General features: G+C 41.3%; 4 protein-coding genes and 2 long non-coding RNA genes across 17 annotated transcripts in view; 2 read left to right on the top strand and 4 right to left on the bottom strand.

Moving 5' to 3' along the window:
• Nucleotides 1–8,906, top strand: part of LOC105355690 (uncharacterized) — a 64,834-nt gene extending 55,928 nt beyond the window's left edge. For 4 of the 5 annotated variants that reach the window (XR_013647473.1, XR_013647476.1, XR_013647475.1 and 1 more), the window contains exons 2-5: nt 1–170; nt 596–710; nt 793–3,274; nt 3,362–3,529. The exon at nt 1–170 is cut by the window's left edge. This is a non-coding gene — a long non-coding RNA (uncharacterized LOC105355690). Of the gene's footprint in view, nt 171–595; nt 711–792; nt 3,275–3,361; nt 3,530–4,035 lie in introns of those variants that run through there. The other variant, XR_013647472.1, reaches the window with a different exon arrangement.
• A 47,488-nt stretch (nt 8,907–56,394) lies between these two features.
• Nucleotides 56,395–243,425, top strand: LOC101175340 (glutamate receptor 4). Of its 5 annotated transcripts, none has more exons than XR_002874661.2 (16): nt 56,395–56,893; nt 66,173–66,331; nt 140,352–140,591; nt 177,525–177,709; nt 183,319–183,372; nt 186,465–186,623; nt 190,658–190,825; nt 192,040–192,144; nt 195,242–195,352; nt 210,101–210,307; nt 214,618–214,991; nt 229,950–230,148; nt 230,948–231,195; nt 236,312–236,426; nt 238,965–239,367; nt 243,170–243,388. XR_002874661.2 is itself a non-coding variant. In XM_023962862.2 (16 exons), exons 1-16 carry the CDS (start codon nt 56,503–56,505, stop codon nt 243,332–243,334), a joined length of 3,018 nt encoding a protein of 1,005 aa, XP_023818630.1. In that variant the 5' UTR covers nt 56,398–56,502; the 3' UTR covers nt 243,335–243,425. The 5 variants fall into 5 exon arrangements, 3 of the variants coding, with proteins under 3 accessions (XP_023818631.1, XP_023818630.1, XP_023818629.1); XR_002874660.2 differs by lacking the exon at nt 236,312–236,426 and adding an exon at nt 235,597–235,711 and having other exon boundaries at nt 56,397–56,893; XM_023962862.2 differs by having other exon boundaries at nt 56,398–56,893; nt 238,965–239,102; nt 243,170–243,425.
• Nucleotides 221,544–243,312, bottom strand: LOC144983709 (uncharacterized). The gene is made up of 3 exons (XR_013647471.1): nt 243,175–243,312; nt 239,399–239,530; nt 221,544–222,606 (listed from the first exon to the last, which is right to left on the bottom strand). It is a non-coding gene; the product is annotated as an uncharacterized LOC144983709 (long non-coding RNA).
• Nucleotides 243,426–250,772: 7,347 nt separating the features above from the next.
• On the bottom strand, nt 250,773–259,081 carry LOC101175099 (14-3-3 protein epsilon). Of its 4 annotated transcripts, none has more exons than XM_023962322.2 (7): nt 258,776–259,081; nt 255,611–255,810; nt 255,369–255,475; nt 253,954–254,160; nt 252,920–253,056; nt 252,731–252,772; nt 250,773–251,589 (listed from the first exon to the last, which is right to left on the bottom strand). In XM_023962322.2, exons 1-6 carry the CDS (start codon nt 259,047–259,049, stop codon nt 252,765–252,767), a joined length of 933 nt encoding a protein of 310 aa, XP_023818090.2. In that variant the 5' UTR covers nt 259,050–259,081; the 3' UTR covers nt 250,773–251,589; nt 252,731–252,764. The 4 variants fall into 4 exon arrangements, with proteins under 4 accessions (XP_023818090.2, XP_078786959.1, XP_023818089.2 ...); XM_078930833.1 differs by having other exon boundaries at nt 258,695–258,985; XM_023962321.2 differs by lacking the exon at nt 252,731–252,772.
• A 2,262-nt stretch (nt 259,082–261,343) lies between these two features.
• On the bottom strand, nt 261,344–268,110 carry LOC110016423 (adapter molecule crk). Its single transcript, XM_023962323.2, has 3 exons — nt 267,597–268,110; nt 266,111–266,697; nt 261,344–263,979 (listed from the first exon to the last, which is right to left on the bottom strand). The coding sequence occupies exons 1-3, from the start codon at nt 267,814–267,816 to the stop codon at nt 263,845–263,847; spliced, it is 942 nt and encodes a 313-aa protein (XP_023818091.1). The 5' UTR covers nt 267,817–268,110; the 3' UTR covers nt 261,344–263,844.
• Nucleotides 268,111–271,369: 3,259 nt separating this feature from the next.
• Nucleotides 271,370–288,011, bottom strand: LOC101165995 (uncharacterized). Its single transcript, XM_011483947.4, has 13 exons — nt 287,302–288,011; nt 286,633–287,218; nt 275,680–275,752; nt 275,482–275,607; nt 275,263–275,400; nt 274,874–275,089; nt 274,627–274,776; nt 274,466–274,528; nt 274,329–274,386; nt 274,120–274,233; nt 273,906–274,020; nt 271,814–271,965; nt 271,370–271,718 (listed from the first exon to the last, which is right to left on the bottom strand). The coding sequence occupies exons 2-13, from the start codon at nt 287,077–287,079 to the stop codon at nt 271,592–271,594; spliced, it is 1,779 nt and encodes a 592-aa protein (XP_011482249.1). The 5' UTR covers nt 287,080–287,218; nt 287,302–288,011; the 3' UTR covers nt 271,370–271,591.
• Nucleotides 288,012–288,358: the final 347 nt, after the last annotated feature.

The following is a 288,358-nucleotide window of genomic DNA, read 5'->3' as shown; positions in this document are numbered from 1 at the left end:
ATTTATATATCAAATAAAAAATGCAGCAAACTGTTAATGAACTTTAAAATTATTTTTTTAACATTTCGCCTGACACACGGTCACCCGGAAGTAGTGTGTAAGCACTTTTACTTTGAACGCTGTGCGCTAATGTCTACGGCTGCGAGGTTCACGCTGTCAATCATCTTTAGGTAAGAATCAATTCTGTGATCTTTTCTTTTGTCAGTCACATGTCTCTAAGGATGTTAATTTTAGGATGTTAAAGTACTGCTTTGAAAAGATAATTTCTTTTTATCTTGCGCATGCGCAAAAAGAACCCGATGGAGACGAACCGTCTTCACATGATAGCCGTTCCCGTTTTCGGTGACAACATGAGAGAAAAAGCTCCGAGCCAGCCTGATTCTGTGATTTATACAGTAATTACAGTAATTATATGGCATCAGTGTTGCTAAAAATCGACTTTAAGACTGAAATCAGTAAACAAGTTCTTATGGGAAATAATATTTAAGTGCATTGTATATTTTAGAACCATGCATATACACATATACTGAAACTTAAGAATGAACTTTACAGTTTATAAAATACTTAATTGAATTAACATGTGATATTTCTGCAGGTGAAGTTTCTCAAAGCGAAGTTCCAGAAAGGTTTGTGCTGCAGAAGAACAGATGGCAGCTCTACATGGGAATACAAAAAGACTAAAGTCATTCATATCATTGTGCAGTGTACAGGCAAGTCCCCATGATTTATGTGCAATGTAATCAATAAATATTATTTAACCTTAATATCTAATTTTTTTTTTTTAAATTGCAGGTCCTTTAAAAAAACGTCTTTAACCTGCTGCGTCTTTAACCTGCTGCTGATTAGTTGTAAATGATGCAGTGGGGAGTGAAAAACGAAGCACAATTCCTGGCTTTAGCGTCGGGCTGATGATCTGGAAATCACATCTATGAGGAATCGCATCAAACACTTGTACAACTCCAAACAACTTAATGTTCCTTTAAGCAAAACTCCAGTTTAAAATGTTCATGTTAGACTTGCTTCATTTAGGAGTTTTTCCATGTTTACCATTTTAGGTTTTAAAGCTTTATTAACAAAGATGATGTTTGATTTTCAAAGCTGTTGTTTAGAAATGTTTTTTTGTCAATGAAAAAACTGAATGCTGACGTGAGGATTGTAATAATGGATATGAAAATAAACAAATTTGTTTCATAGCAATGCAGTATATTTATTGAAAACTTAACATGAATACGTTATTCAGTAACAGAAACAAAGAAACAGTTGTGGATTTTCCTTTATGGGCTTCTTTGTTCCGTTTACAATCAGCATTTACTCAGCGTACCTGTCAGTCACATTCATTAGAGGAAAAAATGCATCTGGGAAAAGTCTGTTTGTGTTTAACAACTATTATCAAAAAGAGTCATGTCAGGGAAGTTTTGTCCACATTGCTGCTCACCATCACATCCAGAGGAAGATGCACAGGTAAGGGACCCCAGTTCCTGCTTGTACATGCTTGCAGCTTCCTCTGCACTGGACTCCAGCTCCATTGAAATCCCTGACAGAGATAAATTAATAAATTAAAAATCCCTGACAGAAAAACATCGGCTACCGTTCATCTTTCATTCAGGAAAAAGTTGAGTTCATCAAAATGAGGAGACAATGGGTTAAACCAGAAATTCATTAGGGAGGGGTCAAAACACCAAACTCAGAATAAAATACATTATTTCAGTCTTATAAAAAATACATTCTAAAACAATTTGGTATTCCTCCTCTGCCTGAAAGACTAAAACGTTTTTTTTTAAAGATTTATTTTACACTACAGACTTTGCCACCTTTAGTTACAAACCTGGACGTGTCTGATGATGTGCACATCCAGTCATTTACTGTCATGTTTCTGTGCACTGACACACTCTAAAGTCACAGATCTTAATAGTGTGAATAAGAAGCATTCATAAATGTTATTCTGAGACCCAGACAAATGTGCCTCCATACCTTATCAGTGGATGGCGGGACTGCATTTCCTGATGTGCGCCGTCTTTAACACCCGTTTCTTCGCAGCTGCTGCTTTAGACAGAATCCTCTCACAACATTTTGAAACATTTGTAAACCTGGTTGGTGTTGATATTTCTGTGTGCGTTCTGTCATCACATCCGCTAAATATTCAAAGATTAACGTTTATGTTAACGTTTTACCGTCCCTTTCTTTGTTTACCTGCAGAACGGACGTCATCCACACAAACTACTTCTGGGTGACCGTTCTGCTTCAGACGAAATATTCAAAAAATAATTTAAACCTTCATTATCTGTTTGCTGCATTTTTGATTTAATATGTAAATGGGAAATACGGGAATTATCATGGTACATTGTTGTTTGGACGATAAAATCCGTCGTCGCTTCATTTAAAATACTTTTCAGTTCAAATGATTGACAAACATCATCATCCAATCAGCGTTGTCCCATAGTACCTGCTTCTTCCGGTTTGGAAATGTTTTTCATTTTTGAAGATTTCGTTTTGTTTTCTGGAAATTCATTCTGTGTTCTGAAATGTTTTTCATTTTTTAATATTTCATTTTTTTTCTGAAATGTTTTTCATTTTTTAATATTTCATTTTTTTCTGAAATGTTTTTCATTTTTTAATATTTCATTTTGTTTTTCTGAAATGTTTTCATTATTTTTAATTTCATTTTGTTTTCTGGAAATTAATTTTTTTTTCTGAAATGTTTTCATTTTGTAATATTTCTTTTTTTTCTGGAAATTAATTTTGTTTTCTGAAATCTTTTTTTCTTTTTTTTCTTTTTTCTTTTTTATGTTTTGGTTTCTGAAATTTTGTTTTGTTTTCTAAAATGTAATACGCTTTTTAAATTGTTGCTGTGATCTTAAAAATGTTTTTGTATCGAGTGATTTGTTGAATGGTTTGCACTTCAGGGCCACCGTAGGGAACCTTTGTTTTTGCACAGGGACGGTTTTTACTGTTACTCTGGTTTGTCAAATGGTTTGATCTCTTGCCTCACAGTGAGAAGTCTCAGGTTTGAATCCCAGCTGCGCCCTTCCTATGTGGAGTTTGCATCTCCTCCCTGTGTATGCAGGGGTTTTCTACGGGCACTAGACTCTAAATTGTGCGTGGGTGTACATGTTAGTGTGTGTGGTTGTGTGGCCCTGCAACAGACTGAAAACCTGTTCAGGGTGTATCCACTTTTTGCCTAACAGAAGCTGATATAGGCTCCAGCAACCCCGTAAACCCAAAGGGATTCGGCAGGTACTGAAGATGGATGGATGTTGTGGGTGAGATCAGCAAGGTAAAAACTTTATTTTATATTTAAGGTTCTTCTGGACTGACTTACTTTGATTCAGAAACAAAGGTTTGATGTGTTTGTACCCAAAAGGACCGAGAGGATCAGGTCAGTAGCAGAACCTGAACAGTCAGAGGATGATTCAGCTGCCTCTGCCTGCAGAGGACGAAGTGCCGATCAGATTATTGCTTCAATCGATTCAAGGGATCAGATTTATCTGATTTATTTGTGGAAAAGAGACTTCTTACTAAACAGCACAAAGTAAGTAAATGACCCATCATTCAAAGGGGTGCAGGTGCACAACGCAGAAGCAAAAACACAAGGACAGTTCGATTAATCTGACAAAGTTTTCAGAGTGAAGAGCCGTGAAAGCCACTATTGGTCTTAAACTGCTTGCTTAGCGAACCAAAAGTCTTAAAACTGAAGTGAATGAATCCACCATCACTGAGGAACAAAGGGAAGCAGAAGTCTGCATTATTGTAGTTGGTACAAGAAAATTATTTTAGTAGAGAAATAAAAACACAAGAAAGTGCAAAGAAATAAAAAGACAAAGCAAACAAGCTTTACAAACAAATCTTTTTCAGTAGAAGACGGTTTTTCAGAGCAGTTGGTGGCACTTGGTTGAATAAGAATAAATACAGTAGAACTTTAAAAGATTACTTTAGTAGTGAAATACAGACATCTTTTGATCAATTTTCAAAGTGTGGTCTTTTAATGATGATTTTGCAGTTTTTAGCCAAAATCCCAAAACGTGTGTCGTTTTCTAGGACATAGTTCCTGCAGAGCGGCGGGAGTGTTGGCGCCATCCCCGTCTCCATTTCCAGTCGTTCATCTGTTTACATACTCTCAAGCAGGCTTACACCCCCCCCCCCCCCCCACACACACACACACCTAACATCAGCAGTGGTGAGCCAAATCAGAGCTTTTCAGCCGTACAGTTTGGATCCAGATTCCAGCTCAAAGGAGGAAAACAAAGACATTCATGGATTTATTTGTCTGATGCATCAGAATGGAGCGGAGCAGGGAGCTTGTGGCCCCGCCCACTGTGTTTTCTACGTCACACATGAGATCTTTTTTAAACAACATTTTTTTTTTGTCTGCTCCAGATTCACAACAATTTGAATATAGAAATACTCAGAAATGCAATGTTGACCTTCAGTTTTAATAAATGTATTCTACATGTTCAGAAAAATGCCACAAGAACGTATTAAAACAGCATTTACATTGGAGGGGGTCTTAAAAGAATGCACAGTTTAATAACGAAATGACATGTTCAACATGCTTTTCAAATCTTTTATTTGTGCTTCATATGCTTCCAAGGTGAGTATTTAATGCTGCATTAAAATATAAATGCAAATTACCACAGTTTTTTAAAGACTAATCATGATTAAAGTTGAATCTGACTCCAAGAAATGCCATATAAATACATTTCTGTTCCAAAATATCACCATTTTGAAATACCCGTGTTCCCCTTTCTGCTTCATTTTGGGTTTTCAGAATCTCAGAGATGATCTGCCCTGTAAATATTTAATATATATGATTTAATTAAAGGAAAATAAATATTAAAACACAAGTTCAAGTCAGATGAAATTGGACGAACATCTGAAGAGGATGAAGAGGAGGAGGAGACGAAGGTGAGTGAGGAGAGGATGCAGTGAACGGTTTGCTGTGGCGCCCCCTAAAGGGAGCAGCATAAAGGCAACAAGGAAGTCAAAATATTTAACAAGTAGAAGCACAAGTTACTGTTTTAACTGTTACTTGATATCCAGTTGATCAATTGTAAGAAAATGGAGACACAACAATCCACATGTTACGAACAATTTGTGTCTTTAATATTGTGTTAAAAATACCTGTTTTCTGTTCTATAACTTCAAAAGGAAGTATCCAAAAACAAGTTTCAAAGCAAAATAAATGACTTCATTACACTTTAGAGCAGATAAAAGCTCAGATTCAAAACAGTAACTCACAGTAATGCAGGAATTGGTATTTTGCAGTCAATTAAACCCGTGAGCCTTTGCTTTATCTCCAAAACGAGTTTACCACTTTTGATTCTATCAGCTAAAAGAGAAACTGGCTTTAAAGATGAAATCAGTTTAATGCATCCTGCAGAAAGACAAAAGGAAAAAGAGGAACATGTCTGGGGGACTCATGGACTGCAGCTCTGGACTCCAGCAGGGAGGGGCCAAATTAAAACAGGAGCTACGCCGGATTTTACTTTGTAAACTTTTTTTCCCCCTCTCTGCCAAGTTCAACAAGAGTTCAACACAAAAATGTTTTTTTGTAGATTTATATAGCTGTTTTACAGCTCATTCCTTCTCCCGCTTAATTTAAGGAAACAATTCTTCTCCTGCAAACCTGAAACGACCTCCAACAGACGTTTGCAGCCTCTTTGAAGAACAGCATCAAATGTTTATGCTGTTCTATATCAAGTTTGTTTCTATGCAGATCTGGTGGCTTTCCAGTTCCTCTGTTCTGGCTCAGGCTTTGACTGTGATGTTTTTGGCTGTGCACTAAAAAAAGTGAGGCCACAAACATATGGCTCACCGTACAGTTTCACAAAACAGGCAGAACAGAGAGCATCTGAAACTTTTTAGCTTCCCTCACAAACTCCAGTGTAACATTTACAAATTTCCTTGTTGACCCCATCTTAATAAAAAAAAACAAAATAAAAAACAAGGGGGCTTGTATGGCAAAGCCAACACAACTGGATGACATTACTTTGCTGCTTCTGGTCTCCGACCCGTGGATTCATGACGGAAATGCTTTAATACCATATCTTAACTGTACACTGTGGGAGAATATTTACCAAAAAGAATTAAGTGTCAATCTGATCCTCAACATGGATCGATTTGATCGATTTGAAATGGTTTATTTCAAGCTTTCAAAGAAAGATTAATGCACAAAACAATACAATCAGCAGTTTTACATTCATTCAAAGACGTATCAAACTTAGGATAATTAGACATTAAATCAAAAATTGCTTGAACGGAGTTTGGAAGGAAGCGAACCGATATAATCCCACCCCTGTTCTACCATTTTTATTACATTATTTATCATTAGCCAGTTCATAACCTTCTATCAGTCAGAATTAAGAATCCTTTAGTATCAATGTATCACATGACAAAGATGAATTACTTAAATATCATGTAAAAATAGACATAACTCTATTTTGGTAATCAGCATAAATGCAGATCAGTTATCTAAAATGTGTACAGATCTTTTTAAACATCAGAACACAGTGGATTAATAGTCTTCCTAAAATGTTTTAATTGTATACTCATTTTATTTGTTTTATTTTATTGAACAATTACAGAATATAACACAAAAATGCAACATTGATAACAATAAAATATAAGAATACAACACAGTTCTGAATACAGAATAAAATTGTTTTAACCTTGAGAAAATCTTAATTATTAAGAAAAAAACTATAAGTAACAGATTTTTAAAACAAGCTGGTATTCAATAATAACCGAATGAAGCAATCACAGAAGGAAATAAATAACTAAAAATAGAAAATAAAAAAAGAAATAAAAGAAGAATCAAAAACAGCGAGTAAAATGTCACTAATAAGTAAAAGCTTTTGTTCTTACTTTGCTAATGAGTGACGTCACAGACGGTCCCAGGCTATAGTCTTTTAAGGGTTAGGAAGTAGTGAGGGAATTCAGACTAAATGTAGCTGAAATAAATGAAACTTTTTAAAATATGATTATTTTTTGTCTGACCTGTCCACTGGAAACTTAGTTTTTAGTTCCTAATTAACTCTTTGTTGAGGGGGGGAACGTAAATTAAAAAGCCACGCTTGTGACGCCACGCGCATTTATTTATTTATTTTTTGAAGTAAACGTGGGACAGGTTATTACGACGGAGTTTTAGGGCCACGGTGAGGAAAAAAAATTCTGGCCAACATGACGAGATTAAAGACGTCATGTCGACTTTAATCTCGTCATGACGAGAAAAAACTCGACACAAAGTTTCGAGAAAAAACTCGTCTTGTCGAGATAAAAGTCGAAATAAAGTTTCGAGATTAAAGTCGCAATGTTGCGCGAGAGAGAAAAAAACTTGTAAATTTACGAGATTATTGTGGAAGTGAGCATCATCATGCAGAGCAGCAGGTGAACGCCGTGCAGCAGCAGAGCAGACCAACTAAACTTTGTTGAACAGGTGAGCTGAATGTTTATTGATAACGTTCCAAATGTCTGGAGGCTCATTTGATTGATTTACGATTCATTAAAGTTTTATTTATTGATGGTTGGTTTGCAGGATCACTGCAGCCCGATGAAGCCGTCATCGGGTGTCCCTGCAGCTGTTCGCTTGAATCCTTTCTTCCTCCTCCAAAGACAAGATCTCTATGTTTGTGTGATGCTTCCGTCTGAGGAGGAGAAGCACTTTTTGCCTTTTTCAACGTTGTAATGCTAATATAACAGACTATTTTCATTCATCTTTGTTTTTTAATGATCAAACGGGTCGCTTCATCTGCAGGAGGGGGCGTATGTAACACTGTTTACTTCCGCATTGGTGATCGGATGACAGGTTCATGACGTAATGTGACAGATGAACTTCAGGTTATGTGAATGATAAGGAGAATAAAGGCTGCAGCGATCCTCTACACCCAAACGTGTCTCTGAGCTCCTTATTTTCATATGAAAGTCCGCTTTACCGACACCGAACCCCGGAAAGACGGCTCCACTGACAATAATCTGATTTTGAATCGCCAAAAGGTTCAGAATCTCTTTGTTTTAAACCTATAATCCGGAAATAAAGCTTCCCAAAAAGGCTCAACATATTTCATCTTCAAGCTAGGCTCCGATAAACAGACAATTTCGGTGTTTTCTCCTTTTTAATCTATGAATTTTTTCCCGTAAATTTACGAGTTTTTGGTGGCCATAAAACTGTCGTAAACTCTTACATACACAGCCACTAGCTCACTAACATTAGCCATAACACTGAATACTCCTGAAAGACTCAGCTTCACTGCTCTCGCGCAACATTGCGACTTTAATCTCGAAACTTTATTTCGACTTTTATCTCGACACGACGAGTTTTTTCTCGAAACTTTGTGTCGAGTTTTTTCTCGTCATGACGAGATTAAAGTCGACATGACGACTTTAATCTCGTCATGTTGGCCAGAATTTTTTTTCCTCACCGTGGCCCTAAAACTCCGTCGTATTATTGTTTATTAATTTTTGGCAGTTAGAAATTTAGTTTTAGTTCCTCATCAACTCTTGTTTGAGGAGGAACATTAATTAAAGACGGACGCATTAGAAACAGTAGTGACGTGCGCGCGCTTTTATAGTAATCGCGGGAGAGCCGCTGCGGGGGTAGGACACTATTTTTTTCTTTTCCTCTCATACGTTTTCATTACTAATAACGTTCAAATGTGTCTGAAAATGTGACGGAATGTGATTCTAAATTAACTGGCGGATTCATGGATGTGTAAAACAATCTAACATAACAATTTATATCCAAATAAAAAAAAACACAACAGCTTTTTGAGGGTTTGGGGTCAAACTAAAGCATTTCTGTCTTCCTGTGTTTTTGTCAGACAAAAAGGGAACAGATATTTATGGAATCCCTCAACTGTAAATTGAGGACTCAAAACAAAGAGCAATAGAATTGAAGAAAAAAAAGTTAAGAATAAAGATCAGCAGGTGTTACAAATAAACAATATTTTTTTTGTAACAGTTTAAGGTTTAAAGATTTTTTTAGATTAGAATTTCAAATTTTCTGTTTTTTCTTCTTCAAATCTTTAATACAAGCTATTGAAATGCATTCAAGTTCACAATGTGTACTAAAATTGTTTTCCATTTTATAAATTTTAATTCACTTTAAAGGGCATATACCACCAAAATTCACTTTTTTGAGCTTTTAGATGCATTATAATGTTAATTCCTCACCAAAAAAACAACCCCAGAGTGGTATTTTGATCAGTTCAAGCATTCCTGAGTATTCCTCTAAAAACCTGCGGTCTGACCACACGCCCGTCCCAATCCACGAAAACTAGCGGGTTCTCACATCGTCACATCACAAAGTGAGAACAGCCCCTTCCAGGAAGAGTCTGCACTGCCAGCACTGCCCCCAGGCTAACAGGCACGCCCACTTTCTCAGCTGAGCTAGTGGGAACATATATAATTCTTCATAATTATATGAAATAGTTTTTTTCATGTGCCAAAAGTAATATTAAATATATATAGATATAGTTTACTCTGAGAAACTTAAGAATAACATGATATAGACGCTTTAAGCTGATCCTGATTTGACTCCATAAAGGAAATTTTCTTCAAAGTGGCACAGAAACGCATCGATTCCAGCAGTAGTTTGTGTTTGTAGCTATGGATCCGTCCAGATTCAGGCGTTTGCAGCAATTTGATCAAACATCACATAAAACTATTTGGTTTGAGGTTAAGGTATGAAAGAGGGAAAATGTATCAATAAAGAGTCAAATCTGGAGAATAACAAACTCTCCAAATTCTTTTTTTTTTTACATTTCAAACCTGCCATTCTTTCCTGTACTCTTTCCAGCTCTTCTCTTCTTTAAAATGAAACGTACCTCCCTGTAGATGAGGGCAGAGCCGGCACATCATTACCTGGAGATGTTTTCTCTCTGTTTTTGAAGTTTCCCCAAACAACATTGATGGACTTTTAACTGACTTTGTGGTGGCCTTGTTATCAGCCTGGATGTGCTGAGTTCAGCTCACAGTCCTGGTGTTACATCTCAGCACCTCTTAACCTGAACTTCAGCATATCTGTCAGCTTCCAGAGTGATTACTCGCTCAGACGCAGCAATTACGCCTGAAGATTTTTCCTAATCATGAGGCTGGATGATAAAAGACAATGACAGAGCTAATATTAGGGAGGGAAGACAGATTAAGGATGACTCAAATGTGGGGAAATGCAAAGAATCCATTAATGTATAAACATGATGTGCTGCTTCCTCCAGCTCTGTAGTTTCTTTGCTCTGACCTACATTTCTTGTTTGGTTGTTTGCCTCCAAGGACTTGGCTTTGTTTTTCAGGGTTGCTTCCCTCCGTCTGGCCATTTCAAACAAAAAAGGCCTTTTCTGTAAACAACTCCAAATGTTGCCTGTCTGCGCGACTCAGAGATTCTCATGCTGCCATATGCATCTTGCCTGCATGTATTACGCGAGGCCAGCATGAACGTCCATCAGTTTTTGTGCTGGTCACACGTAAACAACAGCAAATAACATCACCCGAAATGACTACTACAGCTCATCGCCTCTCCATTTACTTGGGGTTGAAAAAATATGCGAAAAATATTAATTAGCAAACCAAAGAAAAGGTAAAAACATATAGTTTCTACATGCAATAAGAAGACCATCACATAATTGACTTACATGAAGTTACTCAGGCCCTGTCTCATAATCTAACAAAAGATGAATAAACCAAAAGCCTAGACGCTATTTTTTTTATGTTAATGGTTGTGCAGTTCTCAGAAATATTGGTGGTGTTTTGTTCTGCCGTCTCCAATCCCATTTCTGTAGGTATGACGTACCACAAATGCAGTTCTTTTTTGAGTTGTATTAGAAATGTTTTTGTATTTCTCTGTGTCAGAGTTTGGACTATAGTTGGTGATGGTAATTGTTATGGAGAAAATATTGAATTCATGTCTTTAACGTTGCTGATGAACATTTTACCGACACGCTCTGGTTCAGCTCATGTTATGTCCCATAATTTTTTGTAATCTTCTTGATTAAAAATGCATGTCTTTTTTATTTTAAATTGTCGACTACATTTAAAACAAAATAATTTTTTTTCCCAAAACTTTTTTTAAAAACTAGAATAATTTTGTTTTCATCTATGAAAAACACTTGATACTTTTACTTTGAAAATTTGAACCTTGACCAATACTTGACTTTGAAGATTTATTTACTTCCTGCTACAGTATCACATCCATTTCATTTAAAATCCAACATTATGCTGCACTTTTTGGGGGATAATTATATCACCTATAGTGTACTTTACTCTACTATATTTATAAATGTCATAAATCAGTGGTCTGGGACGTAACAAATATTCACACTTGTTTTTTCTAGAACAGATTGCACACATGCGAATGTGCAGGATGATGAGGTGATGAGTCATCACCTCATCACGGCACTTTTTTTTTTTTGAAAGATTTTTTTTAAAACTTCTGCATATGGTGCGTGATTGGAAATATAATAAACACATTAAACACATTCATCTTCGCTGATAATTTCCTTTTTCTGCCTGTCCTGTGTTTAGACTTCAAGGGCTTCTGGGAGAAACCTTTTATTACTGTTCTCCTTCACTCCCCCTACACTGCACGCGGCGCGCCCCCTCTACTTACACACACACATGCGCGGTTTCAGAAGCACACATCCTCATTCTGCAACAGAAGTTTCCGTCTCGTGAGGAAATACGACATTAACTGCGTTCTAATTATTAACTTCCATTGTATTCATTTCCATTACAAGCTGCGTGCGTTCTTGAGTGCGCGACACGGCCGCCTGCTGGAGGATTTTGTGTTGGGGGGGGGGGGGGTATTACCGTTCTCCTTCACTCCGTAAGACCAAACATGAACGAGCGCTGTTAGATTTCAATGAATATCACTACATGTTTTGTTTCAGTACTATTTTGTGCAGCGCAAAGTTACGTGTCTGTACAAACAAAGGCGGAGCCTCCTGCCCCGCGTTCTTCATGGGTGTCATGCTTCATGGCTACCGGATGGGTGACAAAGTATCTGCAGTCTGGTTTATTACTGGGCAATATATAATATTCTGGGAAGATGTCTGTACCAGAGAGCACAGGAGAAGCCTAGCGTGCAGCTAGAGAGCGGTCCGCTGCAGAGGAATCAACACGCACCCCCAACACACGTGTGTGCCCTCCTTCCTCCTACAAACGCAGCGCGCTGATACACACACACACAGTCATTCTACAACACCTATAATATTAGTAAATAAGTTAGATAGTTAGTATTTACTCTTATTTGTTAATAAAGAATACTGCGTTGTAATTGTATTCATTTGCGACATGGCCACCGGGGAATTTTGCGTTTTTTGGGGGGGGGGTTGCGGTTAACTGCGACACTGCGCCCCCTGCTGATTCATCACTGCGGTGATCAAAAATCCCACACCGTCACAGCTCTAGTTGTGTGTTTTTTTTCTTTTTCAAGCATCAGAACTCATTACAGTGGGTCAAAAATAGATATAAAACTGATCCAGTGGATTTCAACCTCAGAATCTTTATCTGGAGGACTCTTCTTTTTCCCTTCAAGACCGCAAACACAGCATCACACAACTGAAACATCAATTATGTCAGCAAGGTGGAAGAATGAGAGGGCTCATCCATCACAGAGCAGAGGCAAGGCAATTTGAATTGGCAGCTGTCTCCTCTGTGGGCCGAAGACTCGAGATGCTCGCTAAATTATAATGCAGAGCCGGCCCTGTTGGCAAGTTTTCAGTGACACCCCAGTATGTCACCTTGTTTATGCACCGATCTGTTTTTACATTGAGATGCAAACCGAGCCATTCATAAACTTCATGGCTTTAAAATATTTTGTAATGTTTCTTATCTGGCATATATCTGTACTCAATGACTCTCAAACAAAAGGGCTGTCTGACCTGTCGGCCAATAAAACGTCACAGCTGAATTCAACCATTAATCAAGCAATTTAATGTGCTCCAAAAGTATGTAACTGCAAAAAAATGATTATTTTATAAGATGGAAAAACAACCAAATCGATTGGTATTCAAGGTAATTTGAATGTGACGCGATCCAAAAAGAGTAGACAAATTCATAGATGGGAACACTTGGCGAGCACCAGACACTTTTTTAACATGTTAACTGCTAGCTTCTTATCGATTGGACTAAAATAGATTAACCCTTGTGCTATCCAAGGCACTTTACCATTGGGAGTTGGGTCATCTAGACCCACTAGACAGTGCTCTGAACCTTTTTTCTTCAATGATTTGTGATCTTCACTGGTGTCCATGGATTACATGAAATCTTTCCACCTTTATCCACCTTTGTCATGGTGGGGAGAACACGTCAATGTGAGGGGGGGGTCATCTAAGATAGCACAAGGGTTACACAGCCAGCATTGTTCATTGATACAGTGATACTATTGGCCGGAGCAGTTTCTTCTACGTGGATAAAGCGTCTTTGTGTCTTTCTTCAGGCTGCTCAGGCATCCAAATGTATTTTTTTTTCTATCTTCCAGTTCCCTTAACTTTTGAAGGTCCTTATTTATTTATTTCAATTTTCCAAAACACCAAATTTTAGATTTTTCATATCTACAGACCATAATCATAAAATCAGATAAATATTGAAGTGTGCTTAAGTACTAAATAAAATATTTAAGGCCTAAACAAGTGGAGTAATTGCCTAAAAAAAGTAGCAGACCTCAAACTCAAATGTTTTTTTCAAATGTTAGATACGTTATTATGCTGTTTGCTCAGCAGATGATCGATTTTCAACTTTCCTAAGGATTTCTTTTTCCAGAAGTCTCTTTGTGTCTGTTGAAGACAGAACAAGGTCTGCGGTTTGAGCCTCCATGATGTTTTTGCTCCTGTGCTGATTTTCCAGATGATGGCCACTGTGTCCTTGGTGCAGTTATTGATCCAGTTGTTCTTCTTGATTACTTTATATACTGACACTGAGCAGAAAAGTCAAATGGTAGATTCTAAGTCAACTAAAGAAAAACTACTTAAAACGTGACCAGATTTTTTACTTGCTCTAAACTTAATTTGAACAAAATATGCTTTTTTTTTTACCATGTCAAAAGTAAAAATAAAATATTTTAATTGTTTAGACATCTACCATGTTAATGTCCTATTAACATTGTAGTTAATGTGCTTGAGGTAATTTTATGCTTTTTCATTTTTTAAATGTATTTTTTTTCTCATTGTTTTTTATTAAAATAGTTAAGGTAGTTTCGCGTTTTTTAAACATTTTTTTTAATCATTGGATTTCATCTTACAACGTATTTACATTTCTAGGTTGGTGATTTGGAATTTTAGGTTTGTATTGTAAATTGTAAGTTTGTTAGATAGTTGTTTAAGACTCACTCTGATTAGTAATTGTGTTTGTATTCTTATGTTATTGTGGCCTTTTTCTGATCATAGTGAGATATTGTGCTCAAAATTGCGTTGCGAATTATTTCTTATTTCAAATTGTTGTGGATCAGGCACAAAGAACTTCATTTGAAAAAGATCGTATTTGTGATGTAGAAAATATGGTAAATGGCGTATACTTGTATAGCGCCTTTCTTCCTACAAGGACAAAGCGCTTTACAGTCACAGACCCATTCACCCAGTCACACACATTCACTCACACATTCACACACTGATGGCGGCTCCGCTGCCAAACACAGGCGCCTGCCTACCACCAGAGGCAAGGTGGGGTTCAGTGTCTTGCCCAAGGACACTTAGACTCATGGGCGTGCAAGGCGGGAATCGAACCAGCTATCTTACGATCATGGGTCGACCACCCTACCGCTGCACCACGGCCGCCCCATTTGTGATGTAGAAAATATGCTGGGCGGGGCATAAGCTCACTGCTCCGCTCCATTCTGATGAATCCACTTATAGACGACTAGACTAAGTCTTTGTTTTCCTCGTCTGAGCCGGCCTCTGGCTGTAAAATGTATGGCTGGAAAAGCTCCAGTATTGCGTCCCATGTTTGTTGCACCGCTAATGTTAGGTTGGGGGTGTGTGGGTAAGTAAGCTGCAGTAACAGAGAGGTGAAGGGGGTCGGTGTTGCTGTACAGAAACTATGTCCTAGAAGACAATAGTTTTTTTATTTTTTTTGTCTAAAAAAAAACAAACAAAAAAAACTAAAGCATAATCATATTTAAAAGAGCACTGGGAATGCTTTAAAAATAGAAAACATATCTGTCAAGCCCTCCAAACCTGTGGATATCCCAACTGGACATTCACCAGATCCCAACATACAAGAAAACAAGACAAGAAGGAACAAGAACCAAAAGGGAACAGTATTTCCATTCCTTATATCTCAGGCCTGTCTGAAAAACTAAAAAGGATTTTCAAACAACATAATATCCCAGTTCATCTCAAACCAGTTAAAACTCTCAGACAAAAACTGGTTCATCCAAAGGACAAAATTCCTAGCTACAAACAGAGTAATGTTGTGTACTCTATCCACTGCAAAGAGAACTGCAGTGACCAATAAATAGGAGAAACCAAACAACCTCTACACAAGCGGCTTTACCAACATCGCAGAGCCAACCCAAGTGGACCGGGGTCTGCAGTGCATCTCCACCTGAAGGCCACAAACCACTCGTTCGAGGACAGTGAAGTCCGAATTCTAGCCAGAGAGAAAGGATGGTTTGAGGGAGGAGTGAAAGAAGCCATCTTTGTCAAGAAGGATAAACCTTCTCTTAATAAGAATGATGGTCGCAGGTTTATTCTTCCATCCATCTACGGCAGTGTTCTAAAAACCAAACAAACCGAACCAGTTCCACCTGGGTCATTAACAGCTGAAAGAGACGACCAATTTGGGGAGGGAGTCACCGGCTCCCCAACCCCCAGTTGAGGACAAAGGACTATTAACGACCCGAAACCATGTAGGCTAAGTTGACAATACAATCCAGTTTCAGGTCTGACTCCTCCCCCATGAGCGCATATATACTAGCTCTTTAACCAGCTAATTCAGAAAGTACAAAGCCTCTTGGATTAGAGGTCAAACGTTTTCTAACTTTGAAGTCCAGATGACAGCCTTTAAACATACTACTATGTTTGAAGATAGATTTTAAAAAATGATTGAAGTGGGACTCAAAAGAAGCTAGAGATGTAAATACAAGTTGTTGGCCAAAAAGAACATGTTACTGAATGAAAGCTGGATCTGGTTAAGTGGTTTAGTGTTTTATGTTGAGTCCGCCACACTTGTCCTGATAGTTGAACTTGAAGACAGTCTGGCGAGCAGTGACCATAAAGTGGAATCTATATGTGCGAGCTCAGAGTGGTGCAGACTCAGTGAAAGCGCCCTGCGCTGCAAGAAAAAAAAAAAAAAGCTCAGCTGGATAAAGAGCTAAGGACCACTTGACACTAAGACTCCGTATCTGTCAATCTCCTTCCCATCATTCCACGCCAGCGTTTGCACAGAAGAATGAAGGGTGTGTGTAAATGAGATGGAGCGTTGTGGGCAGGGTGTGTGACAGAAGAGCAATCAGAGAGCATTCAGGATTTGGCCTCTGTCAGCTCTTCCATACTTTTGGAAGCACTTGGTTTCTATAGATGGAGATGAATGTTCTGCTCCGCCAACAGTTCGGTTTAAGAAAAGAACTTAAAACCTGAATTCGTTTTTACTTTCTTACATCGGTTTAGTGATGGATGACTAAAGCAGATCATTTTTTAAAATGATGCAATGGAATTTTGTTCCACTTTTGTTTGCTGCTTAGAATACCGACACACATTCATTTTAACAATGATTCGGTTGATGGGATTTATAGTCAATATTGGTTAATTTTGAAATATACGATTAACCTTATTAGATTCAGCGCATCTTTAGTCAAAGCTTGAACCAGTGAGACTCAGACAGAAATACCTACGGAACAGAGAAGTTTTGCAGATTCCTTGGATTTCTAGCATGATAAACAAGTGTAAATGAAATATGTGTCCAAGCAAACTAGTAAACAAGAATGAACGTCAAATTCACATTCACATATTGGTTTCCTAAAGTTCAGCCCTCTGTTGTTTTTCACATAAAGCATTATTAGACCATTCTAGCACACTGTATGGTCACGTCTTTGCTAAATTCAGTGTTTGCTCACATTGGACTGAAATGATGGACTGATACGTTTCCACTGCAGTGTGTAGTGATTAGTTTTACAGCCTTTGCGATTAAATAAATACGTTTAGTTAAATAAAGTCTTTATGTTTCTGCCATCTAGGTTTTCTACAGCCTCAAGCCTTTCTGTTTTCCAGTTCTGACAGTTCTTCATTCTGCATTTTACCAGGAACTTCTTTTGGTTCCTTTTTTTCGTCCTCAAAAAGAGATTTAATGGACTTTTTCTTATTATTCGTTTCCTTTTAGTATTTTCATAAAAGCGTGTGAGATGCTTTGTTTCGTCACATCTGAGACTTTCCTTTAAAACAAGCACACACAGGGAACATTTGTTTCCAGTCCGGGCGTTATCGAATAGAGACCACGCAACAACAGCTCTGACGTGACGCCGCATTGTTCCTTCCCAGCAGCTGTAAAACGTTTCCATGGAAACAGAAATGCGCTGCTTCAGGCAACTTCTGTTAATTTATTGTTGTTCAATTTAACCTGGGCTTTATAGATGAATCATTTGTGATGTCAGAAACGACTAAAAAACAACAATTTAAATACAGAAAAAAAAAAGATAAAATAAAAACAAATCTGCAACAGTAGCTGTCTTCTCCTGCTAACTTGTATCTTAAAAACACAAAAACCTTGGACCGTGGATAAAAGACGCAGACAGAACAGGGAGGCAAATGTCTAGATGTTTCTTTTTACTCCATCTTTTTAAATAAAACTGTTTGCATTAAATGCTTTCTCCGAATAGTTAAATGTTCCTATCTTAAACAGTCGCTTTAGTTCTGGTGCTTTCTGGATGAAAATTTTGAAAGCATCTTTTGAAATTTTATACTATTATCTTCAGTTATTACAGTGGTGGAGAGTCTGCCCTGCAACTGGCAGGTCGTGGGTTTAAATCCCCGCTCAGGTCAAAGCAAAGAGTTTAAAATGGGACCCAAAGCCTCCATGCTTGACTCTCAGCATTAATTGCTCCACCAGGGGAGGGGTCAAATGGGGAGAACAAATTTCACACACTCGACTGTGTGACAACCATTTACTTTATCTGAGAACTGGACAGAGTGACTCCTCCCCCCTGGCGTTCCAAACAGGAAGTCCTCGCGGGCTCCAAGAAGCCAAAATCCCATAGACTTCTATAGAGAAATAAACAGCTGTTACTTAGTCATTCTATTGGTCAGAATAAACATTCCTGATCTGAAACCTTTTTTTTAACATGTTCTTGATAATTCTCTTTAAAAAAAAAGATATTTAAGTTATTTACTGACCAATCAGTAGCTTCAATAAAAGTAGGTGGAGCCTGCTGGCTCCCATGTCCAACATTTAAAATGTTTGACAGATTTCGTGTAGCCCGCTTTCAAGTGGTAGCGGTGTTGACTTCCAACAAGCTCACTCCTGATTGGTGAGAGTGGTTGCCATGGAGATATTGTCTCAGACGGACTCAAACCAATCACTGCTTACTGATGGTCTCTGGCTCCAACATGGCGGTTTCTGTATTGCAACAAAAGGACGACTGTTTTGACTTCATTTGGTTGGAGCTGGAAGTTAACCTATTCCTCTGGGTGACGTCACTCTCACTCGGTCGATTTCTCAGATACAGTGGATTGGAACAACTGATTGAACCTTCTGCAGAACTTCATGTCTTTAATGGATTTTGGCCTTGCATTTTGATTGTTATGAACCTTTTATGGTTTGTGTTGTTAAACTCAGTGAGCAGTGTTTAACACTTCCCTTTTTTCACCTGTTAAACATTATAATTATATGAGACCCACTCTCTACTTCTAATGCCGGTTGGAGAACCTCTACGCATCTCTGGAACCTCGGAAGCTCTTGGAGATCCCCTGCTTCTCCTCGTTGACCGAGTTAGCTTCTGCCTATGCTAATCAGCTGATCTGAATAATCAATAGTATGCAGCATACATAAAACATGCTACCATTCCATATTATTTATTAGTGCAGTTTGTCCCTGACAGAAATAACTTATTTTGTCTTACTTACAGCAAACAAATTACTCAAGAGACACGTTACCAGAAAAGCACAACATTATCTGTCATTTCTGAAAACACTCGGTCAAATGTCTGCAAGGCGGACGCACATAAGAAGAAGCAACTCAAACAGCCAAATGACAAAGTCAGTCAAACAAACAGTGAGGGTAGAGAAAGCCCCAACCATAGGCTGCTTCACAGCCTGTGTTCACTGAGAGGTGTCATGGAGGATCAAAGCCGTCATCGCCGATCTTGCTTCCAGAGAGAATTCAGAGCCGTGCAACTCTTCGCTCAGCTAAGGGATTAGGCTAGCCTTGTGTTGGGGGTGAATTTTAGCCTACAGGGGGTGGCACATTTCTATTTATGGCATGAGCTGCATACACTAAGGCTTGGTGTCTTGCAGGCGTTCACTCAAGAGGAGAAATACTGCGGTACAATTACATGTCGACACCAAACGAGGATGTGGCGTGTGCTCTTCATTCCACAGCCACAGCAGTTTCACAGACTAAGCACTGCAGATTATTAGATTCTCCTCCCTGTTTGACGCTCTGTGACGGCGCGCCGGGGCGACACAAGGGGAGGTGTCTTCTCCGTGAGCCTACAACATTCGATTTAATTGGAAACATGCTGGGCTTCAGGCTCTGACTGTCATTATGGAGATTTCACTGCGGCCTACTGTGACATCCACCATTCAAATGAATGCCACACATAAACTGACCAGTTACAGAGCAGCTTTTTCAATCTCAATTTCTTCTTCTTTCTCTTTCGGCTTTTCCCATCAGGGGTCGCCACAGCGAATCATCCTTTTCCACCTCGCTCTATCATGAACATCTTCTACCCTAACATTAGCCAACTTCATGTCCTCTGTTAAGACATCCATGTATCTCCTTTTTGGCCGTCCTCTTGCCCTCCTGCCAGGCAGCTCCATCTCCAACATCCTTCTACCAATATATCCACTATCCCTCCTCTGAACGTGTCCAAACCATCTCAGTCTGGCTTCTCTGACTTTGTCGCTAACACAGGCAACATGAGCCGTCCCTCTGATGTACTCGTTCCTTATCCTGTCTAACCTGGTCACTCCTAAGGAGAACCTCAACATCTTCATCTCTGCTACCTCCATCTCAGCCTCTTGTCTCTGTCTCACTGCTACCGTCTCTAACCCATAGAGCAGAGCTGGTCTCACCACTGTCTTGTACACCTTTCCTTTGAGTCTTGCTGACACTCTTCTGTCACACAACACTCCTGACACTTTCCTCCACCCGCTCCAACCTGCCTGCACTCGCCTCTTCACCTCTTTTCCACACTCCCCATCACACTGAACTGTTGACCCCAAGTACTTAAACTCCTGCACCTTCTTCACCTCAGCCCCCTGTAACCTAACGCTTCTACCTTGATCCCTCTCGTTCAGACACATGTATTCTGTCTTACTACGACTGACCTTCATGCCTCTTCTTTCCAGAGCAAACCTCCACCTCTCTAGCTGGTACTCCACCTGCTCTCTACTCTCACTGCAAATTACAATGTCATCCGCAAACATCATTGTCCAGGGAGATTCCTGTCTTACCTCGTCTGTCATCCTGTCCATCAGCATAGCAAACAAAAAAGGACTCAAAGCTGATCCTTGGTGTAGTCCCACCTCCACCTTGAACTCCTCTGTCTCACCTACAGCACATCTCACCACCGTCATACTTCTCTCATACATGTCCTGAACTACTCTGACATACTTCTCTGCCACTCCAGACGACCTCATACAGTACCACAGCTCCTCCCTCGGCACCCTGTCATACGCCTTCTCTAAATCTACGAACACACAATGCAGCTCCTTCTGACCTTCTCTGTACTTTTCCATCAACATTCTCAAAGCAAAAATGCCATCAGTGGTGCTCTTACGGGGCATGAAACCATACTGCTGCTCACAAATCCCCACCTTCTTCCTAAGCCTGGCTTCCACTACTCTTTCCCACAGCTTCATTGTGTGGCTCATCAACTTTATTCCTCTATAGTTGCTGCAGTTCTGCGTGTCACCCTTGTTCTTAAAGATCGGAACCAGAACGCTTCTCCTCCATTCCTCAGGCATCTTCTCACTCTCTAGAATCCTATTGAAAAAAAAAGAAATTCCACTGCTGTCTCTCCTAAGCACTTCCATACCTCCACAGGTACGTCATCAGGACCAACGGCCTTTCCGCTCTTCATCCTTTTCAGAGCCTTCCTAACCTCCTCCTTTCCAATCTCTGCTACTTCCTGCTCCACAACAACCACATCTTCCTCCCTTCTTTCCCTGTCATTTTCCTCGTTCATCAGCTCCTCAAAATACTCCTTCCATCTTTTCTGTACACTCTCTTGGGTTGTTAGCACCTTTCCATCTCTGTCCTTAATCACCCTTATCTGTTGCACGTCCTTCCCATCTCTGTCTCTCTGTCTGGCTAGCCTGAACAAGTCCTTTTCTCCTTCCTTTGTGTCTAACCTGTCATATAGCTCATCGTAAGCCTTCTGTTTGGCCTTTGCCACCTCTCTCTTCACTCTACGCTGCGCTTCCTTGTACTCCTGTCTACCTTCCTCAGTCCTTTCTACATCCCACTTCCTTTTAGCCAACCTCTTCCTCTGGACGCATTCCTGTACTTCCTCATTCCACCACCAAGTCTCTTTACCGTCTTTCCTCTTTCCAGATGACACACCTAGCACCTTCCTACCTGTTTCCCTGATAATCTCTGCTGTAGTTTCCCAGTCATCTGGAAGCTCATCCTGACCACCCAGGACCTGTCTCAACTTCTGCCTAAATTCCTCACAAGTTTCTTCATTCTGTAGCTTCCACCACTTGGTCTTCTTTTCTGTTTTCCCTCTCTTCTTCTTCCTGACCTCCAGAGTCATCTTACACACCAACATGCGGTGCTGTTTGGCTACACTCTCTCCTACCACCACTTTGCAGTCATTAACCTCTCTCAAATGACCTCGTCTACACAGGATGTAGTCCACCTGAGTACTCTTACCTCCACTTCTGTATGTCACTCTATGTTCCTCTCTCTTCTGGAAGTAAGTGTTGACTACAGCCATTTCCATCCTCTTCGCAAAGTCCACCACCATCTGTCCCTCCAGATTCCTTTCCTTCACACCAAACCTGCCCATCACCTCCTCATCACCTCTATTGCCCTCACCAACATGGCCATTAAAGTCTGCTCCAATAACAACTCTCTCTCCTCTGGGGATACCCTCTATGACCTCATCCAACTCACTCCAGAATCTCTCCTTCACTTCTAACTCACAGCCAACCTGTGGCGCATACCCACTGACTACATTCACCATCACCCCTTCAATTTCTAACTTTAGGCTCATCATCCTGTCTGAGACTCTTTTCACCTCTAGAACACTGTTTACAAACTCCCCCTTCAGAATCACTCCTACCCCGTTTCTCTTCCTATCAACACCATGATAGAACAGTTTGTATCCTCCTCCAATACTACGTGCCTTGCTGCCCTTCCACCTTGTCTCCTGCACACACAGTACATCTACCTTCCTTCTCTCCATCATGTCTGCCAGCTCTCTGCCTTTCCCTGTCATTGTGCCAACGATAAGAGTCCCTATTCTCAAACTTATGTTCCTGCCTTTTCCCTTCTCTCTCTGGCCACGGACCCTTCTGCCTCCCCTCTTTCTTCGACCAACAGTAGTCAAATTTCCACCGACACCCTGTAGGTTAACAGCATCGGTGGCGGTCGTTGTTAACCCGGGCCTCGACCGATCCGGTATGTCAAAAGTGTTGTGGATGATTCGCATGGTTATTTTGGCAATTTTTACGCCGGATGCCCTTCCTGACGCAACCCTCTCTATTTATCCGGGCTTGGGACCGGCACAGAGGCAACTGGCTTGCAACCCCTGTGGCTAGATTTTTTTTTTTTTCAATCTCAATTTAATTAGCTTAATTTTGAGATTTTTTTTCTTGACAATTAAATGTCTATAAAAAGAGAATGTCAGAGTTTTTGATTTCAAAGAATCTGACCAATGAACCCTTCCATTTTCATCCCAGCGTTAACCTGGACAGGTAACGTCAAAGGATTCTACACCTTCGTGTGGTTTGGTTTGCCTTCACTCTTTACTCTTGAGGCCAGTAACTTAAGCAAACTACTCAGAATAAGTTGCCCAAAAAATGATGACTGGAAGTCCTGTTTCTGCAATGGTTTGTCACTGGGGGGCAGTATTATTAGGAACAGAAGAAGAACAATCCGTTGCAATGTTCTAAAAGGTTTTTTGGTTTCCATCAGTTTGTTTGCATAACCCCTTTAATTCTGGAGGCGGAGACAGCAAAATAACATGACCTTTAAACTACTGTAACTCTTCCACCATTAACGAACTCAACGTAATTCCAACGGATTCTGAGGCGGATAAAAGCAGCTTTGTGCCAAAGTTCGATACTTTGTTGTTAAAGTAAAGGATAGTGACTGAATTGACTCCATTTCGTTAGAACTGGAAGGAAGTCGTTTTCAATGACGATCCAGTTGTCTTGTTATGGTTCCCAGCAATACTGCTCCCTGTTGAGCAACCATTACGCTATTAACACAACACTTTAAGAATGGAAAGTGTTGCATATTTGTGCAAAGCTGCTTTTAAGGCAGAATCCTTTGGAGGTCTGTTTTTACCTAAACAGTCGAAGACTTGCGCTTGTTCAAAAAACATTAACGCTGGCGCTAAAGCTCCAGTGTTAAAAAAAAATCCACTTTACATCTGTTTGCAGGGGAATTTGAATGCAATCCATCCATTGATAATATTACCAGCTGCCACTAAACAAAAAGAAGAAAGCCTCATCGGCTGATTTAGCAGCAAAAATGTGTTTCTTTTCCCACTAGACTTTTTAAAGAAACTTTTCCCCTAATTAATGATCCCATATTAACAATGATAAATACCTCTCTGGAAACAGGTTATGTGCCACAGTCTTTTAAATATGCAGTTGTTAAACCTCTTCTGAAAAAGCCCAGTTTGGATCCTAGCATCTTGGCCAACTATAGACCGATATCAAACCTGCCCTTTATTTCTAAAATCCTAGAAAGAGTTGTAGTTAAGCAGCTTTACTGCCACCTACAGGACAACAGCCACTTTGAAGACTTTCAGTCGGGGTTTAGACCTCACCACAGTACGGAAACTGCACTAGTTAGAGTCTCTAATGACTTGTTATTGGCCTCAGAAAAGGGACTACTTTCTATTCTGGTCCTGTTGGACCTCAGTGCTGCCTTTGACACTATCGACCACGGTATTTTACTCCATAGATTAGAGCAGGACATAGGGATCAGAGGATCTGCTCTCCAGTGGTTTAAATCCTATCTGTCTGATAGGTATCAGTTCGTTAATGTAAATGGCCATTCCTCTCAGTGCACTCGAGTCAACTATGGAGTCCCACAGGGCTCAGTCTTGGGACCGATCCTGTTTACGCTTTATATGTTACCCCTAGGAAACATAATCAGGAAACACAGCATTAATTTTCATTGTTATGCCGACGATACGCAGTTGTATTTATCCATGAAGCCTGACCAGAATGACCAGATAGAGAAACTGAACGCCTGCATCAGTGACATCAAGACCTGGATGACAATTAATTACCTCCTCTTGAACCCAGAAAAAACTGAGGTCATTATACTTGGTCCTAAAAACCTCAGAGATGCTCTGTCTGCTCAGATAGTCTCCCTGGATGGTATAAGTATAGCCCCCAATTCCACAGTTAGAAACCTTGGGGTTTTACTTGACCAGGATTTATCATTTAAGGCTCACATATCTCAGGCATGTAGAACTGCCTTTTTTCACCTGCGGAATATTGCTAAGATCAGAAATATACTTTCTAAGAGTGATGCTGAAAAACTCATCCATGCATTTGTTACGTCGAGGCTGGATTACTGTAACTCCTTGTTAGCAGCATGTCCTAAGAGTTCCTTAAGAAGTCTCCAGCTTGTTCAGAACGCAGCTGCTAGATTGTTAGCTGGAACCAGCAGAAGAGTTCACATCACTCCTGTGTTAGTTTCGCTCCATTGGCTCCCAGTTGATTCTAGAATTAAGTTCAAGATCCTCCTGTTAACCTATAAGGCCTTACATGGAATGGCCCCGTCCTATATTAAGGACCTCATAGTCCCTTACCAACCAATCAGAACACTTCGCTCGCAAAATGCAGGACTGCTTGTGGTTCCTAGAATTAGTAAAAGTACGGTTGGAGGTAGAGCGTTTAGCCACCAAGCCCCTGTCTTATGGAATAAACTCCCAGCTCATGTAAGAGAGGCCGACTCAGTTTCTACATTCAAATCTAGACTGAAAACATTCCTCTTTGGACAGGCTTATTGTCAGACTAGTTAGTATTCAGAGATTATTTAACTTAATGTTAGTTTGTTTAAATTAAACTTAATAATAACTATTTCTTTTAAAAGGCTGTTAGAAGTTGAAGCTGGGGTAACTATGGTGCACTGGGGTTCTGTCCTCTTTCCTTTTTTACTTCTACCCTTCCTCTCCTCTATTCTTGATCATAATTTATCATTTAGTTCTCCATGCCTCTGTTTGGTGCAGTGCGATTCATGTATTGTCCCTCTTTTCCTCTCCCCTCCTGGGGAGTGGGAGTGCTTCCAGACTCCAGTTGGCTCATCCGTGCTCCAGTTCCTGACCGTTTACCTCGCCTTTGCTCCTGCTCCTACACCTGGCTGTGGATCCTGCCTCTGGCTCATCTCTGGCTCGTCTCTGCTCTGTACCTGACCGAGTACCTCGTCTCTGCTCCTGCTCCTACACCTGGCTGTGGTTCCTGTCTCCGGCTCGACTCGCGCCTTTGACTGTCCCCACAACCACGGCTGGATGAAGCTCGTCTGCTGGACTTTTATATATGTAGTTGTAGATTTAGATAAGTTAATTCTTCTCTAAGAGTTCTGGTAAATCGCCTGTCCGTCCTGGGGGAGGATCCCTCCTTCATGTGGGCACCCCTGAGGTTTCTTCGTTTTTTCCGGAATCCGTTTTTTTTGGGAGTTTTTCCTTACCGCGAAGGGGGGTCTAAGGGCAGGGATGCCAGTATAGCTTAGTCAGTTTGTTAGTTCATTTTAGTATTTTTCTATTGAACTCTTTGTATTCGTGATCCTTTTGATTTCATGTTTTACTTCGAAGCCCATCGAGACGACTGTTGTTGTGATTTTGGGCTATACAAATAAAATTGAATTGAATTGAATTGAATTAGGCTGCACAGCAGTACCTGATAAGCTAATCTCTTCCTCTTTAGAAAAAAACCCACTTATAATCAAAAAATGAGTCAAAGATAACCTGGAGCTCTCAAGAAATCACAGACCATATCAAAGAAAATAAACTAAATGTACCTGTGTGTGTTGATGAAGAGCCAATTACCTGATCAGAGAAATTAGACAAGTATGACAATATTTCTGTCTTTTCCCTAAAGATCTGTGTTAAAATATTCATGCTGTTTTCTCCTCTTCCCTGGACAAATACATGCTTAATAAAATGCTGTTTAATATTTAATCAGTTGATGGTGCATTATTAAAATCACCATAAGCTGGTTAGGCATTTCCCATTGATTTGGCTAATTAACTGTGGATTTAGACGGGGAGATGTGTCTTTATTTGTTCACTCCATTTAACCTGACACAGACAACAGCAGCACATTCAAAGGCAGATGGAGGAGTAATGAGAAGAAGAGCAAGCATTCAAATTATGAGACGCCACTGATGTGGGAAAGAGCAATTTAATCGCCATTGATAATGTCGAGTTAATTCCATGCCAGCTATTCATATTTAAAAATTTTAGACAAAGCTAATCCTCGTAAAAACGTGAAGTCACAGCGCGTACAAACGCTTCTAACATTTCAAATTTAAACATGAGGTGAGGGTTAATTTGCTGCCATAAATGTTTGCTCAGCCTGTATTCTACCTGAAACATTTGATATACATACAATATATACTATTTTCTTTAGAGTAACTGAAAAAGTTCACAAAAGGTTTATAAAATTGGGATTTTCCTTAAACCATAAAACTATTTCTTCTTGAGTTTTGACAGTAAAGATTGAGTAATTACAACGGGGTATGAGGCCCACCATAACCATAAAAAATGCATTTTTTGAGAAAAAGTTGTATTTTTACTATAAAAAGTAAATTTATAAGAAAAAAGTTAAAAATGTACAAGAATAAAGTCAGAAACTTATAAGATAAAATTTGTCCTTTTATCTAAATGAACCTGTGGAACAATGAAGAATTTATACTGTAAGATGAAAGTCTCATGTTTATAAAGCAATAGTCTGTTTACTGATAAAGCATAGACAACAACTAAAAGAGAAGCAAAATCGTGTTGATCACATTTTCTTTTATTCTGCATTGCTTTCACACATAATGAAATACTAAGTCTATTAGTAAGCCAACACTGCTTTATTAAAAGTATAAGGACATTGAAAAGTATTTACAGGAAACTGGACTTCTTCTTCAGAAGATTCTTGACCCAGAAGAAACAGATTCCTGGAAGGCGACACGTTTCCGCTTTCAGTAGTTTAGTTGCAAAGATCTGATTGGTCAGTTTATAAAGTGAATAACTACAGAAAAAATGCCATAATAAATGAGGATTTATTAAGAATATGTGTAAAAAATTGTAGCAGAGCAAGATTGGTTGTTCTGGCCCATAGAATGAGAAACATCTGTTTTTTTCTCTATAGAAGTCTGGGACTTTGGCTTCTTGGAGCCAATGGGTACTTCCTGTTAGGAATGGCGTGGGGAGGGGTCACCCAGTCCAGTTCTCATTTACAGTTACTGGTAGGCTCCAGAAAACATTGGTAATGCTCCTGATTTTTAAAGCTGACTTTGTCAGAATGTATTTGGATTTGTAGTCAGAATCATTGAGTCTTAATGTTGAAATGTTCTTAATCGATTAGTGGAGCAACTTGTGGGTGAATGTTACTATATGATGTTTTTACATTTGAATAGCTTAAAGGTTTCAGAATTTATTTAACCTTTTCAAGGTTAAATCAAAAAGTCATGAGATTTTATCTGTTTTGCATGTTGTTTTTGATGAAAACATTTGCAGAACAGATCATGAACAGGGTTACACCTGTTTTCGCCGTTTTGCTGCTCAGAATCCGTGATTCTGTTGCCGTGTGTTCATAAATAATCAGCTGTGACGCAGTGGGATGAATCCAGACTTTTATCTCTATGTAAATTCAGGGTTCTCTCTGACAATAGAGTACAAACTCAAATGTTCTGTCCTGATATTCCACTGATAAATGTCTGCTTATAAAGTGACTGCAGCCAGGACAGGCTGCTTATTTCTGAAGGGCATTTTGAGAGAATTCTGGGAATTCTGGGAGCTGGAATGAACAGTGTTTTGGCAGCAGACCCGAATAGTGTCCTTCCCTTCACCGGCAGTGAGGTAGTAATTCAAGAATATAGCAGATGATAAGTTTGAGGGTTTGCTGAGAACAGTTGCTGTAGAAATGAAGATAATTTGGTTTGTGATTTATTCAGCTTTGGTTTGTCCTCTAACGTATTGACATTCTCTGGCTGAGCTCATCAGAACGAGCTTAAATTTAGCTTTGCTTCAGCGGTCTTGTTGGTAGAATAGTGTTTTTTTTCTGAGTGTTGATTCAGTCTTCAGAGAGGCTACAGCTTGACAAAAGCCTGTGCAGAAACGGTTGCATTGGTGAAGGGCTGTTGTAAATCTGCCAAAGAAACAAAATGGGTTTTTGTGTTCATCCATACAAAAATCCATATTAACTTCTCTGAGCTATAACATTGAAAATGTTCTGCAAATTTTCCATCCTTGTTTAGTTTGTAAGGATGGCTGATAAAAAATCTTTTAGTGCGCTCTTTAAATGTGTTTAAGGAAAAGGCCCTGGGCCTCCACCACCAAAAAAAGTCTCTACTCCAGATAAGTGGTGTTCAACTTGAAGAAATTGTCAATACCTGGAGCTTTACTGTTGACATTCTGTCGACTGCTGTAGCTCTTCAACTAGGTTATTGTGATGCGCAAAAAAGCAACCATGCGCTGATACGCAACCCCTTCCAGTAGTGAAGTGTTCACGCAATTGACATGAATCAGCTGATTCTGTCGAAGAGAAAAGTGTCTTTGCACAATACTTTAAATTAGTAATGTTTTAAAATCCGTGCAAAGGCACTTTTCTCTGCGTCAGAATCACCTGATTTGCATTGATTGTGTATACGGTCGAAGAGGAAGTCAAAGAGTGTGTGGTATTTAGATGTCTCCAGCAACACCTTCTATGTTAAAGGGTTAACCCTTTTTCTTGTGACAGGGAATAACATCTTTGAATTACGGTGACTCTTCAACCGTTGGCATAATTGACATAATCCCAATGGTTTCTAAAATCTGAGAAAAAGCAGTTTTCAGCTCAAATACAAAACTTTACTAATGTAAAGTAGCTTTAGAATCCATAGAAATTATGTCCGGCCTTCTATTTTCTGGTTTGATTCAAACCAAATAGTAACAAGAATTGCAGTTCTGCAAAAAAGCCACTGGAGGCAAATGCTGGAAGGGGGAAATTCCCCACCGGCTTACATATTGGAAAGCCAGACTTTACACCTAAAATACATATAGCCTGGTGTCAAAAAGCTTTCTCAATGTTGTTTAGTTTTTTCTTTATGACAGGAGAGGGGTGTGGGGGCGGGGTTTAAATCTTGCATATGCAAAAATGCCTTTAGTCTAACTTTAACCAGCATTTTATATTCATCATGACATAGTTTACATGAAAGTTTGACGAATGTCCTAAATTCAAGAGTTGAAAGTAAAAATACTTAATGGGATTCTTAGCTTTTTTCAATAAACCAATATTTACAATGACTTATTTAGGCTTACATAAGCTCCTAGTTGAACTCCAGCGGCTACAGTCTCAAAGGAAGTCATTTGAATAAAAATAAAAAAAACACTTTGATAGTGTTCTGATTAGCAATGTTTAACGTGGATGAGTGCTGCTCCAATTAACACAATTATAAACCAGAGATCACCACAGTCTCTTTTCTGTGTTTATGAAAAACGGCCTTTTTTTTCATTTGCACAAAGTCATTATTCAAAGTTTGTCAAACAGGCAAACAATATTCAGATCTGCATTTGCATGACAAAATAAACTGACTCAAGACTTCCCGCATTCACAAATCGATGCCTGCCATACGCTGCTCGCCGGTCAGCAGTATGCCGCTCAGCTTTGTGTAATGGGACTAACAGCTCCTATAAAGCTAAACAGGAAACTTAATGAGAAGCAATTCATCATTTAATACACCCCGCCTGTCACACTGCGCAATCTATTGACCACAGCAGTGCTGCATCTGAGGTCTTTTAGAAAAAATATTGCTTTCCTAGTAGGAATAATGCTGCCTGCCTTCCTGTTTTTGTACAACCTGCAGATATGCTCAATATTGCATTTAATTATGTGTTTTGCTTGGGATTAGGCCACTGAACTGTCTTGCTTCAGATGGGAAATGTGTTGTTTCACTTCATGAACAGAAAGAGAAAACATTATTATGACAGTGTGGGATTCTGAAAACACTGATGATCCTGTTCAAGATGATTATACGGGTGAAAAGTTTGAAATCTAAATTACTGTTAATATTCCCCTTGTCTAAAGCAAGATTACATTCCACATCTTTTTACATTTGCTTGTAACAGAGTAATATGAAGATTTGTTAATGACAAGTTCTGATGTTTGATCAAACTGAAATCTGTTTATGTCGACCAGATTTACTTCCCAGATCCTCTGACTGTGCTCTGCAGTCACAATAATACTTTAAAGTCCCACTCTGATCATCTTTTGATCTATTGAAAACGGCAAAAAGTGCTTTTTCAGTAATGACTATATAGTTTTTAGGCAAAATTTAAAAATGTGTGTTGTTTTTTAGGACATAGTTTCTGCAGAGTGGGAGTAGTTCATTAGAATTCACCTCTGGGTTTTACTGCTGTCCTGCTAGCTTACAACCCCAAGCTAACGGTGCAACAAAAATGGCGAGCGATATTGGAGCTATCCAGCCGAACAGTTTTTATCCAGATGGGAGCTCAGAAGAGGAAAACAAAGACGTTCGTGGATCTATTCGTCCGCCAACTGATGCATCAGAAGGGAGCAGAGCTTTTAGCCCGCTGACTGTAGCTAGTATGTCATGACTACAAGCTTTTCCAAATGGCTTTTTTCCATCTGCTACTGATTCACCGCGTTTTGAATAAAGACATATTCAGAAATGCAGTTTTGAGCTTAATTTACTTTACATACATCCGCCATCTTGAGGACCCCCCCCCCCCCCAAAAAAAAAAAAAAAAAAAAACCAAGACCACTAGTTTCAAAATTTTATTTAAACTGGTAGTTTGACTGGTCTCTGCTTCTGCTCTTACACCTAACTGTGCATCCTGCCTCTGGCTCGTCTCGCTCTCCCAGCCATCTCCCCACCCATCTGGATGAAGCCCATCTGCTGGACTATTTAAACATGTAGTTGTAGAGTTAGATCATCTTAATTCCTCTCGAAGGGTTCTGCTGTTTCGCCTGTCTGTGGAGTTTCTTCTTTTTTTTTCAGGAATCCGTTTTTTTAAGGAGTTTTTCCTTACCGAGAACGAGGGTCTAAGGGCAGGGATGCCCAGTGTAGCTTAGTCTGTTTGGTTTAGTTTAGCCATTACCTATTGAATTCTATGACTTCATGTCCATTATGATTTCTTTTTTATTACACAAATTACCAGTTTGAAACCATTTGAGACGACTATTGTTGTAATATTGGGCTAAATACTGAAATTGAATTGAGTTGAATTGGTTTTAAAAATTGTCTCTTTTATTTTTCTATTCAAGGGAACTGTTGGAGAGGGACACGCCCATCTTTTTTACAGGATGAACTAAAACACACACAACATTTAATAGCACCAATTAAGCATTTTATCATGTGACTACAATATTTTAAAAAAGCAAGCAAACACTGAAATCTAATGTTTCTTAAATTAGCCTACAATGGTCATTTGAGGGATTGTGACATCTGTTACTTCCTGTTTGACGTGGAATCTGGAAACATAAACTGACAGCTTGGGTTATACGTTTTTAAATAATTTAAAACTTAACTTTAACTTGAATTGTTTTCATCCAAGACAGTTGTCCCGATTCTCCGTATTTTTAAAGGCATTTCAAGTTTATAATAACTAATGTTTAGCAGTTTATCTGTCCCAAAGGTTTAAAAAAAAAAAGTACTTTGGTTAAAGCTGTGTTTATGAGTTACACACCAAAAACCACGTTTCACGACAGAATTTTAATGATTTTTTAAAACCTAAACTCTTATAGAGCAATGTCTTTATGGATGGTTTTCAGTGAATTATCTTATTGTTTCATAAAAAAAAAACAACTTTTAAAGTTGATTTTCTCGGTCAAAGTCGATAAATTTGGTGGACACAAGATATGGCTTGTGGCCAGAGCCACAAAGAAGACAAAAAGTGCAATAAAGTGGGATTGAACTGTACAAATCAAATGGGACACAATCCAGCTTTCACGTATGGAAGTCTTTAAAGCGCGGCAGTACTCTCACAATCAGATCTACGGCTCTCATAAACCTCCCCTGCTTCTCCCTCTGGACACATCATGGTTTTTATTGTGTCCGTCCTCCTGGTCCTCTCCTAAAGCAGTGTTAAGCCACCAATGATCCTCCTGCATGACAGAGACAACAATTAAACAGAGGCAGAATTCTATCAGAACATGCCTCTGATTCAATCGTAAGTGCAGAAGCTTTTTTTTCTAGTAAGAAAAGAAGATTGTCTGAAGGTTTTTGTGAAAATCTGGTTGCTATAACATTCCTGGCTCTGACTTAAAGTGAGGAGAAAACTGCAGTTTATTGGAAATAAAACTTACACACATCATGACAACATTGAGTGTTATGGTCAGTGTACTTCTATACACGTTTCTATAAATGTAGGCTGTGACGAGCATAAACTGGAAACGCCATGACATCAACTGTGGAACGATATACTGCAATTTGCAATTTATTAGCAAAAATGAAGTGTAAGTCCAAGCTTAACCCTTTATCACCAAAGCTGTTGCTGGCAACAGCAGATACACATTATTTTGAACATTAACTTAATGCAAAATGTAAAGTGTTGCATAGTCGTGTAAAAGCGCTTGATTGTGTAAACACTTCAAACCAGTTTTTCTATGCTGCATATGCGTTGGAGTTACGTTAACTGCGTAAATTATAAAATAATTGCAGTATTTCAAGACCCGTCAGATTTGGTGTTAAAGGGTTATTATGCAATTCTTAAGCCTTTCAGGGTAAACTATATCCATATAAATGAAAATACTTTGGCACACCAAAGAACAGGGCTAGGTTGATAAAATCAATTAATCAATCTGAATCGGTCCAAGTTTATTAAATCAATAACCAATCCAAAGAGTAGAGATTGATCTTTTACACCTTTCTTTTTCCAGTGACTTAACGCCAAAAGGCAGTAAAGCCAAAGTCTGCTGCCTTCATGCTAACATATAATGGAATTTCCCATAGGACGGCTAATTCTAACCCTCGTTCAACCTAAACATACATTGCTGACCGAATGAACAGCTTTATAGCCTCACAGGCGGGTTTTTCAAAGGAAGGAGGCAACATTTTCTTTAAAGTAACCATTTGTGGTCAAATTTTGCTCAAATCTTCTGGAATAAAGTGTAACACTATAGCGCTAGCTCCACCTAGTGGCCAAACCAAAACGCCCTCCAGGAGAGGCAGAACATCGTGATCATTTTTGTTGTTGCTTCTCTTTTTGAGAAATCATGTAACACTGTGTGGTGTCAACAACCTCATCGGTTTATTATTTTACTAATACATTTCATAAGTATGGGAATTGTATCAGATTAATATCAATATCTTCTAAACATATCTAGATTATATGTTATATATATTATTAGTATTAGTATTATAGTGCACTTAAATGCTCAAAAAGTTGGTTTTGCATGATATAGATCCCCTAAACTACACAACCTGAAGAAGAAAAAGAATACTCTGGTCACACTGTTCTCATAAAGCTGGAGGCAAACAACTCAACTGCAATAAGCAAACCTTTTATAGTTCCTTTTTGGTGATGTACGCAAACCAAAGTAAACACCTGCCCTTGCTATAGTAGCTGTACTGATGGTTAAAGAGTTTATAAGCGGCTCCAGGGACTACGAGCAATCAACCTCCTGTGGCACTGGTAGCTCGGCACAGACCAACTTCTAAAGCTTGAGTAGGCCTGTAGATACAACTGATGGCAGTCATTTAGACTCCAAAACACTGATGGATGTGGGCTGACCTTTTGAGCTGCCTGGTGGTCCCTCCCACACACAAAACATCCAGAGGAGTGGAGCTTGTGTTTATACGGTGATATCTCCGCTGAGCTTCAAATCTCGGTGGCTGACTTTGATGCTGCTGTAATAATTAAGGAAAGACTAAGGTTAAAGCCATAGATCTGTCATTGATGTAGCTGCATTTGCTGACCTTAAATAATAAGAGTATTGAAGACCTATGGATAAACTAATGCAATAAACGGAAAGCTGTGAAATGTCATGTTTTCACTACATTTCAAAAGAATTGAAGAGCTCAAAAATAGAAACAGATCTAAAGGAAATCAATAAGAGATTAAAAACTAAGAAATGGACACGAATAAGTGCAGACAGGGCAACATAATTATTTTTTAGACTCCAGTAGATCTTTGCAGCCGACACAAACCCCTAAACCTTTAATGGCTGAATTTCTTCTCAATCATACAAAAAGTCTTCAGTGTTTTTTGTGTTCAAGGTGATGCTAAATTAAGGGGAGCCCTGGATTAAATGGTAAATTGTAAATTGACGACGTATGGTGTGTTTAAAAATCCATAGGAAAAGAAAGAACCTGACATTCAAAACCCTTTTCTGTGGTGCTGTGTCTTTATCCGTTTTATTAACTATTGCATCTCAGTGAAGAACCTGCATAAATTTGGAGTTCCTCAAGGTTGTGTTCTTGGAGTTCCCATCTAATTTATGCCTGAATGAGATTTAAAAAACATGGAATTATAATCCAAATGTACTTAAATTACAACTTGTATACTCAAGTGTTCTGAGTTCTTTGTATAGACATGTAAAGAAATTAGGACACCCTCATTAAATAATCAGCTCTGTCTTGAAAATGTTCATGTATCAATGTCCAATCTTTATTTCAAAAAGGTTCTTGATAAAAAACCTGGATCTGGATTTATTAAATATAAAACATGACCATCGAGAGACATAAAGTAAAGATGACCAAGAAGAAGAAAAGTTATTCAGAACGGAAAAAGGACTTTCATTACTATAATATAAATGTTTACAGTGAATAGTAGTTTTTCCCTAAAAAAGATTTCATAAATTTGATGAATTAAATTAAAATGTTCTGGCTAGGCTTAATATTGATTATAAAAAAGCTTATTTTGGAACTACAATACAGTTGTAGATGTTTTCACATACATAGATAATTAATTCTATCAGGGTCATAACTTTTTAATTTGGTTCCACTGTATTTCATCTATCCATTTTTGTGAACCCACTTAGTACCTTTTGGAGTCCTGGGATTGCTGGAGCCTATCCTAACTAGTGTTGGGCAAAGGCGGGGTTCATCCTGGACAGGTAGCCAGTCTGTTGCAGGGAACTACTGTCCTAAGACCTGTAAAAATTATGAATATGTATGTAGGATTTGACCTAATGATTGACATCAGACTTAAGAATTAGAATTATTTTATCTCTCAAAGACTTGTTTGTTTGTCAGATTCATTCAAACGGACTATAGAATAATACTTTTGTTGAAAAAACACAAAAAAACAGTATATGAAAATGAGCTGAAAGAAGTGAACTTTCAGTCAATCAACTCGTGCAGTAAAATATTTATTTCACATCTTTTAGTTTTTCTTTCACATTCTTTGTTTTGGTTTCACATTCTTTGACATTCACTTTCCTTAACATTCACATTCCTTTTAGTTAGCATTTCACATTTTTTCCAAGTTAGCATTTCGCATTCCTCAAGTAAGCATTGCACATTCCTCCAAGTTAACATTTCACATTCCTCCAAGTTAACATTTCACGTTCCACTTAGTTCACAATTCACATTCCTTTATAATTGGCATTTCACATTCTTTTAGTTTTGGCATAAGACTCCGTGCAATTCCATGAGACAAATTTCCATAAACTTTTGGGTAATAACTACCCCTAACGGAGCTCACAGGTGGAAGCTGGGGAGGAGGGTGGGGCGAAGAACGCAGTGCTGCAGTAAAGAAGGATGAACAGCTTATACACCTGGACTTAAATAGGACACTGCACAGGTGAGTTGATTGACTGACCCGCCCTAGGAGAGTGACCTAAGTCAGTGTTTTTCAACCAATGGCCAAGTGTGCCGTGGGAAATTGCCCTCATTAACTGATCTAAAAACATTTCCCATCTCCAGGATTTTAGCTCTCTGTTCATCCAAACAGGCCCTGATAAAACACTGAGGAGTTAGGAATATAAAAGATCGTAAAATACCTTTTCTTTGCGTTTATTTTATTTTATTAAAGACATTTTGATAAGAATGACGTTACCACGATTCAGCTGCACCTTCGGCTGTATTTTGGAAAAGTCCCGTGTTGGGGGGGTTAATCACATGTCATCGGTCTGACCAATCAGAAGTGGTTAAAGTCTTCACTTCCTTGTCCCGATTTAGCTCGTAAAGTCGCTCAGTTCTAACAAAAATACCAGCTAAAGCTCGTCTTTAGCGGTGTAGCTTTCCACAGAATCCGGTATCAGACCGTGGAACAAGTGAACAAAACAATGAAGCTCCGAAAACCGATCTTCGGCCGTTTTATGCACTATATTTCCCATGATGCATTGGGTTGTGAGAGTGACAGCGCAAAAGGAGATCTGTTGTTAAACGTCTTGAAACTAACGAACACACATCAAACTGTTTTTAAATCTTCTAACTTAACTTTTATTGCATCTTTTAGAAAAAAACAGCTGCAGTTTCCAGCTTTTTCTGTAACAATTATCTCAAAAATGCATGTGAGAATGTGCAGGGGCTGTAGATCAATACAGACTATGAGTTTCTCCTTTTTTTTAATTTTTGGATGCTGGTGTGCCGCGGGATTTTTTTTAAGGTTAAAGTGTGCCGTGGCTCAGAAAAGGTTGAAAAACACTGACCTAAGTAACCGCCTGCTTGAGATTGACTGCCCGAAATGCTCCCAAGGTCGCTCACTTCTATTTGATTTTTTTTATCATTATTTCATTTCATTTCATTTAACTATGTGAAGTAAAGTAAGGTTTTGTGTCAGGAAACGTCCTTCCTTCTTCTCTTAATGTTTTTGCATCAAAAGAGATCATCCAGTTTGGGTCAGGATTTGAACTGGCTTTGCCATCCCTACAGTTTAGTGAGACTTCTGTCATTATAATTGTTTGTGATTAAAGGTGATGTGTGTCAAATATAACCTTATCAATATGCTCAACATAAACCCTATAGTTTCCTTGTCAGATTAAAACATCCAGACAATTGAGCGTACAATGAAGATAACCTATTTACCAAAGTCCCCATTTTTTGTAGGTTGGATGCTGTGAGGCTAATAATGACTCACAGTATGAGTCACGCACAACAAACCGCTGAAAATTGTGACTTTCATTAGCTTCAGCCCATCCCTGCCTTTTTGTGGCAGAGTATGTAAAGGAGGCCTGCAGGAGCTCAGAGCTGAAGCTTTTTCTCAGTAATGGTTAAGCCTATCCTCACGGGGAGCCGGTTTAGCTCGTGCTGGTTTGCGGCGCCTTCCGTCCGTGAAACCGGGGTTCGACTCCGGGCTGCTCCCTGTTCCCTTCTCTACCCCTGTGCCGGTTCCAAGCCCGGTTTGAGAAGGTTGCGTCAGGAAGGGCATCCGGCGTAAAACATTGCCAAGTTTACCATGCGACTTGTTCGCTGTGGCGACCCCTGATGGGAGAAGCCGAAAGAGGTAGAAGGTTAAGCCTATCCTCAATGGCAGCAGTCAAGTCCATTGCTGGCACTCCACATTTTGTATTCATGAGATGAGCAAAAGACCTAAAAAGAGAATGAAGGGCACAACTGGAGGAGAAAAGAGAACAGAGAGGACTCATCAACACCCTCTGAGCTTCAAAGAGCAACCAACTGTCATAGCAAGTGAGACGATCACCCTTCCCTGCGAGTTCCTGATCAATGAACCAGTGGATCAGTGATGACCTTCGAACTTTAGTTAAACAAAAAGTGCAGCTAGAATGTAAAAGACTTTGGTGACAAAAAGTGCTTGATTTATAGGTTCTACATCAAAATTCTATCTGGTAATTGCATTATAAAATTTTACATTTAAAATTAAAAAGACAAATGTTTGCTCTGTTGCTTTGTCGAAGGACTTTTTATTTAGCTTTTGACTGCCAGTGTTATGTCCAAAAAAATTGCAGAAAGGACAGTTACCATATTTTTTAGACAAAATGGGACGATAAAATGGTTTCTTTTTCTCAAAAATAAAGAGTGCATCTTAAGTCTTAGTCAGAACTGACTGCGCCGCCAGGGACTCAAACCCTGCAGGGCCAGACGTGTCCCCCTGCTAAAGCTGGTACATGTGGAGGCCCGTCTAAATTTTGCTAGAGAGCATTTGGATGATCCAGAAGAGGATTGGGAGAATGTCCTATGGTCTCTACTAGTCGTGTTGGGAGGAGAAAGAACGATAAGTTGCATCCAAAGAACACCATACCTACTGTAATGCATGGGGGTGGAAACATCATGCTTTGGGGCTGTTTTTCGGCACAGGGACTTGGACAACTGATCCGTGAAAAGGAAAGAATGAATGAGAAAGTGTATCGTTAGATTTTGGGTAAAAACATCCAAGAATCTTTGGAGTTGAATGTCTGTGTTGCCCAGCGACAGCCCCAAAACACTTCACTGCTCTAGAGGAGATCTGCGAGGAGGAATGGGCCAAAATACCACCAACAGTTTGTGAAAACTTTCAGAAAATGTTTGACTGCTCTCATTGCCAACAAAGCCACATAACAAAGTATTGAGTTGAACTTTTGTAAACGACCAAATATTTAAATACTCCACCATAATTTACAAATAAATTCTTTAAAAATTCGACAATTTAATTTTCTGGATTTTTTTTCTCCTTTTGTCTCTCATAGTTGAGGTTTACCTATGATGAAAAGTACAGGTCATCTTTTTAAGTGGGAGAACTTGGACAATTAGTGGCTGAATACATACTTTTTTGCCCCACTGTCTCAGCAATGTTCCTCGTCTGCCACTTCAGGCACTTTAAATTAGTGTCGATCCACAATAATCTAAAGCCTGCATGAGTTTATGCAGAACTCTGGACGGTTGGAGGTTTCAAGGGTGGTGTTGGCCTACGGTCCTTACAAGATGAGTATGTTGGAGGGAAACAAGTCCTTTGGAAAGACCTGTGCAAAACAAATGAATTTTGCCTGAGCAAATGTCATGAATGGAAGCTCAAAGAGAAATCCAACCTGCATGTGACCTAACTGTGTGTGCTTGCGTGTGTGTGTTTGTGTATTTTGTTGGTGGCAAGAAAGGGGGTATTTATCATAAAACACCAGGACTGTTTTTCCTCTATGCAGCACAGAGTAATCCCGCCTGGAGCAGCAACCAAGATTACAAATAACACACAGCAGCGCACACATCCTGCTTCAGCCACATACACACCTGCACACATATGCACTTTGAAAATATGTACACCATCCTGGGGGTAGGAAGGGGGGGTTGCTGCAATGGGGTCCACTTGGTCTGCAGAGTAAGAGATGCCTGGTGGTCATAGGAAGCTTCAGCCTGACAGTAAAAACACACAGTCTGTTCCAGCTGCAGAACAACCAAACAATGGGCTCTTCTTTATTTAACAATGATTAGTTTGCTCACTTATACTGAGCTCTTAAGTTTTATTACAAAATAGGCTCTGTTTTTAATTAGCATTATAAAGTAAATATTACATTTTTATGGAAGGTTTTGGTGTCTAAACCTAAATCTGAAGTTACCGCTGCCTGGAAATCATGCATCCTGTTAATACAAGAGACTCTTTGGTTTTTGGAAATAAATAAATTTTTTTACGAATCCATGTTGTTGGAGAAAAAATACTTGAAAGACTTAGAGGTAAAACAGCACTTTGAACATTAATAACATTTTTACAATTTATGAATTTAGAAACATTCGGTTGAAGTGCTAGTAAATGTATGTTTGAGATTATTTGACGCATCTTGACAGATCCACTGGCGTGGTCGGCGTCCTGAGGGGGCGGCATGTCACTAGTCTTTGCATGTGGATGACTATGACGAGAGGTTCTGTGGTGTTATTTGTGATGAAGGACATCTGCATGTGGACGATATCTTATTGAATGTGATGGCAGAATAAACCAAATGAGGATAAAACCACCATTCTGAACATTAGGAATGTTTGAAACGGTTTTTTTATGACTAAAAAGCATCGGCCATTTAGCTTTTTATGAACAGTAACGTGAAAATGGTCTGGCCTGGCCGGAAGCAAAAACAAAGATCGGTTCTGAAGCTGAACAATGATCCTATTTGGAAGACAAGTTCAGCTATATGTTAAACTAGTTTTTTCTGCTAGCTGTGGCTCTATAGCAGCTCACAGGGTTGCTTAGCAACATCAGTCATCACTCTCACATGGTTTATAACTGTTTAGGCAGCCGTTTCCCTTACTTTAAATTCAAATTGTATGGTAACAAAAGCCAGCGATTACAGCAGACAAATTTTCCTATGAAGATGCTTTACTGACAGCAAAAACTCAATGCAGGAAACTATAATGGAATATCTTTCCATTTCAATACATATCACTATATTTTCATGGGTGAAAGCCTGAAATCAAAAAGAAACCAAGAAAATGTATATAAACAAATGTATAAAAAGATAGGACAAGACTAAGTTCTACCAAAAAATCTACATTTCTTAAATTCTGTCTTTAATTTTCAAGCCATACTTAGTCCATCCCACCAAAACCCTTTTTGAGAAAGTTGAGATCTGTGTTGACTAAAACACTTTTATCTACTTTTCCCACATTGTGTAACAGTTGTGGGTTTTAATTTGAGGCCACTGCATCTGCCATCTACCAATACTAATGATTTTATCCGGTGTTGGTGCCAAACCGGTTCTTTTGAAATGGTTCTGATACTTAAACTGTTCTTGAATTGGTTCTTCAAAAAGGGAGAAAAAACTGCCATTTTGTTCAGAAACATTTAAATGTGATGAAACAGCGTGACATCACGAAAAAGAGAACTCGAGTGTGTCTAAGATGCTCTATTTCACACATGCTATAGTAGACGCGTTTTTCACTTCTCATCGGCACGATATCGGTCTTTTTTCTAAGCATTCAACACGTCACTCTGCTGAATTTGCTGTGAAGTTCAGACAACCGTTTGCTTGTTTAGCATTTTGCCCGAAGCTCCGCACTAAGAGCTCACCCAATGTTGTAAAGGTAAAATGATTGGAAAGAATTGTACAGCAAAACTGATTAAAAAAAATACAAGTGATTATACAAGTGATGGTCATTTTCAGAACTAGGCACAGAAATCCATGTTCTTATGTGTTACTGCTAGTACCGTATGTGTCTGTAACTCTACCAAGTTGGTAAAGACTTTTTTAGTAGCCATCCTTTACCAATGGCGACAATTTAACCCTTTAACTTTAGCTCTGGCATTGATTGAATTATTTGCTTTGAATTATTGTAACTCTTCAACAGTTTGCTCACTTGGGAAAATTCCAACAGATTCTGACGCTGAGGAAAAGCTTTGCCCTGATATTAAACATTTTACTGTAGTAGTATGTTTACATAAGTAAGGTAAACCAACTGTTTCCGACGCAGAGAAAAAGCAGCTTTTTTCAGCTGCAGAATCGGCTGGAGTTGTGTATATGTCAGTGGTCAAAGATTTATGGTGATGCGACAAGAGCATCGGTCATTTCCTGTAGTCTGGGACATCTCCAATATTGAAGAGTTAAAAAAATAAAGGCGTCAAGAACAAAAAAAATACTTTAGTCTAAGGAATTTAGATTTTTTAAAAAGAAATTACGTATAATTATCAATTCTTTTTTCCAAATTATTGGTTATTATGACAAAACAATAACCTGGAACAGACTCCATTGGTCTTGTAAATGGGTCATTGCAAAACCTTCAATAAATTAAAATAACAGCCAAACTTTATTAGCAATGAACTGAATTTACACTTTGTTTTATAAATGTATTGACAAATGCTTGATCTGCAATACAAAATGTTTAGGTACGTTTGTTCCTGTATTTACCATGTTTTTTCGGCTGTTTTGGGGTGTTCTTCTGCAAATTGGCGATAAAGGAAGCACACTTCTAATGTGCCAGCGCCTGGGAGGTGTCTTTACTTTTAACTCCTAAGTTTCTGAGGGATGCTTGCTTTAGTAAAAAAATATTCCCATTCACTTACTTAGACTTCGAAAATTGACAGTTTCACCCCATTATCTCGAGGATATGACTTAATCCAAACCATTTCAACTGAATTTGTTAAAACCGCAGTTCTGTCGGGTTTCTCACCCTCGCCTGCAGGTCGGTTCTGGAGCTCGGGGTCATTCTGAGCGGCGACTCAGCATGCGCTCAGTAGAGGACATGAGGTGAGCTGAAGTTATTCATCATTAGAAGGTGAATAATCCACAGATGTGGAACAGCTGGAAGCTTTGACTGCACCTTGACCTGTAAAAACTGAGGCACCCTCTGGTGAAGGACAGCACCACCTGTTGCACTAAAATGGGAAGAGAACGAAGGTGGAGCCTCCTGATTTCTGCTAAATCTTCTGTTTGGCTGTTGTAGCAGTTATCTCTGAGTCGGAGCTCGAATTCCTTTCAGCGCTTAATGGAGGACTTTGTATCTTCTCCTTTTACATTCACTTGACTTGCAATAGAGCATTCAGGTCATTCTCTACAATTAACGGTTTCCTTGCTTTTTTTAATTGTCTGACTGATTGTAGAAATCAGTAAATTTCACATTTGCTGTGATTTCTGCTTCTTCCTTCTCCTCTGTTCTGCTCCGTGTCTCAGCGTTTCCTCTGCAGGTGCAGCTGTCTTTGGTGGAAGTGCACTTATGTAAGCCTGTTTGCTGCACCATGCAGTAAAGCCCACATTTGCAGCGATTGGTAATGCTACCACGCCGCCGCCTGAGCTGTGGTCTACATCCCCTTTCAGGTTCCATGACTAATGTCTCGCATGACTAGTGACGTGCACAGTGGAAGACTGTGGGCCATTGCTGTTTGGCCTCATAGAGTCCTAGTGCTACAAAATGCACATTACCACTATTTTTTTCTCTTATTGGATTAAGATTTCAGAAACAAAGGCTTACAAATGTAAATAAACTGTTTTTATTAATGTTTCTATCCATGCTCATCTGGATCTCAAAAAGGTTTTGAACTTGCTAAATTTGTTGTAAAACAAAAGATTTTTATTTTATTGGTGCTTAAGCCAGGATGAAGACCATTTGGAGCAGTTTTTCGTAGAGGGATAATTTCTTGGAAAGTGGTCCTATAATTAAACCATTTAAAGACTAAATGACAAAAACTTAAGGGAAACGTGGCTTCAGTAGGCATGTTGTAGAGATCATGACAGCGTCGTTAAAAACAGGACATCCTAGCGCAGTCTAACTAAGGGGAAATCCAGAGTGAAGCCAATTCCTTTTTATTACATTAACACAGTAAAATTACTGACGCATGCTAAGATGAGGCATGCTCTTTGAACTGTTGTAAGTCTTCAACCGTTTGTACAATTAACGTAACTCCAAGGGATTCTGTTGTGGAAAAAAGCGGTTTCTGCTGCACAAAACTGAAATTCTCCATGTCAGAATCAGCTGATTTATGTTGAATATGTAAACACTTTACTATTGTAAAGTGGTGCATATCAAAGCTGCCTTTCTCTGCTTGAGGATGACGTTAATTGCATAATTGGTTGAAAAGTTACGGTAATTCAAAGGATGTCAACACTGAAGCTAAAGCTTCAGTGGTTAAAAAAGGTTTAAAGAAAATCGCAAAGCTAGCATAGAAAAGATTTTTGAAGAAAACGGCCAGATGTTTGGCTATTAGGTAGTACTCAGCAACTGTCAATCACAGAGGTGGTGGTATGATGATGTGGGTTTTTGTCAGACTCACTGGGCAGTTTGTTTACCCTGTAGTCCGTCTCATTACACCAGGCTAATTTGAATCTCACTTGGACTGGAATGTCAAAAAAACAGGTGAAATTGTACGATGACGGTCTGAACACAGAGCTTTTCCTTTATTTATCCAGAAAAAAATGGTTAATAAAATGTTGTTATTTGCAAGGAGGACTTGGCCCTAAAGCAGGGGTTTTCAATGTTTTTGTAGCAGAGGGCCAAATTAAAAACTCGACATTAGACTGAGGGCCAAATTTGGTCATAAAAAAAAAGGATAAACAGAAAAAGTTGTTTTAAAAACTTTAATGACCAAGTATCATTTGTACAGTTAACCAGACCCTCCAGATGTTTTCCCGGAGGTTGCTGTCCAGATCTTCTACTCGTCTAGCTATTGTATCATTTGACAGACTTATTTCTTCAAACTATTTCTTTTTTCTTTGGACAAACAATGTCAGCTACTTTCAGCACACGTTCTTTTTACAAACTCCCGTCACTTAAAGGCTAGCTACGCCGGGCCATTTCCAAAGCCACGACGTAGCTTCTGTCACAGCTTCACTGGATTTAGCCATTTTTTGTAAACAACTGATGTGCAGCATAGCATCGTTGTAGTTGTTGGAGCCTTTTGTTGTGCTCCTCGCCAATGAATTTGTCAATATTTATGATTTACAGTGACGATTTATATTGAATATTTTGAGCACTGCATTTACCTGCTTGCAAATCAGCCACATGACTTTATCCAGCCCATGAGATACAGCAAAGTAAGCATTTGTCCATTTGCTTTTTGTAGTAATAGATCTTTAGAGTCAAAGTAGAAAAAATTGAAATCAGGTGTTTTTCAACCTAAATGATGGTCAGGGAATGTAAATCAAATAAAACTTCCCTTTAAATGCAGGCAACATTTGTTCTTTTTTAGCTAAAGGTTTATTTTTAAATTTACATGATTAATTGATGGAAGCTTAACGTTGGAAAGTTTTTAACCTGTTTTATATTTTTCGTTCCCCTCTTAGGTTATATATTTTATAGTGTTCTGGTTTGAAAAACAGTCAAATATTCCTTCTTTTTTTTCAACATTTAACTGACATTTTCTTTTTGTTCTAGGGTTTGTTTGTATTGTGAATTCTGTAATTAGTAAGTTTTCGTCTTAGATATAGATGAGCATTTAATAGTCGACGGTACCTGGATCAGGATTAAATTCAAACCACATACTCAAACCTGACAAATTAACATAAGACAGAAAAAGAGATAAAAGCACAATGTTCTCAGTTGTCCAATTAAATCTGTTTTTTTCTTTTTTTTTAGTGAGCTTATGTTAAGTAAAGATTGTCATTGTTATGCAAGTCACACAAAAACTCCGACTAATGTGGCTCCTTTTTTAGCTCACCCTCCTAAGATTTGTGTTGTTTTCTTGTAAAAATATGAGAGATAAATGGAAGCTTCGTTCTTGTAAAAATCTATTTAATCTTTTTATTAAAAAGGTATGTTTCTATCAAAGTGGGTCTGATTGCTCTGGACAAGTCACTCCAAAAAAAAACTACAAGGACCACAAATCTTTGCCAATAAATGAGGCAATAAACACAATAATTACCTTTGACTTTTCCCATTAGTTATTGTTGAAAAAACGCTTTAATCTATTGAGGTCCATTGTTTTTGCCTGTGTAATGATGCAGTGACACGTGTGCGTAAATTGCTGTCTAGTGCTGCCCGTGATTTAGGATCTCAGACAACAGTTGAAGAGCAGCCAGAAGAATTGTGTGGCTAAAAATGTCCTCTGGAGTCCTTCTATTTATTTTCGCTTAGAACAGAAAAAACATTGTTGTTGAAACACACCGCACTCACCGTTTCTGTAAAGCCTGTGTCCAAGTTCAGTGCTCGACAATCGCCTGTAGTCTTGTTTGTTATTTATGTTGTTGTTTGTTGCTAAGGAGTTAGATTTCCATACCGTTCTGCAGCTTTTATTGTTCACATAGAGTGCACTCTAATCTGACTTTTTGATTACTGTCTGACGTCTGCAGTAAATTTAACACGTCAATTAATATCTTTTAGGGAAACAGATGAGCGGCTGAATGGCTCGGTTGGCTGAGTGTAGGACTGGCGCATGGGAAACCAGTGTTCATGTTGTGGCGACCCCTGAAGCGATTTGCTGAAAGGTGAACAACAACCTTTAAGAGAAATAGATGATAAAATGCCAAGTGTATTTCGTGGGTCATTTTAATAATCAATAAAATTGATCAACTTGGAGAAAATGAAAGTAAACACACAAATTTGTTATTGTTACTTTGAAACAACAACCATTGATAGATAGATAGATGACTTTATTAATCCCACAATGGGGAAATTTCATTTCTGTGGCAGCAACACGACATTCAGAAATAATCTATATAATATAACATCAATAAAGGACATCACAAATGACATTTATATTAGATAATTAAAAATATTACTAAAATTATTATGAAAAATTATTATCAAAAATGAGATTCTTATTAAATAAAGAAATAAATATTAAATATTAAATAAATACAGCTGCAAAAGTGTAAAAAACATGCGGTCTGCAAAACATGTAAACTGTAAAAAAACATTACAAATTTTTTCAAAATACAGAAATGAAGTTCACACCAAAAACAAAAACAAACAACTGTTCAGGAACAAAAAACAATTTAAAATTGAAAAACAACAACTACAACAAAAGTAAATGAATCTATGACTAAACAGAAAAACACCCCTGGGACCGTGGAGTGTCACTGTAACACGGTGTTGTACAGTCTGATGGCTGTGGGGAGGAATGACCTGCGGTAGCGCTCCTTCTTACACTGAGGGTGCAACAGTCTTGTGCTGAAGGAGCTGGTCAGCGCCTCTACAGTTTTGTGCAGGGGGTGGGAGGGGTTATCCATGATGGATGTCAGCTTAGCTAACATCCTCCTGTCCGCCACCTCCTCGATGGACTCAAGTGTGCAGCCCAGGACAGAGCCGGCCCTCCTAACCAGTTTGTTAAGCCTCTTCAAGTCTCTGCCTGCACTGCCCCCCGCCCAGCACACAACTCCATAAAGGACCACTGAGGCCACCACAGTGTCGTAAAAGGTCCTCAGCAGCTGTCTGCACACGCCAAAGGACCTCAGTCTCCTCAGCAGGTGAAGGCGACTCTGGCCCCTCCTGTACAGAGCATCCGTGTTGTTGGACCAGTCCAGTCTGTTGTTCAGGTGAACACCCAGATATTTAAATGTGTCCACGACCTCAATGTCTGAACCCTGGATGTTCACCGGTGACTGTGATGGTGAGGACCTCTTGAAGTCCAGGATCAGCTCCTTTGTCTTGCTGGTGTTAAGCAGCAGGTGGTTAACTTCACACCAGCTAACAAAGTCAGTGATGACCCCCCTGTACTCCTGCTCATCCCCCCCTGATACACAGCCCACAATGGCACTGTCGTCTGAGAACTTCTGCAGATGACAGTGGTGGGAGTCGTAGGTGAAGTCTGATGTGTACAGGGTAAACAGGAATGGGGAGAGCACAGTCCCTTGAGGTGCCTATACAATATATATATATATATATTGTATATATTGTATATATATATTGTATTTATATATATATATATACAATATATATATATATATATATATACAATATATATATATTGTATATATATATACAATATATATATATATTGTGTATATATATATATATATATATATATATATATATTGTGTATATATATATATATATATATATATATATATATATATATATATATATATATATATATATATATATATATATATATATATTGTGCCTATACAATTGTAAAGTCAGTCTAGGACAGGGGTGCTCATTACGTCGATCACGATCGACCGGTCGATCTTCAAGATCATGAGTGTAGATCGCAGGTCAGCAAAAATAAATAACCAAAAAAAAAAGTACTTCTAAAAAATCCACCAGCCAATCAAAATCCTCACTGAGAATACGGGACATGATTGATATGCAGAACGGCCAATCAGACATCTTCTGAAACATACCTCACTGCACATGCGTGTTTAAATTCACTGAGAGCAAATTCTGTCTGTCATCAGAAAGTCGCTTTCTGTCCCGCGGCACGTCAAGTCCCCGGCAGAAAACCACTCCGGCCCGCTGGAGTGTTTATTGAAGCCGCCCTCATGTTTCCTCCTGCTATCGCCTCTGCAGTTCTGGCCCGATAAATACAAGCTCAGTAAGGAGGCGTTTTTTTTCCGTGGCATGCGCTTCGTACGCAGCCATCAGCGCCTTTGAAGTGCTATGATGCTCCCCGCATTGCATGGTTTACAGCAGAGCATGACATACGATGGTCGCTGCTTTCTGTCTTTGTAATAGAATCTGTTAATACAAAAGGTATCTTTGTGTAATCTTACTGTGTAGTTTTTAATCATCAGTACATAAACAACAATGTACAAATAAACATGTAACTCATAAAAAAACATCTACTAATAATAAATGTTAGTAAATAGTAAAATACTACTTACTAATAGTATTTAAATACATATAAAATATATATATATATATATATATATATATATATATATATATATATATCCATCCATCCATCCATCCATCTTCCTCCGCTTATCCGGGACCGGGTCGCGGGGGCAGCAGACTGAGCAGAGATGCCCAGACTTCCCTCACCCCAGCCACTTCCTCCAGCTCCTCTGGGGGGACCCCGAGACGTTCCCAGGCCAGCCGAGAGACGTAGTCTCTCAGCGTGTCCTGGGTCTTCCCCGGGGCCTCCGCCCAGTGGGACATGCCCGAAACACCTCTCCAGGGAGGCGTCCAGGAGGCATCCGAACTAGATGCCCGAGCCACCTCAACTGGCTCCTTTCGATGTGGAGGAGAAGCGGTTCTACTCCGAGCTCTCCGCGGGTGACCGAGCTTCTCACCCTATCTCTAAGGGAGCGCCCAGCCACCCTGCGGAGGAAGCTCATTTCAGCCGCTTGTATTCGGGACCTCGTTCTTTCGGTCATGACCCATAGCTCATGACCATAGGTGAGTACTGGAACGTAGATCGACCGGTAAATTGAGAGCTTTGCTTTTCGGCTCAGCTCTCTCTTCACCACGACGGACCGATAGAGCGACCGCATAACTACGGACGCTGCTCCGATCCGCCTGTCAATCTCACGCTCCGATCTTCCCTCACTCGTGAACAAGACCCCAAGGTATTTAAACTCCTCCACCTGGGGCAAGGACACTCCACCGACCGAGAGATGGCAAACTACCTTTATATATATATACACCTGCACAAAGGTGGATCTTCAAGACATTGTCGACTCAAAAGTAGCTCACATGCCAAAAAATTGTGAGCCCCCCTGGTCTAGGACATGCAGCTATTAGCTTACCTGTTTGTTTCTAGGAAATCTCTGGGAGGCTTTTCTCCATGCACACCTATTCCACAGGATTTACGGGGGACTCCTCTTGTTGTTTGCCTATTGTATAGGGGTCACTGGGACACTCCTTGACGCTTGTTTATTCCAAAAGAGTCTCTGGAAAGCCCCTCATCTTGCTTTTCTATTCCCTATGTGGTCTCCGGCACGCTCCTCAGTGATGGCGGTGATGGAGTAGTGAACGCTACCTTATTGTACAAGTTGGTACAAACATCCAAACCATTTTCGGATGGTGAACTTGTGGAAAATGCTGCAGAAGTCTTGTGCCCCAAAAAGCAGTCGAGCTTTGCCAATATGAGTCCGCCAAGGATTACGATTACAGATACAACATCTCTGAGGAGAGCAAATGAATAAATCTAGTAATTTATCGCATTTTCAGTCGCTATTGATGAAAGCACCGACATGACAGATATATACAGCTGTACATATGTATTAGAGGTGTTGAAGAGACCGTCACAGCAGAGTTTCTGGAGTTGATGGACACAGCAACAGCTGATGACATAGTCAGCTCTGTAGTTACTGCGCTGGACGATATTGGAGTAAACGGGTCACGTGACATCAGTCTGGTGGCGCCCCATCAAAGGTCAGGAAAAGGCAGGTGTTGCCTTAGAATTCAGGCAGAAACCAGGAAAAGATTCTTGGACATTTCATTGTCTTTTGCACTCTTGAATGACGGTAAATGTGTTTCTGCACAGGTTTTGAATCCTGATATTGATGGATGGGTGAAGTTTTAGGAGACAAAGGAGGTTAACTCCAAGTTCTGGTTATGTTCACAAATGTTTGAATGTTTAATTTAGTTTAATTTTTCATTGATTTGCACATTTATGTTTTAGGCAGGGAGTTTCATTTTTTTCCGTAGGCCCTCTTGAGTTTATTATTGGGATTGCTTCACTGTCAGATGTAAAATACTCAGCCTGTATAAAAATGAATAAACCTTTATTTTTTAAAGTGAAATGCATTTTATTTGAGATCCATTGGCCTCTGTGAATGAATGTGGAATAATAAGAGATTAGGCTACCATGTTGGGTTGAGGCATTTTTTTCCAACTGAGAAAAAAACAAACCAAAAATTAAGCTGTTATTTTGCTTTTCTGTAACTGGTCCGGCCCACTTGAGACCAGACGGGTTAAATGTGGCCCCCAAACCAAGATGAGTTTTTCACCCTTGTTCTAAAGGAAACTCTGGGAAGCTCCTCATCTTGCTTGTCTATTCCAAAATAGTGTCTGGGACTCTCTACTTGCTTGTTTATTCTAAAGGACTTTCTGGAAACTCATCGTCTTACTAATCAGCTCTGAGGGGTTTGTAGCACAGTCTTCTTCTATGTTGCCATTGTGATAGTAGTTATTTTTTTTTAGTTATCTCTTCTTTCTGGCTTCAGAAGGGCCTGGTTGAATGGGTGTTCAAAGTTGTCCTCAGTCTGCATTCTCTGAGGGAATAAGGTCCGTGCCTGCAGCGGTTGACTCCACAGACCGGATTCTGCCCATGTGCTTTGTTTCATTTTGTCTGCTCACAAATGAAATGTCCTGGAATGTCACTTCAGGAAAGACAAACCCAAAAAATGCTTAAAATAACAAGATGTGGGGAAAGCTTTTACATAGCTGTGATTCCATAAGAACATTTAGCTGCTTCAGCGGTTTGTGTTAGCACAGACATTCAAAGGGTTCATTCAAACACACAAATCAGTTTATTTTCGATTTCCGTTTTTAATTTGTGACCACATGCAGCACAAGTGCTAAATGCTGCTACTCACCGCTACTGATGCCCAGGAGGGATCGATTCAATTATCATGGAAATATTCGGCTCGTTCTGATGAAATAATAGAATGTGGCTCTATGCAGAATAATGTGGCTGCATGCAGATGGGAACGATTTCCATCATGGGTAAAATGATCTGCTCTTTTTCTGGTAAGACACACAAGAAAAGTAGACCTCTGTAACTGTGTTCTGCTGCCTCTGAATGTGCTTTTAAAAAGAGACTGATGGTTTTTTAAAGCTTTAGAGAGAACAAAACTAATGTCAAGTGAATTTTATGTTTTATTTTAATATGTGAATGTCTCCAGACTCCATTTTGATATTTTGTTATGGGGATACATTCAAGAAAAGCATGAGATTTAGGGCTTATAGTAGGTCATAAGCTCAAATGAATGAATACAATTCCAGTTGAAGGAATAGCTTTGAAATCGAGCTTTGATGACCCCCGGTCAGAATGAAACTGAAACAGAATCAAACCTTAAAGCCATTTACAAAGCGTGAGTGCAACTTTAATCCAACTGAACTCTAGGTTTTCATTATTAGCTTCTATTGATTTAAATGATGGGATGTAGGAATTTCCCCCTCAACGACGGATTCAAAGACAGACTCGAACACAGATGATGAAAACACGTTGTCCCAACAGCGGTGGAACAACCGGGCCTGTCGCCCCCTCATGTGAGCAGGAAAAACCAACTGCAGGGATCCCCATCTGTTCCACAGTTCCTGTCATGGCAGGAATCCATCTCAAACACTGCATTTGGAAAGCTGTGCAGTGTGTGAAGAGGAGTTGCACTCCCAGGTTCTTGTTCTGTCAACATCCTTCATCACACACTGGAACCATAACAACGTTTGGCTTCTTAGGATCTTCTGTTATCAGACACGGACGTAACGGACATTTGTGACATCTGCGTCTGCTGATGTGCTCATACAGTTAACATGAATGTTTTGACACTGCTTCAACTTTAGGATCAATTTTTGATTTATAGAATGGTGTGGTGCTGCAGTTTGAAGTTTTATGGTCCAACTGTATGAGTGTATCTTTTGCTCCTCGTGCCGTCAGGCAATACAACTCTCTGGCCGAGCGTCAAAGAAAAAATTGCTTTTAATTTTAACGATTGATTTTGTTTTACATTTATTTATTTATTATTATTTTTAATCTAATCCATTGATTTTTCTGGTTTTTTTTTTAATCCATTGATTTTCAACCATTGACCTTTATTGTTTTTCATGTGTGTGTTTTTAAATGTGAGTTTGTGTGTTTTTGATGATGTCAGCAGATGGCCATTTTTAAAATTTCCTCATGGATTATCAAAGAATCTGTCTGTCCGTCCGTCCGTCCGTCTGTCTGTCTATCTAATGGTGTCTGTTAAAGATGGCAGGACAGAAACTGCTTTTAAAAAAAAACTTGTTTTCTCTGATTCCTTTGCTGCTGCTTTTCAGAGTGTGCATGTGGGAGAACATGCACTGTAGAGATATGGATAAGAGATGCTTAACCCTCAGAGATTGACCATAAGTGTGTTCAAATACAACCCTGTTTATTTGTCAGTATGAGTTCCCTTAACTAATCAAAGACCAATTTCTGAATATTAATTGGCTTTGAGTTATTGGAGGAAAACACACTCTTTAGTGACATGGATAAAGGAAAGGTTAGGGTTAGGGTTAGGTTGACCCCAGGTGTATTCCACAACTCAAAACAAAAATGCTTTAATTCTGTATTTTCTCTCCTATAAAAATGATTATAATCAGGTTCAAAGCGTTTTTCTTTGAACGGCTTTTAGCTCCCCAAATTCTTTAAAGACCGGTTTAAGACCACTTCTGGGCTTTCAGTCATGGCAGGAACATATTTTAAATAAGAAATCACTCTTGTCGGTTAGAAATCCTTTTCTTATTGCTGTCCGGACTTCATTTGTAAATAGCGGATGTGAAGGAGATCATGGGAAAATGTCGCAGACCACATATTTTTCCTTTTAGGCTTTGACTGACTTTCTTTTGTTCTTTTTTTCTTGCTGTAAAATCACATTTACCTTATTGTCAAATGTCTTTGCAGCAGCAGTTTAGTTCATTGACTGTGAATCTAAACAACTATAAACACATTTGGTGTTGATTTCAACTTGAACTGACCATGTAGGTTCTATTTATTGGTGTTTTGGACAAACCTTTGTCGTTTATTTTGTTGTTTCTGTCTCGATTCTGGCACAAATGGATAAGAAAGTGACGGATCTTGTCATCCAGCTGGAAAATGGTTAATTTTCCCATCTTTCATAAATGCTGAGTGACTCAATTGGACATTTTTGCATCTGAAAGATTGCCAGAATACATTTCAGTAAGTCAGTCAAAGCATTTAGCACCAGAGACAGCTCCTCTGCCATGAAGCCACTGAGGAGTTGCTGCTTCAGGCACTAACTCTTCTTGAAATAGCTCACCCATTACCCTGAAGCTACAAAAAATACCTTTAAAATGTTTCCATTTACGTGAACGTGGGTGCTGAAGAGAAAAGGCAAAACAATTCATTTGTTTATCTCATTTTCTAGTTTAATGTGTCATTTTATGCACTGCCATGGGACGGTGGTCATTTTATTTTCTATTGATTTCTATGCTAATTATGTCCAAACAGTGGTGTGTTCGTGGAGCCAGAGTGGAGAAGTGAGGAGTGCGTGCACACATATGAACTCACATCGGAAACAGAACAGTTCTTCCAACGTCACGCAGAGCAGAAGGCTGGAGAACTCTGGGAAAGCTTTGCTCTGAAGCAGCTCCATTCAAATCCTGCAGACATACTGAAATACATGCACATGCTAGGGAGACCGTTTGATGAGCTTCTCTCTAATCAATGACTCATTACTCCATTCAGTCAAATCAAATCAGTTTCTTCAACCATTTGCTGCATTTTCTTTAGAAATAATCATTTAGGAGCCCGTGTTAATCAATCTGCAGATTATTTTCCTGATTATAAAAGCCTTTAACTGGAAAAATGTTCATTTCAAGGAGAGTTTCAGTCTGAAGTGATCTTTAATTACAAAGGTATAGTATTGATTCATGAAATCCTTTGAGAAGTTTCCTTTTAATTCCATGTTTAGATTTTCTGCAGCAGAAAACAGAAGAACAGTTGTCTTTTTATTGCAAACATGACACGTTTTTTTAAGACCCATTCAGATGTAAATGGTGTTTTTAACATGTTCTTGTGGCATTTTTTAACATGATATGAAGACAATTAAGCTTAGAAAATTGCATTTGAGTATTTGTCAGGAACTGGTGGTGGAGGACCCAAAATGCAGGAGAGCAGGCTTGGTGACAGGAAATAAAACATTTAATAAACACACTGAAACATGACAAAACTATGGGGAGAAACAAACCGGTGACACAACAGAGCAGATCTGACAAAGATGAGCAGAGACCAAGACACTTAAATAGGCTGAGGGTAAATAACTGAACTGCAGACGGCTGTGAATCATGAACCTGAAACTGGAGTGACTGACAAAAAGAAAACCAAGAACAGAACAAAACCACAGAATCCTTACAGTATGTGTTTATTCAAATCAATGTGAATCAGGAACAGAAAAAAAGATCGTATTCTTTCCGCTGAGCGGGTCACAACTTCCTGCTCTGCTCCATTCTCATCATTCACTCGTAGACACATAGATCCATGAAGCTCCGTGTTTTCCTGGTCTGAGCTGGTATGTGGCTAAAACCTGTACGGCTGGAAAGCGCCAGTACTGCTCGCCATTTTTTTTGCACAGATAACGCTGGATTGGGGGAGTGAGGAACTGTAAGCTAGCAGGAGAGAGTGTAAAAGGAGAACTCTCGGTTTTGGGCGACAGGAGGGGGGGGGGGGGGGGGGGGGGTTGTTGCTCTGCGACCCACAACTGAGACCACTGGGAACGCCTCGAAAATGGATCAAAAGATGATTGAAGATTGGACCTAAAAATGCTAAATGTTTCTTCTCCTTAAAACATTAGTTATGCAGAAAAGCAGAAACGTTTGTTTTCCATCAATTATTCCGGAGTTGAAAGAAACGGAATAAAAACTTTGTGACTCAGAATCAGACATACTGAGGGATTTTCAGAGATGCAGCTCAAATGATAAAACATGTAATTCCTGATTATTTGGGGGGGGGGGGGGGGGGGGGGGGAACAGTGAAATCCATCAATGTCTCCATGAACTGACAGGACTTCAGCAGATCTATGGCCGTGTCACTCAGCCACTTCGTACATTTTGTGAATATTCCACGTATGAAATTTGTTTTTTTTTTTTTTTGACACATGGGTGATATAGTCATACGTGTTTCTGGTGTTCATCAGTCAACCATGTGCACAGATGTCAGTAGAGGGTTTCGGCTGACGGTGAATTCAGTTTTGATTAATTCCAAATGTTTGGTTGACTGAGAATTATGCAGTTTACGTGTATTTTACGTACGCAATTATTACGTAAATCCTACAGTTTTTTTTCCACATTTGTGACTTTTAACAGATGTCTAACGGACTTTTCAGGCATGTACCTGAAAAGTGGTTTATTCAAACTTCCTCCGTGGTTTTAACGTTGTTCATTTATGAATCATGGAAAAGTTTCACCTAAAAACTAAACATTTTCTCACTTTTCCACCAATTTTCATCCGTGCAAGATGCGAAAAATGTACGTAGTGGCTGTGGGACACGACCTTAAGAAAGGATGCACTTCTTCTTCATGGTTCTGGAGGAACGTTTTTGAAATCATTTTGGTCTGCAGAGGCTTTGCAGGTCAGCTTTGTTCACCGTCACCCCCCTCAGGTCCGCCGACTCCACCTGGAGCAGAACCTGAGCTGAGCGCAGCTTCGGGACTTTAACTGTTTCGCCCCGGAGAGAGTCTGGGTAGAAACCTGGATGAGTTCCACTTGAACTTTTGGGGTTTATGTTAAGTGAAAAATATCTAGTACCGATATTTTTGCGCTTTGATTTGATTATTTTTTAAGTGACAGTGAAGCTGCTCTGAAAGGATCCGAAATTAACCGTCCACACAGATTTGCGCGTAAATAATCTTCCAAACGAGGAGGATTTGCAGATTTTCGGCACGTGCAGCAGACCCGACGAGAGTCAACAGGGGGGGCATAAGTCAGAGGTTCCGGCGGTGCCGAAGTTTTGGTTCTGGAGGAGCTGCGGGACTTTCCGGGTCTGCTCGGCTGCAGCGCTGCGCTCCGGCCGGAAGGCGCATGTGTGCGCTGTTATTCTGCCCTAATGCGAGTTGAGCCGCATCCAGACGCACTGGCCGCCGCTGACTGATGCCCCCCCTGTTCCGCCTCCTCCTCCTCTTCTGCCTCCCCTCCCTGCTCTTCTTGGTGGTGTTGTGCGCAAAATCTCTACCGCCGGACGGACGGACGCAGTTTGACGGCACAACCGAGTGGCACTGCGGGAGAGATCACAGGAAAACCCAGCAGACATGGATGTTTAACCGCCTCTGGATCTTATTTTTTCTTTCAAATGTCTTTATTTCTTTAGTATTTTTGTGTGATGCTGCTCTTGCCCCCGGGGTGTTAATTAAAGCTGCTCGATGCCTCTCATCAGTTTATAACCGAAACAAAATGAGGATTTCTTCCCGCCTTTGGATCCTGTTGATGTTCTCGGGCTTTGGGGGGCTGACGATGGGAGCTTTCCCGAGCAGCGTGCAGATCGGTGAGTGAGGCTGCGGATGAACGGACCTGTGGACGTCCTGTGACGTGTAACACTCCGCAAAAGTGCCGGATTTCCCTACTTTATTCTCCGTCCTCGCGCGCTCCTTGGGAGCCCGAGCGTGCAAAACGCGCGCGCCTAATGCGCTTTGTGTTTGCGGGCTGCATGTGCGTCCCCGCGCGCCCCGCCACTGCAGCAGATCACAGCAGCAAAATGTGTGCGTGTTCCCCGCGCGGGCTGGCTGTGCGCGAACACCGTGGCAGACCCGCGGCTCCTGGAGCTGCATTAATAGCCGCGCGCGCTCGCAGCCTCGGGCTGCCCTCCTCTTTCCACGCTTCCATCCACCAACTTCTTCTCTTCTGCATGAAGGGAAGTCATGCTTTTCATTTGGACCAGTCAGATGATTTAAAAGTGAACCCCTGGTACCCCCCCCCCCCCTCCATCATCATCATCATCATCATCCACACTTCAGATGAGCTGATCCATCATGGAGAGGGTCATTCCAGGAAAATCTGGACTGAGAAGCAGCATTTTCCTGCTGTCACTTTCTGCAGGTTTACCCTCCACTGAACCCCCACTGCCAGCAGAGTCCAGGCACATCACAGCCAGTCAGGCTGATGAAAAATGACAAGCTGTTCAAATGATTCTCCTTGTCCTTTTACATCAGTGTGATACTCAAATCCCCAGGCTTTTACGGGGTGGGGGTCAGAGGTTAGGGTCGGTTACCAAAAATCACACCTGGAACCGAGGGCATTTGGGTTGGGCGGGGCTTTAAACCTCTAAAGCTGCTTTGTCAATATGTTTGCTTTTTTCAAGGGTTAAATATATATTCATATATATATATTTCCTACTTATAGTTGACCTAAAATAGTTTTAATTGGGAGATGTCATTCTGTCATCGTGACCTCAGGGGGTGTAAACATACATGTCACTGTTTCTTCACTCGACAGACTTTATTTAATTGTTTCGAGCAGCCACCACCGAGCTCCACGAGCCGCAGGGACGCCAAACATCTCCCCAATCAACACTTGTCACTTTCAGATATTTGTCACTGACGAATTAATTCTTATTAGCAGCGGGGAAATGCTGTGCACACATGCATGCAGCTCTGGAGGAAATGCATGTTTCAATGCACTCCAAACATGCTCCAGTTTGTCATCTAGAGACTAAAAGTCCTTCCATCCACTTTTTTCCAGTTCATCCGTCTGAGCAGAAACTTCAAAGTTAGAAAAACTTTGTTTAGTTTTTGTAATCCATGGGGGGGGCATAAAAATTCCTATTTGACACTCGCCCCTCCCTTAAGAAGGGGAAGATGAAATGCGTTGATCACAGATGAGTGACGTTTTAACCTGTAGCTGCTCCTCTAAACAGATTCTTCCTCTTTTTTTTGAGCTTTTGTGATAACAGGCAGAGTCTGTTTCAGTGAACATTGAAATCTTTGTGGACTCCTTTAGCGTGTGGGGGCGGGCGGATGGAAACTCCCCAGGAACTGGCACTTTTCAGATTAAACTGTTCCATCAAGCACTTTGACCACCTCGATTTGACGCCTTCTGCCTCATCAAGATTTCTTGTTCTGCATTTGTTTTTCATTTTTTAAAATTATTTTTAGAAAACCCGGCTCTCTGGGCGGGTTTGAGTTCCAGGATGTTTTGACTTCCTGTGTGAAGCTGATTTAAAAAGTAACTGGAAATGGGTCAGTCCCCCAAGTAACCTCTAGGAGGCTTAATTACACAAACATCCACATTGAGTCCAACGTAAATCACAATGAAACAGCCGGGTTCCAAAAATGTTAAATAAATAATCGGAGACCTGATCGTTTACTAATTTAAACAAAAACATTCAAACTCGAAAATAAATTACACTCATTAAAGGGATAAAACTGAATTTTGACTTATCCATTTGGCATATTTAAACTTTATTCTTTAATGGATTAGGCAAATGTTTCTGACTGCCTGTTTGTTTGTTTTTAGGAGCATTTATGTCTAAAGTCTTGTAAGAAAACAGAGAAAATTATTTATATTTGTTTGGACATAAGCTTAGACTGACATTCAAACCATCTTTTCTACTTAAACTTTTTTTTATTTTACTGTTCCTTGAACACATCAAAGACTATTTTCGTCAAATGGTTTATATTTTGATTTACTAATAAATTGGATTTCATAAAGCCGTCCCACATACTCCTCATGGACATGTGACCCCTCCCAAGTCTTTAACTATTAATCAGCCTTTCTGAGAATTTGTTTCTTCTTCCGATCAAATCGTTGGAAAGTTAAGAGACACAGAGTTGGAGAAGATGCAATGAACTGCCTTCAGTCCAACTCTTTGTCCGATTATTTATGGTTTTATAGTTTTGAATAAACCAGATTATGGCTTCATGGCTGATAAAGCATTTCAGCTTAAGCCAGTGAAGTAGTCCACCAAAGGGGAGCTTTTATTTCACTTTGTTATGCATCCAATAATAGAAAAATGAATTCCAAAAAACAAAATTTTCAAGGTTTTGAAGGTGTTAAAATAAAAGATGCCATTGCTTCCTCCTTCAGTTCCTCCAGGATTTCGTGATGTTGCGATTTTACCAAATACCACAAGTTTGATCGACAGATTTTCTGTGTATAACTAAAAGCTTACGATTGGTTCAAATCCCAGCTGGGATCGTTTCATGTGGAGTTTGTTTGTGTGGATTTTCACTCTGGTTTCCTCTCATAGTCCACAAACGTGCTTCTTAGGTTCACTGGTCGCTCTAAATTGTCCCAAGGCCACCCCACCTTTGCCTAAAAGTAGCTAGGATAGGCTCCAATAACCCTTTTGGGGATTTCAGAAAATTGATGGAAATTTAGACATTAAAAAACGTTTTTCTCAAGGTCAAATGTAACATTTCAACTTGAATTTACTCTTTATGTTTGTGTAAAATGTACTAAACGGGCTGCTTTTATGTACTTGTTCAGGCTTTAATGTTGATAAAGTTTTCTATATTTGAAAGAAAATCATGGTTTATTAAGGAGTTTCATCGATGCTGTGCGAGTCTGTAAGTTGACATAAATTGTAATCACTTTAAAATGTGTTCGTCTTCCGTCAGCCTTTAGTTACATTTTTTTTAAATTTATTTCAAACGCAAAATGAAACAAAAAAGAAAATAAACAAAAAAAGTTTAAAATGGACAGATAAAACAAAACAGTGTGCTTGAAAAGGAGTGGCTAGAATAAAAATCCTTTCACAACACCTTATGTTGTGCATATTTCTATTTACAGTTTATTTGTCTGACTAGCTTTTTTAAAACCTTCATATTAAAAAAAATCTTGTTTTTCGACTTTTCCAACCATTTCTCTGTCCTCTGCTGACATTGTTTCCTTTCCTCGGTTGTGTGTCAACTTTCCTTTCTGGATAAATGTTGGTGGAGCCAACATTTGAAGTCATTAGCCTTTGACCTGTACATGGCGTCTCCACCCATGGACGGCGCTCTGTAGCAGCAGTGCCTGCAGACATGAACTCGGCGCCACGGCATCAGGGCCATGCTTTTTGTTGAGTGCTGGATGCACACGTGGATGCAACTTTTTGAGCTTTCTTTGCAACCTTGTGGTGGTTTTGGCAAAGGGTATTCCCACAGGGAAGTGAATGTTTGTGTCTGGTTGAAAAGGGCTTCCGTTCCAGTTTAGTTCATGGACGAAAATGGGATGGGGAGACAAAACAAAGGATAACTTTTCAGAACTGTAAATGTTAGACCCTACAAACTTTTCCATATGTTGTGTTGCAGAATAATACACTTTAAAATGGTTAAGTGTGTCATTCTGAACACTGACAGCTCAGACGGGCAGTCACACCTCATGGGACGCACCAAGAAAAAGGGCTGTAGGCAGAGGGGTTGATGGCCGCTTGTCAATCAACTACCCATTTATTAAAATTGGATCTCAAATTTGAGACGAAACAATGACATAATTATCCTACAATTCACCTGCAAAGGTGAGTGAGAAATGATTTAACTTGAGACTGACTATTGAAATGAGTGGGTAAAACACCTCCTCAAGCAATAATCCCCTATTGGTCATGAGTTGAGCTGCACCTGAATTAAGTTACTGTCAGTTTTGAAGCTTTAATCTGCAAACCAAAGGTTTTTCTCCCTCCAAACACAGTGTTTTTTTCTCACAACAACTAATGTTTTTGTAAAACGTCACCAGGCTTTGCTTAGTTTGGTTATTCGTAAACGTCACAGACCCACTCGGGTAAAAATCATGTTTTGGGTATTTTTAACATCATTTTTCTAATGGTGGAGGACATATAGCAAATTAAGCTTAAAATTGCTTTTCTGAGTATATATATTAGGGCTGCACGATATGAGGAAAACTTGCGATATGAGGGATTAATATTGCGATAACGATATAATTTGCGGTATATAAACAAATAGCGAAACAACCAAAAACATCACTCCCATTTTATTGCAACAGTTTAAGAATTGTACTCCAAATGACCCTCGTTGACATGGGAGGGAACATCTAACATAAAAGGGCTCCATCTGATTGGTCCACAACGCTAAAGGCTCTATCCGATTGGTCAAATGCATAAAGGGATTTATTTGATTAGTTAAATAATTTAAGCTGGCATAAGATTGTTTTAGCACATTTCAGGTAACCATTTATTGCATTTTTTGCTGTGTTTTGCGATATGCATATTGCACAGCTTGATCTTGCGATAACGATAAATTTGCGGTATATTGGGCAGGCCTAATATATATGGAAAAGCCCTTTTATGCCTCACCAAGTGAAATGGGGTGGGCCAAAGCCTCCCTGCTCCCCTCCATTCTGATGCATCCACTTACAGACAAATACATCTATCTATGTCTTCATTTCCCTCGTCTCAGCTGGTATCTGGCACAAATCTGAACGGCTCCGATATCGCTCGCCATTGTTGTTGACACGCTAATGTAAGCTTGGGGCCGGAAGAAAGTGTAAACAAAGGGATGATGGGATATTAGCGGTGACTTACTTCTGCGCCAAGGCGAGTTTCTGATGAACTCCCGACGCTCTGCAGAAACTATGTCCTTGAAAACGACACAGATTTTGCCTAAAAATGACATTATGATGATTAAAGGACCACTAGGTCTAATTATCAAATTTTAATCAAGCTGCATCACTTCAAGGCAATTTAATTCAGAAAAGATGAACCACTTAAGTCTGATTTAAGGATTGATGTAAGGAAAAAGGGGAATTTAAGACGTTTGATAAAGCTTAAATGATGTTTCATTCTGCAAAAAAGAAGCAGATTTCTATGAGATCGCTTTCAAAATGTGACCTTACATTCTGAATGTTGCAACAGTTTTAAAAACTCCTCCCACCAGGCTGCATCCCTGCCACATTAAAGTCTGCAGGGCTCCAGGTGAACTTTACCTGACAGGTAGTGCACATGCGACGGTCCTCTGCTGCTGGAGCTCATCTTTTCAAACTTTCACATGTTTTTCAGGCTTTTTTTGTGTGTTTGGGTTGTTATTCTTTCATCTTACATCATCTCCCACTGATTTCCCACAGATTTCCTCTTCCTTACATATGTGAACAGTTTCAGACAAAACAGTTGCTTTTAAAACTTTATATCAACCTAAATTTATATGTATTGGTGTTTTTATATCATGTCTGACAGAAACGTTTTTAGAAATCAGCTTTTAAACGACTAACGTTTGAGACAAAAAACCTTTTATCAAAACCAACAAACAAACGAGCCTTTTAATCCGAATTTCTGCCACTTAATTAAACAGATTCATGAGCTAACTGTCTTCTCCAATGCAATGAAATGTGTGCTGAGTTTGAAGAACAGTTACCAATAAAACAAGTTAATGAAAACTTTTATTTATTTTAAGATCTTATCATTTTTAAGAGCACACGCTACTGAACTGGAGAATGTCTTTAAACTTTCAAAGGTTTAACGTCTGGATTCATTAACTTTTTCATTCAAATATTTAAAGCAAAGTTCACCACTAAAACGATTTTTACAGATGATCTGAAAAATACAAAACAAAAAAAAAGGTTTGAGTAAAGATGATAAAAACCAAGCTGGTCACCCAACAAATAAGCATAAACCCAAACGGATTTACATGACTTTACCTCCAGAATAATTCTGGAGTTTATCTTTTGAAGAGGTCAGCCGTGAAAAGAACACACTGACATTTTGCTTTAAGTGACATTTACACCGTTTCATCCTGAGAAATGTGGCCTTGAGTCAGATTTGGAAATGTGACACAAACTGCTCCGAACACCCCTGACATTTGAAAAAACCTCAAATGCTTCGGCTGAGATATTTTTATTTCAACAAGACAAAAAAAAAAAAATTACAAGGAGAGTTTTAGATTTTCTTTAATGAATAATAAAAATTAAAAAAATATCTGTGGATAAACCAATACATTCTTTTCTAAAATAAATGGCTTTAATGTCAAATTTTCTGTTTCTCAGTGAGGATTGTTGTTGTGTGTTATTTGTTGGCAGCACATTCACTTGTGTGTTTAGCGTCCATGGAGGCTCAGACAGAATCTTGTCAAAGTTTGGACCAAAATCTGTCTGGTGAGAGTTTGACTCTTCTCGCTTTGTAGTAGTCAGATAATAATAATAAAAAAAACTCTTTACAGCGACTCTGCTCAAGGATTTGTTATGCAATTTTAGAATTCTAGTGACATCATAAGTGTTACTAACACGGGAAAACAGAGAATCCTCTTTCTGTTTGCAGTTTGACATCCGTTGCCCAAAGAGAAACTTCTTTTTTTGCGTAACTTCGGGTTTATTTAGATTGGACACATTTGGTTCACTTAAAGTGAACCAGAGTTCGTTTCCTCCGATAAACCGGAACACATTTTCAGTCTGAATGCACCCAAGCGGACCCTGGTCCAGAACTAGGAACCGCTCTTACTTTTCCAATCAGACTGAGTTTCAGTCCGCTGTATGATCCCTCAGTCTGAATAAACTCTGTGCTCGGAGCGGAACAGCTGGACCAAAACGGCTACCGTAGCCGGTCGTCACGTGATGGAAACAGAGTAGAAACGTCCCAACCATGACGACGAGGCTCAGCCACTAACTGAAATGAAAGCAGGCTCATTAATACAACTTTAAACCTGATACACATTGCTTGTCATTGTTTTCCCATCTATTTGTCATAAACATTTATTCGTGTTGTTTTTTAGCCGTTGTCTGCTTAGTAACCGCTTTGCAGCACCTGGACCAAAGTAGCAGTGAAAAGTCATGAATCAGATGTTTGTTCTGCCCTCGTAATGCATGGCCATTGACTAAGAGATCTTTGGTCACATGGTTTTGTTTACAAGCTTTGATTGTGACAGAAATGTACAGTTGAAAACAGTCTGAAAACGGACCAAATGCAAAAGAAAAGCATTGAAAGGTGCGGAGAAAAGAGAAGTTAAAACAACTTAAAATATGTTAAATAATCTTTAAAATGTCCAAAAACAAGGTCGGAAATCTTTGCAAGGATCAAATAGTTTGCAGTGTCAAAGAAAATTGTGATGCTGGGACAAAAATGACAGGAACACGTTGAGATCCAACCTTAATTGCCAAACTTTGACAGAAATTCAGCTCCATGTTTCATGAGTCTGGTTTTTCCAGCCCTTTTTTTTCACTACCAGGAAAAGAAATGATTTAAAACCAGTTTGATGGATTTTCCTGTGTGATTTAAGAGTCTGCTTCTGCTTCCTCTGCCGGATCATCTCATCCTGTAAATACTTAGATTTAGACAAATATGTGATTTATCAGTAACTCAGGATTTGGACAAATGTGTGAAACTCTTAGACATGAGGGTCAAAATCTTAATGTATTCTTGGGCCACTGACCTGATTGCAGCCAATCACAGTTTAGTTCCATTGGTTGTGTTATATGCAGTCAACAAATCTGGTGAATTTTTAGCAAACCACAATTTTTTTGGGTGAAAATTTTAGATTTTTAAAAAAAACCTGGAGTTTGTTGTTGCTCAAATAGTTGCTTATCAAGTCGGAGGCTATGTGACAACGTGTCAGCTATTACAAAGAATAGATTACCTGTAAATACTTCTACTAATGTGCTGGGTTGCATGTCAGCTGATAATTTTCCATCCATCCTCACAACATGCTGTGTCCCTTTCAGGGTCACATGGTTGCTGGAGCCTATCCCAGCAACTGTTGAGCAAAGGAAGGGAACAACCGTCGGTCGCCAGTCTGTTGCAGGGCGTGATACTTTTCACTTAAGGAAAAATGATCTCAAACATGAAACAATGACGGTCACATTTTGGTAATCTTTGTTGTTCAATTTAGCCACGTTGGTACCAGCATTTTGTTAGCTAAAGTGAGTAGTTTGGGTTTTGCTAGCAGCTAGCCCTTCATTTCTATTTAAACTTAAATTTCCGTAAATATTTTTATACACAAAAAATCCATAATAGTGTTTATTTTAAAGGACTATTGGATGTTTGACCATTGCTGCCCTTGTGTCAAAGTGTCCATTGGCAAAACATGGAACCCCGCATTGGTCCTGGTGGTTATAGGTTGGTGCCAGTGTTCGGCAGCGGAGCGTTCATCAGTGTGAGACTATAAAGCCTTCAAGTACGGTAGAAAAGTATGCGCCATTTACCAAGAACCCTGTTTTCCTCTTATCTTTAGTTTTTCTTGTCTCTTTTTGCCATAAAATATTAGAAAAAGACGACTGACCTTTATCATGAGTGTCATCAAAACCATTTAGAGTTTACATACCTACAAAGTGACGCACAAAAAGCTCAAATGCAGCTGAATGACTCAAAATGTGGTTGCTGCAGTTGTGGAGACACACGTCCAATACAATCTTATGTGACTTTGGTTGAAAAATGTATGAAAAACTCCTCATTCTACTGAATAAGTGGGCTCTGGAAGACATTTATGTTTGCAACAATCTGTATTCGTAACCTTTTCTGTTGCTTCAGCAGTTTCTAGATGTTTCTGTCTCATTTTGTTCACAAAAGTTTGGATGTTCTGGCAAAAAAGAAACCAATTGTAATTTATTAAAGAGCAGACGAACAATGGACTTTCTTCAGAAGCAGGTCTTTCTGTGCGATTGCATTTGCAGGTGTAAAATGACAGAAAAAAACAAACACCTGCAGCAACTCGTTAGTGTAATTGGGCTGCAGGTGCATGACAGGTTTACAGAAACCTTCCTGAGAGTCGTGCAGGGTTGTGGTGGGTTTGGGTTTATCAAAATAAAATACTATTTAGGGAAATAAACCAACTGTTATGAAAACTGAAAAAAAGAGGAAATGGTGGGAAGTGTCTGTACTGATGATGAGCTCCTGTGTCCTTCTCCTCAGGCGGTCTGTTCATCCGAAACACGGATCAGGAGTACACCGCCTTTCGGCTGGCGATCTTCCTGCACAACACCAGCCCCAACGCTTCAGAAGCCCCGTTCAACCTGGTGCCTCACGTGGACAACATCGAAACCGCCAACAGCTTCGCCGTCACCAACGCCTGTGAGTCCACCGAGCCTGCCGTACCGGCGTCACCGTGTTTGCTTGCTTGTGAAATGAATCCAAGAAATGTTGTTGAGGGGAAAACGTTGTCACATCCAGAAAATCGGATCCTGGACCAAGTTTGGTCCTGTAATGTTTAGTCTGAGTTGCTCAGGAAGATACGCTAACATTATGAGGTTGAGGAGAAGCCAAGTCAAGGTTGACGGGCCGATCGGTTGGTTTGGATTCGTAAAAGCAGCTGGAACTTACTAATCCATCAAACTTATTCAGTGAAAAGGTGCCACCCCACCTGTTGGGACAGCCATGAAACAGATTTGGAGCGGTCGACCTCTGATCAGAAGGTCACAGGTTCAATTCCTGCTCTGCGTACCCATTTTAAAAACAAGTTCTTGACAAAGATAGAATTGTAAACAGCGTGCCGTCTTTCAGAGTGTGAATGTGGGTTTGAGTGGCTCTGTGAAATACCTTGGAGCTTGGTGAAGATAGAAGTATGTCATTTACACCATTTAGCAAAAAGGACCATAGGCCTTTTTCCCAACTTCTGGGAAAAAGGATTAAAAAAAAAAGACAATCCTGCACGGGGCACACAGGTATGAAATATCAAAGTCGTAGACTGCTCAGTGAGCCTGTAGAAAGAAAATGTTCATGGACAATGTTTACAAGTATTCTGCAGGAGATTCATGGTAGCCAACACCTATACTACACGTCAGGGGGAAGTAGGTGAGACGCAGATTTTTCATTTTTTTCAATCCTGCAGGCTGTGCTTGGATCCCATCAGTGCTCTTCACGTGACGCGTGCGTGCCCCCTCCCTGACTGTTTGGAAACTTGATTATCCTTACAAATACACTTACCACACACACAACTACGGTATGTTCCATTGTCATGACGTCCCTCAAGGTGGCCTTACGAGGGAACTGCAAGACACAGCTGCCCTCCTCTTAAGATGCCGCCGCTCTTCTCTACGACCCTCCACAAACCCGAAGAACCCAAAAACCAAAGAAGAGCAGCAACCCCCCCCCTACAAACGGGTGTAGCCTTTTTTTTAAATATATTATTTTAATAACAAAAAATACGTTACACAGACAAAGATGCTGTTCTATATCTGAAGTATTTGTGATATATTCTTGTAGAAAGTTGACAGGGATGAAATGATGGCGGTTGTTGCCAGAAGCATCAGCAGTGATGGTGTGAATGAGCCACAGTCTGAAAAATCCCATCCAGAGGAGACAGATTTGGGTTCGTGCGCCCCAGCAGTGATGATGTGGCGGCACAGATGTGTCTGGCTGTCTGCTTGTTCACGTCTGATGCGAGCAGCGCGGCACAAGCCGGCGGGGACAGACGCAGAAAACACACGACGGCGGTCCCACGCACTCACAACTCCTAACAGCAGCGGGCTTTGGTCCCGGATGGAGGGGGTTTCTGCAGGGGAGGGGCTGTTCCATAAAACACTTCGGCTTGATGGCTTTCACCTTCCCATGATGCAACCGGGTGTTTAAAAAAAATCAATGACTAAATTAGGCGGAGAATGAAGCGGTTTTACGTCTGGTAATTGAGTGTAACGTTTGGGTCTGTCGGCGTCACACTTTTTGTGGGTTTAGATTTGGATCTGATGACAGATTTGAGCTTGTAAGGTTTTTTTTTTCTCCTTAAGGTGTTTCAGGGCAGCTTTAGATGCTGGAAACATAAGGACTAGATTATGCAGAGACTTCATGCTGTAAAGAAGAAAGGGTCTTTGTTTGCCACATAAATGTTCAATCGTCTGTCATTTTTTTTCAGTCCAAGAAGAGCTGAGAATATCTATGAAACATCTCATCTTCCTTCTTTCTGCAAAACAGATTCTGACATCTGAAATATTGATTTATTAGATTAAAATAGGGTCCCCTAAACTGTTTCCTTTGCCCCTCAAATCCACGGCTCGTCTCAGGAAACTCTACGAAATAAAAGAAATCTCAGATGAAAGTTAATAAATAAAAGAAGTTTAAAGGATCAGCAATATTACAGCAAGAACCCAAAAAAAACACGATAACTTATGGATTTGTTTGATTCCCTAAGTCTGGTTCGTTTGACCACTGTGACCACTCCTCCTCCTGCTCGGGCGCCGTTATGGGACCGAGGCGTGGTCAGCCTAAAGAGGTGGTCCAAAGTCCGGTTCAGTGGGTTTGAATTTATCTTATGTCGTGGAACAGTTTATAGAAAATGCCACTTAAGCATAACAGTAATACCTTTTTAATTAAAACTCCAGCTGTGGATTTGTGTAGAGTGTTCAACCTTTGATGTAGAAGATCACATGTGTCGAAGTGCCTTTGAGCAAGATTTAAAAGTCAGCCTTTGCAGGAAGTTCAGCGTGACAGAGAAGTCAAACTTTGACAATAACTCAACATTGTTGTTTTGCAACACATGCAATACCAAACTTTTACTTTTTCACCTCCTTATGCTAAAGCACAGTGGCTATATCTAAACCAGGCTCCTGACTACAGTACCCATAATGCTCCAACAATTCATCAAACGGTACAGCTTTGTAGTTTAAAACATTTTGATAGATCTTTGAGCGCCGTGTGCCCACAGAGAATTGGTTCCAGGTCAGAAAACACACCAGGATTTACATATAACTGGAAAATCTTTGAGATTATAAAAGGATATTAAGTGCGTCTGAAAAATATGGTTACCTATATTTAAGAAATGATTACATTTTATTTTCTCAGATTGTATCGTTTTGTGTTTAAACACACATATGAATTCATACATGTGTTGAGGAAGTCATGGTTGGTACTCCGTACTAAATTTTCTGTATTTTTTGTTTATTAACTTTTGTTCACCGGGTAAATTTCGTTCAGACTGGAATAGTTTAGCATTTTTTTTATAATACATTCAAATTGAATTGCAAGATTCTTACAAAGCATTAGAATAAAAATATTAAAAACCCCAAAAGACAATAAAATAAAAAATTACATTTTAGGGGAAAAGAAACTTTGGATTTCTACTTTAATGGCTGCACTTTGACAGGAAGTTGGTCTACAACTCATTGACTGGCCAAGCCAAATAACAGCAGAATTACATGAGCCAATCAATGTCTCTGATAGTTCAGGGCCAGCAGGGAATCTGAAATCGAACCACACCGCTCGTTCTCATCCAACATTTTACATTTTTTCCTGCCTTCGTTCTTTGTCTCGGTCACTCTCTCTCTGCGCCATCGCGGTCTTTGGCATCATGGTTGTGAATAGGAAATGCTGCAATGTGACATTTAAGGGCAAAATCTTCTTTTGGGAAGAAGCGGTGAGGGAGGGCTAATTTGTGAGGGGAGATGAGGCCGTTCAGCGGCGGCAGTCAGAGGGGCTGATGAGGATAATTGGTGGGAGGACAAGGACAAAATGTTGTTAGATGTTCTTTGTCATTGATAATCTTTCTGTAGACCCGGACTCGCTGCGTATTTATAACCATTCACATGACTATGACTTTTATTGTTTGGAATAAAGCTGTAGGAACATTTTTTCTATATTCTGTATTTGCTGTTTTCAATAGTGATTTCAGAATTTTACCCAACTGTTAACCCAACCTTTAAAGCTTTTTATCCATCCTACAGTAACCTAGTAGTCTTTATTTTCTTTATCGTGTTCTCCTAAACATCGTTTATTGTTGAGTACTTTTTCTAATTCGCTTCACTAATTTTATCAAAGTATTTTCTTAAAATTTTGTGATTTGTGCTTCTACAATCTATGATTTGTTTCTTTTCTGCCTGACTTGCACAGTCTTTGTCTCTGACTCTCTTTGGTTCACTGGATAGTCTATATTCCTTCACATTGTAGTGAACCGTACCACAATGCACTTGCATGGAGACCGAGACCCTTGCTGTCAGGTGCTCCAGTGTTCTTTTGTTTGGTCTCTACCAGAGTTCAGGCGAGCTTCTGAACCCTCAAGGAAAGGAGTTCTTGTGAAAACTGAAAAGATGAGTGTGACATTGTGAGTTCTGCTGTCGACAAACATGCGACCCATTTTACATTCAGGGGCTGGTTCGATCGGAAACGTACTCTGATTCGGTTCACTTCATTGGGAATGCTTGGCAGAGTGTCAAGAGAACCAATGAGCAAAGAAAAACCAAATGGATCCACCACCATGCGTTGTGCAGGAAGCAAAAAGCTAAATAACCTGGAAATGTCTCTCCTGTAGTGAGGAGGAAGAAGGAAAGTGAAGAATGTTTGCAAATTGAATGCTAGACATGTACTAATAAGGCACAAAATGTATTTTGAAAAAATAGTAATTTCTACTTTGTTTAAATTACTTACAGTACTCACCCGCTATATCATGGTAAACCTTTTGAGGTCTTGATGTTTAAAAAAAACATTTTTTGTGCAATTTGGTGTTTTTTTCTTTCTTCAATTTTTAATAGCGTACTCTATTCTGCGACCTGATTGGCTGTAGACCATTGTCAACAAATCTTCTCCCTGCTGTGTCTCCTGGTTTTATTTTACAGCTTTTAGATATTAAACAAGAGAGAAAAGTGTGACAGTATTACTGAAGGTGTTTCAAGTGTGTAGTAATACGTTTTACAGCCTCAAAACATCTACAATTAACATAAAAAATAAAGATTACTAGTTTGTGTATTTTCTCTTCTGCGTCTTTCTATTGACTTTTGATTCCAGCCACTTACAGTTTAGTTTCATTGGTTGTGTTTAGTTTACAGTTAAAGCCCCTGAAATGAAATGAATGAAAATGTTGTTTTGTGGTTTTAGCATGTTTTTGTGTCATTTAGTTCTGATGTTGAAGTACATGTATAAAGAAAACTAAGCTTAAATTTGAATTGCTGGGTATTTCTTTATTCAAATTGTTATAAATCAGGAGCAGACGAAAAACGTTTGAAAAAAAATCCCATTTTTGACGTGGTAAATACACTGGGCGGGCCACAAGCTCCATTCTGATGCATCTGATTGTAGACAAGCAAATCCATGTACGTCTCAGCTGCAATATTTTTTGCCATTTTTGTTGCAGTGACAAACAGAAAACTCTCAGCACGGCGGAAGGGTCTGCACCAACTTTCCTGCCCAAAACTCAGAGGTGAATTTTTCATGAACTTCTGTTGATCTGCAGAAACTTTGTCCTAAAAGATGATTTTTGGCTAAAAACGTCATAATCTTAATTAAAAGACCACTGGAAACTAGGACTGGATATTGACAATTTCTGGAATAAATTCGATTCACGATCCACTGGATTGGATTCGGTACGATTCACTTTTGAATTTACACGGCAGGGGTTGACATAGCCCAGAAATTTGCACTGGCCCACAGGGCCAGTAGTTTTTGAAACTTACTGGCCCTGCCTGAAAGTTACTGGCCCGACACCGCGCATAGCGGGACCCGCCGCTCCGCAGGTGCTTGCAACTTTAGGGGGGTCTGGGGGCATGCCCCCCCGGAAACTTTTAATATGGTGCAATTTGGTGCATTCTGGTGACATCACTTATTTCTACACTTTTCAATGACTGAAAATAGACCATATCAAACTTAGATCTGCTCTAGTCTGTTTCAGATGTTTTGAAGAGAGCACTGCAGTGTAGTAGGTAACACTAGTTCAGAAGTTTTCATGGTGCTTCTAACGGCAAATATCGCAATAAATCATAAACCTTAAATGTGTTAAAACAATCTAATGGCAGCTTGAACCATTTAACGAATCAAATAAATCCCTTAATGCATTTGACCAATCGGATGGACGCCTTCACATTGTTGACCAATCAGATGGAGCCCTGTTATGTTAGATGTTTGTAACCTATGTCAACGAGGGTCATTTGGAGTATAATTTTTAAACTGGGAATGGTTATTTGGTTATTTTGCTGTTTGTTTATATACCGCAAATTATATCGTTATCGCAATTTTAATCTCTGATATCGCATATCGCGAGTTTTCCTCATATTGTGCAGGTCTAACTGAGATCATTCAGCTAACTAGAAATACTTAATGCTTACAGTGTTGTTAAGAAAAACAAAATTAAGTAGTTTAACATTCTACTGCATTTGAGTCTGAGATTCAGGTATTTGGAGTTGCCTTTGATTCTTTGACATTCAGCTTAAAGCTTAGTGCATACAGTTTCATCTTCAATGCATTCATTAAATATCTTGCTGTCCATAGTACTAATTATACCCATTACTCCATCTAACATATTCCTATCTATTCCTGCCATGTCTTCCACATCTCTGACATGCTTCAGTCTCTCTTCAGTGACGGTGTCGGATTTATAATCAAATGTAATAATAACCCACTGGCTTGTGCCTTCGTTGTTGCTGTTTAACATTGTTTTGTATTGAATTGTTACATTCAATAAAGTTTGAAAAAAAAAAGTAGTGAGCGCGTGCCGCGTGGTGCTCGGCAGTGAAAGCCGCGCGCGCGCAGGCGGGAGAGAAGGAGAAGTGATCAAAGGTTTCCCATAGAAACCCTTGAAGTCTGAACACAGGACTAGCAGAAAAACTAAATTATGAAGACGAGGTAAATCTACACGTTTTCGCAAAATTTACTTTATTGAAAAAGGTGAAGAATATATAAACCGTTAGATATTTTAGTGGCCCGAGCGGACAAGTGAAAAGTAAAGTCTTGTGGTCCGTACTGCTCGAAAAACAGGACCGGGCCAGCGGACAAATGGCTATGTCGAGCCCTGCACGGTATACGCACTCAGACATATTGTATAGAAATACATTAATAATCTACATCTGTTTTGAAGATATTCACATTATTCTGATACGGTTAACATACTATAAAATTTTAAAAGGAAAAGCTCCAATAAGAATGTGCAGATCACGATGTTCTGCCTCTCCTGGAGGGCAGTTCAGTTTGGCCACTAGGTGGAGCTGGCGCTATAGCGTTACACTTTATTCCAGAAGATTTGAGCAAAAAACTGTACTTTTGACCACAAATGCTTACTTTAAAAAAAGGTTATCTTAAAAGAGTTAAAAGAAATTCCCGCCTGTGAGTAAATAAAGCTGTTCATTCAGTCAGCAATGCAAGTTTATGTCTAAGAAGGGTTAGCATTAGCCATCCTATGGGAAATTCTATTATACGTTAGCAACAAGCTAGCATACTTTGGTTTACTGCTGTTATACATTAGGTCATTGGATAAAAAGGCATAAAAGATTAATCCCTCTACTTTTATGGATTGATTATTGATTTATTAAGCTTGGATCGATTCAGATCTATTAATCAATTTTACCAACCCAGCCCTACTGGGAACACTAAAAACAGATCAAAAGATAATTGCAGTGGGTCTGTAAACTAGCATGTTCAGTCTGTAGGCAAACGTGCTCGCTGGCGAGCGCTCAGTCAGAGCGCCATCTTGGATAATTTCCGCTTCAATGCACAGTTGGACCGTGTGAAGTTGCAGGATGTGGACTTAATTTTAACGCAGCGACCAGAAGGACGATTGGTTTGGAATGAAAGGAGGATATTAAATAAATTGACCTTTCTGCCACGGATGGAGATGTTTAATGAAAGCCCCCACAGTTTGAGTGTTAAACCTCCACGCCTTCATTAGAAACTCCAAATTAAATGAAGAATTGAACCCTTACATTCATGCGGAGGATAAAACTGAACTGAATCGATAAGCTGCAGCTTTTGTCTGCTTTGCGTTTCCATTCAGCCAGCTGATGTGTGTCTTTTGTGGTAAATTCACCAACGCGCCGTCGAGGGTTTCAAAAGGACCGTGTGGGCGGTAGGGGTTAATGCGCCCTCCTACACGCTGTCTCGGCCTCAGTCTTTAATGAAACAATGACATCTTAATGTGCGTTGAGTCATTTATATTCAACATGGCGCTATGACTCACTCCAGATCCAGACTGCATGCAGCCCAGCGGTCCTAAGTGCTCTCCAGCTAACAGCAGAACAGCTTCACTTTTTTTATTTTTTCCAACGAAGCGTTTGCTCATCGGTCTTAGGTAGGACACAGCGTTTGTTGCAGTGATGTGCATGAGTTAAGGTTGTGCTGCAAATCCTCTTTATTTTATTTTTTTTAGTATTTTTCAAAGCTCCTCTGGCCTTTAAACAGCCGCTCATTCGTTTGTCCATGGATACCTGCGCATAACATAAAGGGGTGTGGAGTAAATGGAGGAGGAGAGGGGTAAAGGAGGTGACGAACATGTCAAAGGTCGGCTTTTGACCATGCAGGAAATGAGATGACCTGTTAGGGAGCTGAGCCAGCTGTCACTAGAAATCTGCAAATGCTAAATTATCTGTCGTGTGTGGCATCCAAATGCTGCAGCACATGAATAAAAAAAAAGCATCTTTCAAACACATTAAATATTGGTTTTTGTAACTATTATTTACTGTAACAGAAGCAGCAAAAAGATTTAAAATTTCTACAAATGTTAATAGAATTTCAGAGCGTACTGCTCTGACACTTTTTCACCTTCTGAGATAATTGAAACTTTTTAATTAGGCGACATTGAAACGAATTTTCATTGTAAAATTCTGCTTTTCATGTAACATGTATTGATGCCCCGCTTAGATTTAATGAATTTCTTCCTTCGTGATTGTAACATTAAAAAGTCTTTTAATGAAAAAAAAACTAAGGCACAATGATGGCAGGAAGCTTAAATCATTTGTCGGAGAATGAATTTAGCTACATTATTAGAGCTTTACAGCTTCAGATATTTGCACTTTTTTCAGTTAGTTTTTTTTTTTAGTCATTTTTATATTTTTTTGCAGATAATGGGGATTTTCACAAACCCGTTCTTTACTATTTTGTTTAAAATCACTTCTATTGGTTGTTTTTGTTTTGTTGTCTATCACTATATAATTTGTATTTAACAGGATTTCAGCTGTAATTTATTTTATGGATAATTGGGCATTTTCCAGGTTGAATTACCAGTAGCTTTTTCTCTCCAACTTTTTACACTTTTATTGAACCATTTTCTTTGGAGTATGAACATTTTTATGTATTTATATAAAAAATACGGTGGGGGGGGCGGCTGGGTTCTCTCCCTCTTTTTACATTCCATCACCCGCCCCAGAAGAACATAAACACTGGAGCAGAGGTGCTATCTCACCTTTGCACAAACAGACTGAAGGAAATGTTTCACATGTGTTAGTCTGAATGCATAAGTAGGCGTGTGTGAATGTTAGTGGTAGTGTGTCCATGTAGACTTGTTTGTGTGTGAACACTTTTGGAGCCAACAGGTGTGTTTGCAAAGTTTGAATGGACGTTTGGCCCCGCCCATTTTAGATTTTTCATGCATCTTAACCTGACAGTTTTGATTATAAACCTCCAACAACTTGTTGCTTTCTGACGCTTCATGATCTTATCCTGGCTACTATAATCACCCATCTACCCCCACTCCCTTATCTGTCATCCCTCTCTTTTCTTTCCTCCTTTCCTTTTCCGTCCGGTCCAACAAAAAATACTTACAAAAATAAGTAACAGGAATAAAATTTAGCTGAATTTACAAAAGGGGTTTATTTAAATATACATCTGGTGTATCATAAGATTCATAACCCCTATTGTAAAAGTAAAATATGTCCAACACAATAGGCTTGCTTTCAGCTCTCATTTGTTTGCTTAGCTGTTGGACAGGACAAGTTAGAAAATAAATAAATAAATAAATAAATAAATAAATAAAATAAATTTAAATATGAGTTGTACTTATACATTGAGCTCTATTACCCTTATGAGCCTGACCATATCTTCCGCATTCTAAAAGGTTTTTGGCATTTTTTGCTTCACCGTGCTAGTGGTGGAATAGATTTTCAGTTTTTCAGGTTATGACTTGATTTCATGAAATCCATCATTTGTAACCATTGACTGTATATGAGAGCTGGACCGAACCGAGTGAGTGTGACGTCACCCTTAGAAAAGGTTTTTCTCCAGCTCCAATCAAATTTAGTCAATCCAGTCGCCATTTTTGTGTGACGGACGCCGTCATTTTGGAGCCAAACGTCATTGGTAAGCAATGATGGAGTTGGTCTGAGTCAAGGTTTCTATGGCAACCTCCCTCACCAATCAGAAGTGAGCTTGTTGGAAGTCCACACCCTTACCACTTGAAAGTGGGCTACACAAATTCTGTCAATCAAATGTTTTGAATCTCATAAGTGGGGGGCCAGGTGGGGCTCCACCTACTTTTATTGTGGAATCTAAATGGTCAGTTTATACCTTGAACTACAGAAAATGAATTAAAAAAATGAAGATTATCAAGAAGATGTTAAAAAATGTATTTATGCTGATTATTAATAAAAACACATTTTATGCTTTACCTTTTTGCTGCTAATGTTGAGTGGTCATCCTCACAAAATGTATTAGAGCAGGATTAGTTATTCTGACCAATAGAATGACAGCTGTGTATTTAAGGGTTAATGGCCGACAAAGTGTTCATTATCACTTTTTAAAGCATTTCCCGGAAGCAACCGTCCGACGCACAGTGCGTTAAAAAGTGATAATGCATACTTCGAAGGCCATTAACCCGCTCATACCATGGTCACTTACAAAAGAAATACATATTAACCACTTTTTAGTCCTTAAATCTTGTTTTGTTCCGATTTGGATCACTTTGTTCACAAAAAGCAGACTATTTGTTACATGGTATAAAACGATATATACGTGCAGGACCATAAATATTTGGACAGAGACACGTTTTTTTTCTAATTTAGTTTCTGTACATTATCACAGTGAATTTTAAATAAAACAACTCAGATGCCATTGAAGTGCAGACTTTCAGCTTTTATTCCATGGGTTGAACAAAAAGATAAAAATGTGAAAAACTAAAGCATTTTTTAAACGCAATCCCTTCATTTCATGGGCTCCTAAGTAATTGGACAATTGACTTCCATGCTATTGCATGGGCAAGTGTGGGCAATTCCCTTGTTATGTCATTATGAGTGAAGCAGATAAAAGGCCTGGAGTTGATTAGAGCAGTGTTTTTCAACCAGTGTGCCGCGGCACACTAGTGTGCCGTGAGAGACGGTCAAGTGTGCCGTGGGAAATTGCCCTCATTAACTGATCTAAAAACATTTCCCATCTCCAGGATTTCAGCTCTCTGTTCATCCAAACAGGCCCTGATAAAACACTGAGGAGTTAGGAATATAAAAGATCGTAAAATACTTTTTCTTTGCGTTTATTTTATTTTATTAAAGACATTTTAATAAGGTACCGCGATTCAGCTGCACCTTCGGCTGTATTTTGGAAACGTCCCGCCCCTTTAACTGTCTCCACCAATCATTCTTGAAGGCTTAATCACATGTCATCAGTCTGACCAATCAGAAGTGGTTAAAGTCTTCACTTCCTTGTGCCGATTTAGCTCGTAAAGTCGCTCAGTTCTAAAAAAAATAGCAGCTAAAGCTCGTCTTTAGTGGTGTAGCTTTCCACAGAATCCGGTGTCAGACCGTGGAACAAGTGGACAAAACAATGAAGCTCCGAAAACCGATCTTCGGCCGTTTTATGCACTACATCTCCCATGATGCATTGGGTTGAGAGTGACAGCGCATACGGAGATCTGTTGTTAAACGTCTTGAAACCAACGAACACACATCAAACTGTTTTTAAATCTTCTAACTTATCTTTTATTGCATCTTTTAGAAAAAATACAGCTGCAGCTTCCAGCTTTCTCTGCAACAATTATCTCAAAAATGCATGTGAGATTGTGGAGGGGCTGTAGATCAATACAGACTATGAGTTTCTCCTTTTGGATGCTGGTGTGCCGCGGGATTTTTTTTAAGGTTAAAGTGTGCCGTGGCTCAGAAAAGGTTGAAAAACACTGGATTAGAGGACTCGTGCTGCATTTGGAAGATTTTGCTGTGAACAGACACCATGCAGTCAAAGGAGCTCTCCATGCAGGTGAAAGGAGCCATCATTAAGCTGAGAAAACAGGAAAAAAAACAAAATTGCTACAGTATTAGGAGTGGCTAAATCAACAGTGTGGTACATCCTGAGAAAGAGAGAAAGCACTGGTGAACTCAGCAATGCAAAAAGACCTGGACGTCCATGGAAGACAACAGTGGTGGATGATGGCAGAATCATTTCCATGGTGAAGAGGAACCCGTTCACAACAGCCAACCAAGTGAACAACACTCTCCAGGAGGTAGGCGTATCAATCACCCAAGGCTACCATCAAAAGAAGACTGCATGAAAGTAGATCCAGAGGGTACACTGCAATATGGTAGCCACTCATAAGCCTCAAGAATAGGAAGGCTAGATTGGACTTTGCTAAAAAGCATCTAAAAAAGTTCTGGAAAAACATTCTTTGGACAGATGAAACCAAAATCAACTTCTACCATAATGATGGCAAGAGAAAAGTATGGAGAAGGCGTAGAGAAGCTCCTGATCCAAAGCACACTACATCATCAGTAGAACACGGTGGAGGCAGTGTGATGGTCTGGGCGTGCATGGCTGCTAGTGGCACTGGGACACTAGTGTTTATTGATGACGTGACACAGGACAGAAGCAGGCCAATGAATTCTGAGGTGTTCAGAGACAAACTGTCTGCGCAGATCCAGGTGAATGCAGCTCTGTCTGCGCAGATCCAGGTGAATGCAGCAAAAAACATTGGGCGCCGTTTCATAATACAGATGGACAACGACCCAAAACTAACAGCCAAAGCAACTCAGAGGTTTCTTAAAGCAAAGAAGTGGAATATTCTGGAATGGCCAAGTCAGTCACCTGATCTTAACCCAATTGAGCAGCATTTCACTTGTTGGAGACTAAACTTCAGACAGAAAGGCCCACAAACAAACAGCAACTAAAAGCTGCTGCAGTAAAGGCCTGGCAGAGCATTCAGAAGGAGAAAACCAGCATCTGGTGACGTCTATGAGTTCAAGACTTCAGGCTGTCATTGCCAACAAAGGCTTTTCAACCAAATATTAGTAATGACCATTTTGTTTCACTTTTCTCATTCGTCCAATTACTTATAAGCCAATGAAATGAAGGGATTGTGTTTAAAAAATGCTTTAGGTTTTCACATTTTTATGCAATCTTTTTGTTCAACCCATGAAATAAAAGCTGAAGTCTGCACTTCAATGGCATCTGAGTTGTTTTATTTAAAATTCACTGTGGTAATGTACAGAAACTAAATGAGAAAAAATGTGTCTCTGTCCAAATATTTATGGTCCTGACTGCATATATGCTGATCGTCCCGATGGGTTGAATAAAGCATCAGTTCAGAGAGAAAGTTCACCTCTTAACGCTTGTTTTTGTCCAGATGATGAAGCTAAAGGTTGTTTTAAAGAAGCCAGCGCAGTGATATAGAAGATTTAAGATAGATGACCGGAACCTCTTTTTGGGGCGTGCGGTTATCACTGTGCGTTATGACTTTTTAATGCACACCCAGCAACCAATCAAAATCGAGTATTCCCCCGGACTATGGTATAATTCTCATTATAGGTCTGTGGGATTTTGGCTTCTTGCAGCTAGTGGGTACTTCGTGTTGGGAACGTGAGGAGGAAGGAGTCACTGAGTCCAGTTCTCATTTACAGTCAAACTGTGAAGGTGAAACAGCTCCTGCACAGGTTTAACTTCGGTACGATGCCTTTGGGTTTCTTGCTTCTGCAGTAAAAAGTACACAGTTAACACAGTTAATAAGCAGTTATCTAGATCTTTATCTGTAAAAACTCATGACACCTTTTTTTCAACTAAAAATGAAAAACTGCTTATCCGATCCCGAATTCCTTGGCTGATTTTCATTCATTTGTTTCTCCTCCTAATCGGCTCCAGCTCTGTGCACCTCCACCTCCTGATCTGAGCTCTGCTTATATAAGTGCCCTCCAGAGGCGTGTTTGCAGCGTACGCCTATGCATCGGCTGCACAGGTTTGGGAGGAACGCCGGGCGGATAACTCGCACCAAACGACGGCGTTCAGTTAATGGGATCTTTGGGATGCTGTTTGATTTGTGAAATCAATAGTTTGCCTGCAGACTCTGAAGCAGGGAGGGAAAGAGATAACACACACACACAGAGCACAACGCAGCATCAAAACGAGAGGAAACATCCGCGGTTTCCATCACTGTTCTTAATTAATTGTCAAATTTGACCTTTTCAGAAGGAATGCCCCTCTGAAGCCAGACGCAGAGTCTCTGACTGCACAATGATTTTTGCATCTCCAAAGCACACAATCTCACCTATTCACAGCAAAAACACCAAATATCATGCATCAGGAATAATTGTGGTGGTTTGGTGATGGAACCAGCAATCTGTTTTTTATTCATGACAGTTCAGCTTCTACTGATATAGACAATCTATTGTCCTTCCCTCAAAGAGAGATTGTTTTTTGTTTAAGCTTGATCTGAGAAGTGATGAAGAATTTTATTCAACTGGTGCTGATGGGGAATCCTCTAACGATGCCACGTTCTTTGGTTGTCTGTCTTTAAACTACATTTCCATGGTTTCAGTTGGGTTTATACTCTTGCTCAGATGTGTAAAGTTGTTGTCGACCCTGTGCGTTTTGTGAGTGACCTTGGGAGCATTTCGGGCAGACAACTCGAGCAGTGTTTTAACGGGTTACTCCTCCCCAGGGCGGCTCAATCAACTCACCTGTTCAGCGTCTTATTCAATTCCAGGCGGTTGTGTCCTGTCCTTCTCTTCCTTTACCGCAAGCGTTGCGTTCATCAACCCACCCTCCTCCCCGGCTTCCACCTGTGAGCTCTGTTAGGGGTAGTTTATTACCCAAAAGTTTTATGGAGATCTTGTCTTATGTAATTGAACGGAGCTTTCTGCCTAACTCAAAGAATGTGAAAATAAATTTACTGCATGACTTGTCTGACTGAAGTGTCTTTATTTTGTTTGCCGTCACACCTGCTTTCCGTGCCGCTGTTTCCCTCTTTTCCCACCACAAACGTCTGTTTGAGATTAGTCATTCCTCCCTTCCTTTTTTCTATCTCTGTTTGTTCTTGGTGTCTTGTTTGCTTTACTGCTTGACTTTTTCCTTTTGTTTCGTGGGGTTGTTGGACTGCATCCCACTTTGCTTTCCTGCCTGATTCTGCTGCAACTTACTGGGGTTTGATTATTCTGTGCAAAAGTAGTCAAATTTATTTATAGAAACTCCTTAAATTGCATAAATGGTGGCTGTGCCAAAACTGTCGAATATCAGAAATTAGCAAATAAAGAAGTTCATCCTATAGTTTCACATAGTAAATATGGATAATTGATAACATGTTATTTTATACTTTACCTTTTTGCTGCTAATGTTGAGTGGTCATCCTCACAAATTGCACTTTTTATTTATTTAAAAGTTCAAACAAACATACAGACTTGGGTTAGAGTTATCCAACCTCTTCAGATGAAGTTTTCATGGAGGCTCGTGTTTTACTTCACTTTGAACATATAAATCAGTGACGTGCGGTGAGGTTGATGGCTGGTGAGGCACAGACTCCTCTGGAGTCAGATTTACAATGAAAGAACTAAATATTTCACCATTCATCCAACAGCAGCTAACGGCTTATAAAATACAAACAAGAACATATTTGTCCTACAGAGAATATTTCTTCATAGACATGGATAGAACACTCTCCTTGTGTATAAATCACTGGTATTTTTCAGACTACAAATTCTGGAGTTTTAATCAGTGTTATCAAATGTTGTCTGTGAAAATGATCATAAAAAAAAAAAAAAGATTTTACTTACATTTTTATCCACTTACTCCCATGTTATTTTTAAAAAACAAACATTGAAAAACATGTTTGGCCTTACTTTTTAAGTCTATGTGTCGACCCTTCTCCACAAAAAGCTCTATGATCTGTTGGAAAGTCTTCCTTATTTTCCTTTAGTGCATTTGAGTTTTTCCCTCTTAATATAGACGTCTCCTCTTCCTGGTCTGTTTCTACGGCACCAGTGTAGCTACAAAGCAGCTGTCAGCTCACGTCTGCCCCCTGCTGGTGAGGCATGCCTCACCTGAAGCCTTTTCTGCCTGGCTTATAGCAGGGCTTCCACCGCACGTCTCTGTTAACATTGAGTCCTGCTGTTGGACATGAGGCACAGCGCTTCAGAGCCTCACCAGGAGTTTCCGCTCCTTCTGTGATCGTGCAACACTCAAATTAGGCGATTTTAACCTCAGAAACTGTGGAAAACGTGTTAAGTTGGCTGAAAATGTATATTTAACACATATCAGTGGAAAATAATATTTACTTAATTTACCTTTTTCTATTTTATCACGATTATGACAGGTGAGGCTGTGCCTCACTTGCCTCACCTGACGGGATGTCACTGATATAAATTGTATTCTAAATGACTCAAAACAATACATGTACAATTTGATCTGTGCATGGATGTTCATCCATTGTCTTCCAAACCTGCACATTATTCCTGTTTGGGGTCATGGCATTGTTGGAGCCTATCCCAGATACCTCCGGGGCAAAGGAGGGGACACCCTGGACAGTTCACAAGTCCCTTGCAGGGCTGCACAATCACACACATTCACGCTTATGGACAATTGAGAATCACCAATCAACCTACAAAGCATGATTTTGGACTGTGGGAGGAAACTGCTAGGAAACCTATGAGAAAATGCAAAATCCACCCAAAAATAACCCAGCCAGGATTCAAACCAGGACCATCTCACTGTGAGGCAGCTAACCACTACACCAGGGGTCGGGAACCTTTTTGGCTGAGAGAGCCATAAACGCCACATATTTTTAAATGTAATTTCGAAAGAGCCATACAATAGTGTAGTGTCCCTTTCCCACACTGAGGCACAGAGTCTTAACCTCTTTTAAGGTTCTTTATTCTGGGTACTGTAGACCGCAACAAACGCCATACAATTAATTCAGCAACTCCTGAATCTCTGTCGCCGACACGAGAGCGCTTCTCCCAACTTTATATTCCCATGCTCCCCTCTCCAGCCCTCCCATTTCCCTTATTCGGCCCATAGCTGAACCCCATTGGTCCAAACTCCCTGACAACAGGCTGAGCGACAGAACTGGGGGCCAATCAGATCACTGCTTGATCGATGCGTTCCATGAACTCCAGAACTTTTAACGCGGCCCAACAGCCAAGTTGAACTCAGTCCGCAACAATATGTTTAAAACTAAATATACAAGTGAATGTGTGCATTTCATGTAATTTCAACATTTTCAAAGTACAATAGGTCTGTGGATTCTTTTTAATAACATTGTTATTCTGTTGCTGATAAATGATGAGTATTTCTCGTGGTAGTTTTGCTGATGGTCTGGTCTGGTTGATACGTGGTGAGTTTCTGCTTTAAACGGGATCTTAAGTCTGAATGTTCTTTAGATGTGAGACAGACATGGAACCAAACACACAGTGGGCAGCGGGTTTTACGTTTTTACCATCCCTGCGCGATTCACCTGCTGCCGCCCCCCCCCCCCCCCCCCCCCCCCCCCCCCTCTACTTTCTTCCTCTAACACCCCGTCCCCGAAACTGCGCGCTCTTCCTCAGAGACGGGAGCGCGCACTTTTAGGCACAGCAATTCACAGGTTTCCGGGTGGTACAAACTCTGTGAAATAATAGATAATACTAGTAAACTGCAAGCACTCCAAGCACCGCTACTACTGCGCGCCTCTGACATCGCATCGCGCCCGAGAAGGACTGGTCTAATGAAAAAAAAAAAATCATAATTAAGGATTTGTCTGCGAGCCACATGTGACCATCAAAAGAGCCATATATGGCTCGCGAGCCATAGGTTCCCGACCCCTGCACTACACCATTTTTTCAGCAGAATTCTGGCTTATTGAATCACTTTCTGTTTTAAAAAGTAAATGTAGAATTTTCCAAACCTTATAGTATTTACCTCACAAATATATACCTTAACTTTATAAACCTCAAATTTGATCTATTCAGGATAAACTGCATCCACTGCTGCCTGAAGAGAAATGGCACGGCCTAAAATATTCTTAGTGAATAATTCACACAAAAAAGAAACCGAACAAAATTTAAACCTGAGATGTCACGGCGACGCCTAACAGCACATGCTCTTTGACAAACGAACTCTTCAACCGTTTACAGAATTAACGTGAATCAGCTGATTCCAGGGCGCGGAGAAAAGAGCCTTTTCATAGCGACTTCTACATAGCGGTGCTAAGCCGCCTTTCTCTGTGACATAATCTGCTGATTTATGTTGATTGTGAACACATCACTACTGTGAAGAGTTGCATATCAGCGCAAAGCTGCTCTTCAGAATCCCCTGGAATTACTTCAACTGCGTAATCGATTCAAAAGTTACGATAATCAAAAGAACGTAAACACTGGAGCTAAAGCTCCGGTGTTAAAGGGTTAATGCCCATTTTTTTTCCTGTAGTTCCAAGTCCTGCAAATTAACTTCCATTTGCCAAATGATGTTCATTTTAAATTTTGTGTCTCTAAAAAGACACCCTGGTAAAATATATTTGTTAAAATACAGCATGAGAACAATCTGTGCAGACAATTTTCTGACATTTTTTCTTTGTGCCCCTTCTGTAGTTTCAAAATTTGAATCCCAAACATGAAACACAAATATGAAAAAACAGACATGTTTAGTTATAAATCATCTAATATGTAATGACATTGCATGTTTTTATTCAGTTTTTCGAGGCTTCTTTTATGTGATCATAATAACCCGGGTTTTATTTTTTTAGTTTTTCTCAAATTCTTGACCCTACAGTCGTGCTGAAGATCTGATGTGATCATCCGCTCAAACCCGTGTCAAAGAGCAGGCGCTCCAAGAATCCCAGAACATCACATGACTTCTCCTTTGTGATCAATAAGTCATATATACGCAGAAAATGCTGCGGCACACTGCTTTGCATTTCAAAGCACTGCCAGAACAGGAAGTTGCTGCTGGCAGCTGTCATTGATGTTTATCGCATAGTTCCGAAAAACTGAATTTATCATGAATGATGATGAAAATGAAAAGGATCATTTTCACTGGCTTTGGAATTTTTTACACATTGACTCGTTCTTTTTATGTTTTTATCTTTTTAAATGGGGTGTGTGTGATGTATGTCACTTGTATTGGGTTGGTCAACCGTTCAAGTTTGAATCCCAACAGCCATTGGGTTCTAGGGCGAAACACTTAACCCCACATTTGCTGTGCACAGTAATAAACCTGTTAGTGTATTTTCATAATAGTCCTTAAAAATTGACTTTTATGAAGATGGTGGATAATCTGGTGTTTCTCCTTTCAACAACACTATTTTAGTTCAAATAAATAAAAGCAATAAACATAAAAATGCATTGAAAGAAATAAATGTGTTGATTGACCAGAGGGTTTAAAGTTGAACTTCCGGATTGAAGTGCATTAAAAAACAGAAGTAACTGGAAACACGTCAGTTCAAAGCCTAAAGGCTTATTGCAGAGAAAAGTAATTTTTCATTCTCTTGTATTAAATTGGTCTTAGTATTTTTTATCTTTTGAACAGCAAAAATGTTTACATTTTGGGGTTTTAAAATTTGTTTTACAACTTTTTTTTTTTTTTTTTACTTTTTTTCTTTAAATCAATGTCTCCATTGTGGCATCAATAAAGTTCTGTTTTGTTGATGGATTTCATTTATTTTTTTGTAATATCTACGAATGATATCACCTTTTAATGAGGGGAATATAATGTATTTGCCCAAACTTTTTAAAATCCATGTAAAATTGAATTATTGTTGACAATCACAGCATTATTCTAATTTAGAATTAAACAGATCTTCTTTATTTTAGTGCTGCTGATATGAAAAATAACATATCAATTAATTTAATCCTTTTTATGGAAAAGCCTGGTTCTATTTTGGAGCAAAGGAGTTTTTTTTTCCGTCACATGGAGCTGCTGGTGAAAAAACTCTGTCCTGTTTTTAACCTGACTGAGATTCTGATGCTTTTCCTTGACTTTAAAGATTTGTCTGTAACTCATATTTCATGTACATGTATGATTTATTTTTCATAATTATTCTCCATATTTCCCAGTGGCAAATTTACTGTTCGTGGATCAGAAACAGTATATTGTTGTTTTTATTCTGGCCAGCTAAATATTGTTTTTAAAATTAGAAATTGTTTGTGTTGGACTGTTTATTTATTTATTTTTACTAAACTTTCACGTATGAGCTCCAATAATGTTCATATGAGCCTGTAAATCCCTGAGCCCCTTACGGCGTTCGTATCAAGAAAAAGAATGGCGACTGAATTGACCAAGTGCCACCGGTAACCCGAGGATATATAAACTGCAGGCCATGCTGCCTGTCACTAGACTGCCACCGCGCGACCTCCAACTGTGCCCAGGCGGCCACTGACTGACGGCCACCTTTAGAGAAAAATTGTTCAGGTGCTTTGAAGTTGTAACTTTTTCTTAAAACCTCCCCGGCCTTTGTAAAAATGCAACTTCCTCCGCAATGCAACTTCCAGATTAAATAGCTCGCCACCTGGCAAATTGACTGAAAAACCTGCATTTAGGTCCCGGCCCGGTGCATTTTGGGATATGTGACCATAGAATTAGCAGCTCAATAAAGGCTCAGTAACAGATTTGGCAGTAAAAAAGATTATTTTTTCTTCTTTAACTACAGAAAACCTGACGACCTCTGCTGTTTAGGTTGATCAGTTAACCTCTGACCTTCTGCTTTTTAAATAAGTAAGATGAATCCTCCAGGTTTCTCTGTCACCCCAGAGCTGCTGCAAGTTAGCCTGACCTGCCATTTCAGGGGAATTGCTGAACGTTTAGGAGTCATCAAGGGGGGGGGGCAAAGCAGTTTCTTCTATTCCAAATCTATTTTTAGACTGTGTGTATTCTCTGATGGAAGATTTCCAAAGTAGGACAGCGAGTCATGCCAGTTCCTTTGTGTTAATCATTCAGAGATTTCCCCTCAGACTCTAAAAAACTGGAGCTCGCGTTGTTTGTTTTTGCCGCCCTTGATGGAAAAGGAGATAGTGCAGATAATGAATACCCACTGGCAAATAACTCGTGGAGACCTGTGGTCTACTCTACAAGTTAGTATTTAATTCAAAAAAAATTGTTTGGATCCCTAAAGGGGAAATTAGATGAAAATGTTAAACACTCCTGGGGTGAAACTATTTTTTTTGGACTATTAACCTTTTACAGTTCAGAAAGAACTGGAACGTCTTGATTCTCCGAACCAGCCCTGATTGAAGGAGCTGTAGTTTAATACTTTAATACTTTAATTGGGGACGGCCGTGGTGCAGCGGTAGGGCGGTCGACCCATGATGGTAAAATTGCAGGTTCGATTCCCGCCTTGCACGCCCATGAGTCGAAGTGTCCTTGGGCAAGACATCCCACCTTTGGTGGGAAGTTGGCGCCAGTGTTAGGCAGCAGAGCTGCCACCAGTGTGTGAATGTGTGTGTGACTGCAAAGCGCTTTGGTCCTTCGAAAGAGGGTAGAAAGCGCTATATAAGTATATTTACCATTTAATTCAGTGAAGTAGGGTTGGCCTCAAATTGTCAGTTGACGATGTTTGCAGTAAACCATCGGGATGGACGATGATATCGTAGGGGGGGGGGTACATTTTTTGTTATTATTATATAATAATTATTCGTTATTTTACTTTATTACTTTATTTTTTTTTTCCCAAGTAATGACTCATCCGTGATGATCCAGAATAAACTGAGGGAAGTAACGTTAACAAAAAAAAATAACAAACAAAATAGAAAAGAAGTAGTCCGCTCTCAAACTTCATTAGTCAAGTGGACCGGTGGAGTGCGGACTTACAGCTTTGTGTTTGAGGGGAAGGGAGGATGCTTTGTAACATGTGCGATTTGAGTGGGAGACTTAGGACTGTGATCCGTCCCGCAGCTCTAGGTGAACGAGCTACCGAGGTCAGGAGAACCGGGTCTAAAAGTGTGTGTCCGAGCAGAGCTCGGACCGTCAGCTCACACAGCGGCTTTGTTTGGGGCGGTGTGTGAGCTGTTCAAAGCAGAAATGTGGCTCAGTCCTTAGAAACTGTTAAAACAATCACGTGGATTTGTGTTTCCAGTAGTGTCCCGACAAATTAAAGGCTGATGTTTTTCCCACATATTTACGTGCAGCCAAGATGCAGATTGCAGAATTTCTCGCTTGGATTTAATGTTCTTCCAAAGCTAATGTTGTTAGTCCGTGTTGGCATACTGCTAGCTCTGGCTTCTTCCAGCTCCGTTCTTCAACAGAAAAAGCACTGACCACACGGATTAAAATTAAAATGATGAGCGAGCAGGCGCTCCATAATAACCGTGACATTAATAAAAGCACGTTTAGAAGATCATCTATTATATTACTGAGCTGCCAGATATCTGTGTATATAGCCGCTCGGCGGAACTCATTTCCTCTTATTTCAAATACTACTGCGCATGTGCGAATGATTTATTCCGACCGAAAGTGTGACCATGTGAACGTTTGTTATATTCTGAAAACATTTTTCTGGGTCCATTTACACGGTTGAATTCTAATCAGGCCATTGATCCGATCAAGATATTTTCTACATGTAACCGCGGCTTCTGGTGTCAACTCGCAGCGTGGGGGGGGGCGTGGCATCACGATGGTGTTTCCATCGTGAGGTCAGTCACCCATCACGATGGACGATGGTATCGTCGATCGGCACAACCCTACAGTGAAGTCTAATGAAAATCAGGCTTCTAATCAACTAGGTTTGAAACATTTGAAAATTATTAATAAAAGAAATTAGTTTAGTTAAGGAACATCTAAAGATTTGATAATGTTTACAGTGTTTGAGGTGACGGTGAGGAGAAACAACTCTCCTGTAACAAAAATCTACCACAGACCCGGACTTTGGACGAGAGCCACGCGTCTGCTGCTACATTCACAGCGGGCGTGTGACGCGCGTTCAGGAATGCGCTGAATGGACATCGTTGAACTCTTGACTGTCAGTACCTGATACTAGCGCATGGACCAGTTGGACGGGGCTTGGTGTCATATCATCAGTGTCATTTTGAGGAAGTAATTCACTACTCGTTACTTTACTTTTTTTCCTCTCATATACACCTTCTCAAGGGGAAAGCAGATTACAAGTTGCTCTTATCTTTCATTTAACTTTATTTTTAAAGCATTGACCTTGAGCAAAGTATGAACCTGGTTCAAGACATAACGTGGTTTTATTAAAATTCAGACATTGTGAAGATAAAAAAAAAAGTGGCACGCCAATATTCATATCTCAATCGGAAATTAAGCAACTCTTTTGAAAACACAAAGAACTATTTGTTGCCTCCGTGTTTATTTTCTCTGACTTTAAGCATTCCATCATAATAACTTAAGAGAGAGTGACGTGCAGCTTGGAGAGAAAAATACATTCAGAAGGGGTGAAATATTAAAGAAAAGAAACGACTCCCAGGAAGAAATCGTCTGGAGCCGACTTCAGAGTCGTTTCATTTCCAACCGACACATCAGTACTCTGGGCGGGTCTGTGCTCTGCTGCTCACCTGCTGCTCACCTGCTGCTCACCTGGGATGAGAAGACTCTTTGCAACCTCTGTCTTCGTCTCATCTTTGAGCCAGCTTGAGCAATGTGACTGCAGCAATGAAGGCATGTCTTTACTTTGATCCGTCCCCAAATCTGCACTTGCATGCGTGCGCGTATGCCCCAGTAACTCCTTTTTTTTTCATTTTATTTTTCTATTTAACCTCTGTATCGTTTCATTTAACTGAGAGAAAATGTCAGAGCCTACGAAACCCAAGTAATGAAGTAATGAGGGTTTCTTTAGTCAAGTAATTGTAATTTATTTACCGAAATTGAACTGGTACTTCATTACATTCTTCAGTTACTGACAAAAGTAATTAAATGACAGTAATTCGTTACTTTGTAATCCAACACTGCATATAATTCAAGTCAGGAACAAACCGCAATTATTAATTGAAAACATAAATTTTGATTAATGTAAATGTGTCAAACTGTGTACAGGAGATATGGCGCAGAGAATCATGTCACAGAACACAAAAACAAAAATCACCAAGAGAAATGTGCGAAACAGCGAGGAGAAAGGACAATGCGATAAAATGAGGTAACACTAAACCACCACAAACGCAATTTAAACAACCATGTGAACCATCCAAATATTTCTTTTTCTGACAGTTGTCCAAGTATGCATGTTTATAGATCTTTTTGTTTTTGTGACTTTGAGTCCTTGTGGGCTCAAAGTGAACTAAAACCTCTGAAGTTCTTATGGAACACGAGGGAAAGACAAACGGATGGAAATCAAAGCGTCACAGCAGAACAAAGAGGGTCCACGTCGACCTTCAGCTAACTCGATCACCGCTAATATCAACATTGTTCACGCAGCATTAGCGCTAATGAAATGGAGGGATGTGGCTTTGCGAGACAATGACGCCCAGAACGTTTGAGGCCAGACAAAGAGGGGAGTGGGCGTGGAGATAGCAGCAGGTCTGCTCTGGGATCACAGTGAATAAGTTGTGTGATTTCACAGATGGGTTTTAGCAGGAACACACTCTGGCCATGGGAGTTTTTCTCAGCTCACACACATTTTTAAAATGACAGGAGCTTTGCATAACAAATTTTCTCCTTCATTTCTCATTGCTCCGTCTTTGGTGTCTGAGGAGTAACTTATGCACCATCAGCGCTGTAATGTATGTTTTTACGGTGAATTGGCGATTTATTCTCCCCACACTTGAAAAGTTTTATCATGAAATGATACATCTTTGATTTCACTGCAATGTAAATTACAATCGGTTCAGTGTCTTTATGACCGATTCTGCTGTTTATGTGCTCATTTTTCTGAGCTTTAATCTCAGAAGACACATATTTCATGCTCTACGATCACAATCATAAGCTGTTCGCACAGGAAAACCAAAGGAAAACTGGATTGCATTTATATTGCTCGGTTGTAGTCATAAAAATCCCTCCAAACTTTGAGTCATCTTCACAGACGTGGTTATTCAAGGAAATCATCACAGGAACTGTATTATCACAGAACGAGCATTTATTGCAGAAGCAACAGCTAATCCATCAGAAAGTCTCCGTTTAAAAAAAAAAACTGAAATGCTGATCTGAATTTTAAAGGTTGAGCTTGTATCAAACATTATTTTCAGTATTCAAATGTGTCCTTTTTCAGAAATATTACTTTGTAGTGGAACCGTATTTACTTTCTGCAGTACCAGCCATTCCACAGATCACTATATGGGGTTCAGCCAAAGCTCACTATAAACATGAATACAAAGAAAAGGAAACAATAAAATTCCTCCAAACTGTATAAGCTCCAGTGTAACTACTGTGAATTAACAGATCCTGACGGCAGCTTCAAGAAATCCCATAAGACTTTTAGCCTTCAAAAACCATCACAGCCAGTCTCACAGCCAGAAGAAACCATGAGAGCATTCGGATGTTATTCAAACTAAAGTCAGATACTTCAACAAATAAAAGCAAGCCACCACCGAAATTTGATGCGAATCAGAAATGTTGCAGTTTCTCAAAACAGCCACTAGAGGCAGGTGTCCAAACACAGCTGTTCCAGAATTCACTAGTGGTTCTTATTTTGCCCATTCAAGCTTTGTTTGTTGTTTCCTAACAAGGATATTTCTTTAGAGCAGTGTTTTTCAACCTTTTTTGAGCCAAAGCACTTTATCCCCGACAAAAATCCCGCGGCACACCAGCATCCAAAAAATTAAAAAAGGAGAAACTCTGTAGTCTGTATTGATGGACAGTCCCTCCACAATCTCAAGATTCAAGATTCAAGATAGGTTTATTGTCATTCCACACACAGTATTTGCATTTTTGTGATAATTGTGGCAGAAAAAGCTGGAAGTTGCAGCTGTTTTTTACTAAAAGTTGTAATAAAAGTTCAGTTAGTTTTCCGTAATAATTTTCAGCAAAATTATTTGAAATTTTATCCTGGTAGTTGTTTTCCCTCCAGTTTATTAACATGCAATTTTATGTAACCTCACAAAAACCAAAAAGATCTTTCTAAATAGTGATTTATTTATTTATTTTATGTTGGTGCAAAGGTAACTGTAATTTCTTAACAATATGATCACAATGTGTTTGGTACATTTTACACCAAAAAGACTAATATTATATTTACTTTCTGTAGCTACACAGAAAGTAAATATGTTGAAGTTTTATTTCTTTTGTCTTAATCAAAGATGAAGTCTTTGAAAACATTAACAAAAATGTTTTATTTCTTTTAAGATGATTAAATTGTTTCAGTTTAGCTTAATTGTGTCTGTTTGCCACTTCACCTTAATCCTCTTTCTTAAATGTTGTTACTTCTACTTTTACTTCTACTATTACTTCTGCTTATGAAGTCTGAAAGCGAATTCATCCTTCAATCCGGATGTTATTAGAGAAGTGTTTCATTTAGAAAGATGACTTGGACCAAACTACAGAGCCGGTTTAGCTCGTGCTGGTTTGCAGCGCCTTCCGTCTGTGAAACCCGGGTTCGACTCCAGGCTGCTCCCTATTCCCTTCTCTACCTCTGTGCCGGTCCCAAGCCCGGTTTGAGAAGGTTGCGTCAGGAAGGGCATCCGGCGTAAAACATTGCCAAATTTACCATGCGACTTGTTCGCTGTGGCGACCCCTGATGGGAGAAGCCGAAAGTGGAAGAAGAAGAGACTTGGACCAAACTCTGGGATGTTTGGCTGTTAAGAAACACAAACCTTGAAGGAGAACTAAACTGTTGAACTCTGATTTCATCCAGAAGTTTTAAAAACTGTTTGATGTGTGTTCGTTGTGGTTTCAAGACTTTTTACAGGGAAGACTCGTAGCGCAGAGATGCTGTCACTTTAACCCAATGCATCATGGGAGATGTAGTGTGAAAACTGCCGCAGAGCCTCATTGTTTTGTCCACTTGTTTCACGGTCTGACACGGGATTTCGCGGAAAGCTACACCGCTAAAGACGAGCTTTAGCTGGTAATTTTGTTGGAACTGAGAGACTTTACGAGCTAAATCAGAACAAGGAAGTGAAGACTTTAACCACTTCTGATTGGTCAGACTGATGACGTGTTATTAGACCTCCAAGAATGATTGGCAGAGACAGTTAAAGGGGCGGGACTTTTCAGAAAACAAAGCTAAAGCTGCCGCTAAATCGCGGTACCGTCATTCTTATCAAAGCGTCTTTCAAATAAACACAAAGAAAAAAGTATTTTATGATATTTCATATTCCTAACTACTCAGTGTTTTTTCAGGGCCTGCTTGGATGAACATGGATGATATCCTGGAGATGGGAAATGTTTTTAGATTAGTGAATGAGGGCAATTTCCCACTGCACACATGAACATCTCTAATGGCACATTAGTGAAAAACACTGCTCTAGAGTCAATTGTCTACATGTTAAGCTACAGTCAAATACATCCATAAGGGGGAGGACCTGTATGGTTGCTGCAGATTTTTGGGTTGTCCGGGCCCGTGAGGGGTCGCAGAGAGGAGCAGTCGGTTCAATGTGTATCTTTCAGTTCCCTTGAAGCTCGTTGAAAATGGGCCGTACGATTGTCGCGAGTTTATTGTGAAGTATTGCTCAGGCTTTCGACGTACCTGTGATGCTGTCGTCCAGATGCCACGTTGGTAAAGCATTAGTCAGCTAGATACTGGCTGTATTTGCTGATTGAAAATGGGCAAAGGAGTGCACATTTATCACATGAACAGCACTGAGGGCCCCATAACGCGGTCCCCGTAGTTTTAAGGGGGTTACGACACGCCTGAATTTCACCTACTTAACCTTAGGTACCCTTACATGTTGTAGAAGGGTTCCCTATGAACTGGTGCTCGCAGCTTCCCGTAGAAAATAAAATGTACAAGAACATTTTCACAACACCAGCTCACAGTGTGGTCTTCAACCTAATGACTGCAACTTTGTCACCTGCTATAAATGTGCAACCTATGTTAGCATTATAGTACTTCATGATACATTTATCACCCGCACTGCAATCTTACTTTACATTTTCAATGAGCAACATGAGGCAGGACCCCCGGTTAGCTCTGTAGACTTCTCCATTGAGGAATAACACTACCTTTTCTAAGAAGGTTATTTAATCTTAAAGGTTATGCATACTTACACAGGTTAAGCTCTTTGTAACTGCCTAACTGTAAAAGTGCAGAGCTGCTGCCTTTTTATTTCCCCCTGACTGCAGCACCTCCCTGTACACGAGTTCAGCAAGGAAATGTCAAACCCTGCACATTTGATTATAAAGAAAAAGAACATGCCTCAGGTTGCTTGCCTCTTTCAGTTTTTTTTCTGACTGCACTGCGATGCAGGTAGAAGTCGGCGTTCAGATGGAGAGAAAAAAAAACTCGGGTTAAGTCAAATCAAGGCAATTCCAGACAGATGATAATGTTGTAATGACCATGGTCGCGCAGCATCTCCTCTTGACAGCGGAGAAGGATTTTGAAAACGTGAAATTGTTCTGGCTAATGTCAGAAACTGCAGAACCATGAAATGAAGTGGGTTGTAGCAGGCAACTGCAGCTGGCTCAGTGTTGCAGCAGCAGCTTGAGGGCACAGATCAAATATAATGTAACAGTTCTGTAAAAGCTTTTGGCGTCTCTAAGATTGGACATTACGTTCTGTAAAATCACTGAATCACCAACAGCAAAGCTGCGTATCAAGTGAAAGTTATTCCTGTCTTTGTGCTAGACAAAATAAATACAGTACTATCACGTTACTACAGTTTGAGTTGTAATGTTGTAAATTATTTGGTTTATTTAGTGTTGAACTAATACGAATAACTGCCGCAAATTATTTTAATGAAATAGTCTGAGAGGAAAAGTATCCGTCTGTCCGTCCGTCTCATTTGCTAAGATGATTTTTCTCAAATTAATAGATTTTATGTTAACTAGATTGTTTCAGGCTGTTTAATCCCAACTAATTACAAGTATGTGCAACTTTTCTCAAGGAACATTTTGTCCCAAATATTGTAAACTCCCTATTATTTTAGGTTTCATCAAATAGAATTGGTAATCAGGCTGTGTTTTAACTGGCTGACTGTAGACGGATCTGTACAACCTTCCCTTCAAAAATACTATGGACCGCAATGTCTGACGAAACCCTTAAGGTACGTTCAAACCGGGTTAGGGTTCCCCGTTCAAGAACAGGCTATGTGCGGTTTTGTGAGCGTGCATTCAGGCGGTTGTGGTCACACCGGGCAGGGGGGAGGGGCCTCTTCTTTAGTGCAAATCTTGCTCCAGGCTTTTTTCCTTCACAGCTCTATTCCGATATAGGTAAGACCTTTGGTGCTATAATTCCGGTGTAGGTACCACAACCATCATGTGCTGATGTCACATTATGTGATTGGCTGCCCGTTGGTTAATTACAATACTACCATGTAGGGATGGATTTTATTTTTTTAACTGGATTTCCGATTTTTTTCCTGAGCCCACAAGTTGGGTCCCACAAGTTATAAAATAGAGCTGTGACGGTGTGGCATTTTTGATCACCGCACTGATGAAGCAACAGGAGTCGCAGTCAAACCAGACACACCCCCGGTGTTGCCACCGCCGAACACAAAATCCTCCGCCGGCCACGTCGCAAATGAATACAATTCATGAATACAACGCAGTATTCTTTATTAACAAACAGTAACAACTAACTACCACTATCTAATTAAATAAGGTGTTGTAGAATGAGTATGTGTGTGTGTGTCAGCACGCTGCGATGTGTGTAGGAGGAGTGAGAACGTGCACAAGTGTTGGCGGCGCGCGTTCATGTTTGGTGTTACGGAGTGAAGAACAGTGATAAAAGGTTTCCCCCAGGTGTTGGAATAGGTTTGTGGTGCTGCTGCCTTTGACTGTGATGGGCTTTAGGCAAATGTTGCAGCGTGGGGGGGGGGGTCTCTTCCTCCATGTCTATGGCAGTAAACCCACCAGTTCCAAACAACAGATGATTTTGTTCCTTTCTCGGGAACAAACTTCCCACTCTCACTGGTAGCCATGCTGTCACTCGCTGTTTCATGTGCGCTATGATGTTGTTGTTTGTCGCTTGCCATACCGCCGTGTGAAACTAACGCTACGGAACCTCTGGGGAGCCAAAAATGTGCCATTTCCCAAAAGCTCAATTTAGTTATTTTTTAAATCGCCCGTAACAAAAAATTCAAATTTATTCATTCAATCGATTTTTCGCCCAGGCCTACTACAATAGAAGAAGATATTATGTGGTCCGTTGTAAACAGAGCTCCGACACAGAGCGAGATTATCTTCTAAACGTGCTTTTATTATTATTATTATGATTATTATTAAGTGCATTTGCAGCCGAACGGACTGCGGTTCGAACCCTTCTCCGGACCGCACACTATAACAAAGCACCTTCCCTGCCTGCAAACACGAAGCTACAGTCCTCCAGCTGCTCTGCTCAGAGACACGGTTCGCTTGTGTGGAGCAGCAGGTTCATTCTAACAGCCACAGATCTTTTTACAAAGTGGGTTTTGGCAAAATCTCTCCATAAACACTACAAAGAATAATGTCAGACACAACTTATGGGTTACAAAAGGAAACATGAAATAAAAATATGTAGAGCCCGAGCAGATCTCCACGCTACGTAGTTTGTACAAGTGTGGCCACCGTAGTGTGACGTTATCCTCAGTTGTAAGGACCCCAAATGGTTATTGTAGGCTGGTTGAATGGTTCTGGTACCTAAAGCGGTTAGGAACAAACTGCAATCATTTATTGGAATTGTTTACTTACACCACATTTCAAAACACATGCTTTTTTTTCTCACCATCAGACATGAAACAAAAGTTAACTTTTGATACTTTTAAATAAAATGCACCGCCGGATCTTCAGCTTCGTGTGAAGACATTAGAACTAAGACTTTTCCTTGTTTTCCATCCATCAGCAGCTCTGCTTAAGCTGTCCGAAAAAGCCAATAAATACTGTGTTCACCATTTTCTGTTTTCATTCAAATGAGGTCAAAAGGACAAAGTTCCTCTCATGAGAAAAGACATCCTGACCTTTTCACCTCTAAACTCTCCCTGAGGGCAGAGGGGTATTTTTCCCAACACTGTCAGTCACCAACAGGTGACATTTGGTTACATCCATAGCTGAGTGTTAAATGAGCTGTCATGGTTAATGTTTTCATGGATTTCTTGTTTTATTTCTTGTTTTTCTTATCCTATAGGACAATTTCAGCTGAAAATTTCTCTTGGTTGTCAAATTCTACCAGTTGTTCAATTTCTTTGCTTCTCATATATGCTCTCATACTTACAGTTTTATGGTTTTAGTAACAATATAACAAATAGGGAGCCAGTTTAGCTCGTGCTGGTTTGCGGCGCCTTCCATCCGTGAAACCCGGGTTCGACTCCGGGCTGCTCCCTGTTCCCTTCTCTACCTCTGCCGGTTCCAAGCCCGGTTTGAGAAGGTTGCGTCAGGAAGGGCATCCGGCGTAAAACATTGCCAAATTTACCATGCGACTTGTTCGCTGTGGCGACCCCTGATGGGAGAAGCCGAAAGTGGAAGAGTAACAATATAACAAATCTGAAAAGGATCCAAAAACTTCTAACTCTACACATGCAGTAGCTCATCGCAACAATTAGATAATATTTGTTACTCTTTATAAATATATTTGCAGAATCTTTATGTAGTACTAAGATGCTTCACCAGATATAAAACATTGTGGTTCAGATTCTGTGTAAACTGGCCCTCAAAGACAGGAGTTTGACACCTGTAGTGTTATGATTAACAATAAAATTAGAAATCTCAATAAACCAACAGTTCGACATGATGTCCTCATGATTCTGACGCGCTGCAGTATAAAGCAAAGTTTAGAGTTAAGACATCAGCTCCAGCTCTCCACGCTGACCACTCATCATTACAACAGATGAAACCCCGTTATCAGTCCTCTGCAAGCAGCTGGTACCCGCCGTGCATCACGCTGTGTGGCGCTCAACAACGCTGATGTTGGACGGCCGCAGCATTTGATCTCTCTCCAAGAGCCCACCAGAGAAGAGCCCCTGATTGCAGCATGAATGGCCAATTACGACACTTTTATCGCGCCACAAACATCTCCCGCACTGGTCGGACTGAAGGAGGGAGCTAATTAGAGGAAGCTAATATAATGCTCACTAAAACACATCTCCTCTCTGCAGTCTGCATACAGAACGCACAAACCTGTGGACTTTGTCATTGTTCCTACATTTATATTTAAAGATATTGAAAAATACTTAGTTAATCCTTAAGGGAAAGTTGAAATTCGTTACAAACTCCCAAATAAAACCCTAAAATTGTATATTTGAACTTAAAGGGCCTATACCAGCTGTTTGAGCTTTTACGTGAATTATAATGTTCATTCCTCACAAAAAGAAATCCCAAAGTGGCATTTTAATCCATTCATGCAATTCCGAGTATTCCTATAGAAACCTGCTCTCTGAACACCAGCCCCTCCCAACCCCCGAAGATGAGTGGGTCCACACATTGTGATGTAGATAAGTGAGGAACAGCCCCTTCCAGGAAGAGTCTGCACTGCCAGCACCGCCCCCAGGCTGACAGACACACCCTCTTTCTCTGTGGAGCTGGTGGCGTTCGGCAAAAACACTTTCCTTTTAATGCACAACATGCACATCTATCTTTGCAAAAGTTCGAATGCTGTTTGTTTTTGGGGCAAGACCCAGACACGACGCTGAGGCCGACTCTAGGTTGACATCATGAAATGGACGGTACCCACAAGGAGAGAAAGGCGGAGTGTCAGAGACCAAGTCGTCTTACTTCCGGGTTGGAAAATAACTCCGAAAAACAACTAATATTTAATAATAAATGCGCTTTTTAGTGTGCAAAAGGTAATATATTGTCAAATACATGGATATTGTTTACGATAAAAGGCTTAAGAATAGTATAGTATAGGCTCTTAAGGTTCATCTAGTGTTGGAGGCACTTGGTGGGTTTCCCATGACTGGCGCTTGGGAAACAAGGGTTCTATTCGCAGGGGATGGGAAAAGTTTCATCCAGTGAGGGTCCGTTGGCAAGGCCGTTCAAGAGTATGTAGGAACAAGGGGGGCCCCGGTCTGGGTCTCCCTGTGCCGGTCCCCAGCCCAGATAAAATATGGGAATGTGTCAGCAGCTGACATAAAAATCTCTGTCACACCACCTGTGCGAATCAGAGAAAGCTGGTTTGCTCTGGTGACCCCTGAAGGTATTTGCAGAAAGGTGAAGAAAAAGTGAAACTGAACCAGACTTTGGGGTCAGGAGAAATGTAAGATGAGGTGCTTCCAGAAATTGGAACTATAACAACCCAAAGGAACCATTTGTTGGATATGATCTTCTTTCCACATTTGTCTTGGAGAGAGAATGTTGCACTTCTGTCTTATTTGAAACCTTTTTCCCCCCCATCCCGCTTAGAAAGCTTTCATTCGCATCAGTGTTTGTGTTTAAACATCACTGCCTGTGATAGACTCGTCATGGAACCTAATTCTTTCCCACTTAACCATAATCATAATTTATGAGGCTGTCTCCCTGCTGCCTATAAAGATCTGATGAAGATAAAACTCTGCAGCTCAGTCTGACCTGATGAATACATCTTCATCCAGCTGAACTGTGGTTAAATGCAAACTGGTTTATTATTGTGGATACACAGACCTCTGATTGGAGAGAAAGGTCACCGCATGGGAAAGATTACATTTGGATGTGTTGTAGGTGAATCTGTGATTGTGTGGAGTTGTTCCCTGGTATGAATGTGTGAAAATTGCATCTGAATTGATTTTAATAGACATTCTTTGCCTAAAATAGAAATAAAAATGGCTGGATTAATTGGTAAATGGCGTATACTAATATAACCCTTTACTACCTTGTTAGAAGGCCCAAAACGCTTCACAGTCCCAGTTCCATTCACCCATTAAACTGAATGGTAAAAGCAAGGCTTGAAGTGGGATGAAGCTTGGACCAGAGTTTACCACGCAGATATTAACAAGGTTTTGCAAACGGGCGATTGGGTGGAACAAAGTAAAGTGTTTTCAGTTTACCTACCTGCCAATTGAAAACAGAATTCTACAACATGATCTCTAATAAAATGATAATGGGTGAAAAAAAACATCCCCAACATGTTGTTGTCAATAGAAAATCGTTTGACAGGACCTTTAAAAGTTAGAGACTGTAAAGAGAAAACTGAAATTAGCCTGAAAGAGTAAAAAAAGTTGAAATATTTTTCTTAAAAATTATAATTTAAGTTCAATAATAAGGTTAATGTCACATGAATCTGACTTTTTTTCCCACAAAAAAAGTTGTTTTTCAACCAGAATTGAATAATTTTATGTTTTTCTGTCCTTCATGTACATTTAGTACAACTTGGCAAAACACATTTTTGTACCAATGATCTGATACACCTTATTGTACTTTTTAAACCAAAATGTATAGATACTGAAACCTGTATAGAAATGCTCAATTCAGTGGTCTTGCCTTTTTTCCCCCTGTGACTATCAGAGAGACTATAGATGACCATAGGGTCATCCAATTGACTTATTGACTTCTCCCTTTTAATAGCTGAATGCAGACCTTTGTTATACAAGAATTAGAGATACCCTCTTTTTCTTGTATACACCTGCGTTTGGAGCCTGTGTTTTTTTCTACCTCAATTACATTTCTTTAGCACATGTAGGAAGTCCGGTTACTTGGAGAAACGGGTTACCAGCTGGGAATCGCATTGTTTACAGAATAGCCGTGCTGTGGTTTCCTGTGGTAACCCGCCATCTTTAAAATAATCAAGTTAAACCGATACGTGAACTTTACCACCTCCTTTAAACAGAATCAGTCATCTACCGGGCAGGAAGCAGGACCAGCAGGATACAAAGATGCTCTGGAAGGTGGAGACGTGGAGCCTAAACAGCAGAGCAGCAGTAATCAGTCGTGGTGTTGGCGACCAACGCCGCAGCCACAGACGAGCAATCATTGCAAACATAATAAACAGGAAGAGGTGGATCTGCTGGAAACAACAGCACAGGAAGGACAAGAAAAACAGAATTACAGGAGACTGGAGGGTGGCGGGAACAGAGCAGTGAGCTCTAACGGGGAAAATGCAGAAACTGTACAGTTTACATCCAGAACAAGTGAACTCGCACCCAGCCGGCGGACGGAGGGGGCTTGTTTTCCGAGACACCCTGCAGTGGATTTAGGGAGCGTCTCCAGAAGTGAATTGTTCATCTGATGTCCTTGACATTTCCATTTCACTTCAGCTCAGGCTGGGAATCAAAACTCACATTATTGAAGCTTTTCTTACAGCTTGCTGCTACATCCAGCCCTCCCCCAAGCACGCCCTGCTGCACCCAGGCTGTGATAATGATTTGTCCTTGAATCCCGAGCGCAGATTTGAACCCCACCCTCTCCTCCTCAGAGGCAGAATCTGCTGACTGGCTTAATCACAGCGGGGTCCTGTGGGAACAGGCTGTACGATGATGCACAGCAATGACCCACACAGAACAGACGAGTCCCTGGATCGCTGCATGGCTGGGACAGACGCAGGGACGAGGGATTGGGGCGAAAGTCGAGACAAATTTTACGTTTAGCTCTGATGCAGAAAACGGAGCAGGAGAGAAAAGAGACGGAGCACAAAGAGGGAGGAGAATGGAAACGGGTCAAACTTGAAATTGTCCGATGAAAATTGTGTTTTTTGTGTTTTTAACATGTTCTTGTGGTATTTTTTTAATGATGGAGAACATATCTAAAGAAAATTATGCTAAAAACTGCATTTCAGATGAATATTTCTGTACTCCCATCGCTGTAAATTGTTTCAATAAGCTTGAAAGTGTGACGTAAAAGCTACAACGGCGAGTTACGAGTTCCCTGCTCTGCTCCATTCTGATCATCCACCTGAATACAAATAGATCCCTGTGCGTCTCTGTTTTCCCCGTCTGAGCTGGAATCTGGATCTAAACTGTACGGCTGGATAGCCCCCATTTTGCTGGCCCTATATTGTTAGGTTAAGGGTGTGAGGGGCTGTAAGCTAGCAGAAGAGCATGTAAACAGATGGATGATGGGGAAGGCGGCAGGCTTACTCCTCACCAAAAGTCCCACCCACAGCTTGGAGACAACTTTCAGATGAAGTCAGGGTGCTCTGCAGGAGTTTGTTTTTTAAATTTTATCTTAATTAAATGACCATCATCCTTTTTAAATGAATACTTTGTGGGAACGCTTTTAAAAAAGAGATGATCAGAATCAGACTGAAAATACAAATGACTGCAGATATGGTGAAGAAAATGGACAGCGGGGACTTTTCACGACATCTATCTGCATAAACGAGTTGACTTAATAAAAATTGCTGAGATACCTGCGCCTCTGACAGGGGAACAGCTGCAGGCGCATATTATAAATGTTCAAAAATTATTTTTTACTCTACAAACGCCTCCAGCTCTTATAGTCTGATACTTTCTGGACGTTTTTCTTTAATTAGCTGCCTCTGTTTATTGAAAAACAATCTAAAAATGATGTTATTGTGTTCTAGGAATATAATTTGTTTTTCATTTGCAGAAAAAGTTTTGGAAATGGTCATCTGGGCCTGTTTTAAAGTTGAAGAAGTTTCACAGGCAAAACCTTTTTAACTTTAACACTTAATAAAACGTTTTCTTCTATGGAATCCTTCTCGATGAATGACTCTTCACAGACACTTTGATTTTTGAGACATGTTGTGCATTTTTGCACAAAATAATTTTTTTAAAATAGTTCTTTAAATGTAAATTTAAATCTCTCGTTTAAGAAAATTTACTTAGAGAATCTTGAAGCTGGACTTCAAACAAAACTTTATTTTAGTGCTCCACTCTTGAAAGGACAGATAATGTCTGCATAAACATATTTATTTATTCATGTAATGGCATGTATTTTCCAATAAATTAGGGGTGGGATTAACACTGATTTATGAAATCTACAGTTTCATTAACACTTTTGCTGACCACTATGTGCCCTCGGTCCAACCCACTGAGTCTGAATAAATGGTGATCAATGGCTCTGAACGAGAGAAAAAAAACAGAGGCGGCGAATTATCCAACCTCTGCCATGAATGAAGGGGAGAAACGAGCAATTAATCACACTGACTACACTTCTGCTCAGTTCACATTTCCCCCCAAATTTTTTTTGTTGTTGCAGAAAACCACAACATAAAAAATAGATAATTGTGATTCTATTACATAAATGGCAACATCTGGAGTTCAAGCGGAGCATCATGCAGTTTTTGCCAAACAGACTGAACTGCAGTCTAGTCAGCTGAAATGAGGCTAAACGTTTTATAATTTAAATCTTTACATTGGGCCACTGCCATGTGTTAAACAGTTTTAGATTTAGATTCTGTCAGTTATGTAGATGTGGCGAGGGAAGCAACTGGTTGCTATGGAAATTTGTAAAACATAGTTTGAGGTAGAAGCATGAAAGTCAACACATGTTATTCAGTCACAGATATGAAAGAAATGCAGTGGTTGCTACGGACTTTTAAAGTTTAGTTTAACGTACATTTTACAGGCATTGTGGAGATGAAGCGTTTAATCCCAAAATGCTGCCAAATGGCTTCAGCACAGGCTTGAAATGCTGCATGAGGCCTGAGTATCTGCGGGAAAAGAGGCTTCAACTGTGTTCAAAACTACAATACAGGCAAAGACATCAACTCCAATGCCTCCGTGTCCGTGTGAAATGCTCATTGCCCAGTGACCTCCTCCGGCTCTGTGTGTCGTCACGTTTCCCTGAGTTCCTTTGGCCCATTTTCCGGCACACATCCTTCACCCCGTGCATCCAGCCCTCCTCCCAGTATTATTCCCCGTCTCCATAGGGAGCTGAGGGTGGCTTAATGAGGCAGACGGGCCAGATGATGCACCTCCTGGTGAAGAACATCCAAAGTCCCTCAAACCTACAACATGCAAAGATAATGTCAAAAAAAAAAGAAATGAATAAAGAACATTCAAACAAAACAGCATCATTGTATATAGATCAAGGGTTTATGGAGGTATTTTGTTCTCAGGAGGAGTTTAGAAAGCTGCTGCATTAAAAAAAGGTCAAAGAAATGAGACAAATGACCAAACCAATGAAGAACGCATGAAACCACAAGGACAAAGGCTCTTTAAATTCCATCCTTATAAACTACTAAAATCACCGTCTTACTAAATCCTTCTTGTGGTAATACATATTTTCTCTTTTCCATCAATGACTCAGCGCTCTTGTTAATAAAAGCCTTGCAAATTAGACATTTTAAAAAAAAATCCATTGATGGGAAACTAACCATCACACTCTGAGTCCGAAGAAATCCTGTTTCCTCACAGGGAGAAGCAGTTTTGTTTGAAATACTGTCCAATTGTCAACGGCTCTAAAAATACCTCAACAGCCAGCTGGAACCTCAGTTACCGTTATCTTCAAGCGAGGGCTACAGGGTCCCCAACTGACTTTAGTGCCCAACAGTTTGACGCTTTTTCCAGATTTACTAAGGCTTTTGCTAATATTTTATCATTCATAATGTTTGTTTATTTTATTTCTATTTTTTTAACCAGATAAAAGATCCACTGAGGTCAAGATTTCTTTGACAAAGGGACGAAAGTGATGCCTAAAACTGGCATTTGAGAGGACGTCATGTAAGAATAGGAACAGATCACTGCTCTGGGGGGGTCACAGTGATGAGTGAGACCACTACAGCCTGCCACAGGTCTCAGAGAACTATTACTCATTCTTATTGTCGATTTTATGCCTTTTTGGTATTTCTTGTAGACAAACCGGCACATTTACAGAAATGTGCTTTAATGTGCATTGTCTCTGTTTGCTATAAAAAAAAAAAAAAAATAGAAGAATCCAGGAGAGATGGATTTCTTTTCTTCTGTGGTTTCTCTTTTTTTTCTCTCTGACAGTGAAAAGCAGTAGAAAAATAAAGTAAATTTTGAATGCATGTCATTTTTAAAACTTCTATCCCATCAGGTGATCTTCTGATGGATCATCAGCGCTGACTCCCGTCTGCAGGAGAGTGTTAGTCACTCTGACAGAAACCTGTTCATGAAGTCATTTGCATGTAAAATGATTAGGGCCTAAAATCCTCTCAGTCCGACCGCTGTGCAGTAAGTGAGCCTCGGAGCTGACTGAACACACAAACAGCTGCCAGCCACTTTTTAATTAACTCTACAGACTCACCTGCTGATGCTAACTGCACTTTACACAGGTGTGTCTGTCAGCCTCTTGACGTTTTGTCGTCTTTGTCTACTAAAGACTAAATCAAACCCACATTTACTTTCTCATATAAATCTAACGCAAGCATAAAGACAAAACGCCAAAACAAATCTCCATGGCAACTTTAGGCTAAAAATCAGTTGCTGATTTAGTGTTTTTGTGTCGACTTCTTCTGTTTTTGTTGAAATATTAACTAACTTATATTAACTAACCCCTAACTTTTTTGTTTTTCCATCATTGTTGTGTTGCTCTGTTCAGAGATTTTACTTTCAAACACAAACCAATAGTTTGTTTTAAAGCACAATGATTAGGGTAAAAAAAAACAACAACAACTCCATTTGTCTGTAGGTTTGTGAAAAAACAGATATCAAATGTGAGAATTGACCGTTTTTTGCAGTTTGTCAGATGCTGACAAATCTTTACTTCACTTACTTGCCCAGTTAACCAATTTAAATTAGCCATAGTGTAATGCCGTTTAACTGGTAAAAATAACTGGTTGGGTTTTGGGCTGTTTCCTAATAAGTATAAATTAAATTCATGTTAACTGTTGCTCAAAGCAATTAGATAGAAAAATTCACTTAGTTCTTAAGTTTTTGATGCTAACTGCCTTTAACCATTCGACACATCCACTTATTAGTTATTCAAAAAAAAAGGTCGACAATGAGAAAAAAAAATAGCTTTCATAGAAAAAAAAGGTTTGCGCCTGGAGGAGGTGGTGTTTGAGGTGCACCGAAATTGCCATATTTTGCAAAACTGCAAACAGTGTAATTGGAAAATTGTGTTTTATCAACATTTCTATCATTTTAACAAAGTTTTGCACTTGTGTTTAATGGAAACGCAGCTGATGTGACATTAAATCTACGTAACATCAAGGATTAAGCAGACACAGAAATAATCCAGAAAACCACAAAGTTAGAACCTTCAAAGTTAAGTGACGTTCTCCAACACAATCTTCATACTTGTTTAACTTTTTCACGTCTGAGATTTTATTATTATTATTATTATTTTTGTGTACTTCAAAATCTGCCTTTAGATCAAGTTCATCAGAAAGCGTCTCTGGTTCAGCATCATCTCCTGCTTTCCCTCAGAGGGGAAATTGGGGCAGAACTTCATGAAATAGGAGGATAAATCCTGAGTCCAAGTGGGGATGATGGCGCTTGTTAGCGAAAGTAATGAGGTCAGAGCTGCTGCTGTCCGCCTGCGATGGAGATTTATACAGAAATGAAGAGGTGCAATTGTCCTCAAGGAAACCCGGCAATAAAGATTGATCCAGTTGAAGAACTGGGAGCATGAAGGCTGAAGTTACAGAACAGCTCTAACAAAGAGCTCTTTCTGCACCGTAAACACAACAAACCTCCACTTTGACTGTTTGAGACCCAACATGTCATCCACACATGGCCAAACAGACTGGAATAGAATAGAATAGAATAGAATAGAATAGAATAGAATAGAATAGAATAGAATAGAATAGAATAGAATAGAATAGAATAGAATAGAATAAATCAACTTTATTTATCCCACAATAGGGACATTTTCTTGTCTTTGGCAGCAAAAAACACAAAAATTATCCACAAATGCAAACAGCAGAAAAGTGGCGTTCACAGAGGATAAAGTGAATTTAAACAAAAATAAATTAGTAAAAATACACAGCATATACGATCGTTAAAGAACAAAAAACAACGATGAGGTAATGTTCTTATAGTGAAATATTTGAATCTCTTTTCAGCTAAAACAAGCTAACTGCAGCAGTTTGCCTGCAGAAAGAGGAGGAGGAAGGAGACCAAAGGGTAGATCACATGTGTCAAACTCAAGGTCCACGGGTCAGATGCGGCCCACCATGTCATTTTATGTGGCCCGCGAGAGCATAATAGTTTCTTATCTCTTAAAATAATGTTTTTTTTTGTTGATTTCATATTCATAATGTAAAGCTGCAGTTATTCTGTAATTATTCAATGTTTGCAGCTCTTATGTGTTTGTGCAGACAAAGTGTTTTCATCAAACCATCAGCTGTGTGCAGCCTTTTTTTGTCAAATGTTACACTATAATACATGTTCTTTGCAGCTCAGTTTTATGTTATTGTTCTTTATTCACTTGGACAGTTTCATCCTTCATTAATGGAGTTATGTGGTTTTAATAAGCGGACAAAATTTAAAAGGATTTATGCTAAAGTAACAAGCAAACAGGTTTTCTATGCAACTGGAATTGTCACTTTAAAAAAAATTATACAATAAAAATTAAGTTATTTAACATTAAGGAGTAGTTATATTTATTTTTTATTACATTTATTTACATGTATAAGTTGTATTGAGGACAGCCACTTTGCTGATGTGGCCCTAAGTGAAAAGGAGTTTGACGCCCCTGGTGTGGAGCGTCCTGCCACAGCACTATCCTTGATCCAGTGTGGGACTCGTACTCCATTGGCAGCAAAACAAATAAACAGAAAGGCTGGGAACAGAAGAGTTCAGTCAGCTGGGACAGAAGAAAGATGAAGAAGAGGAAGACGAAGAGCAGAAAACACCCGTTTGAACAGATGGGCTGCATTTAACATCGCTTCTGGAGTCAAGCCAGACCCTCCACGGAGGAAAGCAGGTGACAGTTTAGCAGCTTCCCCCCCCAGCAGATTGAAAATAAACCTTATCTGTGTGTAATACGCTGAGCCCAGTTAAAATCCGTTCTTAATTTTTGTCTTCTTCATCATCTGGACCAACCAAGCTGTCTTCAAATGTTTTCAAATGTTTTCACGGCATCTCCTGAGTTCCTCACCTCCACCCCTCCTAACTGAAATACCAGAAAAAAACAAACTCAACGGAATAAAGACATTCTGAAGTTTTTTTGGAATTATTTTATAAAACTAAAACCAAGATCCTAATTTCTTAAAACCCTATAATCTTCCCAAACCCTCATAGTTTCTGTCTGAGGTCAGAATTTCCCAGCCAGCGTTGAACACAACACCTAACATGAAGTGAAATGCGGTTTGTTTGTGCAGTGATTTGTTAAAACAGTTAAGCACGACACGCCAGTGTTGAACCTGAATTATTGATCATCTGAGTTTGAATTATGCATGGGCTTAACCTTACAACGTGTGTGTCTACGTGACACCGAGGTTACAGTCGGCCTTCTCAGAATACCTGCTTTCTAAAAACGGCACCAGAAAACTGAAATCTGTGGTCGGAGCTTTGCTCCAAGGACACGCTCTTTCTCCAGAAGTGCATTTGCATGACAAAGACTGCAAACGTGCAGCGTTTAGGTTTCCAGAGAGGGAAGCAGACGGACAGAGACATGGCTGCTGCTGCAGGGTTTAAACCGATGAAGGGATGGATCCCCATAGCTCACTGAATGTTCAACTGAAACTGAAACGTGACTCAAACTAGAAACAAGGTTTGACCCTGAATTTGTACTGTTTAGATTTGATTTGAACAGAGATTGGGGATCCACAGTTTAATTAAGGTTCAAACGGAAAGGGACGACTTGAGCCTTTACCTGTGGAGACGGGCTGGAGATGGAGGACCGCTATGAACCTGTAGAGGGAAAACCTGCCCTATCCCATACACAATAATGCAAAGTTATTTCCCAATAATGTCCAGTTTGACTTTTTCTCAACAAGCAAATCGCGCCGCTGCATCTTGAAGATGTGGAGGAGGGATGTGTGACGGATTCGGTTGGAAGAATCTGGATTTGCTACTTTTGGATATTCCTGCCTCCAAAGCAGGATTTTTAAAAAGTCATTCTATGACTTTTAAGGTTTTTATATGTTCCGTCTACTCTTCTTCCACTTTCGGCTTCTCCCATCAGGGGTCGCCACAGCGAACGAGTCGCATGGTAAATTTGGCAATGTTTTACGCCGGATGCCCTTCCTGACGCAACCTTCTCAAACCGGGCTTGGAACCGGCAGAGGTAGAGAAGGGAACAGGGAGCAGCCCGGAGTCGAACCCGGGTTTCACGGACGGAAGGCGCCGCAAACCAGCACGAGCTAAACTGGCTCCTTTATATGTTCCGTCTACTATTGGACCAAAAAAAAAAACGTTCAAACCGATCCCACCAGACCGTCTCAGTGTAAAAAAAACCTCCGATCTGGGTAATCTGGTGAGCTGATACCAGCCCGCCCACCACTAGCCATGACCCGGGCCCAGCCTGAGACCTGTGGGCCACGTTCGGCCCACTTAACGGCGGGTGATTCTGCAGCTGAGCCATATGTGCTGCAGCCAGCCCAGATTAGGATGCACTTTTCCCATGTCTAATAAAAGAGCGGGTGTCCGCGCGGCTCTGAGCGCCCAGATGGCGTTTGCCGTTGACTCAGCTCTCAGCTACAACTTTCATCGCACACATCGCAATCCCTGTGGGGTCCCTCCAACACTGAGGCTCTGTGTTCAGGCATGACGCTCTCCTCATTATGCCACCCATCTGGTTCCACGCCGCTTTGGAAGGCGCCGCTCTTCCACTGAATCACCTCTTGCTCTTCTCTATTTTTGCAGCTTTATGTTCAGATGAAAGATATTTTTGCACCCTTTCCAGGCACTCTATGACCCTTGACCTTTACAGACAACCCCTAAAACACCTCCTGCAGACCTGACGTTGGCTTTCAGTCATTTGGAGACTTTGACTCTCAAAGTTTCTGTCCATCACAGTTCCTTTTTTATCCATTCTTTTTATTTACAGGCTTTTTTTCTCTATAAAAGTCAGCAAAGGTCAGCAAATGTTGTGTTATTTAACGATAATAGCGCTATAACATCGTTAATAATTTACAATTTATGGAAAAAATAAGTTAAAAATGTAAAGCAAAAACAAAAAAAATAGTTTTCCTTAAAGATGAAATAATTAGAGCTACCAGGGGAATCTGCTATTTTAGTAAGAGATGAAGAGTTGATAGAAAGGATCTTTGATCACACATCAGTGAAATAAACTACATTTACAAAGCTGGGAGGCATCTTCTCGTTAAGACGCAGTAGAGGAGCGGGAAGCCCTCCTAGCCTTTAATCCCAGCTATTTCCATAAAGTTGTAAATAAACGCCTGTCCTCCTCCTCCTCCTCGTCCTCCTCGTCTTCCTCGTCCTTCTCGTCCTCTGCAGGAGAACTCCGCAAATCTAAAGAGTGCTTCTTTGATATTTTCTGCTTGTCTGAGCCGCTTTCAGCCATTTCTAAAAATAGAGCGACTCTCCTCAGTGTTCAGTGCAGGGTGGCGGCGGGACGGAGCATGTTAGGCCGCTGGGCGGTGGTGGGACCCAACTGCACTTCCTGCTCTGAGCTCTCACTGCTTTACGTTCTTCATCATCGTTCAGATTATCCCTGAGATCAGTTTGTTTGTCAGAGTCTGCAAACGTTAGCAAACTGGAGGAAAAGGTTCAACCTATTGTGGCGACATGAGTCTAAATTACACTAAAGGTCATGTGATTGATGGCAGAGGAGCTAACTGCTATATTGGTTGTAAACTAATCTTTTGATATATTGTTTCATTTTATTATTAATTTATTTTTATAATTAATTATGTTATTTCAGAACATTGTGTTACTTAAAAAAAAAATTTTTTTATTTAATGTCGTAAAAGAAAATGTGTCAAAGTCGAGACTCAGTCTTTGTGATTGAAAGAAAGTTGGATTAGGTAAAAGAAATGTTTTTTTATTTGATCGTCATAATTTAACAAAAATAATTCTACTGTTGACCAGATTTTGCAAAGTTAAGGTTTCCAGGTTAGTTTGTTGCATTTATTGTAAAAATAGAACTTTAGGGAATCTGCCATTTGTGTTTTTTTTTTGCTGTTTCTGAGCATTCAGAAACAGCAAACTTTTTTTTGTGAAAAAAGTTGATAAAGTCTTCAGACATCAGAGATACCAGAGCCCTGATATGAGAACAGTATAAATGTCTGTTGGTTCTGTCAGTGTTAAAGAAAGAATCACAATAGAATTAAGTGGTTTTGCTGGTTTTGTTTTCTTTTCTTTTTCTTATTAAACCGCAAAAGTAGAACAAAAAAAAAGTTAAATTCAAAGAACATAAAAACCTCAAATATAAACATGCATGAGTTGGAAAACATCTAAAGTCTCTTGAGGAAACATGTCCCCTACAGAAATGAGCTTATTGTCCCTTCAGAATCAAATAGTTTTGATTTTGTTGTTTTGTCTCGTCACTCTTGGGGGAGATGGAGAAAGTAGAATTTCAGGTGAGGCGGACCAGTTTCTGAAAAATGAGGGTTTATAGCAAGTAATCAATTCCCAAAATTTAAAAAATGTTCTTTAAAAAAAGCGAAAGAACCGCTAATGGGGTAAAAAATGATCTCTTACAGACTTACAGAAAAGTTTGACTGATGCCAACAAAGTGTATATCAAAGTATAGAAATACTTATTTTCCACCAAAATGTATAAATATATTCCTAAAAAATCAGACTATGTGATTATCTGGATTTTTTAAATCATTTTGTCTCATAGTTGAGGTTTATAAAAATTACAGACCTCTCTCCTCTTTTTGAGTGGGAGAAGTTGCACAATTAGTGGCTAAATTAATACTTTTTTACCTAATTGTATGAGAATTTTTAGTGAGACCATTTTTCTTATCCCCATTGGCAGATTTCTGTTTTGCTTATTCAAAGAAGATCTGCCAACAGGGCAGGATTTCTCCACTATTCTCTAAGGGGGCTGTGTTTGCAGCGCAGAGATCCAAACGTCTGCTGCAGAGTTTGGGAATGAAAACAGCTCCAGAAGCAAAGAAGGTTCTGAAAGAAAAAGGGTTCCAATTTCAGAGCCCCTTCCCGGACGGAACTCGTGTATACAACTCAGCTGAAGAAGCGGCGAGAGAGGTGGCAGAAAAAGGATTACCGGTGACCGTGCTGATCAGGAGGCTGAAGACATGAATAAAGAGTAAAAAACAGTTACTACAGCAGCCCAGATGAGTGCACACATGCTGCAGATTTGGCCATGATGGGTAAATACATGCTGATTTTTGTTTTTATTTTTATTTAATTTGTCTCTCTGGGCAAATGCATCCTTCCTTGAATTCTATTTACTAAAAGTGAGACAGAAACTCTTTGGTTTACTTCTGAGTAATGATTTTTATGTGAATGTTTATTTTCACTATTATAAAAAGCCGGAATGAAGGTAACGATGAGTCGGAGGGCTGAACTTTGAGCTGTCTACTCACCATCACAGACGCAAACAGCTCCTCCCTGAAGACCAGAACTGCTCGTCAGCTTCCTGGTGGTCTTCTCGGGAGATGGAGATGTCAGAACAGAAGTCTGCTGTGTGGAGGATCCAAAACAAAAGCTGTGCAGACTCGTTGTAGAAAACACGCAGGCACAAAGGAAGTGCAGCCATGTGACACGACGTCATGAGCCAAAGGTGTGGATGAATGATGACATTCATGAATGGAGGTATAGACTGACCTATTGACAGAGGGGCTGGAGGAACCGTGTGAGGCTTTGGTGCCCTGAACCTCATCGTGCTCCTCCTTCCTGATGATTGACGGCTCAGATTTGTTCACGCCTCATCCTTTGCAGGAGTGTGCACAGATCCTTGTTTTTCTGAAGACGCCGCTCAGCTGAAGATGAGCGGACTTGACAGCGTCGGCCCAAAACGAACTGTTGTCCACGAACTCGTGTGCGTTTGCCGCGTGGCAACAGGCAAAAAAAAAAAAGGCTGCAAAAGTGTTTCCTTCCTGATGTCCCCAAAACAGGCCGGACCTGTGGGCCTCAGGGCTGGCAGCAGACCGGCAGCCACCGACAGAAGGGCCTCATGGTGCAGCTGGCCTCTGAGGCCCAACACGACCTTAGCTTACCTGCAGGATGAAACACGAAGACTCTGCTAACACACATCACTGTGCTGCAGAAGCAGCTCTGCACTGAGCGCGCTCACGCAGGTGTCGGCGCCACGCCTGATGGGAGGTATCAGATGCGCCTCTCTATTAGCCGTGGTCGTTTGCTCATAAGGGCTTAATTTAGCGTAACGCCGAGTTGGCAAACTCTTTACCGCGCGAACGGAGACAGTTCATTTTAAACGGATGGACGTTTGATGTAACAGGAAGTGAACTTTCCGTCTGTTTGGGTGGAGGTTTGCAGAGGAACCGAATAAGAAAGACAAAAGAGAAACTAACATTTATAAAAACCCTGGTATTAAAGTCAGTTAAAGTTGACAAAATGCAGAAACTTGATGCAGGTCAATACAGGCAACTAATCTAGACAGAAGCAAAGAAACACAATGTATACGAAAAACGTAGACCTATTGGCTTAGATCAGGAAAACAGAACACAAAGCAGATTATAATAGAATAGAGCCACTTTCATTGTAATCGCTAAAACCCCAAATAAAAAAAGAGCACGCAAATAATGATAAAAATTAAAAAATAGAGAAAACTTTCTAGAATCGGGTGGATTTGAGTGCAAACATCTCAACTTTAAATATCAGAGGAGGAAGGAACAGAGGCAGCGCCGGCAACAGACGCCGTTCTGGAGCGTGGAAGATGTCACCTGATGGGCTCAGAGCCCCGCCCCAAGTCAAATCAAGGTCAACAGGAAAAGCAGAGAGAAACAGAAAAAAAAAAACTGACCAAAATATTGAAAATACAAAACAGCAGCTGTTACAGATGCATATTTTTTTTAAATTTGGGAACAGATTCAGGTTACCAGAATTGTGTTTTGACCAATTCTTTAAATTTACAATTTATTATCATTTTTTTTTATTTCCTTCAAGTTTAAAATGCGTACTTTCCTTTTTTGTTTTTAACAGTTCCAAAACATTAACATTGAAGGTTTTTTGTACTGTCACAGCGTTTAATCTCACTGTTGATGTGGCCAGTGATCATTAAGGCTTTCTATTCTAGTCTATTTTATTCTAGTCTAGTCTAGTCTATTCAAGCTGATCCTGATTTAACCCCATGAATCAGACAATGATTTAATGTCCATGTGAACATGCACGTTTAAATCATTTCATCGACACAGATTCACATAACAATAAGAATCTAAATCTGGTTTTCTGGACTGTTCTTGTTTTTTTTTTTTGGAAGAACATGTTTTATAAAATGTTGCATCTTTGTTATGGTTTTGGATCCCAGCTGTGTTCCACTGTCACAGAGATAAAACAGATCTTTTCTTGGGGCGTTTTATTCCCAGCATGCAGTGTGGTCCACAGCTTAGTGAGTAAACAGAACATAAATGATAAACACTGATGGGGGGGCTTGTTTTTCTTCCTGTGGGTAAAGAGGCGGGGGGAGTTTGCGTGATTGGATGAGTTGGAGGAGGGAACCTTTTGCCTGTTTCTGTGGAGGTTTGTGTGTCGGCTCTCCGTTGTTCAGCAAACCGTCGGTTTGGCGACCGCTGTAAGCGTCCGGCGAGCCGCGCAGCAGCTTATTGGTTTTCTACTCTGAGATGCTCACGTGGGTCTTTCTGCATGTTCCACGCCGCCGCCGCCGCAGACGTGCCATTAAAGAAGAAGGTTTAGGTTCTTTGATCGGCCCTGATTGGATTTTAACTTTAGATTAAATGTGAATTTTAAGTTTTCAAACAAGAACTGTGTCGTTATTTGGCATCTCTTTTTCTGTTAATTGATTTTTTAAAATCTTTACAGATGAATGTTTTTCTAGTGAAACATTGAGTATCACTTTATAACTATCTGCTATAGCTAGTTAACGAAGCATTAATAAACAATTAGTTACTGATTTATTAATGACTTGTTAAATAACAACAGTTTAAGGGTTAATAAATATGCCTTATAGATAGACAGTAGATGACTAACAAGCTGTTAGTGAGTTATAAATGACCTGTTCCCTATAAATTAATGATTTCCACCTGTTCCTGTTTAATTAATAACAGATTAGGAAGAAGCTGTCAATAAATTACTTACTAATGACTTGTTAAGACCTTTTGTTCACGTGTAGCTATTCCTCTATTATTCACTGTTTGTAAATGAAGAACATTTAATTAACATCAAAATAACATATACAAGCAAATAACTAATTGTAATGTGTAATAAACATGAAATCATTCATAACATATGATAGGTAATTGCTAAACTAGCTACCAGTGGAGCTTTGTTGAAAAGCAAATGGGTGAGACAAGTTTAAAGCACAAAAATTTGATGTGATATTTCATCTCAACTTAATAAGTTTTTAAGTTTACCGGATTTGACCAAAGAAAGGCCACAAATGAACCGTTGAACTGTGTTTATTGCATTTAAACACACTTGCTGAGCCATCACATGGCAGATCCACAGCATGCAACAGACCCAAAGTATTTTGGCACTTTTCATGCAGAACACTGGATTTTTAATGTCCGTACATTACAGCAACGTCATGGATCGTCCCTTTGAAATGCCGCCGGCCAAGCCATAACTCCTAGATGTTCTACCAGTAACTCTTCTGAGTCTCCACACCTTTTCCTAAACTGCTCTCTGTGTGCACCGGTTTGGGCATCGACATGACACGCTGTGATTGACAGTGAAATAAATGTAACCTTGCTGAGGTAAAGCGTCGTGAGAGGCCCGCCATTCGCCACGTATTGTTGTAGATCCCACCTTTACATGGTGAGCTGTAAGTAGCACCAGATCTCGTCGTCTTTTTCTCTAGACTAAGTGAAGAATAGGTTTTCCATGTCTCTACCCCCTCCAGTAAAGACCTAGCATCCCAAACACCCACATCTTCCTCTTCCACCCACCAGAATTATTGAAAACATGAAATATTACGAATAATTCTTGCCTAAACCAAAAAAAAGAATCCGTTATTCAATTGTAATTTGCACATTTGCATTATTAGATAACTCTTGTGCTATCATGTGGGGTCAAAATGACCCCACATTGACGTGTTCTCCCTACCATGACAAAGGTGGATAAAGGTGGAAAGATTTCATGTAATCCATGGACACCAGTGAAGATCACAAATCATTGAAGAAAAAAGGTTCAGAGCACTGTCTGGTGGGTCTAGATGACCCCACTGCCAACGTTAACGTGCCTCCAGCAGCAGAAGCTCATTAGAAATTCGCTTTTGGGTTTTGGGAGGGACTGTTGGCGCGGACGGAAGCCCAGCTAATTTTCCAGCATGCCTTTGTTTACACTCTCTCCTGCTAGTGACAAGCGCCTCTTAAGCTCAAGCTAACACAAAAAAATAACAACAAAAAACCGTGAGCTATTTTGTCAGTACACAACTAGACAGCACAGAGCCCGATGGCAGCTCACATCAAGGAAATGGAAACGTTAATGGATCTATTTCTCTGCAAGTGGAGGATTTAGAACTGTACTGGAGGAAGTGAGAGAGATTTGGTAACCTGGATCTGTTACCATGGCAGCAGCCGTGTCATGAATCTGAGCTTTCTCAAACATTCGATATTCACCTGTTCGTGGTCCAACGCGATTTGAGTAAAGAAATAGTCAGAAATGCAGTTTTGATCTTAAATTCTTTCATACATGTCCTTCATTTTGAGAAAACTGCTACAAGAAGATGTTAAAAACACAATTTTCACTGGGGGGGGGTCTTTAAGAAGTTTGTCTTAATCAGGCAGTTCTTTTAAAATTGGTAAATGACAGATTTTACGTATCACCAGAATGTCTCATTTGTAATCTGATGAATCTTTGAAGATTTTTCCAGCTTTCCTTGGCTTTTTCTTGCACAACAGTATTAAGCTTTACCCGGGGTGCCCAAACCTTTCATCCCCACTGTAAGCTGCCTCCCTGAGCGTTCCTTTATTCAAATCCTGGTTTACAGAAGCGTATTTCAAAACGCCGTTTGGAAAAACTCGCTAACTCTCTTGAACCGCAGCAAGAAAAATGGACCGCCCAAAGTCCGTCTCCTTGTTCTGCTACATTCTGATGCAGACAAATAGATCCAAGTACGCCTTCATTTACACACCATTTTCATCAGAGTGGGGCTTTAACTTTACATCGTAAACTCATTAAACCGTCATTTTCATGAATCAATGAGAGCAGTTCTTTCTTATCTTCTCCAGGTTGCTCTTGTTTGACCGTAAAGGATTTTCTTTACTTCCTTCACTTCGAGGCTTGAAGCTAAAATATTCACACTTTGGAGCTTTTTGAGCCTCCTGGCTCCCCATCTGAGGACGTCTGCATTATTCACTCTGACACTTTGAATCATTTTGTTTGGGTATTCGGAGCCTAATGCGTGTTTTATCCCCCCTGTTGTCATAAATGTGTAGATGTTTGGTAGCGCAGAGCGCCACGGCTCCTTGCTGCTGACTTACAGCCTCGCTGTGGCTGTTTTTCACCCTTGTGTTGTTCCACTCCACTGTATGTGTATTTAAGGCTTTGGCTAAAATTTTGAGTTTGAAGTACGTGTTCCGATTCCAGAGAAAAGGGGACAGTTTTCCTCTCTAGTTTCTTAGGTGTTGCATTTGATGCACCTTTTGAACTCGGTTGGGGCTGTGGCATAAACTCTCAGGGACTCAGACTCTGGACGAGGTGATTTAGCGCTCGTGCCAAAGCTGCGATTCATAGAAGCAGATGATGATTCATCCAGAACACCTCCATTTCCCTACATATTCAGCTTCAGGTTCCTGGTTTTTGTGGCGAGCAGGAAGGAAATGCAGCGGCGAGGAGGAAGAGAAGCCCCCCCCCTCCCGTCCTGCACCACCTCTCTTGAGCCTGAGGCGTAGCAGGAAACAAAGTCAACCAGACAGAACGTCACAGTGCACATACGTGCACGTGAGTGACACAGTGAGCTGCTGCTGCTGCTGCTGCTGCGGTGACGTCGTCCACTCTGTCCTCCTGTCCCTGCTGTGTGCAACAGGAAAGGCCCCAAACGGGCACATGTGTGAGCAGCACAGTCGAGTGTGCACGGCAGACGTGCCTCACGTGCGCACAGAAGGAGGCTTTGACCACTACAGGCCCTGGAGGAGAAGAAGATGCTGCATCAGGTCTGAACTAGGAAGGCAGAAGTGACATACATGTTTGCTGCACCTCCTCTGCAGATCCTCTGATTCTCCTCTGATGCTCTGCACCTCCTCTGCAGATCCTCTGATGCTCCTCTGATTCTCCTCTGATGCTCTGCACCTCCTCTGCAGATCCTCTGATTCTCCTCTGTTTCCCCTCTGATTCTCCTCTGAATCTTTGCTGCTCCTCACAGCTGCTTCTGAACCTCAGAGCTGCAGATGTTTTTACTTCAGGCTTCTGGAAGATAACATGATTATTCACTGTTTGTTCATGATGTGCTTAAACTAGAGGACCTGCTGGCAGCAAATGCGTCACGTTACCACGGGAACCTGTAGGCAAGTGGATGATGTAGACTTTCATGTTTGCAGTTATTTAGGAAAAACAGGACTTTTCTTCATCAGCAGATTCATCTTCTCTGTGATTTCACATGTTCCTCTGAAACCAGCCGTGTTTAACCATGGTGTTCTCCTCAAATGACACATTTCACCCTTGGGGGCCAATTTGACCCCAGTGATATTTGCCTCCAGAATATGAGTTACATATATCTAACCATGTTTTTGTGTCAGGCACTTTGTTTTTTTTGTTGAATACCTAAATAACCGCTTGATAAAGAAACAGATCAGTGACTTGACCTGTTCTCTAGCGCCACCATCAGAAAAAACGTTTAAATTAGAATGAATGTATCTTGAAAGGTTTTCATCCAAATCCTCTCAAATGTGCTGACATCACGGATGACCACAAGACTATGAAGCCTATTGGTTTTGGTGATGATATGACCTTTGCTGTAGCGCCGCCGTCAGGTCAAGCCTGCATTGCCTCCCTCATTTTGTCAGGATTTCACACCACGAGAAGTATCAAAGTTCTCGTGGGAATAGTTGTTTTCCCCAGCCCCCCTTATGTTTCAACCCAAAAGTATCAACTCTGCACCTGCGAGAGTGGGGATGTCAGGTCACAAACACACACAGACACGTTTTACACACCTAAAACAGCCTGGGGTCAAATTGACCCCAAAGGAACACCAATGTATGCAATATGTGTTTAGCACATTAAAAAAATATCATCATGATAAATTTATGCTTAATTAGTTGTGCCCATCAAATTAGGAAAAGTCGTGAAATATGAAGTAAAAACAAATAAGTTAACTATTATTTTTTGAATGACAAACATTGACTTGGGGTCAAAAACGGTGAACAGAGACTCTAAAGCAAATCAGTAATATATATTTGTATTCTCCATACATCTAAGGTGTATTATTCCTGCTTATTCTAGAGCTGCTCTGTACTAAATACTTTTGATGATTTATTTACTTTATTTTTTTAGATTTATGTAAGCTTTGGATTTTGGAACCAAACAATAGAAAACAAGGCAGCACAAGCTATTGGGAAGAATTTAGATGACAATTCACAGACAATCACATATTACAGAAAATGGCCAAAAGAACATTCTAAATTAAAAAAAAGGAGTTTGATAACATGTTTACCTCCCATTTTCAATGTGCTGCCTCAGTCCACTGAGGCACCTATTACTGCTTTGCAGATGCTTTGACCTTCAGGACATCCGTTTGGACCCCGGAGCTTCGGTGAATCCTCATTTGAGGTTGAATCTTTTGCTGCTGGGATTCTGGTATAAATGGCTTTCTGGCGCTTACAGGCCGATGCCTTCTTTTCATCCAAATGGCTGCAACAAGTACTGTATTGATTTTTTCTTTTTTAACCTTGTCAAAACTATTACAACATGGTTGGGCTTCCTCTCCCCTTTCTGACCTTCCCCTGAAAGAAGCTTCTCTCACGATAAACTATTGGTCTTTGTAAAGACTTCCAATTGGAGTTGGAGACATTTAGGATTAGATGTTGGATTACAAATTACCTAAAACCTTAGTTTTTCCTCATCAAATAAAAGATTGTCTTAACAGTGACGTGTTTTTGTAATTACTAATGTTAGTCTGGAAAGATTTTGTCAAATATCATCAAAAGAACAACCAAAAATATCGATAAAAGGACGAAAATTCCTAAACATTTGCACATTTTTTGAATGTTTTTTGGACGATTTGGCAGAGTTTCTGTGGAAATGTCTTCATAATGTCGAGCGTTAAAGATCATGCTCTGAAGGATGAGAAGTTTAGGTTTGGCGACAGACGTGTGGGGGCGTCTGAGGTTTGTCTTAATTCAACCATGTCTTTATGGCTCTGTGCACCGACAGACAAAGAGAAAGGAGCTCTTACCAAACGATTTTTTACCAAATCGGGAGTGTGACTGTGTCCAAAATGTCTTGAGGCATCAAGACTTTCTCAGTGGATATTTCAGCCCCTTGCACCCTCCTCTCCAACGCCCAGACAGAGTAGAGTCGGTGCTTGCTAACGCTGACGCTCAGCATTGAGCTGCTCAGTCATGGAAAACCAATTCCACGAAGCTCCAGCCAGCAGCGCTTGACACTGATGCGGGTGGAAGATTGGACATTTGCAGCGACATGCACAGTAGAGCAGGGGTATCCAATTCCAAGTCCTCCAGGGCCCCTCTTTTTATAAATGCACCATTCCCTTGATTAGCAGAATAAACCAAATCCACGTGTTCAGCATTAGGCAGGATGGAGATGGATGTAGGGACATGAGGTGGAGGTCCGGGTGGGAAACTCCAGGCCTCAAGGGCAGCTGTGTCTGATTCCAAGTTTAATTCTTCCACTCATAGCTGATCACCTGGATCAGTCTCTCCAGCCAGTTATGCTAGAGTCGTGTATGTTGGAAAACATCTCAGAAAACGGTTCAAACCTGTTCCACCCAATGGAATCATTACGCTGCTCAAACTGAAAAAAGGCCTCATTTGCCAAAAGAGTGATGCTAATCCGGGAACGCACAAAGTATTGTGATGTTTCCGTCCGAAACGCTTTCAGGACACACACAGAGTCCATCAACACATGGAGAAAAACTACAATAACACATCCCAAAGGTCACAAAAGAAACAGATGTACATGGAAAGACGACTCACTGAAGGTCAGAGTTCAAGATTCAGCCGTCAGAAAGAGACTGAAGAACTCTGGGAGAAAGACACTGCTGAGCAGAAAATGAAGTCAAAATAAAAGCAAAGGTCAAACAGAGTGGAGGTGCTGTGATGGTGGGGGACTCGATAAGTCTGAATTTAGGACTTTTTTTTGTATACTTTTGTTGCATTTCTGTAAGAAATGTGCTTATATTTGTGTGAGTAATTACCTGTAATCAATTTTTTAATGGCAATTATTTTTAACTCAGTAATTGCTGTAAAAAGGCTCTTTTTAAGATTTCTTCATTTGAATTAATGACATTTTCTCGCAGTAAAAGATCAAATGACAACAACAAAACTGGCTTTGAAGTCTTTCGAATACAACAGACTTTCAACTTTTACTTTTACACCAACAAGTGGGATTTTTTTTTAAATTTTGAACAATTAAGAAAAAACAAAACCCAAAAACATCCGGTACAGTCTCAAATTTTACACATGAAAACAGTAGGAACTCCTTTCTGAGCAACCCAAAAAAACTCTTATTAATACCATAATGCATGTTGTCCACAGTTTACTGTCATTCGTTTATAACAAACACCTCGTCGGGCTTTATCCCTTACATAGAAGATAATAGCTGTGGCGTTGTGGCTTTGTCATTTGAAGAACTACAAAGTCGCACATTGACGATGTCACAGCATCAGCACGCGCCGTGCACACAACACATACACCAAAACATACACTGGGAGCGATGTCAGAGGCGTTTTCAGTCAAATAAAATGTTCATGCGAGTAAATAGTTGGAGCTTTTTTTTATATTTGAGAACATTACAATAGTTTCATGAATTAAAAGAGGATATTAACGTGATAATTTGGCCCCCTTAAACAATAATTTAAATAATTTTCCACAAATCTGAGGACTAAAATCATGAATATTAAACAAATAAATAAATAATTGTAAACCACTCTGCAGATTTTCTCTGAAAGAACCCGTTCATCCTGCAAATTCATATTAAAATGAAGGGGTTACAGACCGCCCCCCGCTTGACTGCGGCCTGAAACCACAAACACCAGAATGAATCAGATTTTTTCTTCTAACTATCCAACAATGCAACACTCAGACAGATGTGACTCAACGGCTGAGCGAGTGGGAGTGGAGCCACGGTGATTAGCAAGTACCTGAAATGTCAATCTGTGGCTCTCGATTGAGCTGACCAAAGTCTGGCAAGCAACAAAAACATGGAAGTGATTTAGGTAACCGCTCTGGCAGCATCATGGGTTGGAATTCCACAAGCATTTCAACATTTAAATATTTATTTATACAGAGGGGGCGGAGTAGACGAGGTTTACGATGGAACTACAGCTGTAGCACAGACCGAGTCTGACCTGAAGTCTACCTCAATCTAATCAACCAACTTGTACAAATGAATTAAACACAAACTATTTTTTAAATTTTTTATCCACAGAAGCAGTGCAAAAAACACACACAACAGACACATTGTATGGCCTCCCAGATGCTACCTGCCCCCAGTCTATTTATTTATTTATTTATTTATTTTTAACTTGTCCTGTCCAACAGCTGGGCAAACAGATGAGAGCTGAGGGCCTCTTGTGTTGGACATATTTTACTTTAACAACAGGGGTTATAAATCTTCTGACAAACCAGAGGTATGTCTGAATAAACCCCTTTTGTAATCCAGGCCAAACTTTATTCATTTTAATTGTATGTGAAAAAGGAAAGGAGGGAAGAAGAGAGAAGGATGTTAGAGAGGGGGGGATAGGAGGGTGATTGTGGGGGTAACACCATGAAGCAGCATAAAGCAACAAGTTGCTGGATGTTTATCATTACGGTCACCGGCCCCCACTCTTACCGCCCCCTATTAACCTGCCTTCACTGCCTACGACACGCCCCTCACTTTTCCCGCCAACATGGTCTGAGCTGCACATGACAAAACCTTGAAAAAAAACACACTCTTTTCAAAATGGCGGCCTTTCTGTTATCCCCGTAACAACCATTTTATTTCATTTTTTCTGTTTCCTGGGGGTGACGAACAGGTCTGTCATTTTGAGAAGAATCGGCCAAAGTAAACTTTTCGATTTGCTTGGCAACGGAGGTCTTCTGTTAACCACGCCCACATTCCTAATTTGGTCAAATTGTATGTGCGAATTTGAAATATATCAAGAAAACAATGAATCATTTTAAATGAAATTATTTGCGCACTTTGTCGAATCTGAATCCTTCCCTTCCCCTACATTCAGTCGTCCAAATGGGATATGGAGGAAAAGTACTGTCTTCAAATCTGGACATTACGATCACTCGATGACGTCCCGAACAGTTGCCGCTCATCTACGTTGGCGCACAGCTGCCAGCGGTTGGGAAATATATAACAACATCAGTTTTTTAACTTTAAAAAGTCATGCAAAATCAAAACAGCAATGCTTAACATTTAAATGTAACCTTTGTTGCTTTAGAGCACACGCACGGAAAGAAATTAATTTCTCCTTGTGACACACCACCCTACCAGGGAAGGATATTTAACCCCTAATTTGCTACAGCTTTCTCCCCAAAAACAAGTTCAGACACCGCTAGAACTCCGAATGCCCCTACAATTGGAACAATAGGGAGGAGCCAGAGGGTGAAGAATTCAGATTTGACAGTTTGGATGAAGACGGTTTTGCTCCAGTGCTAGAACCTGCTAAAGATCGTGCAATTTCGGGCTGAAATTGAATTAATATCTATAAGTATATCTACAACAGATCTCTATTTGTTTCTCCAAACGAGAAGTTTTCCAACCTTTTTAGACTTACAACCTTAAAATATTCATACTTTGGTTCTAGAGCAAATGAAGGTAAATGAGCTTCTCTCTGCTGCAGAATGCTAAACAAACAACACCACCCATTTAAGGGCAGAAGGATGAGGTGTTGTTTATGATTTCTTTTTTTTACTCAGAAATGTTCTGTTTGACCCAAAGACGCCAACATTCCCCAAACTCGGAGCAACACAGTAAACCAGCTCTGTGTGCATTTCAAACCGTAGTAATGGAGGTTTGTTCTGTGGCAGTGAGATCAATACATCGATGAGGCAGAGGTCTGTAGCAGCCACCGTCAAACTTCCCTGTGCTGTGGGCGGGGCCCTACACCTGAGGGACTGCAGGAGAGGGGGGGTTGTCAGTGGCATTACCCAACAGATTTACACAGAGCTGTGATGACGAAGCAGTGTAGTCGGCACAAAGTCCTGTGGGACACGTGAAGCAGGTCAAGCTCACCCCGCCGCAGGTCGACGGCGTGAGCTTTGGATGACTCAGCAGACGAGACAATCAGCAGAATTCTTCGGGTTTTCATAGGAGTAATGTCAGGACCGGTTTTGGATGACCGTTATGCCAAATACGAGAGCTTGTGCTAGTCACAAACACAGAGGCTGGCGTGCATCGATCGAAGCCAGCTGCAGTGTGTGTGTGTGTGTGTGCGCGTGTGTGTGCGTGCACTCTGACCCGCTTGTGCAGTGGAGTGTGAGACCAGCGGATGCTGTTTCAGGGTCATCGCTGGTATGGACTAAATGGACCAGTCCAGGGGGTCGGTCTGTCACTGGCGGCCGCCTGCTCGCTTGTCACATCACTACTAGGTCACACAGAGCACTCTGGGATGCAGCTTGACTGATGGATTGCTGCTATCGACCTCTGGTGTCTCTTTGCACCACTGTGATCACATTCTGTGCGTCTCAGTAAAACGTGGGGGATGTGACATCTTAGACAGAGTAGAGTCTTTGGGAAAACTTGCGTGTCAATTTACAGATTTTTGCATTTTCCAGGTGAGCCTTCATAAAAACCCTGAAAATGTAGTTTATCTTAAAACAATAGAACACAATGAAAACATAATTTCATGCAGAGTTTAACCCATTTTAACGATTCATTTTAACAGTTCCATTCATATCATAATTAGTGGTTGACAAAAGGATTTTAAAGTGGATATCTATTCATTTTGAACAACATAATTCACTTTAGCCAAAACTTCAACCAGTGTGACTCACAGAGAAATACATGGCACTAAACAGAGAAGTTTTCCAGATTCTTGGATTTCTTCAGGATAATTTAGTGTAAATGAAAAATGTGTCCAAACAAACTGTTTTAATTTTTTTTTTAAATCTATCGTGTCTCAATCCAAAATTATCGATTTATTTCAATATTGAAACAATTTTTTTTATGACATAGATCGATTTGATAAACTTTCCTCAGACAGATGATCTGGTCAGATTGTAGGAACATAAATTAATTCATCGATTTAGGTTGAATAGTCATTAGGCCTCTATAACTAACCCTGTAGATCAATATTCATGGCATTCCCTTTCAAGCAATCTTTCATTTATTCTGTAATTATTTGATACGTCTTTGATGGAATTAAAACTGCTGATTGGATTGTGTTGTGCATTATTCCTGTATAAAATGCAAATAAACCATTTGAAATCGAATCGAAATCAAATAAATACATTCTTCCTTTTTATGATTACTTCATAATCAATACCGAATAACTGCTTTTTTAAAGATTATTTTCCTTTAAAAACGTTTTTCAAATTGCACTTTTAAAGCAACCTATTTTTTACTGAGAAAATCCCATCCATAGCAGTTTAACCTGTGGTTAAAGGTTGTGATTATACTTAATGCTATTGGCTAAAGGTAGCTTGGCATGTGGCTAGGCAGCAGATTAGCTTTCCGGTAAAATGCTTGTTCCAAAAACTGCTGTCTGTCTCTTTGATGAAGACCAACACAGGTGATCCATGTGAACTAGCACTAGACACTAGAGGTCCATCTTGATGTTCCACATTAAGAGTTTCATTTAACCCTACCTAGCCTCTGAGAATTGTTTAGGTTTTGCTGCTGACACAAGGGATGTAAAATATAAAATATGAATTTTTTGGCCATGTCACACACAGCCATGACGTACATTTTGCGCGTATTGCACAGAAGAAAACTGGTCTTAGGTGAATTTACGTGAAAAATTGAGAAAAGCTGTGGTCTCTACGTGACGTATCACGAATGTTACGAACATTAAAACCATGGAAGAAGTACGAAGAAACCACGCCCAAAATTTTATACGTCAGTTGTGTCATTTTTACGTTGTTTGTGCGCCGTATACGCAATGTAGAAGTCATACATCGGTGGTACATGCGTGAAAAGTCCGTTACACATACGTGGGACAGTCGTGGAAAGCCACAAATATGCATACCCATTTGGCTAAAATCACACACAGCTGTGTAAGATTTATGTAATAATTGCGTATAAACTACGTAATTCTTAACATACCAAAAATGTTGAACTGCTCAAAACCAAATTCACGTAAAGACCTGTCGGCCTAAACCCTCGACGGACATCTGAGAACATCAATGAATGACGAAAGCAAGGAACACGTATAAATTACGTATATCACACGCGTATCAGGAATGACTGACATTTCATGCGTGGTAGATGTGCAGACTGTACATTGTGGCTGTGTGACACGCCCTTTAAACCAATACAGGTAGATTTATAATATGACGTTGCCGTAGCTTTAAGGTTTTTTTCATTCTCTGAAGGGCGTTCTTTAGTTTTCTCTGGATCAAACATCCATCTGAACACTAAAATGGTCAAACCCTACTGTAAACATTACTGTAAAGAGGGGTGGGCTTTTAGAAAACACAGTTATGGGGGTTCAGTCCTGATGCTTTAACTGCAGACAGACGGGAAAGAAAAAGCCGGTTCTGATGAAGGCTGGGAGGTTAAAGCTCAGACCAGCAGGCCCGCTCACATTCATGGGGCGCTGCTCTGAATCACAGCAACGTGGCGAACACAGAGCGCGTGGGAGTTCACTTACGCAAGCCAGGATGTGGATGGAGAAGTGTGCGTCTGAGTGCGTGATGTCATCCTGTCGCTGGAGGGGTGGGGGGCATCAGTGGGCTTTGTGGGCTTTCCAGCCTCCGGACTCCTTACTTGGTTGAGTGGACTTCCTCTCTACCGTGACTCCCAGCGGTCCTGATGCCTCAGCGTGGGTGCACGCTTGTGCACAAACAGCAGGGTGGCGTCATCTGGAGGTAGAAAATGTGAGCACACGTGAGCGCCAGTTATGTGTCAAGTCACTATAATTCTTTGTGGTTCATCTTTATTGATGGTTCTGCTGTTGTGCTGAGTTTCTAAGGATGACACAACCTGTCAGTGATTATGAACATACATGCAAACAAAACCAGATTTTACCGTAAAGTTTACTGGGATGTACCTGACATAAGGAGTTTCATTGAAATATTTACAATATGCATGGCTTAAGTCCCAACGTTTAAAACTGTTTTTGTTCCTCTCAGCCTTTTAAAATAACTTTGATTCACCAAGATTCTTACAATTCTGAAGAAAACATATCTTGAATCTTGTGAAGTAGGTCACAAGAGGGCAGTACAGCCACAGCTTTTGTCGTCTCCTCCTCTATCTCAACGTTAACGTGTGTAATCCTTTTTTTGGTGCCGCTTAGGGGTAGCTAATTGGATTTATTAAAACAGTTGTTTTTTTCAATGTACGGATGGCACAGACGTTTGTTTGTGTCCAAATGATTCTACATTAGAAAGCAGTGGATGCAGTTTATTATTACCAGACGGAAACTCGGCTATAAGCTTCTTTGTTTTTTTTAAGAAGTCAGTTTTGTGAACAAGACTTTGTTAGCGTCAGAGTGTCAGGAACTGGTGGTGGAGGACCCAAAATGCAGGAGAGCAGGCTTGGTGACAGGAAATAAAACATTAGATAAACAAATTGAAACATGACAAAACTATGGGGCAAAACAAAAAAGGTGATACAACAGAGCAGATGACCTGACAAGGATGACCAGAATCCAAGACACTTAAATAGGCTGAGGGTCATTAACTGAACTAAAGACAGCTGTGGATCATGAACCTGAAAGTGGAGTGACTGACAAAGGAAACCAAAAACATGACCAAGAACAGAACAAAACCACAGAATCCTTACAGGTAGACGTAGGATTTGCTTCAACCTTCTGATTGTTAGAAAATCTGATGTTTGCATGTCAAGTTTGTATTTAAAAAGAAAAACGGCAAATAACAAACTGTGTTTGGTTTGCATCTAACTATGGGAAACACACCATCAGCGTTAGCTTCGTCTTTCTCGAGAACAGAGACTTCCTGTCCTTTTTCTTTTTTCTTCTATTCGGTTTCAGAATACAATAGATGTTTACTTTTTGTGGGATGAGACAACAGTTCTGCCTCCCGAAGATGGAGTTACATGTCAAGTGTGACCAGACTCATTGACTAAAGCTCAAATTTCTCCCTTAAATGATGTTTTGGGGTTTTGACGTTAAAGACGTAAAATGCAACCAGCTTCAAAAATATGCAAAACTCTGGTGTTCAGTGTTACTGAAAATATGAAGGTCGTAGAACCGCCGTGAACTCGTAGAGGCAAAAATGATCTCAGACATTTTTTCTCTCCAGGTTGTGGCGCACACTTAAACAACACGTAAGGGTGAAGTAGGCGACACCCGGGTGTGTTGTACAGATCTGGTCTGTGTCAGCATCCTATAACAATAATAATAATAATACATTTTATTTATAATGCACTTTTCATTAAATGAAACCTCAAAGTCAAACAAGATATGAATAAAAACTCAATTTAAAAAAAAGTGCACATTTTCATATGAAACTAACTTAAAACTATAAAAACTGTAAAAGTAGCACCTAACAACCAAAAAATGAAAACTATCAGCAGTCATAGGATTTTTTAAATAGAAATGTCTTCAAAAGGGCTTTAAAAGAGTCCAGGGTCTGTTATGTTCTAAGATGAACAGGAAGGGAGGGGGGGACCTGAAGAAGGAGGCTGCCTGATGAACGGAGGGTAGGGGCATGTTTCTGGGGAATGAGGAGTTCCTGGAGGTATGGTGGTGCCTGACCGGCCATGCATTTACAGGTGATGATGAGAAGTTTGTATTCAATCCGGGATGAAACAGGAAGTCAGTGCAGCGGTTTCAGGATGGGGGTGATGTGTTCATATTTCCTGACTCCTTTTAGGATTCTGGCTGCACTGTTTTGGATGTACTGAAGTTTTTTTATATTTCAGTCAGACAACTCTTGCAGTAAGAAACATTTATTTGACATACTTAGTTTTCCACATTCTTTAAGTTAATTCTTTTCGTTTGGCATAAGGCTCCGTTCAATTCCATGAGAAATTTCCATAAAACTTTCGGGTAACAAAACCCCCCTTTACGGAGCCCACAGGTGGAAGCCGGGGAGGAGGGAGGGGCGAAGAATGAGCGCTGAAGGTAAGAAAGAGAATGAACAACTGCGCACCTGGGGTTAAATAGGACGCTGAGCAGGTGAGTTAATTGACTGAACCGCCCTAGGGTGTTACCTGTAAAACACTGCAGCGAGTACTCCAGCCTTGAGGAGATAACGGCATGGACAAGTGTTTCTGCATCGGGAAGTGATAGAAGGGGCCGGAGTTTGGAGATGTTTCTTGGTGGTGGAATGAGGTCTTGTATAGATCCTTTATGTGGTTGTTAAAGTTTAACTGAGGGTCGACCTGTACTTCTAGGTTGGTGACTGAGGAGGACACAGTGATGATCTGACTTTGAAAGTGAACTAGGATATTGAGGAGGAATGAATCTGCTGGGGGGTGCCAACAAGGAGTGCCTCGGTTTTGCTGCTGTTTAGCTGTAGGAAGTTGCTGTTCCTCCATGCCTTTATCTCCTCAAGGCCTGCGGTGAGATGGGATGGAGCTGCAGTGGAGTTTGGAGCAGTTTTTTGTAGATCTGTGTGTCATCAGCATAACAATGGAAGGACAACCCATGTTTACTGATGACACGTACAAGGGGAAGCATGTAAATTATGAAGGGAATAGGGCCGAGCACTGACCCCTGCGGGACACCACGTGTCACAGGGAGCGGTCTGGACTTGTATCCTCCCATGAGCACATATTCAGTTCTGTCAGTCAAATATGATTGGAACCACTGCAGCACATCTGCTGACGGTGCTGAGCATCCCACAGGCACTGGCTTATCTAGTGCGACTCGCACACTTACAGTCAGTAAGGAGCCACTACTCACACCTTACTAACACTAGAGTGTTTCCTTAGGACACCGTATACGACCGCATCACCGTACGTCATAAGTGCCAGTAACTTCCATTAGCCTTTTTTTTTTTTTTTTTTTCTTTTTTTTTTAACTTGTCCTGTCCAACAGCTGGGCAGACAGATGAGAGCTGAGGGCCTCTTGGGTTGGACATATTTTACTTTAACAAGAGGGGTTATTAATCTTCAGACAAACCAAAGGTATGTCTGAATAAACCCCTTTTGTAATTGAGGCCAAACTTTATTAATTTCAAACATGTCTGAAAATCTTTGGTGTTGGACCGGACGGAAAAGGAAAGAGGGGAAGAAGAGAGAGGGACGTTAGAGAGAGGGGGGGTAGGGGGTGATAAAAGGAGGGGAAGGGGGATAAGACCATGAAGCAGCATAAAGCAGCAAGTTTACTGGTTGTTAATCATTATGGTAAGGTTCAAATGTAAAAAAAACAAAACAAAAAAAAAAAAAGGGCGGAGCCTGTCCACACACACACTCAAATGTTATAAACACACCTGTTAGTTGCAAAAATGTCCACCTGTCGACATGTACACAAAACAGATAGTGTTCACACGCATACTTATGCCTTAAAACCAACTAGTGTGAAATATTTCAGTCATTCAGTCTGTTGAGCTAACACCTGTGCTCAGGTGAGTGTTTATGTTCTTCTAAAATGGATGGTGGAACGTGAAAAGAAGGAGGGAGAGTGCCCAGCCATCCCCACCCCAAGACCCCCACCGCACCAGCAGCGGCAGCCGGAATCCCCCCAACGCCACACGGGAACCGGCAGGGAACAACCGCCGCCCGGGCGACCAAGCCCGCCACCCAGGCCAGGGCCAGCAGGGCCGCCGCAAGGCCCCCAGAGCCAGAGAGCAGGGAGGCACGGAGGGAAAGAGGGCGCCGCCCCAGCCCAACCAGGAGAGCAGCCCCCCCGCCGCGCCGGGAGAACCCAACGCAGGGCCCCACCGGAGAAGGACGCCCACAGCCCCAGACGAGCACCCCACCACCACCCAGGGGTTCCGGGCATCCCCCCGCCCCAACCCCAGGTACGAGCCAGGACCCCCCAAGGGAGACCCACTCCGCACTCCAGGCAGCCACCCGCCCGGCCCACGGTTGGTCCAGGGAGGAGCGAGGCAGGGGCCCGCCGCCCCCGCCCAGAAGGGGGGAACCCCGGGGAAAAAAGAGGGCCCACAAGGGGTGTTGTAAATATGGCCCGACCAGGCTCGGCCACAGTTGGAAATTTGGCGGGGCCCAGCACTCAGGAGCAAGGACCAGAACCCACCCCCCAGGGACACGAACACCCCCGGCTCAGATGTAATGTGAACCCCCCCACCACGCGGAGAGAGCACCGCCGGGCCCAGGAAGCCGGCACCCCGGGGACACAGCCGCCGTTGCAAAGGGGCCCGTACCCCCCACCAGGGAAGAGGCAGGGGACAGATGGTCCTAGGTCCCACCTTCCTTGCAAAATGTGTGTGCGTGTATGTGTGTTTGAGAGAGTGTGTGTGTGCATGTGTGTGTGTTTATGTTGGGATGTATATATTGAGGGGGGAGGGGTGTGTGTACTAAGGGGGGTGCGGTTAAAATTGGCGGGTAGGGCACTAAGGGGACGTCTCCTGATTACTCACAGTGACGTCCCCTCACCCTCCCCACCAAGGGGCCCTAAATGTCTAAGGTGCGGTTAAAATTGGCGGGTAGGGTGCTAGGAGGACATCCGCTGCTTGCTGGCAGTGATGTCCAAGCACCCCCCCTACCAAGGGCCCTACATGTCTAAGGTGCAAATAAAACCGAAAGAGGGGGGGCCCACTCCATACGGCAACCACAGGAGGGGGGTCACTGCCTAGTAAACCCCCCCCCCCCAAGGCTCATCGCAGGCTAAGCCCCCCACCCCCTCACCCTATTATGAGGTTATATGAGGAAGGGGGTAAGTTGGGGACAGATGATAGACTGTCCCCCGGTGGTCAAACAGCCGTCCCCCGCCCCCCCCCCAGCAAGGGGGCCAGGCCCACCCAGCCCCGGGGCCCCACCCCCGGAGGCGCAGACACCCCAGGCCCAGCACCACCACCCCCACACAGAGAGAGGGGAGCCAGAAAGCGCCGGCCCCCCCCGGAGCAAGCCCAGGCCCCCACCCCCAAACGCCGGCCCTAGAAGAGCTCTGGTCAGGCCTCGACGGGACCGAGGCAGCCAACCGGCCGGGGAAACCGCCGATGGCCTCAGCGGAGACCCCGACCCGTCAACCCCCCCTGCCCCGTACCAATAGTGCCCCCCCCCCTCCCCCAGAATGCCCCCCCACAGGACAGGGCCGACAAGACCCCCACCCCACCCCCAGACCCCGCAGCCGAAGCGGATGACACCCAGAGCGACCGGGGGCCCCAAGAGGGTTGTCCCGTCCCGCCCCACAGCCAGGGAAGGGCCGATCCCAGCCCCAGGTGTAGACGGGAAGCCCATCCAGCGCCGCTGGGCCCCCCCCCCCGAGCAGCGCCCCCCGCCAACCCCCCCCAGCACAGGCAAAGGGACCACCCCCCCAAGCCAAGCCAGACCACCACCCCACCCCCCCACCACGCACCCCCACACCCAAGCCCAGAGGACCACGCAGCGCCCCAGGCCGCCCCACCCAGGCGCCGGACCCGACCCCCCGACCAACGGAGCCCCCACCACCCCCGGCCAGGCACCGGAGGCCCCGACCCCCACCCCGGCCCACGGCAGAAGGGCAAGGAGCAGCGACGACCATGCCCCCCCCCACCCCCTAAGTCACGGAGTTAGCTATGGGAGACCAGAGAGACCGAATTCTTTCAAAGTTACTTGAACTTTGGGCTGACATTTTTTCCAAGCTGATATGATCAAGCAGCAGATTTCTGTGTTGACTTATATTTATATTTTTTTTGCTTTTCCAATTTATTAAAATAGTTTTTTTAGCAATGCAAAGAGTTATGAAAATGATAGATGCTAATCCTCCTTCTACATCGATGGCACTCATGTCACCAAGCACACAAAGTGACGGTGAAGCTGTGATTGAAACCTTAAGCCAGACTGATAGATCGGCACATACCTGCTGCCAGAGAGCCTGGACAGGCGTGCAGAACCATAGTGCATGCATGTAATTGTCGGGTAGATTACTGTCACAGTGCTGACAAATGTCTGAGTTACTGAGACCCATCTTGAACATCCTCTGTCCAGTGTAGTAAATTCTGTGAAGAGTTTTGAAATGGATTAGCTGCAGATTTGGATTTTTTGTCATTTTAAAGGTGTTTAGACAAAGTTCTGACCAAAAACTTTCATCTGTGCTGATGCTCAAATCCGCATCCCATTTTGTTGTCGGAAGTGAAATATTGTTATCTAAATTACATAAAAGTTTGTATATTTTGGAGAGAGTTTTATTCATTGAGAAATTGATCAGAGTGGTAACTACATCTGGTAGCTTTAAATCGTTGTCTCTGTATTTAAACTTTTTAGTAATAATTGATTTAAGTTGCTGATATTCCAAGAAGTTATATATTCCATGTTTGTCTTGAAGTTCCTGGGGAGTTATGAATCTTCTATTAATAATTATGTGCTCTAGTTGTTTTATGCCCCCTGCTTGCCAAGCTGGGAAGTGGATAATTTTTTTGTTTATGAGGATGTCTGGGTTGTTCCAGATGGGTGTCATTTTGCACGGTTGAATTGATGATTTTGATATTTTGAGAAATTCCCACCAGGCTGTTAAAGTGGCATTTATATTAATACTTTTGAAACAATCCTGTCTTTTAACTATTTGACTAATAAATGGAAGATCTGACAGGTTGATCTTTCCACATAACGCCTGTTCCAAGTCTAACCATGAGTTGGTTTCTGGATTATTTTTTAACCATTTTAAGATGTATTGTAATCTATTTGCAAGAAAGTAATTGTGGAAGTTAGGTAATTCTAATCCTCCACAGCTTTTTGCAGATTTTAAAGTTTTTAGACTAATTCTTGCAGGTTTATTGTTCCATAGAAAGCTTGATATGGATGAGTCTAATGTTTTGAACCATTTTAATGGCGGTTGTGTGGGAATCATTGAGAAGAGATAGTTAACTTTGGGTAAGATTTTCATTTTAACCGTGGCTACCTTGCCCATAAGGGACAAAGGCAGGTTGGTCCAGCGTGTTAGATCGTCCTGTATGTTTTTCAGTAATGGGGTGTAGTTTAGCAGCACCAGTTCTGATATTTTGGGGGAAAAATAAATACCTAGATATTTTATATTGCCTGATTTAACTGGTATTGTGAGTCCTTGCTCCGCATTACTGTTCAGTGGTAATAAAACAGATTTATTCCAATTAATGGAATAGTCTGATATAGAAGAGAATTCATTAATGATTGTTGCCGTTTCATTTACAGAATGTATATTACTTAAAAACAGTAATATGTCATCTGCATAGAGACTAATTTTATGATGGCTGTGTTTGGTTTTAATTCCTTTAATACTCTCATTCTGTCTTATTGCTGCAGCTAGAGGCTCGATAAATATTGCAAAAAGAGAGGGGGAGAGTGGGCAACCCTGTCTAGTTCCTCTTCCAAGAAAAAACCTGTTGGAAGTCTGTTTATTAGTTCTAACTGATGCATTGGGGTTGTGATATAATATTTTGATCCAATTGATGAATGATTCTCCAAACCCAAACTTATGGAGGGCAGCAATGAGGAACTTCCAATTTACTCTATCAAAGGCTTTTTCAGCATCCAGTGATAGTATAGTAATTTCCTGGTTTTTGATGGTGGCAAAGTCTATTATGTTAACGAGTCTGCGGACATTGTCATCCGAGTGTCTGCCTTTGATGAAACCAGTTTGATCAAAGTCAATTATGTGAGGAGTGACTTTTTCTATTCTCTGTGCTAGTGCTTTGCAGATAATTTTTACATCTGCATTAATTAAAGAAATGGGGCGATAGCTTGAAGGACTCGTGGGGTCTTTGTCTGGTTTTAGAAGAAGGATAATGTTGGCAGAGTTCATGTTAGGTGGTAGAGATTGGCTTTCATTGATAAATTTTACCGTTTTATAAAACGTTGGTGCCAGTTGTTCCCAGAATTCCTTATAAAACTCTGCAGGAAAGCCGTCAGGCCCTGGTGCTTTACCATTAGGCATAAGTGACAGAGCTTCATGAAGCTCAGACAACGAGAGCGGAGAGTCTAAATTTGTGATTTGATCTTCGTTTAACTTGGGCAGGTTTATATTGTTGAGAAATGAGTTGATGCTTTGTTCCGATGGATTGATCTGTGGAGTGTATAAGTTTTGATAAAAGTCTTTAAACGCATTATTAATTTTTGCCGGGTCATGGGTGACATTCCCTGTTTGGTCCATAATCGAAGTGATTGTTGATTTTTCTTTATTAATTTTAAGCTGATTAGCTAGAAATTTGCCAGATTTATTTGAGTTTTCGTATCTTTCCAGTCGAAGCCTTTGTATTTGAAATTGTGTTTGTTTACTGATGATGTCATTTAACTGCAGCTTTAAATTTTTCAGGTCCCCCAGTATGTGTTCCTGTGCAGAAGCAGCATAAGCAGTCTCCAGAGTTTTTATTTTATTTCCTAATTCTAATAAATCTGCTTTCTCCTTGCGTTTTTTATGCGTTGAATAAGAGATGATTTTCCCTCTCATGACTGCTTTTGCTGCTTCCCAAAGAATACTTGGTGATATTTCAGAAGTATCGTTGAATTCTAAGAAGGTTGCCCACTCTTTTTTAAAGAATTCAATAAATTCCTGGTCTTTTAACAGAGACGTATTAAACCTCCAGGTTGAACCCGAGGGTCTGGGTACTTCCCTTGAAATAGTAACAGAAACTGGTGCATGGTCACTGATAATAATTGGATGAATGTTGGAACTTTTAATTTCTTTCAAAAGGGAGTTACTGACTAATAAATAATCTAAACGAGATTGTGAATGGTGAACTGGAGAAAAAAAGGTGAACCCCTTAGTGCTTGGATGACATGAGCGCCAAGCGTCGCAGAGACCCAGATCATTCATGTACTGCTTTAGAATACTTGCAGACTGCCATGTACGCTGGTTTGCTGCTGCGCTGAGTCTGTCAAGTTCAGGGTCCAAAACAAGGTTGACGTCTCCTCCTATAATGATTGTGGAGTCAGAGTGAACTGAGAGTGAGGTGAAAAATCTGTGAAAGAAGGAAGAGTCGTCAACATTCGGGCCATAGATGCTGGCTATGCAAAAGTCCTTGTTCTGAATGGATATATTAATGATTACAAATCTGCCTTCTGGGTCAGTAACTGTATCCTTATGAGTAAATGTAACATTTTTATTAATCAAAACTGCAACCCCTCTTTGTTTGGAGTTGAAACTGGCAGAATACATAGCTGGATACTGGGAACAGCACAGGAGATGACCAGCTGATAAAGATAAATGGGTCTCCTGCAGCAGAGCTATATCTGCTTTAAGATCATTCAGGTGATTTAAAACTTTCAATCTCTTTGGCCCAGAACCAAGTCCACGCACATTCCAGCTAACGATGTTAAGACTGTTCATAGCTGTTCTAACCGGGAGAGTGCAAGGCTAAATAGTGCGTGTGCCCGTCCGTGTGCGCGTGCCCGCTGTGCGTACCTGCTACACTGACAAGCGCTATGCGTTGTGGGTGAACGTGTCTTGGCTGTGAGCTGCATGTTGCGTGCGTCCTGTGTGAGCCTAAGTGAGGTTTTTGCAGTTTATCAACGTGTGTGTGCGGGATCGCGTGTGCATGCTCTTATGCGCGCTAGTATGCGCGCGCGCCCGTTCCGTGCATAAATAAATACTCACCGTGGTTGCGTTGACTTTACCTGATTCACATATGAGGAGATGAGAAGGGGGGGGGACAAGAGAAAAGAGAGAGGGAAAGAGAAAGAACAAAAAACAAAAACAACGAAACAACAACAGAAACATGAATGTGAGAGAAAGAAAAAACACTTTTCCTGAGAGGTGTGGATTATTGATGATCCGATTATTTCCTATTCAATTAAATAAGTTTGCGGGTTTCTTCTGGGCAGCGCAGATGTCAGTGCGCCTCTGAAAGCCTTCAGCACAGCCAGGGTGTTACCTCTGGGTCCCGGAACAGCTTGCCATTCACAAAAAGTTTATCAACAGCAACCACCGCACGGGCTCCAGCAGACAGGTGCTTCCTCCTCAGCGGGAAGAGGATTTTCCGCCGGCGGAGGATCTCGCCTGGAAACTGATCATTCACGCTGTAATGTGTGTCTTTCAGCTCTCGCCCTCTGCTTTTTACCTGCATCTTTTGTTTATAATGTTCAAATTTAGCAACAATAGGACGGGGACGCTGATTGTCCGGCCTTTTTCCTCCGAGCCGGTGAACCCTGTGGAAGGAGATCTTCTGGACTTCTTCCTTGGGGAGTTTCAGATGGACCTCCATGAAGGACTTAACAATGTTCTCCGGGACTTCTCCTGCCTCTTCTGGAATCCCTGCGAACACTAGATTGTCCCTCATGCTCCTCGCCTGAAGATCCAAGAGGGTTTCCTTGATGGATCGGTTTTCCTCAGAGAGACGGGCGGTGTCGTGGCCCAAGGTCTTGACGGTCTCTCTGAGGGCCTGGTTCTCCGCTGCGAGCTCCTGCACCTGCTGTTGGCTGAACTCCAGAGACTCTCGCAGACCTTGGAATTCCTTATGGAGGATCTCCAGCAGATTTAAACGGCAATCAAGGCTGGAGAGCCTTTTATCAATTGAATCCAGGATATCACTCATGTTGCTGCCTGGGGAGGAGGCAGCCCCGGGGGAGTCTTCGGGACGGTTGCGTTTGGTGGACGGAGTGGCGGTGTTGGATTTCTTCATGAGGCAGGTATTGAAACACTCGTCGATGTAATTCTCCAGATCCTCCAGGTCCTCCAGGTCATCCAGGCTGGCAAATGCTTGACAAACTTTTTCAGATTTTTATTTTTTAAACTTTCTGGATTATTTAAATATGGCGGTGTAATTAAATAAATCAAAAATGTTTGTTCACAACTTACGCGCCGCCAAGTAAACTCACCACACTCCTCTCGTCGGCTCTCGCGATACTACAGCATCACGTGCTCAAGTCTCCTTCCATTAGCCTTACGATACAAATGGACCCATGACTTTTTTCTAATGAAAAATAATCTACACATATTTTTGATTTTTGATACTTGATCTGCATGTGCTATGAAGATTTTTTTGAAACAGTGTTATGTCTGTTTTTTCTGATATATTGTTATTTTTAATCACAGTCATGATTTTTCCTAATGAACATAATCTGCACATATTTTAGATAATCTGCTGTGTTGATTTCTAAAATAGAGTTTTGTCTATTTTAGATAATTACTAAGTAATTCATCATTGTCATGTGATTTATTGATGCCTAAGGATTCTTAATTCTGTCTGATAAAAGTTAGTTATGATAAATCATGTCATAAAATGGTTACGGGAGAACAGGGGTGGGATTATATAAATTTGCTTCCTTTCAAGCAATCTTTGATGTACTGTCTAATTTTCCTAAGTTTGATACGTCTTTGTATGAATGTAAAACTGCTGATTTCAAATCAAATCCATGGATTCTGGACAACCAAAAACCAGAGCAGCCATACGGGTCAACCCTTGTTCCATGTTCTAAGAAGACTTTACTGGAGCAGTTTTTTCTCCAATTGTCATGTCTTTAGTCTCCTGGTCAGAAACTCAAACTCTGCTTGTGTCTCAGCTGGAAACACTGCGTTTCTCACTAAATCTGCTTTTTTTTGTTTATTTCTCCAGCGCTTCATTTTCTCCTCACAACAGGAACATCTTGAGCTCTTCCCTCAGTTTACTGCTCGCTCTGATTCTGCCTGCATCCGGAACCTGGCAGACGATGCTCATTATCTTCCCTTTCTGTTGTTGCTCGGTGTCTCCGAGAAAGAAAAAAAAGAAAAAGTCTGCAATTATAGCAGTGCTCTTGCAGAGAGCCAAGCCTTTCTGTAATGAGAAGATCTCCTGAAGCAGGACTGGCTGGTGTAGACTTTATGTAAATGCCAGAAGTTGGTTCAGTGTGTTTTGTTGTTGCTGCATGAAAATGAAGGGTTTTGTTAAAGGGATCCGTCCATTCAACAACTCTGCAGGAGAGCATCAGCGAGCGGCTTTTAGGATGAAAGCAGGCGAGGAAACGGATTTGTTTGGTTTTGATCTGCGTTCGCTGCGTTCAGCGGCTCTCTTCGAGCGATTTAAAGTGCTAATCAGTGGGATGATTGTTTTGTTCTCCGTCCTCGGGCTAAGCAAGAAGACGCCAATTTTTGTTTTGCTTTCTCCACATCGGTTTCCATTCATAAAAGCAGAACTGCTCAGTTTGTCTCTTTGCTATATTCAGAAGCAAAAAAAAAAAAAAAAAAAATTTTTTTAAAGACATGAGGTTTCAAATTTCTTCCCATATTTCCATGATCCCAGATTTAACGCATCAACAGAACACAAGGTTAATTTATCTCAGATTTACTGTCTTAGACCTTTATTGGGGTGCACAGTGGTGTAGTGGTACGCGCTCCCACATGGTTGCAGGGTCCTTTCTGTGTGCAGTTTGCATGTTCTCCTCCGACACGTAGCGGTTTTCTATGGTTTCCAAAAAAAGACTATAAATCCATCCATCCATCTTTCCATCCATTCATGCATCCATCCATCCATCCATCCATCTTTCCATCCATTCATGCATCCATCCATCCATCCATCCATCTTTCCATCCATCCATTCATCCATCCATCCATCCATCCATCCATCCATCCATCTTTCCATCCATCCATTCATCCATCCATCCATCCATCCATCCATCCATCCATCTTTCCATCCATCCATCCATCCATCCATCCATCCATTCATTCATCCATCTTTCCATCCATCTTTCCATTCATCCATTCATCCATCCATCCATCCATCCATGGATCTTCATTCGTCTTTGTTTTCAGACCAAAACCAAATGAATTCCACCGTTCTTCATTATATCTTTACTGAAAATTATCAGTCTTTGTGTTGCAGGAAAAAAAGAAAGAGAAAGAAAACATAGTGTTCTCTTTATTTATTTTAGTAACATTTTGCAAATAAAGTTTTTGCAGTTTATGATAAAAATGATCGGACTAATAAAGCAAACTAAACTAAAGGAAGCACTTTTATATTTTGGAGAAATGTATATTTAAGAGGATTTTTATTAGAAATAATTAGGTAAATTAGAAATAGCATTTTGTATTTTTAAGATCAGTACTTTTCTTGAGGCACTGGTGCTGACGTTTCTGGTGTTTGTGTTCCTCCCCAGTTTGCTCCCAGTATTCCCGCGGCGTCTTTGCGATCTTCGGGCTGTACGACAAGCGCTCGGTCCACACGCTGACGTCCTTCTGCAGCGCTCTGCACATCTCCCTCATCACCCCCAGCTTCCCCACCGAGGGCGAGAGCCAGTTCACGCTGCAGCTCCGGCCGCCCATCCGGGGGGCGCTCCTGTCCCTCCTCGACCACTACGACTGGAACAAGTTCGTCTTCCTGTACGACACCGACAGAGGTGAGTGAGCGGCTGCACGACACGCCCAAAAGCAGGAGGAGGACGCTGTGGGGTCAGAGGTCAGGAGGCCTCAGGAGATGGAAGGAGTTCAAGCTAGTTTTACATTATCTGATGCTTTTGTTGTAAACGATGAATGGCCAGGAAAATGAAAAACAATTGGAAAAAAACCTCTAATATTCATAATCTAACTAAATTCAGATGGAACCAGACGGGATCTTCAGTATTTAGACTCTTTTGAAGCACCATGAAGAAAACACATCTATGAATTAAGGAGAGTAAAACAAATATTTGGCGAAGCTTTCAAGATGGAATTTGGCTCATGGTCCCTCTGAAACAAACCCCTTTTTGTTTTTCCATTCTGCCTGCAGGAGAATTCTGTCTGAGTTCAGGAGACCGCGGTCTCTGCCATCAGCAGAAATGGGCTTCTCCTGATAGAAACAGTTACTGTCAGCTTGTCTGCTGTCCTGTCAGTGATGGACACCAGAAAAACAGCAGGAAGCAAAAAGGATTCTGGCCACAGATGACCTATAAAAGGAGAAAAACTGTGGTTTGTAGATCCCAGAACAGGAAAGAGAAACATCAAAATCCTGTAGATGTATAAATAAGTCTCACTTTGATGGATCTGATTGTGGCAACCTCATGTCATTTTCTGAAACCACTTTTGTAAATGTCTCCAAACATCCACTAAGGTCTAAGCTAAAATAATTATTGTAATTTTTTTTATTTATTTTTTTATTGAGTAAACAGAAAGACAAAAACTTTGATCAAGTTTAGCAAACTAAACTGATTGGAAACAAAATCTGGCAGTGAACCTGCCGGATGAGCAGCTCTTACATGAACCGTAGATCATTTTTGGCCTGATTTTGCCTTAAAGATCAAGTGAAATGTGTAAATTTACACAGATTAAGTGTAATTCACATTAAATTTTTGACAAATGTGCATTTTTTTCTCCTAACTTCTCACATTCAGACGTTGCAAACCAGTGAATTTCTGGTTTATTTGAGATTCATGTTTTCATCTCGCGTCATTAGCTCAGAAATTTTTTTCAGCAACTTTTTAAATAGCAATCTTATGGAGTAGACCCGTATGGATGCTATGGTTTTGGGTTTTTCTGGGTCCGTGGAGGGTTGTACAGAGGAGCGGCTGCATGTTGAGGGGAGTGCAGGTGTGTCTTGCATTACCTTTGAGGCTCAAACGGTCACCTGGAGGGACTTCATGGAAACGGAACGTACCATTGTTGAAGGCCAATGGGATTTACTTATGACGTACTTGCGCCACACTCCAGTCCTTAGTGAGGTAGGATTTCGGGCCTCTTACTGACCGTGCACAAATGCTGCACACGCAGGTTTCGGGGCATTGAAAAACTCAAAAATCCGTCGGAAACATCTGCGTTTCACGTACTTCCTTCTTACTTGTATAAGTGTACGCTATGACCCGTCGCCCGCAGCATGCCCGTAGGAAAAATGTGCACAAATATTTTCACTCTATGAGTTACCGAGCAATCTACGACCTTGATATTTCGTACAGCCCGTAACGGCAGTTCGGTCTGAGGCAGGCATGTCCAAAGTCCGGCTCGTGGGCCAAATGCGGCCCCCCCTTTAAATTTCCACTGGCCCTCTGGCTTCTGTCATGAAATCAATAGTATGTGGCCCCCAGCATTTTCTAAAAACAAACTATTTTATGACTGTGATTGGCTAGATTGTGTTCTTAGTCATCATAAGCCTGTGGCAGCACTGTTGTGTGACCCTTCTGTTACACTTTCTACCTCATTTCTAAAATGTCGCTTGTAAATTCAAAATAATAATTAAAGCTACAAGTAGCATTTAGCGGGCCCGAGCACGTGCCACGGCCTGGCACGAGCGACCGCCCCGTGAGCAACGCCCTGCTCGAGCCATTCTCGTTGTTTTTTCTTGTCCATTCTGGAGCTCCAAGATAATGTTAATATGACAGCAGCCTGTGGGGGGGGGGGGGGGGGGGGGACTGTAATCTGTTTCCTTAAAGGACAAAGACTTATGCATATAGCATGAAAAAAATTCTTAAATCTAAGCCTCGTTTAGACCTGCTCAATTTTTCATCAAGTAGAAGAAGGTTTTTATCAGATTAAGAAACAAGCAATGATGATAATTGCTATCACTGTTCCTAAGAATGAGAACAATAGAACTCATTCAATTTCCACTACAATGTCTAGATGAGTGTCAGCTATGTCTGATAACTTGGCCAATTAGCTGGACCGGGATCTTGCAAAGTGCAGAGGGTTTACGTCCAGTGTGATGAGTCTGTGGACGGCAACAGTACAGCATAGCCTTTGGTTTCCACAAGAGAAGAACTCCTGACACATCTGCCCTAACAGACAACTACAAGAGGAGTTGAAATGTATAACACGGTGAAGGAGTTTTTGTGCAGAAAAAGGTACCATTAGAAAAGCCAGTAGCAGTGACTGCAGACAGGTTTCATCACTCACTGTAAGCTGTAAAGCTGACCCAGACTTTCCAAAATGTCTGCATTACTGCTGCGTCATTCACCAGTAGGCCTTATGTGCAGAAGTGATTGGCTCTGGACACATAATGACTCCTATTGTGAAAATCATAAAAAAAACCTCAGCTGCAAAGCAAAACAGAACAGGATTTTTAAGGTGCTATTGGTGGAGATATCTGCTGAATATGGTGAATATGAATATGGTGAATCTGAACTTGTATTCTTGACTGACATTACTGGAAAACTAAACCACTTGATCTGCGAGCTGCAAGACATTGGCAAAACTATATTTTTTTATTGACCAGCCTGCCTGAGCCAGTGTTTTTCTTGTGGGGATCTTTTCTGCCAGGGCTTTCCAGCTTGGTCAGTGGATGTTGCTGCAGTTGTCTCCCTTGCTGGGACAGCTGGAGTTAAACATAGCAGCCTCACGGCTGTGAAGTGGACCCCGTTGCTGTCCCAGTCTGGATGGGCACTGTGGTGATGTTCCAATGTTCAGGCTGGCTCATGGTATGAAGAGATTCCCAATTACCATTTCCTAACCGCAGAGCCAAGGATGTGTTTACATGTTTAGGTCAAAAATGTGATCAACAGCTTCATGTTGTCTATTGATGTAAGTTTAAACCTAAACATGTTTCCCTGTTACTAATCCAGTTGATGTGGTTCTCCACCTGTGTCTAGGTGATAGAAAAGCATTTTTTTATATTTAGAGCTCTAAGCAAACAAACAGTTGTCTATATAAAAGAGCTTTTACAATTGTGCACTTTTAGCAGGTCTCTGAATACATGTGACCAATGTATAATGGATTTTCACAGACTTTGTTTAAAACTGAAGGTGACAGAGACTTTGGAGAAGTGGCTACATTATTCTGGACTTCTTTGTTTCATCCACAGAAGAGTAAAATATGTGATTGATTTTGAAAAGCTGCTGAAAAATGTATCTTTTTAAAATTGCAATTTCTAATTTGGGTTTTACATTTTGTGTTCCATTTTTTGTGATTTTATTAGAAAGATTTGTTATTTTTTTGGTGTTTAAAGGTGGTACATATTGTATATACACAATCTTCTTAGAGACATTTGCTATATGTTGTGTTTGTTGTCATTGTAGTTTAATTTTATTGGATGTATTGAAAGGAAATGAAAAGAAGTTGCAGCATTGATTAAAAAAAGCATAAAAGAGACATTTACTGTCTGATGTTACATCTGTAGGAGTGTACTGAGGCTGGGTTTTGTTTTGGAGCACATTCATATGTTTTGTTTGTAAAAAAAAAAAAAAAAAAGATAAAATATAAAGTTAATTGTATTTTGGATGAATAAAAAAGCAATGATTAGTGCTAAGGATGTATAAAAGACAAACAAAACAAAGGAAAATGCTGTATTTTAGGGTTGAACTAGGCTTTCTAACTGTTCTACTTTCTGTCTGCCACTCCTGGCTAATTTACATGTGAGCACACAGCCGGGGGTTGGGGGGGGGGGCTAACTCCACTCCTGCAGCAGGGGAGACTGATGAAAAGCTTGAGGATGTAAGATTGAATAAATAAAATCCTAGAGTTGACCAGTTCATTTTATAAATGTAAATATTTTTTATTTTGGTGCTGATAAACTAAACAGAAGTTATGATAAAAATATTTGCTTGAGTCAAAATGTCCCAAAATTTGCTTTTAGCACAATAGGGTGATTAAGGTGGTTAAATGTTTCTCGTACGTATAGTGCTGCTTTTCAAACGTGGAGCTTTGTAGGACGCATCTAATTCTGAAATCTCAGCTTCCTGAGACAAACGGCTGATTTCCTATAAAGCTTGATTATATGACTGCAACGGAATCGACCACTTCCTGTTTGGCAGTGCCTTACGCAGGCACCGTCAGATGTGCAGCCATGAAACTTGAGATGATGAGAGAAGAGCCTTCTGAGTATCTCCAGTTTTAATTTCATGCACATCGGAAAAAGCACATAGAAAATACAGGGCAGAATGTGCCCCATGCAATAACTAGGTGGCGCTATAGAGCTCGTCCAAAGTTGTCATATCCATGGGTTCAGAATGAAAGCTTCATCATATCCATTGAAATTCAGTGAGATTGGACAAGGAATGTGCACATGAGAGCAACATTTGTCTGCATGGCGAGACGCCCAACTTTGCCACTCTGTCAAGACCACACCCCTGCGTTGAAAGATATGTTTTATATCAGAGTAAACTTCAATGGTTTTTCAACAGGTGGACGTCATTTTGAGGTGTGTCGGCTCATCCTACTTGGAGCAGTGATGCTCCAAGTAAAACATGTCATTTCCTGTTGCCAACAGGTGGCGCTACACCTGTTTCGGATTTTTCGACTGCAGATGTGTTCAAAGTCAGACTACAATCATGCACAACAAATTTGGATCAGATTAGATTATTTATGGCTGAGTAATGGCCATTTTTCTTTTCATGGCGTGATTTCGAAACGACCTCAAATTTTGACGCGCCGCCACGGTCACAAACAACCGTAAAAACTTAAAAGCTTCGCAATTTAATATTGGACATGTGTTTAGTTTACAAAACCAAAGTTTGGAGTCATTGTTCAAAAATCTCTAGGAGGAGTTCGTTCTAGAACGAGGCTTGCAAATGACCAAAATACACCAAAAATGACATATTGACACCAATATAGCAGACTTCCTGTGCAACTGACAGCTTGGTACCAAGAGACTTTTTTGTAGGTTTTCATCTGATGAACACGTCCTGTAAATATCAAGCTTGTATGTTAAAGAACATGGCGGGGCTCTCAAAAACAAACATGGTAGGTGGCGCTATTGAGCCGTTTTTGTTCACCCATGCAAGTGCTGTATATCTAAGTTGGAGATATTTATGAGGCATCTCATTCTGAAATCTCAGCCTCGTGATACAAACGGCTGATTTTTTATGAATTTTTAATTATCTGACTGCAACGCAATCAACCACTTCCTGTTTGGTGGTGGCTTGCGCAGGCACCGTCAGGTGTACACCCATGAAACTTTAGACGATGAGAGAAGACCCTTATGAGTATCTCCTGTTGTAATTTTATGAATGTCGGACAAAGCAAAGAGAAAAGATAGGTCAGAATGTGACATAAAATGTATTTGTCAATATCTAGGTGGCGCTATGGAGTTCGTCCAAGATTGTCATATCCATTGGTTCAGAATGAAAGCCTCATCACCTCTATTGAATTTCAGTGAGATTGGACAAGGAATGTGCACGTGAGAGCAACTTTTGTGTGCATGGCGAGACGCCCAACTTCACCGCTCTGTCACGACCACACCCCCGCATTGAAAGTTATGGCTTTTTATCAGATTAAACTTCAATGGCTTTTCAACAGGTGGACATCATTTTGAGGTGTGTCGGCTCATCCTACTCGGAGCAGTGATGCTCCAAGTAAAACATGTCATTTCCTTTTGCCAGCAGGTGGCGCTACACCTGTTCTGGATTTTTCCACTTCTGATGTGGTCAGGGTCAGACTACAATCATGCATATCAATTTTGGATCAGATTGGATTTTGCATGGCTGAGTAATGGCCATTTTTCTTTTCATGGCGTGTTTTCAATATGACCTCCATTTTCGACGCGCCGCCACGGTCACAAACATCCGTAAAAACTTAAAAGCTTCGCAATTTAACATCGGACATGTGTCTAGTTTACAAAACCAAAGTTTGGAGTCATTACTCCAAAATCTCTAGGAGGAGTTCGTTCTAGAGCGAGGCCTGCAAATGTCCAAAATGAAGCAAAAATGACATATTGACCTCAATATATCAGACTTCCTGTGCGAGTGACAGGTGGGTCCTTTGAGACTTTTTTGTAGGTCTCCATCTGAAGAACATGCCCTGTAAAAATCAAGCTTGTACGTTAAAGCGTATGCGGGGCGTCGGGACAAAAGTCACTGTAGGTGGCGCTATCGAGCCGTTTTTGTGCGCCCATGCCAATCTCCTATAAAATACGAAATTTTTCGCGACTCCTGATGTGTGTGCCAAATTTGGTGAGTTTTGGGGTATGTTAAAGGCCTCAAAAAGGCGACTCTTCCGGTAGAATAATAATAATAATAATAATTAAAGCTACAAGTAGCATTTAGCGGGCCCGAGCACGTGCGACCGCATGGCACGAGCGACCGCCCCGTGAGCAACGCCCTGCTCGAGCCATTCTCGTCGTTTTTTCTTGTCCATTCTGGAGCTCCAAGCTATTGTTAATACGACAGCAGCCGGGGGTGTGGGGGGGGGGGGGTGTGGGGGGCTGTAATCTGTTGCCTTAAGGGACAAAGACTTTTGCATATAGCATGAAAAAAATTCAAGCAATGATGATAATTGCTATCACTGTCCCTAAAGGCCCGTACACACCGGGACGAATATTCGCCAGGCGTTATTCGCCAGCGTTTTTCGCCACGTTTTTTGTGTTCACACCCAGGCGATTTTCGCTGACGATGAGTGGAGCGAACATGCAATTTCATTCCCTGACAATAGATGGTGCTTAATGTAAAACAGAAATACTCCTGTACACAAGGTGGCGCTGCGCAACTTTACGCTTCTTAAAGTCGCTTTTCACTCAGAAGAAGAGAGCAAGTATTTACACGCTTGTCAGAATCAAACAAAGAAAACATGAATATTTCAAGCACCAGTAGCTCCAACTGGTGCTTGGTTCGGGGATGTTTTAGAATGTCCGTCATTATTGCTTCGCGGCTGTGTAGACGCTACTTGGCGTCTATCTTCTTCGCTGGTATGTGTGCTCAGCAAGGCAGTTTTGTGTTTGAGCGCCCCCAAGTTGTGTTTTACTGTAACTTCAGAAGCTCCAGACACGTGAGCAAAAGCGCCGTTCTCATTGGTCGAGTAGATTTCGACGCGACGCGTCGAAAAAAAAAAACGAACCCGAGGCGTTTTTTTTTTTTAACGCTTTAACGCCTGGCGTTTTTTCGCGTCGGTGTGCACACTCTCATTGGGGCCCTTTGTTTAGTCACGAGGCGTTAAACGTCGGCGAAAATCGCCGGCGAAATTCGTCCCGGTGTGAACAGGCCTTAAGGATGAGAACAATAGAACTCATTCAATTTCCACTACAATGTCTAGATGAGTGTCAGCTATGTCTGATAACTTGGCCAATTAGCTGGACCGGGATCTTGCAAAGTGAAGGTGGTTAACGTCCAGTGTGATGAGTCTGTGGACGGCAACAGTACAGCATAGCTTTTGGTTTCCACAAGAGAAGAACTCCTGACACATCTGCCCTTACAGACAACTACAAGAGGAGTTGAAATGTATAACACGGTGAAGGAGTTTTTGTGCAGAAAAAGGTACAATTAGAAAAGCTGGTAGCAGTGACTGCAGATGGGACTCCTGCTATGATCAATAGACAAACAGGTTTCATCACTCACTGTAAAGCTGACCCAGACTTTCCAAAATGTCTGCATTACTGCTGCGTCATTCACCAGCAGGCCTTATGTTCAGAAGTGATTGGCTCTGGACATATAATGACTCTTATTCTGAAAATCGTAAACAACCTCAGCTGCAAACTAAAACAGCACAGGATTTTTAAGGTGCTATTGGAGGAGATGTCTGTTGAATATGGTGAATATGAACATTGTGAATCTGAACTTGCATTCTTGACTGACATTACTGGAAAACTAAACCACTTGATCTGCGAGCTGCAAGACAATGGAAAAACTATTTTTTTTTGACCAGCCTGCCTGAGCCAGTGTTTTTCTTGTGGGGATCTTTTCTGCCAGGGCTTGTCAGCTTGGTCAGTGGATGTTGCTGCAGTTGTCTCCCTTGCTGGGACAGCTGGAGTTAAACACAGCAGCTCACGGCTCTGAAGTGGACCCCGTTGCTGTCCCAGTCTGGATGGGAACTGTGGCGATGTTCCAATGGCCAGGCTGGCTCCTGGTATAAAGAGATTCCCAAATACCATTTCCTAACCGCAGAGCCAAGGATGTGTTTACATGTTTAGGTCAAAAATGTGATGGACAGCTTCATGTTGTCTAAACATGCCACCCTGTTATTAATCCAGTTGATATGGTTCTCCATCTGTGTCTAGGTGATAGAAAAGCATTTTTTTTATATTTAGAGCTCTAAGCAAACAAACAGTTGTCTATATAAAAGAGCTTTTACAATTGTGCACTTTTAGCAGGTCTCTGAGTTCATGTGACCAATGTATGGTGGATTTTCACAGACCTTGTTTAAAACTGAAGGTGAGAGAGACTTAGAGAAATGGCTTCATTGTTCTGGAGTTCTTTGTTTCATCCACAGAAGAGTAGAATTGGTGATTGATTTTGAAAAGCTGCTGAAAAAAGTATCTTTTTCAAATTGCAATTTCTAACTTGGGTTTTACATTTTGTGTTCCATTTTTTGTGCTTTAATTGGGAAGCATTTGTTATTTGTTTGGTGTTTTTAAGGTTCTGCAAATATACACATCATTTTTTAGAGACATTTGTTATCAGTTGTGTTTGTTGATTTGTAGTTTAATTTCATTGGATGTATAGATGTCGTGTGGGGGGGGAGGCTCGAGAGCAGGTAGGACCCAGGCGCAGAGACGGGAGGCAAACGGGTTCAGGGCAAGTGGGTTTATTTAACTAACAAAAAGCGCTGCAGAGCAGGATGACAAAACTAAAAACAAAAACTTACTGTGGCATGGCAAGGGACATGGACGCCAGACAAGAAGACGTGATCAACATGAGCAGAAGTTAATGGACCAGCACAGGAGGAAGGCAGAGACAAGACTTATATACAGACAGGGCAGACAAGACACAGGTGAACACGATTAGGGCAGATGGGGACCAAAGGAAGTAAAACTCAAGAAACATGACAAGACAGGAAACCTTTCAAAATAAAACAGGAAACAGAACCAAACAAGACAGAACAAGAACTAAAGCGAAAAAAAAGACAACAAACTGAAACCATGACAATAGAAAGGAAAAGAAGTTCAAACATTGATTATAAAAAAGGATATAAGAGATAAAAAAAAAAGAAAAAGGAAAAGAAAAAAGATAAAATATTGATTTAATTGCATTTTGAATTAATAAAAAACAATGATTAATAGAATCAGAATCAGAATCAGGAATCAGAAAAAGTTTTATTGCCAGGTTCAGTAGAGCGCACTTTACAAAACGAGGAATTTGACTTGGTGTATAGTGCAATTAAGAATAAGTTAAAAATTAAGTTAACAACAACAACACACTATATACAGTAGAGTAAGGTGAATTAAAGTGGGAGCACAGATGGGCTGGGATGGTGGGGCCTGTAAGTGGCACCGACAGTCCTTTGGTGGGCGGGGGGGGGGGGGGGGGGGGTCACCTGGGGGAGTTGGGGTTCTGTTCAGCAGGCTGGCTGCAGTGGGGAAGAAGCTGTTCTTGTGGCGCGAGGTCCTGGTCCTGATGGACCGGAGCCTCTTGCCAGAAGGGAGGGGCCGAAAGAGATTATGTCCTGGATGAGAGGGGTTGGCTACAATCCTGGCTGCCCGCCTCCAGGTCCTGGAGATGTGCAGCTCCTGGAGAGACGGGAGGTGGCAGCCGATCACCTTCTCTGCTGAGTGGATGACGCGTTGCAGCTTGGCCTTGTCTCTGGCCGTGGCCGCAGCGAACCAGACTGTGATGGAGGACGTGAGGGTGGATTCGATGATGGCGGTGTAAAAGTCTACCAGCATCTTTTCAGGGAGGTGAAACTTCTTCAGCTGCCTCAGGAAGTACATCCTCTGCTGGACCTTCTTAGTGATGGAGCTGATGTTCTGCTCCCACTTGAGGTCCTGGCTGATGATGGTTCCCAGGAAGCAGAAGGACTCCACAGAGGTCACCGGGGAGTCACAGAGGATGACAGGGGGGAGGGGGGCTGGGGCCTTCCTGAAGTCCACTGTCATCTCCACTGTCTTCAGAGCATTAAGCTCCAGGTTGTTAGCGCTGCACTATGACACCAGCCTGGCTATTTCACTCCTGTAGGCCGACTCATCTCCGTCAGAGATGAGGCCGATGAGTGTGGTGTCGTCAGCAAACTTCAGGAGTTTGACAGACAGGTGACCAGCTGTGCAGCTGTTTGTGTACAGGGAGAGTAACAGGGGTGAAAGGACACAGCCCTGGGGGGATCCGGTGCTTGTGGTCCGAGTATCTGAGACGAGCTTCCCCAGCCTCACATACTGCTGTCTGTCCGTCAGGAAGTCTGTGATCCACCTGCAGGTGGAGTCAGGCACATTCATCTTGGAGAGTTTTTAATACTAAAGATGTATGAAAGACATACCAAAAAAATATGTCTTTCAGTGTTTAACTGGCTGTCTTTGGATTATGCATGCCTGAATAATGGCCATTCTTACTCCTCATCTCTCTGTTCACTGCTTGCTAATTTACATAGCAGGGGTCCCAGCAGGAGGGGGCGGGGTTGTAACACGACTCCTTCAGCAGAGCCAGGCTGAGAGAGGCTTTGACATGTAAGATGTTAGATGTTAGAATGCCAGATGTTAGAATGACCAGTTCATTTTATATCTATGAAAATATTCAGGTAGCTATGGGACATGTTTAGCTATAGGTCTGTGAAAATTGGTGTCGATTGTTGAAACATAAGTTACCATAAAAAAATGTTTGTTTGGAGTCTAGACAGATTTAACACAGGTTTTTGGATGAAAAAGGATTTTTTATAAATCATCTGTTACACTTTTAAGTCTGAAAAAAATATGGAAGGCAGCAAACACAGATCCCTACCGTTTTTAATTTTTTTGTGCTGATATTTGAAAGATAAGTTATGCAAAAAAATAGGTGTTTGCAGTTTTGCCTAAAAAGACGTTTTCGGACCTTTTTGGATGAAATGTTCTCTAAAAGTTCACCTGTAACTTCAATCATTCTGAATTTTTTTAGGAAGCAGTAGCACATAAATGCCTATGAAAGTTGAATTCTTGGTGCTGATAACCTAAACAGAATTTATGCTAAAAATCTTTGTTCAGTCCAAAATTGTATAGGAAAAAAAGAGGTATGAAGTTTCTCATAGACCCTATTGTGTTACATATCAAAGCTGGAGGTTATTAAAGGCATCTAATTCTGATATCTCAGCTTCCTGAGACAAACGGCTGATTTATAATAAATTTCTATTATTTGGGTGCACATAATCGACCACTTCCTGTTACGCAGGCACCGTCAGGTGTACACCCATGAAACTTCAGATTATGAGAGAGGACCCTTCTGAGTATCTCCAGTTTTAATTTCATGCACATCGGACAAAGCAAAGAGAAAATACAGGGCAGAATGTGCCCCATACAATAACTAGGTGGCGCTATAGAGCTCGTCCAAAGTTGTCATATCCATGGGTTCAGAATGGAAGCTTCATCATATCCATTGAAATTCAGTGAGATTGGACAAGGAATGGGCACATGAGAGCAACATTTGTGTGCATGGCGAGACGCCCAACTTTGCCGCTCTGTCAAGACCACACCCCTGCGTTGAAAGATATGTTTTTTATCAGAGTAAACTTCAATGGTTTTTCAACAGGTGGACGTCATTTTGAGGTGTGTCGGCCCATCCTACTTGGAGCAGTGATGCTCCAAGTAAAACATGTCATTTCCTGTTGTCAGCAGGTGGCGCTACACCTTTTCCGTATTCTTCCACTCCAGATGTGTTCAGAGTCAGACTACAATCATGCATACCAATTTGGGATCAAATTGGATTATGCATGGCTGAGTAATGGCCATTTTTCTTTTCATGGCGTGATTTCGAAACGCCTTCGAATTTTGACGTGCCGCCACGGTCACAAACAACCATAAAAACTTAAAAGCTTCGCAATTTAACATCAGACATGTGTCTAGTTTACAAAACCAAAGTTTGGAGTCATTGTTCACAAATCTCTAGGAGGAGTTCGTTCTAGAACGAGGCCTGCAAATGACCAAAACACAGCAAAAATGACATATTGACATCAATATAGCAGACTTCCTGTGCAACTGACAGCTTGGTCCCAAGAGACTTTTTTGTAGGTTTCCATCTGATGAACATGTCCTGTAAATATCAAGCTTGTATGTTAAAGAACATGGCGGGGCTCGCGAAAACAAACATTGTAGGTGGCGCTATTGAGTCATTTTTGTGCACCCATGCGAGAGCTGTATATGTAAGGTGGAGATATGTAAGAGACATCTCATTCTGAAATCTCAGCCTCGTGATACAAACGGTTGATTTTTTATGAATTTTTAATTATCTGACTGCAACGCAATCAACCACTTCCTGTTTGGCGGTGGCTTGCGCAAGCACCGTCAGGTGTACGCCCATGAAACTTTAAACAATGAGAGAAGACCCTTGTGAGTATCTGCTGTTGTAATTTTATGAACGTCTGACAAAGCACAGAGAAAAGATAGGTCAAAATGTGACAAAAAATGTATTTGTTTATATCTAGGTGGCGCTATGGAGCTCGTCCAAGATTGTCATATCCATGGTTTCAGAATGGAAGCATCATCATCTCCATCGAATTTAAGTGAGATCGGACAAGGAATGTGCACGTGAGAGCAACTTTTGTGTGCATGGCGAGACGCCCAACTTCGCCGCTCTGTCACGACCACACCCCCGCATTGAAAGTTATGGCTTTTTGTCAGAGTAAACTTCAATGGCTTTTTAACAGGTGGATATCATTTTGAGGTGTGTCGGCTCATCCTACTTGGAGCAGTGATGCTCCAAGTCAAACATGTCATTTCCTCTTGCCAGCAGGTGGCGCTACACCTGTTCCGGATTCTTCCACTGCAGATGTGTTCAGAGTCAGACTGCAATCATGCACATAAATTTTGGATCAAATTGGATTATGCATGGCTGAATAATGGCCATTTTTCTTTTCATGGCGTGTTTTCAAAATGACCTCGAATTTTGACGCGCCGCCACGGTCACAAACAACCGTAAAAACTTAAAAGCTTCGCAATTTAACATCGGACATGGGTCTAGTTTACAAAACCAAAGTTTGAAGTCATTATTCATAAATCTCTAGGAGGAGTTCGTTCTAGAACGAGACCTGCAAATGTCCAAAATGCAGCAAAAATGACATATTGACATCAATATAGCAGACTTCCTGTGCAACTAACAGCTTGGTCCCAAGAGACTTTTTTGTAGGTTTCCATCTGATGGACATTCCTTGAAAAAATCAAGCTTGTATGTCAAAGCATGTGGCGGGGCTCGCCAAAACAAATTTTGTAGGTGGCGCTATCGAGCCATTTTTGTGCACCCATGTCAGTCTCCCATAAAATATAAAATTTTTCGCGACTCCTGATGTGTGTGCGAAATTTGGTGAGTTTTGGGGTATGTTAAAGGCCTCAAAAAGGCGACTGTTCCGTCGGAAGAAAAATAATAATAATAATTAAAGCTACAAGTAGCATTTAGCGGGCCCGAGCACGTGCGACCGCATGGCACGAGCGACCGCCCCGTGAGCAACGCCCTGCTCGAGCCATTCTCGTCGTTTTTTCTTGTCCATTCTGGAGCTCCAAGCTATTGTTAATACGACAGCAGCCTGGGGGGGGGGGGGGGGGGGGCTGTAATCTGTTGCCTTAAGGGACAAAGACTTTTGCATATAGCATGAAAAAAATTCAAGCAATGATGATAATTGCTATCACTGTCCCTAAGGATGAGAACAATAGAACTCATTCAATTTCCACTACAATGTCTAGATGAGTGTCAGCTATGTCTGATAACTTGGCCAATTAGCTGGACCGGGATCTTGCAAAGTGCAGGTGGTTAACGTCCAGTGTGATTAGTCTGTGGACGGCAACAGTACAGCATAGCTTTTGGTTTCCACAAGAGAAGAACTCCTGACACATCTGCCCTAACAGACAACTACAAGAGGAGTTGAAATGTATAACACGGTGAAGGAGTTTTTGTGCAGAAAAAAGGTACAATTAGAAAAGCTGGTAGCAGTGACTGCAGATGGGACTCCTGCTATGATCAATAGACAAACAGGTTTCATCACTCACTGTAAAGCTGACCCAGACTTTCCAAAATGTCTGCATTACTGCTGCGTCATTCACCAGCAGGCCTTATGTGCAGAAGTGATTGGCTCTGGACATATAATGACTCTTATTCTGAAAATCGTAAACAACCTCAGCTGCAAAGCAAAACAGCACAGGATTTTTAAGGTGCTATTGGAGGAGATGTCTGTTGAATATGGTGAATATGAACATTGTGAATCTGAACTTGCATTCTTGACTGACATTACTGGAAAACTAAACCACTTGATCTGCGAGCTGCAAGACAATGGCAAAACTATTTTTTTTTGACCAGCCTGCCTGAGCCAGTGTTTTTCTTGTGGGGATCTTTTCTGCCAGGGCTTGTCAGCTTGGTCAGTGGATGTTGCTGCAGTTGTCTCCCTTGCTGGGACAGCTGGAGTTAAACACAGCAGCTCACGGCTCTGAAGTGGACCCCGTTGCTGTCCCAGTCTGGATGGGCACTGTGGCGATGTTCCAATGGCCAGGCTGGCTCCTGGTATAAAGAGATTCCCAAATACCATTTCCTAACCGCAGAGCCAAGGATGTGTTTGCATGTTTAGGTCAAAAATGTGATGGACAGCTTCATGTTGTCTAAACATGCCACCCTGTTATTAATCCAGTTGATATGGTTCTCCATCTGTGTCTAGGTGATAGAAAAGCATTTTTTTTTATATTTACAGCTCTAAGCAAACAAACAGTTGTCTATATAAAAGAGCTTTTACAATTGTGCACTTTTAGCAGGTCTCTGAGTTCATGTGACCAATGTATGGTGGATTTTCACAGACCTTGTTTAAAACTGAAGGTGAGAGAGACTTAGAGAAATGGCTTCATTGTTCTGGAGTACTTTGTTTCATCCACAGAAGAGTAGAATTGGTGATTGATTTTGAAAAGCTGCTGAAAAAAGTATCTTTTTCAAATTGCAATTTCTAACTTGGGTTTTACATTTTGTGTTCCATTTTTTGTGCTTTAATTGGGAAGCATTTGTTATTTGTTTGGTGTTTTTAAGGTTCTGCAAATATACACATCATTTTTTAGAGACATTTGTTATCAGTTGTGTTTGTTGATTTGTAGTTTAATTTCATTGGATGTATAGATGTCGTGTGGGGGGGAGGCTCGAGAGCAGGTAGGACCCAGGCGCAGAGACGGGAGGCAAACGGGTTCAGGGCAAGTGGATTTATTTAACTAACAAAAAGCGCTGCAGAGCAGGATGACAAAACTAAAAACAAAAACTTACTGTGGCATGGCAAGGGACATGGACGCTAGACAAGAAGACGTGATCAACATGAGCAGAAGTTAATGGACCAGCACAGGAGGAAGGCAGAGACAAGACTTATATACAGACAGGGCAGACAAGACACAGGTGAACACGATTAGGGCAGATGGGGACCAAAGGAAGTAAAACTCAAGAAACATGACAAGACAGGAAACCTTTCAAAATAAAACAGGAAACAGAACCAAACAAGGCAGAACAAGAACTAAAGCGAAAAACAAGACAACAAACTGAAACCATGACAATAGAAAGGAAAAGAAGTTCAAACATTGATTATAAAAAAGGATATAAGAGATAAAAAAAAAGAAAAAGGAAAAGAAAAAAGATAAAATATTGATTTAATTGCATTTTGAATGAATAAAAAACAATGATTAATAGAATCAGAATCAGAATCAGAAATCAGAAAAAGTTTTATTGCCAGGTTCAGTAGAGCGCACTTTACAAAACGAGGAATTTGACTTGGTGTATAGTGCAATTAAGAATAAGTTAAAAATTAAGTTAACAACAACAACACACTATATACAGTAGAGTAAGGTGAAGTAAAGTGGGAGCACAGATGGGCTGGGATGGTGGGGCCTGTAAGTGTCACCGACAGTCCTTTGGTGGGCGGGGGGGGTCACCTGGGGGAGTTGGGGTTCTGTTCAGCAGGCTGGCTGCAGTGGGGAAGAAGCTGTTCTTGTGGCGCGAGGTCCTGGTCCTGATGGACCGGAGCCTCTTGCCAGAAGGGAGGGGCCGAAAGAGATTATGTCCTGGATGAGAGGGGTTGGCTACAATCCTGGCTGCCCGCCTCCAGGTCCTGGAGATGTGCAGCTCCTGGAGAGACGGGAGGTGGCAGCCGATCACCTTCTCTGCTGAGTGGATGACGCGTTGCAGCTTGGCCTTGTCTCTGGCCGTGGCCGCAGCGAACCAGACTGTGATGGAGGACGTGAGGGTGGATTCGATGATGGCGGTGTAAAAGTCTACCAGCATCTTTTCAGGGAGGTGAAACTTCTTCAGCTGCCTCAGGAAGTACATCCTCTGCTGGACCTTCTTAGTGATGGAGCTGATGTTCTGCTCCCACTTGAGGTCCTGGCTGATGATGGTTCCCAGGAAGCAGAAGGACTCCACAGAGGTCACCGGGGAGTCACAGAGGATGACAGGGGGGAGGGGGGCTGGGGCCTTCCTGAAGTCCACTGTCATCTCCACTGTCTTCAGAGCATTAAGCTCCAGGTTGTTAGCGCTGCACTATGACACCAGCCTGGCTATTTCACTCCTGTAGGCCGACTCATCTCCGTCAGAGATGAGGCCGATGAGTGTGGTGTCGTCAGCAAACTTCAGGAGTTTGACAGACAGGTGACCAGCTGTGCAGCTGTTTGTGTACAGGGAGAGTAACAGGGGTGAAAGGACACAGCCCTGGGGGGATCGGGTGCTTGTGGTCCGAGTATCTGAGACGAGCTTCCCCAGCCTCACATACTGCTGTCTGTCCGTCAGGAAGTCTGTGATCCACCTGCAGGTGGAGTCAGGCTGTGTACAGTGTGTACAGCAGAGGACTCAGCACACATCCCTGTGTGGAGCCTGTGCTCAGCGTCGGTGGAGGAGAGGTGGGGGTCAAGTTTGACTGTCTGTGGTCTGTTTGTCAGGAAGTCCTTGATCCACGAGCAGGTGAGTGGGTGGAGTCCTAGTTCAGACAGTTTGTTGACCAGAATGTCAGGAATGATTGTGTTAAAGGCTGAGCTATAGTCCACAAAGAGCATCCTGGCGTAGGTGTCTCTGTGTTCCAGGTGGCTCAGCGCAGTGTGGAGGGTGATGGAAATGGCATCATCCGTTGATCTGTTTGCTTTGTAAGCAAACTGGTGGGGGACGAAGATTGGAGGGAGGGAGTCTTTGATGTGTCCCAGGAGCAGCCGCTCCAGACACTTTGTGATGACAGCAGTGAGTGCAACTGGGCGGAAGTCCGTGAGGAAGGCTGTGGATGAGGACTTTTTGGGTATCGGGATGATAGTGGATGACTTCAGGCAAGCAGGGATGAAAGCGTGAGCTAGCGACAGGTTGAAGATTTTTGTGAAGACCTGGGAGAGTTGATCGGCGCAGGCCCGCAGAACCTTTCCGGGAACTCCATCAGGTCCCGCCGCTTTCCTGGGGTTTACCCTGCTGAACATCCGTGCCATCCGTGCCACGTCCATAAAGGCATTGTTTTTATATTTAGAGCTCTAAGCAACCAAACAGTTGTCTATATAAAAGAGCTTTTACAATTGTGCACTTTTAGCAGGCTGAAAAAATTATCTTTTTAAAATTGCCATTTCAAATTTGGGTTTTAAATTTTGTGTTCCATTTTTCTGTGCTTGTATTGGAAGGATTTGTTATTATTTTGTTTAAAAGTGCTACATATTGTATATACACATAATTTATTTAGAGAAATTTGCTATACGTTGTGTTTTTTGGTTTTGTAGTTTAATTTCATTGGATTTATATTAAGGAAAAGAAGTTGCAGCATTGATTAAAAAAGGATAAAAGAGACATTTACTGTCTAAGTCTTATGTTACATCTGTAGAACTGTACTGAGAGTTGGGTTTTGTTTTGGAGCACATTCATATGTTTTGTTTGTAAAAAAAAAAAAGATAAAATATTAAGTTAATTGCATTTTACATGACTAGAAAAGCAATGATTATTCATAAAAATCTATGAAAGACATACAAAACAAATGAAAAAGCAGTCTGCCCTCCCTCTTGTGTCTAAACTCTTGTCACCTCACCTCTGGGTTAGTTAGCATACGAACAGGCAGCTGGTGTGTGTGTGTGTGGGGGGGTGTGTGTGAAATTTGACTCCAGCAACAGGTCAGATTGAGGAGCAGGCTGCAGCATAAGGAAAAAACTGAAGCATGTAAGAGGAAATGACATCCTACAGTTGACCAGTTCATTTTATATCTGTAAAGAATATTCAATAAGCATTTAGACATGTTCAGCTATAGGCGTGTGAAACTTGGTGTGGATATTTGAAGCATAAGTAATTTTAAAACACACTTGTTTGGAGTCCAGACGGAAAAAGCACAGGTTTTGGGATGAATCAGGATTTTTTTAAAATCATCTGTTTCACCTGGACTTCTGAAAAAAATATGGAAGGCAGCAAACACAGATCCCTACATTTAAAAAAATAAATGGTGTTGATATATGATGATTAAGTTATGAAAAAAAATAGGTGTTTGTAGTTTTGCCTAAAAAGACGTTTTCGGACCTTTTTGGATGAAATGTTGAATAAAAGTTCACCTGTAACTTCAATAATTCTGAATTTTTTTAGGAAGCAGTAGCACATAAATGCCTATGAAAGTTGAATTCTTGGTGCTGATAACCTAAACAGAATTTATGCTAAAAATCTTTGTTCAGTCCAAAATTTCATTAAAAAAATCAAGTGATGAAGTTTCTCGTAGACCCTATAGTGTTACATATCAAAGCTGGAGGTTATTAAAGGCATCTAATTCTGAAATCTCAGCTTCCTGAGACAAACGGCTGATTTATAATAAATTTCTATTATTTGGGTGCACATAATCGACCACTTCCTGTTACGCAGGCACCGTCAGGTGTACACCCATGAAACTTTACATGATGAGAGAGGACCCTTCTGAGTATCTCCAGTTTTAATTTCATGCACATCGGACAAAGCAAAGAGAAAATACAGGGCAGAATGTGCCCAATGCAATAACTAGGTGGCGCTATAGAGCTCGTCCAAGATTGTCATATCCATGGGTTCAGAATAGAAGCTTCATCATATCCATTGAATTTCAGTGAGATTGGACAAGGAATGTGCACGTGAGAGCAACTTTTGTGTGCATGGCGAGACGCCCAACTTTGCCGCTCTGTCACGACCACACCCCCGCATTGAAAGTTATGGTTTTTTGTCAGAGTAAACTTCAATGGCTTTTCAACAGGTGGACGTCATTTTCAGGTGTGTTGGCTCATCCTACTCGGAGTAGTGATGCTCCAAGTAAAACATGTCATTTCCTCTTGCCAGCAGGTGGCGCTACACTTTTTCCAGATTCTTTCACTGCAGATGTGTTCAGAGTCAGACTACAATCATGCATATCAATTTTTGATCAGATTGGATTATGCATGGCTGAGTAATGGCCATTTTTCTTTTCATGGCGTGTTTTCGAAACAAGGTCGAATTTCTACGCGCCGCCACGGTCACAAACTTCTGTAAAAACTTAAAAGCTTTGCAATTTAACATCGGACATGTGTTTAGTTTACAAAACCAAAGTTTGGAGTCATTATTCACAAATCTCTAGGAGGAGTTCGTTCTAGAAGGAGGCCTGCAAATGTCCAAAATAGAGCAAAAATGACATATTGACATCAATATAGCAGACTTCCTGTGCGACTGACAGCTTGGTACCTACAGACTTTTTTGTAGGTTTCCATCTGATGAACATGCCCTGAAAAAATCAAGCTTGTATGTCAAAGCATATGCGGGGGCTCGGGACAAATGTCACTGTAGGTGGCGCTGTCGAGCCGTTTTTGTGCGCCCATGCCAATCTCCTGTAAAATACGAAATTTTTCGCGACTCCTGATGTGTGTGCCAAATTTGGTGAGTTTTGGGGTATGTTAAAGGCCTCAAAAAGGCGACTCTTCCGTCGGAAGAAAAAGAATAATAATAATAATAACTCTTACAGATACAATAGGGTCCTTGCACTCCGTGCTCGGGCCCTAATAATCCGAGTAAATACAATAGGGTCCTTGCACTACGTGCTCGGGCCCTAATAATAATAATTAAAGCTACAAGTAGCATTTAGCGGGCCCGAGCACGTGCGACCGCACGGCACGAGCGACCGCCCCGTGAGCAACGCCCTGCTCGAGCCATTCTCGTCGTTTTTTCTTGTCCATTCTGGAGCTCCAAGCTATTGTTAATACGACAGCAGCCTGGGGGGGGGGGGGGGGGGGCTGTAATCTGTTGCCTTAAGGGACAAAGACTTTTGCATATAGCATGAAAAAAATTCAAGCAATGATGATAATTGCTATCACTGTCCCTAAGGATGAGAACAATAGAACTCATTCAATTTCCACTACAATGTCTAGATGAGTGTCAGCTATGTCTGATAACTTGGCCAATTAGCTGGACCGGGATCTTGCAAAGTGCAGGTGGTTAACGTCCAGTGTGATGAGTCTGTGGACGGCAACAGTACAGCATAGCTTTTGGTTTCCACAAGAGAAGAACTCCTGACACATCTGCCCTAACAGACAACTACAAGAGGAGTTGAAATGTATAACACGGTGAAGGAGTTTTTGTGCAGAAAAAGGTACAATTAGAAAAGCTGGTAGCAGTGACTGCAGATGGGACTCCTGCTATGATCAATAGACAAACAGGTTTCATCACTCACTGTAAAGCTGACCCAGACTTTCCAAAATGTCTGCATTACTGCTGCGTCATTCACCAGCAGGCCTTATGTGCAGAAGTGATTGGCTCTGGACATATAATGACTCTTATTCTGAAAATCGTAAACAACCTCAGCTGCAAAGCTAAACAGCACAGGATTTTTAAGGTGCTATTGGAGGAGATGTCTGTTGAATATGGTGAATATGAACATTGTGAATCTGAACTTGCATTCTTGACTGACATTACTGGAAAACTAAACCACTTGATCTGCGAGCTGCAAGACAATGGCAAAACTATTTTTTTTTTGACCAGCCTGCCTTAGCCAGTGTTTTTCTTGTGGGGATCTTTTCTGCCAGGGCTTGTCAGCTTGGTCAGTGGATGTTGCTGCAGTTGTCTCCCTTGCTGGGACAGCTGGAGTTAAACACAGCAGCTCACGGCTCTGAAGTGGACCCCGTTGCTGTCCCAGTCTGGATGGGCACTGTGGCGATGTTCCAATGGCCAGGCTGGCTCCTGGTATAAAGAGATTCCCAAATACCATTTCCTAACCGCAGAGCCAAGGATGTGTTTACATGTTTAGGTCAAAAATGTGATGGACAGCTTCATGTTGTCTAAACATGCCACCCTGTTATTAATCCAGTTGATATGGTTCTCCATCTGTGTCTAGGTGATAGAAAAGCATTTTTTTTATATTTAGAGCTCTAAGCAAACAAACAGTTGTCTATATAAAAGAGCTTTTACAATTGTGCACTTTTAGCAGGTCTCTGAGTTCATGTGACCAATGTATGGTGGATTTTCACAGACCTTGTTTAAAACTGAAGGTGAGAGAGACTTAGAGAAATGGCTTCATTGTTCTGGAGTTCTTTGTTTCATCCACAGAAGAGTAGAATTGGTGATTGATTTTGAAAAGCTGCTGAAAAAAGTATCTTTTTCAAATTGCAATTTCTAACTTGGGTTTTACATTTTGTGTTCCATTTTTTGTGCTTTAATTGGGAAGCATTTGTTATTTGTTTGGTGTTTTTAAGGTTCTGCAAATATACACATCATTTTTTAGAGACATTTGTTATCAGTTGTGTTTGTTGATTTGTAGTTTAATTTCATTGGATGTATAGATGTCGTGTGGGGGGGAGGCTCGAGAGCAGGTAGGACCCAGGCGCAGAGACGGGAGGCAAACGGGTTCAGGGCAAGTGGGTTTATTTAACTAACAAAAAGCGCTGCAGAGCAGGATGACAAAACTAAAAACAAAAACTTACTGTGGCATGGCAAGGGACATGGACGCCAGACAAGAAGACGTGATCAACATGAGCAGAAGTTAATGGACCAGCACAGGAGGAAGGGAGAGACAAGACTTATATACAGACAGGGCAGACAAGACACAGGTGAACACGATTAGGGCAGATGGGGACCAAAGGAAGTAAAACTCAAGAAACATGACAAGACAGGAAACCTTTCAAAATAAAACAGGAAACAGAACCAAACAAGACAGAACAAGAACTAAAGCGAAAAAAAAAGACAACAAACTGAAACCATGACAATAGAAAGGAAAAGAAGTTCAAACATTGATTATAAAAAAGGATATAAGAGATAAAAAAAAAAGAAAAAGGAAAAGAAAAAAGATAAAATATTGATTTAATTGCATTTTGAATGAATAAAAAACAATGATTAATAGAATCAGAAATCAGAAAAAGTTTTATTGCCAGGTTCAGTAGAGCGCACTTTACAAAACGAGGAATTTGACTTGGTGTATAGTGCAATTAAGAATAAGTTAAAAATTAAGTTAACAACAACAACACACTATATACAGTAGAGTAAGGTGAATTAAAGTGGGAGCACAGATGGGCTGGGATGGTGGGGCCTGTAAGTGGCACCGACAGTCCTTTGGTGGGCGGGGGGGGGTGGGGGAGGGGGGGTCACCTGGGGGAGTTGGGGTACTGTTCAGCAGGCTGACTGCAGTGGGGAAGAAGCTGTTCTTGTGGCGCGAGGTCCTGGTCCTGATGGACCGGAGCCTCTTGCCAGGAGGGAGGGGCCGAAAGAGATTATGTCCTGGATGAGAGGGGTTGGCTACAATCCTGGCTGCCCGCCTCCAGGTCCTGGAGATGTGCAGCTCCTGGAGAGACGGGAGGTGGCAGCCGATCACCTTCTCTGCTGAGTGGATGACGCGTTGCAGCTTGGCCTTGTCTCTGGCCGTGGCCGCAGCGAACCAGACTGTGATGGAGGACGTGAGGGTGGATTCGATGATGGCGGTGTAAAAGTCTACCAGCATCTTTTCAGGGAGGTGAAACTTCTTCAGCTGCCTCAGGAAGTACATCCTCTGCTGGACCTTCTTAGTGATGGAGCTGATGTTCTGCTCCCACTTGAGGTCCTGGCTGATGATGGTTCCCAGGAAGCAGAAGGACTCCACAGAGGTCACCGGGGAGTCACAGAGGATGACAGGGGGGAGGGGGGCTGGGGCCTTCCTGAAGTCCACTGTCATCTCCACTGTCTTCAGAGCATTAAGCTCCAGGTTGTTAGCGCTGCACTATGACACCAGCCTGGCTATTTCACTCCTGTAGGCCGACTCATCTCCGTCAGAGATGAGGCCGATGAGTGTGGTGTCGTCAGCAAACTTCAGGAGTTTGACAGACAGGTGACCAGCTGTGCAGCTGTTTGTGTACAGGGAGAGTAACAGGGGTGAAAGGACACAGCCCTGGGGGGATCCGGTGCTTGTGGTCCGAGTATCTGAGACGAGCTTCCCCAGCCTCACATACTGCTGTCTGTCCGTCAGGAAGTCTGTGATCCACCTGCAGGTGGAGTCAGGCACATTCATCTTGGAGAGTTTTTAATACTAAAGATGTATGAAAGACATACCGAAAAAATATGTCTTTCAGTGTTTAACTGGCTGTCTTTGGATTATGCATGCCTGAGTAATGACCATTCTTACTCCTCATCTCTCTGTTCACTGCTTGCTAATTTACATAGCAGGGGTCCCAGCAGGAGGGGGCGGGGTTGTAACACGACTCCTTCAGCAGAGCCAGGCTGAGAGAGGCTTTGACATGTAAGATGTTAGATGTTAGAATGCCAGATGTTAGAATGAGCAGTTCATTTTATATCTATGAAAATATTCAGGGAGCTATGGGACATGTTCAGCTTTAGGTCTGTGAAAATTGGTGTCGATTGTTGAAACATAAGTTACCATAAAAAAATGTTTGTTTGGAGTCTAGACAGATTTAACACGGGTTTTTGGATGAAAAGGATTTTTTATAAATCATCTGTTACACTTTTAAGTCTGAAAAAAATATGGAAGGCAGCAAACACAGATCCCTACCGTTTTTATTTTTTTTGTGCTGATATTTGAAAGATAAGTTATGCAAAAAAATAGGTGTTTGCAGTTTTGCCTAAAAAGACGTTTTCGGACCTTTTTGGATGAAATGTTCTCTAAAAGTTCACCTGTAACTTCAATCATTCTGAATTTTTTTAGGAAGCAGTAGCACATAAATGCCTATGAAAGTTGAATTCTTGGTGCTGATAACCTAAACAGAATTTATGCTAAAAATCTTTGTTCAGTCCAAAATTGTATAGGAAAAAAAGAGGTATGAAGTTTCTCATAGACCCTATTGTGTTACATATCAAAGCTGGAGGTTATTAAAGGCATCTAATTCTGATATCTCAGCTTCCTGAGACAAACGGCTGATTTATAATAAATTTCTATTATTTGGGTGCACATAATCGACCACTTCCTGTTACGCAGGCACCGTCAGGTGTACACCCATGAAACTTCAGATTATGAGAGAGGACCCTTCTGAGTATCTCCAGTTTTAATTTCATGCACATCGGACAAAGCAAAGAGAAAATACAGGGCAGAATGTGCCCCATACAATAACTAGGTGGCGCTATAGAGCTCGTCCAAAGTTGTCATATCCATGGGTTCAGAATGGAAGCTTCATCATATCCATTGAAATTCAGTGAGATTGGACAAGGAATGGGCACATGAGAGCAACATTTGTGTGCATGGCGAGACGCCCAACTTTGCCGCTCTGTCAAGACCACACCCCTGCGTTGAAAGATATGTTTTTTATCAGAGTAAACTTCAATGGTTTTTCAACAGGTGGACGTCATTTTGAGGTGTGTCGGCCCATCCTACTTGGAGCAGTGATGCTCCAAGTAAAACATGTCATTTCCTGTTGTCAGCAGGTGGCGCTACACCTTTTCCGTATTCTTCCACTCCAGATGTGTTCAGAGTCAGACTACAATCATGCATACCAATTTGGGATCAAATTGGATTATGCATGGCTGAGTAATGGCCATTTTTCTTTTCATGGCGTGATTTCGAAACGCCTTCGAATTTTGACGTGCCGCCACGGTCACAAACAACCATAAAAACTTAAAAGCTTCGCAATTTAACATCAAACATGTGTCTAGTTTACAAAACCAAAGTTTGGAGTCATTGTTCACAAATCTCTAGGAGGAGTTCGTTCTAGAACGAGGCCTGCAAATGACCAAAACACAGCAAAAATGACATATTGACATCAATATAGCAGACTTCCTGTGCAACTGACAGCTTGGTCCCAAGAGACTTTTTTGTAGGTTTCCATCTGATGAACATGTCCTGTAAATATCAAGCTTGTATGTTAAAGAACATGGCGGGGCTCGCGAAAACAAACATTGTAGGTGGCGCTATTGAGTCATTTTTGTGCACCCATGCGAGAGCTGTATATCTAAGGTGGAGATATGTAAGAGACATCTCATTCTGAAATCTCAGCCTCGTGATACAAACGGTTGATTTTTTATGAATTTTTAATTATCTGACTGCAACGCAATCAACCACTTCCTGTTTGGCGGTGGCTTGCGCAAGCACCGTCAGGTGTACGCCCATGAAACTTTAAACAATGAGAGAAGACCCTTGTGAGTATCTGCTGTTGTAATTTTATGAACGTCTGACAAAGCACAGAGAAAAGGTAGGTCAAAATGTGACAAAAAATGTATTTGTTTATATCTAGGTGGCGCTATGGAGCTCGTCCAAGATTGTCATATCCATGGTTTCAGAATGGAAGCATCATCATCTCCATCGAATTTAAGTGAGATCGTACAAGGAATGTGCACGTGAGAGCAACTTTTGTGTGCATGGCGAGACGCCCAACTTCGCCGCTCTGTCACGACCACACCCCCGCATTGAAAGTTATGGCTTTTTGTCAGAGTAAACTTCAATGGCTTTTTAACAGGTGGATATCATTTTGAGGTGTGTCGGCTCATCCTACTTGGAGCAGTGATGCTCCAAGTCAAACATGTCATTTCCTCTTGCCAGCAGGTGGCGCTACACCTGTTCCGGATTCTTCCACTGCAGATGTGTTCAGAGTCAGACTGCAATCATGCACATAAATTTTGGATCAAATTGGATTATGCATGGCTGAATAATGGCCATTTTTCTTTTCATGGCGTGTTTTCAAAATGACCTCGAATTTTGACGCGCCGCCACGGTCACAAACAACCGTAAAAACTTAAAAGCTTCGCAATTTAACATCGGACATGGGTCTAGTTTACAAAACCAAAGTTTGAAGTCATTATTCATAAATCTCTAGGAGGAGTTCGTTCTAGAACGAGACCTGCAAATGTCCAAAATGCAGCAAAAATGACATATTGACATCAATATAGCAGACTTCCGGTGCAACTGACAGCTTGGTCCCAAGAGACTTTTTTGTAGGTTTCCATCTGATGGACATTCCTTGAAAAAATCAAGCTTGTATGTCAAAGCATGTGGCGGGGCTCGCCAAAACAAATTTTGTAGGTGGCGCTATCGAGCCATTTTTGTGCACCCATGTCAGTCTCCCATAAAATATAAAATTTTTCGCGACTCCTGATGTGTGTGCGAAATTTGGTGAGTTTTGGGGTATGTTAAAGGCCTCAAAAAGGCGACTGTTCCGTCGGAAGAAAAATAATAATAATAATAATCCGAGTAAATACAATAGGGTCCTTGCACTACGTGCTCGGGCCCTAATAATAAACCTAACAGATACAATAGGGTCCTTGCACTCCGTGCTCGGGCCCTAATAAACCTAACAGATACAATAGGGTCCTTGCACTCCGTGCTCGGGCCCTAATAATAAACATTCGAATTACAATAGGGTCCTTGCACTCCGTGCTCGGGCCCTAATAAGACAGTGAGGGGCCACTGCATCCAGGATAAGGGCAAACTGGTTGGTCCTTAAACATTTACACCTCACCAAGTCTGGCCCTCTGCAAAAAGTTTAGTCATCCTGGTGTAAGTGTTTAGAATTTGCACAAATTTAGGAGACCCACCCCCTCCAGCCCAATTCTGAAGGTGCACTTTGGTTTGGGTTTTAGACGACATTTCAGTCTTTTTGACATCTCCAAAACTTCTAACATCTCACCCTGATCAAAATTCAAATAAATCTGCTGCTGGAAGTTTTAAAGACTGTTGTTTTAGTTTCATGTTCCAGTTTTTCTTTCTTTTTTCCGTCTTTCTTGTCTTACTCTTTTCATTTCCATGACCTCCAAGTCCCCACACACACACACACACACACACACACAGGCACAGTCAATAGGTTTGTACGCATTCACCCCACCGTGTCACATTTCCATTACAAGACAGAGAGGATATGGGCTGCTGCCTGGATCGCATCTCCACATCTCTGGCTTTCATACATTTTCCAGGAGGTAGGCTGAGCTTTCTGCTTGCCGGCGCTCTCCCTGCTCTCACTGCAGTGAATGTTTGAGTGTGTGTGGGGCGGCAGAGTCCACACCGTATCAGGATGGCCTTTCAAAAAAAAACAAAAAAAAAGTCTCATTCCCTGCCTCTTCCCCCTCTTATCTGGGGTCATACATGCTTGGCCGGGTAAAAAGCCTTCTCTTCTTTCCACAAAACCCACCTGTATCTGATGGAGTGGTCTCCAGAAACACAACAAGGCTTCCTGGTTGTAAGATCACGGCTGCCCTGCCGACTTCAAGGTCGCGACGTGACTTTAATGCAGATCTCGGGCTAAGTAGACGACGTGAAGTTCATTATTTCCAGAATATGCAAATTCAGCAGAAAAAATAAAATAAAAACTTGAAACATCAAACTTTGTAAAACAAAAAAACCAAGCCAGTGTGGAAATAATTGAAGGGGAACTTCTGACTCAGCTGATGCAGACTGGTGCAGAAATGTGAGTGTTTGTGTTCTCTGACAGATGATTGACAGGTGACTGAAACTGGGCAGAAACAGAATTTCTGCAGTTTAATCTCCATCCTGCATCGTGTTCCTGCTGCTGGAGAGGAAGGCTGACGTGTCGTCTGAGCTCCTGGAAGTTTAATAGTTTAATAGCCAATGAAAGCATTTCTGCTGCTTGTGTTCCGGCTAGCTTGTTCTCGCTCCACAAAGACAGCTACTTGCCCCGAGCTGTCACTCTGATGAACTCCTGCCTCCGGACCACTCAAGGACACTGAACAACCACAGAAACTGCCAAACTGGAACTACTGCTGCTGCATTTTTGACTTTTTTTTTATTTCTTTATTTAGTTATGTTTATTTATTCATACAGCTACCTTATATTTACCTTCTTTTTATTATTTTTCCTTTTGTTTGTCTTACCCCTCACACTTTCTATACCTTGCTAGTTTGCACGAGAGTACAAGCAACTGAAGACAAATTCCCTGTACATGCCCTGTACTTGGCAAATAAAGTGATTCTGATTTTATTGGACGGGCGCTAATGAGATGTGCAATCTTGGTAGTTTGCCCTCTCTGGGTGGGTGGAGTGCTCCTGCCCCAGGTGGAGGAGTTTAAAGGGGTTGACCCCGCTTTGGGGTCACGGGGTGGCCGGAGTCGACCCTCCATTTCAAGCTGGAACGTCTGATTCCTTTTCAGAGTCAATAACTGTGACAGGAAACCTCAAACACTTGAAGTAACATGGATTAAAAACACGACAAAAACAAACGCCGTACATTTGTCTTTTTTAATGTTCCTGTTTTAAATTGATATAATTTGTTCGCTCGACGTTTCACAACACAAAGTAGATTTTAGGGAAAGCTTTGCTAACCAAATAGAACTAACGTCCAAGTCCATACTTTGAGAGAAAGAGCCAAATACATCACCTATAAAACAAAACATACTGTAGAGAAAGTAGAAACATTCAAATTTATACATTAACAGAAAATAATTTTAGTTTAACACACTTTTTTTTTTTCCTACAATGAAATTCCATTTTCCTTGTAGCCATTTTAATTACAGGTAATTGTAAATTATAAAATAAATCATTCCTGCATTTAGTGGATTTCTTCTCCAGCTAATTTTCTTTTCTTAGGGGTTTGTGGTGCAGCCTGGAAGAAACACACTCCTTATTGTCATTAATCTTGTAAATGGAGACTGAGCTGGCAGAGACGATTCTGCAGCCGAGATAAATAGCAGAGGCAGAGAAGCAGCTGCTCACAAATGAATTCTGCTGTTACTGTTCTAAATAGGTGCAGAGAATCAGTCGTTTTTAGTCCCGATGCGTTGTAATGAAGGTGGAAAATATTGATGTGCAAACAAAAACACTCTTGAGGCCGTTCTAAACCTCATCTCCTGCGAAGAAAAGAGACTAAAAATTGGATCTAGTTCTAATTTCTAAAACCTTCTTCAAACCAAATGCAGATTTTTTTTCTTGGCTTTATTTGTTTTTTGTCGCTTGACGATAAATAACCAGTTTTGCCGCATGAAACCATCAAAAACACCCGTTTCCTCGTATGTCTGTGTTCACTGATAGAACAGAAGGCACATAGTTTCAGTGCTGCAGGAAATCGCTTTATATTTCTGCCAGAGAGTGAAGGTCCTGCTGAGAGAGCTGACCGTGGTGCTGAATTCACACAGCAGCTCCGTTCAGCTGACAGATCACTGAGGTTTGAGTTTTTCCTTCGCTCTGACGCACACGGATGCATGCTGTTATACAAGATAAACATTTTTCTGCTGCAGGAAAGCTGCAGTTTTTTTTTGACATCATTTTCCTCGAGGTGGAGCAATACAGACATGCAGCACTTCCAAAAGATGTCTAGAACTACTGACGCTAAGAAATGCTTAAGCCGAGAAAGCCACAAGGGGCAGGACAGCAGCACCGAATTTGTTCAAGTGCGTTCAGTGGAATTTAGGAGTCACTGCAAGATGTGTTTGGGTTAGCAAGATGCTACAGGAGTTTTTGTCGTTTTCAAAAACATTCCCTCCAGGCAGCAGTGGATGCAGTTTATTTTTTTATTAATAAGAAAACAGGCGTGAAGATCCCTTGTTTACTCTTCTTCAGAAATGACAGCTCAGTGGAGAGCATGTTTGAAGCCGACTTTTCCATCAAACTGTTCTAACTGGCCAGGAGTCTGCTGAAAAAATCAAAGGCGGAGTGTGGGAATCACTAGGGCTCTGTTTTTAAAATTTGTATTTATCAACATAATTTCACCAACTCAGTGGCATTGTGGTGGAGTGTGAGCCCTAAGACTCGAAGGCCGCAAGTTCAAATCCACAGCCGAGTCATAGAATTTACTCTAAAAATGGCACCCAAATGCCTCCCTGCTTGTCACTAAGCATTAAAGGGGGGGATGGGGCGGCAAAAACCGTTGAATGCTTCCCTAGCAGCCATAACTGCACTTCACCGCTCCCCCAGGGGATAGGTCAAATGCAAAGACCAAATTTCACACACTCAGGTGTTTTCAGGATGCCGTGGTCCCAGTTTTGGCCCAATTGGTCTGCGGTTCTTTGATCTGTGGATAGGGTTAGGTCCCATCTCTGATCATTAGGCCAATTATTAACCCCCCTGGTAGGATGTGAGCATGTGCAGAAGAAGGAAATCTGGAGGGGGTTGGATGAGGAGATCCAGGGAATCCTTAGATGGGAGGCAGCAGTGGTTGGGGGAGACTTTAACAGACATGGGGGGGGGGTTACGTTTCTAGTATTTACTGAAGAACTGCGTCAAACTGGTTCATGCAGCTCTCGTGTCCAGACCAAATAAGTGTAAGCTGAAAGGAAAAATATCTACCCAAGATTCTCCACCTGATCTAGAAGCCTAAAGCCAGTAAAGCTGAATTCTACAATCTAGATTACATATCTCTTTACATCTGTACCTAAATATCGTGTCGTTTTTGAAAAATCTTTTACTTAACCACCTCGATCTCCAACACGAACATTGCAGTTTAGCTCAAAGTTTCCAGAATTCCTGAAACAGGATAGGAAGGCTGAGATTTTTCCATCTCCATGATTGAAGCTTTCTGCATAGAGCTCAAATGTTTTCATCTGTGAGGCATTTGGGAGACTTCCATGTTTGGAAAGATTCCAAACATTTCTCTTCCAGCTTCACTAAAAGTCAGTTTCCTTCTTTCTTGGGCTGGAACGGCTCAGGACGTCAGAGCTGCTCTTCAGTTACAGTGCAGAGCTGGAGGATCCTAAATCTTAACTGTAAAGAGTGTCTGAACATCGGCAGAGCTCTGCTTCCATAAGGACACATGCAAGTGCTTTTCAGAGTGCTGCGGCACTTTGGCCTGCAGACTTTTTCATGCGCTGCAGCGGGCTTTCATCCACTATTGACTGATGCAGAATCAGCCCACGCACGGCTGAACTCCGTCAATGAGCGCCCGTCTGATTCCTGGGCTGAAGCAACCAAGGCCAGGATGTTGGACAGACAGGATGTCAAGATACAGAGAGAGCGGCTGCTCTTCGTTTTCTGAGGATTCCCATAAATATTTACACATTGAAATGATAGAAGACAAGGAAAACATGGAGGAAAGGAGGGCATGGGTCCAGAGGGGGTGTGATGGAATAAAGAACAAGGACATTTAAGGAGACAGAAGAGATAAAGGAGAAAAAATAAAATGTCATATTAACAGAGATGAGCTGAGATGCAAACAGCAAAAGACAGAAAAAAAAAAAAAAACAGGAGACAGGAATGAAATTAAGGACAAATCGTGACAGAAAACCAGAATAGATTGTTGAAAATGGAGAGAACAGACAAGAATAGAAATCACAAAACACTTACCTTACGCACAACAAGGGTACGTTTCATTGACGACCGTCGAGGTGGCCATACGAACCTTAAGAGAACTGCAAGAGCTGTGCTCCCCATAAGATGCAGCCGCTCCTCTCTACGACCTTCTACGGACCCGGAAAACCCAAAAACCTGCAGCGCCTTAAGGGAGAATTTAAAGTGACCAGTCAATTTATGAGGCATGGAAACCCTTAAACTGACCCGTTATCCAGTTTAAGTATGTAAAAGTATTATTTGCATTTTTTTTGTACTAGAATTTGGATTCATTTAATCTGCAACAACAAAAAAGTTGTGCCGTTTTAGTCAATCCTTAAGGTTCCAAAAATCCCACTGGCATTAAAGATAAGGGCAGCTTTCTAACACATTGCAAATATGCATCAAACCACTTTGGCTCTAGAGTTACCTTCACTTAACATCTACTTGAAAAAACATAACAAATCTTTTCATTTTTCATCGCTGGAAATACATTCAGGCGTCGAGGCGTTCGGAAAACCCACACATGCATGGGGAGAACATGCAATCTCCACAAAGAGAGGTCCCAGCTGGGATTTGAACCACAACCCTCTCGCTGTGAGGTGACTAACCACTACACGGATGTGCAGTTCTCTCTGAGGAATGTAAAGAAAGGCGCCTTAAATAAAAGAAGAGCGGATGAGTAAACATGATTAGGAGAAAGCACAAGACGCCAAAGAATGGGGAGATTATCATTAGAGGAGAAAAGGACGAATGATTTAGAGGAAGGAAAGACGATGACGGAGGGACGCTAGGAAACAGGAGGAGCGTGAGAAGAGGAGGGGGGTGAGTGCAGTGGACGGAGCTGCTTCCTCTTTAACAGCATCTTTGTTGGCGCCCCGCAGATGTGGAGTCACACCTGGTTCAACTGAAGACATCCTGAGCCCACATCATCACTTCCCTCCATCCAGCGCTCGGCTGGGCGCCAAGCGGCACCGCATTCATGAGCCCCCCCTCCCACACACACACACACACACACACACACACCCACACCCACACACAGACACACACACACCCACACACACTCTTCCTGCAGCTGTGTCTTTGGTTTTGACGCTGACTGTGGCTGGCTGCCGCTCCACACGGCCCCCGGGCTACGCATTTATCAGCTGGTAATCAGCCGGCCCTTTGCTCACTTTGCCGCCGCGGCTGCAGCTCCCGAGCACGGTGGGGCTCCATGCCGCGTCGGGCCGCGATTTACCGTTTATTTGGCCAAAACAAAAACCTAAAAAAGGCGGGAAAAATATTGTAAACTCTCATTATTCCTACTATTTGACTGCTGGGTCGTCCCGTCCTTGTCCAAAGCTACAAACACACCGGGCAAGTGGAGCGCTGAAATTGTGTTCTTGAACTTGCGTTTAGTTTAAGGTGTTCACACTGGACAAGCAGGGAAGGGCTTCTTCTCATAGATTTTCTTTTTCAGCTGTTTACTAGCTCATTTTGTGCCACCTACAGTTGGACAAAGTTTGGTGGGAAATGCTGAAGCTGTGGAAATCTGGTGAATCTTGCTCCAGGTTTTATTCTTTCTCAGCTCTATTCAGACATTTGAAGGACTTGGTTTCATAGAATTCACCTTTGTGATCAGTTGGCACTTTTGCAAATTAAGTGTCCATACGTCAGTTCCAAATCAGAGTCCCTGATTGGTCAAAGGTCGGCCTGGTTTGACTTTCAACCCGCGTTTACTAGCTGCGTGTTTTGAACGTAGAGCTCAAAACTCTTTAAAAAAAAGCCTTAATAGTGACGTGTGAGAGTTTGGAATCCGGAAGCCCTCAACCGTTGAGAAAGTTGAGTTAAAAAATACAGCAGCCAAATTTGATCCCATTGGTTATCCAGGGTTTGATTGAAATGTCTTTAAAAACCCAGATGTCTGGATTGAGCTGACATTAGAAAACCATGAGGCTCATCTTTAGATTATATCACAACTCTGGTGGTTTTGACTGAATATTGGAGCATTTTTCTACTCTGACCTCAGGATTCACCCACACAGAGTCACATGCACTGAAAAGATAAAAAAATAAACTTTCATTTTATTTTGTTTGAACTTATAAAGCTTTTTAAATGGTTAACATGACTTTGATGTTGAAAACAGACCTAAAAATGTCCTCAGAATTTGAAATGTTTGGCTTTGAATGTTGTACTTTTAGGAAATGAGTCAGTATTTGATCATTTAATTAGGAAGAATTAAAAAACAACTTTTAATGTCTCATACTTTCATTTAAGCCAATTTGGGACATGGTTTAATTGTTTATTTTTCATCATATTTCTTTATTTTTGTACTTTTTCAACCATTCAGTCTTTTTTAACATTTAAATGAAATGAAAATTCTTAGTTTTTTCCATCAGTCTTACATTATTTCTGTCTCCGTGTTCCAGTTTTGTCATTTTTCGTGTTGTACAGTAAAAGCTGATTAAAATACTAAGTTATTGGTACTTTCAGTTGTTTCTATTGTTGGTGGCACTTATTTTAAGATGAACAACATCATTTATTACAAGCAGATTTGCTGATTTGCATTTTAAGCATATTTCTAAAAGATTCAACCTTTTTTTGTAAATTATAATTTTTATTTAACAAAACAACTCAAACCACTGTTTTGTAATTTTGTATGTATGATTAATGTTTTTTTTTTTATCATTGTCGGACTCGTCTCAGCTTTTATTTTCTGTTGACTCAAAATGGAACTGCTCCCGATTTTTCCTTCTCTTCCATTTTCCGACGATTCCTTCAACTCAATGATTACGTTCTGCTTCAACTTCTAATTCAAATTTAGCTTTCAGCATTTTTCTCCCCTCATTTTCCTAGAAAAGAGCAAATGTTTCTGCTTAACGCCTCTTTTGATGGATGGTTTTTGGACGAGCCAAACGGAGTTCCGCTCATCCCGAGACCAAACGGCTGCTCATCTCTTTCCAGTCGATCCGCTCGATAAAGGCCAAGAAGCTGCAGTTAAACACCGCTGGCTTTTGCCAATTTTGGAGACTAGAAGACGCTGAAAACAAAAAACCTTCAATCTGGGCCAAAGCGAGAGAAACAAACACATTTAGGTTTTGGTTTAGAAGACGACAGGAAGGCCTCTGCTTTATTACAACAGCAATTTCCCACTCGCTTAGGGATCAGTGTGTGCTGTAGAGGAGCTGTTTGTCCTTCCTGAAAGCAGAACTGCTTTGTTTATTTTAAACAGGCGTCTTAGATGAAAAATGTTTGTTTTTGATGACACGACAGAACGGTTTGGGATCTGCGTTTTGGTTCCATCTCAGCTGAGAACGGTTCCCCAGTAGCCAAAACGTCAGGACGCATTTTCCCCTGCATGTGTGTTTTCCATGGGAATGCCGCTTTGACCAGCGCTCCCTCCTGGCTCCTCCAACCTTCTAATGGAGGGCAAGAGGCAGGGGAGGGATACTTGAGGCGGAGAAGGAGCCAGGTTGCCAGAACACAGGTTAATCCACTAATTGGGAGCAAAGGGAGACAGGTTGCCAGATTGCGATGGCCACCAGGAGGGCCGTTTAAGAAAGACATCTGTTCCTGCTGGAGAGCAGCTCCCGAGCTTCCGCTCTAACACTCGTCTTCTTTGTACACAAATCGGGCGGAGACCAGGCTGTCCCCCACCCCCACGTCTGCCGCCGCATGCGGCTCTGGAAGCCCGGTTCCCCCGACTGGACCAAAAGCCGGGAACCGGCTGGAAAAGGATGAAAGCTGTCGAGGAGTTTGCTTCCACTCAGCGACGTGCCAGAGAGTGGCAGCCAGCAGAGAGGAGGCCAGTTTGGGCTTCAAGTCAGCAATTATGAGCAATATGTTCAATCACTTCAGATGGTCTGAAGCTCCACTTCAGCCTGGAGAAGCTCCGCTTCAACCAGTTCAAACAACTTCAGCCGGTTTTTATCTCGTATTCTGGAATAAATTAATGTTTTTGTGATTCTACATTTAATTTAAATGACACTTATTCATGATAACAAACTAAAAAATTAACCTGAGAGGGGTTTTAGCATCTAAAGTAGCTACAAATGTGATTAAAAGTTACTGATAAAAAATATGTTCTGAATAGAAAATGGATTTAATGTTTGTTTAAAGCTGATAGGATCATTATAGCATGGAAAATATATATTTTTTAGAGATTTTCCACAATATATTAATAATTCTTGACGCTTATAAAATTTTACCTACTGCCGTTCAGCTTCACCAAACCACAGAAGCTTTCTTACAGTTCTGCATTTTTCTCTCAGGCATCCAAGAACAAAAAATGATTCTGTGACTCAAATAAAGAAATTACAAACCTAAAATGTTTCAGAAACTCTTTCTAGAACATTTGTCTTATTTATTGTTGACTCCTCACAACTTGTAAACACCAGAACAGAGTTTGTATGTCTCATAAAGTTGATGTAAATGTAAGTTTCTGAAGGTTTTAAAAGTTTCCCCTCGATGCTGACAGCGCCCTCACATGCAGCCACACAAGCTGCATAAGAAATGTGGCTCCAATTTTGACAAAACTATCAGAAGTGACATTCTGTGAAGGTAACTCCAGTTTGTCTGCAGGAGATTTTTTAGGTCTGTTCGGTTAATTATGACAGGAGAATCTTTTTTATTAGATTGTGGTATTTTTGCTTTTTTTTTTAAAGTTATTTGCAGTGATCTGATGCCAAAAAGTAGTGAAAGTTTTTGTAAATTTTGTTCAGAGTCTTGGTCAGTCTTGTGGTCCATCGCAGCTGAAATGTGATTTTCGGGGTCTCCCCCGCCTTTGCCCACGAGCAGCCAGGTTTGGTTCCAGCAGCCACGGGACCCTGAAAGGGACAAAAAGGGGTTCCAAAAATGGATGGATGGATTTTACACGTTTGTTTTTTTGACGGTTTTCCACACAAACATTTTTGCAAATCTGCGTTTTGTATCATGTGAGGCAGCAGCTGCAGGGACTAAAGAAGTTCAGCTTCTTCCATGTTTCTCTGTCAGTCCGTAACCCTTTCTCTCCACGCTTGTCTGCATCAGGATACGCCATCCTGCAGGCCATCATGGAAAAGGCCGGCCAGAACAACTGGCAGATCAGCGCCATCTGCGTGGAGAACTTCAACGACGCCAACTACCGCCGGCTTCTGGAGGACCTGGACCGGCGGCAGGAGAAGAAGTTCGTCATCGACCTGGAGGCCGAGAGGCTGCAGAACATGCTGGAGCAGGTGATGCTCCACTTTACCTTCATCTAATTCCAGTTTATCCAAAACATTCAAAGTGCAGAGATGTTCCCTGAAGTTTGAAGAAGGTCTCCTACTCTCAAAGCCGTCATAATAAATCAGTTTCTTGGAGGGTCTTTGTGATCCAGCTGATGAAAAACCGTCTGCTGGGGGGCTGACATGGAGAAAAACGGCTGGACTGTTTTTTTTAGCATCTCTGCACTCGTCACACATGCCTCACTTTTTTTAAAGACTGCTTTTTAAAGAAGTCACTTTGTTTCTAGAATACTTATTCATCAATGTGAATGTGCTCTTCAGAAATTTGTCAAGGATGGAAGTGAAAAAGAGCAAAAGGGAAACGAAACCACTGTTGTTGTTCCTGCTAAAGGAAATTCTGGTTTTACTGAGCGTCTCTCACAGCCTCAAGGTCAGTTTATACTTCACGGCCATCGCATCCTTCGTATCCAGAATGGCGCGGTCTTGATCATACTAATGTCGGCTGGTTTTAACCTCTGACTGTCCGTGAGAAACGTGACGAACCTCTGAGAAGCCTTTATGCTTTTCCAGCAGCACAACTGTCTCTCCAGCATTTAGTTTTAACCTGAAGGACATCTTGATCACTAAGACACACCTCCTTTCTACGACCCGAAAACCCCCAAAACTCACATCAGCCATATTGGTGGACCCCCATATGGGGACACATTAGTTCCTAGGTTTGTCATCCTTTGAGTTTAATAAAGTTTTGGGTTCCTGCCTTCAAACCTGAGTGATAAAAAAATCTTTTCTTGCTCTTAAGACAGAAAATAAGACGACTTCTCTTGATACAGGGGTCTTTTTTACTGTATTAAGACTCGGTTTTTGCAGTGTGGGATGTTTTATCTGCTTGACTTTTATCAGTAAAGGTTTTCAGACTTTGCTGTAAAAAGTTTTGTTTTTACGAGTCGGTGATTCTAATTTTCCAGTAGATGTTAGTTTGCATCCATTCGTGGTTCTGCTAATTGGAAGGTTTTTACCTTCACAAGTGTTGTTATTTTCCCCCCGTTTTGGCGGCGATGGCGTCCCCCCCTCCCCCCTCTTTCTCCTCCTGTTCATCTTCGTGCCTCCATCTTTCCTCGGGGCGACCCACGTCTCTGTACATCTTCAATTATTCAGAAGTCCTCTCCTCTGACATCTGTCAGACTTGTAACGCTTCACCTCGCCAACGCGAGCGCGTCTTCCGGTCCTCCCCCCATCATGCCAGGCTGGTGGAGAGCTTCTGCTTCACTCGCAGCTTCTTCATGCGCAAACATCTGCTTGAGCCTGTTTTTCCTCCGGTGGACGTCCTTCATCTCTACAAACCACCCCCCGTCCCAGCCGAGGACTTGAATGCATAATGGGCCTCATTAGCGGCTGATGATCAACATCAAGGTCAGTGGAAGGAACCAGATGTTGACTGTCGGGAGGCTGAATGCAAACCTACGAAGAGACGCTGCAGGAGACTCAGCTGAAGATAGAAACCTCATCTCCGTGGTAGTTCTTATGAATGTGAGGTGGGTAAAGCAGATCTAAAATGTACGATGGAACCTCAGACAGATACCGGCCCGTTTCTGGAGCGGAACAAGATGAAGCAGAACCGGAAACTCCCCCTAGAACTCCTGAAGCTGCAGATGACCTGACTTGACGCTAAAGCATTTGGGTTTTTGTCCCCAACACCATGAGATGTGATGAGAACCTACAGGTCCTTGAACTGGAGCAGCTTCTTCCCCTCAGAGCATTTTTTATCACGGCTCTCTGTATTTAAAAGCTAAGAGGTTGCAGACAAAAACAAGACGCTGTGCCCTCTTTTGGCTAAGAGGCTTTATTAATTCTGGGAGATACAGGTGTGTTCATGTGGAGCTGATGTCTGGAGATCTCTGGCTGGACCTGTGATCCGCCTGCGTGGGTCATGAGAAGGTGAAGGACTCCTGTCAGGAGCTCTGGGGGGTCCAGGATGGTTGTGTGTTTGTGGTTTGAAAGTTGGTTTCTGCCACAATGTGATGTGACAAGAGGGGTTTACATAGGAGGCAGATGACTTTTAAGTTCAGGTTCAGGTTTTTATTTGCTGATCTCACACCTGGGCTGCACAGCCTCCAGTTGATTGGCTGGCCACGCCCAGGAAGGAAGCCATTTTAAACAAACATTTCAAATAATTACAACAAATATAGAAACATCCTGTAAATAATACAATTAAAGTCCTGCAAACAAAGACATACATAAATAAACAAACAACTCAAATCATTACAACAAAAGTATACACAAAGAAATCCAAATTCTTTCCACTTCCTGTGCCCAACTACTAAACAGGAAGTGAAGGCCTTTGCCACCATTTTGTTCCTTGTGCACCAGGAAGAGAAGGTGAGAAACATGACAAAAATCAAACCAAAAAAATGAACTTGCTTTTGGGTTTAGTATATCTACATACTGTGTCTATGTATATTAGATTAGATTTGTTTATTAATCCCACGAATGGGAAATTTCCTTGTCACAGTAGCATGGAGTTTGGCACAAGTATGTACAGACAGTAATTAACAAATACACATTTTAGAAAGAATATTTACAAAAATAACAGTGTTCTATATATATATGTTTATTTACATATATATAAAAATCTTTTACTGATTTGTGAGATCTTGATCACCTGTAGAGGGAACCCACCTACAGAGGTGTTTGAAAGAAGAGGGGCATCATGGGAGTTTCAGGCTGCTGCCTCTTTACTCTAGTTTTACAAATAAAGTTTGAACTTTTCAAGTTATCACAGAAGTTTTTATGGTGGCTGCACAAATGTAAAAAAAAAAAAGACACGAGAATTTATGACTGAACTTATAAATAACACGTTTTAATCAAAGACATCAGTGAAACAGATTAATTGACAGTTTTTATTCCTTTGTTAAATTTTTGGTTTTTTTTTTTATGAGAACTCATAAATTTTGATATAATTTGGTAAACATGAAATCGTGAAGCCAAGCTGCATGTTATTCCTCACTCTCTGACATGTTTGTAGTGGTTGCATTCAGCAGGAATTGAAAAAAAAATTGTTTAGAATATTCTAAACATTTGAGGTGAGTTTTTGTTTCTACAGAAATATAGAAAAAACTGTCAGATTTCTTATCTCATTTTAATATTTGTGGCATTTCAACTTTTTGTTACACACGTCTCCTCTACCATAGGTATTTCTTTTACAACAATAAACAATTTTCACAAATAGATCAAACGTAAATAAGAGACTTTAAACAGAGACATTTGGCATGAATAAAAAAAATCGACACTTCATGGATCTATGATGGTGAAAGTTCAATTAGACGCTGAACAATCGAACCCTGGAACTCGTTTCCGAGGTCCAAACGTCCTGCACACGTGTGCAAAGAAAACCAGAGAGTGAAGTCCGTGTCTGTGTGAGCTCTGAGTGGCGGCGGCGCTTCCTAATCTGATAAGTGATCATGACGGGTGAGGAAAAGCGCTCAGTGAGTCACAGCCAGATGATGCCGAGCATCCGTCACGCTCGCTGATGTCGGGTCGGTGGCTAAAGACATTTAGGAACCCAGCAGAGGCGCCGGCAAAGAGAATAACGGGGCAAAATTCTCATTTAGTTGTTTTCCTGCTGAAAGCTGCTGGAACGTCTCAGTTTCATGTTTTTATTTTCATTTCAAGACGTAAAACCAAAAACAAAATGTCAAATATGACTCACAGCAAATCTGAGTTTTAGATTTTTGCTTTTTAAATGAACTCTCATCTCTAGAAATGTGTTCTTTGTTTAGTCCTTGCATTTATTTCAAGTCAGGTCTCAAGTCTTCGGAAAATAGTCCAAGTCAAGTCTCGGGTCTTAAAATGTAACTTCAACTCAAGTCTCAAGTCTTTAGCTGTCACTTCAAGTCAAGTCTCAAGTCTCTGGCTAAACTTCAAGTCTCAAGTCTTTAGCTGTAACTTCAGGTCAAGTCTCAAGTCTCTGGCTAAACTTCAAGTCTCAAGTCTTTAGCTGTAACTTCAACTCAAGTCTCAAGTCTTTGGCTAAACTTCAAGTCTCAAGTCTCAAGTCTTTAGCTGTAACTTCAACTCAAGTCTCAAGTCTTTAGCTGTAACTTCAAGTCACTTTTTAAGTATTTAGTTGTAACTTCAAGTCACTTTTTAAGTATTTAGTTGTAACTTCAACTCAAGTCTCAAGTCTCTGGCTAAACTTCAAGTCTCAAGTCTTTAGCTGTAACTTCAACTCAAGTCTCAAGTCTTTGGCTAAACTTCAAGTCTCAAGTCTCAAGTCTTTAGCTGTAACTTCAAGTCACTTTTTAAGTATTTAGTTGTAACTTCAACTCAAGTCTCAAGTCTCTGGCTAAACTTCAAGTCTCAAGTCTTTAGCTGTAACTTCAACTCAAGTCTCAAGTCTTTGGCTAAACTTCAAGTCTCAAGTCTCAAGTCTTTAGCTGTAACTTCAAGTCACTTTTTAAGTATTTAGTTGTAACTTCAAGTCACTTTTTAAGTATTTAGTTGTAACTTCAACTCAAGTCTCAAGTCTCTGGCTAAACTTCATGTCTCAAGTCTTTAGCTGTAACTTCAACTCAAGTCTCAAGTCTTTGGCTAAACTTCAAGTCTCAAGTCTCAAGTCTTTAGCTATAACTTCAACTCAAGTCTCAAGTCTTTAGCTGTAACTTCAAGTCAAGTCTCAAGTCTCTGGCTAAACTTCAAGTCTCAAGTCTTTAGCTGTAACTTCAACTCAAGTCTCAAGTCTTTGGCTAAACTTCAACTCAAGTCTCAAGTCTTTAGCTGTAACTTCAACTCAAGTCTCAAGTCTTTAGCTGTAACTTCAACTCAAGTCTCAAGTCTTTAGCTGTAACTTCAAGTCACTTTTTAAGTATTTAGTTGTAACTTCAAGTCACTTTTTAAGTATTTAGTTGTAACTTCAACTCAAGTCTCAAGTCTTTGGCTAAACTTCAAGTCTCAAGTCTTTAGCTATAACTTCAACTCAAGTTTCAAGTCTTTAGCTGTAACTTCAAGTCACTTCTTAAGTCTTTAACTGTAACCTCAAGTCAAGTCTCAAGTCTTTATCAGTTGCTCTTTGTCTTTAAAGTGGGAAACTGCTTTGTTGTAATCTAAATCTAATCTCCATCTGTGATTTTGATGAGAAAGGTTTGCATGACACCCTTCTCATCCACCAGAACCGCTGCTCGGGTTGAAAGGTCAACGGATGAATTTGCTTTTTGGGGGATTTCCATTCAGGTGAAAACAGAGAGACTGATGAGAGCTCAGAAGAAATCCCTCTAAAAGCTGTACGGATGCTCACCTTTTTGAATATCCTGGGACTTTTCCCAAATGTCTGAATCCTTTTTAAATATGTTGCTATACCGTGTGGCAGCAGGATCTCCCATGAGCCTTCAGGATGAGCGTTCATCTCTGGGCTCTGTGGTTGTGTGTTGACGGTCACGTCCCTTAGAGCGGGATGTGTGAGGGGACGGCCTTTTCATTCATTTAGACGGTCGATCTTTTGCGCATTAAACCCAACGGACCCCGCGTCAACACACGTTCATGCCTGTCACATGCATCACCTCATGTAATTAACACCTGCCATGCTGTAATCCAGTCGGATTAACGTCTGCTCTGTTTCCTCACAGATTGTCAGCGTTGGAAAACACGTGAAAGGCTACCATTACATCATGGCCAACCTGGTGAGGAAGAAATGCTATTCCTCTTCAAAAGCCTTTTTTCTGCCTTATTTCTCTGTTTTTGATATGTAACTAATTGTAATCACCTTTCTACAGTTATGTGCACAAAGCATTAGTAAAGTAGTGATCAAACAGACAAAAATGTAAAAAAGGCTAAGGACAAACTCACAAAAAGACAGATTCCTTACTTTAAATGCTTAATAGAATAAATGAAAACCTTACATAAAGTTTATTTTTATTTTGGGTATAAATTGGCTACAAGAATTTGGATAAAATGGGCTAAAGAAAATCCAAAATCAGCAAAAAAATCTAAATGATGCACAAATGTTCACAATTTTAAAACAATTATAAATTTACACTTTAACAGTTAAATTGCCTCAAAAAATGATTTGGCTCATCAAAAAGACATTAATGAAAATAAAACATCTTCAAATTCTAAATAAAAAAAACAGAATCAACAAAAAAGGCAACTATACCCACGGTTGAGTATTTAGATGCAGGGTTAGTTCTGCGTTCTTATACAACGGCTAAAGTACAAAGTGATATTTATGCCAATATGTTGGAAACAAAACTTTTTGCGTAGCAAATGAAAAAATTAAAAATTTGCTTTCAAAAACTTTTTTTTTGCTTTTAAAAATATTTTTTTGCTTTTAAAAATATTTTTTTGCGTACAAATAATATTTTTGCGTTTACGACACGAATTGCGTCTCATTTTGCTTTCTCCCGATATTTGATTTTGCATTCATAAGTTTCAGTTTAGCGTGACCTATCAGCCGTCAAACAGCTGCTGATTGGTCTAGATTCTAACCAATCAGGTGACTCCGTCTCGTATTGATGGTCCCTGGAAAAAGACACGGACTTTGGACTTTGTATCGGTTCCGTTCAACCGGGATTATACCGTCTTCAACCATTCAGGCCCGTTTTTCTCTGAGTAACACACAGACTGAGTAACAAATCCTCAAAAATAAAATAAAGCAGGATTTTGTATTTATTCATGTTGGTGTAGCGACCAGCGTGATTAAAATGTCCGCAGCAGAAAAAAGACGGCAAAACTCCGACTCCGCCAAGTTACATTTTATAACGATTAAGATTTAAATTGAAATTTTGAAATATTGAGAGAAAACAGCATTTTTTTCAAGAATAATATATAGTTAATATATATATATTTTTTTTTTACGTTGGGCAAAAACACAAGAATTCTTAAAAAAAATTGGACACCCTTTGGATCACAAGCAAATTTACTCGAAGAAAAAAAATGAACATTAAAAGTAAAATATGGTATTTCTTCTGCTAAATACATTGAGTCTGCTTTGGTGAGCCATCATTCTTTTACTTATTACTGCTGTGAATCTATTCTAAAACTCTGCTTTGCAGAAAACGATAAAATGTGCTTTAAATCTTTTTATTTATTTATTTTAAATAGCAAACACATTTTAAAGTGAATCAAACTTGTTACCAATATGTTGCCTCGGAGGATTCACAGATCACACACAGGCCTGTTGATTTAATGTCTGCAGATAATTTTTACAGTTTATTTTACGGTTTCAGGAGATCCTCAGCCATAAAACCACAAATCTGACTACGTAAAAATAAATCAATGCTTAAAAAAAAAGAAAGTATGAATTCTTTTTAAAATGATTAAAACTGAAATCTTCTTCAGCCAAAGAGCAGAATCGAGGGTGAAAAGAGCTGATTGGGCTTCTCAGATAAATATGGCGACTTGATTGGTTAAAATCTGGACCAATCAGCAGCTGTTTGATGGCAGCTTTATTTCGCTAAATTGAAATTTGTGAATGCGAAATCAAAGATAGAAAAAAAGCGGGATGACACATAACGCATGTTTAAAACATTTGTGTAGCAAAAAAAAAAAAGTTTTTTGAAAGGATATGTTTCTGGGACTTTTTTGTTTTGGTTGCAATTCTGGGCATAAATAGCAGTTTATACTAAAGATAACTGTAAAGAAGAGAATGTACAGCTTTAAATAAAACACTAAACATTCCTTAGATGTACACACATCTGTAAATACCAAATGTTTGAACCCACTGAATCCCTTTTGGAGTCAAGGGGTTGCTGGAGCTTATCCCAGCAGAAATTTTGGAAGGACGGCAAAACACCAGAGTCAAAGGCCATAACAAATTAACCTGTATTGATGTTTTCTTAATATTTGTTTATAATTATACTAATAGTGACTCATAAATTTGGGGAGGCAACTGTGATGCAAAGCTTTTTTTGGTCCCCTGTAGCTCCGCCCCTGGTTTAGGGTTACAGAAAAAGGAACTCAGTCAGCTGTTAAATTATCCGTTTATTCTGTCCAACGTGCTAAACGGCTTCATTGATCCCTTTTTCTGTTCATGCTGACTGTGAGCTAAATGCTAACCATAATAAAGGCTTCTCAGCGTAATAAACAAAAGGCAAAAACATCCAATTAAAATATTATTTTACTATAATCCCCGTCTAATTCAATAGGGATTATTCCAGATTAGTTTATCTGTAAAATAACGAGTTAAGTAGGAAACTAATAGATTAAATGTATTCAAGCTTCTGTATATTAGTTACGCTACAAAATCAAGATTCTTAACTGTCATTTTGTTCAGTTTCACAGCACAAATATCAAAATAAAATACATGTTTATATTTTGTCGGGTTCAGTTCTGCGTTTGTTTTTCCCGCTGAGTGAAGCCTCTGGAATGTGTCCGTTTTGGCCCCAACGTGATTTTATGAGATTTTTAAGTACCTGTTGTAGTTTTACTGCCAAGCTATTAACGGGAGCGTAATATTCAATCTTTATGCCGTTTTCTTAATGCCTTCGCTTAAGTCTGTAATAGAGTGCAAAGCAGCAAAACTGCTCCTTCTCCTCTTTATTAATTGATGGCGTTGTTCAAGGGAATCTTCCGGCAAAATGTCGGGATCAGAAAAGTGAAGTGTGCACGCTTTTAAGTCGTCAAGAGTTTTATGTTTTATGTATTTATCATGATGTCTGTGAGCATCAGCCGGAGCATCCCTGCAGCATTTGTACCAATGTTTATACGTGCTGATGAATGCAGCGGCGTTTCCACTCATCCCTCGCCATGTGCGCTCCCGCTCTTTTCCCTGAAGGGTTTTAAGGACATCAACCTGGAGCGCTTCATGCACGGCGGCGCCAACGTGACCGGTTTCCAGCTGGTTGACTTCAGCAACCCTATGGTCATCAAACTAATGCAGCGCTGGAACAAGCTGGATCAGAGGGAATACCCCGGCTCAGACGCTCCACCAAAGGTATTCCAATAGGGCGAAGGTCACGCTGGCTGGGTTTGGTGTGAGGATTGGGTTCTCCGGTTTGTTTTGTCATTCTGTTTTTGTCATCCGTGTTCCGGTTTTGTACTTTCTTCCTGGTTGAAGTTGCTGATCCTCCTTCACGTCTTTCAGTTTGGTCAAACCTCGGCTGTCGTAGTTCTTCCTGTTTCCCCCTTAAGCCTCAATCACAACTGCCTTAGCGGGCAGAGGACCCGTTGGTGCTGTTCAAGAGATACGTGCACGCCCCTGACTGTTAGAAATGAGGAAACGTGCACGACCCGTTCCTGCAGCGTTTGTGCACGGTCAGTATAACAACTACAGTAGAGTGTGGTGTAAGGACACCGTACCACAGCATCACAGGTTCAGGTAACCTTCATTCGTTTCACAAATACTTCACAATACGCCTACCACAAGTACCAGAATGGTACGTTCCATTTTTGTGCCGTCCCTTGTGCTATCTTGTAGGGTCTAGATCAGTGTTTTTCAACCTTTTCTGAGCCACGGCACACTTTAACCTTAAAAAAAATCCCGCGGCACACCAGCATCCAAAAATTTAAAAAAAGAAGGATAAACTCATAGTCTGTATTGATCTACAGCCCCTCCACAATCTCACATGCATTTTTGAGATAATTGTTACAGAAAAAGCTGGAAACTGCAGCTGTTTTTTTCTAAAAGATTCAATAAAAGTTAAGTTAGAAGATTTAAAAATAGTTTGATGTGTGTTCGTTGGTTTCAAGACGTCTAACGACAGATCTCCTTGTGCCCTGTCACTCTCACAACCCAATGCATCATGGGAGATGTAGTGCATAAAACGGCCGGAGATCGGTTTTCGGAGCTTCATTGTTTTGTTCACTTGTTCCACGGTCGGATACCGGATTCTGTGGAAAGCTACAGCGCAAAAGACGAGCTTTAGCTGCTATTTTTGTTAGAACTGAGCGACTTTACGAGCTAAATCGGGACAAGGAAGTGAAGACTTTAACCACTTCTGATTGGTCAGACTGATGACATGTGATTAAGCTCCCCAAGAATGATTGGTGGAGACAGTTAAAAGGACGGGACTTTTCCAAAATACAGCCGGAGTTGCAGCTGAATCGCGGTACGGTCATTCTTATCAAAATGTCTTTAATAAAATAAAATAAACGCAAAGAAAAAGTATTTTACAATCTTTTATATTCCTAACTCCTCAGTGTTTTATCAGGGCCTGTTTGGATGAACACAGAGCTGAAATCCTGGAGATGGAAAATGTTTTTACATCAGTTAATGAGGGCAATTTTCCACGGCACACTTGACCATCTCCCACGGCACACTAGTGTGCCGCGGCACACTGGTTGAAAAACACTAGTCTAAATGACCCCACAAGACGCTGAACCTTTTTTCTTCAATGATTTGTGATCTTCACTGGTGTCCATGGATTACATGAAATCTTTCCACCTTTATCCACCTTTGTCATGGTAGGGAGAACACGTCAATGTTAGGGTGCTGACTACTTTCATTTACAAATATGACATCATCCATTTGCCAACAATGAAATCTGGTATTTATCAACATTTCACGAAGACCATTTATGAATCCACTGTGTTCTGATGAAGAAAAGACAGATGATTCATATAAAATAACTTTAAATACATTTTTTCATTGAGTAAAAATGCATCTGGGAAATGTTCTGGACACTAGGTTCTGGAATTGTAGATTCGGACTCTACAATAAAATGGCGAACGGCCTATGTAGTGAGTAGTGAAGGAATTCGGACACAACCCTGGTCTGCTTCGCTTTGGGCTCCTAAACCGTCGACTCCTGACAGGTTTCCAGATGAACTTTTAGTACATGAAACATTCTTATTGTTGCCCATGTTTGGGGCTTAAAAGCTGTTAAATATTGGCATTAAAATTAAGGCCTGGATGGAAGAGAGGAGAAATACATTTACTCATTTCTACACACTCACTGCTTTCAACAAATGATGATTTCAGAGTTTTCAAAGATGTTTCTTAAATCTGAGTAGTAATCTAAAATTACCCGATATTTATATTTAAATTAAGTCAAAATGCATGAGAAGTGACGGACAGGAGGATGCAGGACGTCAGCGGTCTGCTCCCGCATCCGCCTCCGTCACTCGCAGAGAAGTGACAGACTGACCCACTTTCAAGCCTTCTTGAGCCACACAGATTGCAAACGCCACTGGGGCAAGAAGGCATCACGCCATGCCGGTTTGCAAACTTGTCCACCCCCCCACCCCCCAGAGCAAATCTGTGTGTCCAACAAGGATTTCTGTTTTCCAAAGCAGATGCAGCGGCGTGGAAGGGCTGAGGGTTCTGCGTGTTCCTTCAAAATAAAAGTCTACACCACGCCAATTTGTGTTGTTTCCCAACACTGCATTTCTGGAGAAATTGCTCTCCCTCCTGAGAATCTATTCAGCCTAATAGACCCCCCCCCCCCCACACACACACACACACACATTAAATTATCTGAGTCTCAGTTCAACCAGTTTTGGGGCCGGCAGTGATTTGGGGTTTTATTTACCTGATTTGTGTCTAAAAGTGCAGACTCTGCTTTTGTGTGACTGTTTTCTGTGTCCTGACCCCCCCCCCCCCCCCCCCCCCCACTCCACCTCCCCGGTTCTGGTTCTGGTTCTGCTGGAAACCTGCAGCTTCCCTCACTTCTGCTGAACATCAATGTTTCAGTTCATTTCGATTCAATGCATAATTCTGATTAAATTATGAAACCACAATGTTTTTAATCTGAGATAAATTACCTATTCAAGGAACATTTTTTTTATTACAATTAAAATATTAAATTTGTACTAAATGGATGTTTTTTGTTGGATTATAACTGGATAAGGTCTTTCGAGTTTATTAGTGATTGTGTCTGAATGACACTCAAGCATGACCGTAGAACAGCAATGTGTTGTTAACCTAATAATCCCATTAAAATGAGATTATTATTGCATTCTAATTTGTCTTAATCGGATGTCATGTTTAAATATTTTAGCACCGGGCTGAATTCATTAGCATAGAAGTGTGATTGGAAAAATTAAAGCGTTTTTTTTAACGGTTTGGGCTGCAGTCCTGTTTAAAAAAAATGTCTGCAGAGTTTCAACAGATCAGTCATTTCAAACATGACCAACTGCTTGTTGGTTTCAATAGTTCTAATGGGATAAGTGCGGCTGGACTCCACAGAACATCCAGCAGTTCCTGGGAAAGTACGTCTCTGTCAGAGTTAATCTGCTGTCACCAAAGTAAAGGCCCGTCTGTGAGGACTGCTGGGGAGTCGGTCCGGACCTGCGTTGTTTATGTGCGTGACTTCAGGCCTGCTGTCAAAGAGTGACGGTGAGGCGACTGTGGCTGTTTCTGCTAAAAGCCTGGACGCTCTGCTTAGCAGCGGCCTGATAAATAGGACTCAACCTCGGCCTGAGGCAGAGTTAATGAACTCCTGCTAGCCGGGATAATTAATGCCAGGCTGCTTCCCGGCTGGACAAAACCCTCTTCCCCGTCTTTCCCCCTCTGCTCTCTCCATCAGTCACTCAATTGTTTTTTTTCTGCGGTGCCAGAGGTGAGTTTTAGGGAAATGTGTGGCTTTTTAGTGAGAGAGTGATCAGAGGAAGCTCAGGCTTTGGGTCAAAGATAGATTAGGGCAAGTTGGGAGGCTTACACTTTGTTGGAAACATGCGCTACTCTTCTCTCCTTCTTGTTCTATTTCCAGAAAATAATGAGCAGCTGCTGCAGGAGCTCTGAAGCAGGAACTCTGCCTCCTGGAAGCGCCAGTCGAGCTCAGTTTCCCTCTAAAAGGATCTGACCGGTAGAACATTGTACCTGTCGGCCCAAATTAGCATTTAATTGGCTTCATACCTTTTCCTGGTGTGTCTCGTTAAGCCAAAACAGACAGAGCCGGTAACAAGAACTGCACTTTTACAAACCACATTCATCCTCCAGCCAGCAAAAAAAAACTACCTCGGTTTGTCTTGAGCGACAATCCTTTGGGGAATTCTCCTGCCGGAACGATGTCTGTGATCTGCCCCTCAGTACACCTCAGCTCTGACGTACGACGGCGTGATGGTGATGGCCGAGGCCTTCAGGAACCTACGCAGGCAAAAGGTGGACATTTCCCGCCGAGGGAACGCTGGCGACTGCCTCGCTAACCCCGCCGCGCCCTGGAACCAAGGCATTGACATGGAGCGCACCCTGAAACAGGTGAGGAACTGCTGACCTGCTGCAAATACTTTGTGCACTGTAAATATGTCCCTGTGTCCAAAGCTGAAGCAAGAAAGCCATTGCTCCTGAAGGAAATGTCACGGAGCAGCTACGCACATTTTTGAGGCATGTTGCACAAATGAGAATTCGTCAGACATGAATATACGTGGAAAGAAACTTGTGGTCTTTATGTGAAATTTTCACAGATGTATCACGGATGAACAAAATTAAAACCGCCGAAAAAGTACGGATAAACCACGCAAAGAACACGTTAATCAATGTAAAAAAGCCAAATCTGTACCAAAAGGGGGGCGTCAGTTACATAATGTGAACGTGATATAAAAGTTATGCATCAGTGCACGAAAAGTTTGTGGAATCTACAAATTAACGAATGCAACTCGCAAAAAGTTACTTAATAATTGAGCATAAACTGCGTAAAATACACACAAACTGCTAAATTCTCACCCGTCCAAAAATTCTGAAAATAAATCCATCTTGGAATTTACCATTTGGATGGTGGGTTAGAAATCCAAGGAATCTGGTTGAAGTTTTGGCTAAAGATGTCCTGATGTCAACCAGTGAATCGGATCCAAAACCGATCAGCAAAGACTGATTATGATAGGAATTGAAACGTTAAAAGAATCATTTACACCCCTAAATAGTACAAAGAGTACAAGTGGATAAATTAGTTAAAAATGAAATAACATTTATTGAATGTTTTGTTTTTTTCTGTTAACACTATAAAATTTATTTTTCTTTTTTAAATTGTAGAATAACATTATTATTATCACATAAAGTATTTTTCGCTCATTTATCTATCATATTTGTCATAGTAAAGAATACATCTCTTCATGTCTACATCAATGCCACTGTCTTTATTTTTGATGCCCATGACTTACAACAGATGTCTCCGTTTATACTAAAAGAGAGACGTTATTCTGGAGATCTGCGCTTTTCCATTTTATAAGGGTTCAGAATGTTTTAAGCAGGTTTATGTATCTTTAAGTTGTTGTCATATTCTGACAGAAGCTTATCAAAACAGAGTTGTTTATTTTTTAGATCGTCCATTTATTTTCAAGACCTGGAAGGAACAGGAAGTGATCCTAATTTCTTTTAGTTTCCTGCCTTTTCAGGTTAGAAATGTCATTTTTTTAATATAAATGTATGGATTATGCTGTATTTTTGTTTTCTTTCTGTTTCATTTGTGCCTCTAGGTGCGTCTGCAGGGATTGACAGGTAATGTCCAGTTCGACCACTATGGACGGCGGGTCAACTACACCATGGATGTGTTTGAACTGAAGAATAACGGCCCCAGACGGGTAAAGCACCACACAGCACCGCCGTCATGTATCAGTGTTTCCGCCTGTCTCAGCATATCAGGTTTAACCCATTTCTATGGCAATGCGGACGCGTTTAGAATGGATGACTCGATCTCTGAGGCTCCGCCTTTAGCTCTTTGTGGGACCCGCCCATTTCATGACATCATCCTAGATCTGGCCTCGGCAGCGTGTCTGCGTCTCCCCCACGAAAACGAACAACATCCGAACTTTTGCAAGGATGGATGTGCATACTGTGCATTTAATAGGAAAGCGTTTAGAAAGTGGGTGTGTCTGTTAGCCTGGGGGCGGGGCTGGCAGTGCAGACTCTTCCTGGAAGAGGCTGTTCCTCACGTATGATGTCACAATGTGAGAACCTGCTCCTTTTTGTGGATTAGGAGGGGCTGGTGTTAAGAGATCAGGACTAAAACACATGAATGAACCATCTAGATTAGGGATCACCCACCCTGTGCCTTATAGGCCGCCGCCCTGCTTGTTTTGCAGCGAACCCCGCTCCAGTAATTGCTGCTCACCTGGATCAGGTGTGTTTAGTCAACCAGAGACTGGCCAGATTCCACCCAGCCAATCAGCAGGGCGGTGACCCCTGATCTAGATGGTTCATTCATGTGGTTTACTTGATTCCACTGTCATTTTGTGTTTTATTGACCCATAAATCTGGCCAAACTAGCCAGCCAAAGTTGTAATGTTTCAGCGAATCAAAGTTAGTCCAAGTAACTCCTACTTACTGGTACCGTTGACTTTAAACCATCACAAGATCATTTGAAGTTTCTACATAACCGCCTGCGTCTGTATGTCTTCATGTAGATGATTCATGCCAACTGATGCTGCTGTCGCTTACATTTGGTGAACTGAGATTTTTGGTTCGTGCTCTCATAAAGAAATAAAACAGGCGCCTGCGTCTCCGGATCTTATGAGAGTATGCTAATGAAATTCGGGGAAGACGTGAAAAAGAGGCGGCGAGAGCCGCCGGACAGAATGATGAAGAGAGGATGAACTGAAAGAGAAAGCGATCGAGGCGGAGGAGCGAGTCCCCCCATCAATCATGGGCTGCTTTGGCCCGTCTTCCTCTCAGGACGGCGAATGCGTGCGGGGTCGCAGCCTCTCCCACACTCATTCCACATCCCTCCATCATTCTGATGCTCCAGCGCTTCATCTCCACCCCTGACTTATATCTGTTTACGGCTGCTGTCAAAGCCGCCGTCTCAGATCAATACATCCACTTTGGCGTGTTCTGGCTCTGCAGATATTGGCTGTTTATTTTGAAAGAAGGCGCTACCCCCCCCCCCCCCCCCCCGCACTTCCCTTCTTACCATAGAAAGTGCAGATATTGAGATGCCTCACAAGTCACGTGAAGCCCGAAGGCTCAGCTGCAGACGTCGCTCCTGCCGTCGTTTTCAAAGAAGTCATGAAGGTTGGAGGCTGACCAACAGACAACAACGTTAAAAGAATGACTGCATTCATAAATATCACCCTATTCAAATCGTACAGGTTTATAGAGAGTTTTGACTGGAATGCAAATGGATTCAAGTCAAGTTAAGTCAACTTTATTTATAAAGCGCTTTTAAAAAAGCAGAAGCTGAACAATGTAGAATAAAAACAAATCAACAAACTAAAACAAACAGAATAAAATCAATAAAAATCGATACATTAAATAAAAATAAATAAAACCAATAAAAATAAATAAATAAAACCAATAAAACCAATAAAAATTCAAACGTTGTGCACCTTCTATAAAGAAGGAAAATGATTTAACAAATCACTTTTAGCATCTTAAGGGCAAAAAAAATACAGATTTTAAAAAAAGTTTGCTTTATTAGAGCAGGAAAGTAATTTCTTGTGTGTTTTTGGGGATATAAGTAAACACAGACGTCACCTATAGGCAGACTGTTGTCTGTTTTGAGAGGAAATGCGAATAACGTCACCCATAAAACACGTTTGCCAGCCGTCATCTGTATGCGGCGATTGATCCGACTCTGTGTGAGTCATCGTTTCTATGGCAACTACTCTCACCAATTAGAAAGTGAGCTTGTTGGAAGGCCACACCCCTACTGCTCAAAGGGGGGTGGCTACACAAAGCATTTTGAGCATCGGAGTTGGGAGCCAGCAGGAACCAACTACTTTTATCGATTCATCTGATTGGCCAGTTTATGACATGAATAATTTGCAATATAGAAATAAATAAGGAAAAAAAAACTAGGATAATCAAGAAGATGTTATTTAATAAAGATACTAGAGGAAGAATGTTTATTCTAACCAATAGAACGACTGAGTAACAGCTGTTTATTTCTCTATAAAAGTCTACAGGGTTTCGGCTTCTTGGAGCCAGCAGGTACTTCCTGTTTGGATCGCCAGGGGGAGGAGCCACTCAGTCCAGTTCTCATTTAGCCAGTGTTAACAACCGAACAATGTTAAGAGTTGTTAACAGTAAAGTTTGACTTTTCTGAAGTGTTTCTCTTGTTAAAGTGAAGATTTTTTTAAAAAAGAGAGCAAACCATTCTGTATGAAAACTTCCCATTAACCCCTCTGACCAATTGCCTGCTTCTTGGCCCTTCTGGGCATTCTGGGTAGTGTAGTCCTAGCCCATTATACGGCTGATTTGTTTCGTGTAATGTGTCCTACAATATGGTATGGCCCTATTGTCCAAAAAATATGGTCAACAATATGTTTGGAATCAAACTACAAGTAAATCCGTGTCTGGTGTGAAGCTGGTCTGCTTTCCGTGTGGAAACCTCACTTTCCAAGCAAATTTTAGATCCTTAAATTCATGAAGCTCCCTGGTTTTGTTGGATATTTTCTGCATTTATGTTGTTCTTGCTGTGTTGTCTAACAATCTCTCGGCTTTTGCTGTTTGTAGTAAAAATGTTCTTTTCTGAAAACAAGTTAAATCATCGTCATAAAGTCTTAAATCTGTCCGTCGCTTTCGGCTTTGAGACACTTTTTTTTTTCCGGTGACATACTGAGGAGTAGGACCGCGACTGTGAACCAGCGGCGCATTCGTCTGCTCCCACTGTTTTTTTTTTTTTGACACATTTTGTGAAAAACTGCTTTGGCGTGGAATCTAACCGCCTTTCCGTCGCAGATCGGCTACTGGAACGACGCAGACAAACTGGTGCTGATCCAGGACTCTCCCCTGCTGCCAAACGACACGACGGGCATAGAGAACCGCACCGTCATCGTCACCACCATCATGGTAAGACAACGGCATGCCAACACTCATCCTGCATGCAGCAGCAGCATTCTCCGCGATTTGTAACGCCAGTGGGAGACGCTATTATCTAACGAATCACATTAAGGCTTAAGCGGGAGCCTCGGGTTCAGCGGCTGCTCGTCACACGTCCAATCCTAAAGCGTTTGAAGGAGAAAACTCTTAGGAAAGATCTGGATGTTTCCTTTACAAAATTGTAGCTCTCTGAGGAAATGGATTTGTCTAAAAAGATCATTTCCACGCAGGTTCTGTCAATCCTCCTTTCCCGTGCGTTTCGCCTTGCATCAGTTCAGGCTTTCTCTACGGTTAACACACTTTAAAGAGCGGTGGGATTGGGTATTTGTCTCCTCTGAGTGAAACCGTTGCAGAAGTGTGAGGCAATAAAGGTCAGCAAAGCTGAGCAGCTGTTTGCAGATTGAACACTTTTTAAAGCTGTCAGACATTCAGAGAGCGAATGAATGGCCTCTGCATGGCTTGTGAGTCTGTGACCGTGAGGCGGCCGGATGTTGAAGCGTTCATGTTGCGGCGGAGTGGAGGGAAGGAGGTGGCAGAGGACAGTCACAGCTCAGCTCAATCCTCCCTCTTTGCAGCCCCTGATGAGGAACCCCATTTTAAGAAACTGACCCCCAGTCGGACGCGAGCAAGATTTGAAAGCCCTTAATGGCAGAGTGACGGACGCGGCAGGCCGAGCCCAAATGAGGCCCTAAAGACTCAGCTCTGTTAATGGAACCCCCTCCCCCCCAGGTCAGAAATCCCCAATGCAGCCCGTCGACGGGAAAAGCTCATGCAAACGGCGGGACAAGGACGGCCTTTTTTATGAGGATGCTGGACTGTAGAGGCGTCTGATTACAACAGTGGAGGCCACGCCTGTGTGTGTTTGTGTGTATTTGTGGGCTCACATGTTTGTGCAGCTCTGCTTCTCATCTCCCCCTTCACTCTGTACTTTTTCTGATGGACCCCCCCCCCCCCTCCAAGGAGAAAAATAACTCAAAGAACTTGTCATTTTGCTGCTCCGACATTGCTTTCAGCTTTAGACTGAAGCTCTCATGATCACCTGCTTCCCATCCGTCACACCCGCGTGCAGCGGGACTCTGCTTCTTTCAGACCCCCCCACCCCCCCATCTGCCTTAAGGCTGCTTTCATGGTAGAAGCTGGACCGATTGTTGTTGGGACGTTGATTTTCTCCAAACTGCTCCTCAATTTTTACTTCCTTTTAACCCCTTCATGCTGGGGTTTATTTCCTATTGGATAAAAAGTTATTAGGGGGGGGGGGGGGGGTCAAAATGATGCTAAAATTGAGGGATGGGCAACTGGAGTGTCAGGTGTGTCCAGCCAAGTCTGCTGTCCCTGACGTCTGGAGGCCCAATCCTGAAGTCTTGGATTAGAACGTACTTTGTGAATTTTTTTAGCGACATCCAGCGTGCAAAGATTAAGCAGAAACAAACCACTTTTTGGTTTGTTCTACTAATTAGCCCATAAATGTAAAAAAACCTTTGTAGAGTTACAAGTTTGTGTTAAAAATCAGTTCACAATTTTTTTATGTGATCTTACAACATGTATCTTTGTTTATTTCACTTATTTGATGGTTTTTAACATCAAATTTCTAAAGTTTTTTTTAGCTAAAAGTCAGGAAAAAAGTTTAGTTTTACCACATTCAAATGTTTTTTTTAGCATTTAGCAAAAGAAGGGTTCATTGCATCTTTGTAAAAAAAAAAAAAAAATTAACAATACAATAAATGAATAACCGCTCCAAGCTTAAATTTCACACACAAAAAAAATAATTTTTCTACTGAAAATCACATTTTGGATTCATGACTCTGCTTCATATTTTCCATGTTTTGTGTAAAATTTAGTGTTTCTTTTTTTTTTATCACAATCTCTCATTTTTGGAGGATAGCTGCAGTTTGAGCGAAGAATGGAACACATACAGTTATTACCACCAAATAAAACTGTCATATATGGGAAGCCTTCAGCTAAAAAAAGAAAAAAAAAGGAAAATGTATTTGAAAGAATAAAAGTTGAGACGTCGTTGGTCCCATTTCCATACTTTGAAGTTGCTGCTGTATGAATCCAAACCGTTGTTGTTTCTGAAATGTACCGTTCTGTTTGCTGCAAATAAAAATGCTCAAGTATTTCACCTCTGCTGTCATTAATAACAGTTTTAATTTTTGAGGCTTTTTATCAAAATCACCTGCAGTTATTGAAATGTCATTTTAGTCACAAACAGGTCAGATCTCAGAAAAGAAAAGACTATTTCTGTCTGGCGTTTAGGACTGAGGATCAGAACAGAATTCTTAATAGGTCGTAGACTTTAAAAAGTGCTCATGTTTGCAGATTTAATACTTCTAAAGATGCTGAACTTAAAGTCGTGATGCTCATCAAACGGAGACATGAAGCTAAAAGCTCCTAGTTCCTCACTGTGAAACATTTGGGTTTAGTGCCTCCAGAGAAGATACAGATGTAAAGTTTAATGGCAACGACAAACTAAGATCCACTCTACAAAATCTGATGACTTGTTTTAAAAATCAGGATGATCTCAGTATAAAAAACTGACTCTAAACTGGCTGATGCTCACAGGAAAGAACGAAGGCTTCCTGTTGCTGCTATTTGGAAACAGACAGATGGTCAAACAGGGGCTGAGAGGGCAAAATCCAAAGTTTTACGTACTCGTGAAAAAGATGTGCGTTTTAAACCAAAAGACTTGGGGTGTATTCAGACTGGACACATTTGGTTCCCTTAAAGTAAACCAGAGTTCGAGTCCGTGGTTTGGGATTGTTTCCAATCGGACTGAGCTCCGCTTCACCCTGAGTGTTCTCAGTCTGAATTCAGAGCGGAACAACTGAACCGAAACGGCCACCGTAGCCGCTCATGTAAGCAGAGCAACTTATTGAAATGTGGTGGGATGAAATGCAGGCTGAATAAAACACAACGTGCTGCACGTAGCTTCTCACTGTTTTCCAGACAATCTATGTGTCATAAAGTCTTAAAAAGGCGCCGTGCCGCACGCCTCCACGTACCAAAGTCAAAGGTTTTGTACCTGACCTTGATGCAGAAAATACAAAGTTAAACCATCCCAGCAAAGGTTACGAAGGGCAGGACTTTCACATTTTTCTGCCTCTTGTTCCTTTGCCCCGCCCCTCGTAATTCCTGGCCAATGGGCGAGGTGATCTTTAGCCACGTGGTTTTGTTTACCGGCTTGGGTTTGAATCAGAAATGTCCGCTTGACTCGGACTCGCTCGCTGATGACCTGTCCAGGGTGTCTCCCGCCTTCGCCCAACCGGAGCCGGGACAGTCTCCGGCAACCCAGCAGCCCCTAGCGGGTTGAGGAAATGGATGGATAGCATCGAGCGCCCACATTGGATTTCTTTCTTCTACCCTTTGATCGAACCACTGAAAGCGTCACATGCCCAAAGCCGAGTCCCTGATTGGTTGTCGCACCGCGTCTGTACGTTGAAACTCGCACCCCTGACACCCGAATCGCGTCCCCTGTGAATGCAGCAATAGACTTAAGCTACATTTGGTTCCACTTTGGCAAAGCGCTCCACGCCACAGACAAGAACTCCTACGTGTCATGTGACATCAAAGACAGGACAAAGCTGTGGGCAAAACGTACATAGTGTTTTTTAATACTATAGATACACACGTTAGAAACCCCTCAATGTCTGAATTTATTTCCAGCTAATTAAAAAACAAATTCCTTTCCGTTTTTGCTTTTAGGTAGAAGCTACATTTAGGGGTGTATTTTCTATCATTTTGTTGTGTTCCTGTGTCTTTGAAACTGGATTTAGTCTTTTTTTTATTTCTGTTATTTTACATATTTATTGTAAATGTAAAACCCAACCAAAGGACAAAAGCTGCAAACCAGCAGCTCCTGAAAGCCTCATGATAAGGCTAGTATGTCCATGTTTTTATATCTGTCCTCATTTAATAAATAAAGTCGATTCAGTTCAAGTCATTTCAGAGCCGAAGTGGCTTGTCGCATATTTGGAACAACAGGCATTAAGTCGTTAAAGAAGTACAGTTTCACACAGAAAATAAGAACTTTTTGCAGTTTCAAGCTGAAAGCTTTTAATGTTCAAAGTCTTATTTATAACCATGAAAGCAGTTTAATTGTAAATCAGTCAATTTGACTTTGTGTGTAATTAGAGGTGTGTTTTTTAACTGGTTTCCTCCTTTAGTTTTGTCTCCAGTCGCCGTCTTATGCAGGCTTTTAACCAGCCCGTCCAACCCTGTGCTTCGTGTCTCTGTGGTCCGAGTCCTGTAGATGACGTCATATTCTCCCCCCGTGCGTTTATGTCTGCTTTCAAAGACGGTAAAGAGAACACGGTCGCTCTTTATGTGTCACAGCGAGGTCATGGCGTTCCGCTTTCATCCGTCTTCAGGCCGAAGCGTCAGCAGATAACGAGGCTCCTCAGGACCTCTGCAGGCCGCCTCCTCCTGAGCCCGAAGCGCCAGCAGAGACACACAAAGACAGAGTCTGACTGTCGTTATATCGACAGCAGAAAGCTGCAGGCTTTGATCGAGTTTCTGGACTTTAAGCTCCTCTGCTCTTTCAAACCTGGAACAATCTGTCACAGGCCGAGAGATCCTGCTGGGGTCGTTTGTCCTCCAGGAAACCTCCTGTTTGGAATCATCCTTCAGATGGATGCAGGTTCCAGAGATCTGCTCACCTAATCCATCGCATTTTGCTCCGCAGTCATTGTCATTTCGTGTCTTATTCTTATCTAATGTTGTGTCTGTAGAAAGAGTTTCTTTACATTCTTGCAGATTTTTGATCTAAATTGAGAGTTTGAGTAAAAGACCAGTTTGCTGGGTTAAAAAAAGCGTTAAAATGTGTTTTATTTATAGAAACAAATGAACTCCAAAAATCAAATTCGCACATTCAGTTTACAGGAATATGGGAAAGTTTGATTGAATTTACACAACCACACAATATGCATTTAACACAAATTACAAAGCAACGCATGATTGAAAAAGGGCAAGAATAAAGAAAATAAAACCTTAATTAAAAATAGACAATAAATTCATGAAAATACAACAAAGAAATAGAATATAAATCTATTCAACCCCTTCATTTAATCTTAATTTTTTAAAATGTACTAGCCAGTTTCTTCCATTTTAGTAGTCATACACTAACATTTATAGTACAAGAGAAATGTACCAAAATAACCTTTTATTGTTCTTTTCTGATAAATTGTACATTTTGGGGTTATGAACTTTTTTTGGGACCTTTTTAAAACATCCTGTTGAGCATTTCAGACACAAATGACAAACACATTTCCTTCAAAATTATTTGATTGATTTGATTTGATTTGATTTGATTTGATGCAGCCTGATTTAAAAAAATAAATCCTCCTCCTTTGGTTTCCACCTTCAGAAGCAAACCCCCGGTCAGTTGTTTGTGGAACCATCGGACATGTGCAGACCGGGTCACCAGTGACCCACACAGAATAAAGTCGTAGACTGTTCAATGGAGAGAAAATGATCAAGCACATTTTTTCTATGAGCATGCTTTGGGGCGACCACTTATGCAACATGTAAGGGTGAAGCAGGCGTGTTGTTTTTTCATTTATCAACCACCTAAAGTCCTACGCACTCCCCAAGGAGCCCATGATAAGTGTGCTTCATCCTGACTATTAGAAATGAGGAAATTAGACCATCAGAGTGTAGTTTTTGTGGACATCCTATGGACGCGCCCATGTGTGCAGCAAGAAGGGGGTACTCGCACCTTTCTATCAACTCGAGCAGTTTTCACTAGTGTGCCATGGGAGAGATGGTTTCATTCACTGATCTGAAAATATTTTCCATCTCCAGGATATCAGCTCTGTGTTCATCCAAACAGGCCCTGATAAAATACTGAGTAGTTATATCCTTTTAAAGACGCTTTGATAAGAATGACGGTACTGCGATTTAGCTGCAGCTACAGCTCTGTTTTCGGAAAAGTCCCTTTAACTGTCTCTGCAAATCATTCTTGGAGGCTTAATCACACGTCATCAGTCTGACCAATCAGAAGTGGTTAAAGTCTTCACTTCCTTGTTCTGATTTAGCTCTTAAGTCTCTCAGTTCCAACACAAAAATCCGGTATCAGACCGTGGAACAAGAGAGCAAAACCATGAAGTTCAGAGAAGCGAGTCTGTCTGCAATCGGCAGCTGTTTGCACTACATCTCCCATGATGCATCGGGTTAAAGTGACACGAGTCTTCCCTGTTAAACGTCTTGAAACCACAACGAACACACATCAGTTTTTAAAACTTCTTGATGAAATCAGAGGTCAACAGTTTAGTTCTCCTTCAAGGTTTGTGTTTCTTAACAGCCAAACATCCCAGAGTTTGGTCCAAGTCATCTTTCTAACTGAAACACTTTTCTAATGACGTCTGGATTATTTTATATGTAGAACTTTAGATTAAGTTGAAGTGGCAAACAGACACAATTAAGCTAAATTGAAACAATTTAATCATCTAAAAAGAAATAAGACATTTTTGTTAAAGTTTTCAAAGACTTCTTTTTTGATGGAGAAAAAAAGAAAAACTAATAAAACTTCAACATGTTCACTTTTTGTGTAGCTACAGAAAACAAATATAATGTTAGTCTTTTTGTGTAACATTTGTCAAACATATTGTGATCATATTATTGTTCAAAAATTACAGTAGCCTTTGCACCAACATTAAAAACATTTTTTTAAAATAAATCACAATTTAGACAGAATATATTTGATTTTTGTGAGGTTCCATAAAACTGCATGTTAATAAACTGAAGGGAAAAACAACTACCAGGATAAAATTTCTAATAATTTAGTTGAAAATTATTACTGAAAGCTAACTAAACTTTTATTACATCTTTTAGAAAAAAAAAGCTGCAACGTCCAGCTTTTTCTGCCCCAATTATCACAAAAATGCACGTGAGATTGAGGAGGGACTGTAGATCAATACAAACTATGAGTTTCTCCTTTTTTAATTATTTGGATGCTGGTGTGCCGCTGGATTTTTGTCAGGTTAAAGTGTGCTTTGGCTCAGAAAAAGGTTGAAAAACACTGGATTAGAGTGTGGTGAAAGGACTCCATCAACCATCCGTCACAGGTGTGTGAAACCTCCATTAGCTCTACAAATTTTATATGGTACACTTACCGCACGTACAACAATGGTACGATCCATGTGGTCTTAAGACTAAGACACACCGCCCCCCCCCCTAAGATGAGGCCACGCCTCTCTACGACCCTCCACAGACGCGGACGACCCAAAGAACCAGCAGCTCTGTACGGGTGTTTGTGACCAAGGCCTAACAAGTGCGATTCATTTCATTTGGATCTGTTAGATCTATTGGATCTTGCTAAAAGTAGGTTTCGATAGATGTATACTTTTTGTACCTGAACAATTTTCAGGTGAGTCCTGCAGCGTCTCAAACCAGCCGCTCTTGGTGTTCTGGCCACTTTATTTAGGTTTCCAGTTGAGTGTTTTTCTGTTTGAATGCAGCGAGCTCCTTCATGTCTCGTACTTTAAGGAACCAACCAACCAAGTTTTTATTGAGCCTGGAAGGATTCTCAGAATGACAGTACGAGTGCGTTGGCCTCTCTCACTGTTGCTGCGGTCCCACCGCTGTGTCGTCTGAACAAACCCAATGACTGTTTGTCTGCAGAATGTCAAACACGCGTCCAGCAAAGCAAACACGGAGACTGGAGCCTGTGTGCCCGTGTTTATAATGGCATGTTTAATTAGTCCCATTAGGCGGTGAGTGACGCCGTGGGGTTGTGATTATTGACCGGTCTGTCAGCCGCATCGGCCTTTTGCCATGAAGATCTCAGCAGCGGCGCTCTCTCCTCCCGACGGCATCATTTCTCTCCTGGAGCAGCCGGCGCTGTCGCCTCATAAATCTCATGAATTTGGACTGTTTTCACTTTAATATGCACTTTGGTGAGACATCACTTAGCAAACAAATCCGTTTTCCTAACAACTAATAAGGGTCGGCAGAGAGCCAGTTTGTTAAAAAGTGATATTAACTCGTTAAAGTCAAACGGACTCCTGCTACGACCTTCATTTAAAAGTTTATTTTATAGGAGCATGGTGTATATTTCTATTTTAAATGCTCTTTTTGCTAACAGCCATTAGCATTAAAAACTTCTTTTGGTTTTTCCCTTTCATTGTTTGTCTCTATTTACACCAAAGTTGTTTTCTTTTGTAGCTCAGGGTTTCCAGACATTTCTTTTTTGTAAGTGTATTTATAAAACATCTTTGACGTCTCTGTGCCACTAAAGAAAAGAAAAAAAACGCCTCAACAGCAAAAAGCATTGGCTCCTCCCACTGCATTGGCTAAGGAAACCTCAAATATGTAAGGGTTAATGGGCGACGAAGTGTGCATTGTCACTTTTTAACGCACGCCGTGGAAGCCTGAACCGTCCGACGCGAAGTGCGTTAAAAGTGATTATGCACACTTCGAAGGCCATTGACCCCCTTATATCATGGTCACTTACAAAATAAATAAATAGTAACCCGTTTTTAGTCCTTAATTCTTGTTTTTTTCCACTGTGGATTGCTTTTTTCTCACAATAAACGTAATAAATAATCCGTGTCGCGCCGCACCACCGCTGCAGTCAAGATTCGGCGATATAAAGCGATATATATATATATATATATATATATATATATATATATATATATATATATATATATATATATATATATATATATATATATATATATATATATATATATATATATATATATATGCTGATCGTCCCGATGGTTTGAATAAAGCATCAATTTAAGAGGGAAAGCTCACCTCTTACTGCTTGTTTTTGTCCAAATGATGAAGCTAAAGGTTGTTATAAAGAAGCTGGTGCAGTGATCCAAAACATTTAAGCTAGGTGACCGGAACTTCTTTTTTCCCCATGCGGTTATCCTGTGGTGAATCACTTTTTAATGCACACCCAGCAGCCAATCCGAATAGAGTATTCACCCAGACCATGGTATAAATTAGTAATACTAGCAAAACATACCATTTTAAAACCATCAAGACTGTCAGAGTATATCTGAAAACAGATGGGAATTCAAATAGCCACAGCAACTTTATGGCCCCTTTTTAAAGGAATGAAGGAAGCGAAAGCTTTTGCTGCTGCTGCATTCAAAGGGTGTCAGACATTGCACTTCTGCTCTGATCCCCCTGTCAGAAATGTGCGAGGTCGTTGTTTCTGTCCTGTGCTGCCTCTGCAGAGGCGCCGCACGCATGCGTCCTGTCTGCTGATGATGGGCAGCTGCACTGAACGCCTCCTGAAGTTATACGGAAAGTTTTCAGGACAACGAGGTCCCGCGTTGAGATGCAGATGTGTTGCGAGAAAGCTCGGATTTTAGGGAGCTTTTAGGGAGATCAAATATGATAAAAGTAATAAAAGCTTAAGGTAATGACTGAGTAATAGCTGGTTATCTCTCTCTAGAAGTTATTGGGATTTCGGCTTCTCGGAGGCAGCGGGTACTTCCTGTTTTGAATGCCAGGGGGCGGGGTCATTGAGTCCACTTCTCACATACAGTCCATGCTAACTCCCAACCTGTGCGGTACGCCGACCTCACGTTCTGCTTTCAAACGGCTTCTTTGGCCTGAAGCCCTGAAACCCAAACGCTCCTGCAGGACGAAGTTCTCTCCTCCACAGACTTTGGTTTGTTCACTGAACTCCACGGCATGAAGCAGCGTTTTCCTTTCCTCCAGATTGAAGTCCAGTTTGTGTCTCGGCTGGAAACGTTGCGGTTTGTATTAAACAAGTTAACTGAAAATGACATTTTTCAAAATCAACTGAAAATCAGTTTATTCATTTAAATGTTATGTAATCTATTATTTCTGATTATGTTACTGTTGTATTTATAGTAGTAATACACATACACCAAAATATTAGTCTGTGGATTGATTTATTAGCCCTTTATGTCTAAGATCCCCTTCATATCCAGCTTCATCATATAAAACTATATCTTTTTCAACTTTTATGTACCTAAAAACATTAAGCAACATTAAAACATTTTATAATATTCTTTTGTTTAATATAGTATCGTGGTTCATATTTTTATAGTTTCTTTTTGTTGCTGTTTTTTCTAAATGTTGAGGTAAAAGTTTTCATATTTGCATCTTAAGTGTTTGAATTATTGGCTGCATTTAAATCTGGTATTTAAAAACATAAAATGTCCCTAAACTAACAGAAATTAAAGGCAGATGATTCGCAGTGGCTCTCCCTGAAAGGCAAAGAAGAAGAAGAAACGATAACCTTTCATTATATTTCCAATCATTTATTGTCAGTTTTTTTTTTTTTACCTGGACTGATTTTCCTCATCCAGTCAGGACGAAAGGACTAAAGTTTTATTCAAAATCACAGATTTGTGCAGGATTGATTAAGTTTCGTTGCATCAACATATTTCCTGGTAAATAATTAGTTTCATCTGAAACACTTCTAAAAGGTGTGAAGCAGCAGCCGTGTGGAGAAAAATGGCAGCTAAATCCACATTTCTGTTTTATTGCCACGATTTCATCATTTCAGCAGGGTTTTGTTTTAATCACACGACTTTCTGCATTTGAAAAGAAAAAACGCCGTGTTGGAAGCGAAGCGTTTTCTCTGACATAAACAGAAACCGTTGAAGCATCTTTGCCTCACAGTTTCAGAATGTTGCTCCGGGATAAATGAGGACAAATCCTTCATTTGTCACCGTTTCTTTTCTCGCTGACGTAACCCTGTCATGGAGGATCCTGAGAGACTCTGAGGTGGTTGCAGAGAACTTTAACTGTCAGGCTGTAACGTCATTACAGATCTGATGAAACAGACAGCTGGACTCTGAGGAGTCGCCTGCTGAGCAGGACAACCGCAGCTTAAACACAACAGACCCAAAACCCACCTGCATCTGTCAGGATAAACCGAATAGCTGAGAGTTAAAGAACATTAGGTTTGGTGTTTTTAACATGTTTTTGTGGCATTTTTCTGCCAGTGGAGGACATTTAAAAAGAAAATTAGGCTCAAAATGTTGTTTCGGGAGCATTTGCGATGTAGAAAATAGAAGCTTTTTGAAATATAACATAGATGTGATGATAAAAAGATTTTAAAAAACAACTTTATTTTGACCTGAAGAAGTTTTCGAAACCAATGAGTTTGTTTTGTCCTAGATTTTGGCCAAATTTAACTCATAACTGGTTCAAAAACAGAAGTGGAGTCGGGACGGGGGACATTTTGATTTGATTTGATTTGATTTGATTTGATTTGATTTGAAATGGTTAATTTCAAGCAATCAAATAAGAATAATACACAACAACAATACAATCATCAGTTATACTTTTATACAATGACGTATCAAACTTTGGATAATTAGACATAAAATTAAATATTGCTTGAAAGGGAGTGGAAGGAAGTGAACGTATATAATCCCACCCTGTTCTACCGTAACCATTTTATGACATGATTTATCAATATCCGGTTCCAAACTTTTATCAGACAGAATTAAGAATCCTGAAGTATCAATAAATCACATGACAAAGATGAATTACTTAAATTATTATGGAAAAAATAACTTTAAGAAAATCAACATGGCAAATGCAGATCATTTATCCAAAATACATGCAAATTATGTTACTTATAAAAGTCATGTATATGATTAATAAAAATTACACTATATCAGTAAAATAGACATAACACTGTTTCAGGAATTTTCATAGCAAAATTTGATCAAGTATCAAAAGTTAAAATATGTGCAAAATTATGTTACATTAGGAAAATATCATGAATCAATTTTTTAGTTTTTGGAGCAAGTGAAGTAATATTAGAAATCAATCAATTTAACCATTTTCATTAATTGATCAATCTATTATTTTATTTTATTTATTTATTTATTTTTTATAATAAGGTAATGCTGTGAAGTAAAAATAAAAAAAGGGTCCATATTCTGTCGAATGACCAAGGTTGGTATTCCTTCTTCTGCTGATCAACAGCCGTTCTTCTTGGTTTAAACATTTATTTTAATCTGAGTTTATAGTTCTCTTCAATGTTATGTCTGCAGACATTACATTCAGGTCCATATCCTTCTTCAGCTGATATCAGCGGCGCTGAAAGTTGAGGTCAAGTTGTCTGCAGGTCAGAACTTTGCTGAAAATCCGGGTCACTTCAGACTTTTGGAGAAAGCGATGAATCCAGGCGTCATATTTCTTGAAATTATTTGGCTCTTTGACCTATTACTGCATGTTGGTTCAGACGTCCGTGATCAAACACTTCTCAAAGTCCTTCATGGTGTTCACAACCATCGCCTCAGTTCAGACTGAAACCCTCTGAACCGCAGAAGACGTGAAATGAATCGTGTTGCTAAAGCTCCACCCCTTTAGTGCGAATCTGAGGTTGTAGATTGTTCCCTGTCTGGCAAAAGTCTTTGGAGTTCAAGTTCAGCATACGATTGCCATCTCAACCTACACCCACGACTGCAGTCCGCAGCACGACAGCGTCAACGCGTCAGCGACATCGTTAAGTTTGCTGATGACACCACAGTCGTTGGACTCATCTCAAAGGGAGACGATGCAGCCTACAGGGAGGAGGTCCTGAAGCTGGCAGCTTGGTGCTCAGACAACAACTTAGCTCTGAACACCAAGGAAATCATCGTGGACTTCAGGAGGCACAGCACCGACCCAGCTCCCCTCCACATCAACGGAGAACGTGTGAAGAGGGTCCACACCTTCCGGTTTCTGGGAGTCGTATTCTCCAAAAACATCTCCTGGACAGCAAACATCACAGAAGTCATCAAAAAGGCCCAGCAGAGACTCCACTATCTGTGGGTCCTCAGGAAGCACAATCTGGACCCCAGCCTGCTGACAACCTTTTACCGGACGTCCATTGAAAGCCTTCTGATGTACTGCATTACAACGTGGTAAGGCGGCTGCACCATGGCGGACAGGGAGGGACTGCAGAGGGTAGTCAAAGCAGCTCAGAGGATCATCTACTCCTCCCGCTGTCTTAGCAGAGCTGGGAAGATCATAAAAGACAGTTCCCACCCTGGCTCTGGACTGTTTGACCTGTTGCCCTCAGGAAGGCGCTACAGGTGCATCAGATCGAGGACAAACCGCCTTAAAAACAGTTTTTTCCCCAAAGCCATAACCATCCTGAACTCACACATGCACTGACACTGACAGCTCCACCCCCATGTCTCTCTCTCTCACTATGCGCATCTCATCATGTCAACACCATCTCATTATGTGGAATATAATCTCATCATATGCAATATATTAAGTGCAATATATCTCTGCCATCATGGGCATAGCTGTTTTTTTTTAACTATCTCTGCTGAAATTTCTATTGTACATTTTGTACTTTTGTAAATTGTACTTTATAAATTGTGCTCTTCATTTTTGCGAAATTATTTTATTATTTTATTTTACTATTTTTGTGAATTGCTTTTCTTATGCATGTTTGTATTGAATAGTGAGCGGCTTCCATTTCACTGTATGCGCGTGTGATGCGAATTGTACATGTGTATAGTGACAATAAAGGCATTCTATTCTATTCTGTTCTAACCCGCAACTTTAGTTTTAAAGGGAGCTTGTCTGGTTACTTTTGAATTTAGTCCTAAATAACCATTCATATCAAATTTGACAAACGCATTTCTGAGACTCCCATCTCATTAGCATGATCCAAACTGTCCTACAATCCTCATTGAATATAAGTCGGTTCATGTTTTCTTACCCTGTAGTTCATCATCATTCCACTAGGGGGTAGTAGAGGGCTCTTCCTTCTCATTTCAAAATGGCTGCCTCCATGAAATCTCAAAAAAACTTTTGGCGGTAAAGGTTAGCTAACTATCAAGACTTTACAGTGAAAATAACCCATCTACTGTTAATTTTGTTTAATAAAACAGTAACATCATATTAAAAATCTGTGAATCAAATTTGAGACAGAGGGTAAAAAAGGTGCTTTAAAAAAAATTTACTTATGACAATATTTTTGCATTTTAAGCAAACATTGTTGTGAATAAAAACTTAGCAAATCACCCAACAGATCACAACTGATACTATATGTGTGTCATAAAAAAAATTGAAACCTTTTTTTTTTTTTTGCAGATTTCATCAAAGTTTTTAAAAACAAAATTCCCAAAAATCAGAATTTTCTGTTCATTTCTTTTAGTGGTCTTTAATGGATTGAGAAAAGATTTTTTTTTAAGGAAATGTATTGGTGCAATAAAATCACATTATCCTAAATTTCTGTGTAAAATACACGTCGTTTACAACTCCGTTAACACGTCGTTTTAAAACAACTTTAAACTGATGCTAGGAAATTGAAATCCCTGTTTTTAGTGTGAAACTCTTCTACTACCTCACCAATGATAACAGTATTCTCATCAATGGGGGCGTTTTGGGGATTTTTGTGGCTTTCAGAAACCTGTGTTTAGAAAGGGAACTCTGTGTGCTAAACTTCAATTCTAGTCTGAATAATAATAATAATAATAATGATGCATTTTGTTTATATAGCGCTTTTCTGGACACTCAAGGTTGCTTCACAGTACAAAAAAAATATGTAAAAGCATGAAAATACACCAACTAAACTCCTCAAAAAACAATTTACTACCTAAAATGAAATCATTCCCATCATAAAAAAGAAAACCTGTTGTTGAGGAAACTAATGTTTGAAAATCATAAAGTTTGAAAGCGCCGAGCTGCAGTTTCTGTTTGTGAACGGTAATTTCAGTCCTCGTGTCTGTGTGTGTCTGTTTGGTTCGCTGGTTCCAATCCGCCGTGCAGGAGGGTCCGTACGTGATGCTCAAGAAGAACTGGGAGATGTACGAGGGCAACGACCAGTACGAGGGCTACTGCGTGGATTTGGCCTCGGAGATCGCCAAACACATCGGAATCAAGTACAAGATCTCAATTGTCCCGGATGGAAAATATGGAGCCAGGGACCCAGAGACGAAGATCTGGAACGGCATGGTCGGGGAGCTGGTGTACGGGGTAAGTCCATCTTTAATGGAATCAAAAACTACAAAAGGGATTAAGAATTGTGGTGTAAAGGCTGTCGTGTTATTTTCATTTTTTAATTGGCTTTCCTTGTGGTGCTGTGCTTCTTGGATTCTCATTTTCTGTAGTTTACGTGGAAATTGTTGGATGGTTTTTGGTCACGCTGCTGTCAGGGTGGTTGGTCTCCAGCGATGCTCAGATGGATGCTGATGTCAAAGCTGCGTGACCACTAGAGGCTGCTTTCAAAAGAGAGAACAGTCCGCTGGATTTTAGTCCAAACATCTCGGACTAAAATTGAGACAAAACATAACATCCTGTTGATCAGAACACAGCGCGCCCTAAAGCTTCTTCAGATTCTGCTTTCGTAGAAGAACCACAGAAGAATCGGTCAGCAGCAAAGTTCTTTCCAGAAGAACACGTGAAGCTCTGAGGAACACAAATCCTACCATGTGCTGGAGGAGGGAGACTCCAAACGGACATTAGTACGAACTCGTTTAATTACGATCTCTAAAATCTGTTGGACCGCATCAATCACTTTCATTTATAAGGAAGGTCATTGAAGATTAGATTAGAAGATCTTTGAAGAACAAAGTTTTAAAAAGGCTTAGAAGCATCTGAAGGGTGTAACGGTGGATCCTAAAGTTGGATTTTTAGACTTTTGTGTTGTCGTGTGTTAGTAAATAATTTCATTATTATAATTTATCAACTGACGTGTCATTTTTCGATGATCTTTGTAGAGACCACTCTATTTTAACCCTCAAACTCTTACCGAATTTTGTATTATTGGTCATTCTATTTGTCCATTACAACTTACCCAGGGACCACAGTTGGAAAATTTAGCATTTTGCAGCCAACGCTGGTACATTAACAGCAATAATCATTAATGGGCACTGTCCCTGTTCAGACAGATATGAAATAAATAAAGCCTCCAGTGGTCGTTTGACCTTTCGGACCACCACCTCCTTTTAGCCCTTGTGCTATCTTAGATGACCCCACCCTTACATTGAGGTGTTCTCCCTACCATGACAAAGGTGGATAAAGGTGGAAAGATTTCATGTAATCCATGGACACCAGTGAAGATCACAAATCATTGAAGAAAAAAGGTTCAGCGCACTGTCTAGTGGGTCTAGATGACCCAACTCCCAACGGAGGCACGGTAACGTTGGGAGTGGGGTCACTTGGTCCCCACAAGAGGGTTAAAGCCTTAGTCTCAACTGCCTCTAAGGGGGGATACAGGCGTTCGGCGGGTGAAAATGGGCAAACCTGTATGGGGGTTGTAGACCACTCAGTGAACCCAAAGAGAGTAAATGTTCATGAACACTTTGGTGTTAGCGACAGATCATAGTCATAGACTTGTACATCACCTAAGGGCGGAGTAGATAAGACGCAGATTCTTTATTTATTTCTATCCCCCTAAATCCCGCAGACCACAAGGAGCCCCGCTAGCGCTGTTCTTGTGTTACGGTCGTTGTCCTGACCTGCAGAAATGAGGAAATTAGACAATCAGTGTGTAGTTTGTGTGGACATCCTACAGGCACGTGCACATCGCGTGCACACCAGTGCGTGCAGCATTAGCATGTGGTCAGTTAAGAGCCAGTACTCACACATTAGTAACGACCAGAATGTGGCATAAGGACGCCGTACGACATTAGTTATCTGGTCACAGGTGCATGCTACGTCCGTTAGACTTACAAATACTTCACGATACACTTACCACACGCACAACAATGGTACGTTCCATTTTTATGACTCCCTTAAAGTGGCCAAGACACACCCACCCTCCACCTTAAGATGCAGTCGCTCCTCTCCACGACCCTCCCCGGGCCAAATACCCAAAGCACCCGTACAGGTGCATGTGACTAAGGCTTAGCATCCAACTTTATCCAACTACTTTATTTGTGTCGCCCCCATCTGCGATCCTTATCAAATAAAACAACAGCGGGGTTTTTAGGAAACAAAGAGAACACATGAAATCATCTTCATGAAGTCTTTTTTTAAATCAATGTCACACTTTTGGTGGAACCAGGTGGGTCAAAAGGAGTAAGGAGCACTCTGACGGGAGTGCCGCCCCCCGAGTCTTTTGCTCTAAATGCTTCCCTCATTTCCGTGACTTCAAAGGGGGTGGAGCTCCAGGGTTGGTTGACAGAAAGTGAAACAAACGGGAGAATTCTGGTAAAAAATGCACTTGTGGGAACGTCTGAGGACATTGAGACTATCAGCACTTCACCATCTGGGTCTTTGCTGGGAGAAACCACTAATTTCTCCGTTATTCTGGAAGAGCCCGGCCTCTTTTGAACACGCCGGGTATTTCAGCACTTAAACTCCCCCAGGCTGTCGTCTTAGCAAATTTTGCTGAGAATGGAAAAAACTCAAATCTCTTTTCTTCCTCCTTCCTCTGGTCCTGTTTTCTCTCCTTCCGTCAGAGTCAGATGGCTGGGATGAAACTTTAAAGTCGCTGGTTGTAAACCCTTTGCTCCTAAGCCTGGCAGACAGGGTCACAAAAGGCGGCAGGAATAATCTGTTTTGTGGATTTTCAGCAGGCTGCCGTGCAGCAGCTGCACCAGGATGAGTTGGTCATGCACTATTTTTCTGCTTCCGTCTGCTGAAAGCCACTGACGTATTATTTCGCCCTCCTGAGTTATTCTCCTGGAGTTCCAGCTAAGCCCTTTTGCATTAAAGAAGTTATTTTTAACCGTCTTCTGTTGATCCGTCCGCCTTGAATCTGCCGGAGATGTGCCATCTAGAGCTTTCTGGAACAAAACAAAAAAGAGTCATCTTTAGACATCTTCAGGTCTTTGTCAGGTTTAAGAAGAACCGTCAGTACAAGTCAAGGACATACGTGGTGCTGTACACCAAATTAAATTATGAAAAAAAAATCAAAATCAATTAAAATGATAACCATCACCCCCGCCACCCTCAAAGCTCCAATGGGGCGACCATGGTGCAGCGGTTGGGCGGTCGACCAATGATAGCAAGATAGCAGGTTTGATTCCCGCCTTGCACGCCCATGTGTGGAAGTGTCCTTGGGCAAGACACCGAACCCCACCTTGGATGAATGGGACTGTGACTGTAAAGCGCTTTGGGCTTTCGAAGAAGGTAGCAAAGTGCTATATAAGTATACAGCATTTACCATTTACCACCCCTGTCACATAGAAGCATCAGGCTGAGCACGGGAAGCTCTAATAGGCTGTAGTACAGTGGCTGACAAATTAAATCTTTGAAGCTCGAGTTTAGGATTCCTTCATCTGGGACGGTCATGTTACTCCACGATCTAGAAGTCCAATCATGCCAGTATGGCATCACGTCCCTCTCGATTTAACCCTTCTGCTGTCTTGTGGGGTCGAAATGACCCCACCCATGCATGGAGTGGGGTCATCTGGACCCCACAAGACAGCACAAGGGCTAAAAGTGTAGGTAAGGAGGATGTGGATGAAGTAATAAACAACACAGAGGCGGGAACCGTTTTGCGTTGGATGGTTGCTTCTGCGAACGCGTCGAAGAGCGTCATTCCGCCTATCGCATGGTGACTTACAAAAAAAAAGAAATATTAAATCAACTATTATCCCTTTAATCTGGTTTTTCTAATGTTTAGAAAACGAAAAAATGTTTTTCACCACAAACAACTATTTGATACGGGATTACATAAGTTCGGTCCTCCCACTCCTTTTCCATCCATAAATAAAGCTCGACTTTAGTTAAACATCACTATATTTAATTGAGCAATTGTGACTTAAGTGTGTCTTTTTTCTGTCTGTTTATTTTTTAATTTATCTATTCATTTCATCATTTCTGTAGTAAGTTTGATGAATCTGTGTAATTTTTTTTTTTATTATATTGACCACAATTAATCCTTGAAACGAACAAATCAAATGGTGATGCGTTGTCATGGTAACGGCAGAAGGGCCTGTACCGCCCCGCTGCACTGCAGCTGTTGGATGAAGACTAACCAGCGGAGGGAAGTGGTTTAGAGGCTAAACATCAGGTTAAATGACCCACAGCATCGTTTCAGAGGGAAAGTTCTCCTCTTAGCGCTTGTTTTTTTCCAGATGGTGAAGCTAAAGTTTGTTTCAAAGAAGCCAGAGCAGTGATACAGAACATTTAAGCCATGTGGCCGGAACTACTTTTTTAGGCGTGCGGTTATCCTGTGCGTTATCCCTTTTTAATGGACACCCAGCAGCCAGTCAGGATCGTGTATTCCCCCTGGGACCAGGGTATATTTTGAGTTAATCTGTTATGGACTTTTTACGGTTCGGACGGCTCCAAACAGTTACAAACTCTTTCTGTCTTTGTCCTAATCCCCACAGAAAGCGGAAATCGCTGTGGCCCCTTTGACTATCACGTTGGTCCGGGAGGAGGTGATCGATTTCTCCAAACCCTTCATGTCGCTGGGTATCTCCATCATGATCAAAAAGCCTCAGAAGTCCAAACCTGGCGTCTTCTCCTTCCTGGACCCGCTGGCCTACGAGATCTGGATGTGCATCGTGTTCGCCTATATCGGCGTGAGCGTGGTGCTCTTCCTGGTCAGCCGCTTCAGCCCGTACGAATGGCACACCGAGGAGCCCGAAGAGGGCACCGACGGTCAGCCAAGCGACCAGCCCCCCAATGAGTTTGGCATCTTCAACTCTCTCTGGTTCTCCCTGGGTGCCTTCATGCAGCAGGGCTGCGACATCTCTCCCAGGTAAGACGCACTCAGAGGTCCTCTGCAGCACATAGCAAGCCCGCCCCCCCTTCCCCTCAGAACCATGCAGGACCTACAGACCAATCATCCCAATATGCCACCACGTCCTTCTCAATCACGCTTTGAATTTGCTCGGTGAGCTCTCAGCTGTCACTCCAATTAGTCCTGTCATCGTTACTCTAAACACGTTTGATTGACGCAGATGAAAACTGAAGGAGGTCGGCGTCTTGCTGCACCGTGCAGCCCGGTTTCACGCCGGGGATGGAGCTGGAAAAGAGTTCTGCACAGTTCTGACGGTTTGCTCTGAATCAAAGGCTTTTAAAAAATGCATTTTTCAAATCTTTAAATGCATGGATAGAGTTGGACAGTACATAGTTTGTAACATTAATAAACTATAAGATAGTTAAACCTTTTTGGGAAATATTTAGGACATTAATGATTATTTTTTGGCTTGTTAGTGGAGTTTCTAAATGTTTTTTTTCCTTATAGATCGGTAAAATTTGTATTATATTATTCCAGAGACCAGAGAAATATAAACACAACAGATTCTTCCCTTTTCTTTTATTAGTGACATTTGATTGAGACGTTTTCTTGAGCAAATGCTGCTTCCTGCTTCCTTCCTTCCTTCCTTCCTGTTTTCTGACCCTGAATGAGGCGAGGGGAATTTGTTCTGGACTCCAGAGGTTCTGGATGGAGAGATCCAGGATGTAGTTTGGTGTACCTCAGTGTTTTGCTGTTCATGTCCCTTAAATGTTCCTTCCTTTATTCACACAGTCATGGCGTTTGCTGACTCTGAACCCAAACCCAGTGATTCAAGCATGACTCAGCATCACTGAGTCATGCTTACAGTTATTTGACTTTTGGACGGTCAAACCAGGATCAGCTTAAAGTGACATAAAAACCAGTTTGAATAGAATTCAATAGTTCGAAACTCAAAAGTACACACTGAAAACCAAGGGAAATGTTGAAATTTTGAAAAATAAAAGTGTACATTTGAAACTTGAAAAAAAACTAAAAACTTTAAACCTAAACCTGTTACCAAATTAAAAATAATGTTAATTGTTAACAGCTGCTGCATTGTATTGTCAACCTTTGTTTCTGGGTTTCTTTCCTTTCTCTGCGTATTTCTCAGTTTTCACCTTTAATTCACACTTTTCAAGTTTTCACCGCTGAGCCTTATTCCACGTGGGGGCGGGGCTTTGAGCCGACCTGCTACCGGGACCTGATTCCCGTTGGGTGAAACAGGTTCTGGCGCCTGTTTGTGGTGCTGCCTGTGTCACCCCTAAAACTCTGGGAGAGCATCATCGCTCAACCGGTCTCACTTTCACTTTTTCTACTTTCTGTGCTTTTTGTCTCTTTGTCAAACAGAGCACTGTGTTCTGCATCCTGATTGGCTTGTCAATCAAGCTTGTCAGAGTCACCTAAATCTTCGTCGCAATCAGATGTTTGTTTTCATTCTATAATCCTGGAATTATTTCTCCATCAAGGTTTGAACTTTGAGAGCTAAAACAGGAGAGAAAAGTGTGAAAATGTTCATGTGTCTGAGAAAAGTGGATAAAGTGAGTAAAGTTCGCCTACAAAAAACTAAAGTTGAAAACACACAACAGCAGCTGTAACAAATAAACAGTAATTTTTCATTTGGCAACAGTTTTAGGTTTGAAAGTTGTACATTTCCTTTTTTTAACATTTTAATGGTTCTTCCAAGTTTTTTTCTCTTCAAACTTACAGTTTTAATTTTCAGGTTTTCTATAATTAATTCAAATTTAGTAGATTTCAAATTTCAAATAAATCGTGTCATGGAAATGGTTACGGTAGAACAGGGGTGGGATTGTATAAATCCCCGTCCTTCCACTCCCTTTCAAGCAATTTTTGATTTAATGTCCAATTATCCAAAATTTGATATGTCTTTGTACGAATCTATAACTGCTGGTTGTATTGTTTTGTGCATAATTCCTGCTTTGATTGCTTGAAATAAACCATTTCGAGTCGAAAAATTTCACTATAAGCTGGATCAGAAGCCAGATTTAGCTCACAAGACAAGATACAAGAATCAGGCAGAGTAGACTGATTTCTGTCATCTTTATTCAAACCTTCAGACCTTAGAAATTGAAAATAATATTTCCCAAAAAGGTCACACTTCCATAATAATTGAAGTTTTATGTTGTATCTTTTTATTGTGAGTTCTTAGACTTAAGTGGCTGTTTGCTCGTCAGTCTGTAATCAAAAGTAGAAGAAAAGAATATTATTTATGTGTATATCAAAGGTGATGGGGTCAATATTGCAATAAGAGTTAACGTCTATAACTCTCTTTTCTGTCTGCGTTGTTGCTGTATCTCACTGGGCTTCTCAAAAACACAAAATGTAATAGAAAAAAAGTACTCTCAAAATTAGGCTAAACTGGTATTAAACACAAAATTCTTAAAAAAACAAAAACAAGATTTGCGCAGTAGGGGCGTCCAACTTTAAGGTTAAGTCAACGTACAGACGCGATTACAGGTCCTGCAGTATGTTTTAAGTGGCGTGGCGACATCAGCATGAGGTCCCTAAGCAAGAAGTAGTTATTTTATGAGCACAAGTATAGCAAGTCTACTATAGACCATGTATGTGTAGTGTAGGTAAACTAACTGAATACTTCCTCTGACAAAATTGGAACAGTTTACAATTTATAGATAAAGAGTAAACATCAACTACACTGCATCGCTTTAAGTCTAAGTATACTTGTAGTAAATAGACTACTTTCTGCCAAGAGGTTCAAGTATCTAAACTTTGGCGAAACTTTTCATGCATCAACCAACCAGGAACTTTGGAAAATTTGGTACATTTATGTTAAAAAAACTGTTGTTGACAAATGTGGAAGTTGAGAATCCACAAAACTTTTTTACGGTTTTTGTTCTGCATGTGATTGTTGACGGTAATTCCAGAGGTTGTAGTCTTTTGGGACGGTGACTGCTTGTGAGCAGCTGGTCGTGGGAAATGGTTTACGGTATATGCTTTACTGTAAACCATACGCGTAAACTACGTACACATAAATCAAATTGAAAAGGGTTTCTAGATCTGAGACCAACTTCATGTTGGCTACCTTTTTCCCACATATCGGAAATTGCACCAACATCTCATGGGAACAATTAAACCGCTGCCAACATTTTGGGACATTTCCGATACTTCTATACGAATGTGTTCACGGTTTATGTGTAGAAATTACGCCCAGTGAGCTACATCCTCCATTAACGTGTTTGCTACTGCAGCTGTGGTCTCAGACATAAGTGTTTGTGGTTTGGTCTCCACACAGATGTGTTGTTGTCCTGTTTGTTGCAGCAGTTTCTTTCACAGTTTCATTGCATCCATGTGACTTCTCCTCCTTTTTCCAAAATAGGAAGACACTGACTCTGATTTTTGGAGCTTGAAAACGTTCATTGGAGTCCAGAAAACCCAACGCTGGTTGGAATGGTGGAGAAACTGCTTTAAGTGTTATATTCTGCTTGGCAGTCAAAGATCAGGTCTCCATTCTGTCCTCTGTTCGTAAGCCCATCCTTCTCTGTGCCTTCCTCTTCCTTTTCTGTCTAAATCCCATCTCTGAATGGCTTTGTCAAGCTTAAAACTCTGCCTGGAGGTTATTTTAAGATGCTGCTAGATTGGCTCCTATAGTTATTCTGTAAGTAAGTCTGTTATCTGGTTAAGCTCTTATGGATCTTCTACTGTAATAGAAGTTTTAAGATAATGAAAGATGAAAGGACGTCCAAACCAGCCTGTATCTTTCAGCCCCACCCAGCGCCAGAGGAGAGCAGAGAAACTCGGTGGAGGATCCTGATGTTCAGTAAAGAGCCTTCAAAAGTGTAGACCAGCTTCACGTAAGCTAACTATGCAGTGCAGGCTAGCGGGCCCATGATGAAGACCACTTATTCCAAGGCACCGGCCTTGTTCAAACATGTGCAGATCACCCAGAACCATGGTGGATAAGAGCCATAAAGCTGAACAACAATGTCGGCATCCCAATGGAGTCTCCATTTCAATCTAACGGTCCTCTCTCGCCCAACAACAGAAACAAAGGACTGCAGTTTATGGCCTAGTCACATCGAGGTACATACAGGTGCTACAGATTTATGGGTTCCCGGGGCCCATGGAGGGTCATAGAAAGAAACAGCTGGATCTTAAGTGGAGCGCAGGTATGCACAGGTAGAATAACCATTGTCGTGCGCGTGGTAAGTGTATCATGAAGTATTTGTAAGACTAATTTAAGCTGCGCGCACTTATCGTTAACGGGTGATGCTCAGTCGCACAGTGTCCTTATGCCAGTCCAGTCATTAGGAAGGTGCTAGTACTGGCTCCTACTGACCGCATATGAATGCTCGGGGTGTGCATGTGACACATAACTACCTACTCGTCTGATTGTCTTATTTCCCCATTTCTTTCACACGTACGACACGCCTGCGTCTCACCTATTTCCCCCTGAAGCTACATTCACATCAGCGTCTGCGATCAAGCGACCACTTACAATGACAGGTTTGTGAAGGCGCGCAAAAATCCACATTTAGGGCTTCCGAGTTCAAAACGCTCATGTTCATGCGTTGCTAGGTGAGTTTCGTGCTGCCACTGAACGTGTGTTGTAAGTTGAACCAGGTCAAACCTTGACCAATCAGGGGCTCTTATTTATGGATGTGAGGTACATTATATGGATGACGTCCCTTTTAATTCACGGAAGTACCAACCGTTTAAAGTTTGATCACGGAGGAGAGTAGCCCTGCAGCATCATGCATGTCAACATGTGTACTATTAATGAAGCCCCTGCAGCATTAAAAGAAAAGAATTGTTATGCCTTCCTCCTTCGTGGACTCATTTTTGGCAGTTGAAACCTGCACAATGAACTGGCATTTTGCCTTGTCTTCACATGATGCAGCAGTGCAGCACTGCAGCAGTGACTTGACCTCACCAAGATGGTGGTGCTCTCCTCCCATGAGGAACCACGTGATGTCTCCTCTAGCGAGAGAAGTCATTGGTTGTTACAAAGACATTAGCGCCTCAGGGCATCATACAAATCCGCCCACATGGGGTAGAACAGGCGGGACAGGAATTGTGGGGGCCATAGGAGGCAGGGCAAGTTTGCAGGTGCAGAATTTCCCCACATCCCCACAAACATGTACATATTTTTTACATCAACAAAATTTCACATTTTTCGCAAGTTTTTATCGTCAAGTGTGTTTTTCCAACTGTTTTATGAAGCTATCTCCTCATCCATCTTATAGCTTGTTGTTAAGACCATTTCATTTTCTTTAGGAGTAAAATGTGGGATTTGCCGCAAGACAAGTAAAAAGACTTTGGGCTTAACGTTAGCGCTAGCTTGTGTGCTTCCGTGCCCAGAATATTAAAAAAAAGTGGATTTCTGGATGTTCCTGAAATTATTGATCAGAGTGATAGGAATCCAACTACTTATATTTATCTCTACTTTTAAAATAATAATAAAAAAACATATTGATAAACCACAACATGTTAAAGTGAAGCTTTCATCTCTTGTTCATGTGCTTTGAAAACAAGATTTCCCCTGATTTTGGGGAAAAAGGATTGAGATTGGTCAGTCTTTTGAAGTGGGCGTGGTTAAATCAGGATGTAGAGTGATTTATGCATCTGTTTTACTCTACATTTAATCGCTTAATGTTTTCCAAAATCACATAATTTCTCCATTTTTACCTTTTTTGGGAGATGAGAGATAAGATGAGTTTGAGCTTTTTCAGGAAGCAAAACATTTTCTGGTCAAACTAAACTTACTGTTTGCGGTCCTTACCCCAAATAGAAAATGTGATCTGTCATCTCAGGAGTTGAACCAGCTTTAAATCCAAGTTGAGCCAGAATTCAACCATTACTAAATGTGAAATCTAACGCTGAATTTCCACTGGTCCATCAGTTAATTTACATCGACTCCCCTCCCCCCGTGATCCCAGAGGAGTGGTTTGTCCTGTTACCCCCGTGTTGAGTAGTTCGTCCCGCTCTCTTCTCTCATCCAACACTCAGATGATCAAACTCCATGCCTTCTCCTTCCTAACTGGGTCCTTGTTAACGTGCGTTAGCGCGTGAGCACGTCACTGTAAATATGAAATTAAGTCTTAAAAAGTTTTATTTTGAAAGTACAACAGAAACCCGGACCTATTTCCGGTTCCTTGGCTTTTTTGCCGCAAAATTGATGCGTCAACAGATTGGAAATGGACCACCTGCGTAAAGCTTGTGAATTAGTAAATGACAAATGGACTTAACACCCACTTCTGTCATGATATTATTGCTGTAGTTTAAGATTTTCATGTTACAAACTGACCAATGAGATGCCTCAATAAGAGTAAACGTTTGATTGACAGATAAGACCAAGCCTGCTTTCAGTGGAAGGGGGTGTGGCCTTCTAACATGCTAGCTCCTGAATGGAGAGCGTTGTTGCCATAGAAATGTAGACGGACCAATCACAGCTCGTCTGGGACCAATGAGGCATTTTCTATGCGATTCGTCACGTTAGACATTATACAGTCAACGGGAGGGAAGGCAGACATGACGAAGGCAATGTAAACGTTCTGATTGGTTAAAGAACGTTAAATTTAGTTTTAATGCTACGGGGACGAACCACAGTGGAAATCAGGCTTCAGATTGATCAAAAACGGGAAGAATAAACTAAATAATCCTTTCATATAGGAAGGGTTTGGGCGACCACTATGCCACCTGTTGAATGTGCTGCTGTTCTCCCACAAAAGAGATTTGAAGAATTGGGCACCAAAAGGAAAGGCAGAGCGCTTCCCTCTCCTTTCTCTTTCTGTCTTCTAATAAGGGTTAAACCCTCTCAGCTCCCTCTGAGCAGCACAGAATAATTAATTCAGTGATTAATATCCCGGTCTCCAGCGGTAATGCCTACATGGAATCTCAAATAGAAAAAGCGAGGCATGTTGTTTTTTTTCCCCTCTTGGACTCCCTCTCGCCTGGACCTGCTGCTGCTCCTGTCAGGGCCGACATGCCGATGCAAACATCCCGGCACCTGCCTGCCGCTCTGCGCAGGTGTGATGCGTCACGTCTGTTCCAGGTGTCGCCTCTTCTCTGCCAGATGGATTACCTTTGTCTCCTCGGCTGAGTCACGCCGTCGCTGTCGGGGATGGGCCTGATTGGCGCTGATGAGTTCAGACTGTTCCGACGCCGACGGCTGATTTCCTGATGAGGCGTAGCTTTCCATTGAAGTTCTGCGTTTGGGCTCAAATAAAAAACAGGAAAATGACTCTGCTAATATTCTATCAATGCCACGCCACTGAACTCCTTTGTTGTGCAGCTGCACGTCTTCGTCTCATGTCAGCAGTGGATTCTTCGGGTTCGTCACATTTTTCCCACTCCGATGGTCGCTGCCAGAAGCTCTGGTTGGCTCTTGACGCAGCAGTGGCCGGTCGCCTCAAAGTCCGGCACAAATGAAACGTCTTTGATAGTTGTGGCGTCTGCGGTTCATGAGGCGGTGGTCTTCCCAAACGGACAGATGGGGTTGCTGGTTCAACATCACATTAGGGGCACCGTTCTGCTTCAGACCTTTGATGTGACCACTTGGTTCTTTTCAATCCTATAAATTGTTTATAGATTTTTTTTTAGATGAGATGTTTGTGGAAACCTGGAAGAAAAAGAAAATCTCAGGATTAAAAATGGATCTTTAAACATAAAAAAGTATTTTTTACATGAACACATATGATTAGATGGATCAACTTTATTTATCCCACAAAGGGGAGATAAAAAAAGACATCCACGAATACAAATGGCAAAAAAGAAGTGGCAGTTAGAGAGGATAAAGTGAATTTAAACAAAAATAAATAAGTAAAAATACACAGCAAAAGAAACCGTTAAAGAACAAAAAAAACAACAACAACTGCAACAGTTTGTACATAAATAAGTAAATAAATAAGTGAATGAAAAGAAAAGAAAGAACACCCATGGGTCCGTAGTGTGTCACTGTAACACGGTGTTGGACAGTCTGATGGCTGTGGGGAGGAATGACCTGCAGGATCTCCTTCTTGCCCTGTGGGGGCGACAGTCTGGTGCTGAAGGAGCTGGTCAGCGCCTCTACAGTTTGGTGCGGGGGTAGGAGGGGGTATCCGTGATAGATGTTAGCTTAGCCAACATCCTCCTGTGGCTGGTCTGGAGCTGTGAGTTGTTGGGGAGGTTCCTTTGTTTCAGATTATCTAAACAAAATCAGCATCTCAGTCCATCTAAATACTTTCATGAATTAAAATTAAATATTTTTAGCATTTATCTTTTTTTTATTTCAAAATATGCACAAATTTGACTGAAAAAAGATGAACTAAAAGTGGCACGCCTCAGTCCCATATTTCTAAGATAAAATTCATGACTCCGCCCACTACGTGTCACTAAATTGTGTTGTTTTTTAAACATTCATTTTTCTCTCAATACACAATGAAAAAAAATTAGCGCAAACTTTAATCCAATAGTTCACTCTAAAAACGAAATGTATGACTCCGCCTACTTCACAATATCACTCAACTGGTGTAATTTCTAGATCTTTTTTCTGTTTTTTCTTTATTCAAATTTTGTATAAAAGTGTTCAAATAAATGTCCAAAATTTAGCACAAACCCTAAAATCATTTTTTTTCTTTGAAATATATATGACTCCGCCGACTTTATTATGTCAGCAATTGCTTTATATTGTAAACCAGTTTATTTTTCTTTGTTTATTCTTTCAAAATATACATAAATGTATCTCTGAATATCAAAATAAGGTTGCATTTAAAGCTCCACCGACTTAATGTCACTAAACTGACCTAAATTGTATTTTTTGCTTGTTCTTTCCTTTCAAATTTGCACAAATATCACTCACTGAATATTAAAATAGTACGTTTCCCACCTTAAAACCTTAACCTGCATAGTTTCTTTAAATAAAATGTATGACTTCGCCCACTACACTGTTACTAAACTGGTGTACATGGTAAATGATTCAAGTACACACAACTTAGACTCTCTGAATATCAAAATAAGCTGAGTAAACGTGGCACGCCGTGGCCCCCTAGCATAGGATTTAATTCATAACTCCCCCCATTACTCCGTTTTACTAAACTGTTTCATTTTCACTTTATTCTTTGTAGTTTGTTTTATAGAACGACAAATGTGACTGAATATCAAAATAAGTTTACCAAATGTGCCACACCTAAGGCCCATTTTCCTAAAAATGTCAAGTATAACTCCGCCCACTATATGATGTCATTAAACTCTGTAAATTGTTAAAAAAAATTGCATTTCTTTCAGTTTTTTCCTTTTAAAATATGCACCAATTTGACTCCATGAATATTAAAAATAAATATATAAAACACCCTACCACTGTTTCCAAAAATAATATGAATGACTCCGCCCACTAAATGATGTCACGTAGATATAAGCACTAGACATGGTTGTAGTAGGTTTAGGGGATGTCATCTGGACTTGGTTTTTAAAGTTAGAAGACGTTTCGCCTCTTATCCATGAGGCTTTGTCAATTCTGAATTAGCTGGTCTAAGAGCTGGTATATATGCATTCTTGGGGGAGGAGTCAGACCTGAAACTGGAGGTATTGTCCACTTAGCCTACATGGTTTTGGGTCGTTAATAGTCCTTTGTCCTCAGCTGGGGGTTGGGGAGCCAGTGACCCACTCTCCAAATTGGTCCTCTCTTTCAGCAGTTAACAACTCAGGTGGAACTGGTTTGGTTTGTTTAGGTTTCAAAACACTGCCGTAGATGGATGGAAGAATAAACCTGAGACCACCATCCTTATTAAGAGAAGGTTTATCCTTCTTGACAAAGATGGCTTCTTTCACTCCTCGTTCAAACCATCCTTTCTCTCTGGCTAGAATTCGGACTTCACTGTCCTCGAAAGAGTAGATGGTATACAGCTTTTAATGCATCAACAACCAAACCTAAGAAGATAACAGTGACTAAACTATTTTAGGGATAATTATTAAAAACGGTGGAACTGTTTATTAAAGCTGGATTCCTGTTTTGCTTCAATAAGATGCTAAAGGCTGGAGGCTTCGCTCTTATCTAATCACTTCAGTTGTGCCACGTGACTTCTGTTCTGGGGACCAAATCCTATTTTTTCCTCTAAAACGGTTTGCAGCTTTCCGGGGCTGAAGTGGAATAATCTCCACTTTCTCAAGTGGCTGCTAACTGGAAAAAAAGGGAAATCTGTGGGGAAGTTGGTGTTTATTTTTAACTTTGCTGCAACCAAATGAAACGCAGAGAAAAAGATGGCGATGTTGTGGGTTTTTGTGTGATTATTCTGCAGAAGAAAAAAAATAAAAAAGCTCTCAAAGCTTTGACGGAAAGGTGATTTTACCCTGAAAGCATTACGGGGTTTGAATTTCAGTTACTCGTGGCTGCAGAGGAGCAGCGGACATGAAACGGAGCTGCAGACGAGGAGTGACAGTTTTCCCGTCATAAATAAGTCAGACAGGCCCCAGGTATCAATGAGAGCAGCTCCTCATTTACTCTGCGGAAGGATGCTGCTCTCCTGCTGTCATCACCGTCTCCGTTTCATCTCCTTTTCCCGCTAAAAACCAGATCTTCTGGTCACCAAATCATCCAAACTTCTTTTCCACATCTCCAAAGACTTCAAAGCTTCAGTGTACTTTACATTTAATCCTGATATGAGATTTGCTTTGCTTTCATGCTTATTATCTTTAAATTTTTATCCGAGCCCCTTGTGTGTATTTTTTTTTTCCTTTCCAAAGACGCTCCATTTTTGGAGTCTTTAAATGGAAAAAAAAACATTTTCCGTCCTGCATGACCCGATCATAAAAAAGGCTGTATTTCATATGCTGACTGTTCCAAGAGCTCTTTGAAGATCTGAAGATTTTAAATCCCAAACGACCTTTTTGGTGGCTGCCGACTGTCGGATTGAAGTGTAGAGTCTATTTTTTTGACACTTCAAATCATGAAAGGATGTAATTTAGGTTATTTTTTAATGAAGCTACTGTTGATTTAAACAGCAAATCCTACCTGCATGAGTTCAACTCAACAAATGTGCAGCAAAAACGTCCGAGCTTCGCAAGTTTTTACTATTTAAAAACCTCCAGTATGTAACCACAACACTCAAGTTTTATGCAACATTAACATTTCACATTTCACAGTTATGAAACCAGCAGGCAGAAACTATCAACGACATTTTTACCTAAAACCTAAAAGTGAAACAGAGAAAAGATAAGTTTTCCTCCCAAAAAGCCGAGTTTATCTGGGAATCTTCGCGTTTACTGACAGGCTTCAGACGATCAATGAATAGTAGAGAACAAGCAACCTTATTGTACTAAATATTAAGGCAAATATCCCAAACAGTTTCTGTCCACAAAATCTGACATGAGCATGACTGAGCAGCATTTAGAATAAACTTGAAGATCGGAGCAGAAGAAAATGTGACGAGTAAACCTTAACAATAACAGACACATTTGACACATAAACGGGTTTGAACGAAGTATGTCTGCACAATCAGGGCGTTTAGTCAGAATTCAGGGGAAAATTAAAGTTTGCATATCACTGTACCTGAAGTTCTGCTTTCGAGACATAAGGGGGGATTCATGCTAAACCGGTAAAAGAGCAGCGATTTCTCCTGGTCCGGCTTGTTTTGACCAAGAACCGTCCATCCTCAGCACAGATGCTACCCTTTTACCCCCATCCAGCAGGGGGAGATATGCGCTCTCTTCATTGGTTAACCCAGAGTTTTTAACCAGAGATCATCATATAATTGTCTTAACCCTGGTGAACCCAAGAACAATGTGCTATTTTGTGTTTATTTGTTGTTAATTTTGGGCAGGGAAGGGTCCACAATCAATAAAGCACATAAAAATTGGGTGTGCAAAATTATTCAGCCCCCTTAAGTTAATGCTTTGTAGCGCCACCTTTTGCTGTGATTCCAGCTGTGAGTCTCTTAGGGTTTGTCTCTATCAGTTTTGCACATGGAGAGACTGAAAGTTTTGTCCATTCCTCCCTGAAAACAGCTGGAGCTCCGTGAGGTTGGATGGAGAGCGTTTGTGAACAGTTTTCAGTTCTTCCCACAGATACTCCATTGGATTCAGGTCTGGACTTTGACTTGGCCGTTCTAACAGCTGGATATGTTTCTTTGTGAACCATTCCATTGTAGATTTAGAGCTTTAGTTTTGGATCGTTGTTTTGTTGGAAGACGAATCTCCATCCCAGTCTCAGCTCTTTTGCAGACTCCATCAGGGATTTTCTTCCAGAAAAAGATGGCTCCATCCATCTTCCCATCAATTCTAACCATCCTCCCTGCTGAAAAAAAGCAGGCCCAAACCATGTTGCTGCCACCACCATGTTTGACAGTGGGGCTGGTGTGTTCAGGGTGAGTTGGATTTCTGTTTCATATTACCAGAGCTCCTCCTTCCACATGTTTGGCGTGTCTCCCAGGTGGCTTGTGGGTAACTTTAAACGACACCTTTAATGGATATCTTCAAGAAATGCCTTTCTTCTTGCCACTCTGGCCAGATTTGTGCAGTATACGACTGAATGTTGTCCTATGGACAGACTCTCCCACCTCAGCTTAAGATCTCTGCAGGTCATCCAGAGTCATCTAGGGGCCTTTTGGCTGCATCTCTGATCAGTCTTTTCCCTGTTTGAGCTGAAAGTTTAGACGGACGGCCGGGTCTTTGTAGATTGGCAGTGGTCTGATACCCTTTCCATTTCAATATTATCGCTTGCACAGTTCTCCTTGGGATGTTCAAAGCTTGGGAAATCTTTTTGGATCCAAATCTGGCTTTAAACTTCTCTACAACAGTATCTCGGACCTGCCTGGTGTGGTCCTTGTTCTTCATGATGCTCTCTGCGCTTTAACCCTTGTGCTATGCTATGGGGTCCAGATGACCCCACCCTTGACGTGTTCTCCCTGCCATGACAAAGGTGGATAAAGGTGGAAAGATTTCATGTAATCCATGGACACCAGTGAAGATCACAAATCATTGAAGAAAAAAGGTTCAGAGCACTGTCTAGTGGGTCTAGATGACCCAGCTCCCAATGTTAAAGTGCCTAGGATAGCATAAGGGTTACACAACTTTGAAATACCCAATACATTTCGTTCCTGTTTCATGATTGTGTCCCACTTGTTGTCGATTCTTCACCAAAAATTACAGTTTTATATCTTTGTCTTTGTAGCCTGAAATGTGGCAACGGGTTGAAAATGTCAAGGGGGGGGGGGGGGGGGGGGTACTTTCGTAAGGCACTGTGTACGAAAGACTTTGAGTCGTATAATTTCAGCCGGACACAAAACAATCAATTTGTAAATAGTTACTGCGAATTAAAAGGACGCCATCCATACATCACTACCAACTCTGAGTCCCTGATAGGTCAAAGTTCAACCGGATTTAACTGAAAACGCGTGTTCAAAACGGACTTGGCAACACGTAAATGCGGAAGCCCCAAGCGTGCGTTGACGCACGATGACATAAACGTGAACGTGCGTCGCCGAGGCCAGTGTGATTGTAGCATGACCCAAGTTCTGTCCATCGTCATCCATCATTCAAACCGGATCAATCGCTGTTATTGAGCAGGTTTGAATGATGTACTTTTAGGCGACGATAGGTTTCACTGTGGACGGGTCGCCGGGCTGTCACAGTCTGTCCATCCTCTGTGCGGCCATTGCTGTAAACTGAAACCCAACACTTCCACAAACCAGCAAGGTCATGTTGAAAACTCAATGAAACGAATGAGAAATGAGGAAGAATCTGGTCGCAGTGATCTTAAGCTGAGGATTTTTAATAAAAACATTATTTTTTTAGGGTTTTCTTTACAACCACGCAGAGAAAAGCCCTGACACGGCCCGAGTTAATAAAAATACCGCCCCTCCCCCACCGCCAGTATTTACTGCAGACCCGTCAGACAGCAGCGCGTCACTGTGGATCAGAGTCAGGCCTATCATCCGCCTCGCACATCCCTCCCAAAATGTCTTGCCGATTCCTCATAAATTGAGACGGAACCAGCTGCGGCGGCAGGAAGGCAAAGAAAACAAAAAATCGGCGACTCCTCCCGCCTTTTTGGTCGCCGCTTTACTGTTAAACGAGCGAGAGGAAAGAGCGGCGAGGCGAGCGGAAGAATCATTTGTATTCAAATCCGGAGCTGATACATCAATAAGTCCATTTCATGGGCCAACTTCCCCAAGTGTGATGGAGACACGCTCTGCTGCCAAGCTGCTTCAACCGCTGCAGGCGCCTGCGCAGACGGAGGAGGCTCGGCCTCGGCGCTTAGCCGCCTGAGTCCTGAAGAGGATTTTCCTTTAGTTTGGTGGAAAGTTGGTTTGGATAATCAGTAGTTTGAGCTCTGAGCCTCCAGGAGGAGCAGAGTTCTCGGAGCTAATGGATGTTTTGTTTTTTTAAACTGACCAACCTAGAAAACACAGACGGCTGCAAATCCTGGACATTAGAAGTGGATGGAGGAGGTGGGTGTGGGAGGGTGGTGCTGTACCCTCTGCTGTTCGATTCTCACCAAAGGGAGATCTTGTTTGTTCTCCTCAATGCAGCATTTACAGTTTAGGATTCTCCTCACGACCTTCTGCTGCTCCAGCTATCCGTCTCCCCTGAGCGAGAAACGCAGAAAACGGGGACAGAGGAGAGCCAGCGGCTCCTTTTATTCCTCCAGGGGAACATTTAAAATACAAAAAAAAAACAAAAAAATTAAAGATGGGAGGGGGGACATTATGCAGCTTTTTCTCAAAAAAAAATAAATAAACTGGTCAACATGATGGTTTATTTTCTGAGGCAGTCTCTAAACAGAGTCAAAAGCAGATTTTTTTTTAACCTTTAGCAGTGTCACAGCGCCACCTTGTGGTTTATCTGCAGTAGTGGCCATCTAATAAATCCTTCCAGTCGTCGTTGGATTTGACAGCATCAGCGTCCTGACTTCCTCTTTTATCCCACACTCCTCTCTTCTCCATCCTTCCTTTCCTTGTAATTTCTCCTGCACTTTGACCGTCCTACAAGATCGTTATCGGGGCGAATTGTGGGTGGAGTGTGGTGGTTCTTCACCCTCATCATCATCTCATCCTACACGGCCAACTTGGCCGCTTTCCTCACCGTGGAGAGGATGGTCTCCCCCATCGAGAGCGCCGAGGACCTCGCCAAGCAGACCGACATCGCTTACGGCACCTTGGACTCTGGCTCCACCAAAGAGTTCTTCAGGGTGAGTTGGAGAAGACTCCGTGAAGGCTTAGCCACGTTTCATGAAGGCTTTCTGTCAGCATGCGCCCGTTTTCTCTGCTGGTGAATGTCATCATCTTCAGGTTTTTCTAGCTTTTCAGAACAACTCCAGCATGAAAACGCTCAGATTTGTGTTCATGGAGAAGAAAATGCACATTTCTGAAGGACTGTGTAACATTTTTCAAACAATATATATATTATAATATATAATATATGTATATATTAGTTAAACAGTAAAAAGTCATAAGACGCAATAAATTAAAAGCCACAACAATAAAAGACAGAAGAAGAAAATAAAACTAAAATTTTCCTCAATATTTGCAGCAAAATATGGCTTTAAATGTCACTAACTACATTTCTCCATCAAAAAACAAAGTGTGCAGAATTTTAATTTAAATATTTTCAGAGGACTTCTAGCGGGTTTATAGCCCAATACGGTCACAATTGTTCAAAGAGAATAGCAGCTCCAACGATAAAGGGTTAATAAGGGCATCCTAAGTGGCCAGTACCCCAAAGAAAGTACATTTAATATTTATTTCGGAAATAGTATCCAGATACGTCACAAATACCACACTGACAAACGTTTTAACGCAAGAAAAATGTCAAAAATTTGAAGTGAAAGACTTTAAAGACATTAGTATACACATTTTATTTAAAGCTTACATTTTAGAGACCTTAAAAAGAATTTAAATTAAAACTGGAAAGACGCATAGCTGGATTTGAAATTGATGTCTTTGTATTGTGCATGGATGTTTTTTTTTCTTTACTTTTGACCCCCACAGCGGTCCAAAATCGCTGTTTACGAGAAGATGTGGGGATACATGAAGTCAGCCGAACCCACGGTCTTCACCAAGACCACAGCGGAGGGCGTGGCGCGGGTCCGCAAGTCCAAAGGGAAATACGCCTTCCTGCTGGAGTCCACCATGAACGAGTACACAGAGCAGCGGAAACCCTGCGACACTATGAAAGTGGGAGGCAACTTGGACTCCAAAGGCTACGGAGTAGCCACACCCAAGGGTTCACAGTTAAGGTGGGTGGAATAGTGTAACAATATGTTCTACGTGTTGTTATGGTATTCCACCTTCCCTGGTGTGCCGCCTTTCTCTTTCTCTGCTTGGCGAGGGCGGGTGGGCGGGCGGGCGGGGCGGTTTCCACGTTCCAGAGCAGCTTGTAGGCAGCAGTGTTGGTTGCATGCTTGTACTGTTACGTTGTCATCAAGCAGGGGTGGTTTTTATTTCATTCTCTTCTCCTTACAGATCTCCACACCAGGTAATTTCTGTGCTTGTGCTTGTGCTTGTTTGGTCAAAGAATGGCATGCTGGAGGCTTCAGAGAGAAATGTTCTTAAAGGATGATCTGCATTTCATGAACAGAATGTTATTCGGATGAAAAATTTTACGTTTTTTTCTTTGCAGATGACTTGTTCTTTACTTGCCACTAAGACCAGGAGTTTTGGGAGTCATGTGAATGCTCAGTCCTTGGCGACACTGCCAGACTCTGTCACTAAAACGGAGGAATTTACAGACCTGCCAAACGAAATAGTGACATTACAGCAGGGAGCTGCACTTTCAGTCACACCAATCGATCAAAGCCTGCCAGCAAGGTCTCCACTGAAGGGAACGGATAAATATTCTGCAGGCAAAGCCGTGAAGGTGTTTGTGTGTTTGCTCACCAACACTGTTACACAACAGCAGCTCTGCTTGAAAGAAATGTTAATGCCTTGTTATCATTGATCTTATGTAATTAGAATGCACTGGAAACTAGAGGCGAGTGCTAATTTTACTTCCACGAACCAGCAGACTAATTCGCTCCAAATAAGCAAATATATTACAACGTGTTTCCAAGAGTTTCTCTGCTTAATGAGGCCACAGCAGGACTGAATTACAAGCAAGTGTAGCCTCCATATAGATGTGTTACTGTAAAAGACTCAACCAGTCCTTCACTTCACACAGAAAACTGCCCTTTTCCTCTAATTAAATACCACAAAAAAGGAAAAATATAAGAATACAATAGTTTTAACATGCTGTTTAGATTACTGATTGCTAAAAATAAATAAACTAAAACCCTCGAAATAAAAAAAATGTATAGAAACTTTAAAAATACATCGAAGTACTACTGATTTGTGTAATGACGTTCTTAATTGAACATGGAAAGTCGTGGCTAATGTTACTGACATTCCATCTCATGTCAACGTAGCTCCACTGAAATGAGATGGAACTGATCATGACATAGTGTCATAGTGTCAGTGACAAATGTGAAACCTTATGTTTGATGGCTAATACCACGCTAAAGCAGAAAAACAGAAGAAATCAGGACACTCCAGAAAAACGCCCAAAAAACAATAGAAGTCAGTTCAAGTAACCCATATTAATGGTAACAATGATGCTCATCCTTGATAGTTAAAGACTAAAACACTGGAGAGCAAAAGAAAAGTAACACATTTAATGCTAAAAAAAAAAAAGAGTACATTTTGGCTAAAAAGCTGCTTTCACACTGAACGCGATTTGTCAGCAGTTTCAGCGTTGAGTCAATATACAGATGAGGTCAGGGAGGCGTGTTAGGGTGCAGCGGTCAAGCGGTGGTGCGTTTTGGGCATCATGGGGCAATGTTTCCAGAGTTCAAACAGCGGGAACTTTAGCAAAGAACTCATGTTGCATCAGCCAATCAGAAACCTTGGCCCGTGACGTGTTGGTGTCCAAAGCCAACATGGAGGAGAAGCTAAGTGTTCGAACTCCTCCCAAGCTTTACGATTTGATTGACAGAAATCTTTTGATGGTAGCTCCTCCCACACGCTGCAGGAGCGTTAAGTTTAGGTTGGATCATTTTTGCACTGCGCCAAAAAGTCATGCAGAATGCTAATATAACTGTTAGCTTAGAAATGCTGAATTGAATTACTTCAAATTAAGGGCCCAAGGCTAACAATTCAGAAAGTTTTAATATTTCATGAAATCCAAATGCTCCATAGGATAACTAGATAAATTAATTTAAAACAAAATAATAATAAAAAATAGTTTTTTTATAGTTTGTCATGTAGCTTAATAAAAGACAGCCTAAAAAAAGGATCAACGATGATTACAATAAATGTAGGAAACTAAATTGGCTTATTGTTGAGCAAGAAAATGAAAAATTATTTCAAGTTTTTTTTTAAGTTTTAATGAGGTTAAAATAGTTTAGGGTCAGATTTTCCAGTCAAACATGTTTTAATTATGATAATGAAATGAAAATATCAAAATTATTTAGAAATAGACCATTACTATACTTATAATTTGATATATAACATAAAATTACTGACCTTTACATTTGAAAAAATAAAAAATAAAAAAAACTGCCAGATAATTAAAGGAAACAGCTTAGCATAATTTTTTAGCATAAGTATGGCATCAAAAGAAATGAAATGTGTAGTAAATAAGAGTAAAATACTGCAGAAGGGCAAACAGCAAATACTGTAATTGTCATGCTTCTGAATACAAATTATGCAACAGGTTATTAAAATGGTATTTAAGGATCAATATTTTACATTTAATTTGCCTTACAGCTACAAAAAGGCTGGTGAGGAATAACTAATTTGTGGCTTTAAAGGCAACATTTTTATACTTGGAATCAAAGATGTTGAGAGTGGAAATGCTGCGTCAGGCTGGTGCCAGTTTCCCGGCGCTGCTTTTGGCCAGAGGGAGTCTCTGACAGATCATGGTAGTTCTGTCCTCCAGGCCGTGTTGTCTTTAGGATTATCGTTTTCTGTCAGCCACTCGTCTGGATATCAGCGAGAAAACACACCAGCAGCACGGAGAGCTGGCAGCCGGTCGGAGCTGCTCCTTCACATGGCTCCACCGTCAATAAGACCGGCTTGAGCTGAAATACTGGCTGTGTTTTCTGATTCGAATCTGCTCACAGTGAATGTCTTATTTCATAAATATTATTCATAATGAACAAATATTAAAAGGATCAAAATGCACGCCAAAGCTAATCTCTCTCCTGAGGCACAAGCGACGGATTTATAGCAGCATTCAGAAAATAACCGACACAAAGATGAAGAAAAAAACTTTTTACAAAGAATCTTTTCCATAAAAATCATTCAGCTTACACAAAATATACTGTTTGTTTAGGTTCAGAACAAAAAAGCAAAACTACTCTTTCTTTTTTTAAAGAACAGTCAGCGTTTCTGACTAAAACGATTACATTCACTTTATGTTTTCCTGATAACACAAGCCAAACACAAGAAGAAGAAATGTAATAATTCTGCCCTTAACAGAATTATTATTACATCTCTTTGCGTCACATTGAATCTGTTTAAAATAATGAGCTGATGGTTTAGTCAAGACGGACGCAGCAGTTAAGTCAGGTCTTTTTCAGGGATGCACAGTGGTGCAGTGGTTAGCCCCTCTGCTTCTCAGCAAGAAGGCCCCCGGTTCAAGTCCCGGTTGGGGCACCTGACCTGAGTTTGCATGTTCTCTAGAGACATCTTTATCCAAAACGTCATCCCACAGTGGATATAGATAGGTATAAATACATGGGTACTGATCAGTGCAGGGGAAGTTTTCCACATTCTTTGTATTTCTAACCTACTGTGCCTCAATCCAAATGTTTTTTTTCCTAAATCGATTCATTTAATTAGGCAATGATTTTACAATGGTATTAGTCAATTCGAGTAACCCTTGTGCTATCCTGTGGGGTCAAAATGACCATTGACATGTTCTCCCTACCATGACAAAGGTGGAGAGGATTTCATGTAATCCATGGACACCAGTGAAGATCACAAATCATTGAAGAAAAAAGGTTCAGAGCACTGTCTAGTGGGTCTAGATGACCCCACTCCCAACATTAAAGTGCCTAGGATAGCACAAGGGATAACAATTTCAGACAGTTTCATCTGGTTAGATTGTAGGAATATAAATTGATTCATTGATTAAATCGATTCCTTGCTACATCCTAATTAAGACGGAGGAAGCAGTAAAATCCAGTTTTTTCAATAAACAGACAAATCCCGTACACACTTGCATTCAGGGACAATTTAGAGTAACCTATGCAGCAGGATTTTGGGGACGGTGGGAGGAAACCGGAGAAAACCCACGCATGGGAGGACATGCAAACGTCCTCCAGGCAGGACTTGAACCACTGCGCTGCCGTGCAGCATCCTCGATGATTGACAAGTGAGGTGGCAATAAAATCCTCACTAATGGTTCACTAACTAAATCCAAACATTTTGTATTTCTACCAGAATAAACCTGTAACCTGAAATGACTTTGAAAATGACATCATTGGTCATCGTCCACGTTGCCTCGATGAGCGTTGCGTTCGGCGTGCATTTGGGTCAATGAATGGGATTAACGCATTTTTCCACCTTTCTCCCCCTCCCCCCCCTTGTCTTCCTTCCCTCTCAAATTGGACGGCACACTCACTCACCCCTCTCACCAAATATTTCTTATCGTTTTCAAGAAGTGCAGTTAACCTGGCAGTGTTAAAACTCAATGAGCAAGGCCTGTTGGACAAATTGAAAAACAAGTGGTGGTACGACAAAGGAGAGTGTGGCAGCGGAGGCGGTGGCGAGAAGGTTAGCCGCTATGTCGCTATGCCCATGTGACCATGATGTGGGTAAGAGGGAATTTTTTTGTTGGCAACAGGAGCATCTGCCGGGTCGATCCCCTAACGAAAACGCAACCGCCTGGGAACGGCGAGTTTCAGTCTCTACAGACGGAAGAGTACTGCCGAAGCACAAATATTTGCCGATAACCAGGTGGATGAGATCCAAATAGTATTCATGCAAAGTACTGCAGCCCGCATTGGCGCTGCAGTGGGTATCGAAGAGCCGATAGTTGTGTTTCGACAGTACCGGCCGCCGCAGTTGGTCGGACAAAGGTCCCGGCAGTATGCGCCTGTTCCAGAAAGCGATGCAGCCGGGGTCCCACCTGTATATGTCTGTTAGCTCCGCCCCCTCCCCTCCAAGAACCTCCCCAATAAATGAAGACGATAAACGAGCAAAGAGACATGTAGCTGCGGTGGGGCCCCTTTCTGGCTTCGTCACTTTGTGAAGAGTACCTAGCTGCTCTTGTTGGGATTCTTCTGACTGAATAACATAATATAACATGTCCTATGATGTTATTTATGTTATTTTCCCCCTACCCCGCCCTTCCCTGCCCCCCGCGATTTGAAGAACGCCCGTAAACCTTGCCGTATTGAAACTGAGTGAAGCAGGAGTCTTAGACAAACTGAAAAACAAATGGTGGTACGATAAAGGGGAGTGTGGACCCAAGGACTCTGGAAGTAAGGTCAGTCTCCACCAGCCTGGGAGCCTCCCCTCCTTTCTCAGTCTGTCTGCACATTTTTAGCAACACTTGTGTTAATATCACAACAGGCTGATAGCATGCACACACTCAAACAGGCGTGTTTAGCCCTCGGGGGAACAGCATGACCGACACGAAGGGCCGGTGGTCACGCTCACAATCTCGCACTGTTTGTCCCCAGAGATGCTCCTCAGGCGTACCCAGACCATCTCAGTGGCATCATTCCACCGCACTCTGACCGACACCGATGCGCCGGAGCGTGGAGTTGGCTTTGAAACCAAACCGCATGCCGGCTCCGCCTCGGCAGCGCCTCCTTAATTAGAGCCTCGCGGTGCAGGACACACGCGCCATCCGCTGCAAATGAGAGCGAGCGCGACGGACAGTCGTTTGTGGCAAAAGGCCACGCGCCGATCGCCCCTTCAGGCAGATGGACCGCGGACCTCAGAGGGGGCGGCCCCATTTATTTGAATAAACCGGGTCAGAGGTCTAATGTGAGAGTGGAAAAACAAGCAGCGCCGTTAACAAACGGAGGAAAGTTTAGAGGACAGAAGCGTTTTTCTCTGGGCGATTGCATCAGAACAGATGGTGCTGCCTCAAACATGAGGAAGCATCTCTCCTCAGGGACAAACAGCGGGAACAACAGCCCGAGGTTAGGACAGGTGAACGGAGGATTAGTGGTCAAGGTTTGACCTTCGAACTGACCGGATGGCTTAACAGAAACGTCAGCTCCAGGCACACGTGCAGCAAAACACACAGACACTTACAGACGCTTTTTAGAGGATTATCTGAAACATGTCAAGCTTTTGCTGAGAATCTGCGATACAAAGAGGACAAAGTCATACCGAACACAAAATGATATTTATATATATATTTATATATATATTCCTTAAACTCGGGTATGCAAGGCTTTAAAAATATATGTATGTATAAAGGTTTCATACTTTTTATATATTATTCTGCTTTTTTTAAAATATATTTTGTCTAAGGAAATATTATTGAACAAAGTTAATTGAACATCTTGGTACGATGTTTACTAATTAATCACAGGAGTTATGTTTTAAAAATAAGACAATCTGCGTAGTAGTCATCTTTGTTTTTTACAATAACTTTAGATATTTTGAGGCAACAAAACTCCTCAAAACAAACTTTATACAGTTGTTATAGACAGACGTGAACAATTTCACACTTTTCTCTCTTATTTAAATTCCCACTCCGATCATCTTTTGATCTGTTTTCCCAGTGGATTTTTAATTATCATGAAGCCATTTTTAGCAATATTTTGAAAACCTGTGTCGTAATTAGGACATAGTTTCTGCAGAGCGGCAAAAGTTCACTAGAAATTCCCCTCTGAGTTTTTGGCGGAGGAACCCTTTCCCTCACACTCAGAAATGCAGTTTTACGCTTAATTTTCTTTGTAAATGTCCTCCATCGTGAGAAAAATACTACAAGAACACCAAAAAACACCTTTTTCATTGGAGTGGGTCTTTAAACTCTCAAAGTTCAAACATTCAGAGAAAAATAAGTCCAAATTAATGGAAAACAAATAAAGGTTTGCCAACGATTCAGATGTAGATGTAGGAAACGCGACACGTAGGACAATGTGCTGTAGTAAAAAAATAGATACATAAAATTCCAAGGCTACAAAAGGTAACAAGGAAACGCAGTAATGACACTTTTTTTTGCGTAATTTAGTTAATTAAGTCATTAATCAGCTGATCAATGCATAAACAGCCATAGATTCAAAGAGCGCGTGTTATTTATTGTCACCGGCGACACCTCAGGTGTTAAAGATTAATGTAAGGATAATATGTGATGTATTCAATCATGTGATTGGATGATGGGGATAGTTCAGAAAACACATGAACTGGTGAAATTGCAACATCACAAAATCCTGGAAACGGACAAATGTGTGTTAGGAAAGACATTTACTTCACTAAAAAGAAAAACAGAAAAACGCCAGAAAGAAGCTTTTACCTTAAAAGTTATGGCAAGTTCAAAGCAACCAAAAAAGGCAACTGAAGCTTTGAGGCTTCAAGGCTTCAAACAGAAAACCGTTATGAGGTTTGGCTAAATGTCAACGTATAAAGATTTGAACTGTAACACGACACGAGTTGAATCAATGTTCACAACAAATTTACCAAGTGAGCTTCACCAGAAACACGACAACGAATGAGCTGAAATAAATGCACATAAAATGAAAACACTCTGGATTATTTAAGTCTAAATTATTCTTTAGATTTGGCTCCAACATCGCCACTAATTACGTTTTTGTAAATATTTATGAGCGACGGAGAATAATCAGAAGTAAATCACCTGTAGGGGGCGTGTCTTTGCGACCCGGCTAAAATCAGAACCACATATGGCGTAAACAGACGTTTGATTGGAGGTTTGACACTCGGATGTTTTTTGTGTTTGTGTGAACTCAGTTTGTCCTCTTGTCCCTACAGTGTGTTGTGTTTATGTGCCGTCTCTGCTAAACCACACGCTAACGTCTGTTTCCCCCCCCCCCACCGTCGAATGCAGGACAAGTCGTCCCAGGCCCTCAGCCTGAGCAACGTGGCTGGGGTCTTCTACATCCTGGTGGGGGGCCTGGGTCTAGCCATGCTGGTGGCCCTCATCGAGTTCTGCTACAAGTCCCGCAATGAGGCCAAGAGAATGAAGGTGGAGGTCCAGTCCCAATCCCAGACCCAACACCCCCATCACAGCCATTCCCGCCTTTGTTGCCCCAGCCGCTCAGGCAGCCCCCGCCAAAGCCCAGAGCCTAGCCAAAGCCCCGGGCCGAGCGCCAGCACCCACAACTTAGCGCCGTTTAGCGAGGCTTACGGGGGCTATTGCAGCGACGGGGACGCTAATAACATGTAGAGGGGCTTTTGGTAGGAGGTCCCAGTGAACATTTGCCCCCCCCCCCTTTGCTAGCGCTCAGACTGTAAGTGAAACCGGTCGCGTGGCTGTCGTACCTGCTCTGTGTGGTCATGTGACGTGCACATTTGAGCTTTTTCTCAGTGTGACAAGAAGCGCCAAGTCATCCTCAGGTGTGGTCGTCATACGTGATGCCGCGTCACTGTTCAGCACGTCCGGGAATTCTGGGTCTAAATGGGAAAATCAGTTAAATCAAATGGGAAGAAGAAAAGATTCCAACTTGAATATCCTGAAGTTTTATTTGAACTATTTCCAGATTACAGACAAAGACAACTGCAACGAGAGAGGAGAAAACCTGCCGGCTCTGTGTGAAAAAGTAATTGCCCCCCCCTGCTGTGACACCTTTGCTGACAACAGCAGCTTTTTTCATCTGGCAGCTGTGAAAGCTCGCCGTTCCCCACAATCACAGCGTTTACAGGTGAATCCTGCGGAGGTTTACTGCAGGCGCCGTCCTGTGAAGCCCATCGTTCAGTCCAGACCAGAACCCATCAAAAACTACCTTTTCTGTTTTTAAAAGCCATCATTTTAGCAAACATATCTTTGAATAATTTACAATTACTGGGGAAAAAAACATATCTGTTTTTTTATTTTTAGATTTTTCAATTTTTCGAACTTAGATGGTTCATGTAGACAAAGATCCGAATCTGGGTTTTAAATTTTAACTTGTTACCATCTTTTTGTTCAGTCATGCTAAAAATCAAAACAAAAATGATCAAACGTAATTAACCTTAACTACAAACCCTTTATTTTTTCAACTTGTAGCGGCGTTTGGATCTGGAGCCTCTGGCTTCAGTGTCCTGCAGCACTGGAAACGGAAAACCAACAGGAAGGAAAGAGGAAAAAATGTCTCTTTTAGTAACATGGAGCAGTGAGGAGGTGAAAGTGTTCAGTTCTAATCCATCTTACTGGTTTTCTACCTTATTGTTTGGAACATACAAACAACCCACTTCAGGAAAAAATAATGACATCACATGAAGAGAAACAGTAAAAAAAAATAACATCACAGGAAGAGAAACAGTAAAACAATGACCATCACAGGAAGAGAAACAGTAAAAAAAATGACATCACAGGAAGAGAAACAGTAAAATTAATGACATCACAGGAAGAGAAACAGTAAAAAAATGACATCACAGGAAGAGAAACAGTAAAAAAAATGAGATCACAGGAATAGAAACAGTAAAATTAATGACATCACAGGAAGAGAAACAGTAAAAAAATGAGATCACAGGAAGAGAAACAGTAAAAAAATGAGATCACAGGAAGAGAAACAGTAACAAAATGACATCACAGGAAGAGAAACAGTAAAAGAAATGACATCACAGGAAGAGATACAGTAAAAAAAATGACATCACAGGAAGAGATACAGTAAAAAATGACATCACAGGAAGAGAAACAGTAACAAAATGACATCACAGGAAGAGAAACAGTAAAAAAATGACATCACAAGAAGAGAAACAGTAAAAAAATGACATCACAAAAAGAGAAACAGTAAAAAAAATGACATCACAGGAAGAGAAACAGTAAAAGAAATGACATGACAGGAAGACATACAGTAAAAAAAACGACATCACAGGAAGAGATAAAGTAAAAAAATGACGTCACAGGAAGAGATACAGTAAAAAAAATGACATCACATGAAGAGAAACAGTAAAAAAACGACATCACAGGAAGAAAAACAGTAAAAAAATGACATCACATGAAGAGATGCAGTAAAAGAAATGACATCACAGGAAGAGAAACAGTAACAAAATGACATCACAGGAAGAGAAACAGTTAAAAAAATGACATCACAGGAAGAGAAACAGTAAAAAAATGAGATCACAGGAGGAGAAACAGTAAAAAAACGACATCACAGGAAGAGATACAGTAAAAAATGACATCACAGGAAGAGAAACAATAAAAAATGACATCACAGGAAGAGAAACAGTAAAAAAGAATGACATCACAGGAAGAGAAATATTGTGAAAATGAATCGTTGCCAAGGAAATCCCAAATTTTACTTTGGTCAATTCCTCTAAACATTACATAGACGTGTTTGTCACACACAGTCGACCAAAAAGTACAGAAAAGCTGCCATTTTGAAAAAAATATCTTCGCTCTGATCAGCGGGACAAAGTTGGAGGGGCGGAGCGATGGGTGTGTAGCAGCTGCTCAGCCAATGAGGGCGTGGCAGGGGGGATATGGGAGGGGGGGTTAGCTGCTTTTACGTCACTTTAATTAATTAATTAATTTCACTTTTTTCTTCTGCACAGCAAAGCAGAAAATGGTTCTGACCTCTGTGCCCTTTGAAACAGGACTTTTATTGTGAAAGTCTGCTCTTGACTCTCATTGGTGCGTCTTTGTGGCTTTTAAACTCGAAAATGACATCCAGGACTTTTGCAGCATTTATTCAAGAAAGTAGCAGGACTTTCTGATTCCACAAGGTCAAAAATACTTTAACAGAAAAGAAGGCGGAGAACAGCGGGGCGGGAAATTCCTTCTTCACGTCAGCAGAGCGGTCCGGACGGCCTTCTCCCTCTGGGTCAAAGGTCACACCCCCACATCAGATGATATATCTGTGTCCCATCCGCTTGATGTGTTGCCTAGTCGCCGTCCCTGTCCTCCGGCCGCAATATTTCTGTCATTTGTGGGTCTCCATGGGGCAGGCTATTGTCTGGAATGGCTCTGAAATGTGGTTTCTGTGTTCAGTTTGTGTGTCTGTGTTGACAAACGCAGCCGTCTATTTTCCTGATACTCTGAGGATAGATAAGGAAATTCACGTCATAAATTCATAGTTTGTTTTTTTTGAATACATTAATTTGACATGAATGTTTACGTAGGTTGTTATAAATGTGTTTGATCAGAACCTCCAGCTTAACCTAATTTATTAAAATGTTGATTCATTTTATGAGTTTATCCTTCATGTCACATTTAGAGACGAGTTTGAGAGTCTCCCGCGGTGGACAAATGTTTTTCTGCTGAAAACGACAAACATTTGGATGAATTCCAACGACAGCAAACCGATCCTGACTTGATGCTTTTTCTACCATTTTACGGTCATAACTGAACAAAATTAACCGAGAATCAAGGAAAAGAAAGAAAATCTCCCGACCAATGGAAGCAGAGGTGTTGAGCTGCGTTCACCCCCGGTGTGTGACGGCGTTCCAGAACCATGTAGCCTAGACGGTTTCTTTTTCTGTGACGTCTGCCGGTTCCCTCTGGGATTTTAAGACTTTTTAAATAATTTTATTCAGGCTTTTCACTCCAGCGAGCAGATCTAGTATTTAATTTGATTGTTTCTTTATGGTATTATATTGTTTAGTGATTTTATTTATGCTTGATTTTATGTTCAGCACTTTGGCTGCCTCTGCTTTTATTAGTGCTCTAAAAATAATAATTGGATCGATCGATTGATTGATTGATTCATTGATTGATTGATTGATTGGCCCACGGTGTTCACACTGGATGGTCGCTACCCGATGCTCGCATAGCTGCGAGGCTGAAATGTCACAGTGGTGCAAATCCTGCTTCAGACTCTTTCTTCAGGACGCCGAACCAAATCTGAGCCTCTGATTGGTCAAAGTTTGACCTGGTTTTCCTTTCAGCGCGCGTTCAACAGACAGTTCTGTACGTAGACGGGCCCGGAATCGCGTGGCGATGAAACGTGCATTTCCTTAGACTCTACGTTGCATGTGGGGGCTTGAACGCGCATTTCTGGGCCTGGAGTGAACGCAGCTCTAGGCCCCCGACACCTGAACAGCTGTTTTTTTTTTTTTTTTTTTTACAGACACTCAGAGATTTTGACGGCTTTTTCTCCTGTTTGTCCTCAGCTCACCTTCACAGAAGCCATGAGGAACAAGGCCCGTCTGTCCATCACGGGCAGCGTCGGGGAGAACGGCCGGGTGCTGACCCCCGACTGTCCAAAGGCCGTCCACACCGGGCCCCCCATCCGCCAGAGCTCCGGCCTGGCTCTGGTGTCCTCTGAGCTTCCTTGAAAACCAAAAACCTCTTAAGTGCCTTATCGCAAAAAAAATAATAAAAAATAAAAACCCAACACCACGGACAGAACCGAACCGGCAAGAACCAGAAGAACCGCAGAGGCAGGACTCAGACGTCGGGTCCAGAGGATCCGACGCTGGAGGAAGTTGTAGAAGACCTACTGGAGACAGGGGGGGGGGGACGATATCATGAGCCGACGACGACCAAAACTGTAGACTTGAAGCTCAAAACTGTGAATCTTTTGTAGGTCATGTGACTCCTGTGAGAAATGGAACCGCCATCACCACGGATCTCGAATCTGCGTTTGCTGGACTCGAGCAGCGTTCCAGAGACAACAATCGATATCAACGAGGGACACCGGGGGGCGCCGCAGCCCCGCGCCACAAAGACCCAACGGGGAGGGGGGGACATTTCTACTCAAAAAAGAAATCCAATCCATTCCTACTTATTATATGAGCAAACGTAGAAAACTGTGAAAAGAAGTAAATATGTATATTCAATGAAGAGGAATCTAGCTGTACATAGGTGACTGTGCTTGCTTTTTAAACACATGTACAGAACAGATATTGTAGTGAGCAGATATTTGTAAATCATCTCCAGAGATTCTATTCATCGCAATAATACGGATGACGCCACTTGAAGGAGGAGACGTGGAGGAGGGAGTATTATAATTTGTGAACTCTTTTCGACATTCTCCAAGAACTCTTAATGTGAAGGGTATCGACTGCCCACGATCCACGGATACCTGTCGCATACAAACTGATAACTATATTCAACTATGAATGTTAACTTAGCTCCACCCCCAATCCTTAATCCGTAATTCTCACTGTGCAGACCCACGGATTGGCTCCGGAAACCGACGCTCGGAAAATTTCTATATTTCTTCATTTTGGATCTTTTTTTGTACTGAGACAAGTTCCTGTGTGCTGGTTCTGATCCACTAAATGTTCCCTGAAGTTCCTGCAGTGTAGAGTTACCACTGTGGATCCTCTGTGGGGGGGAGGGGCTAAGCATACTGTAGCAGAACCGTATTGGCGCCGACCCGACCTCAGCTCCGGTGGAAACTGTGGGACAAAAAAACAAAATCTGCATCCTCGGCACCCGGGACGGCGCCGTTCTAAAGGTTCAGTCGGTTCTGGTCTGATCGGGGAGGGGTTGGGCGGGCCGTTCTTGTTTGACTTCAGAACTCTTTTGGGTTTCAGCCGTCTGTCTTTCTTTTGATATTTTTTAAGTAGAAAAAGACAAAATGTTGAACTGCAATGTACTCATTTTGGAAAATGATGGTTTTAAATAAAGGAAACTGATGACTCAACTCTCTGCAAAAAAAACAAAAAAATGAATCTTTATGGCTCCAACTTCTGTTTTAGATTCACATCCAAATCTTTAAATAAATCCTTAACCCTTGTGCTATCCTATGGGGTCCAGATGACCCCATCCTTCCATTGACGTGTTATCCCTACCATGACAAAGGTGGATAAAGGTGGAAAGATTTCATGGAATCCATGGACACCAGTGAAGATCACAAATCATTGAAGCAAAAAGGTTCAGCACACTGTCTAGTGGGTCTAGTTGACCCAACTCCCAATGTTAAAGGGCCTAGGATAGCACAAGGGTTACGTTATAAATCCAATAAATTCAGATTATTTTATTCAATACTTTTTTACTCATAAAATTATTTTTTTCTACATCCTAGATCTTCATTGTAACCCTTGTGTTGTCCAAGGCACTTTAACATTGGGAGTTGGGTCATTTAGACCCACTAGACAGTGCTCTGAACCTTTTTTCTTCAATGATTTGTGAACCTCACTGGTGTCCATGGATTACATGAAATCTTTCCACCTTTATCCACCTTTGTCATGGTAGGGAGAACACGTCAATGGAAGGGGGGGGGGGGTCATCTAAGATAGCACAAGGGTTAATCCGAGTTTAGGGGGGGAAATTATACATTTTTCAAGTCTAACATTTTCTGGTTTTTGACTTAAAATTGAACTAAAAACAAGTATGATCAGCACAATGATAAGAATGCTTGCTTCCTGAAAAAGGAGCTAACAGAACTGAACTGGACCGAGCGCAGAGCCCTGTGGGACGCCACAGAGGACTCCTCTTTTACATGACAAACCAGATAAAGGACTCCAATCATCTCCATCAATACAAACAGGAAGCAGTTCCTGCCATAAGACGTCCTGATGAATCAATCGGTCTAAACTTCCCGGATTTAAGTACCTTAACCCTTGTGCTATCTCGTGGGGTCCAGATGACCCCTCTTACAGCATTAACCCTTGTGCTATCTTAGATGACCCCACCCTTACATTGACGTGTTCTCCCTACCATGATAAAGGTGTAAAGATTTCATGTAATCCATGGACACCAGTGAAGATCACAAATCATTGAAGAAAAAAGGTTCAGAACACTGTCTAGTGGGTCTAGATGACCCAACTCCCAATGTTAAAGTGCCTAGGATAGCACAAGGGTTAACGTGCCTCTAACACACAGTGCACTGGACCTTTTTTCTTCAATGATTTGTGATCTTCACTGGTGTCCATGGATTACGTGAAATCCTCTTCACCTTGGCCATGGTAGGGATAACACATCCATGTAAGGGTGGGTCATTTTGACCCCACAAGATAGCACAAGGGCTAAATATGACTTTTAACCCTTGCACTAGACAGTACGCTGAGCCTTTTTTCTTCAATGATTTGTGATCTTCACTGATGTCCATGGATTACATGAAATCTTTCCACCTTTATCCACCTTTGTCATGGTAGGGAGAACACGTCAATGGAAGGGTGGGGTCATCTAAGATAGCACAACGGTTACGATGAATTGGATCAGACAGTTTCTGTAAAAAATCCCAACTTCCCGGTGATGTTTTCCGCCGTTTACTGCTCTGCACCAACAGGCCCGACCAAGTTCCCATCAAACTGTCTTCACTTCATAAACAGATGCTGCTTGCTTGGTCTGCGATTTATAAACATAACTTTTCTCCTCGCAGGTTTTATGTTTGGAAGAATATACTCTTTACAAAACCAAAACGATCAACCTCACCCATCTTGTTGAAAGGAACTCCTTCTCCATTCTCCCCCCGACTCCAGCTTCACGTGACGGAAACTCTGCTGCTCCACTTTGAGAAACCAAAACCGACCGTTTCACCAGAACTTTCTGGACGTCACGTCCTGGAAATATTTGTTGTGAAAAGGTTTGGCTTCTGCCAATCAAATATCTTGTAAACAACAAAGTGAAAGAGGTTTTATTCAAGATCATTTATTGGTTTTATCCAACAAATCAGTAAACGCCAAGGCTAAAAAGGGATATTGTAAAAACTGTTCTGTTTTTCAATTTAGGGAGACGATGATGCATATTTTTTTTAACCCTTGTGCTATCCTAGGCACTGTAATGTTGGGAGTTGGGTCATCTAGACCCACTAGACAGTGCTCTGAACCTTTTTTCTTCAATGATTTGTGATCTTCACTGGTGTCCATGGATTACATGAAATCTTTCCACCTTTATCCACCTTTGTCATGGTAGGGAGAACACGTCAATGTAAGGTGGGGGTCATCTAAGACAGTGGTTCTCAAATGGGGGTACGCGTACCCCTGGGGGTACGTGGAGGTAATGCAGGGGGTACGTGACGCTTTTCAATATATCTATCTAAATCAGTAGGCTCATCCTAATAATAAATCTTGAGAAAAATTATTTTGTAAAAAGTTCGATAAAATATAAATATGCGTTCATGCACTGAATTTTATATTCAGTAATTAGTTTCAATATCCTTTGAAATAAAACTGTGCCCCCCCCCACACACACACACACCAAGTTAGTTTGACCCACTGACGGCAGGCACTCATCAACGACCTGTCGTGACCATAACGCTGTAACTATGGAGGCGTGGTTAAAGCGCAGCAGCCATGCTGCTGAAAGTACAGATGGACAAGTGAAAAAGAAAACAAAACAAGAGGCGACGAAGTCCAGAAAGTACAATGAAGATTATGTTTTAATGGGATTTACGTCCACGAGCTCTGACCCACCCCAGGCACTGTGTTTTTTTTGCGGGGAAAAGTTAGCAAACGCTAGCATGAAGCCGGCACACCTCCAGCGGCATCTCACCACAAAACATGGATGTCACGTTGATAAGGCACCAGAGTTCTTCAGGAGAAAACTTTCTGAGTTCAAGTCATCCCAAGCCACAATGCAAAAAGTCTCCACTACATCAGCCAAAGCCCTGGAGGCTTCTTACGCGGTGTCTTTGCTTGTTGCTAAAGCCAAAAAACCCTTCACCATAGGCGGAAGACCTACTGCTCCCCGCCGCTGTGGTATTGGCCGAAACTATGCTGGACAAAAAAATCAGCGGATACATTCAAAACTGTGCCTCTGTCCAATGACACTGTTTGCCGCAGAATAGATACCATGGGCACAGACATTATGGAACAAGTTGTGGGGAAACTTGGAGACTCATTTTCACTGCAGCTGGATGAATCCACAGATGTGAGTGGACATGCGCAACTTGTTGCATTTGTGAGATACATCGACACGGACGACATCTGTGAACACATTCTATTCTGCAAAGAAATGGAGGGGCGAACAACCGGAGAGGACATTTTTAATGTCGTTAACACGTTTTTCACCAGAAACGCTATCAGCTGGAAATCCTGCAGCAGCGTCTGCACAGATGTGGCTGCATCAATGACGGGCAGCGCGAAAGGCCTCATAGCACGGATTAAAAAAGAAAATCCCGACATCAAGTGGACGCACTGCGTGATACACAGGGAAGCGCTAGCGTCCAAGAAAATGAGCCCTGCATTGCAGGATGTTTTGAACGACAGCATTAAAGTTATAAACTTTATCAGGTCAAGGCCACTTAATGCACGTTTGTTCCGCAGCCTCTGTGAAAATACGGGAGCTGAACACACAGAACTGCTCCTGCATCCCGAAGTACGCTGGCTGTCCCGTGGAAGAGTACTGAGCAGGCTGTTTGAGTTGCGAGCTGAAGTTCACACCTTCCTGACAGAGCACGGATCTCCCCATGCCACCATGTTTGAGAACACGGACTGGCTTGCAAAGCTTTGCTATCTGGCAGATATATTCAGGAAACTGAATGAACTGAACATGTCCCTGCAGGGCAAGGACACCAGCATCCTGAACCTGTATGACAAGGTGGGTGGTTTCCTGAAGAAAGTAGAGATGTGGAAAAGGGCATGTGATCAGGAGGATTTCACCTGCTTTCCTCAGTTGGATGTCTTTCTCTCAAATGAGGATGTGGCGACAGCTCCGGTGAAGTTAGTCATAGTGGGACATTTGGCTAACTTGATCAGTGGTTTTCACTCCTACTTTCCTGACATGGATGAGAAATCTGTGCAGCTGGATTGGGTGAGAAACCCATTTCTCTTGTCTGAAGCAAACAGAAGCAAGCTTCCTGTCACTCATCAGGAAAAACTGATGGAAGTATCATCTGACCGTGGCCTGCAGATGAAGTTTGGTGCATCCACTCTCACACAGTTTTGGCTGTGTGTGAGGCAGGAGCACCCTGAGCTGGGACAGAAAGCTTTGGAGCAGCTGCTACCGTTTGCATCCACATATTTATGTGAGGCCTCCTTCTCAGCAATGATGCTGATCAAAACGAAGCAAAGAAACAGACGGTGCCTGGAGAAGAGCTTGATCACTGCAGTTGCCTCCTTGCCACCAAGAATGACAAAGATCCTCAGTGAGGTGCAAGCTCATATTTGTCATTGAATTGTATTGAGTACATTTTTTTCCTGTTCATAAATCAATGCCTGTTACATGTTGTTCAATTCAAGTCAAATGTTCAATGCAAAGTGATTCACATGCAATCTTCTTTTTTTTATCCTTAAAGAGTTAACATTAATTATTATTTGTGAGCAAATCTTTATTTATTAAGTTAATTTATTTTGTAAACTAAATATTATTTATTTATTATTAAGTTATAGATTTATTTCTGTGAACAGATTTTTGTTATTCATGTATATTATTTATTTTATTTATTATTAGCAGCATTTTGCACATTTGAGTTTTAACTGGTTTTATGCCTTCTGGTGGTCAACGTCTTCTGTTTTTCTTTTTTGTTTGTACATGCAATGTTTGCCATATGAATGTTTTTGTCAGGTTCACTGTTGTTTGGCTTGAATAAATTTGACTTTACAGCACTGTACCTCTTTTTTCTTCCAAAAATGTTTTGCCCGTGTCAGGGGGGACTTGACTAAAAATATATTTCTAAGGGGGTACATCACTGAAGAAAGTTTGAGAACCACTGATCTAAGAGAACACTGAAAAAATTTGCGACAGATTAACTAAAAAAGAAAAAATTAAAAGTTATCCATATTGTACTTTAACATGGAAAAACATCTTTGGGGGTTTCAGTAATTATGAAAAGAAACTTTCGTCTCAATTTTGGTTCATAAACCTCCTGATTTGGTTACACAAGTATTTTATTCACAAACTAAATTTAGCAATAAAGCTCCCAAATTGTTTTGATTTATTGGCCCAAATTAGATTTCACTTACACTCCATTTCCCCAAGTGCAAACAAAACAACAAGTAAGACACGTCATTTTGCGTTCAATAAAGTTCTTTAAAAAAAATACAAACATTGATCCACGGATGTGAGGGGGCTCCCTCTAGCGGCGCAAGAGGGGTATGACTAGTTCTTCTGAGACATTTATTTCAGAATAAATTAACTTTTTTCCCCCTCCAAATTCAAAGCATGAAACCGGAAACCTATCACTGCTGCATCCCTTTGTTAACCCCTTGTGCTAACCTATGACCCCACCCTTACATTGACGTGTTATCCCTACCAGGTGAATAAAGGTGGAGATGATTTCATTTACCATCTAGTGGGGTCTAGATGACCCAACTCCCAAAAGTGCCTAGGATAGCACAAGGGTTGAAGGGAACAGGAAACTGACGTCATTACCTGCCCAGTTAAAAAAACTTTCAGCCAAATTCTAGACTAATTATTTTTAATCCTCCATTTCTTCTCATTTTCTTTGTTAATCCATAAAGGTTTTGAGATTTTTCTTTTACACGAAGCATTTTTTCAACATGATTTTACTTTATATCATTTTCTACATTCGAGTCACCGTGTTCTCCACATTATTTCTTAAGGAGCTGATGTGAAAATGATTCTGTTCAGATGAAAAAAAACAACAGAAATTCCTGATTTTTTTTGTTTTAAACAATTAAAGGTTACATTCTTTTATTTTTCTTGAAAACAAAAAAGCAATTAAAACCTGTAGACTTAACTAGCATGTTAGGGTGTAACTGTTTAAATTTTTTATTAGCTGCTGTTTCATCATTGAACATCAGACACAGATGAACCGATGTCTTGAAAAAAAACGGTTTCAGCCACAGATCGAGTTCACCGTCGATTAAACGCTGCCCTCTAGTGGCAAAGAAGAGGAGAAGGACGACAGCTGGCACACAATGGTTGGACATGTTTAATTGGAGGTTTAACGTTAGTTCCATGCCGTGGTTCTTGTGGTTCCGGTGAGAACATTCAGTAGTACAAACCGGGTTCCTGTTACAACGTACTGAACAGAAGAGAGGAGGTGAAAGGAGGTGCCGGGAGAGCACAGATGCAGCCGGCCAGACCCGCATCACATGACATGGGAGCCCCGCCCCCTCCCCTCCCATGCAGAAGCGGCGTCCTAGCTATCTGCCTTCAACTAAAGCGCTGCAGCCGTCCAGTGACGGATGAGGGGAGAGGCGGAGCTTCTGGAGTCCCTGACTAAAGGTGAATGCTGAAGAACCACAAAGTAAGGGAGCACGCTCGGCTCTTCCTGAACGCGTCCTGTCAGCCGACGGCGTGGGCGAGACGCCGCTCGGGGGAAAAAAAAAAAAACACTTGCACGGGACAAACCCGGCTTCGTCTTTAAATAAACTCTTGCATGTTCGTTACAAATACAGGCAAGCGCGCTTGGCAACAGATGAGAGAGCAGAGTCAAATATAAACGGTATAAGAGGACGTGGACGCTAAAGGGGGCGGGGCTCCGGGAAAGGTCAAACCCCGGGAGGCGGAGACCAGGCGGCCCCGGAGAGGACAGACGTGCAGGTGAGGAGACAGGTACGAACAGGTGAGAGAAGGGTTAGAGGAGACGAAGCTGCGACTGAGGGTCGGGGGGGTGGGGGGGGGAGGGCTAGTGCTGCGAGGAGATGAGGAGGAGGAGGAAGAGGAGGTCTGGTTCAGTCTCACTGGGCTTCTTCCTCTGCGTCTGGAGCTGCTTCTTTGTTCTGTTCTTCACCTGAGAGGAGAACACAGAACATGGTGAAGCTGCAGCCGGACATCCCATAATTCAGTGGAGAAAAGGTGCTGAATCAGCTGTGGATCACAGAACAGGTGGTGTTTTTTTTTTGGGTGGAGTGGGGGGGTCTTTTAGAATCAAACCTTCCTGTTGTTTCCTGCTGAAGTTGTGATGCGTTCAAAGACCAAACGTTTGCTGTGTCAACGCCAGCTTCCCCGTTCGACCGTTCTCCTTCAAACTGAAGTTCTTTCAAGCGGAGAAGTGAGTAAAAGTTTAGGAACCCAAACCGATACGGAAGTGAGAGTTCCTGCGGTCCATGAAGGCAGCGTGAGCCTGGCAGAGCAAATCAGTCCAACCAAAGCTGGACTCCGTCTGACCTCTGACCTCCGCAGTCCAGTAACAGCAGAGGGTCTAAAACGGGTTTAAACTTTCAAATGTCAAAAAGGGGGAAAAGTGATCCGAAAACAATCCTGCCTACCAACTGCTGCCGACACATATTAGCTTCTTATCGACACAAACACAACTAACCCGGGTGAGCTGCTGTCTGAAGCAGACCAAACTAGTCCAGAACCTTTTCAGAGCAGAAGGAACACAAACCTTTATGAGCAACAGCCGCTTTCATCATCGGTTACAGCGATTTCAAAACCAGCACAAACTAAATGAAAACTAAATTCAGGTTTATTTCTTTACGTCGGCTAAAGTTCTTTCGCACAACCTCTGGAGAGAAACTGAAACCTGACCGGTAGGTAGAAGACCCAAAGACCCACCAACGTGCAGCTTGCTAACACGCGGGTTTCTAGCAGAACCTGGACTTGTTCGGAGTCCGTCACCCTGCTGCTCTGTGGGTCCAGTTTCAACCAGTTGGTTAAAGTCAAGCAGTGTTTAGTGAACGGGGGTTAACCAGCTGTTTCATCCGCGACAGGAAGTTTGGGTTTTTCCACCAAATGAATGGATCTGAACTGCAGTTGAAGCTTCCGTCTCATCGATTCTTCTCAACGTTTACTTCAATCCACAAACATTTACAGAGGAAGCAGCTGATGAAACCGACGCGGCGCTGTGAGGAGGTCAGCGAAGGAGGTGTCAGGGAGGTGAGACAGGAGCGAAGGAGGTGAGGAGGCTCAAGGCAGGAAGGATGACTTACAAAAAAACACCGGTGTTACTGAGGAGGAGAATCCTTAAGAATCTGACAGGAATGAGAGGAAGATGAGGAGTTAGAGGACAGAAGAGGAAGGTGGGACTCAGGAGAAACCAGAAGAAGAATTGGAAGCAGAGCTGCAACGTCTGGACGAAGCTCCAGAGGAGCAGTAGTAGAACTGAAGGGTTCTCTCACCGTCTCCCTGTATGTCTGAGGTCCATAGTGTCAAGTTGTCGCGTAGCAACTGCATGATAAGTGTCGAGTCTTTATAGCTTTCCTCGCTCAGCGTGTCCAGTTCTGCTATGGCGTTGTCGAAGGCTTCCTTTGCCAACCTGTCGACACAGAAGATCACCCCTTCAGGAACATCTGGACGACGCTTTCAAAGACCATAAAACTGCCCCCCCATCTCTGGAGGCTTCTTCGGGCCAAACAATCATCACAACAACACTAAAAGAGTTCAGATTGTTCCCACAAAGACACAAATGAGTCCATAGCAACCATAGAGAGGTTTGCATGTCTGGCCCTGATCAAAGTGTTTAGAGGTTTTCGTGTTTCTAAAACAAACTAACATTTGATTTTTTCCTTAGCAACCACCGTTTCCATGGCAACGTGGTTAACACTTTTTTTTTTGCATTTTAAATCCAGACTAGAATCTAAAATATTTTTTCTTAATGCAAATCATAGCTTATGATGACCTCACGCAACCTTGAACCAGCCGATTCCTCGGCGTGATGTCACTTAAACCCAACGTCATGTGACTGGGTTTAAGCTTGAGCTCCAGTGTTGACATAATTCCGACTATGGTAACTCGTCAACCGTTTATTCCAGCCGATTCTGACGCGAAGAAAAGCCACTTCTATACGTAACACAAAGTGTAGCACACAGCCGACACGAAAAGTCGTTTTCTCCACGCCAGAATCAGCTGATTCACGTACAAAAAGGGTGTTACTTGGGTGTCACCGGCGACATCTGCCTTGTCAAATGGGCCGTTTCACAGGGAAATGCGTGTATCGGCTAAAGCTCATGATGTCACAAAGCGGGGCGATGGATGACGTCACTTCCGTGTGAGCAAACTTTGTACACAAGGCTGCCCCCTACGGGCCAGATAGATCTCATCCACGCATTTAAAACGTCACTTTTAGCTTTTCTAAGACATTCCCAGACGCCATGCTGACAGAATTAGACACAAGAATTGAAACTAAATAAAAACATTTGACGAAAAGCCTCACCTGCAAGCCCGGTCCGGTGAGTTGAGGATTTCATAATAGAAGACAGAAAAGTTAAGGGCCAGTCCCAGCCGGATGGGGTGCGTTGGAGGAAGTTCAATCATGGCGATGTCGCTGGCGGCTTTGTAAGCGACCAAACTGTTCTCCGCCGCCTCCTTCCTGTCGTTGCCCGTGGCAAACTCTGCCAGGTACCTGTGGTAATCTCCCTTCCTGAGGGGGGGGGGGGGGGGGGGGGGGGGGACGGGGGGGGACGACACCAAAGGTCAAAGGGATCCGCTTTCTCACGACACGAGGACAGAAGGACCATCACCAGCAGTCAGATTCTGGTTCGAGTCGGGACAAAAGCTCAGTGGCTTGTAGTTCAGCTTCATCTTAGAAGAATTTCAAAATCAAATACAGAAACTCTTTAAAGCAGCAGCGGTTCCTCGAGGTTCTGAGAGTCACTCAAGACCAGAGTTTAAGATCTATTTCACCAGGGATGGAAAGAACTGAGAATGTGTCCTTAAAGAGAAATGTTCTGCTAAAAATAAACAATCAAATACAAGTAAAAGTATAAAGTGGTTTTTCTGCCTTTTTTTCCATCTTCACAGACAGTTTATAAGAATTTTATAATTATGAACATTTAGTAAAAACGAGCAAAACAAATTCCAAATAATTGTGAAAAAAAAGATAACTTACATTTCCTTAAACATGTTAACATTCAGATACTGTGGTAAAAAAAAAAAAAACAGCAAGACTGTAATCATTTTCTTCTCAAACCAATATTTTAGTTTTAAACAAATGTTAACACTTCAAATGATATTTTATGCTTAGAAATAATTGGAGAATGAAGCTCTGAGGTTATTGAAGCGGCGCCCGGAGGATGGTGGATTTGGAGGACCAGGATCGGATCTAGATGATGCATAACTAGAGTTGGGAGAAGGTTCACACATGAAAAGCTGTATCGTTTTGCTCGAGGGTGGGGGCACAGCGCCTCTGCAGATCATCCCATGATAAGAAATGCACATTAACGTCCGTCTGTTTACACCGAGGATGTAAACAACGACAGAACAGAAGCCGCCCGACGACTGAAAGACAAACTGTTGTGTGAGATCTGATCATGAAGCGTCCAGAGTGCGAAGATAAAACCACAAAGTTCTTCATGGAATACGTCTAACAGAACCGACCACATCAGAAAAGGCGGAGTTTCAGGTTTAGAATCACATTTGGTGCATTAAGCTCAAAAAACACAATTTTCATTCCGTGACACTAGGATGTTTGTGGATTAAACACAAAAAGAAAATGATGAACCCCTCATTGAAGGGGAGTCTCAGAGCAGGAAACTCTGTCAAATAAGGAAATTTCACACCTGGAATAATTTGCAGGAAAGACAACATGAAGGTTGAGGTAAAATGGGGTGACTTTGGAGCTTTACCCACATTTTGTAGTAGAAAACCTTGGACTCTCCCGTGGTTGCAGCTAAAATGAGGTGCTTGTCCAGTACATCCAGGATGTCGTTGCAGATCGACTTCAGCTCCTTTTCAACCTGCAGACCAAAACAAACGACATGAGCTGCAGATCAGACAACACAGCCACGGCGGCCTGAAGACAAAGACACTTTTCCACAAAAACTTTACTTGAACCACCTGGAAGAGACCAGAACAAGGCTGCTCACACTGACCGTTTTCCTGTATTCGCGGATCATTTTTAGTTTGTCCTCGCCGCCTTTGTTTTCTTCTTTTTGCTCCAGACTGCTGATTATCCGCCACGATGCTCTTCTGGCTCCGATCACGTTCTTGTAGGCTACAGACAGCAGGTTCCTCTCCTCCACCGTCAGCTCCACGTCCATGCTGGCCACCTTCTTCATGGACTCCACCATTTCTGACGGACACAGAGAGACACGCGTGACGCCTCTGGCTGTGTACAAACGCTGCTGTGTCAATAAAGTTTGATTCAAACATGGTTTTCAAAGCGTTTCCAAATTTCTAAAATATTAATGATAAAAATCTATTGCCTTCCAAGACAGTTTTTGCAGATCGGCAGGAGTTTAGAGATTCACCTCTGAGTTTTGGGTGGGACTTTTGGTGCCCCGCCCCTTTCCTGAAGCTTGCTCTCCAGCTAGCTTACACCCCCAACCCAACAGCACACCCAGCGTATTCATTGTCCACATCACAAATACCATTTCCTTTAAACAGCATGTTTTCGCCAGCTCCTTTTGAGCTTCACTTTCTGCACACACATGCTCCATCAGTGGAGAAACGACACAAGAACACGCCAAGAACATGGTGAAGTCCAGACCCAAGGAGGAAACATGATGGTCCTAAGCTAAGACCAGCTTTCATTTCAACTCTCTGAAGCTCTGAAAACCTTTCCCAGCGTAAGCCCCGCCCACATCGCCCCTCCAAACCAAAGACTCTCCATCAGGGACATAAAACCTCCTCCCCTCAGTGCGTTTGGAGTCTGAAGAAGCATCACCTTCTACAACCAAACAGCCACATTCTGCAGCTCTGACACTCTGGATCCTCAGGGTTTGTTTTTTTTTTAACTTGGTTTTGGAGCCGTCTGGTCTCAGATTCCAGAGCTTCCATGTCAGGATGACTTTTGAAAATCTCCCGGATCGCTCGTCACTGATCTGAAAGCTTTAAAATAAAGACTTTAGCAGAAGAGACACGGCTAAAAATATCCCTGCAGAAAGTTTATTTATAAGATCAGTAACTCCTGTTAGAATTCAACCCAGATGGAGGTGGACGAACGAGAAAGGCCGCGGTAAACGCACACGCGCACGCACGCACACACACACACACACACGCAGCTGCATCCCAAAGCAAAAATGTGGAAAATGCTTTTTTGCTGTGGGAGGTTTTGGTGACATTCTTCAGAGGAACGGCGAGAGAAAGACGGCGTTTAATCACAGCGAGCAGGTTCTCCATCATTACTCGGGGTTGTTCTGCAGCGCACGTGGAACCACGCCCACTTCTGATACGTCTGTGATTGACAGCTGACGCAAAACAAGCAGAAGTGTTTCAGTCAGAGAATAAAATCCTTTTAAATTTGCATTTAAGATTCTGTTTCGACTAAAGATTCTAATCACGACGAAGAAAAATAAAATAGAATTATACAGATAAAAATGAAAAAAAAAAAAACTTTTATTGTGCGAATTAAATAACTAAAAACTCAAAAAGAATGTATCTAATCGATTTAGCTACAAAACTTAACATTTTTAAATTTATCAGGCGGAACCAGAACTAAAACAAACTGAAATTAAACTTTCAGTTACAAATAGTTTTATTTTATGGCCATTTATCCATCTTTTGCATAGTATTTAGAGGATGAATGTATTGGTCATAAATGTATGAGAAATCTCCTTTTTAGTGTCGCATTTTTAGAAAATCTGGTGGTCAGCGTTCGCTATGCCGTCACCAGGAGGGAGGAGGGGGGGGGGGGGGGGGGGCGATTAGTCACCTCCCGTCCAACTGGTCAAGTCGGTCTGTTTCTGCAGGTGGTCTGCTGCCGACATCCCACAGATCTCCTCCTTCAGACACTCGGAAAGCCAAACCTGACACCCGATGGGAACGGCTGTTCCCTTAGTGGGTCCAGAAAAACACTTTAGAGTGAAGTGGATTACTCACAGGGTTAAACAATGAATAGGAGCTTCTTCCAACTATAGACGTTCTCACACTTTTGAAGAACGTGTCGTAGAAACTGTGGGATGGGGTTGGAGACATTTTGTATTTGTTATGCGGTCAAACCAGCTCAACTGGATGTGACAGACCCTCCGCTTTAACCTCATTTTAGTCCTCAATCAAATATTTCCCATAGGAATCAAAGATCTTCAACGTCCCATCATCTTTGGATCTAATGTAAAAGACTTCCCAGTGCTCTTTTATTTATGATGATTTGTTGGCAGAAATCCAAAAACCTGCGTCGTATTCTAGGACATAGTTTCTGCAGAGCAGCAGGAGATGATCAGAAAATAACTGAGAGCTCTCTGTTTACAGCTCCTCACTCCACCAACCTAACCTTCAGGTTTTAAACTCCCTTCTAGCTGTTTTTAAGAACAGGTTCAACATAAATGAATCCAAATTAACATTTAACTATGTTTTTTTTAAAGCAGGTATTTTAACCCTTTATACGATTTTATTGTTCTGTTCTTCTAGTTTCCAATTTTCCATCATTTTTAAGACTTTTCCTGTATTTTGATGGCAGAGCTTTCTCCTTGTGCTTTAGCTCTCCCAGCATCCTCTAGTCTGACCTGCTGCAGCACTCGCACGCGCCTCCTTTATCAGCGGGAAATGCCGTTTTCTAGATCCAGCAGCAGGATGTTTACGTCTTAAAACAGAATCGGTTAGATGACTTTAAATTAAAAATCTCTAAAAGAACAGTGGCTAACAACACTTTCGTCCGTGTCCCCGCTGGATAGAACCGCCTCCGCCTGTAGCCACGGCGGTTGTTAGCGCTCCTTTAGGGCGTGGAGCCTCAGCGGACCGCTCCGTTTTCAAACGGGAGTCTGGCTCGTGTGGGGCTGATGAGAGGCTAACCAGCTAGTTAGCAACTTGGATAGCTAACTGACCAACAGGGACTAGCTTCGCTCAGCGCTCCGGTTAACGTTCGCCCACGAACACGCACGAGGCGTGCCTTTCAACACGTAGAACACTCTTTTATATTAAAAACAAACACGTTTGCAATAAATGTGGTTTTTGAATACTCTGGTTGGGGAAAATCTCCGCCATTTTGTCTTCTCTCACCCAACAAATCTCTGTTTTACCTGCGTCTCCAAGCCGCCCGCGCAGGGAGACGGAGGGGGGAAAGCGTTCTGCACCGAGCGTCGTCTCTCCCACAACCTTACCGTCGTATCGCTCCGCTTGCTCGGCGAGCTTCGCCTGGTAAACGAGGTTGTCCCGGTCCGCCATGATGCTCGCGAAGGGGGCTTCCCGTTGAAGAGGGGAGGATAATCGGCTGATCGGCGATTCCTGCTGGTGGATCAGAAACCGCACTACCGCTCCGCTGAGCCGAAGAGCCGCCGGTAGCGCAGGCGTAAAGATGGCGTCGCGGCTCCATCCGGGAAATCCACGCAGCACTCCCCCCTCCGCATCCACGCCTCCGCCGGACACCTCCCTCATAGGTGACCCCTCCAAGAGTCACTGACCCGCCATTTTTATTGATTTTCTCCAACTTTAAATTCACACAATACGTTTTTTTTGTTGTTGTTGGAATCTTGAACAGAAATTTTGAGATTACATTTGAAATTATAATTTCTTTTTTTAAAAGTTCTATTTTTTGTACACACTTAAAAACAAATTACTAACACACTGATTCTTATCTCATTTTTATGCGTCTCATCAAAGACCAACTCTATTGAAAACATTTAAAGAAAATTAGGTATAACATTGCATTTCTGAGTTGGCCTATTTATTTTTTCAATTCATTGTCATTCAGGAGCAGAGAAAATGCCTTAGAAAACTACTGAGCCTGTGACCTGACATGGGTCAAAAAAAATACTAATTGTTCCCACAAAATAATCTGTGATAATTATTACAAAATCATTTAGTAATATAATTTTTTACCAAATTATCATTTGGTAATAATTATAATCAAAAATAATTATTCTAAAGAATTAAAAATTATTAGCGGAAACGAAATATTATTTCGTAGGAACTAATTAATTATTTTTTTACCCATGTCCGGTCACAGGCTCCATAAAAAACAGCTCATTTGGGACAGAGAAAATTCGGGCCATGAGCGTCCTGCTCCACTGTATTCTGATGCTTTTACCTTTGTATTCCTCGTCTGAGCTGGAATCTGGATCAAAACGTTTCAACTGGATAGCTCCGATATTGCTCACCATTTTTGTTGTACCACTGATGTCAAGGCTGTGTCACACAGCCACTGCATACATTTTCCACATACGAAATTTCAGACTTTCGTAATTCATGCGTGATATACGTTTTTCGTAAGCGTTTCGTGAGTTCATCATTCGTCCATGTGTTCGTCGAGGGCTTCAGCCGACGGGTCTTAATAAGAATTTGCTTTCCAGCGGTTTAAAATGTTAAGTTTGAGAATTACGCAGTTTACGCGTGTTTAAAACAGTTTATACGCAATTAATACATAAATCTTACACAATTATGCGTGATTTGAGTGAGATGCACACGCAAAGTTGTGGCTTTCTACAATGTTCCACTTATGTCTAACGAACTTTTCACGGATGTTCCACCAATGGATAACTTTATGACATGAGGCGCACATATGTTCAAATCACATAATTGACACACGAATCGCTAATGAATTGCATACAAAAAGCTCAATAATTGCGCACAGTTCATGTTCCACGATGATTTAATGTGGTTTATTCTTACTTCTTCCATGGTTCATTCGTGATACGAACCATGAAATGAACTTGTGTATAAATTTCAATTTCTTTTCTCACTTTCTCCACATATATTCACGCATGACACATCGTGGCTGTGCGACAGCCTGTAGATTGGGGGTTTCGAGAAGCTGTACGCTAGCAGAAGTGTACACAGATGGATGTCGGGAAGCTGAGGTAGGCTTACTCTGCATATACAGTTTTCCACACCACTCAGGGACTAAATTCTAAAGAACTGCTACCGCTCTACAGAGACTGTGTCCTAGAAAAATCCTACAGGTTTGTTGCTTTTGGCTAAAAAATGCCCTAACCATAATTAACAAACCACTGGGAATGCTTTGAAAATAGATTAAAAATGATTGTAGGGGGACTTTAAGATCCATAACTGTCTGCGTAATGTTAAAGATGAGACTTTATACTCTTTTGGGAATCAAAATAATGAAAAACCAATCACTAGTCTACAGAAAATCACTTGTTCATCGATTTTAGGAATGCAAATATGTTTGATTTATATTTATACACAAATATTTTTTTACTTCTGCAAAAGTAATTTATGAATTACTTCTGCAGAATGTTTCTGAAAAGAAGACCTTATAAAACTGATATTTATTGATCAAGTATAATAACACATGTCAAGAAAACAAACAAAAATTATTTCATAAGAATTGTGATTAAAGGGAGTTTTCATGACGAGGTTTGTGTGACATAATACAAAAATGGATTTGGCCATTCTCATAGTAATTCATTCTTTTTTTTTTACCAATACAAAAACACCAACAGTAAGTGGAAAGACTTCACAACAAACCATAGTTATAAAACAACTTTTCTGTGACACAAACACCATTTAAAGATCTTATTTCTGGCCAATCAGTAAGTAAAGATTATTGCTTGATACTGAAATTTCACTTTGAACTCCTACATTTGTTTTCATCTTTGTCACTACGAGTGTTACAGTTTCTAAAATAAGCTGTAAACTTTCACAGAATATAAATCACACCAGATTTAATGGTCAATACAACCAACAAATGTCTTAAAACATGACGACTAAAAGATATTGCATGGTTTTATTACGACAGTATATACAGTGCTGTACAGACTGTATGTGGCTCAAACATTTTATACTAATATAATAAAATATGACATTAATGTAAAGTACAAAAATATTGTCTTTCAATTGAGACTCAAAGAAAAAGGGGGAAAGTTTTCACAATTTTACATGATGTAAACTTAAGTGTTGGAATATGGAGGATTGAAGGGAATGAAGATTTTAAATGTGTAAATTCGAGGACGGACCTGCTAACGCACAGTTAGCAGACCCAAGAAAACCTGAAGCTTTACTCGCATCAGGACTCAATGACTGATAAATCCGAGTATTACACCACAGATGCAGATTTCATCTCATTTTTCTTCACTCCTTATTGAGAATGACGCTAAATTAGGATTTTCAGCATTTTTTTCTAATAAACCAAAAGTAGAAAGAGCTTAGTGGACCCAGTGACCAACAGAATATTACATCCACCCATCTTCCGCTGTGCGAGGAACTTAATTTAAAATAAAAACAAAAAGAAACAAAAAGGAATTCAACTTTGCAGTCTTTGTTTAAATTCTTTACCATCGACTGATGTGATTAAAAACAAAAGAACAATTGTTTAACCCACAAAACAGGACCCAAGTATCGATACCAGAGTGGTTTAGGGTAATCCTAAATGAGCTAAAATGCTAAAAATGTTGACACCTTTTTAACACCAAGTGAACCGAATCGCCTGGAAACGTGAAGTTCCAGAACGAGATCAAATCAACGTATCGAGGAGCAAAATCAACCCAAATGATAAACACATTCAAGCCATTTTCTGTCCTTTATTCTGCTTCTAACACCCAGCGCTCACGTCTGTTATTCTGGTTTGCCTGTCAGCATTCACACTGTTACCGAACTGCACCAGAGTTCACTTGCAAGCAGCCTGAACTCACTTTCACACTGAGCTGTTTGGTACACACCACTCTGTTCCTTCAGTCTGTTTCATTGAACCAACTCCTCTGAGCTCTGGTCCTCGACTCGTGTAAGCTAGTGCAGTGTGAAGGCTAACCAGACCGTCCAGCCGTGCAAATCTGAAGAGGTGTGATCTCGAAAATGAGGAGTCAAGAGATGAAGGCACCTGTGAACACGTGACCAGAGGACTGGTTTTGGTCGTTATCCTCTTCTGATCAAAGCACTTTCCAACACCAAACAAGCAGCTGTAGCCGCATCCTCCAGTTAACTGGGTCGGCTGAATGTGAAGGAATCATGTTTGCCGTCTACAGCACCATCAGTGAGGGTTAATTAGTATAAAGTTATAAAAAGTCACACGTCCAATGAACTTAGCATGTAAGAGTCTTAATATTTTGTTTTAAAATCATCTTAAGAGCTCAGCTGGAAGACAAAATATCTCAAATAAACATAAAACCTTTTTTGCATAAAGATTTGATTCCTATAGTCTTAAATCCACAATTTAGACAAAAAAAAATCTTAAAAAATTCCATTTTGGCAGGAAAAAACACAAACTGTTTAGGAATTTTGGCATTTTTAAAAAAGTTGTTTTTGGGAGTTTCAAAAACATTTGAAAGGATCGTCTCCATCCGGTAGAGTTTGCTCAAAGGCTCGCGGCTGTTCTTTGAAGAAATTCACAGATTTATGATTCTTTGCTAGACGGTCGTTCTCGGTAAATCTTGTGGTACGTCACGTCAGTACTGGGTTCAAGGTATGTAAACAAGGGTTTGACTGACCAGCTCCGAAAACGACCCGTGACATGTGTCCCTTTGACCCGCCGCAGCAGCCGGTTTTACGTGGCGCTGGTCTGCAACATCACCCTGATTTATTAGTGGTAAATTCTGTTTGAGGCCAAAATGTTGTGTGTGTGCCCCCCCCCCCTAAATGAATGAATTTTTAACACCTTATTGACAAGAAACCCAATTGTCAGATCCAGCTTTTGAAGGTCTGAAAAATACACAGATTCAAGTCCAATAAAGCAACATTAACGTGTGGACAGCGCCCGTCCACCACCACCACCCGGTTCCCATTTCCCACTGAAATAAACCTGGAGTGAGGCTGAACGACAGCGCAGTGGCAAATCCTCAAACCCAACGACCATTCGGTCCCCTTCAGCAGCCGCTGTTCAGGCGGAGCGCATCAGAACCGGACTCTGGAGGAGTCCAGACGTTACCAACAGCAACTCTGGAATCACAGCAAGTCGTCGTTTCCTGGATGGAGGCGGCAGAGCAACCATGGGGGGCCTGGTGCAGGACTCCTGAGAGCCAACACTAATAAATACGCACTAAAGAAAAGTTGGGATCTTCTCGAGTAAATACAGAACAAGTGTCAGGTTTAGGTGGCTTTAGTTGAGCCCACAGTGACGGTGTGTAATACCCGTTTAGCGTGAGCGCCTTACAGGAGTCCGACATCGGGTCTTGAGCTGCAGGGTCAGCTCGTGAGTTCATGAAGGCGTGCCTGGATCTAACCAGTCCTCTCCAGGCACGAAGAAGAAACCCAAACCAGAGAAGAAGAGCGGCAGCGTCTCTCAGCTCTCGTCGTCCGGATGGTGCTGTTCCAGCAGCCGGACGTGGGTGAATGGGAAGTGGCCTTGCTTCCCTTTGCACTCCCCCTCCCACTGGCCGTTCACATTGATCTTGGTCACCTTGACCATGTCCCCCACCTGCCAAAACACAACAGACGTCACTGTGGGGAAACACACGACGGTTCAGGAAAACAACAAAAGCATGAATAAATGTGAGCATCTGTGCACGGACAAGCCAACCCTGGCTGGAGGAGAGACGCTACGGCACAGCAGAATCTTTTGATAACAGGTGGATACTACAGGGTTTTACAGTGTTACAGGATGAGAATCTGTCCCATCTGAAATCTCTGTTCATCTCTGGTTTTTATCCCAAATCTGTTCACGTGGCGTGAAAAAAGTCGGTTCTTCAAGCTTCAGGCAGCATTGAATGTGTCTGTAAAACAGTCAAAGGTTTGAACCCGGAGTTAAGACTCTGGACTCCAGATTTGAAGAAAAACAGGTTTCCCTACAAAGTCCTGCTCGTTCCGCATGAACAGAATGTTGTTAGCGGTTTTCAGTTTCTAAAAGCTTTAATCACTTTCCGTCTTTTATAATTCGGGAAAAAGCCTTTGCGAGTCAGAAAAAGTTTAACTTCTAACCAAAGGTGTTTTCTGTGTTTTTAATATGGTCTTGTGGTATTTTTCTGTTGGTGGAGGATAGTTAAGGGTTAATGGCAGACAAAGTATGCATTACGGTTGATTAGTGTGTTAAAAAGTGATAATGCACACTACGAAGGCCATTAGCCCGCTTATACCATGGTCAATTACAAAAGAAATAAATATTAACCAGTGTTTAGTCCTTAATTCTTGTCTTGCCACATGAAGGAGGGATCCTCCTCCAGGACGGACAGGCGATTTACCACGGAGAAGAATTAACTTATCTAACTCTAAAACTATTTGTTTAAAGTCCAGCAGAAGAGCATAAAAAAACATTAAAAATAAAAAAATAAAAAAATAAAACTGTTCTCAAAAGAAAAAAAAGGTGCTACTGTTTTCAATCGTCTTGATTGATTTTTGGTTTCAAATCAGACTTGGTTTTTGGACTTGATCCCAATTTCTTGTGGGGGACGGGGCTTTGATCAGATTGGCTTTTGGGACATGATTTGAAAATCCTGTGAATCTTGAAAGTTCACAATGGAAACTAGACATTAAATATAGAAAGTTTGAAGAAAACAATAATAAAGTAAAACTGTAGATACATTTCCTATTTGAAAAATTCTAACAATTTGGTTAAAAAATTATAAAGTGAAAAAAATATGTTTTACCATTGCTGTTTTGTATTATTGTTTTTTGTTTCTCTCCTTCACTTTCAGTCCAGTCAATTAAGATTTGTCCTTTTTTGGAGTTGAGGTTCATTTACGTGAGGGAGGGGCTTGGAGCCCATTGGCTGACAGGAAGTGATTGACACGGGGCGATAGAGGTTATGGTCAAATGAACGGTGTCTTTCTTTTGCACCCCCACATTTAATTTAGGGTTAACTTTTCATTTACATTTACATTTCACTACTGGTTGTATTTGCTAAATATAACTTTGTATGTGACAAATAAAAGAATCTTGAATCTTGAATAAAGTCTGATCTGAAACAGTAAATTGAGGACGGAGTGCAAAGAGAAACAAATGAACAAAAATCTAAAATATAAGCTTTTTATTATTCGGTGACAGTTTTTAGTATACAGTTGAATTTTTTAGTCTATTTTTTTTTGTATTTCTTTACCTTTTTCATATTTTCAACGTTTTCAATGTGTACTTTTGAGTTCAGAACAGTTTTTTTTACGGCCTGGTATTTCATTTACTGTAAGCTGCTCCTGATTTGACCCCACGGTGACCTCACATGGAGTCACAGACAGAATTCTGGGAAGTTGCCACTTCGAACTGGGTTTAAACTGAAACTTGTTTGGTGTTGGGCTGGATAAACGAGGAGCCACGACACACCAGAAAGCACATCAGTCCCTTGACCTCTGCACTTGTTTGCATGCCACCCCGTCGTCTGTGCGAGGGCGCCGCGTTTCACGGAGGAAACGAGCGTCTTATGCAACGCTCACAATGAGCAACGCTGACCACATGAAGGAAGGCCATTGTGACGGATCTGAGACGACCTCTGTGCACAGAACCGGCGCCCCACTGTCAGCGGGTCCCGTCAGCCCTGCATGCGTGACTGAGCCATTATGACGAGCAGTCGGGGGGGGGAGGAGAGAAAAAGCAGCGAGACAGGAAATAAGTGGAATTTCTACCTCCAGTGCAAGCGCGGTCTTGTCGTAGGCGTTCGGCACCCTCTTCTGAATGGCTCTTGCATAGACAGGCCCGTTCTGCAGGTTGGGCAGCTGAGCGCTGACCACGGGTTGAGCATATGGACCCGGCTCCCCCAGAGGGTTTCCGAGAGGGCTCCCTATTCCATCCGTGCCGCCCGCGGGCCCGCCCTGTCCCGGCGTTGCGCCCGGGGTGCCCGGACAGGCGGTGGTGGGCGAGCCGGGCCGGTATTTCTCCACGTAAGGCACCGGGATCATCCCGATTTGGCCCTCCTGGTTGGCAGCGTTCCACCACTGCTCCTCGGGTTTTTCCAGCACGCGGAGGATGTCGCCCTTACGGAAGGGGAGGTCCTCCTCGTCGTTACCGGGGAAGTCGAACAAGGCCCGCACGAACTCTTCCTCCACCTGCTGAGGGGCGCCGGCAGGCGTGCTGTTGGAGTTGGCGTTTCGGGCCTTGCTCACAGGCTCGATGAGCGTGGTGGTGTCCAGGTAATGGATCTTATAAAACTCCAGCAGGGCCGGCAGCGCCTCGAACTCCTGATCCCCGATCCGGAACCGAGAAGGAGCCAGAACTGACGGAGGAAAGACACCACCTCTTTACCCGACATCAACACTTCACCACATCCTGACTTACTTATCCATGGAAATAAAAGTAGAAAATTACGGCAGGAAAGACACCAAAGTGGATTTTCTTTCATTCATAAACATGAGATTTTACAATCTGATGAAATTCCATTTAAAAAAGTTCAAAGTACTTAAATTTAACATGAGGTTACATTTTTATTTAGTTAGTTTAGGTGAAAAATAAATTTCCCAAATTAGTTTCGAACAGAAATTTTGACAAATTAATGAATATTTCATTAGATAACGAATTAAAATGTAATCTTGTGATTTCGGATTAAAAAAAGAAGAAGAACAAAACCAGAAAAACAATTAAATTCAACTAGAAAACCCAAATATGTATCAAATTGAGGCATCTTAACTCCCACTTTACTGAACATTAACAGTATTTTATTGTGAAATATTTAAACATTATGACGATTACTCTTCACTTTTTTCAGCTTTAATCCACAAAAACGACTCATTTTATTTTGTAATAACATAATATTCATACTACTTTTTTTTTTAAATAGTTCATTCCTGTTTCTGAATTAATCTGAAACATCCTTTTTTGCGATTTTAAAAGTTAAAAAAAAAATTATATAGTGAAACCACCAGTTAGCAAAGCTTATGAAGCTGATAAAGGCAGCAAACAAACCCGCATTCCTGGGAGTCATGGCCCAGATGTGACACCGGAACCACCTGGATCCATGAAGAACCCGCCCACACGCCCTCCCGCCCCACACTGGCCCGAGTTCGGGCTTTCCCGTCTGGAAAACTCGGAACTAACTAGCCAAAGTTCCCCCAAACTTCGCCAATCTTTCTGAACGAACATCGTTCCTGAACCCGCTTAGAACCATTCGAACCTTACCTGGACCGGACTGCCGGTTGTTGCTGACACTGTTGATGATGTAATGAGACACTTTGGAGTTCTCCGAAACCGACAGCACGTAGTCGCCGGGACTGGTGATCGAGTCCCGGACCAGGAAGACGCCGTGCCTCTGTCCCTGCAAGAAAGAGACCGCGTCCTGGCGGCTCAGCCGGCCCCAGTACCAGCTCCCGCGGTCCTCCGCGTCAAAATTCCCGGCCATGGCTGCGAAATCCCGTCCGAGGCTTCAGGCCTTCCCCTTCGCTTCTCCCGACGCGCAACTCATACAAAACTTTCTCCGACCGTCGCCGCCGCTGGGAAAAGCCGCGACTCCACCGACTTCCACGACGACTAACGCAGGCGGAACCGCCACCGCAGCGCCGGGAAACCTTACCCGCCGATAAACGGTTCAAATCTCAACAACAAACCAAAACTAACGTGCGACTCGAACTCCGGGACTGAAATGGCGGATCATGGGAAAAGTTGACTCCATTTACCGGAAGGGATGCCGGTCACTGGGAAGCGTTGCATTCACACCCCCTAAAAAAACATGGGAATTATTAACACTCCACCTCTCAGGTTTTGTTTAGCTGTAAAACTACTCCTGCCTGCAGCGCTTTGTTTCACGCTTTATTTAAGAGAAATGTTTCGTCCCAAAAGAAGAAATAATTCCGGAAATACAAAGTTTATTTAGAATTTTTTGCATTTGGAAGTAATGCAGATTAATAAATGATCATTAACGTTGGACTCTACTAACCAATTAAAAATAATCCAATTCATTTCTTAATCAAATTTACTTAAATTTAAGTAATTAAAAAAATACTCAATATGGGATGTTAGGGAAGTTTAAAGCTTCCTAAAAAGTTAACATTCCCCTAATTCAGCTGTTTGCACAGGTAACGCAAAACATAATTAATTTAAAAAAAAAGAAATTGATAGACTATGTTTTATTACATTCCGACTAGAGAAAATACGGCGGTTTGGACGTTAAGTTGGGGGTGTGAGGGGCTGTAAGCTAGCTGGAGAGCTTTTTGATTCAGTCAATGTTGTGCTGCGTTTCCACATCCAATCTAAACTCAGATCCTAGAAAGTTTGACATTTAAGATGCAAATATTTGTCATTACTTACAGAAAAAACAAATTTTAGCTGCAACAGCCTCAAGTTTGGTTTGGCAGAGCTTTTTTAAACGTCACACAGACAGCTGGAAAAACAATTTTTTTTTCATTTCCTGATATAATTGTGGAAAATCAAGTGTCATCAGTATAAAAAAGTTAGCTCTGCTTTGCTTACACAAAACCAATAAATGATTCTTTTTCTAACATGTCTGTAGCTTATTGGTATGTTGACTTTTGTACATTTTCACCAGCAAACTCAAAATATTTTTTAAATGAGAAAATAAATATTTATCTTTAAAAAAAAGAAAACAGCCTGAAAGAATTAAATGTCGGATTGTGACGTTTATTGTGTGCATTTGTCATGGTTGACAAGTAAATTTCACTTATTGCCCCATCCTACTTGTGAGGGCTTTAACAGAGTAAACAAGGATTACAAACATATTTAGAATTCCTTTTTAATTTTCTTAAAATATAAATTAAAGATCAGGAAGCGTCTAGAAAACCTGAGATATGAGGCTTTTGGTTGTACCAGCAGATGGCAGTGTGCGTTCTCTCTTTAATTTTAAAATGTAGCTATGGAGTGATATTTATGCCACACAAAACTTTCTAAGTTCAGTGATGAAAGTCTTCCGGGAATTCCCGGAAATCCGGGTTTTTGAGCAAACCGAACGTACTTTCCGGGAAATAAAGACCTGATCTCTACGGACAAATCGCTTTCCAGATTAAAAAATGGTCTGAAATCAGCTAATTTTAGCTTTATTTTCTATATTTCTCCGCAGATCGCTTCCTCTATGGTCGTGGCCATCTCTCGTCTTCCCGGCCTAATTGACCAATGACGGGACGTTTTAGTTGCTTTCGGATGCGTCGACGGGTCTGATTGGCTCTGTCTGCACCACGTGGTCAGCGTGACTCGCTTCCCTAGAGACCAAAACTAGCGGACCCACGCTAAACTTTCACAAACACATCTGAAGAGTTTGCGATCAAATTTGTGTTAAAATAATGGCAGGCATCGTCATTATTGAGCGTGGTCACGACCTCAGTTGTGAGAAGACGATAAAAAACAAATTGAAGTGGTCTTGGCTGGAAAAAAAAGATTTTTAAGGTAGTGTAGGTCAAATACTTTTTTGTGTAAAATAATCTCAAAACCACATTTTGAAAAAAATTCAATTTTATGTTTTGAGTTTCAGTTTTTATTTTGAATACATTTCTCTATCTAATTTATTTGTATTCCCTAATTACCATGATTTAGTTCAGTATAGTTGACATTAATTATAAGTATTTGATGGTTTGGACCCGCACTCCCTTAAAAAATAATGTTTACAATCTTTAGTTTAGTTTGTATGTTTGTTTTGATATTTCCCAGATTACTTAGTATTGGTGTTAAAGAATTGATGTATTATGTTATAGAATTATAGTTTAAAGCAGATCCCATATTTTGATGTAGTTATAGTTTGAGAAAACAGTGCAAGTGGATGTTGTACATCAGTCATTTCTAAAGCAGAAATAATGTATAAATAACTGAGGTATTTTCATAGAATATCATAGTTACTGGTGTTCTTTTTGCCATTTGGGGCTTTGATGTTACTATATTTTAGCAATTGTATGTTTTGCAGCTTTAAGGAAAAGCGTAGATTGTAGGATTGTGTTACTTTGAGCAATTTTCCAAATTCTTTTTTAGGACCAGCAAGTCCTTAATGGAGAGTCAAACTAGGGGTTTGAATGACAAATCATGATGCTCCAATTAGTCTTAGTTTCTTGATAAAGAAGTGAATAACTAGCTGCCAGAATGCACCAGAATGCATCTAAGACCACGTATTTTTCCAAAATTTCGCTCTGTGCCCGCCATATCGCTCAAAGAAAAGTTCAGGGATTTTTTCCTTGCCTGACTTTCATCACTGTAAGTTGCAAATAAAAATATTAAATATTTGCTTTCAAAAAATTATTTTTTGCATCCAAATTTTTTGTTTTTGCTTTCAAAAAATTTATTTTTATTTTTGCTTCTGACTAAATAAATAATAATTAAACCAATGCAAAAAAAAAGAAATTATGAATTATTGTTAAAATGATTAAAAAAAATGAAAATGTCCTCATCCAAAGAGACAAAATCCAAGGTAAAAAGAGCTGGTTCAGCTTCTGAGCCTCGGTATCAGACACCATGCTAGATAAATACGGCGATTTGATTGGTTAGAATCTGGACCAATCAGCAGCTGTCTGATGGTAGCTTTGTCGCGCTAAACCGAAACTTGTGTGAGCAAAATCAAAGATAGGAAAAAGGCGAGATGACACGCGCATTTTTGTTTTGCAAACGCAAAAATATTTTTTGAAAACAGAAACAAAAAATTAAAAAGCAATTTTAAAAAAAAATTTTTTTTGGAAAAAACTAAAAACTTTAAAGTAAAAAAAAAATCTGAAAGCACAACAAAAAATTTTAAAAAGCCAAAAAAAAATTGACAGCAAATATTTAATATTTTCATTTGCAACTTACAAAGTTTTGTGTGCAACGTGGTGGCATAAATCTCACTCCATATATATCCGGCATTTTTACACAACATGTGCTAAAAATCTGTTTAAATGTTCATTTCTAGGAGAAAATTAGATGTTTAAAAGCCGTTCTCTACTGTGTTATAAACATTCAAATGTGACCCATAAATCTTCACACTGTTTAAAAATAATTTTCTTTACTTCTTCAACACACTTCACTACAGATTTCTCAGAAAGATCATTTTTAAGAATCACTAGTTCATTTTAAAGGCTGACTGAAGGGGGGGGATGTTAGTGACACACACACACACACACACATCAGTGTCAAACTGATCAACTGGTGAGTCTAAAACTATTTTGTGCCTAAAACAACCGCACGTCACCACCGACTCTGATGCAGAGCTACTCAAACTTCTTCAGGTGGTTGTAGAGGGACTGGACGTACGTAAACACACACATGGGGTCCGGCTTGTCCCCCATCTCCAGCATGTCGTCCACTTCGATCAGGCGCAGACAGTCGGCCTGCTCCCTAAAAGCAGGAGCAGAAGCTTTATTTTTAACTCTGGAGGCTAATATTCGGTCGTGTGAACTCCGACTTTTGGACGTTGACGTCAGCCGGCTTACTCTGCTGTGGTGAAGGCCAGTTCCAGGTTGTGTTTGCGGTTGGCGGGGCCCAGAGCGTTGTAATCGAACTCCAGAGGGAAGAAGGAGTGGACGAGAGCGCAGAAAGCCATCCCGTCGCTCCAGCTGGAGGAGAAGTTCTGGATGTCGATGTTCTAGAAGGTGAAGACCTCGTCAGAGTCACTGGTAATTATTGGTGGATCCTTGTTTCTTTATATACATGGAAACTATTTATATTTGAACTGGTTGGTGCATTTACTACGGAGCCCGTGACCTGACATAGATAAAAAATAAAAATAAAAAAAAAGGATGAATTTGTTCTAACACAATAATAATTCACCTTATAAGTCATTAATAAACGTGGATGTGAGCAATATTTGGATTTACAGCAGATAAATTTACATTTCTGTTATTAAATAAGATAACTGGTTTAAAGCAATATTATACCAAGTATTTACCTGTTGGGTACGGGTGTGAGCATGGTGAATACTGACGGCAGCGAATGGAGTGTAAGTCAGTTGCTGTTTGCAGATGATACTGCACTAGTGGCTGACTCAGAAGAGAACTTGGCACATCTGGTTGAGGAGTTTGGAAGGGTGTGCGACAGAAGGAAGTTGGGAGTGAATGTGGAAAAGAGTAAGCGAGTGAGGTGAGGTGTACGAGGTTAAAGGGTGAACGTAGATTGAATGTGGCATTAAATGGGGAGTTGTTGGAAGAGGTAGAGTGTTCTCAGTAGAAGTACCATCCACTCAGTAGTTCAGAAGTACAAAAGATATGGGGGGGAATGAAGAGAGTGTTTGAATGTGGGTCACTGGGAAAGGATGCAAAAAGGAGATTGTATGAGGGTGTGGTGGTGCCTGCAGCGTTATATGGAGCTGAAACATGGAGTCTGAAAGTGGCAGAAAAGAGGAAGCTGAATGTAGTTGAGATGAGATGTTTGAGGAGTATGTGTGGTGTGACACGTATGGATCGTGTGAGAAATGAAGTTATCCGAGATGGAACTGGTGTGACGCGAGAGTTGGCTGATAGAGCAGAGCAAAAGGCACTGGGATGGTTTGGACATGTTGAAAGAATGGAGAGTGAGCGTTTGGTGAAAAAGGTACACGAATCTGATGTGAGTGGAGTGAGAATGAGAGGAAGACCGCGAATGGGATGGACAGAGGGTGTAAAAAGAGCGCTAAATGCAAGAGGGATGACTGTGGTGCAGGGGAGAGAGGTTGCTCAGGACAGGGATGGGTGGAGAGAGTTTGTGTATGAATGAATGGATGGGTGTGGTAGAGGTCTGGTCTTGGGATGAAGCGGCAAGGGGAAACCAGCCTTGGCTGAGGCCCTGCTGTGGAGATGCCCACACCGGGCTGTGCAGCTGACCCTGGTGCAGTGTGGTGTGGCTTAGACCAGTCACACACACACGCGTGCACACACACACACACACACACACACACGCGCACGCACGCACACACTGAAGGAGGAAAATGTGTGCCCTGTCTAGGCTACCCCACCTTGGTGGGACACAGCCTGGGTATATAGATAGATAGATTTACCCGGACCATGGTACAATTTTTGATAATGCACACTTCGTTAGCCTGGACAGCCCAAATGTACAGGTCAACCCCCGTGTGTGTGGTAACTTTGCAGCTTCACGGCTGTGAAGTGGACCCCAGTGTTGTCCTGGTCTGGGTGGGCGCTGTGGCGATGGTCCCGTGGACGGGCTGGCTCCTGGTAGGAAGAGATTCCCAAATACTGTTTCCTCACAGCAGAGCCGAGCCATACTTGTTTGTTTTCTTATTTATTTATTTAAAGTAACACGTGGGGGCCATGGGTCATGTGTTTTAATGGAGGGGAGTGGGAAGGGTGAAGGGTGGGTTGGGTTAAAGCCCTTCAAGCTGCACAAAATGCATGAGAAGCGCTATTTTATAAATAAAGTTTGATTTGATTTGATTTGATTTATGATTACGCTCTCAACCCAATGTTTGCTGGGGAGCCCATACCATGAAGACACTGCCTCTGCAGCTTCTCATAGACCAATATATCTGATTTTAAAGATCACTTTTGCTCAAAAAACAAACCCCAAAAAAACAAAAAACGTTAACCTGACCTTATAGCCGATGGTTTTAGAGCGACACCATTCCAGGAGAATCTGTTTGATCCCGCTGGCGCTGGACACTCCGAAGCTCTGTGAGCGCTTCAGTTTAGGTTTGGAGTCCTTTGGCCTACGGAGAGCAGAATGGAACATTTCAGGGTGAAATTTCTTTTGTTTTTAATGAAGAATTCCTTGCAGTGGTGTGAAAATCTTTGACGTGTTTGTTTACTTTGTGGGCTCAGAGTTCATCCTTTCAAACAGAGCCCGTTTGGCTTGAGCCCCGTTGGAGCGAGGAAGCGTTTGCGATTTCATCGCGTCCAGCCCCTCCGGTTTGTTTAATCTCCTGGTGAAACGGTTACAAAAAAACCCCAAACTGAAGCAGCAGCCTGAGCTTTCTGGTGTTTGAGGACAACAGAAGACTAGAAGACAACACCTTACTTGTCCAGATTTGGTGAGAATCCAGATTTTATGATCGATTTGGATGGAAGTAATTTTTCTGTGGAGAGGAAAAAGGGAAGATCAGGGATAAGAGAAGACTCAAATGTGGGAAAGGGGTCGTGTTCTCGCGACCACACCTGCAGACTGAGGAAAGCTCACGCTTCTTTTTAAACTGGGACTTGGTGTCTTGAGAACAGGAGCTTTTGAGGAAAAGAAACACAACATGTGATCAGTAACTACAGGCTTCTGTGGAAGGACTCACAATCATAACAAACACAAGCAGAAGTGTTGGATTCACTTCGTTTAAAGGGATACTCTCCGGGTTTTACTGATGGCTGCAGTGCTGCTGAAAGGCTCGGAGGCTGAGCTATCGAAGGTGGCGAGCTGGACTCGGCGTTCAGCCTGGTCATGGCAGAGAGAGCCGAGTGGGACTTGGGTTCGTTCGTGTCTGAAGAAAACATTCGAGCACATTCAGCACATAAACCTCCACCCCCAACCGGAAACCAAGAGGAAACGTTTCACGCGGTAATTCTGCAGCTTTGCACCTCGTCTAAACGGATGCTCGCTTCGCTTCACCGAAGGCGATTCTCGCGGTGATGGGTCAGGGCCTGAGACAGGAAGCGGATTGGGTTTGGACGCTGCAGGAACCTCCGAGACGCTTTTGGCTGCAGCTGGGAGGCTGAAGTGAGGTAAAGCCGGGATGGCGGCCTCTGATGGCCTCTGCGGCGCGGCGCTCCTGGACTCGTTCGGCTGAGACGTTCCTGCAGACGGAGACGATGAAACAGACTCTGAACTGGAAGACACAGAGCTGATCCCTGATCTGTTATTCCAATCAAATCCAAGCTGGATGAAACTGAAGACAGAAGCTGGAGTTTAGGAGGTTTATTTCCACAACTGTCCTGTTTGATTCTGTATTGTATGAAGAGATCTGGACCTGCTGGATGCTGATCTTCTCCTGATGCTTTTGGTGCCGATCCTGGAGACTGAGCAGGTTTGTCAGCAACCAAAACCTCTGGACTGAGTTTGGTTGTCATGGCAGTGACCGGCAGGTGTGGCTGTAGGTCATCGCTGTCTGAAAACGATTTGCAGACTTCACTAAAAACATCAGGGGGAACATTTGATCCAAACGTGAGAGCTGGGACCACGGACTGACCGGGTCTGACGGCCGTTTCCACGGCAGCAGACTCGGGGCTGGGTTTGGTGAATGCCGTCACAGGTCGGTGGGACTGGGAGGGGGCGTCGGCAGGATGGGTTACACCGCAGTGTACTGATGTGGGTTCTGAGAGCAAAAGCAAAAGCATGAGTCATCCTGTCAAGAACCTGGTTTGACGCTGGAGGAGCAGCTGCTTACCTTGCCGTTGGGGGGTTTCTTCAACCGTTGTGGCTCCATGTGAAACTTTTTTATCCCCTTTTGCATCAGTGCCCTGCGCAGATAGATAAAAAAAATCTGCTATTTTTTTAATGTCTGCTTTCATCTCGAGGTATACTTTGATAGATCAGAGAAGGGCTGTAGGGTTTGTGAGCAGCAACACCACCACCTTCATCTGACTGACTACCTCATTCAAACTTGTTCTAAATTTTTGTTTGTTAAGTTATTGGTTGGAGAAGGTACACCTAGAAACCTGCAGATCGAATATTAATTTGTAAGAGACTTTAACCATTTATGGATTTTAAAAGAAATGAATACCATCTGCTGTCTCTACATGTCGAAATGGGCTGGGAAACCCAGCCAAAAGGGCCAAAATTACAACTAAACTAAAGAAAGAAAAAAACATATAAACTTCCTGCAAGAGACCCATTTGACAAATGTAGAACACGAAAAATTGAAAAGGTTTGGGTTCAAGAACACTTTCTATAGCTCACACACCAATCGACAGAAACGAGGAGTAGCAATATTGATAGCGAACACAGTTCAGTATAAATGTAAAAGGGAGGTTAAAGATAAAGAAGGGGCGATTTATTATAATTAAAGGAGTAATTGACCAGGCAACAATAACGCTGGTAAATGTCTATGCTCCACCAGAAAGTACTAAAGAGTTTTTTAAACATATCTTTGACACTATTGCAATAGAAGCTGAAGGTATATGCATCAGTGGAGAGGATTTAAATCGTGATTATGGACTATGACCTAGACACAACCAGTAAGAATAGAAATAAGAAACCAACCTCAAAATAAAAAAAAAAATGTGGAAATCAATGGGATTTATTGACGTGTGGAGAGATCTCCATCCTCTACAAAAAGATTACAGCCACTACTCGGAAACTCATTCAGTCTACCCAGGATTGATTATTTCTTTGTGCCGAAAGATCACATGAGCACAATAATGGGGTGTTACATTGGAGTAGCTGATGCATCAGACCACAATGCCATTTATTTAAAAATTAGACTTAAGGGCAGGCAAAGAAATACTTAATGGAGGCTGAATGCAGGAATTTTAAACAACAGTGACCAAACAAATTAAAATAGACATACAAAACTATCTTGACTTAGACAATAATGGTGAATCAAATCCAGCTATTATATGGGAGGCACTAAAAGCAGTGATACGAGGGAGATTTATTGCAATTGGAAGTAAAATGAAATAAGAAAGAGTAAAACAATATGAGACACTTACCTCAGACCTGAGAGAAATGGAACAAGCCTTAAAAGACAACGCAACCAAACAAGACAGCTAATCAGTGAAACAAAAAAGAAGATTAATGATATACTCCAATACGAGACCAAAACCAGAATAAGATACTTACAACAGGACTATTACGACTCAGGCCCCAAAGCCACAAGGCTGTTAGCTTGACGAATACGGGAAAGACAAGTAGAACTAAACATTACTAACTACCCAAAAACAAATCAACTAAAATATAATCCAGAAGAAATTGAGAATATATTTAGGGACTATTATGAGGACTTATACACTGAGCCAATGACTGCAACACAAGTCAAAACTACAGGCCAATTTCTATCTTAAATGTTGACTATAAAATATACACCTCTATTGGTCTATGGTCACCTCTATGGTCACCTCTATGGTCTCGTATTGGAGTATATCATTAATCTTCTTTTAACATAGACTCCAATCATTTATATCAAATTTAATAGATGAGGACCAAACCGGATTCGTCAAAGGCAGACAAACACACCATAATATGAGGAGAACACTTCACATTATAAACAGGACACATAAAAAAATTTAACAGCTGCCTTAATAAGCTTAGATGCCGAAAAGGCATTTAATAGAGTCAATTGGGAATTTGTATATTTAACATTGAAGAAATTTGGATTCAATGAAAAAAATCAATTGAGTGCATCAGTTCTCTATATTACAAACCTACAGGTAGAATCAAAATCAACGGCTCCCTCACAAACAGATTCAGTCTGGGAGGGGGGGACTAGACAGGGCTGTTGTCTCAGCCATGTACTCTTTGCCCTCTATATCGAACCAGTAGCCCAAATGGTGAGAATAGAATAGAATAGAATAGAATAGAATAGAATAGAATAGAATGGCTTTATTGTCATTGTGCATAGTACAATGAGATTTAAGCATCACCATCAGTGCAAGAACAGTAAGGAAGGGAAAAGTAGTAAAGATAACATTGTAACATTGAGACAGGTCCCTAGGATAACAGGAATAGACATTGGTGGACAGGAACATGTCATAGGCCTGTTCGCGGATGACGTTATGGTATATTTATTAGATCCAGTCAAATCATTTGGTAACTTGATGAAGATTTATGATAGATTTGGTCAAAGCTCAGGATACAACATAAAAATAAATAAAACTCAGACACTCATGTTTAATTGCATTGCAAATCAAGGTTTAAAGGAATGGAAGATAAAATGGGATGCCAAATCACTTGAGTACTTGGGGGTGAATATACCTAAAGACCCAGCAAAACACATACACGCTAGGATTACGTGAAAGAATAAAAGTTATTAAAATGAATATACTACCAAGCCTCCTTTACCTATTTCTAGCTTTACCCGTAGAGATCCCACAATCCCAATTCCAAAAATGGGATAAACTTAGATCAAGATTTATATGGGAAGGAAAACAACCAAGAATACGCTACCACACTTTACAACTACCCAATACAAAAGGGGGAAGAGCCTTACCTAATCTAAAAGAATACTTTAGAGCTGCTCAAATACATCCTTTAGTATACTGGTGTAATACAGAGTATGTTGCCCGGTGGAAAGATATAGAACTTTTTGCACCCAAAGTCCCAATTCAAACATGTATGGGGGGAAAATGAGATCCCAGCCACTGCTAAAGAGCATTTAGATCTAAATCCAATAACATTATATACTCTTGAGAACTGGTATTATGTTATAAAACAACTAAAATTGGGGAAGGAACTTAGATTGCTGTAATGGACAGCATATGATGACAAATTTAGACCACAGATTCCAACAATGGGCTGAAAAGGGTTTTACGGCCATGTGGACAATGATAAAGAAAGGCGAAATGAGAGAATTTCAGGAACTTAAAGACACATATGGTCTAATAAACCAGAACCTATTCAGATTTATGCAAATGCGAGACTACAATGAAAAGCAAATCAAAACAGAGAAACACACAATACACCCTACAATTAAGACATTCATGACATTTATACAGGCCTACAGTGAAAATATCCCCAAGGTTCTATCCATTTTATATAAGCACCTTATGGAATCAAAAGTGGGGTCAACTCTTTATATCAAAGCAAAATGGGAAAAGGATTTGAGAGAAAAAATCTCAGAGATGTGGGACGATATGTGGAAAGTTCATCGAACCACTATGCAGTCACAAAAATGGCGAGAATTTGCTTGGAAAAACCAAACAAGATATTTTATAACACCACAAATCAAGGGCAAACTAATTAAAACTCAGCAACTCTGCTGGAGAACTTGCATGGATAAAGATTCAAATAAGACACATTTTTTTTGGGAATGTGAGAAAATAAAACTCTTCTGGGACACCATCCACTCAGCTATATGTATATAAGATACCCCTGACCGGTCTTGTGATGTATCTGGGTTACTTAAAGGGAACTGTACAAAAATCTAGTGAAAAGCTCCGTTAGTGGCAGCAAAGAAAGCCATAACTAAGAACTGGCAGAAGGCGGAGGCACCAACACACAACCAATGAATGTATATTGTGGAAGAAATCCAAACAATGGAGATACTTACATAAAAACTAAGAATGAAGGAAGAACAATTTCTGAAGGACTGGGAAAAATGGTATATGTACAAAAGAAGAAAAGGTTATGACATATAGTGAACTTTGTGTTCAGTATCCTGGAAAGGAAAACATTTCAACCTAACAAACTCTACGTACCTCCTTCTATTGAGTTTTTTTTTTCTTTTCTTTTTCGTTCAATATATAATGTTTCAATGCTTTAACTTTTTTCATGTGTTTAAAAATAATAAAAAGATATTTACAAAAAAATTCTGAACAGCTCAAAACTGAATTCATCTGGGCCGAAACCCTAGACGGACACCTGCAAACATCGACGAATGACGAACACAAGAAGCACCTATGAATGACCTACGTCAAGCATGGATCGCAAAAGACCGAAATTTCATCCGAGGAAAATGTACAAAATGTACGTAGTTGGTGTGTGACAAGGCCTTAAAAGATCAAAAGAGTTATCATTTAACGGATGACAGAACTGTCTGACGCAAGGGGATCTACGTTTCGAGTTTCTGTTATCCCAATTGCCAACTGGCGTTTGGGCCATAACCTAGGGTGCAGAGGTAGAGACGTCAACCTCTGATCCGAAGATTGCAGGTTCAGTTCCCGCCTTGCCCGTCCATGTGTCAAAGTGTCCTTGGGCAAGGCACGGAACCATTCATTTCTCCTGATGGTTGTAGGTTGCTGCCAGTGTTCATCAGTGGAGCCACCATCAGTACACGAATGTGTGTGTGCGTGGGTGAACAGGACTGTGACTGCAAAGCAGTAAAATGCTATTTATGTGTACGCTGTTTACATTTGGGGCTATTTAACCAGAACTTCCTTTTTAATGTGTCCATTATAACCTTTAATGGGAACCCTGTTGCCAAGAAGAATCAAGTATTCACCCAGATCGAGGCGTAAAGACTAAGTACTAAGTAGACTACTGTACTAACACTCTTCAATAACATCTGTTTGCATTTAGATTAAATTAAATTAGTTTAAAAACTCCAAATGAAAACTACAGGAAGATAAAAATTTTAAAGAATAGTTTTGTTTTAAGTAAATTCCCATCGTCTCAATCAAAAGAAAAGACGCGGGCGAGCTTTCCGAACAATCCTGCTGCTATTTGAATCCCAGTTGAGGTTGTTGGAGAAGGTCACACCCAGAAACTTTCAAGAATTTGTACCTCGAAATCGTGAATGAAAACAGTTTTTTTCTTTCTGCTTCGGCTAAAGTCAATGATCAGTTTAGCACAAGATAGTTCTCTTGACTCCTGCGAACCACGTTTCCTTCTTCTGCACGATGGTGCGATCCGTCATTTGAGCTGATCAGACCAACAATAGTGGTGTCGTCAGCGTATTGAACAATCGAGGTTTTAGAAGAAGTTGCAACACGATCAGAGGTCTGCAAGGGAAAAAGCAGGGGTCTAAAAGTACCACCCTGGGGGACGCCAGTACTCGCACAAAGTTCATCAGTATCAGTCATTAAGTTTGACTTTCTGTGGTCTGCAGGTGAAATCCTTTTAAAAATGGCATCATTGAGACAGGGAGATTTTATTTTGTGAATTAACTTCACAAGAATGAGAGCGTTAAAAGTCGAACTAAAATCTATGAAAAGCATTACGCTGCTTGCATAAACTCTTCACTACTGTAAAGTGTTGCATATCGGCACAAAGCCACTCATTTCTACGAGTCAGAATCCGTTCAAATGCTTGAACGGCTGAACACCGGAGAGAGGGCTAAAGGCCAACATGTCAAATAAAAAGAAATCATTTCAGGTCTAAGCAGCTGACGGCGTTTTTGACAGCTGTGGCCATCAGACCCCGGTTCCCACCGAGGGCTATTTTCGATGCTGCCATTGGCCCCCTTTGCAGGAGTTTCCGCAGCACTCTCCTTACATCCCAATATAGACCCAAATGGATGCTTTGGTCATCGGCGAGTTAGCCTGAGTGATCCAAACAATTGCTAAGTATATCAGGCCTGAGCCCCCCTCCTCCTCCACCGACCCCTCCCACAAAGTGTTGCTTTCCGGGCGGACACGCGTGGACCGTCCGTCCGTCCGTCCATCATGAGGAAGATTATCACCACGGGGATGTGAGGCCTCAACGGTAGCTGCTGCCGCAGGGCTCTGCAGTCTGGCTGTCTGACCCGGCTAATCCCCGTAACCTTTAGCTAACGCTAACGCACACATCACCTTAAAAAAACGCCTCGGCTGGATTCCACATGACGCAAAGACCGGGCGTTCTTCTGATCCACAAGAAGTGATAAAAACACTGGTTATAGATCGTAAAGTAAACCAGCTAAACTTTGGGGTTTTAGCATAACTTGCTGAAAAATAGTTCAAATAAAAGTTTACAAAGATCTAATTTTTCCAAGCATGAAAATTAATATTTTTTTTTATTGTTTAATTCACCTCTTTGCAGCTTCTTTTACAGTTTTTATCCTGGAAATCCCCAAACTAAAGATATTCAGACATTTATTTTGAAAAGATTGTAACAGTAAAGATCCTTAATTACATATACCTATACCAATTGTGTTCATTTATTCAGAAAATAAACATTTGGAGACTAAATATTTATTTTTCAGAACTTTCTTATACAGTAGAAGCATTTCAGGCAGACAATAAAAAAAAAAAACATTAAACCTCCCAAAAACAGATGCACAGTAGCTAATATAAGTAGTGTCCCCAACAAAATATTACAACAAACTAGATTCTGCATTAAAAAAAGAAAAACGGGCATTAAACAGTTTGCAGCAGTGTTACTCTTTTCCTGCAACAGTTGGGAGTTGTTGTGATATGTTGTTGTTGCTTTATGTTGTGGTCAAAATTTTATGTGTGTAACCGTATCTACCCGTACTTATTTTTCTACTGTATTGTATTGATTTAAGTAATCACGTAAAGTAAAACATACGTTTTATTAGAGATGCTACTTGATGTTCCACTAATGAAAATGTTTGTCGCATTTTTCTGATGACAGAGGACATATATGAAGAATATTCAGCTTTTAAAAATGTTTTGAAAACAAATAAAGAAAAAAAAAATTTAAAAAAAAAAGTTTTGTAAAAAGTTTTATAATGTATATTTTACTGTACATTTTATTGGTTTTATTTTTATTTTCACTATTATGTACGGCGACCTAACAAATAACATTTATTATCATAAAATTTTTTTTGTGTCTCTGAATATTTTTTGTTCAAATAGTTGTGAATCAGGAGCAGATGAAAAACTGCAGTTTGAAAAAGCTGCTAGTTTCTATGCAGAAACTACACGAGCTTCCAGCTCCGCCCCTTTCTGATGCATCAACTTCCAGACATGTGTTTTCCTCGTCTGAGCTGGAATCTAGATTAGTAAAGCACGGCGTTCCATGACTGTTCCTTGGATCTGTAACAGACTTTTCACACATGTACCACCGACGTATAGCTTTTATTCTAACTAATTACGTAACTGACGCTCAAATTTTGGGCCACATGTGGCTTTCGCGTTGATTTACGCGTGTGATTCGTGAGACATCTGCGAAAATTTCACATAAAGACCACAACTTCTCTATTTTTGTCCATGTATCTTCACGTCTGAGCAATTTTCAACTGTGTCATACAAAAATGTAGGTAGTGGCTGTGGGTCACGGTCTTTAGGTTATGAAGAAAGTTCAGCTCAAAATTGCCTTTCTGAGTATCTTAATGTTGCAGGAGCGGACCAACAATTCCTTTCGAAAAAGATCTCATTTCTGCCGTAGAAAACCCGCTTGGCGGGCCATCAAGTGGGGGTTGTGAGGGGCTGTAAGCTAGCAGGTGAGAGTGGAAACAAAGGGATGATGGGAAATGGGGGCAGGCTCACTCCAAGCCATTTCTGCCCACAACCCGGAGGTGAATTTCTAATGAACTCCTGCTGTTCTGGAGAGATTTATCATATTTATTTATTTATTTATTTATTATTTTGAAATGCTGCTTTGAAAACAGACCTAGAGATGATCAGAGTGGGACTTCAAGAACAGAAGAAGCCAAATTCTGCTGGAAACTAAAACAGTCGCAGATACTGTCTGAAATATGGATGTTTCTTTTTGGGGGGGGGTTAGAACGTGACAGAGCGTTTACGGAGCTTTGGGGTGGGGGTGGGGTGTCATGGACAAACACCAATTTGTTATGGAAGATTAAAAGAGTAAAATTAGAAAACAGTTGAGAGAGTTATTCTTCTCTGCTGGTGACAGGACACCAAAAACAAATCGGGCAGCTCTCTTATCACAGAGCGGCTCCGTCTGCTGTATGTCACAGTCGGAGGGGGGCGGGGGGCGGGGGGTAGTTGAGAAAAGACCAGGTGACATCAGCAGGCAGGAATGTGGGGGGCGAGTGTTTCAGGGGGGGACAGCTGGTCGCCTCTTTCAGGGTGTGGACGGACCGTTTTAATTGACAGACGCAATTCAACTTTCCATCGGGAGACCTGAGACCTGGACGGGCCTGGGGGGTGGGGGGGCAGAATTCCAGAGCAATTAGGGGACACGGTTTTATTTAAAGACCCACATCGGAGCGGGCCCCGGGAATTATGCCACACAGAAACTTTACTGCGTTGGACTTCTTCCGAATTGTTTTCTGCGTTTGTTTAACGCTAATCGTTGCGCTTTTGCTTAAGGGAGGTGGGGAAAATACATTTTCCCTCTTGGGGGGGGCTCGCTCAGGACTCCCTGCTGTTCGCCGGACCAGCAAGGGGTCGGAGATTTATGGCAGCGTCCCTGGTTTTTCAGCAGATCAAAGGAGTTCGCTCGCCTGTTGATGGACCGTTTCCCCACAAACTCAGGAGGGTTTCAGCTTCTAGTCTAAATTTGTCTACGTAAAGCTCAGTCAGACAGAAAGAAACAGCTGTGGACGTCTACTGCAAATGTTGGTGTCAAATTCAGGCTTTCGGGGGCTTAAAACCAAAGAGAAACTGACCTCAGGTGATGTTCTGTGACGTTGCCATTAGCACTTCTTTAACATTTTTATAATAAAAAAATGTGACTATCAGTGAAATTATCCTGTGGTGGGACGATACTGGACAATCAGACGAGCCCGCCTACAGGTGGAAACTGGTTCAAGGTGAGGGATTTGGATTTTTATCTACAAATAATTCAGTGAACCTCCTGGAATAATTAAAAATCAAACAAAAAAAAGTGTCTTTTGGTGGTTTCAGCGACCAATTTTAGCAATCTGCCAAACTTAAACTTTGTCCAAAAATTCCAATTGTACACATTTTTTCAATGCAAAAAACCATCTATGCTCTCTAGATTGGTGAATATGGACCACAGTGCATAGTGTTTGAAAAAAATGTATTTCAATGTCTTTTTAAAAACCATCCAAGTTTGGATCAGAACTCAGTGGATTTGTAAATAGATGTTTGCATATTTATGAGGTTTTTACTTCTGTTAATGGTTATTTGGTGAAATTAATCCGAAATGCTTCAAAGTCCGCGTCACCGGATGGTCCAGCACTCTATGGTCCTTATGGAGTAGTGAGGTTGGTTCAAACATCCAGAACCGACGGGCCTTTTCCTGGTACCAAAAGCTAATCGCTAAAGCTAGTTACTGAAACAGTGTTGCTGAGTTCATGGCCCCCAGTTAAAAGCAGATGAATCCTGTTTTTGTTTTTGTTTAGAAACTCTTAGCATTGAACTGAGATTTAACAAACAGCCTGTTGACGACTCTTGGAAACTTTGAATATTGCGTAACCGTCTGATGACATCATGCAGCCAAGTCGCCCGTTTTCCTCTGGGACCACGGGGCGTCGAAACTTTAATCCTCCAGATTTTAGTCCGGTTTCGTCATTAAAAACAAAGTTCAACTGTTGCAAGATATTCAATGATGGTAGAAATCTGCCCCCGAAGGGGGTATTTGCCTCAGTTGGACTGAGAGAAAGTGTTTTTGTAGCTCACTGGAGTTGGATTTGTTGACTCATTTCCTCATTTTTAACCCTTGTGGTATCCTAGGCACTTTAACATTGGGAGTGGGGTCATCTAGACCCACTAGACAGTGCTCTGAACCTTTTTTCTTCAATGATTTGTGATCTTCACTGGTGTCCATGGATTACATGAAATCTTTCCACCTTTCTCCACCTTTGCCATGGTAGGGAGAACACATCAATGTAAGGGTGGGGTCATTTTGACCCCACAAGGTAGCACAAGGGCTAATTGTCGGACAGGAGCGCACACTCGTCTCGTGAACGACTTCCTGCGCTGTCCACAGGATTAGAGGGTGTGGGGACACAATGAAAAGTCCGTACGACACGCTCGGGTCTTGCCTTTCGTGTTTTGTTAGCGTTCGCTTCGTCTTGTCGCCCCATAGAAAAAAATCGTAGAAAAAAACATGTATGTTAACGTTTTGGCTCTACGGGTTCGCCAAGTGCCCTGCGACCTTGATATTTGGTCTTGCGGGCTTTTCCGCAGACAGCCCGCATCCACCCGTAAGGACAGGTTTTTACATTCCATCATCTAAAAAAACATAAGAAACAACCAAATCTGAAAATCCCACCAACCTCACCAAACCAAGGAGCATCTGACGTCGCAGTTCCTCAAAAAAAACACTAGAGGCAGGTTAGAACAGAGAGACTCTCATATCAAAAGGCTGATCAGAGATTTTCAGAATCCGGTTAAGTGAAAGTGAGGAAACAGATGAAGGTAATTATAAATACTGTAGTCGTTAGAGAGACACTGATAAATACAGAAAAAGAACCTTTGACCTTTTAAAATGATCCCATTTATTAACCCTTGTGCTATCTTGTGGGGTCCAGATGACCCCACTCCCATTGTTAACGTGCCTCCAAGGCACTTAAACATTTGGAAGTTGGGTCATCTAGACCCACTAGAGAGTGCGCTGAACCTTTTTTCCTCAGTGATTTGTGATCTTTACTGGTGTCCATGGATTACATGTAATCTTTCCACCTTTGTCATGGTAGGGAGAACACGTCAATGGAAGGGTGGGGTCATTTTGACCCCACAAGATAGCACAAGTGTTAAAAAAAAGAACCAACTTTCTGGTCATTTAGTCTCCCGTGGTCATCAGTCTTAACCCTTTGGGTTCTGGTCCTTAGCTTGGGTCAACCTCCAATCCCAGTCACTGATGCTGGAAATCCTTTAGGATGCTGGAATCAAAACCCCAGAGGAATATGTTGAAGTTGGATACTCACATTAAGTTCTGCGTGCCTCCTTGCTCTCCATGGAGGAGGAGCCGTTGAGCCACCAGCAGGAGCAGCAGGAGCATTTCTCGACGGCTCTGAATGGGAGCAGGTGGATTCTGCAGAGTCGACCGGGCTGGTCTGGTCCTCCTCGGTCTCACCGTTCTCCACACTTTCCCTCTGACTCCTTTTCTCCTCGGGGAGGCTCCTCTGGAGCGCCTCCACCAGCTGGCTGAGGGCCTCCAGCTTGGCCCCGAGCTGCCGGTTCTCCTCCTGCAGCCTGGTCACGGCCGCAGCCAGGGGTCCGTTGGCGACGCACAGCTCGTCGATCCTCTGATCGATGCCGCGCTTGAAGGCGTTGACGTCCACGTGCACCTCCTTCACGGCCGCCTGCAGAGTCGCCTCAAACTGGGAGAGGGCTTTGCTCACCGTCGCCTCCTGGTCTTTGGCTTCCTCCATGGTTCCTGCGGAGACCCTCTACCTTGGCTTTGCGGTTGAAAACAGTCGCTGTTCCTCCGAATCTGAACGTTTAGAGCCTCCACCTCTTTAAAGTCCCATCAGGCTCCATGGACAGCGTCTCCAGAGCAACCCCCCCCGTCTGGTCAAAGCAGGAGAACTTGTGTATAAATCATGGAAGAAACTCACACAGGGACGTCCTGGAAGAGAGGAGATCCCACTGACCTGCTGCTGCCGGCCCGCTCAGAGCGCCGCTCCAGCTGAGTGGATCTCCTGCGGGTGCAGCAGGTTTGCTTCGGTATTTTGAGACATCCAGGGGGCGGGAAAGATCAAATGTGGAGGAGGGGCCAGAGTTATTCCAATGCTGTGACCTCTCTGTGCTGAGGCTGAACCCGGCGCCGCGGGACGGCCCAAAAGACAGTTTTCCGTCCGGATCGGAGAGGAGCGGGCGGAGCAGACGAGAACCGCAGCAGAACCTCTGCACTGAATGGATTCAATGTCAGGTTCTGCATATAGAAATGGATTCTAACACCTTTATTTTATCATCTATTCATACCTGCATATGTTTGCACACAGCGAGTACCCGATGGAAAAGAATTTTGGTCGCAGTGACCAACCCCTCCCCCGAAAAAAGAAAGCCATAAAAAAAAATGAATGGGGCCAAAATCTCCTTCGAGGCTCAAAAAAGTGTTTTTACATTTACTAACAGAAGCAAAACACGCCTGCTGTGGGTTTCCAAAGGGAGTTTGGAACTTATTATGGGATGGTTACAGGACCTACAGCCTAAAGTGTTATATTTGGCGATTCACAGATTTTTGTGCAATTTGGGAAAAAGAAATAAAGAAACTTTTGTTTGAATGATCTTCACGAAATTTCACACCACAAGGTTGAATCTACAACAGCAACCAAAGTATCGTTGACCTTTGACCTCATGACCAGCTACAAACTTCTAAGGATTAAACTTTTTCGCCTCCTAACTCCTGGAGCTTGGTTGGGAAGTGACTTGGGGGCGAAAAACTTTGTTTTTTGTAGGTTTTTCAGGCCGCTGGCTTGTCGTAGCGTTTCCCCTGTTGACCTTTTTGACCAAAATATTGTGAAAACTTACTCAAATTTTTGGCTCAAGCTGAACAAAATGACATAACTAAAGATATGAACATATTAGCAATGTGGGCGTGGCTTACAAAAAACTTCTGTTGCCAAGGAAATGTAAAAATTCACGTTTGCATATCCTCCTAAAAATTACAGATCTGTTTGTCAACCTTAGCCAACCAAAAAATGAAAG

Source organism: Oryzias latipes, chromosome 14 (assembly GCF_053564925.1).
Source record: "Oryzias latipes strain Hd-rR chromosome 14, Olatipes_Hd-rR_3.1".
In the NCBI taxonomy this organism is placed as follows: domain Eukaryota; kingdom Metazoa; phylum Chordata; class Actinopteri; order Beloniformes; family Adrianichthyidae; genus Oryzias; species Oryzias latipes.
This window is presented reverse-complemented; position numbering and strand designations above follow the sequence as displayed.

Coding starts and splice junctions, on each gene's coding strand:
- LOC101175340 (XM_023962862.2), top strand. CDS start 56,503: ATGCCCCCCCTGTTCCGCCTCCTCCTCCTCTTCTGCCTCCCCTCCCTG. Junction 56,894..66,172: donor CCCGAGCAGCGTGCAGATCG/GTGAGTGAGGCT, acceptor CCTTCTCCTCAG/GCGGTCTGTTCATCCGAAAC. Junction 183,373..186,464: donor ATTACATCATGGCCAACCTG/GTGAGGAAGAAA, acceptor TTTTCCCTGAAG/GGTTTTAAGGACATCAACCT.
- LOC101175099 (XM_023962321.2), bottom strand. CDS start 259,049: ATGAGGGAGGTGTCCGGCGGAGGCGTGGATGCGGAGGGGGGAGTGCTG. Junction 255,476..255,610: donor TCCGCGAATACAGGAAAACG/GTCAGTGTGAGC, acceptor TTTGGTCTGCAG/GTTGAAAAGGAGCTGAAGTC. Junction 254,161..255,368: donor AAGGTTTTCTACTACAAAAT/GTGGGTAAAGCT, acceptor CCCCCCCCTCAG/GAAGGGAGATTACCACAGGT.
- LOC110016423 (XM_023962323.2), bottom strand. CDS start 267,816: ATGGCCGGGAATTTTGACGCGGAGGACCGCGGGAGCTGGTACTGGGGC. Junction 266,698..267,596: donor CAACCGGCAGTCCGGTCCAG/GTAAGGTTCGAA, acceptor TTCCTCCGTCAG/TTCTGGCTCCTTCTCGGTTC. Junction 263,980..266,110: donor AGACCGCGCTTGCACTGGAG/GTAGAAATTCCA, acceptor GTGTTTTGGCAG/GTGGGGGACATGGTCAAGGT.
- LOC101165995 (XM_011483947.4), bottom strand. CDS start 287,079: ATGGAGGAAGCCAAAGACCAGGAGGCGACGGTGAGCAAAGCCCTCTCC. Junction 275,753..286,632: donor GGAGGCACGCAGAACTTAAT/GTGAGTATCCAA, acceptor CTATCTGCGCAG/GGCACTGATGCAAAAGGGGA. Junction 274,021..274,119: donor ATGAACTCTGAGCCCACAAA/GTAAACAAACAC, acceptor TGCTCTCCGTAG/GCCAAAGGACTCCAAACCTA.